At 42.4% G+C, this 247,665-nt stretch overlaps 9 protein-coding genes, 1 long non-coding RNA gene and 1 other non-coding gene across 23 annotated transcripts in view; 6 read left to right on the forward strand and 5 right to left on the reverse strand.

Moving 5' to 3' along the window:
• The window catches only part of LOC147326731 (solute carrier family 13 member 1-like), a 15,869-nt gene extending 15,496 nt beyond the window's left edge, over positions 1-373 (forward strand). The window contains exon 14 of the mRNA XM_086302663.1: positions 1-373. This exon is cut by the window's left edge and continues 343 nt beyond it. The gene's annotated coding sequence lies outside the window, so the exon portion shown is untranslated.
• Positions 374-8,823: 8,450 nt separating this feature from the next.
• Positions 8,824-25,803, forward strand: LOC147326732 (solute carrier family 13 member 1-like). The gene is made up of 16 exons (XM_086302664.1): positions 8,824-8,968; positions 11,849-12,017; positions 14,153-14,281; positions 15,872-16,008; positions 16,115-16,281; positions 16,414-16,453; positions 16,560-16,641; positions 16,770-16,927; positions 17,095-17,214; positions 18,188-18,286; positions 18,930-19,031; positions 19,206-19,297; positions 19,790-19,884; positions 21,982-22,143; positions 24,463-24,600; positions 24,742-25,803. The coding sequence occupies exons 2-16, from the start codon at positions 11,898-11,900 to the stop codon at positions 24,874-24,876; spliced, it is 1,776 nt and encodes a 591-aa protein (XP_086158790.1). The 5' UTR covers positions 8,824-8,968; positions 11,849-11,897; the 3' UTR covers positions 24,877-25,803.
• Positions 25,804-30,385: 4,582 nt separating this feature from the next.
• kiaa0513 (KIAA0513 ortholog) lies at positions 30,386-57,522 on the forward strand. Of its 4 annotated transcripts, none has more exons than XM_086302084.1 (13): positions 30,386-30,493; positions 39,035-39,605; positions 42,842-42,941; positions 46,421-46,494; positions 47,222-47,292; positions 48,012-48,219; positions 48,307-48,347; positions 48,473-48,545; positions 49,363-49,440; positions 49,726-49,755; positions 52,210-52,290; positions 53,561-53,655; positions 53,974-57,522. In XM_086302084.1, exons 2-13 carry the CDS (start codon positions 39,226-39,228, stop codon positions 54,021-54,023), a joined length of 1,281 nt encoding a protein of 426 aa, XP_086158210.1. In that variant the 5' UTR covers positions 30,386-30,493; positions 39,035-39,225; the 3' UTR covers positions 54,024-57,522. The 4 variants fall into 4 exon arrangements, with proteins under 4 accessions (XP_086158210.1, XP_086158214.1, XP_086158211.1 ...); XM_086302085.1 differs by lacking the exon at positions 30,386-30,493 and adding an exon at positions 36,382-36,737; XM_086302086.1 differs by lacking the exon at positions 30,386-30,493 and adding an exon at positions 37,120-37,397.
• Positions 57,523-66,749: 9,227 nt separating this feature from the next.
• Positions 66,750-73,628, forward strand: LOC147326734 (uncharacterized). The gene is made up of 3 exons (XR_015130503.1): positions 66,750-70,339; positions 70,778-70,826; positions 71,557-73,628. It is a non-coding gene; the product is annotated as an uncharacterized LOC147326734 (long non-coding RNA).
• A 139-nt stretch (positions 73,629-73,767) lies between these two features.
• On the reverse strand, positions 73,768-75,573 carry foxl1 (forkhead box L1). Its single transcript, XM_086302665.1, has one exon. It carries the CDS (start codon positions 75,450-75,452, stop codon positions 74,280-74,282), a length of 1,173 nt encoding a protein of 390 aa, XP_086158791.1. The 5' UTR covers positions 75,453-75,573; the 3' UTR covers positions 73,768-74,279.
• A 7,695-nt stretch (positions 75,574-83,268) lies between these two features.
• acd (ACD shelterin complex subunit and telomerase recruitment factor) lies at positions 83,269-86,615 on the reverse strand. Its single transcript, XM_086302089.1, has one exon. The coding sequence runs from the start codon at positions 85,983-85,985 to the stop codon at positions 84,312-84,314; it is 1,674 nt and encodes a 557-aa protein (XP_086158215.1). The 5' UTR covers positions 85,986-86,615; the 3' UTR covers positions 83,269-84,311.
• A 513-nt stretch (positions 86,616-87,128) lies between these two features.
• Positions 87,129-105,702, forward strand: gan (gigaxonin). 2 transcript variants are annotated; one of them, XM_086302098.1, is made up of 13 exons: positions 87,129-87,247; positions 87,868-88,134; positions 88,258-88,372; positions 88,465-88,815; positions 89,049-89,117; positions 91,258-91,409; positions 95,536-95,657; positions 95,761-95,873; positions 96,827-96,976; positions 98,493-98,629; positions 100,040-100,174; positions 101,179-101,288; positions 101,377-105,702. In XM_086302098.1, the coding sequence occupies exons 1-13, from the start codon at positions 87,180-87,182 to the stop codon at positions 101,547-101,549; spliced, it is 1,962 nt and encodes a 653-aa protein (XP_086158224.1). In that variant the 5' UTR covers positions 87,129-87,179; the 3' UTR covers positions 101,550-105,702. The 2 variants fall into 2 exon arrangements, with proteins under 2 accessions (XP_086158224.1, XP_086158223.1); XM_086302097.1 differs by having other exon boundaries at positions 87,136-87,247; positions 87,911-88,134.
• A 417-nt stretch (positions 105,703-106,119) lies between these two features.
• cmip (c-Maf inducing protein) lies at positions 106,120-155,875 on the forward strand. 6 transcript variants are annotated; one of them, XM_086302091.1, is made up of 22 exons: positions 110,308-113,123; positions 113,275-113,621; positions 135,254-135,379; positions 138,009-138,059; positions 139,229-139,390; positions 139,530-139,571; positions 139,941-140,003; positions 140,109-140,189; positions 140,329-140,432; positions 143,100-143,204; positions 144,212-144,667; positions 144,763-144,828; positions 148,201-148,227; positions 148,321-148,369; positions 148,445-148,552; positions 148,649-148,765; positions 149,782-149,922; positions 151,269-151,316; positions 151,408-151,554; positions 151,658-151,763; positions 151,855-151,925; positions 153,188-155,875. In XM_086302091.1, exons 2-22 carry the CDS (start codon positions 113,298-113,300, stop codon positions 153,239-153,241), a joined length of 2,448 nt encoding a protein of 815 aa, XP_086158217.1. In that variant the 5' UTR covers positions 110,308-113,123; positions 113,275-113,297; the 3' UTR covers positions 153,242-155,875. The 6 variants fall into 6 exon arrangements, with proteins under 6 accessions (XP_086158220.1, XP_086158217.1, XP_086158216.1 ...); XM_086302094.1 differs by lacking the exons at positions 110,308-113,123; positions 113,275-113,621 and adding an exon at positions 106,120-106,612; XM_086302090.1 differs by having other exon boundaries at positions 110,308-113,621.
• LOC147326739 (U6 spliceosomal RNA) lies at positions 122,025-122,135 on the reverse strand. Its single transcript, XR_015130645.1, has one exon. It is a non-coding gene; the product is annotated as a U6 spliceosomal RNA (small nuclear RNA).
• Positions 155,876-158,077: 2,202 nt separating the features above from the next.
• plcg2 (phospholipase C, gamma 2) lies at positions 158,078-204,015 on the reverse strand. Its single transcript, XM_086302099.1, has 33 exons — positions 203,655-204,015; positions 189,036-189,227; positions 187,712-187,861; positions 187,290-187,383; positions 186,371-186,418; positions 185,498-185,582; positions 185,298-185,378; positions 185,161-185,204; positions 184,988-185,060; positions 179,285-179,386; positions 178,894-179,012; positions 178,695-178,780; positions 177,597-177,714; positions 177,168-177,336; positions 176,984-177,079; positions 176,491-176,577; positions 175,884-176,053; positions 173,405-173,605; positions 172,546-172,668; positions 172,076-172,256; positions 171,373-171,441; positions 171,164-171,273; positions 168,723-168,819; positions 168,556-168,628; positions 168,134-168,306; positions 167,127-167,229; positions 164,464-164,667; positions 161,160-161,299; positions 160,912-161,020; positions 160,262-160,426; positions 159,414-159,502; positions 159,165-159,328; positions 158,078-158,757 (listed from the first exon to the last, which is right to left on the reverse strand). The coding sequence occupies exons 2-33, from the start codon at positions 189,217-189,219 to the stop codon at positions 158,715-158,717; spliced, it is 3,750 nt and encodes a 1,249-aa protein (XP_086158225.1). The 5' UTR covers positions 189,220-189,227; positions 203,655-204,015; the 3' UTR covers positions 158,078-158,714.
• A 6,257-nt stretch (positions 204,016-210,272) lies between these two features.
• On the reverse strand, positions 210,273-227,850 carry meak7 (MTOR associated protein, eak-7 homolog). 4 transcript variants are annotated; one of them, XM_086302101.1, is made up of 9 exons: positions 227,787-227,850; positions 225,269-225,421; positions 224,730-224,993; positions 224,508-224,652; positions 224,196-224,407; positions 218,611-218,797; positions 216,384-216,502; positions 215,360-215,539; positions 210,273-213,477 (listed from the first exon to the last, which is right to left on the reverse strand). In XM_086302101.1, the coding sequence occupies exons 2-9, from the start codon at positions 225,413-225,415 to the stop codon at positions 213,352-213,354; spliced, it is 1,380 nt and encodes a 459-aa protein (XP_086158227.1). In that variant the 5' UTR covers positions 225,416-225,421; positions 227,787-227,850; the 3' UTR covers positions 210,273-213,351. The 4 variants fall into 4 exon arrangements, with proteins under 4 accessions (XP_086158227.1, XP_086158228.1, XP_086158229.1 ...); XM_086302102.1 differs by lacking the exon at positions 227,787-227,850 and adding an exon at positions 226,179-227,775; XM_086302103.1 differs by lacking the exon at positions 227,787-227,850 and adding an exon at positions 225,835-227,775.
• Positions 227,851-247,665: the final 19,815 nt, after the last annotated feature.

Here is a 247,665-nt window from a genome sequence, read left to right on the forward strand (position 1 = left end):
AGTCGCGGTAAACCTGGTTGCCAACAAAAAACATTTAAAGAAGTCATGTTGTCAGCAAATCTAATGTGCAGACCCAGGCTAATAATCAGTTTATCTTACTACATCTTCTTTTTCTCTATCATAACACTCCACTGTTTTTCAAAAGTCAGGATGAGATATCCTCCTAAAAATCCCCCCAAATACTCCCAAACTGCAGTTTAGCAGAGAAGAGAATGACGTCTTTGCTGCCGTCCTGAGTCATTTTGCATTCAACAATAGACGCCCAGCCCTGAAAACCTTTGGATTTGCACTTCTTCATTGCACCTTTTGAAAGTTATTTACTATACTTTATAGGTAAATTAATATAAAAAAAATTTGCCAACTGAAGTTTGATGTCACGGAATGTTACTGGAATAAACAATCAGAGCAATTTGAGTTTTTCTATTTGTTACCATCATGCTGAGTGCTGCTGCAGGCAGGATGAGGACCTAAACGCAGGACTCGAAACAATAAGGTAAACTGAAGGAAGCAGCTTATTGCACTGTAGCAAAACCTTTACAAACACAGAAAAGAAAACCTGGACGGGGACCTAAAAGAAAACAGGGAGCTAGGAACAAGGGTAAACCAGAAACAAGTGGAAGAACACGGGGAACACAGCTGGGAGAGATCAAACATGACGAGACAGGGAATAAGCAAAACTGAATACCCTAAACGCAGGACAAGGAACTATCAAAATAAAACAGGAAACATGAGACGCGGGTTACACACTGGGGGCGCCCAAATTCATGGGCTGCATCCTCCCGAGGCCGCATTTGTAGGCCAATTACGTCACAGCGACGCAACGAAGGCTGTCCAAATTCGTAGACTCCTCCGAATGCGGCCGACAAATGCGTTCTCCTTTTCCCCAGATTCGAAGGACGGGTCAGGTGTATCCTTCGTGGCCCACCATATCCCAGGATTCATAGCACAGCCCAGCCAATTTCCGTTTCCATCAATGGCGGGAGCTACTTAGTTTTAATATTACTCTTATTATTCTTTCTGGGTCACAAAATAAACTTTAAGATATTTTTAGGCGAGAATGTAGCTGTGTAAACCTCAAATATCTGCTCGGTTTATCAAGACATCACATATTTGCAAAAGTGCTCCAACGTTTTCAGAGACGTCTGTTACCCACCAGCTCCATAGCGAGCCGGGGTTCAAGGCTCACTAGAGCCGTGAGAACAGCGAACGATGTACGGGGAGTACATCGTTTTCAAACCCCCGCCGTCTTTCGCTACTCAGGTTAAACATGATATATAAGTCACTTAGATAACTTAAACATTTTATTGTTTGGCTTTTTTCAGTATTTTATTTGTTCCTGAGTAAATCAGTTTGGCTGAGATTAGAACTGAAGAAACATCAAACGGAAAACTGATTAAACAGAAGTGTGAGATGATCGAGAATTTACGCCAGTGTCCTGTTATATTTTAGATAGTATTGAGATTGGAGAGATATTTTGCTGCTATTGTTAATAACCATCATCATTACCATTGCATTGATAATTAATATTGATATTGCATTCAGATGTTTAAACATATTGGTACCCAATTAGCCTTTATTACAGGTGCAGTTATAACCACTTTAAACTGTTGAGTTAAATCTATAATCTTAAATGCTTTTGAATGCTTTTCATAATCTTAAATGTTTATATGTAGATTACATTGCATTATAAAAGAAAGGCTTAACTCTGAGTACACTCTGTGCCAAAGTAGACAGGAAGCGCAGGCTTTTGCAGAGCATGTTTTGCATCCAGGAAGTATACTTCTAAAATGTCTTTGTTCCCTCTGTAAAGTGTGCATTTTGGTTGTCATTTTGAGGAGCTGTTTGAATGATGCTATTTGAATAACCAGGTTATTCATTATTATCTTTTATACTTTTATATTCTTTGATTAAGCTTTTAGTAGATGTTCTTGATTAAAACATTTATTCAACATATTACAGATATAGTTTCAGTTAGGTTATTATGCACATGAGAATTGGCCTTTCTTCTCATAAGACAAAGTTCGTGTGAGGTCGAGACTAGGGATGGGTACCGGTGGCACCGGTTCTGACATAAACGGTAGTAACCAGACCGAAAAGCAGCGCACACTTCGGTGCTTTATTTCGGTGCTTTTTTTTTCCTGAGCTGTGATACACTTCTAGCCAATCATTTTACGTTTCCGAGGATAGTAGGCGTGTCCAGGTACGTACGTTCTTTTAGAGCAGAGCTACAGATTAAAAATGCCCAAGGTGAAGCGGTCAAAAGTCTGGCTGTACTTCACAGCAAAAGATGCAAACTCAGCAGCAACAAGTGCTTTAAGCTGATACTGTGATACTGTCAAAGGAGGTAACACCTCAAATCCGATGAAACACCTGGCGACGCATAGCGTTTTTTTAAAAGCCGAGAAATGCGCCATATTTGATAGCTTGCTGCGAGACCTCACACCGAGCGCATCTACTGCGGGTGGGTTGCCTGTTATCGGACCCGGAGTTAGCAACATCCCCAAAAACCCGAAGAGGAGAGTCCTGGCCCCTAGCCCTGTCAGTGTAGCAGAAATGATGAGGATGATGATGCAGCAGCAGCCGTTCTTCTCTGCGTGAGTAGCTTAATGTTGTTCGTGTGTAATTTACGTTGAGTAGGCTAACCACGTTATTACATTAATGCATGTAAGGTGAACTAGCAAACATCGTCATAGCTACATGCGGCTGTCCTCTTGTTTGATGGCAGATACTCCCTTCACCCTGGCCAAAAAGGCTAAAATGACCAAAGAAAAAGAGGGAAACAGCTGAACATGAGAGGTTTAGGACAAAGTTTGTGTTTTTTCCATTGTTTAAGCACTGCTTCCAGCCAAGAGTGATGCCATATATGCCCCATAGCTGCAGAAAAGGCTGTTATCTTTTTACAAAAAACAGCTGAACATGAGAGGTTTTTGGACCAACTTTGTGTTCTCCATTCTTTAAGCACCGGTTTGAGCACCGTTTGAGCACCGGCACCGTTTCAAAAGTACCGGTTTGGCACCGGTATCGGATAAAACCTAAACGATACCCATCCCTAGTCGAGACACACACATACACACACACACCTGCACACACTGTAGGTAGGCTTATGTTCTAGGTGAGAGTTCAGATATATTTTCTTGCAACTGCATTTTTGTGCGTGCAGAATTGCTAGTTTGTTGCAGAACATGGCCCGAGGTTTTGGAGAAGCGAGAGTCAGAAGATGGACAGGAAGCACCTGCCGTGGAGACGGAGACAATGTTATTTTCAAACTGTGTTAAAAGTCACTGTGGTTTTGATTTGACGTATGCATGTATTGTATCTGATGATGCATGAGGGGGCGTTAACCCTGATGAATCAAAAGCAATCTGAAGTGTCTTTTTGGGCGGACATCTACAGCTGATGTTTTGCAGTGTGCATCTCCCCACGCTGCGCGTGGTCATTAAAATCAATTGTTTGACCAAGCTCTTCTAGACCATGGTTGTTTTTACTCTCCTCCTCAATACTGAAACCTTAACAATAGCAAGGAGCAGACAGCTGAGTTTATTAAAGTCCATCCAGACAGCTGGTGACGCAGGTATGAAGGCTAGACCGTCTAATTTCTCACTTCCAGCCTACCCGGCCTTCGGAGGACCCGGCCCACTTATGTATGTATATGTATATGTATATATATATATACATATATATATACATACATATATATATATATATATATATATATATATATATATATGTATGTATATATATGTGTATGTATATATATGTATATATGTATATATATATATGTATATATGTATATATGTATATATATATATATATATGTATATATATATATATATATGTATATATATATATATATATATATATATATATATATATATATATATATATATATACATACAGTCAATCGCCCACTTCATTGATGCTTTCCTTGACTCTCCCCTCTCTGATGCTAACTGTAATGGGGTTTTATCAGCGGATGAGCTTGCTAACCTCTTTTATACTACATGCGCTGACATCCTTAATTCTGTGGCACCTCTGAGAATTAAACGTGCCAAATCCTCACAACCCTGGCTAAATGATACTACTCGCGCCCTTAGGCGTGAATGTCGTCGTGCTGAAAGAAAATGGAGGAAAGACAAACTCCATATTGAGTTTGTTGGACCAATCAGCACAGGCGCTGATGTTAGGTTGGACCAGAGGTGTTGTCTTACTCGAGGGCTGCATCATTATAAACTGCTCCACCCTAAACCTAAAACCTGCTATTAAATAGTGCAGCTATTTTCTCTGCAGCACAATTACCCATTGCATGGTATGGTCTCAAACACGAAGAGTGAAATGTTACAATTAACCCCATAGTCTGGGTTAGTTGTAACATATCCTGGGGTAAAATGTAACACAATTAAATAAGGGTACTAACAAAACATTAACATGTAATCTTTGTTTATTCAACACATGAATGCACTTAGAGCCATTTATGTAGTTATGTGTGTGTGTGTGTGACAGAATGCAGAAATCTAGCTTTTGAACATATACCAACCCCCCAAAAAAGACAAATTATAAAATTTTCTGCAACTGAATATTTCATTAATTTTGGTTGGTCTTCCTTGAGTTTGGCCTCATTGGCTCAGTGGGCATTATAACCTACAACTCTTGCACCAATTTTGAACACAACAATGAAGCTGAAAAAATGTATTTGTTCACCAGCATCGCAATTCCATTACTTTTTATCCTGGCTTACCTTGGTGTGGTTTGCAAAGTGCTTCAGAAAGATGAGGAAATCTGTTTCTTGCACCCATCCTGATTTATTTCCACTACCAGTACTTCCTACTGGTCCATCTCTGACACAGTGGTCTGCATAATGTATGTGTGGGAACACAAACAGTGGAGGAATTGTGTTGCCAATGGCATTAACTGCATATACAAATGTGACCAGTGAACCTCTCTCTGCTGATGTTGTTGCCCCAACTTGTTTAATATAAGTTAAAGTAATAGTGTGGTAAGTTGTAACATCTGCATTATTGTTACAACTAACCCAGACTGTTGCTGTTACAACTGACCCAGACTCCTATAGCCATGAACTAGCTAACATTACAGCCAACGGCTAAAACACTAGCACTAAAGACCTACACAGAATATATCCCCATAGACATACAAATAACATAATTTAAGTTTGATGAGTTTAACTGCAAAGCAGATAATGCTATTAAACATTGAAATAAAGTAGAAAAACTTACTTTTTGGCATACAAATTACTTTTTTTCATGTTAAATTGTCTGTGTTTGACAAAATGTGCTGATTTTTCACATGTGATAGCAGAACTGAATTGGGCGTGCACAGGATGAGTCACATCATTTGAAACTTAGCCCTGATTGGAGAAATTGGAAGTGTTACAACTATCCCCGGTCTCCCCTACATATCTGCTTTGTTTCATGAATACTGTGTCAGTGAGGAGCCAAGAATTTTAGGACAGAGCCAAAGTTCATCCATGCAAAGTACCAGTTGTGCACTCTGATAACATCTCCTCCTCCTGAAAATAAACTCTCCAAGTTTTAACACCACTTTTTTTTCCTTATGCAATTTACAGTAAATTCTGTGTCACAGACTTTTTAATTCTCATTTCTGTGACTCATTTAAATATTCTCCACCTAAAAGTGAAATTTTTACAAATACATATGCTACAAGGCCAGCTGCCAAAATATTCCTGTTTATAGCTTTCAGTCACAACACGGAGCCTCTTTAATAAATCCAGCAGCTTTTTAAGGTCAGGAGAAGGAATTCAGCTGCTGCAGGTTTCTGGACCTGCATGTTTCTTCTTGTTTACAATTCTAACCTTTGCACTGAAGCGATATTTTTCCACAGGCTGTTCTCATTTATATGACCTCTATAAAACAACGGGGTAAGAAAGTGCTGTGGTGAAGTACGATAAGAGTTTTGTGGTCCATCTTCTGCACATTGTTGTTACATAATAACAGATGTCAGGCTGTAGAAGGAGAGGCTAGTGTAAGGCTGTTCCAGTTCTCAGCGCACTACTCTTCTTCTTCATTTGCAATGACCTCGATGACATTTTCATCGAGGTCATTGCGAGGAAAGAGGTTAGGGATAGGAGAAACATTTGGAACGCACCCTCTGTCTCTTTGTTATGTTACTTCCCATTTTAATTTGCTAGTATTTTCTGTCTTTCGTGTGTTGGATTTAGTTTTACTTCCTTTGTCTTGTGTTTTTTTATTTACCCACCTGTTCCCCATTCCCCTAATCAGCCTTTGTGTATTTATTCCTTCAGTCCACAGTGTGTTGGTTTCTTCATGTTGTTTTCTCTGTAAGTTAAAGATGTGCCGTTTCATTCTCATGGATTTCTGTGTTTGTGGAATTTGTCTTTGACCAAAAGTAGAGGTTTGCTCTTCTGTTTGCATCATTGTGCCCGTGGCGTCTGCTTTTAGCTACTTTCTCCCAGCATATCGTGACATGCAGATCTTCTCCATCTCATTTACTTTCCTTTCAGCTGATCTTTACTCTGCTTTCATTTCTTACATCTTTCCGTTTGAATTGAACAGTTCAAGTTGCTGTTCCAGTCAAAACCAAATCAAATTTTAATAATATTACACAGTAGAAGAGCTGTAGTTGTTCAGAAGTTGACTGTCAATTAAAAGTCCTTGCACAAAAGAGTTTTTTTGGATTTTCTCAACAACAAAAACGCCTTTTTATAATCAAAACTAAAGAAAGAAGAAAGAAAACTTGCACAGTGAAGCAGAATTTGGGGCTTAGCAAGTTCAGGGTTAATGTAAGTGGGTTTTCACTGTTAGAAGTGTTTGTACTTCTTACCAAAATGCATCGTCATGGAAACATTTGCTGCTGACGTGTCCTTTTCTGGAACAAGTTATGCTCCAGATAAGAGAACAGCAGGTGCAAAAGCAGCATTTGCTGACCAGCTCTTTGGAAAATATTTTCATGTTTCCTGGAATATCCCCTGGACCTCAGTGGATGGCTGGTAGGAGGGTCTAAAGTTTACAAAGCATGTAATGATTCTGTCTTTACCTGATGAGCATCAGTAAGAAATACAGATTCAAATTCAATCTGTTTCCCCCTGTTGTCTGCAGGTGATTTACAAACATTTTTATTGTCTTATGAGCCTAATATCAGATCCAAAAACAGGGCACTACCAGGGAATTAGTGCTGTGCTGAGTCATCGGTGTTATCAGCTGATATTGGCTATTTGATAATCAGTATCAGGAGTTATGATGGCTGAAACAAGCAAGAAGGCAGAGAGCATTGTTGCATTGATCTGAGCAAAGTAAATAAATGAATAATTATTAATAATAATAAATACATTAAATTAAATAAAAGGAATAAATAATGTATAACATATGTTGGGGAAAAGTGTTTATAGGTTGTGTCCCTGGAAGAAAAAAACTATCAGGATCAGAATACTGGGGTTTTCACCAGCTGATCTTCGTATCGCCATTAAAAATCTAAAATGAGTCGACTCCCATCCCTCTACCAGGGATGTTGTAGCAACACTGTAGCACAACTCCCTGATCGGTGTTCTCAAGAATCATACAATAATTTTAGGGTTTGAAATTTGTACGTTTCAATTTGTGTGTCCACATTGCTTGTACATGTATTTAATTTAAAATCTAAATTTGAATAGAATGTAAGTAAATACATTTTGTTAGGTTTTAGCATATTTTACGTGGCACTGGGGATTTTCTTGAACAAGTGTTTTCACTCATACACGCGATCTCATAAATCCTAAACAATCCTAAATATTTAGAAGTAGAGTTTGGAATGTCAGCTCCTACTGTTTAACCCCACTAATGACATGGAGACAAAGAGAAATGCCTCTGCCTGGTTCCAAACGTCTGCACTTTTGCCCACATTTAAAATTTCTTCAGCTCTTCAAAAATGAATAAATTAGGACTGTGGAATATTCAGTCTAATTTTTTCCAATGAATATCCGCAGCTTTCCAGGAAATAGGACAGTCAAGGTTCAAATACACATTTCACAACTTCTTTAAATACTTTGCCAGCAGAGACACAAGCAAGCAAGTTATCCAGTAACTCTGAGACAAACCTGAAGAAGATCTTGGAAGACTGTGTGTATAATTTCAGGAATACGCAACTTGTTCTTGGGAAAGTTTACCAAATAACTGAGTAAACCCACTTCCAGGAACATAGACCTCTATGAACTTCTATTTTAAAACGTGCAACTCCATCAGAAACTTTTCTGAATGCCAGGAATGGAGATCGTTACTCAAACCAAGAATTCTTGCCAAAAATCAAATCCTCTCTCAAGTGTTCAGCGTTATGTAAAAAACACGCAGAGCTCCTGGAGAGGTATCTTCCCAACAAAGTATTGTTTTTGGAAAACCTCACTAAACCATAGTGAGGTTACAACTAATTCAAGTATAATGTTGCATAACCTATTATGAAACATTTTTTAAAGCAAGGTCTTTGACTTATGACCTCCATTATATAATTTCCGGACTGCACTGTTGGACATTTCAGTCGTGAAATCTGGTCACAGTAATTTTAATACAATAGTTTTAATAAGCAGTTTCTTCCCCACAAATATTCAGATGTTGTGAGCTAAACAGCTGCAACATGTTTAGGGTGGTGAACTCGAGTATGCGCTCTGATTTGAGGCTTTTTGAGGGGGAACTCGTGTAGCATCTCTGTAGACAGACCCACACGGACTACAGTAGGCAGCCAATGTGAACCCCAGTACTGGTTCATAAAAAACAATGGGTGATGTCATGATGTCCATCTTTCATAAACAGTCTGTGGTTTCAGTGTTAATGTTCAACAGGTTCAGGTGACTGTGGAGTGATTTAAAGTGGTGCTCGGGATTTTATTTGAGTGAGACCATCAAGACCATCAAGATTACGGTCAGCCAGGAGCAGAGGCTTCACTTCCCCATTTCCTTCACTACATCAAAACAGCACCTTTCAATCCTGAGGTGGCCAAGCTGCTAGAGGTGAGAAAACAGCACTCTTAAACTCACACACTACCAGTTAAAAGTTGGGACACACCTTCTCATTTAATGGTTTTTCTTTATTCTCATGACTATTTACATTGTAGATTCTCAATGAAGGCATCAAAACTATGAATGAGCACATATGGAATTGTGTAGTAAACAAAATATGTGAAATAACTCAAAACATGTTTAATATTTTAGATTCTTCCAAATAGCCGCCCTTTGCTTTGATTACTGCTTTGTGCCCTCTTGGCATTTTTTCGATGAGCTTCATGAGGTGGTCGCCTGAAATAGTTTTCCAACAGTCTCGAAGAAGTTCCAAGAGATGCTGCGCACTTGTTGGACCTTTCACTCTACGGTCCATCTCATCCCAAGCCTCTCAATTGAGTTTAGGTCAGGTGACTGTGGAGGCCAGGCCATCTGGCGTAGCACTCCATCACTCTCCTTCTTGGTCAAATAGCCCTGACACAGCATGGAGGTGTGTTTGGGCTCATTGTCCTGTAGATGTAGAGATGTGTCTGCTACTGGAACTCTGTGTGGCGTTTATCTGGGCTCTAATCTGAGGTGTTGTTAACTTGCTATTTCTGAGACTGGGAACTTGGATGAATTTATTCTCAGCAGCAGAGGTGACTCTTGGTCTTCCTTTACTGGGGCGGTCCTCATGGGAGCCAGTCTCATCGTAACGCTTGATGGTTTATGCCATGAATTCTAACAGTTGTCAAATAGAGCTGTCAGCTGTGTACCAACCTGACTTCTGCACAACACAACTGATGGTCCCAACCACATTAAGAAGGCAAGAAATTCCACAGATGAACCCTGACTGGCCCACCTGTGAAGTGAAACCACTTCAGGTGACGACATCATGAAGCTCATTGAGAGAAGTCCAAGGGTTTGCAGCACTGTCAACAAAGCAAAGGGTGGAATCTAAAGTATAAAACATACTTACAGTTATTTATAATTTTTTTCTTTGCTATATGATTCCATATATCTTGCTTCATATATTTGAAGTATGCATCTACAGTGACGTCATTGTGGTTACACGAGCTCCGCGGACTTCATTCTGTGCTCCAACAGACTCGACAACATCTTGTCCTCTAAAGAGGTTAAAAATAAATACGCAAACTCATTAAGGAAACAAAGATAACCCTTCCTGCTACAGGTGAACTGCTGTATATGTTTAACAGCTCCACTGATTTGGAGAATTCTGTTTCCTGGACAGATCTATCACACAGGTTCATGTGCTTGGTACTCAAAGATGACTTCATTCAATTTCTAAATAAATTAATGAATAGTTAAAGCAAGCTGGCTGCATATGACCACAGTGCACGTCTTATAGTATGTTTTCATTATTCCAATTATTTGGACAAGATCTCCAACACCACTGGCTGAAATGCAACACAAACTATGATAAAGCCGTGTTTTATGGATGACAGCAGACACTCAGTGCTGTATCTCTTTCCTGACCTCCAACATTTATACTAACAGCAATTTCAACCAGAATTGTTATATTTGGAGTAGAGTCAAGTGCTTTTATAATATACCACACCTCAGATTTTTATTTTACCCGTATTCCTCCTGTTCTGATGAGGCTTCAGTGAACAGCAGGCCAAACAACTTAACTCAAGGTTCATTCTTTGAGTTAGGTGGCTTTTTTAATGGTTGAATGATTCATAGGTCAGTGTTTAGTCTGTCATAGGTCAGTGTGGCTTAATAAGCAAAGCAAACATTCCTCTGAAAATAGTGAGGTACAAGGACTGGACTGAGTGAAACAGCAGCCACTGTCCAAAGAAAAGCTTTGAAATGTAAAGGTGGGGAACTGTATCTCAGCTCTGGCTCATTGAAAGCAAAATAGAAAGAAATGAGGGTGACTCAAGAGTTTTGCACAAAAATCTCTTAATGACATTAAAGTCTAACTTATAAAGTGAAGTGGTTTGTGTGCTGTCAGCACATTCCATCTGGAAAGTTGGGTTTTTTTTATATTTTCCTGAATTTTGTTTAGTTATTAGTTGTGGGTCAAAAGAAACAGACATAAACTCAGCTAAACTTTAATGGATCTCTGAGGTTTTCAAGATAACAAGTTAAAAGATAGCAGAAGTTGTTGGAATTCTCACACTTATAGCCAGACACAAGACAAATATACTACCGTCAGCAGGTGCCATGTCATGCTGATGCATGTTCTTTGGAGTATAGATTAAGACTCAACTTTACACAATGAGCTAGTAAGTTTCGTGACTTAGGCATATACTCACATATCATGCATACTTTTGGTGCCTGCTTTTAAATTGTTGCTGAATATTCAACATTAATTATATAACAGTCTTTATTCTTTCTTAAAATATAATGAGGACTGGAAATGATGCAAGTCGACATTCTAGCAAATAAATATTGTGTCTAAATATTTCACACCAGGATCAAATAGATAAATCCTTAAAAATCAGGGTAAATGAAAGAGTTTTCCCTATGAACTGAAGGAGGAAAACCTTAGAGCTCACCAAACCATGTACACATACAATATCATATCGCACGCTGGAAGCAACTTTTTAGGTCTGTGTATGTATATTTGCTATGCGCATTTTAGTAAAAATTATTCTCAGTAAGTATCTTTACATGCTTTATATTTTGTTTTTTATGTCAGAGAAACTACTGACATTGACCCTTTCAAGCACCACACTTGAAATAAATGAAAAGCCTTGTCACATTAACATCTGACCTTTGTCTTAGTGGAGAGATAACCAACAGTTACTAATGAGCTTTTGTATCTTGCTCAAGAAAACTGATATGGAAATGTAAAATGAAGCTTCCAGTAGTTTGATGACTTCCCCAAACCGGTTTCCAGCTTGTCATTCTCAGTCAATCATTACCCTCTCTAACATATCACAGCCAAATAACTGCGGGGTCACAGCAGGATCCTGCAGGAGAGACGAAATCGATGGGAGACAGGAGGATGCTGACGAAGCTGAGCGAAGCACTGTGGAACTATCACAGTCTTCTCCTGATCATCCTCACGCCGCTGCTGCTGCTCCCTCTTCCTCTGGTCATCGGAACAAAGGTGCGTGCACAAATATGACGGGAACTGTATCCCCTCCATAACAGTTTCATTTAACTGACATTGCACTGATCAGTGTTTTTAAGCAGCTCCTATCATTAATTGCATATTGTGAAATATGTTGCCACTGCTAGTTTTAATTGTATAGCACATAAACTTTATGATATGATCTCAGTAGGTTGTAGCTATTGTAGAGTTTTTGTGATGATCTGAACAGTCTCTGTGCTTTATTAAGTTTACGTTGGCTCTTTATTTGCTTTCCTATCAGCCAGTCATGGATTTGTACTTATACACCTTTTTCAACTCTAAGCACTACGAGATCTTTTACACTTTTTCCCGTCACTATAAATACGGCTAACAGACCTTTGTGCATAGTGCCAGCTGACCCTTGATCCTTTTCTAAAAATGGCCATAAATAAAAGTTTATATACTTTCATAAAATGAAAACACATAAAATGATACTTCAAGGTCATTTTTTACAATTTAGGTTTAAAAAATAACAGGATTGCAAATTAGAAGAAAGTAGAAAGCAAGTAAAAGGTGTTTGTTTCTACCAGCTTTTCTTGTGAAAGGCAACCTTGAGCTAATTATATTAGTACATGGGAATCTAAACTTTATTTCAGTCTAAATTTGAATTTAGACTACAGTACTGATCAAATGTTTAAGACCCCTTTAAAAATGGCAAAATATCATATTCTGCATTGGCGGATCTTAACAAAGTTCCAAGTAGAGCTTCTGTCGTGTAGCGCTGTGTGGCAGGCAGGATGACGACCCAAACACAGGCCTCAAACAAAAGCTTAAACTCAGCGAACACCATGAGACCGGAAAGTGTGCGCGTCATGGATGATGTCAGCGTGCACACTGTGTCTGAGGACGAGTGAACGCAGGCAAAGCTACTGGTCTAGACGGGATTCCCGGCTGTGTCCTCAAATCAACCGCGGCTCAGCTGGCTGGAGTGTTTACACACATCTTCAACCTTTCCCTCTCTCTGTCTGTAGTCCCAGCCTGCTTCAAAACGGCCACCATCGTCTCTGTACCCAAACCCTCCACCATCTCTTCCTTCCTCTTCCTTAAACGGCTGGCGACCGGTATCTCTGACCCCCATCATGAGCAAACGCTTTGAAAGGCTGGTCGGGGACTTCATCTGCTCTGTACTGCCCGACTCACTGGAACCGCTACATACCGCCACAACAGGCCCACTGATGATGCCACAGCCCTGACACTACATACTGCCCTCTCGCACCCGGAGAAGAGAGACACGTCAGAGAGAATGCTGTTTGTAGATTACAGCTCAGCATTCAATAGTCAGTACACACAAACTAAACAGTGAAGAAGGCGCAGCAGCGCTTCTTCTTTTTCAGGAGACTGAAGATATTCGGCAAGAGCTCCTGCATCCTCGGGGCCTTCTACCGCTGTGCCTTTGAGAGCATCCTCACTGGACGCATCACCACGTGGTATGGCAACAGCACCGCTTACAACCACAAAGCTCACCAAAGAGTGGTGCGGTGTGCTGAAAGGATAATTGGAGATGAGCTTCCCTCCCCCAGGACGTGTAGAAGAAGCGGTGCCTGAGGAAAGATTGATACACCATTAGCATTGCCTTTCCTCAGTTACTGCTTAGGCTAAATCATTTTGATGTGTGAGGGCATGCAGTAATGGAAAATGAAAACTTCCCTCAAATGTGTTTTACAAAAAGTAACGATCCTGTTTTTGAAAATGCAACGAGTATAAAATACTGTGAAATTTATCCATAAAAATATTAAATTTTAAAAAACTGAATAAACAAAACTGGTTCTTTCTGGATAATTTCAGTATCCAGTTTTCTTGGGGGGGTTTTTTGGAATTTGTATTATTTGTTTAAAAAAAGGCGCAGCATTGAAATGATCTGCAAAAGCAAAGATACATACATGCAGAAGTATAACAATAAGAATTAAGCTACATTTAGACAATGCTTCAACAACCCAAATAATTACCTGAAGGTGTTTTGAAGTGGTTGCTGAGTGACTCTAGTTTACCGTCTCTAACTTCTGCACGTGTGTATGTGTGTGTGTGTGTGTGTGTGTGTGTGTGTGTGTGTGTGTGTGTGTGTGTGTGTGTGTGTGTGTGTGTGTAATCATCTTAATGTGTTTTCCCTGTAGGAGGCAGAATGTGGCTTTGTGATGATGCTGATGGCGATATACTGGGTGACGGAGGTGATTCCACTGTCCATGACGGCCATGCTCCCCGCCATTCTCTTCCCCCTCTTTGGCATCATGTCGTCCTCCAATGTGAGTCCTTCTGTTAGCAATCACAGTTACACGGGACACCGTGTTGATGCGTTGAGAGTTGTTATTCTTTATGAATGCACAGCAGCAGGTGTGTTGCTCTGGTTCTGGTTCTGCCTACAATAATAATAACATGAGTAATAACTTTAAAGGTCTAACCAGCAACATGCAGATGGCTTTTCATTTTGAAGCAAGATACAAATACACATAAGCTGTAGTAAATGTGGTGTGAGAGCTTTAGCTGCTCTCTTTGCCAAGAGTGTGTTTGTCAAACAGGTACTCCGCCATGCCATTCTGGGGAGCGCCCATGCCCACCTGAAGTTTTCAGCATATTCCTGCTTCTTTTCCAATTTGCTTGTCCCTCGTGTGATCTTAAAAATCCTAAAACGGCCCTCTTCTTCCATCCATCCATCCATATGCGATAGATGGATGGATGTTCCCAGGCAAGCTGAGCAACATCATCTCTCCAGCGTGGCCTGGGCCTACCCTAGGGCCTCCTTCCGGTGCTACACGCCCAGAACACCTCACCCAGTAGGGGCCCAGGATGCATTCTAATCAGAGGCCCGAGCCACCTCAAGTAGCTCCTTTTGAGATGGAGGACTAGGAGTTTTACTCTGAACCCCTCTCAAATGACTGAACTCCTCACCCTATCTCTAAGGGAGATGCCAACCACTCTTTGGAGAAAGTTAATTTTGCCGTTTGTATCCACAGTCTTCTTTGTTTGGTCACTATCCAGAACTTGTGACCATAGGTAGCTTGTGTACTCACCTCTCTCCTTAATACGAATGACCAGTACAGCATCTGCATCACTACAGTCAGTCCCTCAATCTCTCACTCCCCTCTCGCCCCACTCATTAACAAGACCCTGTGATAGTTAAACTCTTCCACCTGAGGCAGCAAGTCACCCCTAATCCAGAGTGAGCACGCCACCCTTTCTGGATTCTCATTTCTGCCACTTGGCTGCAAACTGGTCCAGTGCTCCAGTGTGAGCTGGAGGCCACCAACTGATGAAGCCAGCAGAGCCACGTCATCTTCGGTCTGCCAATCCCAGTTCTCCATCCAGTGTTCCAAGGTATGTCAACCAAGAGAGCTCTACAACATCTGAAGCTTTTAGGAACACAGAGTGAATCTCATCCACCCCAGAAGCCTCTAAAACAAGCCAGTGTGTCTCAGCCTCATGCACTATGTCAGGCTCCTTCATCACCAGAGAGGTCATGTTCCATGTCCCCATACCCAACCTCGAAAGCCAACGATCAGACTGCAAGGGTCTCCACCCCTTACTGATGCCTGACACACATTGCAAGTGACCAGCATGGCACCTCCTGCGTCTTATGGGCCTACAGCAGAGCAGGCCTTGTTCTTATTTGCAAATAAATGTTTTTATTCTTGGACACTTGGACTCTTCTTTATGCTCATCCAATTATTATCTTTTTAAAGTTGTATTTTTAATTGGTTTATCTGTTACTTGTTAACTCCCTGTATAACATATTCATTGGCCACAAACTCAAATTTGAAAATGGGCTTAAATTTTTACTCCTCTTCCTCAATTACTCTATAGCAGCTCTCTGTTCTAAAATCCCTTTTCTCCTCTAGGTGGCAAAGGAGTATTTTAATAACTTCCACTTCCTGCTTGTGGGTGTTGTCTGCCTTGCCACGTCCATCGAGAAGTGGGGCCTCCACCGCAGAGTCGCCCTGAGGCTCGTCACCTTGGTGGGGGTCAACCCTGCTTGGTGAGCATCTTCGTTCTCTGCTGTTGGATTCAAATTTTGTATTTCTTCGAGATTTAAGTGTGAAGGCTCCATTGTTGCTTTTTGAACACACCACTGTCTCCTTCAGGTTGTTGCTTGGCTTCATGTCCGGCTGTGCCTTCCTCTCAATGTGGGTCCAAAACACATCAGCTGTTACCATGGTGATGCCCATCGTAGATGCTGTTCTCCAACAGATTCTAAAGGCGAATGAAGAGGGATACTCTGGTGAAGACAACCCTACCCTGGAGCTGGACGGTACCTGCACAGACAGTATACTTTACTTTATAAAAGCACAAAATATAATTAAAAGTGTGAGATAGCTGTGTGTTTTTGAGCTTACAGTAGGATGGAACTTGTGGCCCTGACCATAATCTGTCATTTTTCCAGAAATCAACAACTGTACTGCAAAAAATAAAGAAGCTCTGAGGTATGTAAAGCATGGGGATTCACTGCTGCCCTCTGGGTTCAGGGTGTTCTAAGTTTTTGTTTCTGATGTGCTTGAAGAGCAGTTGAATCCCTTATTCCTCTCTCAGTGACAGCACAGAGCCAGATGTCCCCACAGAAACCTTCACTTCTGTTCAAATACCAGCAGAGTCGCAGCCTGCAGCAGACGAGGTGCAAAAAAGCACCAAACAAACACAGAATAAAATTATTCTTTGATATTTTTCCAGTGCTCATACATGTTCTGCTACTTCCGCTATTTCTGCTTCTCTGTCTTGATTTCTCCGCATTTTGTCTTACAGGCTGCAGAGAACGTACCCACGGCCTCCTGCAGGCGTCGGCAGGGCCGGATGCTATGCAAAGCCATGTGCATCGGCATCGCCTACTCCTCCAGCATTGGTGGCATCACCACGCTGCCGGGAACCTCTGCTAACCTCATATTCTCTGAGTACCTCAACCAGTGAGTGTCTCACATCAGGTGTATGTTAATGAGACATATTGGCAGTGGTGGGATTAATGTTGCCTTCAGTGTTCGGTTAATTCAGTCTGCTGCACAGCTAGAATGAAATAATGATTGAAAGACTCCTTTAAAAATAATGTTTTTGAATCCACTGTCTTTACATTCAGCGTTTACCCAGACTGCAACAGCATCAACTTTGCCAACTGGCTCCTGTTGTGCCTGCCCATCAGTGTTATCATGCTGCTGCTGACATGGTTCTGGCTGTACTGGCTCTTCATTGGCTCAGAGTGAGTGTCAGCATACCATCTGCAGAGCCAATCACCTGCTATCAGTGCTATTCTACTCTGACTACTCTTTATGCACACTCCATTTGTTATTCTGTTTTATCAGTTTCATCATCCTATTCTGATTTCTTTGCATTAATCAATTAGTGGAAGCATCATCACATGTGTTATATATGTGTTTTATTATTGTGAAGATTTATTATAGTTCAAAGCTCTGATGATGAATCAGTTGTTGGCATCTTTAACAGAAATGTCTGACTAACTTTAAACTTAAACTTAAGCAGAAGTTTCCGGCAGCTTTTCAGAGAAAACTAAAGAACATATACATGCTATTTGAGAGTTTGTATTATGTTTTGCTACCGCATTTACAATAGGTTAAAGGTACGATTTTTATTTTTAAAGTCCAATCCTCACCAAATAGAAGAATGCCAAAGCATCTTCCAAAAATCTGCAGTATTCCCAGAAAAAGTGTCTTATATGCATCTCCATTTATATTTGGTAGTATGACTTCAGGACATAACAGAGCAGGCATCACTAACAACAGGAAGAACTCAGGAAGGGGCAGCCATCAACTGTGACTGGTTAGGAAGTGAGGATAAAAGAGAGGAGAAGGCTAAACTGGAGAACATAGACAACTACAGTCCTCAGTGCATGATGGGAAGTATGGGCATAGTTGGCAGCATAACTAAAGATTGGTTCATGGTCACCTGATCTAGATCTAACTAGAGATTTAACAAAAATGACATTTTTAAGCCTCTCTTTAAGTAGACACAGTCTCTGTCTCCAGAATCCAAGAAGATCCAGGAAAACAAATCACTCCTGCATACAAAGTGTTTCTCTTACTCCAGATTATTTTAGTGCAAAGATGGAATTTTATCATCAGTTTGACTTAAATAGTAAAATTTGCAAGATTAAAATGAAATTTCTCTCTCTCGCTCACACACTCACACACACACACACACACTGTCTCATGCAGCTTCAAGTTCCTGTGGCAGTGTCGGGGAGAGCAGTCTGACAGAGAGAGGGCGGTGAAAAAGGTGCTGGAAGATGAGTACAAGAAGCTGGGAGCCATTAGGTGATCTCTCATTCGTTTATTTACGCACTCGTTTATTCATCAAAGTAATCAGTTTGATCATTTATTCATTCATGCGTGGTCATTTATGCGGTGTTGGTGATACAGGATGTTGGTTAGGGATTTACACTGGGTCTTAATGCATGCTCAATCATCCAGCTAAGAAATCCCAGAATCTGGACGTAGCGTTTTCAGTGTCATCCAAGGGACTTCTTCAGTTTCAGTTGACTGCAGGTTTCCCCAACCTTATAAATAGTTCTGCATAATGATCAAAACTGGCACCACGGCCTGACAGTGGACTGTGATGTCAGCTTCATGACCATTAATATGCAAATTGTTTGACCATTGATCAATGGCCACAAGGACTGAGGAGCTCATTCATATATATATATATATATATATATATATATATATATATATATATATATATATATATAAATGTGATATATATATATATATATCACATTTAAAGAGCCATATTTTTATTCATGTATTTATTTAACTATCCACAGCGTTTTACAGTACCTTAGATGGTTAGTTGTCATGCCAATGCTGTCATTCATTTTACTTGTTGATCAGTTATTGACAGAAAGACATTCCTATGATAATTTATGCATTCACACATTCATTCGTTCCCTCTCTCCAGTTCTCAGGAGATCTTCACCGGGGTGGTTTTTGTGGTGATGGTTTTGTTGTGGTTGACCAGATCTCCAGGTTTTGTACCCGGCTGGGGTTCCCTCTTCCCTCAGTGAGTCACAACCTTCTTTTATTGCCTTGGAAATTATTCAAAATTATTCCCACAAACAATACGATACAAATGATACAATGACAAAGACGAGATTCTTTGGGAAACATGCATTTTTATGATTTTTCACAGCAGCAATGAACCATGACCCAGCTGATCCCTTTTTCTGTTTTTCAGTAAATCCAACTACATCACAGATGCCACTGTGGCTCTGGTGCTGGGCGTCCTCCTCTTCTTTGTACCTGCTCACGGACCCTCCAGAAAATATGGTGTGAAATATGTATGAAATGTGGCTTGTTGTTTAGTCGGATGTTGAAGGCTAACACAAGTACTCTCAACATTTTTGTTTATGAAGGGCAACCAATCAGTTACAGTTGAAACCTTGTTTCAGGCAAACTTTAAACCAAGGGGCTACACCACAGACCACTGTGAGATAAATAAGAATTATTAACTGAGTCATGCAAAACTGCTCCAAGAATAAGGAGCAGGAATTAGCATAATGGGTCAGGATTAAATACTGTAGATTTACTCAGGTTGGTTTTTCTTAATTCTTCTTAATGCAGTTTTCCTACACCACATTAATCTCACTTATTTGGTTATTGCGCCCTATGCATATCAAGCTTTTACATAAAAGAGATATAAAAACTTGAGGCTGCAAAGAAATGTGTGAATACCAACAATCAGTAAAGTTTTAACAATCATTTAACACGTCTGTTTTTCAGCATCAGTCCCAGTAAATATGTTTTTTTCTCTCAATTCAGAGGCGATGATCTCTTGGAAAGAGTTTCAGGCCTCCATGCCGTGGCAAGTTGCCCTGCTGGTTGGTGGAGGCTTTGCCCTCGCTAAAGGTGCAGAGGTATGCTGAAATACAAATCACAATACATCCAGAACAGTTTCCTCGTACAGACCAAGAAGAAATTTGATGCAAACATTGTAAAGTTTTCACAGCTAACACAGAAAAATCTCAGGTCCAGACAAAAATCAGCACTCTGGTGTAGATCATTGGGAATGACAGGAATTTTCACTACTTCGTTACTAGGGATGGGTATCATTTAGGTTTTATCCAATACCAGTACCAAACCAGTACTTTTGAAACGGTGCCAGTGCTTAAACGGTGCTCGAATCGGTTCTTAAAGAATCAAGAACACAAACTTTGTCCTAAAATCTGTCATGTTTAGCTGTTTTTTGTAAAAAGATAACAATGTTAGCCTTTTCTGCAGCTATAGGGATATATGGTATCACTCTTGGCTGGAAGCAGTGCTTAAACAATGGAAAAAACACAAACTTTGTCCTAAACCTCTCATGTTCAGCTGTTTCCCTCTTTTTCTTTGGTCATTTTAGCCTTTTTGGCCAGGGTGAAGGGAGTATCTGCCATCAAACAAGAGGACAGCCGCATGTAGCTACGACGGTGTTTGCTAGTTCACCTTACATGCATTAATGTAATAACGTGGTTAGCCTACTCAACGTAAATTACACATGAACAACATTAAGCTACTCACGCAGAGAAGAACAGCTGCTGCTGCATCATCATCCTCATCATTTCTGCTACACTGGCAGGGCTAGGGGCCAGGACTCTCCTCTTCGGGTTCATGTTGCTAACTCCGGGTCAGATAACAGGCACCACACCCGCAGTAGATGTGCTCGTTGTGAGGTCTCGCAGCAAGCTATCAAATACGGTGCATTTCTCGGCTTTTAAAAAAAACGCTATGCGTCACCAGGTGTTTCATCGGATTCGAGGTGTTACCTCCTTTGACAGTATCACAGTATCAGCTTAAAGCACTTGTTGCTGCTGAGTTTGCATCTTTTGCTGTGAAGTACAGCCAGACTTTGACCGCTTCACTTTGGGCATTTTTAATCTGTAGCTCTGCTCTAAAAGAACGTACGTACCTGGGCCCGCCTACTATCCTCGGAAAGGTAAAATGATTGGCTAGAATCCAAAGTGTATGACATCTCAGTAAAAAAAAGAAAAGCACAGAAATGTGCGCTGCTCTTCGGTCTGGTTACTACCGTTTATGTCAGAACACCGGTACCCATCCCTATTCATTACTCATCCAAATGACTTCTTCAGTCTCAGCTGACTGCAGGTTTCCAACTTTATGAACAGTACATTTGTACGATAACTGAAACTAGCACCACTGAATGAACAATAAGCTGGGAGGTCAGTTCCTTGACCATTAATATGCAAATTGTCATGACCATCGATCAACAACCATTGATCAAAGATCACTGATCGTTGCCCATGAGTACCATTCACAGAGAGTTAGGGAACGGCTGCAATCACAAAGATGTGCCCTTAGGCCCCCTCCTCAATTCAGAGATGGTCTTTTCCCTTTCACCTAAATGGTCTCCTTGACTCCCCACTTAAACCAGCGTTCCTCCCTGAGTGACGAAATGTTTCTCCCACTGAAAACACCACGTCCAGGTGAACAGAATCAACCTTCTGAAATTTATTGGCTATGATTTGTCTAAAATTGAAATCATTAACTAATGAACAAATGGTTTCACTGTCAGACCAGCACGTCCTCATCGCATCTGGTCAAGTGTCCACAAACGTCATGTCAAATCTTCAAAATGGGCCTTCAGAAACCAGTGGTTGATGTAATGGTACCGGGGCACCCCCAGTGTTAAAACATGGAGAAGCAGAGGTGTAAATTGTTGTAAGTGTAGTGTGATGAATGAGCGTCTGACAGCCGAGAGCTGCAGCCGTTTATAATAAAGTTGACTCTAAAGAGCAACCTCTGGACCCGCCGTGTCTCAATCACACCACAGGTACCTATGTCCATCTTTTATAGTGTCTACACCAACATGATGTATAGAAAAGGTGAGCCAAAGAAACTAGTCTCTTCAGAAGTTGAAAGAACTGACCTGTCCCTTAGTTTAACAAAAAGAACTGTTAGATACATTAAAGCTGGTATAAAATCTGCTTAACGTGTGTGTTTGTTTGTGTGTGCAGGAGTCAGGTCTCTCTTTGTGGGTGGCCAGGCTGATGACACCTCTGGGCGACCTCCCGGTCTTAGCAACAGTCACAATTGCCTGTCTCATTGTCACCACGCTAACAGAAGTGACCAGCAACGCCGCCACCATCACCATCTTCCTCCCCATTCTCTCTCCTCTGGTTAGTTCAGTGTTTTATATTGTACAGATCTGCGGAAAATTTGATTCTCTCAGTCTACTAGAGTAGCTTTGCATGATTCACAGTTGAAAATAATCTTCGTTTATCTTACACTGAGGAGTCCCTCAGTTTACGGTCCCTCCCTTTAACCCTAATTTCTTTGACTGTAGCTAACCAACAAACCACTAAGGGATAAGCAGTTGCCATCCTACAGACCCGTTGACCGAAGCTTTGCTTGTCTTGAATATGAGCGTCCACTAAACCAGCTCATCGCTTGACACCAACTTCATTTTTTTCTAAATCAATTTCTTCAAGGACAAACTTTTCACACAATTTTTTGCGTAGTTTCTTGCAAATTTCTAAGTGTTAATTACCTGATATGTGCGACTGTGGACATACTCTGCTAACCACGTTTGACACAATGAGCTGCCCGCTCTCTCTCGTCTGTAAATGCCAGCCTCTGGTTCCAAAAAGCCAACATACAGTGGCTTGCAAAAGTATTCGGCCCCCTTGAACTTTCCCACATTTCGTCACATTACAGCCACAAACATGAATCAATTTTATTGGAATTCCACGTGAAAGACCAACACAAAGTGGTGCACACGTGAGAAGTGGAACGAAAATCATACATGATTCCAAACATTTTTTACAAATAAATAACTGCAAAGTGGGGTGTGCGTAATTATTCAGCCCCCTGAGTCGATACTTTGTAGAACTAGCTTTTGCTGCAATTACAGCTGCCAGTCTTTTAGGGTCTGTCTCTACCAGCTTTGCACATCTACAGACTGAAATCTTTGCCCATTCTTCTTTGCAAAACAGCTCCAGCTCAGTCAGATCAGATGGACAGCGTTTGTGAACAGCAGTTTTCAGATCTTGCCACAGATTCTCGATTGGATTTAGATCTGGACTTTGACTGGGCCAGTCTAACACATGGATATGTTTTGTTTTAAACCATCCCATTGTTTCCTGGCTTTATGTTTAGGGTCGTTGTCCTGCTGGAAGCTGAACCTCCGCCCCAGTCTCAAGTTTTTTGCAGACTCCAAGAGGTTTTCTTCCAAGATTGCCCTGTATTTGGCTCCATCCATCTTCCCATCAACTCTGACCAGCTTCCCTGTCCCTGCTGAAGAGAAGCCCCCCCAGAGCATGATGCTGCCACCACCATATTTGACAGTGGGGATGGTGTGTTCAGAGTCATGTGCAGTGTTAGTTTTCCACACATAGCGTTTTGCATTTTAGCCAAAAAGTTCCATGTTGGTCTCATCTGACCAGAGCACCTTCTTCCACATGTTTGCTGTGTCCCCCACATGGCTTGTGGAAAACTGCAAACGGGACTAGAGCAGGTTGATATGACCAAAAATATTTATCATGATATACATTTGAAAATTTGCGATAACGATATAATTCAAACTAAAAAAAATATTTCACAACTCCACAACTTTATTAGTGCAAAAAACAAACAAACAAACAAACAAACAAACAAACAAACAAACAAACATCAATGCATTTTCACTTAAACAAGCAGCTGTTTTTATGTGCATGCAAATTCCTCGCTGACAGTTTAACCAAAAGGCATTTCCAGTGGAAACTGGCCGACATATCCTCAGCATAACCATGTATAATATCCACTAAACTTAAAAAGAGGTTATACACACACAATATGGTAATATTATGTTGAAGCACAGTACGTATCGCTCCGCCTACGATAGCCGCAATGCTCCGACAATCCATCAAGCGGTGCGGCTTCGTAGCTTAGCAAAGTCGTACTAAAACATTTGACAGATTTTCGAGCGCCGCAGCTGGAACTGCAGCAAAAGCTGGTTCTACAAAGTATTGACTCAGGGGGCTGAATAATTACGCACACCCCACTTTGCAGTTATTTATTTGTAAAAAATGTTTGGAATCATGTATGATTTTCGTTCCACTTCTCACGTGTGCACCACTTTGTGTTGGTCTTTCACGTGGAATTCCAATAAAAGTGATTCATGTTTGTGGCTGTAATGTGACAAAATGTGGGAAAGTTCAAGGGGGCCGAATACTTTTGCAAGCCACTGTAGCCAACACTGAATTCCCAAATAAAAGGGTGATGTCAGGTTGGCTATTTCCATCTTTAACATACAGTCTTTTTTGTCTGACCTGCCACAAAACAAGTGGTTTATTTCCAGCTAGTCAGCATCAATGACACTACTGTGTATGGAACACTAGAGACTGTTATTTCACTAATTTATGAAATTAGTGAAATTATTATCAAATGGACTGGTTCTTATATAGTGCTTTTCTACTCTGAGCACTCAAAGCGCTTTATGAAGATTGTTCTCGCTTCAGGCCGAGGCCATACACGTCAACCCGTTGTACATCCTGATCCCTGCCACCCTGTGCACATCCTTCTCCTTCCTCCTGCCAGTGTCCAACCCGCCCAATGCTGTGGTGTATGCCTATGGACACATTACTATCATGGATATGGTGAGTTCTTTGATAAGAAAAGAGAAGCAGACACTAGAAATAACTCTTTCACTAAATGTATGCTGGCCATAATTCACAAGAAACATCTGTATAACATTCATCCTTGACTGCAAGCCTCGTGTCTGATCATGTCTGCTGCAGGTGAAGGCGGGGCTTGGTGTCAACACGATCGGAGTCCTCTCCCTCCTGCTGGCCATGGCAACTTGGGGAATTCCTCTGTTTTCGCTGGATACATACCCTGAGTGGGCACCGACCTTCAACTCCACGACACCTTGATGAGCGGACCCTGGAACTTAGTTTTCAGTGGTCAGAATCCTTATAGAGACTCCAAGGAGATTCTTGCTAGAGTGATGTTAGACAGGCTATAAACTAAAGTTAAAAGCTGTTAAAAATAAAATAAAATATTAATATTTATGTTTGTTTAGTTTAAAAGATCTATCTCTTTAGTTTGAGTTCATGGGCCAGGAGCTGCAAAGTGAAGTCGGGTTTTTCTGGAAGGTAAACGTCATCCTGGAGTGTAATTAATGCAGTTTTGTAAGATGCCACCAGATTCTCACAGTTATTCATCAGGTGTCATTTTGCATTAGTATGAAACGTGCAGGAAGTTGGAGGGTTGCTGTCAGAATCAGTCAGTTTGTTAAAAAGCACATCATCGTTCGTTTCCTTCAAGACCTTCATTTTCTGTGCTTTCTTGTGTTTTTTTTTTATTTCACTTACACTTATTGTTAGACTCTGATAAGGATTTTGTTAGGGTTTAAATACGCCACTCCACAACAGTAAACCTGCACACTGGAAAATTTGTGTAGCGACCCTGTTTCACTAATGCCATAACCCATAAGAAGGGAGAAAAGGTTGCTGCCACTCGGCATGCATCTATGCAATACGCTGATTAGTTCATATGTTTTCACTTTTAGCTGTTAACTGGGGCTCTGTTGTTCTTCCCTTTTCTATAGATTTCTAATCAGGGTTCAATTCTATGCGTCCTTCTTAAATCCTGTCTCTGGCAAAAGCTGGGATACCACACTGGAAGTAGCACATTTTTGACTGGCTCAGGGATTTGTGTAAACCCAACAGGAGAAGTTTGGATATGTGTGTGTTTTGTTTTTTAAAGTTTTCAATAAACTGTGTTTCTCTGACTTCTAGTTTGATTTTCCTGTGAGATTCTGAGTGAACTGGTTTTGGTTGACCTTCATATGGAAACGCACAGCTAGGGAAAAGTCTCGTGCCCTTCCTCTGCTTGTAAAAGTCAGCTACTCTGGGATAACACAATATCTCCTCCACCAACACATATGAAAGGTTAATCAAATGTGTGTTTCTCCAAGATAGAGCTTAATAACGTCAAGGTTTGGCGCTGTGGTGGGCAGGATGAGGACCCAAACTCATGGACACAGAAGGATGAACTCAAAGACGCAGCTTTTATTGTGCTGTAGCAAAAACAAGAGACAAACAAAACCTAAACAGGAAACTAGAACACTGGTAAACACAGCGCTGGGGGTCAGTGAGTTACAGGCCATCGCACACAGCACATGGAGTGGTACAACATAACTAAGGTCAAAGGAGAACGCGGGGCTTAAATACACAAGGGAGTAACGAGGGAAAGGGAAACAGGAGGGAAACACAGCTGGGGGCTAATCAGACATAATGAGACAAGGGGAAGCGAAATTAGATACACTGGAACACAGCACAAGGACTATCAAAATAAAACAGGAGACATGAGACATTCACAAAGACAGACTTTACACCTAGACATGGAGACATGACTGACTGGGGAGACAGAGGGAACATGGAGACAAGAGTGACTAGACGTGGAACACGGGGAAGGCAAAGTGACAGAAACCTAGGAACTAAGAATATAACACAAGCAGAAAACAAAGAGAACCAAATAACAATAATTAACCAATGAACACAAAACACTGAGTCACAGACTCAGTAGCGTGACACATAAAGGAATTATGAAATAATTCAAAGTTCATTAAAGCTTTGAAATAACAGTAATGTTCTTATTTTTACCATCAACACATCACTTCAGCTTAAAGAGACGTCTGTAATCTCAGATAACGAAGGTTGCACACACATAAAAAAATGACTACCAAAGAGAGCAGCTGTGTTGGTGGTTCCAGCTGATGCTTGAGCAGGACCCACTGAATTCAGTTCACTTCAGGTACTGTACCAAATCACAACAACAGTCTCAGGGTGCTTTACATTATAAGGTAAAGACCCTATAATGATAGCTTCATACTTTAATCCGCTGTTTATCCATTAGGGGGTAAACAGTTTCCCCATTAAGAGTTTCTCAGTGTCGGAGATGGACGTGGTGATGCTGTCTCCTAACACTGGTAATCCAGGTAATGTCAATGAAGCTTGCTACATATTTAACACATGTTAACAGGTGTTAACGATGGCCTGTAACTCACTGACCCCCAGCGCTGTGTTTACCAGTGTTCTAGTTTCCTGTTTAGGTTTTGTTTGCCTTTTAATGCATTTAACATTATGAAATGTGTATTTTAACATAAACTATGATCAAACTCAAACAACCTTCTGCTCACATCCAAACTTTTGATTAATCAGGCCCCATCTTATCTGAAAGACCTCACAGTGCAGTATCACCTCAGAGCACTTTGCTGACTGCTTCAGCTTTCAGTTTGCATTCAGGAGGCAGAGACCCTCTCCACTTTCAGGATTACGCTTAACTTAACTTAACTTTCCATTTTGATAAAGCTTCCCATCAAGACTTTTGTAGGGTTTTGTTCTTCCTCACACTGGAAATCCACACATAAGCAGTGCATTCAAAAATGACCCTAAGGAGACGGGCTGCTCAGTTACATTCTGAACACTTGAAAATGTTAAATCTAATCCACAGTCAGGGACCTTTTTCCTCAACAAGAAATGTCAGACAGCGTCCATCTGATCCAGTAGTGCTAACACTGTGGATCCACCACTATCATTAGTCTGGAAGCTGCAGACCTGCTGTAAATGTGGGTCAGCATTAACAACCAGGAACTCAAAGTGCAGCTTTCTCCCAGTGTGTCAATGCTTTTTACTTAATGGCTGCCAAATACACATTAGATTTAGAGGCTATGCCACTACATGGCATATGATTTACTCAGGCAATAACAAAAGATTGGAATAATTTTATAATCATTTCCAAAATAATTTAATTCAAGTAATTGAAAAATAATAGTTCTGTATATATTAAACCCTCTTAAGCCCAAGAACGCCTCTGGCCTCAGAGGCATGTGCTCACTTTTCAAGTGTGTCCACGCAGCAACTTCTACAACCTTCATATCTGTTGTTTTTTGTCTTGTTCTGCTCCCCCCAAGTGGCCAAACCCAGGTACTTACACTGAGAGCTCATTTCCAAATGACTGGTCACAGGTGGTGAAGAAGACAGCTGAGTGACGTGTTGGACATTCTGGCATCATTGTATCATTTGAACGCGACAGCATTACAAGATGATTCATTTCAGGTTGTTTTGTTTATTTTGCTTTTGTTATTTTTCGCCTTTTTTGAAAGATATTCTGCCGGTTTGGAAGCCGGTATTGTGCCAGAAACTGATAAGTGGTTTTGGGTATTTGCCAAAAAGTGAAAGATTTTATTTGAATTTTAAAGATGAAATAAGATTAAGATTAGATAAATGACTAGTTGGCCTTTAAAATGTGAAACATCTGTCAAACGTGTCTCTCATGAATGATATCAAGTCATCTTCTTCAGCCACAAACAACATTCCTGTCACAAGGTAGAAGCTGCAATCAGTTTTTTGGTAGTGACTTTCATATATCCCATTTTTATCCACTTAAAAAGATTATTGGCATTAAAATTGTTTTTAAGAGCGATTTAGCCAAGAGGGCAGGAGAAATGGAACAAAAATAACATAATAGTTCTATAAAATGTTTACGTGACCAAAAGGGTTTGGATTGGTTATAATTTAGGTAAAATATTAAAAATATTAGAGAGACATGTCTTTATTTAACCCCTTTGTAAATCCTGTTGACTACAGTCTATTTACCAATTCCACATAAAAGAAAACACATATAAACATCAGAAATCACTTTTTGGCACAGCGACAACTTATTACCCCAGGAGGTGGATTTGAAGTATCTTAGGGTCTTGTTCACAAGTGAGCTCAGAGTGGAGGGTGAGACTGGCAGACGATTCCTGACTGAAGATGGAAACAAAAAAAATCTGTTTGTTTTTTTATCTTCTGTGACATCTGAAGTTGTTAAAAACAGACAGCTGTCTTTGTTCAAGGAGCATGAGTCTGCAACCCAAAAACAAGAAGGATGCGCGTAATTACGCACATGGCAAAGTAAATTCATTAACATGTGATGCGACGTGTTCGTCTGTGGCACGCGCCAAAAATGATACGCAAAGATTTCGCGTTTATGGAAAGGACCTCATACAGTCCGCCCTCATCTTAAACTGTCATGGTCCCCGTGCCTGCTCGGCTGGCCCTGTGTGGCTACATGTTATGTTTTGTCTTTTCTCTCTCTCCTCTCTCTCTGCTCGCTGCCTGGGCGGAGCTCATTGTGAGCTCCCGGCCTCCACCACCTGTAGGCAATCACCTGTGGCTCCTCACCTTGTTTGCTCCCGCTACTTAAGGCAGTGACTGAGAGCACCTCGCCGCTGGACTATTGAATAACGCTCGTCAGTGCTACTTTAGCCTCAGCCAGTTTTGAGCTCTGTCCGTGAAAGTTCCGTGCTAACCCTTGTTCTCTGTATGCAGATTTCTCGTGTTTGGTTTGGAGACTCTGGACGCTTTTCCCGATCCTGCTCTGCACCCCTGGGAACCCTGGCCCCCTTCTCCTTCACCTGTATATAGCGCACCTGGAGTGTGTAAATAAACCTGTTTTTCTGAGATTTCAGTCTGCGCCGAGTCCTCCCTGCTCCTCCGTGACATAAACCTTGGCTTCTCCTTCATTTATCTAAGTTAACTCCATGTTCTCTGAAACAAACACGCGGGAAACCTGCACGAACAATGTGTTCTTAAACGACCACACTCCCTCACTGCTGCTGCTCAAATTTAAACTCGTTTGTGCTGCCAGTCAGTTCTGCCTGCGTGTTTTTATAAACAAAACAATAGATGAACAGGTTGTTTGCAGCCCACCTACACACATTTACACTTCCGTGCGCGCATTTTTGCGGCTTTTAACAGCAAAACGAAAACTGCGCCCCTACAACTAAAACACCGCTGCTCTTCTGCACGGTCATTGCGTCCGTGGAGATAGCGTGAACTTGTTTTGCAAGTATATGATTCTTCTTTATTGTACCTCCATTAGAATCAATCCAGTCTCTGCTGGACACTTATTATACCTTCACAAAGCAGTGATGTCATATTTCTTATAAATTCTGCTGCCTTGTTGGCCACATCTCTGTCAGGAAAGACATTTTGATGTCGCTAAGACTTTTTAGCTAAATAAATAAAGAATATGCAAAACTGCCCAAAACTGAATGCAGCTTCTTCTTTGTATCAGGTATGTTGTTTGTGGCTCAAAATGACTTTACATCATTCATGAGAGGCAGGTTTGACATTTGTCTGACAAATAATACGCCAACAAGCCGTTTACAACACTTTAAATACGGGCAATCATTTTTTGGCCGACGATCACGAGGTGATAAAAAATACCCCACACCAAATATGCGCACAGTTTTTTGTTGTTTTTTTAATCTGTTTGTGTTTTTTGGCGATGAGACTGTTAGAGAATACAGACCTGAGGAGAAATCCGTGGTTTAGCTGGTTTGAGCTACTCTCTGATCCAGAGGGTGGCGGTAATGCAACTAAAGGTCTTTTCGAAAACGCCACTACAGAAAAAGAAGAAGACGCAGGAGCAAGAGATGAGCGACGCGTACGAGCAGCAGTGAGTTGCTTCTTCTCCGTCCAGCACCGGATGTTTCATGTACGTACAGCTTTTATTTACCTTGTCAGCTCATCAGATGTCACTTTACATGTTCCGGACTGCGTAATTTACGGGTCTTAAACGTTATTGTGCAGCGGGGTTTGTGGTCGCTTGAATGGCTCTGGGGTCAAAGCGTATAGGGCTGCTGGACGCTGCAGCCGCTCTCGTTTGGATGTGTTCGGCTGCACTTGCAGACGAACCTCTCTGTGACTGACGTGGGGTTTCCCTGTTTGCCTTAAAATGGCTTGACGGTCAGCTTCTAGTCTTCCACGGAGCTCCCAGCCTTCCAGGAAACGTGTCTGTTTGTTCAGCGCCGCTTCCTCGGAGCTGTCAGTCTGCCCGGGTCACCGATGATGAGGAGCTGGCGGTGCGAGCTCCTGCTTCCTTCGTGCCTTTAACTTTTCATATGTTAATGAACTCGTGACAGATTGTGATTGGAGAGTATTCGTAAGCCAAACCTCGCTGAGAGCTGTTACGCTTTGAGTGAAGGCGGTGGATTTAAACCAAAACAGGGAGCATCGTTTTTAAGGATGTAGAGACACATTTATATTCGTCAGATGTGTCATCCAAATATAGGAATTTGTCATTTTTTACTGTAATAATGAATATGGGAGAGTAGCTCACCTTTACTTTACTGTCAGGTTTACCAGCTTTTAATATCATTTTACTGATTTTTGCTTTTTCAGTTCAGATACTTTGCTTTTCTTTGCCAAGAAGAAAATCTATATTACAAAGACCCTTCAAGATTAGATGAAGAGCCCCAAACAATATGGCAGTTCCCTTATGAGCATTCACTTGGCAAGAGCAGGGAGGAAGAACTCCTTTTATATAAGCAAAGGCAAAGAGATCAGACAGAAGTTATTGACATGTAATAGTGTCAAGTAAATGTGGGCTGAAAAGACGAGCGTGTGCAGTAAACTGTGAAAGATGTCCTTTGCGATTTTATAGAAAAAATGATGACCACACATGCAAAATATACTTACCTGTATTTTTTTAAAATTTATTATGAATGTGTTGTGGAAGAAAAATTTAATAAATAACAAACACAAAAGGAAAAAAAAAGCATATTATCAGCATACATACTAGTTGGATTGGAAACAAACTCCTCTGCAGTTCGTTTGGAGCCACACCGAGATCACCTTCTCCGAGGCTCTCTGTGCGGTTGTTTTGCTCCACACCGCGATGACTGTGTTCACACCTGCATTCTTTTTAATAACCACTAGGGGGTCTCTTCTGAAGTCCACGAGGGGGGGGAGCCCATGTTCAATACAACATGATGTTAGTTTTATCATGCAGTCAGCAAAAACGGTCTCCTTCACACTGAGACTTCTCACATGTGCCTATTTCCATCTTCTGTGTGGAACCACCACAGTGTGTGTGTGTGTGACAAAGATGGGGACTGTGCTTGGTGGTATCTGGAAGTCTGCACGGAGATGAACTTCCTGTCAGTTTTTACAGCATTTGCTGCTCAGTTCTCCTCATCCGTGGGGCAGAAGTGTTTAGCTGCCTTTGTAAATGAAGCTTGCATCGCCGTGCTGCCCTGCAGCCTCTGCCTTCTGTCGTGAAGCACGAGGAAAGGGTTTATGCTATTTCTCAGAGATTGCGACTGATGTTCTTTCTAATTTACAATTCATTACGAGGAAACGGGAATGTTACACAAGGGAGTCATGTTTGGATGACTGAAATGAAATGAAGGAAGAGATCTGACGTGCTGGTATTAGTGTTGTACACAGTCCTGTTCTCTGTGACCTCTGCATTGGATTTTTCTTACCACTATAAAAAATCCACGGTGGATGTTGTGGATGAGGTTTGAGAACATTATTTAGCGTTAATGTTTGGTGAGGAGATCCTATCTGGAGTGCAGGCCCCTCAGCTGAGATTCTACACCTTCACCAATCTGCCATCACACACTTCTGCTTGTCATACATCCACTGAACACGTGACAGAAGCCTGTGAGCTTCAGCCGTCGCTCTCTGCCGCTGTAGTTCTGCTGTTAGATCATGTTTATATTGCACCATAAAACTCAGTTTTATACTGATGTTAAACTCTGATATATTGGCTGGGTAGCAGGATTTTATAAAGATGCATTTATTAGTGTTGTCAGTTATTCCAAACTGTCCCACACAGCTTCACTTCCCCCTTGTTTTAACACCCTGTAATTAGACAAACAGCTCTTTCTGAGATCGTCTAATCTTATTTGCACCTCTGAAGATTCGAGTTTCTGATCCCACTGCTCCCACAGCACCCACTCCCTGCTGCCTCTTAAAGGTGCAATGCGTAAAATGCTATCACAGCATGGATCTGCACTAGGAAGTTCACCATCCACAATAGCATTATCTGATTTTATGAAGGTTCATTGCCCAGCCAACAGCTAAAACACCTCTGTTAGAAACAACTTTATTACTTCCTCATAAGATGGGCATCGGGGAGAGACTTTAGTCTTTCTGGTCTCTAAAACTGTGAGCTTTCCCGTGTACTCTCTTAGCTCTGGAGATGTTAATAACATAGTTTTAAATACTTGTAATAGCTGTCTGCTCTGTCATCATGCTGGCTGACCTGTTTGACAGGTTTGGATACATTCCATATACAGCATGGTAACTATTTAACTGTAATGAGTAGCATGTGATCTATACTGCAGCCAAATACCAGGGTGTTATACAGGCACTCATATGACCCAACATGAGTGACAGTCCACTCTGCAGCAAAGTGTTTACAGAGGTCAGGAAAGGCCTTGACCTCTGTAAACAGACATTAAGGCCCTTTTCCAATCACAACCATCGCCATCTGGTGGCATCTGATGAGCTATAGTTTTCCCTCCACAAAGCTACATCCATCTTTTTTATCATCTTGATCTCTGACCGGTTGCAGGTTTTTGCTGGCTGTTGCATGCTGAAATCAGTCACAAAGAGGTGTACAGTGCTGCACCACAATCCTTCTTGTGATTGCTTTGGTCACTAGCAGGCTGCTGCCAGTAGACCCGGTGCAGGTTGTGGATATTCCAGTTTCCACTGCAGACTGCTTGGAATACAGTTACAGTACAAAACACGGTTTTCACTGCTTTGGAACATTGTGAAAGTTGTAAAATTAAATTATTTCACAATACCTGAGATACAAGGAAGGGTGTTACTGTAACAGGGTGGATGTCATCATGTAAAGAAAAGGAGGAAGGAGAAGTAGCCTCCTTCCCAAGTCTTTTCAGACTTTGTGTGTGTTCTAAAGGAAGATCCAGAAAATGCATTCACTGCTTTTGTTTTGGTAACTGAGATATCCCAGTAGGCACATTAATGGGGACACTGAATATGTACCCTCTCAAATTGCAAAGGATTGCGGGTCAGGGAAGTCCCAAGTCGGGTATTGGTTCTCACCTGAATTAAAGACGAGCATTGTTCAGGAATGCTTCTGAGAACAGAAATGGATGAGTGGCCTGAGCCGGAGACCTTAAAGTCACCTTGCTTATGCGCTGAGCTGATGCTCTGTAATGCCGTGCTTGACATAGTGGAGAAAGCTGAGTTATTGGATTGCGTTTGGTGTTTTAGGCTCAGAAAGCCGGGGCGACAGAGATGGATGAACTGTGTCGGGGGTGCCTTGTTCGTTTTTGCTCAGCAGATTTTGTGTGTTGAATAATATTTCCTCGGGTGGAGTGGTTCGGGGGGAAGGTTGCGTAACGGCTCTGGCTTCCCTGTGTGAGTCGTGTAGCACACACTGAAAATGAGATGGGAGAAGGTCTTGTGATGCTGGTGTGGAGCCCCCGAGCTTCATAGTATCTTTCATCACGATTGAACCACCCTCCTCTGTGCATGCTACCTGGAGGGGCTGTGTGTGTGTTTGTGTGCACTTGGGTTCAGGGATTGCATGTCACTGTGTGTTTGTGTATTTTCAGGGAGAAGGAGGGGGGGCTGGGAGCGCCCTTTCTGGTTCAGGGAAGCAAAAATCCTGCATCCTTTGCAGTCAGAGAGGAGTGTGATTTATAGAGTCCCTGACTGTGTGTGTGTGTGTGTGTGTGTGCATTTGTTGTGGCAGGACGGGGCACATTAATCAGGCCAAATGGCGTCACTGGCCAGCAGGTGATTGTACCGCTGCCATCCATCCTCAACAGGGAATCACGACTGCTGACTGAGGGGCTTTGCTGTTTTTTCGGGCATCTAAAAGAAGTGCTGCAGGGGAGAGATGTGACAAGCAACATTTCACACTCTGAGCATCACAGGCACGACTGTTTAGCTGTAGGACATATGCTCACTAACCCATGCAAGATGTTTACCACTTAAACATGATCAGATGATTAAATTACAGCCAAAAACATAAAGGCCTGGATGACCTGTAAATCTATTTATTGTGGTTTAAGTTGCTTTCTCCGAGACAAGTCACGGTTCAACTGAAGGTTTCTGTTTCAGAAAAAGAAAGTTTTTTATGCCTGTAGTGACGAGGATAGTGTAGAAAGAAAGATAGAAACTGCATGGGCATAAAAATGCACCTAATGTTCTGACCTGTTGGGATGTAAGCCGGAGACTTGCTGCTCTGGGTGTTAATGCCCATATGGTGTGGGCTCTAATTACAAAGCTATCAGCCACCCCATGTTGACAGATTCTAAAGCGGTCGTGCACAACCTCCTGAAATATTTGAAATACTGAAATAATCAGGGCAGCGAAAAGTGAGCTCACTGTCAGAAGATTAATACATCGAGTTTGGTTCACTGGCAACATGTTTAAAGATGGAGAATTTGTTAAGTGAAGAACAAAAGACTCCACTTAGCAAAGGTTCTGATGAGCAGCCTTTCTAAACCACTGCTAAAGATCCAAAATGAAGCCAAACTCTTGAGGTTTAGCTAAGAAATGATTTCACTGTGGGTAATGGAAAAAGTCCAATAAGCGATCCAAGTTGGAGTTTGGTGCTATGTGGAGGAAGACCAGCACGAGAGAGAATTACACCACTCTCTCTATTCAAAGCTATAACAAGACATGGAGGCAGAAATAGCTGAAGTCTGTAGTTGAACACTGGCACCAGTTCAACCAGCAGGCCGTTCTTCATCTGCTCCATCTACTACTGCTTGAGAACCAAAGAAAACCCAAGGAGTGACCATTCTCCACAATCGCCTGACCCAACATCAGTGCAGACTGTTGAAGGCTCAAAAAGCCAAGCAGAGATCACCTTTGATCCAGTGACGTGTCTGTGGAAACCTCTACATCTACACTTCCACTGCAGAAATAAAGGATAGAGTGTCAAAGATCTTGTGACTTCACCTTAACAGGAAATGCGTAGTGATTCATAAGAGCGCCCTGTCCACAGGAAGTCTTTGCCAACCAAGGATGTGGCCCCATGCCAAGCCTTGCAAAATATATCTGAAGGGCTCATATGGAAATCAATGGGAAAGAAAACGCAACACCTTTTTTTTTAAACGACAAAACCAACCACTGATAAGCCTTTTGTTGGCACAAGGCTTTGAAATAGTATGAAACACAATGGCTTACTGTCAAGCCTATAATTGGCCTTTAGGTCTAAGAGATCTTTGTAAGCCGTAACTCGAATAAAGGTAACACAATGACAATGAAAGGTCAAGTCTTACACTGAGTTATAACCAGAAGTCCAGTGTGTCAGATTAATCACAGGAAGGAACAAAACAAGGTTTAAACTTCACATAAGATGCTCACTTTTTCCAGTATTTTCCACGTTTAACCTTCAGAGGGTTTGAGTAAATAAAAGTACGACTCGAATGGAGACTTAGATTTGATTTGTTTTGCTGTAACGCAAGTACATTTGTCATCAACATATCTTTGATTTATTTCTTTCCTGCTCTTACTCCTTAGGTGGGCGGGTCTTATTACAGACTCCATCACCTAGCAACCACTCTTAAACCTAATCAAGCCTGATGAAAATTAAATCAAATGAACAAAACTCAGTTTACAATCCCGAGTGAAAATATAACGGTTGGTCACAGATTCTTGGATAAAATTCTTCCCACCCAGAAACAATAATACTGAGATTTGTTTGCAAAGGTAAATGACGACCCATCCATCCATTTTCTTTACCACTTATCCAGTTAAGTTACTCGATGGGATTTTAACTCTGTCAAAAATGATGCTGAACCCTGACCTAAACTCAGACTTGCACACCAAACCATGGCTGTTAGAGTGACAGCCAGACTGCGGACACATCAAAGAGCGCCCCCCGGTGTTTAGTTTTATTAGGCGAGGAAGCCGTGTCACCGGGGACGGCAGGTCCAGCCAGTGTCCTGCTCGGAGGAAACAATGTAAGTAAATGGCACACGTTAAGCAGCGTCTGCAGGCCAAATGTTTGCTTTGTCTTTGGTGATGTGGGTGTTTAGGTACACATGAGTGTGTTTGTGCATCTCGAGTGTTTCACCCTCGGTCTTACTCACTAAACGCTGCATTATATAACCTCATCTTCAGAGCTGCATGACAAGCATTGGCCCAGGGGCTGTGTGTGTGTGTGTGTGTGTGTGTGTGTGTGTGTGTGTGTGTGTGTGTGTGTGTGTGTGTGTGTGTGTGTGTGTGTGTGTGTGTGTGTGTGTGTGTGTGTGTGTGAGAGAGAAGGATGCCAGCTGTTGCTGGGTGAAGAATCCTGGGCATTTATTTCAAACCAGATGAAAGGTGTGTGTGACAGGAGATGTATAGCAGTGCAGTTTAAGATTTGTTTGCCTTTTTCTTTGTGGTTTTTAATCAATCATTCCAACTTCCTATTATTTGCACTGTAACATGATGAAAGAATAGATTCTAAAAATACAACACTGAGGTTTACTTTAGAGATGAACGGGGTGTGAGATTTCAAAGCAAGGACAACTGAACAGGATCTAAATGACAGTGTGGAGCTACAACATGCTGCTCGTTTTCTTTCGTGCTCTTTTTTTCCCTCTGAGAAGTGATCAGTAGATCTGTTTTGATGCCTCCAGGTAAGGATCAGCTTTCTGAGATACAAAGATCTTCTTCTCCTTCTTTAAGCATCAGAGTCAGGGAGGACAAGCGTGTCCTATCAGGAGGTTTGTGGGTTTTTTTATGTCAGACCACAAAGCATACTTTGCTCTGCTCAGCTAACTCTGCCTGCAGAATGTGTGCGATCAGAAACAACAGGAAATTATATTCACTTTCACACCTTAAGCATTTAAATAAGAAGTGCCGTGTCACCGTAGGCACGTTTGGTAGGCCTGGTGTTGAGTCAGATGTCACACTGGTTTTGTTTTATCATCTCAAATTTAGAAAGAAGTAAACTTGTATAGATTTATTCACGTAACATTTTGTTATTGGCGGTTAAATTTACACTTACAGCTACACGGCCTGTAATACCCTCTTTTCTTTTCATTACGAATGTTTTCACTTTTTCATAGCAGAAAAGGATTCTTAGACTGACCGTCGCAAAGCACTGTCTCAGTTTGGAGCAAAGTAAGGGTTGCAGTCGTTCTTGTAATTTGAGGTGTTTGTTTACTCTCTGACTTTGGCCTTTAAGGCAGCACCTCCACCCAACCACTCTTGCAAAACTGCACCAAGTCCTGCAGAAATGCTGCTTTAAGGACAAACTCGGAGGGGAAATGTTAGTTCAAGGCTTTATAGCTAAACCAGGTTTAAATATATTTAAGGTGATCTAAATGAATTCAGGACTCTGATTTGCTTGTTCACTTTTTCTAAATGTTTCAAATCATCATGATGTTGCTTTTTAATAAATATTGAACTGAATCTTTTAGATTCATCAACAAGGAAAAGACTTTCTGGCCAGAGACAAATCTCCATTAGGAGACAATGTAGTGGACTCGATAATCACATTAAATGAACTGAACTTGAAGTGATCTGCAACAGGAGTGGCTGGAAATTCCTAAATCAGTAACTGAAAGGTTATTAGTAAAGCTTCAGAATGAGTAATGCTGATGTCTGTATATGGATCAATTTCACGTAAATGCTCTGAATTTGTATCTGGTCTGAAATTATATTACTGAGAACATTTGTAAAAAAAAAAAAAAAACTTCACCACATCAGCAACATGTGTTTTTTTTGTAACACATGGCATGATTTTTTATAAAGCATAAAACCCATGTATTAGGAGGACATTTGTGCATAGACTGTATGTAAAAGATGGACGTGGCTGTTGGTTTTGCAGTCTGCCTGCTGAGCCTTCAATGTTTTAGCTACTATGTGTCATTTCTTGGAGCTAGAAGTGACCATATTTGGGCATGAGTGTGGATTGCTAAGCTAACAGCTAATGCTACTTAGCTTGGCGAACATACTGCATCCGTATATTGAATGTAACACACAGATGCACATACTGGACACATTCACTGCAAGCAAAATTATTCATGTGAGCGCTTTAAAATGGGAATCTGTGGGGACTGGCTCACTTTCATAGATAGCCTCAAGTGGACGTAACAGGAACTGCAGCTTTTGGCCAAATATATTCCTTTGTTAATGGTATTTAACATTATCAAACCACATGATCTTTGTTTGAATTGCAGGTCAAGTGTGTTTTTAAAATTATTATGTTCACACTGTCTATTTTAACATGGTGTAATATTGCTGATTTCTCTCTTTCATTGGTCCACAGATGCTTTGTGAGTTCACTCTGTGAGGGTCAGCACCCTCAGGGGTGGAATGATCTGCAGAATCCTAACCTAGCAAGGCCGGCAGCTTCAGTGGAAACCTAAACTGGGACCAGCACTCTCATGTTCCTGCACAGCAGTAAATAGCTCTGTTTAACACCACTGTTGCACAGTCACAACGAAGAGGCTTTCCACCATGGAGGGTGTGGCAGTGGACAACCTAATAGACTTCGACCTACCGTCAGAGACCAAGACTCTCAACATAGATGGAGGGCAACACCAAGGACACACAGACATTTTCTCCCCAGAGCCAGCTTCTTCCACAGGAGTCCACCAGCTGCCAGAGCCCATGGCTCCAACCAAGCCCAACTCCCACCACCAGTCAGAGGAGGGAAACAACGACAGTGATGCTACAGAGTCGGCAGACAGTGAAAATGACATGGACCCGCCCTCTCATGAATGGGAACTAAGAAGGTCGTCGTCTTCGTCGGCTCACAGCGGGGAGGAAGCCGACGCCGAGACGGTGGAGAGGAGGCAGTTCATGAAGACGTATGTGGAGAAGGTGTTTCATGGAAAGTAAGGAGCAACATTTTGAACTGTTTTTGGTCTTTTGTGTTTGAGTGAGTCTTAAAAAAAGACAGCTCACATTTGTTTGATAAATGAGATTGTGAAGCATTAGAGCCACAGAAAAATGTTGTGTGTTCTCTGCAGGTGCTTCGGCTTCCTCACACATTCTAAAGGCTAATTAGTGATATGGATAATAGTGATAGCTGTGAATAACTGTCTGCTTCTCTGTGTTGGTAAATGATGGAGTAATCCCATAAGTTTTTGCAGAATGACAGAAAAATGATGCAAAGTTTTGAAATTGCACAAGTATACACCGTCTGTACAGCGTCGGCATTCGTAAGAAAACATGCAACTTGAAAATTGTGGGTTTTTTAGGATGAATCAGTGGCATACTTGTTGCATCGTGTTTTGCAAATAGAAGAGGTCTGACTTACTGAAATGTCATTGACTTGAAACAGATCAGAGTTGTGCCATACATGTGGGAAATTACAAACAGGGATCCCTGGAAAAAACGGACAAAGATGAGAGAAACGATCATCCTGATATCCGCTGTTTGTTTCAGTCGTTCTTTGAGACTATTGAAACTTTCTGGGGGTTTTTGTCTTTTGCTGAAAGTGAACTGTCAGATCTGAACCACATGAAATCAGGAAGGCAGGGTGAGACGATCTGGGCTGAAATGCTTTGATCTCCACACAAAAGTGTGGGCTTTGAAAGCAGCGTGAGTCATGTGAGGTTGCTGCGGACAGTGTTTACTGAAAAGGGCGTTGGATTAACTTGCATTGTTAAAATGTAAGTTGGTATGATGAAAAGGTGTTGCCTTTCGCCTTTAGATTTTTGAAACTTGTTTTGTGATGATGAAAGAAAGAATGTGGAGAAGTCTGTAAGCCCTCCATGTCGATCGCGGAGACGAGTCTACCGTAGGCGTGACGGGTTTTATCTGATGTCGTCTGTACGTGTTTGTGTTTTAACAACAGATTTAGTGGATGTTTCTAACAGCCTGTCTTTATGAAACTAGAAATGTTGTGAAAATACATGCAGGAAGTTAATTACAGTACAGAAACTTCAAAGTGTGTCATAGAGGAGCTGACGGTCCGACAGCGCCTCTCCAATGTTGGCGAGCATTGTGTGGGTCTGGATGGAAGCCACCAAATTATCAACGCAGGGAAAGAGCTGTAGGGTGAAGGTGGCGTCGACATTTACCAGAGTGCTAAATTCTGTCCAGGAAGCCAGATAAGGAAAAGATATCGTTGGTATTTGAACACAGAGGAGGTTACAAACTCCAACCAGGGTGTCTCAATGTAGCCATGGGCACGTTTATGTTAAAGCAGCAGTGTTTGCACTGTATGATCACACACATGGGTGGTTCTGCTGTTATCACTCGAGCATATTTTAAGAAGTGAAGAAATTGAACAGTGGCCTCTGTGCTTAGCACGTGGCCTTGGTGCTCGTGCTTCATGGTTTACACGTTGAGCCTCTCGTGACACTGCGGCAGGGTCACGGGGGTCACTGGTCTGCTGACGTAAGAAATCTAATGGAGTGAAATGTGAGGTTGGTCAAAGACACTTCTAAATATCAGGACAGCTTTGTATTTCATTGAACTTTGTTAGGTGTGTTTATTTTGACCCCTCAAGCATTGACCACTGAGCTCTTTGCACATTGACCCACAGAGAGGTCACATGGTGACAAGTAAAACATGGTGACCTCTCTGTGGTCAATGCCATAACGCATCTCATCCTAAAGTAAAATCTTCTTGCCATTAGAACTCTGATTCAGCAGTTTGCCCTCTTTACCTTTGTCTGGGACGGTCCAGTCATCTCTCATTATCTTCATCACCCTCTTAGTGGATTTCTGATTGTCCCTTAACCCTTTAAAGCCGGTCGGAGCAGCACGCTCCGTTTTGCGTAACTATTTTTAAATCCCTGTAGAACTGGAACCTCGTAAGCTAGCGCAATAATTTTTTGCATATGAAACCAGAGGAGTTGTACTTACATCTTATGCCATCAGCTTGTCCTAGGTCACGGTTTCCTTCCACATAAAGCTTTGCAACAATTGCATAAAAAGCACTTGCAGCAACAAAAACATAATATTCCAGAAACACGCTTTGCCGATTCGATCAGCTGTTCAAAACACTTCCCACATTGAAACAGACGTCAGCGCGAACTGTCGCATGTCCGCCATTACCTGCCCGAAACCGAAAGTGACGTCATTTTCACAGAAAATGTAGTTTTTTACTTGTAGGCCTTAAAAGCCTATACTGGTGTTTTTATAAGTCATGTTTGACTTTATGCTTTTCTGAATAGTTTCTGGGATGCTTAGAACTCAAATTGCACTGCTTTAAACAGTTTATTTTGATGCACATGCTGTTTCCTTTGCAAATTTGCATCATAGGATTGTTTTTCGTTTTTCCTGCAGTATATAAAAATTGGTGTGTCTCAAAAATAAAACTATGAAGACACTCAAAATAAATTTCCTGTTGTTGTAAACTATTTTTTGTATTTAAAGTTTTGAGGGATAAGCCTCTTAAATTTCTCCAAGTAGAAATTTATGTAAAAAAAACAAAACAAAAACGATGTTTAATTTTTTTGTAGTTTATTGCACTTTTTTGCAATTCATGTAATTACTATGGACTTAATGCAGACATATTATTAAAATATGGGCTATAACAGTTGTATTGATGTATAGCAAATTGAAATGCTCCCAAAAATGGCTCTACAGCATGTAAAAATATAATATAAGCTCTGGCGGACTTGGTTCTATGGTAGGTCTTAAAGGGTTAATGTAATAGTGAAAGGATTCGAGCTATGATGAGCCGCATCCTGTAGATGCTAATGCAGTAATGCATGACTAAGCGAGCTGTGCATCATGAAGGCAGACAGTAAATACACAAGATGAGTTTGAATGTTGTGCAGTATGCAGTTGGATATTTGCTGCCCTGCAATGCTGCTACTTTTTAGGTAATTTCACTACGTTGTTAAAGCCGTGCTGTTTCACTGGGACAGCAGTGACATCTTTCACATTAATAAACATGAGCAATCTTCTGAAATCACCTGTAAGAGCTGGCTGTTAGCTCAGTGATGTAAAATCAGTGATTGCCAGTCTTTTTTGTTTTTTACATCTTCGACCTTTCTCTGTCGGTCAGTCCAAACTTCAGAACCATCTTCTTTGTATTTTTCAGATTTCTCTGTTTCATTTTCATCAAAGCAGACTTTAAAGTGTGTTTTCACAGCAGCCCCATGTTTTCACAGAGAGGACTTTGACCAAGAGGAGAAGGCTCGTTTTGGAGAGTTGTGCAGTGGAGAGAATGGAAAAGGCAGGGAGTGGTTTGCCAAGTATGTCAGCGCTCAGGTAAGTCCGGAGAAACTCAAACGCTCCCTCGTTATACCCATTATACAATGGCAGGTCATTTCAAATTCAAATTCAAATTTTATTTGTCTCACACACAACCATACACAGTATGACATGAGGTGAAGTGCTGTGCAATGCAATGCCCGACCATTAAATGTCAGTGGTTTTACAGTATTTACAATTTACAGGTTATACAAAATTTACAGATTTAACTTAGAAATTTACAGTAAAAAAATGTGCAAATAGCAGAAAGAGATTATAAATTATAGGAAGTGTGCATGAAGAAAAACCAGAGTGCGTGTGGTGATGTGATATGTGTGGGAGAGTCCAGTCCTACACCTGGTTCAGGGCCCGAATAGCCTGGGGGAAGAAGCTCCTCCTCATTCTCTCTGTTTTGGCCTTAAGGGAGCGGAAGCGCTTCCCAGACCTCAACAGTGAGAAGAGCCGAGCGCACCACTCTTTGCAGATCTCGTCTGGCCTGCTTGGTGCTGTTCCCAAACCAGGTGCAGATGTTTGCCGTCAGGACGCTCTCGATGGTGCAGGAGTAGAAGTTCTTGAGCACCTTCAGTGGCAGATGGAAGTCTCTAAGTCTTCTGAGGAAGAAGAGACGCTGACGGCTTTCTTCACCGGGGTGTTGATGTGACAGGACCATGACAGGTCCTGAGTGATGTGGACACCCAGGTATCGGAAACTGTCCACTCTCTCCACTGGCGTGCCACTGATGATGAGGGGCTTGTAATTCCTCGCCTGCTTTGTAGAGAAGTCCACGATCAGCTCTTTCCTGCTTTGTTCTCCTCAAAGCATCGAAATTCAAAACATCTTATACGTAAACATACACTCGCCCATCAAGACTGTTAACCAGACAGCTGTGCAGCGCACTTAACTGCTGAGTAAACGTGTGTACTTGTGCAACATACCTTTTGGAAATGTAAGATTCTTCTGATGTGATTTATGCGAACATTTCAAGAACCAAGCACAGCAGCAAAAACAGTGCTGACCAACAACGAGCAAGCTAACGTCACATTGATGAAGAGCAGACAGCACTGCCTTTACAGATATTCGCTTTGGCAACGTCTTAATTTCTAACTCCAGTTTATGTGGAAGCATTTATGATAAGGTGATATTAAAAAGTAGTTTCAGACTTTCTTTAAAAGCCGACCTGTGTCAGTGAGTCAGTCTTCCTCTCTTCTCAGTCGAGCCCGCTGCTCATTCATATCTAAGGCAATTTTGGAAACTATTAGAGACGTCACAAACTACGCATCTTAGAGGCATGAAGATAATTACCCACCATGTTAGTGGTGGTATTAAGTGACATTAAGAGTAAACCATGGCAGAATATACTGAGAAAATTACTGCTATGGAGCTGCAGTGTAGTCGGCTCCAAAGTGTTGGAGCTCTTTGACTGCTGCTGTCATTCGGACTTTTTGGAAAACAACTTTCCTCAGAGGTGGAAACTGTGCTGCTGCAGAGGATTTAAAAACAGCATTCGGTTTGTGATATTATTCTAAAGTGGCGCTGACTTCAAACTTGTGTTTTTAGATGCTTTTTGTTACATTATTCTCCTTTTAATGACTGAAAGTACACACAGTCACATGTTGTTGCACATTGTTACGAGCTAGTTTAGTAGCCTCTGTGTCCTTTTTAAATTCTTTTGGTATTTTCCTTTTGCTGCTGTGTTGTACAAAAAGCGACCTTTCTGCTTTCTATTGTGCAAAAATGAGCTTTAAGGAACTCAAACAAAACACCCTGAAGGTTTCATTTCTGCACTGTGATGGAGTCATTTGGTGTAGAGACACAGGTATAATCAACATATGAGATTTGATTACTTATTTGTCAAATGAGAAGTTTGTAAAAGCCGTCTTCACTCTGGCAGCTGATTTTGTTTTTAGCCATGCGGTGCAGTTTCTCCGCAGCCTCGGCTTCATGCTTCTCTGCCTGGACTGTCAAACGTGTTTCTGAGCATCTGTGTGAGCTCCACGATGTCTCGAACTACTACTTCCTGCTTTTTTTCTGTCTCCCTCAGCTTGCCCTGCTGTCAGCTGGTAGCTTTTCTCCGACCCCTTGGGCCTCCTCGGTCCTGTCGCTTCAGCCCTCCCGGAGCGTCAGTCGCAGTGTGTCACATTGAAGGTCTTGAGGTTTGCGGCTTCTGTCCGGTTCCGAGTCTTTTTCTTACTTGAGCGTTTGCTGCAGCTCCAGGATCTCAAGATGAAACTTGTTGTTTCCAAACTGAGCTCAGCTGAACACGCTTCTGACTCTGAGACCTTCTGCATGTTTTTCTTTTATTTCCTTGAAGACACTCTGCGACTCCCACAGCCTTCAGTTGATCATTTTCACTTTCTTTTTTGTCTCTCGGGAGTTCTCTGTCGAGATTCTCACCTCCCGTTTTGTCACTTTGAGCTCTGCTTCTCATTCACCTCTTTGAGTTCTTGGCAAAGTTCCTGAGCTTTAGTTATGGTGGTTCTTCAAGTCCTTGAGCTTTCTGCATCTCATCCTTCACGTCCTCAATATTAAGACACGTGCCACTTGTTCTGTCTTCTCAGCTGAGAAGACTCCTGGATATCCAGCTGAACGGCCTCGGCGTCTCTGGAAAGGCCCCTGATCCCCTCCTGATAAATGTTCCAGAGGCCGGCGTATCTCTGGGTTTGCTTTCTTAAACAAACAAAATTATACAAACGAGAACAAAGCATTGGAAACGGTTCATGGACTAAATGGTTAATCCAAACAATAATCAGCAGATTAAATGAAATAATTGGTTCCAGCCCGACGTGGTAGTCATCAAACACTTTAGAGCTGAGACACAGTGAAGGCTTTGTTTGCCAGTTGTAGCAAATTTCCATCAGAGTTCACTGAAGGAGTCATTTGCACTTCTTCTTCTTCTTTCTTACCTGTCTTTACATGCAGACAGGTGCCTGACTCCTAAATTACAGATGCTGCTGATCCGTCGGGTTTGTTTCGAGTCAAAAACAAACGAGTGTTCAAACAAATGATAAACTCATGTGTAGATTTTACACTGTGCATCCTCAGCTCCTTCTGGCCTTCTCGATGTTCTCACATCAACAGGAAACGGCTGAGCTGTGGCCGCAGAGATAAGTCTGTTGTTTTGTATTTGTTTTCCTCTTTCCACAAATTCCACCAGCAAACCCTGACCAACACCACCATCGTCCTTCTGCCTCGTTTACTGTTTGCAACATTGAGCCCACTGGCTGTTACAGAGAGAACAGTCTTTAAAAGCATCTCACGGGCTCATAGCTCAAGGCTCAGTCATTTCCTGCAAAGCCACACGCTGTGGTTTAATCAAGGAAGGAGGGAATCTGGTGAATACGGCATTAGCTGAAAAAGATGTGTTTTCGATTGTTTTCTTGTTTGTCGTGTGACGGGAAAACCATCACTCTGATGCATGTGAAGAAAGAAGCGCAGGTGTTATATTCTCCTGAAATGTTGTTTCCTTGCAGTGACATGTACTTGTACTGTGTTCACAGCGCTGCCACTCCAAATGTGTGAGCGAGGCCACCTTCTACAGACTCGTGCAGTCTTTTGCAGTTGTGCTATTTGAGTAAGTAAATACGGTCCAACTGTAACTTTTTTTACTGTGAACTTGAGCCATCATTTTGAATAAGTGGTCATGTGACATAAGTTTTTAGCAGAGCTGGAATCAAAGCTGCGTCTTGCAAATGCTGCTGAACCGAACGTGGCGCTCGCGTTAGCTTGAGGTTTTTATTCTTCTATGTGCATTCAAGGTAATTTGAAGATTATTCAGTTGTTAATAATCAGTCACAGATTACATGAAAGATCAGATAAATCTGTCAAGAACATTACATTCTGACATTAAAAGGAACTTTAAGTAAATACGGTAATATTAGAAAATTGAACTGTGCCACAAAACAAAAAGAAGTAAAACCTTTGCAGTAATGTGCAGAAAGAGCTGCTCCTCTTTTCTTTACTGTTAACTTCCAACGAGTCCGACCTTATTGGGATCATTAAAGTGTTGTTGAGCAATAATTCTCCAGGATCTCTGAAGATTTTCTGCATGAACATGACCTCAAACACACACCCAAGGCAGTAAATGCATCTTCATTTGTTTACCTCTCCAACAAGTTTCAGAAAATTCAGCATTGAGTGGTTTTTGCTTAAATTCCACAGAAACAGACAAAGGGTGCTAAAAATATACTTCTGCATACTTTACATAATATTTAGTTCATATATTTTCCACCAAAGTCATCATTTCATAGGATCACATCTGAAGAAATGCTGTTTTTTCTTGTTTTGTTTTTCTGTCGCAGGTGTTACCAGATGGACGACTACAGCCCGGCAAAAAACCTCATGACCATGTGCTTCACTTATTATTACGTTGGTAAGATCAGCTGAAGTTCTTGAAAACAGTCTGTACGCCACCTCAGAGCGACTGTAAGGTGTTGCTTTTTAAGAGAAACGCTGCTGAGCCTCTGCAGCCCAAATTAAAGGCTTTTCTTTTCCAACTTTTAGCTGCAAAAGTGCAAAAGACAGACATCTGTGTTTGTGTCTGTTTTATAAAAACAAGACACCTCAGTGCTGATTCAGGGAATGTTACCAGCAGGGTTTGGCTCTGTGGTTTCTCTTGCAGCAGCATCACAAATAAAGGTAGTGTTTGTGCTTATGCAAGCAGGAAGCACTGAGTGATTAGTACACCACTGTGACACAGTGCATTGCATCAGCGAGTCTGCAGGCACGTCTGCTAAGTTAAATATTTTTTTCTGTCTATAACAACTTGCACTGTGGCGCAAAGCGACACACAAAGGTCTGCTGCAGACTGCAGAGAGCCCTGATTACACAGAGTAACAGCATGTTTCCACTTTTGTGTTGTGAACACAATCTTACAGACTAATGACTGTTTTCGTTTCCAGCTCACTGAGTTGCTGCTGGGCTAAAGTGACGCGTTCACTTCATTAAATCTCACACGGGCCTATTTTTTTTAAGTACTTCAGTGAACACCTGTGAAAATAACCCCCCACCTCAGACGGTGCAAAGCACGTAGCTGCTGGGAGATGCTGTTAGGCAACGTTAGCACTCAGCATTTTGAGCTTTTCTTCTCAGGAAAGTCTCAGCCATCTCCCTCGGAGCTGTTGGATCGCGGTGGTGCTCCAGCTGGTCTGGACTCTTATCTCAACAAGGCTAACACCTGGCTGTCAGGGAAGAAGGACGCTGCCGAGCGCCTCCTTAAACACACGTCCAAGACTGACGTCAAAGGCTTCTTTGGGGGCCTGGAGAGCAAGCTGAGAAGCTCAGTGGCTCCCAAGTCTGAGTGAGCATCTGCACCTCCTCCTTTGAGTCTGTTCATTAACACTTTCGCTTGTCACTGTATTCCTCACTCTTACAATCTGTTTTGCAGTGATGGGGAAAATCCGGGGGAGACGAAGCCTAAATCACCAGGTATCGTAGCTCAGAAATCATTTTTTATTTCACTTTGCTGCTCCAGTGCTCTTACTTTTTTAAAGAATGTTCTAGAAACAAACCTGAGTCCATCCCTGCCTGTTATATTTCATCCTCCTCTTCAGTGTCAGGCGCTCCAGAGGAAAAGAAAGGGGAAAAGGTGTACCTGTACACTCACCTGAAGCAGCAACCTATCTGGTAAGAATCACATCATGTGAGGAAGAAACTTTTCACGGGACTCAATTAAGAGAAAACTAGAATACACTGAGTTCTGTAGCAGCCAGGTGATGCTAATCAAATGCACCTGATGAACTGATCATCAGCACGTGTGAGCACCTCTATAAAAGCAGAGGTTTGGGTGGTTTGCTGGTCGGGAACGTCAGGAAATTCACCCCAAAGAATGACCGTGTGTCGCTCAGAGAAAATGCAAAAAGCCTAAAGCTCCATAGTTAGCATGTTTAATGTTTAAGTTCTTGACAGTACCGGCCGTCCTCTGGAGTCAGATGTGAGGCCGTCTGTGCTACAGCTAAAGCTCGACCCAAACTGGGTCATGAAACAGGACAATGATCCCACGCACAAAACCTAAGTGTATTATGGCATAAACTGTATGACATTAGGAGATGAAAAACAACCTTAATTCACAGTCATTGTTCAAAATGTCATAATGTGACCATATAACATAAATTGTTACAAATTAAAAAGTAACAATATTGAACTGAAAGTGATGAGAAACAAAAAGGTAACATTTCAAATCAGTGGCACGACGCAAAAAGGAGCTCTGTTCGGTTTACTGCTTAATTTCAAAAAGCAGCTTCTACACATTGTTGCCCCCCCACCCCAATTTCACTGAGTCATTACCGGCGCGTTGGGAACTGCACATGTTAGAAATGGTTGGCATTGCAGTATGAATCATACCAGAGCCTCTTTGTGCCTGGAGAAGTGACGGTTATTTCTGGCTGTTTGGTGAAGCGGTGGAGGCGTGAAGCCTGAAACGTGTCCATGTTCTGTCTGTCAGGCACACGCTGAGATTTTGGAACGCCGCCTTTTTTGATGCTGTCCATTGTGAGAGGAAGAAAAGATCTCCGACCACGAGGTGAGTCTGTTTAATACTAAATGATGGAAATATGAATCTCTAGAGTTTAAAGGAGCACCTATTGCTTTGTCACTTCCTGTCTAAATGAAATATTTGCTACTGTTGCCTCTAGCCCCCTCTTCACCTGTTTTCTCCTTTTCTCTCCTCTCTTCTTTCTCCTCCTTTCCTTCCTCTGTTTTCTCCACCTGTCTGCTCTCCTCTCCTTCTCTAAAAGCTGCTATTGTTCTCTCCTTTTCTGCATGCTGACTTTAACCCTTTGTCTCCTTGTGCCTTGCTGCCGGGCAGGGGAACGCAGGATGAAGAGAAACATGTGAGGTCTGTCCCTCTGTTTGTCCAAAAAAACCAAAACAAGCAAAGATCAAAGTTTAGGTGGAGGAGAAGGCAAAGGGCAGATCTTCATGAGGACTAAACCTGAAGGGGACAGAGAGCTTTGAGAATGTCAATGTGAATGACATAGGTCTTTACATAGGTCTCTGCTGCTGCCATACTGCACTTTGCATGGTACATACCACTTCCTGCTAATATACAAGACAGACGCCAAACTACACTCAGAGGGCCACTTTATTAGGGATACCTTGTTAGTAGCAGGTCAGGCCTCTGTTGAGCTGCCGTAATTCTTCATGGAAGAGATTTTGTGCATGTTGACACGTTAGCATCACAGAGTTGCTGCAGTGATGTGAATCTCCTGTCCCGAAGGCGCTCTGCTGGACTGAGGTCTGCCTGCTTTATAGCTTCCTTGCTAGCTAAAAGTCAAGTACTTTTCCCCTGTTGTTTGCTGTGCTTGGTATTAAAAGTTACCCCCCCCCCCCGTTTTTGTAGCTTAAAGTTTAGAGCAGAAAACACAGCAGTGCCCATTTTCTCTATATTAATGCTTCCTTCTGCTTGGGTGTTGTCTCTCTTTACGTTATTTGTGGTTGATTCACTGTCAGCGAAGCTAAGCTATCCCCTTAAGTTGAAATGGGGACCTTAAAATCCACGTTCTTCTGATTGGCCAAGGTCAGGAAGCCTGCTGAGGGGCAGCTTGCGAGAACCACCTCATCTGGTTAATAATGCAAAGGAACTGTGAACTCACTGAGTAGCTTCATTTCTCATAGGAAGCGGTGACTCCACAAATCCATGCATGACTTGGATGGATGAGTATGAACGCTGACAGCTCAAACATCCACAGCAACAAAAATGACTTCTGTGTCACGAGTGTTACAACCATTAACAGTCTTTACCCCCAGCCGTAAAAGGCTGCTGGAGTATTGTTGTCACACCACCGGGCGGTGGGCGGTGTGGACACCCGGCATTGTGAACGTTACAGCTTTTTAAAATGCGTCACTGATTTGTGCCAGACCGATTACTATGGTGACACTCTGACTCCATAGTCACCAAAACAGACGACCTCCAATTTCACTGCACGACAGCCGTGCTCGCCAGATGTTCTGATGGGTGAATAAAGATGGAAATCTGTAGGAATCTGTGCTAAAAAACCCAAAAATGTCCGATGGATGTCAGAACTTGAGTCTCGAGGTCTGGCAGTCGCCCCGGGTCTGATTTGTCACATGTGCTCCGGTGAACCGTGAGAGGAGATCCTCTGTTAGTGATGACCAGAGAGTAATGTGAGGCTGTGCTATGTGGACATCTGCATAATCAGAGCACGGTGAGATGTGAAGATCATTTTTTTCTTCTTTCTTTCTTCGACGGCTGTTGGCATGTCGGGGCTGTCGGGCGCAGCTCTGTCACGCTGCAGTTGAAGTGATTTTTGTGCCTACCTCTGACAAGCATCACACCCACAGTTAATATCCGGAATGTGCAAAGAGGGCTTGTATAATGTCTGGGATGGTATTTATAGATGGCAGCAGATCCACTGCAGTCTGGAGATGCTCTCTGCCTCTTCACAGCTCACTGCATGTTCAAACCATTAATCTGCTTGCATTTTTTTTCCTCTGACTCCATCTGCATGTTCCCCTCTCCTGCCTTTTTTAAAAATCAGTGTGTGTGCTTGCTTTTGTACTTACACTGCAGACTGGTTACATCTAAATATAGACGTGCAAAAATAAGAATTTAAAAATGTAAAAAATGTAACATGTTTGATCTTCTTTAATTTCTGCCTTGACAAATATATGATGTTAGCAATGGATATAATAATAAGTGCATAAAAAGTATTCACACATAGCCGTCTGTGTGTGACAGAAGTCATGAATTCATTTTCAACTTATAGTTTTGATTTTGTTTTTCCAGGACAGACTCAGATAAGATTTCATTATTCGGGGAGTTTGTGGCGTGTTGCTTCAAAGACAGATGACGGCATGTTTTCTTCTTTTTCAAGCGTTATAAAAGATTTAATTCAAATTCAGGACAAATGAGTCAAAACTGTCAAATGTAAATTAGACCTCAGACAATAATAATCTGGAAACATTTCCAGATTCATAAATATTTGTTTTGCAGCACTAAAGTCCAAATCAGTGCTTTTCATGTGTTGACAATGATGATTCTTTGTGAATGAATCATTTGTTGTTGTCTTTTTGCTGATGGCTGGTTAATGTGCTCTTTCGTGTCTTATATGTGTAATGAAATGAAAGTGACAGTCACAGGGTTGGATGTCATGCTTGTTTGGTTTTTCTTGGCTTTTCACAATGTAGTTTAAAAAAAATCACAATGTTCTGTGTAAAGAAACCTTGCTGGATGCGATATTTGTGTGACACCCACCCCTGACCTGTTCCTGTGGACGAGCTGAAGGTCGAGTGGAACTGAAGTCTGACTGCGACTGTGTTTTTGCTGCAGGGAGAAGTGGTGTCACATGACTGATGAGGAGAAGAAGGACAGCTACAAAATCGATGAGAACATCGCCTTTGGCCAGCTGGGGTAACCAAAACACCTCCGTGATTTCCACGTAGTAATAGAAAGAAATCCTAACAAGGAGCGCGAACGCCCGCCAGGGCAGCTCGCTCTCTGGGCAATATTTACTTTGAAGGGAATAGTATTTTATTTTCTGTATATTCATTTTTTTAAACATACTTTAAGAAGTTTGCAGTGCAGTAAAATCAGATGGTGCAGACCAAATGACAAACCAAAACATGAGCTCCTAGGTGGAGGTAATAAAATGGTAACAAAACACAGGTGATGAGATAATAAGTGGTAATTAATAAAATAATCTGAACATCTTTTTAGTGTCTCAAACAACAAATACTTTATTACAAAGATGGTTTCAGTCACCTTTCTGTTGCTCGTGTGGGCGCACAGTAGCACCTCACATGTAGATACATGACTAATGCTGAACCAGCACACAAGTGGTCATGACTTCTGAACCTCTACAATAAGCTTAAATCACACTTTTGTAGTGTATGTAAAAAAAATTACATTAAATGTAGCTATGCCGCCTTTTTTTTGCCTTTTTTTTGTAACGTTCTCCTGGCATTGGTCAAACTGTGACTCATCCGTCAGACTGAGAAGTGTTTTCCACGTTTACAACACTCATGTGAGGCTCACTGCTCAGCCATGAAGCCCCCGTCACACGTTTTAAGCGCTGATGTTAATGCAGATTATGTTCTTCGGCACTCAGATCCCCCCCTCAGTAACTTTACATGACGTGACGACTGGTGGCCGAGCGGCTGTGGTTCCTAAATGCTTCCGCTTTGCAGTAACATCATTTACAGCTGATCGTGAAACGTGTGCATGGCAGAAATGTCACAAACTGACTTGTTGCATCAGTGGTAACAGTGGTGTTACAGAGCCACGCACGTGTTGCAATGTCTGTTAATGCAGACAGTATTGCAGATTAAATGCAATACTGATTAAATACAGATTAAAAGGTGGGCCCATTACTTTAGTCCTGCATAAGTCCACAGTCATGAAAATGATTAATAAAAGGTGAGAGGTGGCTACAAAACCTCTGCAGCTGGGCGTATTGGTGTGTCCCAATAGCAGATTTTTGTTTCGCCATTATCATGTATACCATAATATTACATGTGTAATCTATAATATCTGTAATGCTGTTACTGAGTCGTATAGTTACTGTAAAACACGGTTATTGTGACAACCCTGAGGATGTGCCAACGACTGCACAATATTTGTTGTGTGTTTGTGATATTTTCCTCTTGTACTGAGACGATGTTGGTGTTGTGTGTATTTTCAGGACATTCACTCACAACATGCTGGCGTTTGGTCTGAGTAGGAAGCTCTGCAATGACTTCCTGAAGAAGCAGGCAGTTATTGGGAACCTGAATGAAGGTAAAGCACGAAGTAGCCTTGGATTGGTCCAGTTTTCTTGTATTCATGGATCAATGTTTTCATATATAGGGATAATAAAAGGCAGTTATTTAAAAGTTGAAATTATCATTTAAAAATTCAAGATAAGGATTTTTTTTCTGTTGTCTTCTGGTAGGAACTTGTGATTCAGTAATCAGAAAATACCCAAATGCCATCTCATATTTTTGTTTTCATTGTATGCACAGCTGGTCTGTCGGTGATCATAAACTGTGTGTAAATAATTAAAAGGTGGCTCCTTTACGTGTGGAAGAACAACGCATGTATTTTGTCCCTCTGCAGAACAGTACAAGCTGCTGACTGAGCACATAGAGCGAATGGCAGCAGAGTGAGTTTGAGAGTGACTGGCTGCATCTCAAAGCCTCCACGTGACAATCTGACAGCACACAGCAACACATCAGCCGTTTCCTTCCAGCTCCACGTCGCTCTATCCGACTCTCTGGCTCTTTTTTCTTTTTTTAAATTTCCTGCTGCTTTTGTGTGGTGCGCTGCTGAAAAACAACACGACCTGCTGTACTGAGCTGTGCCATACCTGTAGCAAAACCCTTCCATCTGCACCGTGTGCTGGATCAGCAATAATAAGGCCATCGTTACTTTAATATTTATAATAGTCGTGTGTCTGTGACCTGGTAGATCTGTCCGTGACGTTAACTAAAGGAATAAACCATCCAGTATAAGCCTCGAACAGCCTCAGATACACTGGATTTATGTATTACACCAGTGACGTGTATGTTACGTATCCTATATGCTGTTTATTCTGTGTTTCTCAGTGACCATATTTATTATAGGAAGAAGTCAAGCAACCTGTCTATCAGCATTAATGGCAATAAGAATTCATTGTGCTTTAATCTGCTGTTCAGGTGGCTTTAGGTCAGTTTTTATTCCTCGAAACTTTATTGTGCATTTTTTTTCTGTAAATACACAAAAACTGTTTCATAAAATTTACATTTAAGCAAAACTTTATTGCAATATTTTCCCATGCATTCTCTTTAGGGCAGTGCGCACAAAGATGCTACACGCAACAATTAACACTGCAAACCAATAACTCGGTTTTAGTAAACGGGGTCGCTTCACTTAGCATTTGGCCAAAAAGCTAACTTTTGGATCTGCTAGCACATCTTTTGTTCTTCTCATTGTAACACAAAAGAGCTAAAGAGCTAACCTGGCTTAGATTATAGGTGACATCATCAATCAACAACTATATTTTTCTTTAAAACGACAATGTTTTCAATTTTTGCAATGAAATAAGCATAAATGATATAACTTCCTAAAGAAGCTGCACAGGCATCCGCTTCCTTTATGTCACGCTAGCTCGAGCAGCAGTTACAGACGGTGGTAACAACCACAGTTACAACCTTACTCAATGAATCCATTCTCAAAGCTGTAAATTAAATATGAAGTCGCAACAACAGCAATGATTGGGTTATGATTGGGTTAACTTAGCTACAGAAACGAGAAACAGAAGCCTGCTGTTGACCAAACATGGCAAACCGCCTTCCAGCTCCTCTCCTCAGCTCACTGAAGATCATATCAAGTTATTTATCGATGCGAAAAGGTCGATATAACAATGATTTGTGGCTTTATGCTAAGCTAACCATCTTTTGCCTCTAATTTATGTGAAATGATTATTTAATCCTTTTGTTTTTCACTTCAAGATTCACACATTTGCAATTCAGAGATGCTGATTTTGTTTATCTATTTATTTTGTTTTACTGTTATTATTACTGTAACTGTGGGACTCCTTATCTTTCCAAAGTGCCTTCTGTCCATATCAGCATCCTTTTCCTTATCCTGTTATTCTACCCTCACTCAGCTGACCAAACATTCGTACCCGCTCCTCTGCTGTGGCTGTTTGTGTCTTCAGTGATGGACATGTGTTGTGGTCTGTTTCCATGTGGCTGTAATGTAACATTAATATCATTTAAGCATGTTGCCTGTTTCTGGTGCATGTGCGTCCATATGACATTTGTATTACTTTAGTCTGCCACTGTGGGGCAGCATTGTCTGCACTTCTCAGTGGAAGAATTTAAACAGGAATATATGAAGGTTTTAAAGTCAGGCTGACACATTCATGCGGGATGAATTCCATTTTTGTCCAATAGTGAAGTTATTATGTATATATTGCATATTTCTCTGTATACTGTTGTTGTTTAATTGTAAAGGTATAAATCATAGATGTAATTGTGAACCTTGACCTTAGTCTGATTGTAATGTGACCCTGAAGTGCCCCCCTGGACATCCCAGCTGTGTTCATGTGTGCAGATACTGATGTTGTTGTTAAATGTGAATCATTCGTTCATAGCAATCTTGATCAACGTGCATAACTGACGTCTTTGCAAATCCTCCAAACCCATTTTTCCCCACGTTCTTAGATTGTGTGCACACTGACTTAACCATTGTGCTTGTCCCCATGTTCCAGCTTTAAATGCTCTGATTTTTAATATTACCCTTTGGTTGTGCTTCTTAGCCAAGCATGAGCAATTTGCACTACACTTATTCTAACATATCCCTCTAGAGACAAATTCAGGTGTAAGTGAAGGTACAGAGCCCCAAACTGTTCAGTGGTAAGTGAATTTAAAACAACTTATAAAGTGAATAAACTGTGTAAGTGATATAAATGAACCAATAAATGTTTATGTAATTTAAAAAAATGAAGGTGACTTTATTTCATAATATTATTTTTTGGCTATGTTGTTAGATTTGTGTTTAAACACCATAAAAATATAATTAGAAATTAAAGAGTGGAATTGTAAACTGATATGAAATGTATTATATTGAAATTAGAACGGTTACTATGGAAACTTTCTGCCAACGGAAAAAATGTAAGTTGAAAAAAATTTGCCAGAAAATTTGTCAAAACTTTCAGTCGTTTTCTTAAAATTTCAGTTTATGTGAAAATTTTTGATTATTCTGAAATACTGAGAATTTCAAAATGCCCAACTTGAATTTTTGACATTATTTGAAATTCTATCACATGTAACTTGTGTGAAGTCACAATTTTGAGACAGTAGCCCAAATTCTTTTAATTGACAGCAAATTTCTCTAGTGAGTTTAAAGCTTCTATATATCACGCCAAATAAATAAAACACAAATGAAATTTTTAATTATAAAAATAATATCTCGCTTGAAATAAAACCAACCAGCGAAATAATAAAAAAAAAAAAAACTAAGTTACTGAGTCAGAACAGTTTAATTGGTTTAATGTACATAAAAAGTTACACAAGTAATTTTTAAAAATTTCTACATGTTCCAAATAGCGTCCATCATCAGGAAAAAGCAAAGCAATCTTCCCGCTTTTATTCCCGCAACTCAAACTTTTACTGTACCGATTCAGCTGTTACACAATCAGACGCTTCCGCTTTTAGTTTGTTTGTGTGATTGCAACGCAGTAAATCAGTGAGCCTGGGTCATTTTAGCTGGAATCAGTGTCTCAGTTGAAAGTTATTCCACGTAATGTTCATCAAAGCTACATTTGTTAATATGTTACAAGGTTTCTGAGGAGTGCTTTTCCACTGAACAACCTCCAAAGTCACAGACGACCTTCATCTGTCAGAGGCACAGCTGACCATCATTAACCCAAACATCTTTGCTTTCATCCTCACTGTAAATACCCTCCACCCCCACCCGCGCAGTAATGGATGCTTGTAGTTCAACACCCATTTTAGCTGCCAGACTCATCTGTACTCTCAGCTCCCTCTGAATAAACCTATATTTGCTCTGCATGGCTGGTGCCCTCGTCCTCTCTACATCCTGCGTGTCTGCTGTGAAATGTTGAAGATGAACTTTGTGTAGTGTAAACCGTGTGAAATCATTAAAGTATTCTTACATTGTTGTGGCGTGAATGTGGAAAACATCCATGTGTCGGTGGAGTTGGGGATCAGTTTTTGGTGCTCTTTGATTCACCTGCAGCCTTTAGCTGCCAAACTTTCACCTTTCACTTCTATTTAGAGCGTTTTAAAGGTGATTGACAAGACTTGGAAATGGGAATGAATAGCAGATGATGCATGAAATGAGAAGAAATCAAGAAGAGCTATGGAGCTGACAAAAAACATCTAAACAATATAGAAGCTCAAATTAGAAGAAGAAGGGTTCATACCCATTTCAGGCTGTAAAGTAGTATTTGGTTGCACTTAACAACAAATGTTGTTTTGCATTTTGCACTAGCCATCCCCCAAATCAGTGAAGCACTGTACACAAATACTTTGTCTTTCTTTTTCTTTTGAATGCAGAATATTACGCTAAAGGTTTAGAGAACTCATTTTAGACCATTCATATGTAAGGTTCAAACTTTACCTGCTGTTAAGAGAGAGAGAGACCCCTAGTGGCAGAAATTGTAAACTGTGTAATCAAAAACCAGAGTTTGTGCTGTTAGCTTCTTCCTGTATGTGTAACCACTGTATAGAGTTGAGGTCAGTGATGAGGCTAAAGTCAGTGCAGTGTTGGTATACTGGATCCATAAAGTGATATTTTTGTATACTAATTTTACAGAAAGTGTTGTTGTTTTCTTCCAAAAAAGAAAAAACCTTTTTCTTTTGGAAAAGTTGACATGACAGTAAAGGTACGCAGACCGGTGCCTGTTTCTTTGAGCTTTTATACGTCTGTGTCAATGAGAGCCGGGTGTTGATCGCGACCCTCTGCAACAGTACAATGTGCCTGAGTGTTCCAGTGTTTGAGCTTCGCTCCGAGCAGCCCGCACTCGGCCATTTTCAGCTCTTCGTATAAATAAACAACAGTCATGCTGACTGCGCTCTGATTGGATACCATGTAATGAGCTGTGAAAGGCCAGTCAGCAGCATCACACCCTGAGCACTCTGTGCTGTCTAATTAATACCAGGCCTAGTCACATGTGACACGGCCATGCCACATACTGAGTGAAAGGCTTTACATTTAGCTCAGGTCAGAATACCAGGCGAGCCATCGCCCCAGGTTCAGTCTGCAGCAGCAAAACGAGCCCAAACGTGCGCTGGTGAAGACATTTCTTCAGTTGCGAGAAGAACGAGGAGTCACGCAGCAAGTGGATTGAATCTCTGACTCAATCTGGAATTAAATGACGAGACAGAAAACAGAGACAGCCTTACGGAAGAATTGCGGTTCTACGAGCCAAAGGCCTCGGGGCCTCAATATGGCTATTCAGAGCTTGTGTAAGCACTTCTTGTTGGCAAGTCAGTCAACTGCAAAATTGCCTCAAAGATAAATAAAACAGCATGGTAGAAAAGTGGTTAGTGCCGTTGCCTCACAACAAAAAGGTCTTGGGTTAGAATCCACCATCTGGCCGAGGCCTTCCTGTGTTGTCCATGTGTCTGTGGGGGTTCTCTCCAGTTTCCTCCCACAGTCTGTGCAGTTAGTGGGGCGAGGTTAATTGACTATTCAAAACTGCCCACGAGTGTGAATGGCTGTCTGTCTGTCCCTCTGTGTTAGCCTTACCGCAGGGTGTACCCGTCGCCCCATGGCAGCTGGGACAGACTCTCCAAGAACTGCCTGTGACCCTGAATTGGAAAAGAAAAAGAAAATGCATCGTTATATAAAACAACTACAAGAGCGACGAAATCACTACAAAGAGACACTAAACACCTCCAGTTCAACAACAAATAAATCACCACAAATGGGAAAAAACGGTGTGCCGGCGTGATTCTTTTTCCCATGAAAAATCTGACGCATGAAATCCGACTCACGCACTTCTGCTGTGAGCAATAAATTACACAAAACATGTTGGATGTGTCAAGAAATGATACAAATTAAAACTTCTATAAACTGCAAACTGAGGTTAAATAAATATTCCAGTTTCAAAGAAATTACATCTTCTGGCAATTATTTCATGGCTCAGGTTTTACAGGGTAAAAGAACAACTACAAAGATATGCAACAAGTATGAAGAAACACAAAGTCTGTAAAGACAGTGAAACAAGCAATCGTTCACAAAGAAACGTAAACGTTTACAAAGAGACGCACTGTAACTGTGAAGGCACAACTGCAACGAGATGAAACACAAAAGACTTAGAGGTGCTACATGACTTCTGTGGAACTTTTCACGGTCACAGTCGCTCCATGCCCACTGAGTCTACTGTAAACTGCACCCAGGAGAGCTGGTTCTGTTTTAAAGGTCACACGAATACTGATTAGAGCCTTTTGTTTGTTTATGTGCCGCACATTGTTTATTTGCAGCAGTGATAAATAAAACTATTCCCGGTTTATTGAGTGCATCCTCCCTGCATAGCTTTGAATGTTGATCCGCGTATTGAATTCACACAGGCTGTAGATGTAAAATGGAAATATGTCGTCAGGTTTCCTGCATGTGCATCTCTGTCCATCTGCAAACTGTTACTGCTTAAAAGGGTCACGGTGTTCCTAATGAAGTGCTCAGTGAGTGTATTTAGCTTTGTTTTAAAGTCGCTTTGTGTAATCCTTTGTTTTCCTCTCCGTCTCTTGTTTATCTTGCTCGACTTAATGGAGACAAAAATGTGTTTCTATTATAAATCACCTCTAATCCAATAAATCAATAACCAATAATCATTCCTACGTTTCGCTCAGTGGTCCAACATCAGGATACTTTCCAGAACTTTTTTTTTTCTTATTTGTAACATCTGTTAATGAATTTTGACACTGAAAGCAGTGCACTTACAAACACAACCGTGATGCATTCACAGACACTCTGGAAATACCACGTTTTGCAAACATGCTGGATTTGTACAAGACCAGCTGTGCAGTATAAATCTTAACTGGTTTGTTTTGGTTGAACTGCTCAAATGAAGTGTGTGTATGTTTGAATATGGAAGGATACAAACTCCATTGCAACACAAGTCCTACTTTGCATGTGTGTGTGTGTGTGTGTGCAGAGGGGGTGGTGGCCCCATGAGCCATGTGATGCAGCTCCACTTCCTCCTGGATTAAGTGTTAAAGTCAGGGTGGTCCCAGTCTGGGGGTGGTAATCCTGCTGCTGTGTACAAGTCTTCCTGCCAGTGTTCGTATACACTCTCTTTTACACACACACACACACACACACACACACACACACACACACTACTCAGGGGACTGCGAGTATTTATTTACAGTTGGTGCAAGCAAAGCTGCAGAGAAGCTGAAAAGTTTTTATGTCTCGTTCATACAGCCGAGAGTGACGCCATGATGTGCAGTATGGGGAATGTTTTGTCTTCGGTATTTCAGCTTTTAGGGATCTGACAGCAACACACTGATGTTAAACATAAAATAAATATTTGTTTCTGTGTGTTACACGAATACTAAATAAATATGCAGAGATAATCTCATTGTTTGGGTTGAACATCCAGCAGGCAGAGGGGAAAAAGGCAGCTATAGTCTGAACAGCAAAGAAGGGCAAATAAAATGAACGCATTCAGGGTCCGAAAGCTCTGCTGACCTGAAAAACTTTATGATAAAATCAGAGCAGGACTCACAGCAGGACATCAAAGAGTCACAGCTTGTAGTTTATTGACTCTGGATGTAAATGTTCTTCATTTTTAAACTGTTACTTGATGTCATTTAAAACGTTGTCTCTTGGTTGTCATGTCTGACATGTTCTATATCTGGACCAATGACTGTTTCCTTTCACAGCTTCTACAATAATCGCTCTGGACAACATGTTCATGCTGTAGACACCATATGTAAATCCTATTATGGCTTACATTAGTTACTAATTTGTGCTGACATGAAAAAATGTGACAGCATGTGACCATGAAGGTGCTTTTTCCTGACTGATTCCTGTGTTGCTATGAGACTGGGCTGTAACGTGTTGTTGTTGTGAGTGCTGCTGACCGCAATGATAATATCTTTAAATTTGAATGTTTTGTTTGCAGGTTGAAAGTATGTGTGTGCTATTAATATTTTATGAAACTGAGCATTTTGAAATATTAATGAAAAGGATGAACGATGTTAGAAGTAAAAAAAAAAAACTACTGACTGACTCCAAAAATTCATATAAAAATTCATCCATGCATCCACTCTGTGCTGCAGATCCGGGAGCTGGAGTGTAGGCAGAGGTGCTCAGGCCTCCTTCTTCCCGCCCGGCTCCTCCAGCTCTTCTGTTGGAACACCGAGGCGCTGCAAGACCAGCCGAGTGACAAAATCTCTCCAGCATGCCTGGGTCTGCCCCAGGGTATCCTCGCAGTCACACGCCCAAACCACCTCAACTGACTCCTTTGGATCCAGAGTAGTGTCTATATTCTGAGCCACCAAACTAATGACCAAGGTTACCCTGTTTCTACAGAAGAGCCCAGACATCATTTGGTGGAAGCTTTCAGTGACTGCTCACAGCTCGTGACCACAGGTCGGGGTAGGACCGATCAATAGATCAAGAACTTTGTTTTCTCACAGATTGCTGCACCTCACCAATCCATCTGTTATTCTCCTGCTCCCTCATTCCCTTGTGAACAGGAGAAACTTAGTGCAACATCAACAACTGATTTACTGCTGGAAATGTGACCAAAGTTCTCACTCTGGTTGTACGGAGTAGGCCCTAACAAGAGGCCAGATACCCCAAACTCTGAAAGGACCTCCCAGAGGGAAACCTGAGGGACTCTCCGAGTCCACAGGCTACATGGAGGCTCTGGCAGATAAGCATACAATTAAAATTTTCTATTTGTTTTGGTTACAACTTCACCAAAAATGGTGCTGCTGTGTTTTTCCCTTTTCTGGAACAGTGTGATTTTAATATTTTAGTCATAAATTTACATCACAGCCATTTTCATTGCATTTATTACTAAGTGCTTTTGAATTGCTCGAGGTAATTAGACCCACTGAGACTAAGTCATTTAAGTTAATTACTCCACCATGCAGAGCCGCCCCAACCTCCTCAAATACATGTAGATGTATAACTTCCATGCAGACTGGTGACAGTTTAAGGAGAATGGCAACAGAAAGTGTTTTAGGGAGGCAGTGGTTCCAAAAGGTTCGGTAGGCAAGGGCAGAAAAAATAGAAAACACAAACTATAGAGTCTCTCTCTGTGTGTCAACACAAACTGAAGATTTATTGCAGAGCTGTTGTTGCACTGAACAATTTTCTCCATATGAGGGTACATGTGTGTTTGTGTCCGTGCTGTAAACAGCATCAGTCCTGTTCTGGAGGACGTAATGATGTATCGAGCCCTGTGCCAGGAAACCTAACTTGATTAGCAGCTAATGTGGCCAGAACCGAGCCCATCAATCTTCATCACGGCCCCGCCCTCCCCACGGTGCTGAGTGTGTATTTGGACAAGTGTAGCCGGTTTATGTAGAGAGTGAAAAAATATAATAAACACTTGGATTAAAAGGCCTTTTGAACTGGCGAGCCCCAAACCGTGTGATTTAGCACCGAGCTGGGACTTGATTGCACATGAAACAGAGATGATGACACTTCCCAGAGTTTCAGCCGTATTTCTCTTGGTGCGACTACAGAGGCTTGTCAGCTCGGTCTAAAAATGAAGCATCGTGACAATATTTAAAATTAGCTTAAAATGCTCCGAGTTAATCCACATTTATCCCCCAAAGTAGCACAGAGACTCCGGCACACTGACTGTTAAAATCACTGCAAGGTGACAGAAACATGGTAACAAGGATTTTAAATGATTACTAAAAATCATAACGTGGAATGTAAACAGCAGTGCTCGGCTTGGTTTAAGCTGCTTTCACACGTGCGCTCCAGCCGGGATGATGGCAGAAGCAAGACTTTCAGAAAATGTTTTAAACCCTTGTTTTTTAAGGAAATATATTTTAAACAGTTTTATGTTGCAGTGCCCAATCGAAGTTACTTCAGACAAGACTAAAAATATCCACACCAGCATATATCACATCCCCTTCACTGCATTAGGTGTTGTATCATGGACTGTGGTTCCCTCTTTGGGTTTTAAACTTCTTATTCTTGATGTTGTTCTCTATTATTATTGAAATGTACTTGACTGGTGTACATTCAGTTTATAAGAAGCACATTTTCCTTAATAATTAGTTATTTGTATAAATAAACCTCTAATTTAATTTATTTCAGCTGCATTTTACTCGAAATTATTGCTTCATGTTTACTGAAGGTGAAAAATTGCTTCTTTCAGTGCAGACCTGATTACTGCCAGACCCACTGAATCAATAAATCACTTAAATAGAACCTGTTTTGACAAAGTGAAGCACGCTAAAAGATCTCAAAAGGCAACACATCACGCCACGATCAAAAGAACCAGCTGAGAAACAAAGTCGGTGACATCTATCAATCTGGAAAGAGCTACAAAGCCATTTCTAAATCTTTGGGACTCCAGAGAACCACAGCGAGAGCAGTTATCCACACAATGGTGGAAACTTGGAACACTGCTGAACCTTCCCAGGAGCGACCGGCCTTCCAAAATTACTTCAATAGCGCATTGATGACTCATGCAAGGGGTCAGAAAGGAACCCAGAACAACATTTAAAGACCTGCAGGCCTCACTTGGTTCAGTTAAGGTCAGAGGTCATGATTCAACAACAAGAAAGAGGCTGGGAAAAATGGCCTGCACGGGAGAGTTCAAGGAGGAAACCACTCTGCAGTGGTTAGCCTGAGACTTCTGGGAATATATTCTGTGGACTGACGAGACAAACAGTGAGCTTTCTGCAAGGTTTGAGTCCTGTTACACCAAACTAACAGCATTTCCTAAAAAGATCATCACAGCAGCAGTCAGGCAGGACGACTCGCTGTAACTGATGGAAACATGATGTGAAGTTGGACCCTTTACACACGTACCAGACACGGACGTGGTGACAGCACTTATTCATTTTGACATTCGGTTTTACTGGTTTTACTGTGGTTTTACAGTGGGACACAGACACTCCCGCTTCGCTGTCACGTCCGCTCTCCTTCCCTCCGACTGTCACTGTGAACATATAAAGAGTCACAATCACATCCCAGCACACCTGTTCACCCCGCCCCTGCGCCTCCCCAGGAGCTCGCTGCGTCACCCCTCCTCTGCCAGAGACCACACCCACGCCACAAATGAATTCTGGAGGATGTCCGCCCATCAAGTGCACTTGGCTTATGCACGAGGACAATGATCTGAAACTCAAAGTGTGGACTTAAATCAAGTTGAGATGCTTTGGCGTGACCTTAAACAGTCGTTCATGCTGGGAAAAACCCAAAACACTTCTGCAAAGACTCATTACCAGCTATCAGAAACACTTGACTGCAGTTCTCAGTGCCAACGGTGGTGCAACCTGTTATAAGGAGCAGTTACTTTTTCACACAGTGCAGGGGGATTCAGTTGTGTTTTTTCTTAATAAGGGAAAATAAATGGAATTTATTCAGGTTATCATTGTCTAACATTAGATTATAATTTGTTTGATGACCTGAGAGTATGACAAATACTAAACAATCAGGAAGGAGGCATACACAAATCATACATTAAAGCTTATGAGAAATCGTTATTCTATATATACACACTGTGATGGACCGAGCAGTGAAGGAAACTTAGGCACAGGCTAAAGTCCAAAACAATGATTTTTTATTTAACCCAAAAAACATAATTGGTTAACTCATGCAAAAAGAATCAAAATCTTGGGCCCATAAAAGAGGTCAAAACAACAAAACTCTACTCAAAGTTGACAACACAACTGATAACTCACACAAACTGACCTAACTTAATGAAGGGGAAACTTAAATAGTGGCTGATCAGCCCACAAAAACAGGAAAAGGGGTAAAACACACAAAACCTAACTAAACCAAACATAATGAACTCCAATTCCCCCCCATGGTCCTGAGTTATGGCGTGAACCAATTTGTAGTCTTCCTTTAAAGCTCGCTCTGCCCCTTTACCACCTCTTGGCGCCTTAATCAAGGGACTGGAACAGCTGCAACTACGGTAACTCAGAAAACAAAAGATTAATCATACATAACAGTGTAAACTAAAATGTGCGCACTTATTTTAGAAGGCAGCGTTATGTGGATATGTGAATTAACTAAACCAAAACCAGTTATTTATTGTCCTGTAAATAAATTCCTATATTTAAAGAAAGAAATGTGAATGCAATGTTACTTATAAGCCTCTACACTAACATGGTGGGTATTACCACTGTGTGTCTGTAAGTGCAGCCATCACACACACATACAAACATTGTAGCATAGTTCACTTCAGTTGAGTTTGTCCTGTGATCAGTGTTGGTCAAGTTACTTGAAAAAAGTAATTAGTTACTAAAAACTGATTACTTCTCCCAAAAAAGTAATTTATTGATTACTTATTTTCAAAAGTAATTAGTTACTTAGTTACTTTTTAAAAACATGATACACAACCTGAATACGTAATAAAGCAACAGACCTTTCAGACCAATTCTACTTTTTCTGCATAATCCATCATTTAAAATGTAATCAAATGGAAAAGTCTCTTTTTAAAACTTGTTCTATTAGTTTTAATCTTTTAACTTTATGCATCAAGCAAAAATTAAATTATATGCACCAGTCTTTGACTGGAAGAAATTGTTTAACATTTCAACCTATTTCCTGCAGATTCCAGCACATAAAATAAAACAATGGTTTGTGTTTACACTCAGTCTTTCAAATAGATATGAGTAAAATGAATAAAATCAAAGACTCAGCAGCACTGAGTCCTGTCGCTCTTAAATCTATTGTCACCTGTTTAGCAGGAGTGGGACGGGTGGAGGTTTGCCCGGTGCAGCAGCCGTCATGTCAGTGTCCTCAAATGTGGGGGTAATTTTGTTTTGGTTAGTCCGTCCAGCCGTAGAGGCGGTTATTGATTGAGAGTAAGTTTTGTAAGGGCGGACTAACCTCTCTTTTGTTTTTTTTATTTTAATTGTTTGTGCCACTTCCCTTTATCTCTCAGATCACAGGCCATACATAGCACTGATTCCCAGCTGCGCTGAGACCCGAATTGTTTGCAGTGTGTGCCACGATTGCAGTGTCACTAAGCGGGGTGTGACGGGTTGTAGTGTTATTTTGCACAGTTTGTGTGGTAAGTCTCATGTGCAGCTGGGATATCAGCAGGATGTGTTGTAAGTCCTGTTTGGAAACGACTGGGAATTTGTATGTTTAACTCATGTAATAAATAAATGATCAATTATTTCTTTGCCCCGTTTACTCATCCCTTGTCCTCGGTTACAATTTGTTCCTGAGTAAATCGGTTTGGCTGAGATTAAAGTTATAGTTTTTACACAGCTGAATAAACGTCAAGCAGACAGCTGATCATCAGAAGTGTGAGATGCTCGAGAATTTACTCCGGTGTCCTGTTATATTTTAGATAGCAAGGAGTTTATTAAACTTCACCGAAACAATCTGCAAATTTCATTAAAATTTAATAAACTATCATCTTGTCTTTATTTTTAGTTAGCACAGACCTTAAACAGTTAAAGCTGTAAGCTAATGATAGTTATATAAGAGCAGATGCTGCTGGTGCAATAAGCTGTAGTTTTATGTCTAATGGATGATGATCTGATTAGTCGACTAATCGCAAAAATAATCAGTGACTAGTCGACTATCAAAATAATCGTTTGTGGCAGCCCTACTTGTAACGCGTTACTGCCCATCTCTGCCTGTGATTAAGTTGAACTTTTGCTGGCACTGAAACCTCAGTGTTCACACACATTTGCCTCCATCCTGGATAACTCCTGCGCATATGTCAGTGTAAAGGTAAGATCTGAAAATGAAACTTTGCCATGATGTTGGTAACAAACGTAATAAAAACTGTTCTTTTCAAGCAGCTGGTGCACACAAAGGTTACAGAGTTTCTCCATCACTGTGCATGTGCATTTCGAGATTCATTTACGCGCTAATTAAAGATGAATTTCTTTATATTTTACTATATGGTAGTAATATTAGTAAAACGCATGACACCGACAGATCTAAATATTGTTAGGCTGTGGAGGTTTGTGTGAACAGAGTGGTCTGTATTATTATTTGGGTCCAACCCTGCTTTGGTGCTTTGATCAGCTCTAATCCCCGTCATATTAAACACATTCACATATGGAGAGCATGCTTGTAGGGTTACCATGATATGCAACACAGAACTGTGGAACAACACAGAAATGTTCCGTGTAAGTTAGCAGATACACACTTCAGAAAAAGCACTGCAGCCTGAAACTCCAGAGAAATATGTATTATTTTATTTGATTGAGACACCTTTGCACCACATTGATTTAATTAAAGATTTATTGAACTAGATTATTTGCCGCAATAACAACTGAGTTATGCAGTTTGGCTAAAGTCCTGTGTAGTTAGTGCCGTGTGAATCACAGTGATTACAACTCAGCCGGAGGAGGGAGGAAGAACATGTGAACCAAAAGTCAGGTCAACGGTTTTATAGTTGAGGAAAATTAGACATGAGGCCAGGGCGAGCCAATAGAAAACAAAGAAGCATTTCATAATTTAATGAGAACCCTATTACAAAAATATGTTTAACACTGGAGAGCAAAGTTGCTGTTGACACATTTTACTGTGAGGCTAAAGCAAATGTTAACTTGTTGGTGGAGGAAAGGTTAGATTGCTTCTTCCAAGTAACAAGTTTGAGATGAAACAAGCACAGTAAACTCTGCATGCCCATTTGAAAGAGAACTCGCTCAGGCAATAAAATCATTTCTGTTCAGTTTTCAGCATTTGTAAATTTTGCACTCACTTTCCTTGGACGTCTTCGTGGGCCGACCTGAAACCCTTTCATATAAATATGAGTCCATTTTGCTGCTCTGTCCTGTACGATGGATTATTAAACAGAACAGTGATTCAACCTGATGAAAGCTTCTACATTTAATGTTCTAAACACACCAACGGTCTGGTGGGTGTTTCTGCTCTGTCAGACAGGAAGTGATGCCTTCTCTTCTGCTTTGTTTGGATTCAATAAAAGGAAAAAATCAGTCCTGACCAAGGAAACATGCATTACCTTTATGGCTGGTAGAAAGAAAAAGAGTGAAGGAAGAGGACAGATTAAAGAGATTTTGACAATAAGAATAGAAATGTGAAGAACAATGTGTGACATGACAACAATCGAAAATGATTTAAGGGTTAGACTGTTTTTATTTCTTAGAATACACAGAGACAAAAAAAAACAGAAAAGGAAAAACAACCTCAGAAACAAAAAGGACTTAAAATGACACAAAACAACAAAGATGTGAAAACAACCACAGACACAGTGATCACAAAATGTCCACAAAGAGACAAAAAAAATGCAAAACCACTTGAAACTGATGTAAAACAAACGCAAAGACAAAGACAGGGACCTGAAAAAGACACAAAAAAGTCAGACATCAAACAACCACACACTGACCAAAGTTAGCTGCCAAATAAAGACATGCAGATGGATGAAATAATGTGATAAGAAGTTAAAATGAGTGAAACAATTACAAAAAAAGACGAGTACAAACATAAGCTCAAAAAGCAAATGCAAAACAGATGAGCAAAAGAAAACTACCAGATTTAGTCTCAGAATGACCCACACACCAAAATGAGACAAAAATTGACCAAAAAAAGACAAAAAAGGACGTCATAGACAAACAAAAAGACCACAATGATGTACAAAACACATAAAAAGCCATAAAGAAACACAAAACTAGACACAGAAGATACACAAAAACAAACACAACGGTATGCAAAATGAGGCAAGATGCATTTATGGAAACACAGAGCCGCAAACCACATGGTGGGATGATTAGTGCGGTTTTGTGGGGTTTTTCCGTCTGCGCTGCTCTTCTGGACGGAGTCACGAATCCAGTCACGATTTTATTCAATCTAAAGACGATGTCACTTTGACTGAAGGATGACATAAAGGACAATGACGAGCTCCATTCAAAAGAAATGTGTCACATAGTTGCTCTGATGAGCAAATCCTGCATAGTCCACAATCCTAAAGCCTCTCACAGGAAGGGACTGGAAGCCACCTCCAGGTCCCTGCTGCAGAGTTCAGCCCGGTGCCAATGCTGGCTCCGTGCATGTTAAAGATCTGTGACCACGGCCCATCAGCAAAGTTTGTTTTCTCGCATAATAAATAGAAGCGACAGGATTTCCCTTTTGTCTGAGTTGCTTTCTCAGGAGGATCTCTTACTGTTCAAACACTCACAGACACCATCAGATAACCAACATTTATTAATCTGCTTTGTTTTCAGAAGACTTTGGAAATCGCTGGAGGACGAGGAACCAGCGGAGCCAATTACGCTGGTTTATGTGTGGGTATGAAACGCACCCAGACCTCGGAGAGCCCGAGCGTGGAGTCCAGTCACTCCTCTTCTTTCCACTCCTCTCTCGCCATCTTTCCCTTCTGAGGTTTTCATCATGTTTTATTTACACGTCCGACCAAAAGAATCCTATACACAGGAAATGCTTGTGATTGTGAGTTCCTCTCCTCAAATGTGGGCAAGTTTATTTATTTCAAGCAAACATTCCTGATTTGCACAGCGCTAGCCTCAAACAGTGCAGCTTTTTCAGCGGAGTGTGAGTCTGAGCGGCGGGCCTATATTTAGACATGGCTGCTCTGTGTTTGTAATGATGCTGTCAGCACAGCGCTCTGATTTCCTGCAGGTGTCATTCTACAACAAGTCGCTCACAGACCCTCGTTTGGGACTTTCAGCACCATCAGACCTTAAAAGGCTTCTCATTAGCTATTTATGACTCCCGGTCCAGAGCAAACGCAGGGTTGTTATTCAGCTGTTAGCATTAGCGGTGAAACCAGGAAACACAAGCTGTGTCTGTACGTTAAACTCGTCACTTCTTCCAGGTAAGCTGAGCCCTGCTGAGAAGTAAATCCAGAAAATACGGCCTCTGTCACCGCCGTGACGTTCCTTGCACCCACGCCACGCGCAGCTGTTGTAGGTAGAAGTTATCAGCTAATGCTAGCAAGCTTGGTTATCAAGCTACGATCATAAACTGTTTGGGGGCAACACGCGGACACAAATACCTGCACCTCACAGCAAGTCATTTTATTTGTCAGATAATTCAGTAAAATGGTCCAAAAGGCTCCGGCAGCACAAACACCTTCAGGACATTCAGTTCAGTGACTCGATGTAGTTTTTAATCCAGGCTGTAAATGTCTTTATTTCTGCTGTAAACATGAACATGTTACACGGGAGTTGCCTCATTTTTGAGGAGACGGCCTCAAGTGGACATTCGAGGAACTGCAGTCTTTGGCACTTACATGACCTTGTTGCTCCTGCAGGTATGAAGCCAGTGACTACGGTCAGTGCACAGTGAAGAAGACTTATGAGGTGATATTTCACAATAATTCTAACCTTATTTTAAATCTTAGACGTTTGCACGTGAGGTGTTTTATTTTTTAAAGGCGGGAATGCTAAATACACTTTGTTTCAGTCTAACATGGATAAAATCAGGCTGCAAGGATGAGAGATACTTGTGAGAAGTTTGAAATACAAGAAGTCTCTTTGTCTCCATAATTTAAAACGCTTCAGCAATAAATGACACTTTTGTTTCAAAAGCTGTAAATTTTCAAGTGAATAGCAACCTTATAAAAACGAGTGCGTCAGCCACACGTCACCCAGCAGACAGGAAGCAGGACAAATGCTGCGTCCAGCTTAGTCACTGTCGTACCACCTCTGAGTGCGCTACGGACTGAAGCGTTTAGAAAATCAAGCAGGTTGCATTTTAATAACCGATTGCAATCATGGCAGAAATGTGTTCGTTTCCAAACACTTTCCAGGATGTGTTATATTAGAAACCCCCCCCCCTCCCCCCAACCACACACACACCAGAAAACGCCCTTCATTTTCTGTCATTAAAAAAAAAATACAGATCAAAGTTATTATGTTACAAATTGCAGGATTGCAAAGGACTGATGTCCTTATTATCTCCACAGAGGGGTGGAGATAACAGGGCTGATTCTTCTTCTATAAGTTTACTCAAAAAGTTCTTGATGCATTTGAACATCTGAAGCTGCTTTTGGAGAAATGTAGAAGTGATTAACTTTTGTTGTTGATCCAGATCCAGATTTAATTATTTTTGGAAGAATTCCTCCATTGAGAGAGCGCTCAAAATTTCTTGAATTGAAAGAAGAGAAAGTGGAAGAAATCATTTTGATATTCCTGAGGAAACAGTCACACTCCAGCCCGGATCTGTCTGGATGCAAGGAGGGAATTTACAGCCTGATGCAGACTGCTCCAGCTTGTGTATTAATGGAGCAAACAGACATAAGATAGATTGCAACAAATGATGATAATTGTTTTGTATAAATATAGAATTAAATAAACATGAGGCTGTGTGTTACATAATTCTATATGAACACATGAGCATGAATAAAATAGCTGGAGTGTGTTGAGCTGTTAGTTATGTGAATGCTTCAGCGTGTCGTTGCGTTTACCTGCATGGAATCACAGCTGCTGGTTTGGAGAGGAGTCATAAGTATTTTACACTTTTATGATTTAGTATTAATATTTCAGCTTTATGGTGAGAATTTGTTTTGTTCATTTGCCTTTCGTGCTGTTTGAAGTTTTAGCTTTAACTCTTAATGTAATAATATAAATGAGAAAAAGGTACCAGAATTAAAAAATACAAAAAGTTTAAACATGAGAAAATTATTATATAGGATTATTACTGTTTTTGTTGTTTGGTTCCTTTGAGATTTAGATTTTTTTATTATTATTTACTGTGATTTTTACAAACTCATTCTTGATGTGGAAACAGTTGAACCAAAAAACGTGTTTCTAAATGTTGTTTGCAGGTGACCTCAGACATGGTTAAAGGCCCAAGGAAAGCTGATAAATGGACGTTGAGTTTAGGTCATGGTCAGCGCTGCAAACAATAAAAACATGCCGTTTCTTTTTGTAGTCCTAGATTTGGTGAATTTGACAGCTGCAGCTGAAACTCTGGATTATGTGAACTTCAGTAAAACAAAGATTTTCCCCATTTTCACTGACGGATGGTTCCTGGTTTTCTGGGTGTTGATTAAAACACACTTTGAAACACAAACTTAAACAAATAAGCTCAGCAGAAAATAAAGCACTTAAGGTCTATGTATTTAACCTAAACTGTGCTAATATATCATCATCATTAGGCTGAAATGATAAGTAAACTGTGGACTTTTGGGGGCGCCTGGGGGACCTGGTGTTGCCACCTTGCACAGGGTGTACCATATGACTGATTGCACTGATTTAAGCAGGTATTTAGGAGAACACCTTCACACACAGATCTGTGTGGCTGTGCCAAATATATCCACACGTACAGTATGTATAAATACTGGTAAATTACTTTAAGCTTCACCTTCACAAGGTCACCATCCAGCCTGGACTGCTCTATAATCAAACCCTTTGTGGGCAAAAGCTGAAACCGCTGGTTCCAAACATAAAATGATCTAAATGCTTCAGACTCTGGATGAATGCTGGATGTGGAAGAAACTATATGGATGTGTCTCTTACTGATCATAATCATGATCTACAATTGTTTTCTGTGCTCGGCACTGTTCATATGAATGCTTCCTCCTCCACCTGGAAGCCTTTTGATTCCTTTTATCACATCGCACTGCATTTCATTGCGGTCGATAATCTTTTCTCACCGTATGAAATGCAAAGGTGGGCCGGTCCTCCTCAACAAATACCAGGGAGCAGCACAGCATGATGTTTATTTATAAAGCTGCCCTCCAAAAACTGCCCGGCTGCCTCTGCTCTCTCATTCCACTGAAATAAAGCACCATCACCGCACATTCTTACTGCCGCTCAACTTGGAAAAACATGATTTAAATACTTTGCTGTGTTCACAAATATGAAGTTACATTCTCTGATTTCCCCAGAACATTTTCATGTTTTTTTATTAATTGAATTTTTATGAATTCTGTAAATGCACAATGTATCTCTCTGTTCTCAAACGGTACATGTTTTTGATTTCAATGAAACTTTGTTATAATTTTTTAGATAAGCATCAACTTTTAATAATGGAATGTCTGTCTGTCCTTAAACTACAAGGCAGTGTCCAGTTTTTCAGTTCTGTTGCTGCTGATGTTTCCGTTGGTGAAAGCCCTGATATGGGTTTTATTTCATTTTTTAAACTCATAAACTTTAATGAAAATGAACAAAACCAAACACGTCGTCTCATTTTTCTTAAAACAACGGGGGGGAAACAAAGGTGCAGTTTTCCAGCAGTGTTTCTATTTATTCTTTCGTACCACAATTTAAAATAAATCACGTCAACATTTTTGGCTAAATTTTATTTTGCAGTAAAATAAATGTTCAAATCCAGAGCAGAGTGGAAAATAATAATAGGTTTTGGTTACATCATTACTGAGTACTAAACTTCATATTGTACGGCATCTTCAGGCCCAGTCACGACAATTAAAATTCTTTTTTAAATTACGCACTGTTCTTGCTTTATGGGGTTTCACCATCATGAGTAAAGTGTAGCATATGAGAATATCCGTAAATATTTACATGGCAGGGACGACATCCTTTTATTGTACTGAGCATTATGTTTTGTGCAGCCATAATTTCTGAGGAGCAACAGATTTGGGAGGAAAAAACTGAATATAATCACAAACCTGAAAATGACGCATGCGTAAAGATGAAGATAAAAGTCTTCTTGACGCTCTTTGTTCATTTTTGTCCGAACTTTAAAGTAGATGATGGCAGAGATCTTGTTTCGTGTCTCTGCGTGTAAAGCTAAACACAGACTTTACACTTTTACGCGTTTGGTGCGTAAAACGCACGAAAGTCTGCCGGTCATTTAAAATGCAGCACTTTGTCAGGGTAGGACAGCGACAAGTAAGAGCAGAAAGGGAATCCCATCTGATACAACTGATGCTGACGCGCGCCGAGGACCACGGACGCGCTGAAAGACGGATTTTGGCCCTGTGCGCATGTCTCGGCCGGCAGGCCGAGGATGCTGCCTCGTATTTCGTCCTCGCTCTTCGCTAAAATACTGTCTATGCTGAAACCTTTGGATTTGTCCCTGCTCAGTGTGTTCCCCTTCGGCCTGTCTGGCGCAGGTACGGCCAAGTTTGTGTTTCCTGCGCAGCTGACGGTGCAGAGAGGACCTCTTTCTCTTTGGCTGAACGCAGACTTCCTCTCCTCTGATTTCGGGTCAAGGGTCTCGTCTGGGAGATGAGCGTCGTCCGTCCACAGCGCAGCGCGTTTCGGCGCGGAGCACGGCTCGGGCTGTGGGGCGTGAAGCTCCCTGCCGGCGGCCTGACTGCTGTGTTGGTTGGGGGGCACTTTAAGTCTCTGCGTGGAGGGGCTCTGCGGCTGTTCCGCGTGATTCAACTCGCCAAGAATATGTTTCCTGTCTGCGGGCGTCCTCGCCTCCTCCTCCTCATCCCTCGCGGGTGCTTCTGTTACCCTCGAGCCAGCTTGATGTTTCGGGGAGGTCTGAGGGTCCCTAGGTTGCCCGGGGGCCTTGGTGCGCTTGTGCCCGGTGGCCTTGGAGTCCAGAGCCTCCTGCTGACACTTCGCCTTCCTCTTCCTCCGGCGGTAGTTGCCGTTTTCAAACATATCCAGACACTTGGTGTCCAACGTCCAGTAGCTGCCTTTGCCCGGCCGGCCCTTCTCCCGGGGCACCTTGATGAAGCAGTCGTTCAGGGACAAGTTGTGACGGATCGAGTTCTGCCAGCCCTGTTTGTTGTCGTGATAGAAGGGGAATCGGTCCATGATGAACTGGTAGATGCCGCTGAGCGTGGCGCGCTGCTCCGGTGCGCTCTTGATGGCCATGGCGATGAGCGCGATGTAGCTGTAGGGCGGCTTCTGCGGGGGCTCCTGGCGGGCCGGCACGAAGCTCAGGGCGGTGGGCACGACCCCGCCGCTGTCGCCTCCGTACAGGTAGATCAGCGGGGGGGCGGACAGGCTCAAAGCCGAAGATGTCACACCGAGCGACGGCAGACGGCCGTGGTAGAGAGTCATGACGGCGGGAAAGCCGCAGTGTGTCCCGGGGAAAGTTGAGCCTGCTCCCGCAGCTCCACTCCTCCACTGACTGACTCTCCAGCCTCATGAGGGCCCCAGAAAAATGTTAATAATTGTTGTACGTTTGCTGTGTTATGTTGACTTTGCACTGGGAAATAAATTGTCCATCATAAACAGTCGGTGCTGCTCTTAGCCCACCCACATTAATTAAAATTTCATTGCGCTGAAACTCCCTCATGTCCCCCTCCTCTGCCCAACAACCAATGAGGTGCCGGGTTATTCCCTCATCTGTTTATAGAATTAGTCGCTTGATAAGTCTGCCCACCCAGGTTGAATCAAGCTGTGTTTATTTGGAAAAATTTCCGGGCACCCAATACATAAACGCACTGATGTGCTGTTTGAAATATCACGTCCACCCCTGACGCTCAGAGTTGCTCACACAGAGAGAACAAGCAAACATTGCCGAGTCCTTTCTGGGAGTTGCTGTGAGTTCACTCGAATGAAAACAAAGTGTATAAAAGGGAAAATAACTTAAACAATTTCTCTTCACTCGTGTCAGACTCTCGTTTTGCTTCCAGTCCAACACAAATGACGCAGAGGGAACATTTCTGCAGCAAACTTCATTTCAAAGAATATCTGAGCGCATAAATCAGGCATGGCTGACAGTATAATAATAATGATCAGCTTAACAGGAATATAAGTACTTCAGGCTGACAGCTGCTCTAAAACGATTGACTGGGTTTTGTAGGTGGTGGCGTTAAAAAAAACAATTATATGATTAGCTCAAAATTTGCAACTTATTGCGATCAGCTAATGTTGAGATTATTTTTATTAAAACATTTCTTGATACCAAGCAGTAAGGTACAAAGACAATATTATTTTTATTTTTTTATTGATTGAAAGATGACACAAGAACATGCGGGCATGCTTACACAAACAATGCATAAACCTAGGGACCTTAATATATTACAAGATTAACTTATTACACAAATATACAAATCGCATTTCCCAAAAAGAAAAGGAACAAATTATTTTAATTTGCCTTTGTAATGTGTTCAGTTTTCAGTCCACTGTCGATTCTTCCAGTTCATGTCTGTCTTGTATAAAACCAGGGGCGATTCTAGAACCAAACTTTTAGGGGGCTCAGCCCCGGTCATATTGTCATGCACGCAGTGCCTCGCAGTTAATATAAACAGCACATGATGATTGCAAATGTAGTCAGCTTTTTTCACATTTGCAAGCTTCATTTCAACGAATCGTGACAATGTTAACAAGCGTAATTACTTAGATCTGGGTCTAAAACTAATTCAGTATGAATAATCGCACATTTCAAAATTATACACCAGTTTTATCTCGTACCCTTTATTTACCAAACCTGAGGCAAAGGCTCAATCATGCTGACCAGAGCTTTCTAAAGTAAGTTAAAGCTGCTGTTGAACATTGACAGATCACATCCTCTGACTTACTCTCACCTGCACTTGGAGCTGTAAACGAACACTGAAGCTCAATTCGACCAAAATAGGAATAAAAATCGTTAACAAACTAAAATTATGAAGTACACCAGCTCCTTGGGTGGTAACTAGTGATGTGTCAGCAAACTAATGGCCCTAAAGAAACATTATAAGAGTTTGTGAAATGACCTCTTCATTTTCTTTCTGCCACAGCAACAAAAACCTCCCCCCAAAAAGTCGTATTTATTCCTGACAAACCTGCTGTTGAAGCAGCAGCACCTGTGTGTGAGTGCACTGTAACATCATTACAGCAGCAACACCAGACATTTAAACCTGTTTTTATTGGATCCTGTCTCCAGTAGACCAGCTGCCAAAATATAATATCAGAAGACATATAAGATACATTGTTATTATTGCTACTCCTTCTATTCTATTTTAATGGGTGGTATGATCAAATGTAGGGGTGCCTGAGTGTCCCAAAAAACATCTAAACTCACCTAAGGTAAAACTAAATTTAAAGCTCCGTGTTTGGTGAAGCCGCAAAACTCCAACGCTCGATAAAGTGTTAATAGCTACAGAAGTTAGCAAAACACGATAAACATCTGGCAGGCTAAAAGATGGGCGTGGCTTCGGGATCTGACGTTATAGAATGACCAGCAGGGGGCGACCCCCACCACCACCTCCAGTGCCAACCTCCCCACGTCAAGACTTTGTTATGTTAAATAATAATTTTAAATAAATGTGATGTTGAAAGATGATTTTGTACCAATAAATAGAATAGAATAGAATAGAATTCAACTTTATTGTCATTGCACATGCACAGGTACAGGGCAACGAAATGCAGTTGGTTTTGAAACATGTTAACATATTATGAATATTTTTACAGGTATTTGATCCATGTCAGGTCGCAGAAAAGTCGGTGCCGACCCCTGGAAAGATCAATGGTGCATCTCAGGGGCAACACAGAGACAGGCATCACACTCTGACATGATCCGACACTTGTTTGTCTTTCCTGAACAACTTTGCTTTTAAACTGAACTCCTTCCTGGGAGAATGGATCTTAATTTGCTTCTGCTAACAATCGTCAACTTTAATAGCAGGAAATGAACTCGGCATATCATTCTTTTCCGTCTCTGTGTTTTTGCCACATTTTCCAAGTAACTCATGTATTTAAGAACAGCATAATAAAACTGGAAATTCTGCTTTTCGTGTGCCACTCCAATATTTTTAGTGGCCCTCATATGGCCACCCCAATGAAAAAATTCCGGAGGCGCCCCCGATTCTGTTTCACATTTCTGATTATTTAAGTTCATCACTGTATTTTCAGCCTTATCATTAATATTCTTTTTTACATTCAGGTACATGTATTTCCTTTAAAATTCTAAATTTTGTAGCTAAGTGATAATTTTAACAAGTGAGTCTCTTTTTGACGTGAAGTAAAATGTAAATTTTGTAGTTCATCTTCTGGAAATGATCATTTCAACGTGTCAGACATCCGTCATCAGTTTAAGGAGGCCGGTGTAGGAGAACCACGGCTCGCTGTTCTCAGTCATTATGAGGTCTCCTTCACACCTTCCTCTGACCTCATAGGGTTTTCCATCAAGGAAACACTGATTAGGAAAAGGATGTGGGAAGATTTTTGTATCTTCTTTTCTTATTTCATTTATTTCTTTGTTTTGTTTTGTTTTGTTTTTGAGTATCTGACTATGACCCAAGACCCACGTGAAAGTCAGCCTTCAAAGTAAAACAGGAAGTAACCAAACGCTCACACTAAACATGAAGATAAGGGGAGGTGAACACAACGCTCAATGAAAATTTCTAATTATATAATAATGGATAAAGAGTGTATTAATTTAAAAAAATCTGAAGGGCTCAGAGAATTAAAATAGCAACGTATAATCATATAAAACAATTGTGTAAGTACTGAAATGTCTCCTACAGATGTGACCAAATCAACTCTCTGCTCTGTGGAAAAGTTCTGAATGAATATTTGTTTTCACATCGACTGCAGCTTCTTCAGGTTCTTTTCTGACCGTGTCCGTATGAAAGTGGAACAAAATGAAACCCGACTTTAATTGTCCTTGGAGAAGCTTCGTGGAGCCACTCGGGACTGTATTGCCTTACAAGGACAACATGGACAGTGTATTATTTGTAGATGTGAGCATGATGCTTTATATTATGTATTTTCCTGTTTATAGGTCAGAGGAGGATTATAACAACTTTACAAGTGCGCACAGCTGGCTCCTGCTTACATTAAGGCCTTGGAGCTTTCAGTGGATAAACTCAGAAGTTGGTCTTTTCTCTGTTTCTCTCTGAGCAGACGGTGATTCATTAGCAAATTAAACTAAACTAACATGAAAGTATGAGACGAGTGCGGGCCACGGCGAGCGGGATTCAGGATCTGACATTTTAGTGGAAATTCTGCAGGACGCATTTTGATATCTACAACTTTATGTTCGAGCAGCAGATGCACGAGCATGATGTTTTATTGACAGTGATGTCACCCAGTCGCCCAGCTGTTACAACCTTTATTTGAGAGTTCACAAAAACAGCACTGTGTGTCCAAAGATCAGGAGCATTGACTCCCCAAACTCAGTGTTGTAGGGTTGCTTTATTAGAAACAGATTATTAGACGTGAGGTGCCAGAGCGCTGACTTGTTTTTCCTTTCTGATTGCTTTCTGCTTTCTTTACGATCTTTTCCATGTCAGGATTGTCCATGACACAGTTTCAGCCAGTCTCCCAGACCTGGATTAAGCCTAGTCCCAGACCAAAAAGAGATTCCAGTGATGATCTCAGACTGAGATTAGCTTTAATCTGTATTTATTTGGGTTTTTGTAAAGATTTATTCTAGTGCATTTTATCCTTCATTGCTGGAGAGAACAAGGGGAACAACATGCAGGAAATGGCTTGTGTTGCTATGTAGTTGCATGTTCATCTTTGCTATAATATTGGGTGTCTTTGCAGACACTTTGTATCTGTTCGCAGCGGTTTTTCACCTGTAGGCTGATGAAACTGAAGGACGAGAACAGAAAAAAACTAGAATGAATCTGCAGGAAGTCAAAAAGCACCTTAACGACCACAAGATTTCAGAAAACACATCTTCAGTGGACAATTCCAAACCACAGGGAGAGCAAAGACGGTAGAAATGACAAAGACTGAGGAGAATGACGCAGATGAAATACTCTTCTCAGCAGAGGAGTGAAATAAGGAGTGGGTGAAGTCAGTCAGTCACTAATGAGGGAAGGGAAAAAAGAATGGAAGCAAAAGCACTGAAAGCCACATGAAGATCTAACCTTCAAATTAAAACAGGAAGCAAGATGCCAAGACCTCACAGACGAGGAGGCTCACGAGAGAAGAAACCATTCAGCAAAACAAAAGCTGTTGTTTTTACACATAAAAAAAAATCGAAAGCTTTTAAAACTTCAAAATGAGAAAATGAAGCAAAGCTAATACAGGAAGCACCCAGAGAGGAGGCGCTGTCTCTTGCAGTATTTGCTTTGAAGGCTAGCACGGTGGCACGGTGGTCAGCACTGCTGCACAGCAAGAAGGTCCTGAGTTCAATTCCACCATCAGGCCGGGGCTTTCTGTGTGGAGTTTGCATGTTCTCCCCGTGTTTGCGTGGGTTCCTCCCACTGTCCACAGACATGCAGTTTGTGGGGGTAGGTTAATTGATTAATCCAGATTGCCCATAGGTGGGAATGTGAATGGTTGTCTGTCTCTATATGTTAGCCCTGCAACAGACTGTCCAGGATGTAACCTGCCTCTCGCCCTATGACAGCTGGGATAGGCTCCAGCGACCCTGAAAAGGACAAGTGGATGGAAAAGTAAGTTTACATTTTTCTTTTTAAACGTACTTTAAGAAGTTGTACTTTGTAGAGAGGGGGAGGAGAGGTCAGAGTTCAGATGTTACATAATATTTGGGCTTTTTGCCCATTGTTGACCAATAAATCATTAAGTTGACCTTGAAGACCTCAGTGGAGTTAAGCCACATTTTAAAGCACAGGTAGTGAACTCCAGTCCCCAAGAGCCGAAACTTTTAAATGTCTCCCTGCAACAACACACCTGGATAAAATTAGTAGGTCATTAGTAAGACCTGACTGCATGCTGAGGTGGCAGTTCAGCCATTTGATTCATGTTACAGCAGCTCATGAATGAATGAATATGATGCAATAAAAGTACTTTTAGAAGTGCATTTTTCCAAAAACTTACATTTATGTAAATTTACTTGAGCAAGGTTAGGGGTTGCCACCTCAGCATGCAGCCCAGTCTTGCTAATGACCTCCTAATTTTATTCAGGTGTGTTGCTGCAGGGAGACATTTAAAAGTGTCAGGACATCGGCCCTCGACGACTGGAGTTTGACATCTGTGTTTTAAAGGATTGTTAACACGCCCCCATTCTAAAAGGTCATTCGTTCAAAACACAATGACGCAAACACAAATGCTACCAAATACATAACCTCCTCGGTGGAGCTAATAAATACCAGGATGTGTTGTGTGTCTTTTCTAGTTACTTTGCATCTATTTGCAGTGTTGCATTTGTGTCATTTTCCTCACTTTAGACATTTTTGTGTTTTTGAAAAGAAAACGTGACCATTCTTTACACAGTGGTTATACAGAAACTGCTGTTAATCTTCCTTTTGTTCTTTCTTTCTTTCACAAATTGCTGTAAACCAAAATAAATTGTTTCTTTTCTCACCTCTTATTTGCTTATACGAGCAAAATGAGCTTTTTATGTCGTCTTCAGATAATTAAAAACAATCTAGAACACTCAGTAAAGTTTAAAAAAAGGTGTTGATAAAATGCAGTTTACTGAATGGTTGTGTGCATAGCCCTCTCACAGTTACAGCCTCTGGTTGTTTGTAGACACCAGGGGGAGACAGTTATCTCTTTTTCATCATTTCAGTCTCTTGGGGGTCACATTGCACCTTTTTCTGATCATTTTTACTCTGTTTACACTCATTGGTGCATCAGCTTCTGTTAATATTTCTCCTCACTTTGGTCATTTTGAGGCTTTTTGTGCACATCTCTTTTCAGTTTTCTCTGTACCAGGGCTCCTTGACTTCTTGTGCCTCTGGGTCTGTATCCTGTTCAGTCATCCTTTCCTCTGTTGAAACATCCCATCATCTGATTTATTTGGCACCTGTTAAAATGAACAAAAACTAACCTCTACTGTTTCCTGCCGAGTTGGTCCTGCACATGCACAGTGCGATGTTTGGAGAAAGTCAAACACAGCTTATCAGCACAAACATATACCGACTGTCAGCACGGTGGTGGCGAGCTGATGATTTGGGCACCTTGATGTCACTGAGTCGACCACAAACTCCTCTGTATGCCAAAGTATTCTAGAGGCTGATGTGAGCCCGTCTGTCCCACAGCTAAAGCTTAGACCAGAAGAATCGACCTGCTGTAAGGGCCCAGAGTCCAGACCTCAGCCTGACTGAGATGCTGTGGTGGGCCTTCAGATGGCTGAAGCCACGATGTAAAGAACAGTGGACCAAAATTCCTCCACGATGATGTGAGCTGTGGTCGTGCAAAAAATGATTGCTTCAGATTATTACTGTCAAAGGTGGTTCTACAAGCTGCTGAATTGTGGTGCTTACTTACTGAGTTGTGTATGTTATTTATTTATTGGTTGTTCTCATTTCCTTATTATCATAAACTGTTCAGTTCCTAAAACTTCCATACAATGGCAACATTGTTTTCTTCTTTGCCTTTTCTTTTAGTGACAGTAAATACTCACGTATAGGAGGCACAGCTCTGCAAAAACTCAGGTTTAGTCTCGACTGAGAGAAATGTGAACTCCCTCCTCTGCCTACCAGCATCACTTTGTGAGGTTTTGATTAGTTCACTTCACATTTTTTGCTTTGACGTGCGCATTACTGAACCGCTGCATCAGCTCGACTTTAACAAGCACGGTCTTCAGCGACACCTCCTGGACAAATAAAGAACAACTCTTTTACCTTTAACCAGGAAATCAGAATATTTGATCAGAAATAAACACGGAGTCTGATTTTCAGGATTATGAGCCTTCATACTGATGAAGAACATGAAATATGGCTGCATGAGAGCCTGGATCGATACTGAAAAGCTGCCAAGTTTAAAAGAAAGAAAAATATCTACTAATGCAGCTTTACTAGTTTTTTGTTTTCTACAAATATGATGACTTTGACTGAGGTTTGGGTCCAAGAATTCTACTGCAGGTGAGATAATAAAGCTGCTAACTGAGCTTCTACTGTTAATACTGCTCTAATCATCTCCACACTGAACAATGAAAAAACACAAAAGCACAGCTCCAACGATGCTCTGAGACATGAGGCGGTTCTATGGAGAAAACTACAAACATCCTTTTCATTCATCTGCCAAGTTTTATTTTTCTTTTATCAATTTTGTCTGAAAAACAGAAAACTGGGGGGGGGGGGGGGAGAGAGAGAGTTTAAAACGCAGATTTTTACTCAACTGTCACAAATATTCATTTATCAAAATGTGGAACAATCAAATATTTTACATTTTTGCTTTCATGGATAATCAAACAGCTGCTGATGACTTCTGACATCAAACTAATGTCAGCTGAATATTGCAGCGTGTGACATTTCCATTAATCACAGACAGGAAAGGTCTGAAATCACAAAAGAGAGCAAAGCCACAACCTCTGCACTTACAGAACATTTAACAGCAAATGATTGAAACGAGACTCCAAACGTGTTTTATTTGGACATTTTAGCATCTAGAGGCTGAGAAAATATTCATTTTTAACCCGTGACAGCGTCACACAGCATGAAACACAAGCATGGTTTCACAGTGTGTGACGAGTTTGTGCATCGGTGTAAGCACGGCGTTCCTGCTCAGGTGTAAAGAAAACTGCCGTTTGGCTTTATTTCGGTCAGTAATTGTATTTATTGATGATTTAACATTGTTATTTGTGTAGAGCTCACCAAAAATTGTTAAACAAACATCGACCGTGTGTGCAAAACATTTTCGGTGCGGTGTCTTTGGCATTGCTGTCATGTGCTTTTGTGAAATGCAAACCTCTTCTGTTTGCAAATTTTTATACAAAATATCAGGAAAAAAATAAATCAAATTAAGTTTTAACTTCCTACAAGCCAAGGTGATGTCTTATATGCTCAATAAACCAAAATCAGATCAGTTTCTCATTAAATTAGGAAGCTCTGACTGAAACGCCAGCACTTTGTTTTTATTTTGTTCTTGGAAAATGAGGAAATCTTCATAAAAGCTAAATAAATAACAGCTGTAAATTCCCTCATCAGCTGATGTGGACCTTCGTTTGATAAACCAAACCATCCCAAACAGAAATGGCCATCAGAGCGGCCTGAGGACACCATCATAACCGACAAACTGAAGCAATACCAGAACAGAACTAAAGACAGACGAGAGGTAAACTAGGCCCGCTCACGCTACGTTTGCAGGATTGTCTGTCTGCTTTGGAGTCACGAGATACTTCACAGCCCAGTGCAGCAGAGATTCAGTCATTCTGAAGCGACTGAAGTCCTGCAGATTCTGTCCACACACGCGGTACGAGTAAGAGAACGGCCTGCCGTCGCGATGAACCTTTGGAATTTTTCTCGGGACACTCCCTGAAGCCCGTTTAGGACTGCTGCCGTCTTCGGCACTGGAGCCTCCTACCGAAGTGTCAAAGAGCCACGATGGAGGACTGCTGCTCAGCTCCGCCTCCTTGTCCTCCGCCAAGGTGGAGGTGTCGAGGGCTTCTGGTGTGGACTCGCTTTGCTTTCTCTTAACTTTTCCGTGTCTTGTCAAAGTTGTCTCCTCCCTTTCTCGGTCCACAGGTGGGAGGCTCTGCTGTGCTGTCCAGGTGCGATGATTTTCCATTTCTGGAGCAATCATGGAGCCTGAAGCTGAACAAGAGGAAGTGGCAGTGGTGGGGAGGGCAGTCAGCTGTTTCTGGTAGGGTGGGAAGTAGCTGGACTCCACCAGGTGGGCAGGAAGCTGCGTGCTGGTGGCGGGATCAGGCTTGGATTCTGCAGCAGAGGCGGGGTGCGGCGAGATGCTTGGTGTAGCTTCTGGAGATGCATCCGAAGAAGATGAGGAGATACAAGGAGGAGAAAATATGTTCCACGGGTTGGACAAAGGCTCGTCAGTCCCACCTGTGATCACATCCTCGTGGAGCAGGCTGTCCTCCATTGGAAGAGATGAGCTGTCACTGGATGCACAAACTCCTTGTACAGCTGCTGGTTGAACTATCTGCCAGTGTGTATCATCAACAGAGGGCTGCGTGGTCTCTGGAGGGTTGCAGACTTGCAGTATATTCTCCTCCTCCATCCTCTCTGTGCTGCTTTCAGCATTTTTTAGAGTCTGGACCTGCTGAGAGTCTTCTTCTGGGATAAGGAGATATTTCACAGGGACACTGAAACACTTCTCTCCCTTATATCTGATCCTGTCCACATCCCAGCGTGTGCTAGAGCAGGTCTGCGTGGAGTGACAGGTGGAGGTGGAGGGCTGCAGGCTCGCGGCGCGTCCCCTTGTCAGCTTCTCCCTGACGTCCTCCAGCACAGCCTGCAGACAGTCGTGCTGCCACTCTCCCAGCAGCTGGGATAGGTCAAATTCACACTGGCTCTTCTGAGAGTCCTCCTGACCCAGCAGAGCTCTCCACGTTTTACAGATCTTCATCCTGACAGAGGACAGGGTGGTGCAGCAGGGAGTGTTGTCTTTAACTGGACCTGCTGCGGTTGTAGCTAGTTCTCCGACTGATAGGAAGAACCTGCATTTAGTCTGTTCTGAGGCCATGTGGAACTGCAGCCGGTAGTCCTGGATGCAAACCGTGCTGTTGAGTAGGCTGCTGAAGCACTCACGGTCCTCCTGCTCCTGCAGATGCTCCCAGGCTGACGCCGTGAGGACGGCTGGGATCTGGAGTACCCCATCAGACAGGAAGAGCAACCCGGTGGGGCCCTCGGTGTTCCCCGCCTGGGACTGGGACATCTGACCCACACCGATGACATGAGCCTTCAACCTGCTGCCCACCTCCTCCTGCTGCTCTTCCTGGCTGCCGTAGCTCAAGATGAGCCGCTCTATCCATGGAGACAGTCTGTTCCGCGGAAGCCGAGGCATGTCCGGAGTTTTAAACCGTACCGCAGAACAGTTACGAGACTCAGTCAGAAGAACACTCCCACCACATCCTCACTGTAGTGACAACTTTAGCAGGGACTCGGTGAAGTCCACACACTCGTCTCTCGCAATGTCGCCATTTATATTTTAGCCACGTTAGCTGGACACTCGCTTAGCTTAAATATTTGATCAGCGTTGTAACCTCTGTGCACTTCCGCTCTGCGCGTGTCTGCAGTCATGGCGGCGACAGTCAAGTTACCGACAGAGAACAGCAGCTCCTTCAACATAAAAGCGCAAAAGTTAATCGTTTTATTTTTATTTCGAACGATAACAAGAAGATGAATTATATATATTAATCATTAGTCATATTAGTTATATTAAATTATATTAAACCGTCGAAGCCAAATACTCGGGTAAAATAGCGAGTTTATGCCTTTAATAATATGTATAGAAACTTTGACTGACATCATTCTGTCGGGGATAGTTTTTTTTTTTTTTCGACCATGAGCCACGTTTTACGACATCCGCCATTATGCTTTCAGGCATGAATCCAATAGCTGCAAAGAATTTCCAGCATTACCCTCCTGGTTTCGGGTCGCCTTCGAGCATTAAAACTAGCCGGCCGTTTTACACAAACTGAAGTTTTTTGTGCTTCAAACTCGTAGTTATTGTGTGGAAACACGTGACAATAAGGGAATGGGTGTGGTCGTAAATTCTAAACCGACCAATCAGCGTCCATTACGAAAGTCAGAAAAAATAAAAGACATTGCGAAAACTAAAATAAAATACATAATGAAATGTAACATGTTTTTTGTCTTTAGAAACCAAATGTACATATTTATATCGGTTGTTTGATTCACAGCTGTTCTGTTGCTGCACACATTTTAAACTGCACGCGTTCCGCCCTGATGCTCCGTTCAGGTGGTGTCGCCAAAATACATTGCAAGCGGCTGTGTTAACTTTTTTTTTATCTGTTTAATGCAACCGAGGTGGTTTCTTCTTTATTATGAAAGCTTTCAAAACATAGTGGCTTGAAATATAAATAGATATGTTCTCCGTTGTACGTTCTCCATTATCGTCACATATATTCGAGATGGATGTCATATTTACCACATTTTCCCAAGATTTGAATGTAGCACAACACATGCCTTGACGTCTACTTCCAAAATTTTCGTTCTGAGTGATCAGAGAGGGTGGATGAGTAATTCATGTAGTGTAGGTACGCCCTGTGCCCAGAAGAGAAAGGTGCATTTTTCAGTCTTAAGGTGAGATACTTAAATTTGTAATCAGTAAAAGGAAAGGATGACACCTCAGGTTTTGCATGCACTGTAAACAGTCCATGTCGGAACCCCATGTAAACATAGCTCCACAGTTTTCATTTACAAAAACATTTTGCTAAAATCATGTAACGATGTTACTTAAAAAAAACGTTAATGGCGGCGTTGTCCTTCCTTTATCACGGGAAATCTTTATCGACATGTCGGTTGTTTTGGTGCTATGCTAGCATTTACTGGCCAAACCTCATTTAGGAATATCAGTTCAAGTTTAGACTCGATACAGTCAAGATCGCTAACATATATAAATGTAAATCATTGGGTCCCATGGGTCCTCGGGTGTTTCCGTAATATTCGGCATTAAATTGATTCACTGAAAGCATGATATGTTTGCTACGTTTGGGTTTTGCTAACGCGGCCCGTTTACACTCGCTGTACTGGCAGAGGACTAGCCACTCCAGAGAAGTCCTTTATTTAAAAAAAAAAAAAAAGTTTCGCAATGAAGAGTTTATGTTGAGACTTTTGAAACTCGATTTTAAGAATGGACCACTTTTCTTTTACTTAGTGCCGTAAACTGTGCATTACTGTCATCGTATGTTCGACAACATTAGGTGGTACTGTTTGAAGAAGCTCAGTTTGACACTATGTTGGCAGGAGTGTGCTGTGCGTCCTCGGGCTGTCGCAAGCCTAGACATGCCCGACACTGCCTCCAATGAGCCCGGTTCGAAGGTTTCGGATCCACAACATTCCCAGAGACTCCTGAGAGTCCTTCGCACCTTTTGGCAGGAGCAAAGTTTCCACGATGCGCTGCTGGTGGTGGACGGAGAGGAGCTTCCTGTCCAGAAAAATATCCTGGCTGCTGCCAGCCCCTACATCAGGTCAGTCAGTCACAGCACATATCGAACTGTTTGTAAACACCAGCTAGGGACAACAAGGGCGTGTCCAGTTTTATTTAGTGGCAGTGCTATAACTCAGATGATTCTTGCTTTACTTCCTGTTAGGACCAAGCTGAACTACAACCCTCCAAAGGAAGATGGGTCTACTTACAGAATCGAGCTGCAGGGGGTCTCTATGGCCATCATGAAACAAATCCTGGACTATATCTTCAGCGGTGAAGTGAGTGGGGATGCTTTAAAAAGCAGAGTGACCTGCTGATATCCTAATAGCGTGTGGCTTTCATTGACTGTTCATATGTACCTCACACACAGATCACCTTGAGAGAAGAGACCATCCAGGACATGGTGCAGGCATCCGACCTTCTCCTCATGACCGACCTCAAGTCAATGTGCTGCAAGTTCTTGGAGAGCTGCATCACTGCAGAGAACTGCATCGGTATCCGCCTCTTCTCTCTGCACTATTGCCTCTACCACGTGCACTACGTCGCCACAGAGTTCCTGCAAACGCACTTCCGTGACGTGGCGCTGACTGAGGAGTTCAGGGAGCTGCCACCGGACCGGCTCTGCGAGGTGCTGTCCATGGAGAAGCTGAATGTGGGCAACGAGAAGCATGTGCTGGAGGCCGTGGTGCGGTGGTTCGCACACGACCCGGATGATCGCAGGGTGGGTAGCACTGGAAAATGTTCTCTTTTTTTGCAGAGATACCTGCAGCATTCAGAGGCGAGTCTCATTGTCCAGCTTTAGTTTCATATCAACAAAATACTGATGAGTGGTTTTTCTTATTAAATTCTAAACTACCTAACTATAAACACTTTTCTTTTTTATGCATATAAAACTGTGAAGGGCTGGCTCAAACTGAATAAAAAAAAAAACTGTTATCCCATATGAATTTGCAGGTACGCATGAAGGAAGTGATGTCTGCCGTGTGGCTGCAGGGTTTGGATCTCAGCTACCTGAGAGAGCAGGTAAACAGTCTAAATACTTCTTACCAGCTGCTACTGGCAGGCACAGGGAGACCGTGTTTGGATGTGAATGTTACACTGAAAACTGTTGTGTCAACTAGAGCAGGGCGATATGGCCAAAAATATTTATCACGATATATATTTGAAAATTTGCGATAACGATATAACTGACGATATAATTGATGCGAGACAAAATACAACTCCACAACATTACTAGCGCAAAAACACAACCTTCCATTTATTTTCACTTAAACAAGAAGCTGGTTTTTATGTACATTAAAGCTTTATAAAAATGTAACAGTGCAAATGCAAATTCCTTGCTGAAAGTTTAACCAAAAGGCATTTCCAGTAGAAATGTGCTGACATATCCTGAGCATAACCATGTATAATATCCACTGAAGTTAAAAAGAGGTGCTTTGCAACATTAAACTGCAGTGTGCAGTACGTATTTTTCGGACCATAAGGTGCACGGGATTATAAGGCACATTAAGCGAAACAAAGCAGTCAGATAAATCAAACTTTATTAAACTCATTCTTCTTGCTTCCTCCACTTTTGTAACATTGATTCATTAATATTGAATTCTCTGGCAGCTGCTCTATTCCCATGTTGTTGCAGTATATTAATGACTAACCTCGTATTGTGGATGGATTATCTCAGTTGTTCTCCTGACTGAAGTTTGGTCCGTTTACAGTATCCTGCCATGCGATTGCATTTGTCTCTAACCATGAAGAACCTTCACGTTAACTTTTATAAGTGGAAAAGTGTTAGTGTTCGTCCTCCAGCTTCACTGTTTATGTTATGCTAACATAGCTGTGTTGCTAGCGATCACGTAGCACATCATTAAATACCAGCTAGCCCAACTTCAGTAACCCTACAAACGTCACTGCTGTTTAGTTTCCTGTCTTCATTTATGTTGGAAGTGATAGCAGAGCTGTACGTTTGATTTTTTTCAGAAATCTCTCAGTCTCTCAGTCAGAACATGCTAGCGAAACTAGCGAGCTAACTTCCGCTAGCTTCCTGCTAACTTCTAACTCCGTTAAATGTAATAACTTTTGTTTTCATGGATGCCTGGAAGTTAAACTTCATAGTTACACCTGGTAAAGCAGCAATGCTGATCGTTTTATTAAAGATGAAAGAATTGAGACAGTTTTTAACTCTCAGTGATGCTGCAGTGTTCGTTTGACCTGAAGCATACGGAGTTTAGGACCCAGATTACTCCCAGATTTAAGAGCATCTTAGTCCGACAATAACGACGGCCGCTTGCATGTTCTGCAAAAAAATGTGCTTTGTCGTGTATCTGACGGACAAACACCAAACCAGTTCCACATCACTGAAGTTGCACCATTTTTACAAACCAATTCTGGTTCATCTGTTTCACTCAACAATCGGCCATGTGCGTATGAAAACAAAGGCACTGCGCATGCGCGTTTTACTCCCATTCTATCGCGATATTTCATTTTCCTATCGTTGCCTAACATTATACCGGTATTACCGTGAACGGTATAATATGGCCCAGCCCTAGTGTCAATGTAAATGTATGTCATGAAAACTTTAACAAGAATCAGGAAGTATATTCGATTTTATGAGCTAGGATTCTGATCCCAGCTTATCGTTTGGCTATAATGACATGGTCACAGCTCAGGTTAAAGGCTGTAACAGCTGAAATGCAGGCTGAGGCTGCCTTTCTTCAACATTTCTCCCCGTGTTAGCAAGGCTAACTGACAAATGAACCATGGTTTTAAATCTGAGAAAACATCAAATGGCAGCAGAGAATTTCAGAACAAAGTGGCTCCTGTTTTCAACATCTAACAACACTGAGCATTGATAACTGAGTATACTGATGAGTGCTGTGTGTGTAGTGGCTAAAACACACACACTTTGTCTCCTTCAGCCTCACCTGGTACATCTCCTCCACCTGCAGACATGGACAGTTTAGCTGTGTGTGAGCCAGTGATCCTCACACGCAGTCATTCACCATGAAAACTCTCCTGAAAAGCTTTTAGTGACATCCCAGTGCGGGAGGAACTGCTGATTACCACCTTTATGTGGGAAAGCTGTGGCTTACTCAGTCTGCTGTAAACATACAAATGCAATATAAGTTTTGAGCTAACCTCGCTGTGTGCTACCGTTGTATCCCATCAGGCCATGGGGGAGCCTCTGATGAGGGAGGTGATCAGAGAGTACTGTCAGCCGGTGCTGACGCAGGGTCAGCTGCAGGGGGAGGCTATGCTCGCTGCCTTCAAACCCAGAGGGTATTCTGAGTGTATCGTCATCGCTGGAGGTGAGGATCGCAAGTAAGTCGCACTCGCCAACTTTGTTTTGTTCTGTTTGGGCTTCATGCAAAGAAACAGAAGTTTATTTCATACATTTATTTTGGCTGCAAATACATTACCATTTATATGCTTTATTTATTGTACTGTATTCTTCAGTGTCGGCTGATGACATCAAAACTGAAGTAACCTTAACTAACCGGCCTTAACTCGAGTGTAAATTGTGTAATTTTGTGCCATTCTGGAAGAATGACTCACGTGAAATAACCATGACGGTATTTTTGCCTGTGACTATGAAATGTTGGTTCCATGTGTCACAGTGTTCAACAAAGATAGCCTGGGACAAAATTCCGACACAGTCAGAATGAATGGATGACCATTTCACAGCTACAACCTGCGTCTACTGAGCGAAGAAAGGAAAGGTGGGGGTGGGAGGTATATCAGCACTTGTTGGAAGGAAATAAAAAACAGCTGACGGAGGGAAAAAAAGATTGAAGCAGTAAAACTGAGCTGAGCGCTGCAGCAGAAGCTTGTTTGTGTGCTGTGTCCTTCAGATGCTATCATGACTGACGCAGCATGGAAACAAAGCAGATAGCGTAGACTTTGAGATTCAGTTATCACCTTTGAACTTTGAATGCCTCTGAAATCTCACAGTGTGCTTCACTCTGTCCTGTAACCAAACCATCTCAGCTGAGATTAGTTCAGGTCATGGTGGAGGTGCGGTGGGTTGATGCAGTGTTTTTGTTTAATTACGTAAAAGCTCAGATACTTAAGGAAGCTAATAAATCTGATAAGACAATTTTATTGTGACTTTTTTTCTTTTTTCCTAAAAAACCCTGATCTGTACGACATCAGTGCTACTGCAGTGATTGATATGATGGCTGTATGAGTACAGACTCTGCGTGAGCGTTGATCAGAGTGAATGTGGGAATAAAAACTGTACAGATGTCTGCTTGATTTTGCATGCAGCGCTCTGCAGCGCCTACTAGAGGGAAGGAGTTGGAACAGGTTGTGTCTGGGGTGTGATGAGTGCGATGGCGTTGAAGGTGAAATAAACACTCCAGCTTCAAAAAGACTTTTCTGGCAGTTATTTCATGGTTCAGGCTTTGCAGGGTTAACCCCTCCTTAATATTTTGTGTGTGGCTCTATAGTGTACTGCAGGGGTGCCCAATCCCGGTCCTCGAGAGCTACCGTCCTGCAGCTTTTAGATGCATCTAGGGCTGCTCGATTATGGCAAAAATGATAATCACGATTATTTTCACTGAAATTGAGATCACGATTATTTGACGATATTTATTTCGTCCGCCAGAGCTTATATTATTTTTTTTTACATGCTGTAGTGCCATTTGTGGGAGCATTTCAAGTTGCTATACATCAATACAACTGTTATAGCCCATATTTTAAAAATGTGTATGCATTAAGTCCATAGTAACTACATTAATTGCAAAAAAGTGCAATAAACTACAAAAAAATTGAAAATCGCTTTTGTTTTGTTTACATATATTTCTACTTGGAGAAATTTAAGAGGTTTATCCCTCAAAACTTTAAATACAAAAAAGTTGCAAAAAATAGTTTACAACAACAGGAAATTTATTTTTAGTGTCTTCATAGTTTTATTTTTGGAGATACAGCAATTTGTATATACTGCAGGAAAAACAAAAAAACAATCCTATGATGCAAATTTGCAAAGAATGTGCATGTGCATCAAAATAAACTATTTCCAGCAGTGCAATTCGAGTTCTAAGGCCTACAAGTAAAAAACTACATTTTCCGCAAAAATGACGTCACTTGCGATAGTTCACGTTGACGTCTTTTTCAATGTGGGAAGTGTTAAGAACAGCTGATCGGATCGGCAAAGCGTGTTTCTGGAATATTATGTTTTTGTTCCTGCAAGCTCTTTTTATGCAATTTTTGCAAAGCTATATGTGGAAGGAAACCGTGACCGAGGACAAGCTGATGGCATAAGATGTAAGTACAACTCCTCTGGTTTCATATGGAGAAAAATTTATTGTGCTAGCTTAGCGTTCAGGTTCTACAGGGATTTAAAAATAGTTACACAGAACGAGCATGCTGCTCTGACCGGCTTTAAAGGTTTAACAATAACAATGTATTGAATAATGACTTTAAAAAATAATATAAAATAGTGTGCAAATACTGATAACAGTGCAAATGTTTGCAATATAAGAAATAAATGAAAAATGTGAACTTTGCAGTGTTGCTCTGTGGTGCAGCTACGACACCATAGCAAAGTTTACACACTGTGTCTACTTGATCCACGTCTGACTCCGCGAACCCATAATGTTTCCACACCACTTAAGTTTTTTTTTTTTTTTTACCTCTCTTTTCAACCAACGGCAGTCCACTCCTCTCCAAATAACTTCTGCTTAGCTTTCCGAGCTTCCCTCGGGTCCTCTTAATTGTTGTGACGCGTGTTCGAAATGCAGAGCAGTGCGCTTGATTTGCCACATGGAGCAGCGCGAGAGTAAAGCATGAGGGAGGGGCTAATAATCGGCTCAGTCATTTTTAATGATCGTTGAAAGCCCAGATCGTAATCGTGATTAAAATTCGATTAATTGAGCAGCCCTAGATGCATCCCTACTCCAACACAGCTGAATCAAATGGTTTGATCTCTTCAGCATGCCATCATGTTTGGCAAGGGCCTGATAACAAGCCATTCATTTGATTCAGGTGTGTGGGAACAAGGATGCATCTAAAAGCTGCAGGACGGTAGCTCTCGAGGACCAGGATTGGGCACCCCTGGTGTACTGGTTAGCACATTCAAATGGTTGATGGTTCGATTCCATCTGCATCTGACACACGGCCCTTTGGGGTTGTGTCCGGAAGGGGATCTGATGTAAAACCTTCCCAAATCCAGCGTGAGGTTTAGGGAGATTTATATCTACTTGTATTTATATAAGTAGATATAAATACTTACTTTTTGTCTGGTTTCCTGAAAACTGTCAGAGATTTAATGAAAGTAAATACAGATTACTGTAACTTGTACAGGGAGAAGGAAATGATTTTCAGGCAATTCTTTTTTTCTAGTACTGGAGCTACAATTACTCTGCAACAGATCTTTCTGGCTTCAAACAAGAAGATCTAGTGTGTTCTCGTTAGTTGATTTCTAAAGGCTTTGTCCTAAGCACCCATTTAAAAGCTATATTGTTTTGTAGTTTTCACTTTGTTGGCCTACTTTCAAGATTAGGCTTCAAACTTTCCTTTTTGCTAAAGCATATAGTTAGGGCTGGACCAGGTGACCCTGAATCCTCCCTTAGTTATGCTGCAATAGACGTAGGCTGCCGGGGGATTCCCATGATGCATTGAGTTTTTCCTTTCCAGTCACCTTTCTCACTCACTATGTATTAATAGACCTCTCTGCATTGAATCATATCTGTTACTAATCTCTGTCTCTCTTCCACAGCATGTCTTTATCCTGTCTTCCTTCTCTCACCCCAACCAATCACAGCAGATGGCCCCGCCCCTCCCTGAGCCTGGTTCTGCCGGAGGTTTCTTCCTGTTAAAAGGGAGTTTTTCCTTCCCACTGTCGCCAAAGTGCTTGCTCATAGGGGGTCATATGATTGTTGGGTTTTTCTCTGTATCTATGAAGCGCCTTGAGGCGACTTTTGTTGTGATTTGGCGCTATATAAATAAAATTGAATTGAATTGAACTTATGCAACACAATCAATTGTTTGCAGAGAAATCATACTTTGACTGTAGCTCAGGAGGTAGAGCAGGTCATCTACTGATCGGAAGGTTGGTGGTTCGATCCCTGGCTCCTCCAGTCTGCAAGATACTAAAGTTGCCAAGTTGCTCTCCAATGCATCCATCGGGGTATGAATGTGTGTGAATGTACTTAGAAAGCACTAAGTATAGAGAGAGTGCTTGTGAGAATGGGTGTGATTGGGTGAATGTGGCATGTTGTATAGAGCGCTTTGAGTACTCCAGTAGAGTAGAAAAGCGCTCTACAAGTATCAGTTCATTTACCATTTAAAAATATGCAGTCTGAACAGGTCTGAACAGGCAGCCTGTTCTCGGTCTCCTGTGTGCACTTGGTCTTCAGTAAAAGTACCGGGAAGGCCGACTCACATCCTGTCTGAACAGAGTGAGGGGAAAACCTTTTGTCTGATCTGATGCGTTCACTCTGTGCAGAACCAGGAAGCCGACAGCTGCGTCGCGCTGCATGTGTCCTCTGTATGACGCCAACAGGCAGGCTTGGATAGAGTTGGAGCCAATGAGCGTCGCCCGCCTCGGCCATGGGTTGGTTGCTGCCGGTCAGTGCAGTCCACCGCACCTACATGTCTGTAATAAAACGCTTTGTGTTCAGTAAAAGACATTAGCAGGTGTGTCATTAGCAAGGCTGTCTCTGTTGGTCAGGGGGGTTTCTGTTCGTGGTGGGTGGAACAGATGAACACAACGCAGTCCTGGCCAGTGGAGAGAAATATGACCCCGACTCCAACACCTGGAGCCCGATTCCCCCAATGCTACAGGTAGGATCACGTTTCTGAAACAGTTACTCATGGAAACCCATAAACAGATAAACGGCAGAAGTAAACTCCTGTGTGAGTGTGCAGAAAAAGTGCAAAATAGGGATGCTGTATTAAAAACAGCAGAATGCAGTGTTTTGCAAATGTCATATGATACACTCTCTCCTTCTGCTCAGTGCTTTTCTGTCAGATAGACACTAAACAGGTATGAAAACCATCATTCGTGCTGCTTGGCTACATAAATATTCAGTATATACCAGACGTAGAGCAGATATGTTGCTGCCATATTGTTTTATATTTGACTTCATGGCCATCAGGTGTCAGCAGTGCTGCAAAAATTCCCTGACAGCTGAAGGGTTAAAGGCAGATGATACACAAAGCGCACGATCGTTCTCCAGAAAAGTGATGTCATTCACTAATAAAAGTTTGCTGTCATTAGTAAGTTCCTGATATGAAGTAGCTGGCGGAAACATGCTGGAAGGTGAAGTTAGGGGAAGGGCCCCGACAGCTCCACCAGCAGATCATCAGCTTATTAAAGCTGCTGCACCGAGATGAATTTGGCACAGGAGCACTGCACACAGTCTGAAAACAATATAATAAATAATACACTTCAAGCCAGTCATGGGGTCTGATCCCACTGCTGCGTTTGTGTTGACACAGACAAACAGCTGTGTGAAAAACTGACGTCACCAGCGGTACTCTTCGTGGCTTTGGTATGCTCTAATAGCGTATCTGATTTAAGCTCAAGTCCCCCTTTGCAAACAAACCGGGCCACAGATCGCCCAGCTGTGCCCAGTTGTGCTTTGCACTTATGAAACATCTGAACTTGGAACTCAGACGTGGGAACACCCAGAGACCCCAGGAGGGTGTTTGTTTGTGGCTGAGCGCACAGCTGAGCTTGGGGGATGTTGTTGGCGGTGGTGGTTGATTATATTAACATCCGCTGACGTTCTCAGGCTCGTCAGAACTTCGGTGTGGTGGAGCTGGATGGTCTGATCTATGTTCTTGGTGGAGAGAGTGAAGAGCTGGGGCTGATCACCGTCGAGGTGTTCGACCCCTACTTCAATACCTGGAAAATGCAGACCAGTATGACCATGATCCGCAAGGTAACCCCCTCACCTATACGCACACACACACACACACACACACACACACACACACACACACACACACACACACACACACACACACACACACACACACACACACACACCTCTACCTCGGGTATTCATATCATCTAATTGACATAATGCTTTCCCTAGCCCCTTACCCTAACCATATAAAACAAATGCCTAAACCTAACCACAACCTAACTATAACCCTGAAAAATGCCTTTAGATATATAAAATATCTAAATGGTATCAAATAAAATAAAAACAGACATTAAAATAAATAAATGTTGACGTAAGTGTTGAACAATTAATTAAACATAAAATTAACATGACAGAAATGCCCAAAAAGAAAATGTTAAAAGTGCAGAAATTGCATAAATAGAAGCAGGACAAATACTAAATGTTGTGCAAGCAAAGGAATAAAGTAAATACAGAAACAAATAAGGGTCTAAGGTGCTGCCCATGTAACTGCCAGGCTCAGGTTCTACTGTGGATTTTTGCTGCGTGTCATCCCGCCATTAAAACGATCAAAATAACACCATGAAATAATTGTAGACCACTTGGTGGAAAAAATGTCTAAATGTGGGTTTGCTGAAGTGGTGCGACAGATCGAATCGATGCTTTTAGTGAGTTGGGTGTGGGTCTGGGTTATCAGTAGTTAGTTTTTTAGCATTTCTACAGCTTTTCCGTCTGAGCTCATCTGTTCTGCAGAACCGGAAGCTAACTGGCTGCTGAGTGTTAATGATGGGTGACAACGTCAGCAATTTGTCATCTTACACGAGAGTCTGAAACCACCAATCAGAGAGCTGCATGAGGTCAGCTTCTTGTTAAATTTGAAGGAAGGACCAGAAAAAGAGAACAGATGATGACAGTCTCACATTTAGCTTGGATGGGTTGTGAATGTTTCCAGTAACGTCAGCACTAGAATTCCCAGTACAATGCCCCTATCTATGTGTATTGGACTCGGTGTTTAGCTATTTTTGGAATAGGCTGGAATTTGACCCGTATTCCAGTTGGGAATGCTGTACCACCCGGAGCGCTTGGAACTACGGTTGTCGTCACTTGTGTACGCCAACGATTTATTGCTCAAGCTGGAATTCAACTCAAACTGATGGATGTCACTTTGATGACTGAATGTAAAACTCTGAGTAACAGGATTTGTCTATAAACTGTATATAAAAGATGACCTGCAGTTATGTCACGCAGCGATTCTGGACAAATTTATTTATATTTTTAAAGTGTGTGTTTGGGATTTGGTTTGGCAGCTGTATCCATACATGGGTTCAACACAAAGATCTCCTTCGATTCTCCTTAGATTAATGACTGGATGTTGGTGGTCTGTTATGACCCCGTCTTCAGCAGTAACTTCAGCAGAACAGCTCTCATTGTTCTGAAATGTTAAAAACAACAACAACATAAAATCAGTGACAGAAATATTTGGTTAGCTCGACGGCTGGACGACGCTTTGACCTCGTCTGATTTGAACGATCGTCTCCGTCTTCTCCTTCAGGTCGGCTGCTACGCCTCCATGAATAAGAAGGTCTACGCCATCGGTGGGGGCTCCTACGGGAAGCTGTTTGACTCTGTTGAATGCTTTGACCCCAAAACCCAGCAGTGGACGGGGCTGTGTCCTCTGAAAGAGAGAAGGTAAGCACAGCCTCTGCTGTCTGTGATCTTAAAACGTTAAAGTCGGTGTTTTCTCACAGTCCTGACGTTTTTGTTTTCTTTGCAGTCAGCTTGTTTTTTTTGGGGGGGGGGGGGTTCTCTCACTGCATGCACACTTGTTGTGCAACACTTAACATTTAACTTCAGTGTTGTTGCTTTAATTTGGACTAGTTTATGTTGCACAACAGGAAATGAAACATAGCTCTATAAGTCACTGTCATTCTTCCCAATCTGGAAGTTTTATTTTCAGTTTGACTAACTTTATCTAACATCACAGCTTCACTGACTTGCTCAGCAAGTGTAGCTGTTGAGTCAGAACATTCAACACTGTGGTTTTTATTGTGCGTTAGTTGTGTCACACCTTCTCTTTCGTATTGCTGAATCCACACCAAGCATGCTAGACCCGTCTGTGCTACTCATGTGGATTTCATCCATCCACAGGTTTTGGTTTCATTATGCGCTGTTATGAGGGTTTTTTTCTTCTCTGTGGGCGTCTGCAGAATTTCCTTATTGGTTTTTCTGTACTTTTTAAGCACCGCTGCTGCAACTGCGCTTTTGCCCACAGTATGTTCAGAATCTGCTGAGGATCCAACCCTCTCACAGCCGTGGCATTGTACTGAAATTCAACTAAAAAATGCTAAAAGGCAAAGCAATAAATTAAATAAATGTATTTCAAGAGCTGGACCAGGCCTCTGCAATGTGACCCATGAGTTTACGGATTTTGGATCCTCAAACTTTTACCTGCCACCCTTTGGTTCCAGAAATGATTCTATGTAAGACAAAATGACATAAATATTTATTCATCCCAAAGTTGAGTGAGGGTCGAGTAATAAGCTGTCACTTAATGATAGCAAGCTGCTCGAGGCAAGCCAGGTTATTTGTCTCATTAAAAATGCTCCAAAAGGCAGCGATGGCACGAACCCAGTGTCACTGCGCTGAAACCACATTGGTCTCCCACCTTCCTCAGAACGTCAGTAAAGTTAACCACTGAATAAGTTCTGTAGTTAAAAACAGACGACCATAAATCCTCGAGTTGTGGAGAGAAGCAGTGTTTCTGTATTCTTGAACAGAGGTCCTCGAGGCTTCACGGGGTGTACGTGGTCACATGCATCCTTTTTATAGCGTTAATTATTCAATTCAGATCAATTCAGTTTTATTTATATAGTGAAATATCAGCGCTTTACGTTTGTAAAGTAAAGACCAGCAATAAGATGACGCTCTGAGCCGGCACTTGGCGAGAGTGGGAAGGAAAAACTCCCATTTAAGGGAAGAGATCTCTCCCGTATGACCCTAATTTACTCGTTACTTATTATCTTTAAATGAATTGTTAAACTCATTACATAGCTAGGAGCCCGCTTTACTGTCAACCCTCAAAATGTCTGTGCTGCTCAGGTTTGGCTCGGTGGCGTGCGGCATCGGTCAGGAGCTTTACGTGTTCGGTGGAGTCAGAAGCCAAGAGAACGACAACCCCGAGCAAAGACAAATGACGACCTGCAAGTCTGAGTTCTACCATGACGAGATGAGGAGGTGAGTCGTTAAACGTTAAAACCACAGACGCAGCCACAGTGACGTAAACTGTGCTGGCGCAATAAAGTGCTGTCATATTTCAGCGCTTTCCCAAGTGCTGTTAAACAGGGCAAGGAATTGTTAACAGTTTTATTTTGAATGCTTCCATTATTTAATTTGCACACAGAACTGAAAAGATTTCACAGAATTCTGGTTCATGGTTTCATTCAACGATCCGCTTTCGCCCTTCTCATTCTCCGCCATGTGCGTATGAAAACAAAGGCACTTGCGCGTTTCACCCATATTCTGTCGCCATATTTCATTTTCTAATCGTTGCCCAACATTATAGCGGTGTTACCGTGAACGGTATGATATGGCCCAGCCCTAGTTCTGTTGACCCCACAGATTTCTGATCGGGTCTTTGTGTGAGTCAATAACGTTCCCTTGTTGAGTCAGAATGACCCAGACCCAGTTTTCTTTCAAAATCTTCACGTCTTCCACCTTGAGGAAATCCCCACTTCCACTGAAGCATCCCCATAGCATAATACTCCCATGACTACTACCGTGTTTCACTATGGGGACAGTGTTCTTTTTTTTCTTTGGCCTCTCCCTTTGGCTCTAGGTTCATCTCATAATCGTGCTTAATCGTTCTCCAGGTTGTCTTCAGCGCACTTCGTTCTGGTTTGAAGGCGTCTCTTCTGTTTTTCTTGCAGTCTATTCCTGTCCAGGAAACGCTGTGATAACTTTATATATCCATTTCCTGCTTTGTGAGCATCAACAATTATTTTCCTCAAGTCTAAATTGATTTCTTTTATTTTTGGCATCATGCTTTCTCCAGTGACAGCTGAAAGTCTTGTTGAAGCTTTTATTTTGTGTGTATTTGGACGATAGCGCTCCATTTGAACCTCACTTTTTAAACTTGCAGCACATCGTTGCACAGATGAGCAGAGCTGACCTTACAGTTTGCACGTGTGGCTAATCTTACGATTGCATTATTAAAAGAAAAGAAACATGTTCTGCTGCAGGTGGATGTTCCTGGATGACCAGAACCTGTGCATCCAGACCAGCTCCTCCTTCGTCTACGGCGCCGTGCCCATTGGAGCCAGTATCTACGTGGTGGGGGACCTGGACACAGGTCGGTGAAAACATTAAATACAGCTCTGCTGGGCTTTCAGGATGTTCAGTGTTTGATCCTGTTACCCTCTCGCTTCCTTTGGTTGCAGGCACAAACTTTGACTACATCCGGGAGTTCCGGCGCACCACCGGGACGTGGCATCGCACCAAGCAGATGTTACCCAGCGACCTTTCCAAAACGGCCTGTGCCAACTTGCGCATCGCCAATTGTCGACTGTTCCGCCTTCAGCTGAGTCAGGGCATGTTCCGGATCAGAATCTGAGCCGAGACGGCAGCCGGCAGCTCTGTCCCGGCTCCATGTGTCTCCACTTTTGCACACTGGTACGCTCTATCTGCTGTAGGTCTGAGTTTATATACAAACACTAAAGCGCTGTAGTCGCTACGCTTTGAAGATCTCGACTCCAGTCATTGGTTTATACTCACGACCCTTTTGATGTATATTTATTGTTGACCAAATGGGATGGACTTTAATCTGAACACATTTTTAGCTTTATGGGTTTTATGACATTTTTCTTATCTAAATCTATTTTCTTTGAAGTGTGGGATCCTTTTTTTACAACTTTCTTTTAAAGGACATTGCTCACTTTGAATGCTTTCTGGTTCTCGGTTACTTGGCGAGGGATTCATTATACACCAGTCACTACCCCTTTATTACACTAGAAATCACGCGGCACAGTTTTTGCAGAGGCAGCGAGGCCCGCTGTGGTGCCGCTTTATTAAAGGATCACTCTAGATCATTTCAAGGCTGCAAATATCCCATTATTATCACCGTTATGACGTTCCAGTTCATGATAACTTTGCACACGTCACCTTGTGGTAGAGATACGAGGGAAGGATGAGTCACACATGAAAGCAAAGTGAAAAGTTGCAGCAGGAATCAGCTGCCTTTTTGGAAAACGCATTAGACACTTGCCAGCTGACTCAGTCACATGCATATTAAGCCTCACACGCTGGTTTGTTTTACGTGTGTGTGGATGGATAATGTTCTGTTTGGCATGTGCTGGTCACAGCAAAAACTGTGACCAGCACAGTTTGACAGTTTAGAAGAAGGAAGTAAAATGATTTTGTACAGGAAGCTGTAGGAGCACAGTTCTGAATCCACAACCAAAGATTTCACAAATGTCTCTTAAACTCCAGGAAACTGTCGACGTTACTGGAGGCCCTTGCAGTGCAGTTGTGTCCTTTAAAAACTATGGCGTGCAGCTCAGACGGTGTAGAAAAGCCACGTGGAATTCTCCAAACTATGCACGAACACGGGTGACTTGCTTTTGGCGACAGCACCTGATTTCCGTATATTCACAGAAACGTTCCCACGTGCTGATTTCAGCGTTTGCCTCTTGGAGCACAAACTCTTTAATGGATTATCACTTTTTATCTGAGCTGGTCCGGGCCGGTCCATTCTAAAACAGAGCACGTTACACTGGTGATTTACTGGATGTGCTGCAGCTTTGCTGACCTCTGACCTGGCTTTACAGTCAGGACAGTTTTGGCATCTCTTGACCCCGTTTGTTCTGTGCGAGTTACAGCTGCTGGTGTCTGTCCTGCACTCAGCGGCTGCGCTTACAAAATGCCCCGTTCATGCAGCGCAGTGTGCGTTAGGGCCGATCGCCCCGGGCCAAAACACAACTCTTTCAATTTGAAGCGACGCGAGAATGTCAGGTTTTAAAGACTTGTGCAAAAACTTGCATTAGACTGCAGTTGGAATCACGTCTGTTTTATTTTGTAAGCTTATTATTTATCATAACATAAATATTTAATACTTCAACACCATAAATATAGCAACAGCATCAGTTCAAGCGGTAATTTGGTATAAACTGATATGTTGCAGCTGGTCGCCTTTATTTGCTGCACTGTTACTGGTTGGTTTGCTACACAAGCATTTGTAGCTCACCTAACAAAAACACTCCTGTTTTTTTTTATTGTTATTTATTCCAAAATATATGCAAAATGTCATCTCATTTTTATTTTTGTTTGTTTTTTTGCTCTCTATTATTACCAAGCAGCAACCTCCAGGGCTGGAAAATGAAGCCAGTCCATCAGTATTACGAGCTGTGGTCTGAGGAGCTTGGAAGACTGAAGAAGCTTCTTGGAGGTGAAACATCTTCAGGAAACTTAAAGAAGTCCAAGCTCCTCAGACTACCGTGACCTGGATGACTGAGAACCTACACAGACATTAAGATCTGTGGTTCCTCGGATCAGTTCCTGTCAGTATCCAGACTCGCAGGTTAAACTGTCCCCATGCACAGCAGAAATAAATACGTTTACAGCCTCCTACACAAAGACAGTGTCTGTTTTCTATACAGGCGCGACTTCTCTGGCCCCCACACAGACCGACCTACCTGCTAGCTGTCTGCAAGGCTCCCCTCACCTGGAGCGGTCATGTTCCATGAATTGAAGCCGGACCTCTCGATGGAGGTTGCGGTGTCCATATCTAGACGTTCAGTTACCATTTATTTGCTCTCCATGTTACAAAAGTCTTCAGAGTCTGGGGGGGAACGCTCTAGTCGCCTTCGTTAACACCTCTACACGTTTTTCTAATAATAAATTGTCAAACACAAGAGTTGATTGTTTCAATATGACAGTGATTCCAAGGGCCTAAATATTACATTTCGATAATGATCAACTATATGTAACAGTTGGCTAAAAATAGTTATTGGCTCAACAATAACGGATTAAATATCGAAATAATTTGCTACAAAATAATAAATAATGCACCTTCTGTCAATTCAAAGAGTTTACGTGTGAGGACGTCATAAAAATCACATTAAAAGGATTTAAACAGCCACAGATGAACAACCACACAGGGCACATTACATCGTGACATTATTTAACTAAATCTAAGCCAAAAAGCAGAAGCAGTGTGTGAAATCCTAAAGACGCCGTGATTCAGCAGCTTCTAGAACCACCTTTATGTCCCACCGCAACACCTCCGTCCGGTTGAGGTCTGGACTTTGATTGAATCTGCTTTCTGTGGCTGTAAAACAAGACCAAATCTTTATATGTAGAATTTTTGGACTTCAAATTGTGAAAAGTGAGAATGAAAATTTCCAAGAGAGACCTGCACAAAGGTTACAACAACTACGACACATAAGAAGTAAAAAACAAATACAATATTCCACACAGACAAGTGAGCAACAGCAGATCATTAAGAGCTACATTTCTGACAATGTCAGCTCTTTCTGTAGATTATTCCAGATTAAACGGGAATAATGCCTTTTTTCTCCGCTCTGTCCTGATTCTCAGGACGATCCTTTGTATGACGCTGTGAGAGCGAACGCTCTATTGGTTGTGGCTTTTGCACATATAAACACACAAATAAGAGGAAACCAGCACAGGCAGAGTCTGACCTCACAACCCAGGTCACTGCTGATGTCTTTCCTCCTTGGTATTGTGTTAACAGACCAGCAAACTGCCAAAGTTTGCACACTTGCAGATGATCAGTTAATCGAGTGCATCTGACTCTCAGTACCAGGCTGCTCAACCGCTTATTTCCCATGGAAGCAGTGAGGGTGCATCTAGTGTTTCACACGCTGCTTCTGCCTCAGGGTTTATTTTCGGTGAAAGAAACAACGACTCATTGTCACAACGTCGTGTATTGTAGTTTATCAGAGTTGGATTCATCAAATTTTAGGACCCGATAAGGAGCAAATGACTTTTATCTCCTGATATTTAAAACTTAAGAAGTGATAGAGGGTGTGCTTTCTCGTTACCATGACTAATTGCAAAATCGCTAAAAGAAATGGCAGGAAATGTGCAAACCTAAACACAGCTGGTGCAACAGGCTGTGAGGCACACAGACGAATATGAAGCAACAACTACAATGAAACGGTTTGTGTTTTGTGCTGTAAACGGATTGTTGACATCAGTGGTGTTAAAGAAAGAACGCGGGTTTATTTCGACCCGGACGTAAATGGGTCTGTTGTGGCCGCGTTTCTGCCTGTATAGACGTGAGGAAAGACGGAGCTGACAGAGGTTTTTAAACCGTCTGATTTTCATCATCTGACACATTTGTTTTGTTTTTTCACACTATCTGAAATTCATAAAAAGGCCATAATTGGACAGAAAGCTCTGATATGACAGCCCAGCTGTAACATTCCAGGGTGTCTTAACATTTAAAGTAAGTCATATGGTTTCCAAGCTGCTCCGTGTACGAAACAGCACTTGCTCTCGTGTGTTCGCACCTCATGACTGTCTTTGTTGTGATGTGCTGGAAAACATAAGGGAAAATAATGGCCGTCTAACCTGAAGATAACCAAAGCTGTGTTGTGAAAGAAAGAGGGAGTCTTGTTTCACTTTGTACTTTTGTAACTGGTGCATGAGGAAGTTTTGTAAGATGTTTCCCATGAGTGTCGTTCATTTACGTCAGAGGAATTAAAACTGTTGGTGGTCAAGCTGTATGTTTTTGTCTCATTTGCTTCTCTATTTCATTTCAGCCTCCAGAGAGAGCGACATGCTTAGTCACTTTCCTGCTGCTCATTTTGTATCGTGCAAAGAGATGCTGAAAGCTCCTTAATAACACCTTTTATTGCTTAGGTTGACTGCATTGCTCAATAGCACATTCGGAGTATTTGCATTGGTATTATAAGGCTGGTGTTTTTTCCTGTTCTGCATCCGATCTGTGCCTGACCAAGTTTTCTTACTCGAGATGTACGCGATGCACTAAAGTTCATTTCTAAAACACAGACGTGTGCGACGTGCTCGAATTTGCACAAAGTTGTCCGCATTCCGTTCGTGAGAGTTCTCAGTACAAACAAGCACCAAGGAGGACGGGAGGGTGAATCATGCCTGTAAATGTGCTGATTCAGCTGAGAAATGCTGGGAAATATTATTTGAAAGCAGCACAGAGAATCTGCAGAGCCTCGCTGCTTTGCGTACCAGCATTCTGTTCAGTTGCTACTCGGGGAAGCTCTCTGTCGGCAGCTTCGCTCAGAATCGCAGCCAAAGAGCGGAAGGTCTCATAATGTGGATGCTGCACCAAGAGCTGAGCATGAAAGCGAAGCTGTTGATTTACTGCTTGACCGATGGCCACGAGCTGTGATTAATGACCGAAGAAGATCGTGGGTAAAAGTGTTGGAAATGAGCTCAAAGTAGGCCCGCTACATCTGACCGCGATGCCTTCACGGGCACCTACAAGGTGAGCTGTTTCAGGCATGTCCACCTGGGAGGAGACCCCTGGGTAGACCAGGACACACTGGGGGGCTCGTGCCTCTTGGGGATGGCCTGGTGTCCCCCAAGAAGAGCTGGAGGAAGTGGCTGAGGAGAGGCAGGTTTGGTATCTCTGCTTAGACTGCTGCCTCCACAACTTACACCTGGATGCTAATGAAGGTAGAAGTTGATGCACAAAAATATGCAGGAAATGACATGTATGAGCTCAGAGCCTCTGTTTAATGTGCTTCAGCAAAACCTACACGCAACTGCATTTTATAGTAAACTCCCCAACTTTACATTGTTATTTATCTTCAGGCCACTGAATCTCAACTATTGGTACCTGCAGGGCTAGTTTAATTTAGGAGGGTAAAAATTACGTTTTCATTGTTTGGTTTTGTTTTTACTTTTTCACAATCTGTAATGACTGTGAATTTCCAGAGAAATGGGATAGTCTTACACGGCCAAGCGAGTAACCTGATCTCAGCCCAGTAAGAACATCTTTGTCAGGCATTGGGGAAAAAACGATCCTGAATGCAGTGAGAGCACAGAATGGCTGTAATTCCTGAAACAGTTCGTGCGATTTCAGTGGAAACGGTCGTCAGATATTATTTCAAGATTATTTTCATTATTGCCGAGACAAACTCCATCCTTGATGGAACTTGCATCATTTCCTTTGTATTTTGTTTGAATTGATTTGATATACCTTTATTAGTCCCACAAGGGGAAATTATTTCCAATAAGACTACAGTAGACTCTGCCTGTTATAACTCGTCTCCTGAACAACACTCACCGGAGGGCCCGAGGTGTTGCAACAGGATGAGCTTTCCTTTTGAGGCACTGTTGGCAGTATGGTAGGGGTGGGGTCTCTACAAGAAAGGTGAGATGACCCAGGGGAAGGATGTGTAAACCTCAGAGGTGATACTGAGGTAGGCGTTGTGGTTTGGGACCTTTGGGAAGAGATTTTAAGCTCCTGCTCTCTCTTTTAACAGCCTTTCTCCTTCATAAGGACTCACTCGCTGCTTTGTTAGGTACACCATGCAATTATCTAATCAGCCAATCACATGGCAACAACTCGTATTTCAAGATTAAACCTCCTATCAGAATAGAGAAGTAATCTCAGTGACTCTTAACCTGACATGATTGTTGGTGCTAGATGGGCTGAGTGGTTCAGAAACTGCTGATCTAATTAATCATGTGTAGAGTTACCTGAGAATAATCTGAGAAATATACAGTAAGCGATAATTCTGGGTGAAAACCCTGCAAAATGCCCACTCGGGGTATGAACAGACCCCACTATGGCCCAGTACAGGTGTGAAATCTGTTTAGTGTGGACAGCCCACACTAAACAGAGAGAGGCTCACAGTGAGGGCCCGTGGCGTACCCACAGTATGCCCACATTATAGATGTGAGCTGCCCTACATTTTACACAGGTACGGAGGCCCAGACAAGATAACCCACACACAGCACAACTGTGGTTCAGATTAGTGGGGATATTTTTTTGGCATGCTTTGGGCCCCTCAGAAATAAATGAGCATAATTTAAATGCAGCAGCATGCCTGAGTATTATTGCTCACCGTGTCAGTCCCTTTATGACCACACTGTACCCATCTTCTGATGGGTGCGTCCAGCACACAGCGTCTCAAAGCATCTCAAAACTGGTTTCTTGAACCAGTTCTCTGCACTCCAATGGCCTCCACAGTCACCAGATCTCAAACTAGCGCAGCGCCTTTGGGACGTGGTGGAACGTGAGATTCCTGTCGTGGATGTGCAGCCGACAAATCTACAGCAACTGTGTGATGTCAACACGGACCAGAATCTCTGAGGATTCACCACCTTGAATCTGTGCTGTGAAGAAGGGCGTCCAGCCCGGCACTAGCAATGTGTTCATAATAAAGTATCTGTGGAGTGCATGTTCCAATCCTAATAAGGTTTTCTCATGCCCAAACCTTTTTTTTGTTCCCTGTGTATATATGAAGATGTGATCCCCCTTTGAAGTGTTTGAGGGATGAAAAAATGGTTATTTCCCACATTTTTAGGACATCTAACATCTTTTTTTTCCAGGTACAGGCTTGCACAGCCTATAGCTTGTTCAGTAAAATCAAACTTATGTCGGCAGAGTTTAAACGCTCTCTGAACCTTTGCTCTCACTGACACTTACATGTTTGTAAAAACACAGAAGCGACTGGTGTCGCTTTGTCTGTAATAACTTTCTGTCTCTTTGTGGTTTTTTGTAGCTCCTTTTAGTATCTTTGTGTCTCTTTGTGGTCACATTGCATCTCTGTGGGGTCGTTTTCTCTTTTGTCTTTGTTGTTATTTTAACTTTATGTTTTTTACGTGTCTGTTTGCATCATATTGCATCTCGATAGGCTGATGTTTTCTCTTTAAATTCCATCTATTTGTATTTCTCAATGCTGAAACTGAGTTCTGTCACTGTCCAGTAACAAATGCGTAGTTACTCTTACTTTGGAGCCTCATGATGTCATTAAGTACACAGAACACAATCGGGCTTGGCACTCTCTATTTTTTATGCCTTTTTTCTCATCATTTTCATCAGTGATATGTTCAGGATGTTGAATGTAATACTTAAGAAAAACCACAGAGATCACACTTAATCAAAGGGAGATTACCCATGATGGATAAATATCGCCACCCCCTCATCACCTGTGCATTTGTCATTCAAATACATGTTTGTATTTCTGCTGATTTGTATGATGCACAGATAAACGGCCTCTGTGGGTAGAAGTTCTGCCATGAATGTGACTAAACAGGTAACAGAGCTGAAATGCACAGAGGGTTAGGAAAATCAGCCATTGCCTTAATGTAAAGCATCTACCTGGAAAGCATTTTTTATGACCCACCTGTGTATGTGAGTAAGTGGAAACATGAGTCACGGTGACTGTCAGCAGTGGCTGGGGAGGCATGACTCCGGGGCTCGTATTGTTCAACATCCGCTTGGATGAGACATCTATGACGGACATTAGCAAGTTGTGGCAAGTTGATCTTTGCGATCCAAAATAAACCTGTCGGGGTCCAAAGCTGCTCTGGTGGCTTTTTTGATGGACGAGAGTAAAACCAAAGATATACAATATCCTCTGACGGCTGCAGCATTCATTACATTCCTTCGGATGTGGACATAATCCTGTTGGTTAGTCATTCTGCTGGGGCAAAAATATATTTAGTATTTTCATGACTAAATACATTTTTGAATGATAAAAATCATTATTTACTAATTTTCAAATATTAATATATTAATGTAAACACAGTAAAATAGCAATAAAATGTTTGGGTTTTGTTCTTAAAAAATTATGTGGAAATTCCGAACACAAAGCTTCCGGGAAAGAAAATGCAGCTTTGGGAAGCTGAAATAGGCACAATGCTACTTAAACCCTATTGGCTGGCATTTACAAAGTGTTTTTAGGATGATACCTTAAGGTATATCTTCTGTTTGACCTGTTAAAACAGGCAGTTTCTAGCATTTTTAGACAGGTCTCACGTGTTCACGGTTTTAGTCCCTAACCCCTGCGAATACCAGGGGTCAACTTTAATTTGAGAAAGTCTATTTATTCTAGGCTTCTCAAAAAAACTAAGGGAAAACTTGATAAACAACAATAACTGGAAGCTGTCTTTTTGCAAACAATCAAGATGGATGATTGGATGACTGAGAACCGACACAGACACATATGTGCACTGAAGAAGCAACAATAAAACAACATCCAACGAGTGATAGTTTTGCAAGTGCTCTCCACGTACCATTGCTCTCATCTTGTCCCACCTCACTCATGTTTCTCTAGTTTTACCTTTTTGTCTGTGTCTTTGTCATATCGTAGCCAGTAGACTTTTATAAGATCATGCAAAGTTTGCTATGTCTTGCAGAACAGCCTCATATGGAAATTTCAAGTTATTTTCCGCCATGTGATTCAGCTAATAACAGAAGGATTTCATCATTTGTGAAGCCATGCTGAAAATACTCAGCAATTTGTGCATTCATGACCTGGTAGGTTAGTTGTAACATTTGTAGCTGAGGGCTTTAGCTTCCAGGTAACAAGGAAATGACATAATTCACGTAGATTACTGATTGGCAGCGCTAAGTCAAAATTTCGAGTTATGGATACTTTTTTTTTAGTGGAGGCAACAGGCTTCCAAAGCCTCAAGAGTCTGGGAGAGATAATGGGAGATGGGCCGTAGAAGGCCATCAACCCAGCAGCAGGACTGGTATCTGCTCCTTTGGGAGAGGAGGAGCAGCGAGACCGCTGCCACAGCCCTATAAAATGACCTTGAGTGGGCTACTTGGATGCAGGTTTCTGACCAAATTGTCAGAATAAGACTCCACGAGCACAGGATGACGTCCAAACATCCAAATGCCAGTCACACAGCACATGTGACAGATGTTATGGCACCTATGTAAATGTACATGCTTTTTGTAGCAGTTGGGTTTTTCAGTTCTCCTTTGTGGTGGCTTGTCACATTCTTGCTGATGAGACTCTTTGTCTGTCTTCGTCTGTCTTGCATGCTTTTGAGGCTATGCACAGATTTTAGATGAGGTTTCGGTTCAGGGACTCTTAGGGCCACAGGAAAGCCTTCAGCTTGCACCTGCTGACATATATAAATTCCCCTCTTGCCCCTGCAGGCAGTCTTTTATCCGTCAAGCTCGGGTCCTACCGGAGGCCTGGGAGCTTGAGGGTCCTGCGCAGTATCTTAGCTGTTCCTAGAACAGAGATCTCGGATGTTGTTCCCGCGCTCCGATTACCACTGGGACCACTGTTACTTTCACCCTCCACATCTTCTCCAGCTTCTCGTTTCCCTTCTTTCTGATGTTGCTGTCATCTGGTATCGCTACATCTATCACTACGGCCATCTTTCTCTGCTTGTCTACCACCACTATGTCCGGTTGGTTAGCCATCACCAGTTTCTCCGCTCGATCACTCGAGAATGACTTCCATGTCATGGCGTTCCATGTATGCCCTGCCTGCTAGCATCTTGCACCCTGCTGTTATGTATACTTCTTTTATGTTATGGAGCTTGTGCTCAGAGCTTGTTCCTGTGCTGCCATGATTAGTCCCTCTGTGCTGTCTTTCAGTTCAACTTTGTTCAGCCACTGGTAGGATTTCTCAATTATTAGCCACTTTAGTCACTTCTTCTATCAGATATGCTGTGCTCCCCTTTCTCAGGTTGCTGCTGCCTGAGGTATTCACTAAGCACACTATCAGTTGTGGCCATCTTCCAGATGTAGGCTACTCATGGATCTGTTGTTTCCTCCTGGACAGCGGCTCTGACACTCACTAGTCCTCAGCCACCTTTCTTCCACGTAGCACACAGTTTCAGGGTGCTGGATCTGGGGAGAAAGCCCCCATGTCAGTCAGAGTCAGTGGCTCCTATCTCCTCCTTTGGTCAGCTTATTATCCCAGCAGGGTACCTGATCACCGGCAGGGCTTAGGTGTTCATTGCCCAGATCTTGTTCTTCCCATGCAGCTGACTCTTCAGGACTTATCTGACCCTCTGCAGGTGTTTGGTGGTTGCAGCTTTCATAGCAGCCTCTTCATGATACTGATTCATTTTTGCAAAAGATTCAGGTTCAACACATACTGGAATATAATGCAGTGAAGCTCTCAGGCTTTATGTTCTGCTTTCAAATAATCATTCCCAGCTGCTGTCATATTATCATAACTGCTGAGTCTATACACTTAAAGGGATCATTTACTTTTCTGTCCGATCTGGTTTCAGAATTTATAACAAATGATATCCAACATATAGGCCTGTAAATACAAATTTCTTCATTTTATGTACATAATGTATATTACTTTAAAAAAAATCAATCCCTTTCCTTTCTGTTCCCCATTTCTGTTCACAAAGTTGTCTCTGAGAGCCACAGAAAACGAACCTCTGCCTTTGCAAATGGCAGATGCATCTAATCTGGCTGTGGGGGCAGATTTCGATCAGCAGCTCGGAGCTGTGTAAACTGCCCGTCGCCTGCACGCATCAGCCCGCCAGCGATCGTCTTTTCCTTCCCTGGAAAGTGACGACGCTGCATCATTTCCTCAGAACTGGGAAAAGAAAATGAGGATTCGCCTGAAGTCGCTGCGCCCTCCTCCATTTTTCTGCGCGCACGGGGGAGGAGGGTGAGCGAAGCTCGAGCGTGCGCCCTCGGCAGACACTCAAGCGCAAAAGACACACGGCTCATCCGCTCACCTCCCCATTGACGTCAGTCCGGTGTCACATGAACGAGCGAGGACCAATCGGCTCGGCGCTGCCGGAGAGTGCTGGCTGCTTTACACCAAGATAGGGGGAAAAGACTGAATAAAAGGAAACCGTGCCAGTTAGCTTGTAATGACCACAAAATCCCACGGAGGAGCCCACGGTCGCCGCCATTGGATACTCGTCCCGTTTCCTCGTGAATCCCGCACGTTTCTCGCTGTGGATTATTGCGTTTGGAGCCAGGGCGGACGGAATGGATAAGGCCATGGCCCTAACATATTGAGTAGCTCGTTGGTGGCGGTGGTGGAGGGGGAGGCGAGACGCGCACCGTGGAGACAATTTATGGGGCATTGTGCGGGGAGGAAAATGGTGGATTATTTGCAGTGTGTCACGAAAATCTCCCCACATCTGGATCTCCTGCCTTGAGACACTGATCGGTGGCGTTTCTGCGCCTGTCTACAGTAACCGAGGTCGTGTTGTAGCAGTTGGTTGGTAGGTAGGTACCCCCCTCACCCCCCACCCCCAAGCTCGATCTGAACGACCTCATTTTAAAAAAAAAATTATTATTATTAATATTGGTTTTTTACATATTCATGTCGGATTGTCGTGTCGTGGCGACGCGCTCACTCTCCCCTCCTTGAGAGCAGAAACTGTTGGATTACAGACAACTATGGATTTCACCAGCGGCGGCGGCGTTGAAGGCAGCGAGCCGCACAACAATCAGTTCTACCAGTGCGAGGAGAACAAGCCTCTGCTGGCGGACATGTCGGAGAGCAATAACAACACGAAGCTGGGCGCGGGGCCGTGCAAGAGGTCCCTGCATCACTGCAGCAGCAGCGGGATGCGATACAAGCTGCTCCATGAGGGGGACATCCAGGTGTGCGTGGTCAAACACCCCCGCACCTTCCTCAGCAAGATCCTCACCTCCAAGTTCCTGCGGAGATGGGAGCCGCATCACCTCACGCTCGCGGACAGCAGCCTGACTTCGGCCACGGTAAGGAACCTTCCGGCTCTCTCACACACACACACACACACACACACACACACACACACACACACACACACACACACACACACACTTTCCTCATAATATGCTGCGTTTCACATTCCAGTTTTGCTGTTTGCCTTTTCGTGTCTGAACGCGCACCCAGATTACGCACAGTCTGCTGTTGACGCAGTTGGAAGAAGGCAGCCTGTCACTGCTTTCCCTCCTGCTCCTAATCTGGAACCCCTCCCCGCCACGCCTCCATCACTTCTCCTCACCTTCCCGGGACCCTGCCGGCTTCCCAGGTGCCTCTCTCTCGCTTTGAGCTCGTCCTTTGACTCCGGGAGGGGTTGTTGCGTTTGGGTTTTAAATATTAACAGCTAAGATCTTCTTCCTTTAATGTGTTGGAATAAAAGCCATCTGTGGGGGAGGGGGGTTTAGGCTTTAGGTGTGTAACATGAAACCAGCTGAAGGTCTACTCCAGCAACCTGACCAAACAAAGCGCTGCTGCTTCCTGCCTGTCAGAGGGAGGCCAAGAGAAAGAGGATGCTCTGACGGGGTGACGTCTCTTTGGTCATGTGATCACATGGAGGCTCTTTCCTCTGCGGATGTGCAGGCCTATAGGTCCTGGTAATCAGCTGATTGAGCCAATGAAAACAGACCTGGATGGGATCTAATGGGATTGTTTAACCAGTAGACATAAAGGAGGAAATCCAGCAGCTTCCCCCTTTCAAAAGAAACAACATGGCCATTATTTTAGGAGCTGAAGAGCCTGGAGGAATCACACACTCTGTAATTACAGCATTAACTGCAACAGGACCCGCGTCAGTAGGGATCAGTTGTAATTGTTAGCAGAACAATTAAACCCTGTGATTTCCCCCTTCTGTTGTTATCATCTCGTGACATTTTCCTCAAAGCGTGTTTTATCAGCACACCTTGTTAAAGGCCCTTTGGACGTCTGCCTATCACACCCACGCTGGAGGAGTTTGCAGAACTGCTTGCTGCAGTGTGCAACACCTTGGCAGCTGTTATTATTTCAGAAAAGACTTTCCGATATAGTTGATGACTTTCTGAATTCATGCAAAATATCACATTCGAGAAATCGTAGAGCTTTCAGGGAAAATGGATATATATATATACGTCACGGCTCAACTTTTGCCTTACACTGATTGTTGGTCGCCTTTTTGCATTATCTCATAGGCGTAACACAGCAAGTCCGTGACACCCTGAGATATGTGCGAGGAATCAGGGGTTATATGCAAGTGTTTTCATTTACAGGATGAGGTATCATGAAACTAGCTGATTAATAGAAAAATAACGTGCAGCTCTTTTGATAACGACTCCGTAGTTATTTGTGTAACCAGCCTCTGCAAAAGCAATTATTGCGGTTAATTCAAAGTTACCACGTTACTGTTAACATCAGAGTTGCCCCTTTCCAGGGCACCAATATGAATATGTCCTTAACGGTGTGCCAGGTTAAATACCCAGTGCCATCTTGTGGTTCAAAGTGGGATTACACAAAAATACATCCCATATTTTTTTTGTAAATCTCATTATTTATTCATTGTAGCCTCAAATACAAGATTTGTAAGAACGGTACTGATGTATGATGATGAAATGATACGTTGTCCTTTTCTTTTCTTTGCAAGACACAAATCGCGAACACATTTTCCCAACGTTTGTTATGTGCAGATATTTACCAGTAATTAAGATATTTTGATCAATGCAGTTAAAAAAATAATTTTACTGTCACATAAACTTCCCTCTGTTCCTGACAGGGAAGTTGCAGAGTGCCCCCTGGTGGGCAAAAGATGTAACATCAACACTTACAACATGGCTGAAGGGTGTTTCTTTCATCTCTTCTTTACTTTTTACATTTTCATTTATCAGCTGTTATAAATGCAGATACTGATAGAGCGCTGCTATATTGGCCCCACTTGAATTATTTTAATTTAAATTGATATTTTGTTGGTATTTTGGATGTAAAGCCATAGCAGATGTTTCTTTAAAATCTGCTGATAACTTCAGAAAATGTTTGCAGTTTGAAGTAATTGTATAAACTATAATTTAGTAGCTGGGAGGTGTGTGGGGGGGATTTCTTCGGTTTTTGACTTTGCAAATTGTAAAGTTCCAACAACCCTGGGGTGCCTCTGTCAGTGCGCCCCAGGCTGGCTGTGGCTACAACGTAGCTGCCATCACCAGTGTGTGAATGTGTGTGTGAATGGGTGGATGACTGGATGTGTAAAGCGCTTTGGGGTGCTTAGGGACCAGTAAAGCGCTATATAAATACAGGCCATTTACCATATTATCCAATATCTTGTATATATTAATTTAAAGATAACAAAGACATTTAAACAACACTTGAAATCAAAAAATATTTGAAAATGAAAAACTAACGGTTTTTATAAATGTGTAGTACACTCTGTACTGGGCTCAGTCTTAGAGATGGGGTGAGGAGCTCGGCCTTTCAGGTGCTCCATAATGGGCTGGCTGTGGCTCAGCAGGTAGAGCAGGCCATCTACTAATCGCAGGATTGGTGAGCCAATTCCTTGGTTGCTCTAGTGTACGTGGCAAAGTATCCCTGGGCAAGAAACTGAACCCCGAGTTGCCCTTGATGCATTGATTGGAGTCTGAATGTTAGACAGTAAGCAGCTAGATGGAGAAAAGAAGTGCCTATATGAATGTGCGTAAATGGGTTCAGTCCATGTATCGTTATCATATCGAAGGGATCAAGCAGAGGCATCAGACTAAGATGCCTCCTGGAGGCCTCGTAGGTGAGGTGTTGTGGGCACCTGTAGCTGGGAGGAGACCCGGGGCACGCTGGACAGGTGTCCCTCAGCTGGCTTGGGAACACCTCAGTGTCCACCCCAGAGGAGCTGGAGGAGGTCTGGGCATCTCTGCTTGGGTGGGTCTGGATATGCGTCAGAATACTGATTAAAAATAACCACACTGAGGGGTCATTGTCATTGTCTGTGACCCTCGTGCTTTGTGAACACTAGTCGTGAAACTATTGCAGCTGAGAATGCAAAAACAACCTGCAGGTATCAGTTAAGCCTCCACCTTTTCATGCAATCTTTTTAGTTTTATTTTCAAAAGCATTAAAAAACAATAATTTTCTGATTGAATCTTTTAAAACTGCAAACTAGAAGTCAGTTCATTTTGGACATTTCTGTCCTGCTCTGACAAACCTCCTGACTGCATGCTGTGTCGTCTGTTTTAATATGACATATTAGAAGCTTATTGGCTGATGTCTCATATGTTATCCTGTAAATCGCTCAGCAACAAACAGCCCTTCACTCATATTTTCTTACCATACTGCAAATACCAAGTGGTGTCATTTATCACAAAATGTCTGTTAGCCTGCTTCGTTTCAGGAAATCTACCGTGTGACGTTAATGCTGCTTTGAATTATGTCACATGTGGCGTTTATTCAGAAATCCTCATGCAGCAGCGGTGCGCCTGCGAGCCGTCTCCTATTCTTTGCCCCCGTAGAGGCTGAAATCTGAGCAAACAGGGTTTTATTCAGGCCGGGAGCGTGAATGTGCACGTCCTCAGTGGAGTTTTTGTGCCCAGCGTCAAGCGGAGCCGGTATGTGGGCCGACGAACAATGCTGACCCATTTGCTCTGCGCTCTTCCAGCAGGGCTGCTTCCACAGAGCGTCGACTCTGCGTCTCCAACAACATCCCCACGCTCTGCAAATAACCGAGATGATTGTGAGGACAAAAAGCTCTGTGAAACTGAGCGCCGCTGCCAAGAGGGTTTCACCTGAATTAAATTAAAGTGGTTGCCATTTTTCTAAAATCCTTCTCATGCGTACACAAGTGTAGACAGTTGCAGTCACTTAGGCTTTCACTCATCTGTTAAATGCTTTTTCTGTCTCTCGCTGAGTAGCAGGAGGGAGGGTTGTGACTCACTTTTCATTCCTTGCTTCGACAGACCTTCCTGCCACGGCTGTGCTCAGAAGCATAACCTACATCACATTTATGTAAGAAGGCTGCAAAGTGCAGGAAAGCACTTCCTATATCACGTCTCGCTCACAAAAGGCGAGAGATGAAAGGAACCTGATTATTTTGGGTTCATTTTAGATGGTGAGGTTGAACTTGGCATTTAAGAATCGCTATCTCGCATGTCCTTATAGGTGAAATATTTAGCAAGAAGCAACATCGCTGATCTATCTTGGTGTGCGTTGGTGTGACCCATGATGTCACTTTTAGAACAGATAAACTGGTTACATGGAACTTTATTTTTTCACAGCATTGTGCTGGACTGATTGAGTCGGAGCGTTGGAGACCATGTTTCCTTGATGGAACGAGAAAAAACAACAACAAAAGATGGAAAATGAACACAAATGCGCTCAAAATGACTGCACGAACACGCGACAAAAGAGCAAAAAGGACCGTAAAAGATGAAAAATGACCACAGCCTCAAAAAGACTGCAAAAGATGACCAAAAATGTTGTAAATGACATTTTTAGTCATTTTTAAGTGTCTGAAGAACAAACAAAAGGACAGAGGCAGACCTGAGGGACGTCCTGTTTCTCTAAGAGAAAACTAGTCTTGTAGGTGGTTTCAGGTGATTTGCTGTGTGGCGAATCCTAAAGTGTGAGCGGCTGAAGTCGCACAAACAGGTTTCACATTAATGAAAACACGTGCCTGTTATTCTCAGTCACTGTGTGGATGAGCCCGTGTGTTATTGTCACCTTGCTGAACGTGTTACACTTCGGATTAACTTTGAGTTGTAACACCTAACTCCTTCACGCCGAGGTGTCCAGCAGTGTCACGTGTGGGACGAGTGGGAGGCGTGGAAGTTTCACACTTGAGGGAGCACAGAAGAAACGGCGCAGAGCTGCATCTTTAAAGAAGACGTAGATCAAACTGATCCTCGACGACACAACTGCACTGCACGGAGCTGTGGGTGTGCAGCTCAGCAGCTGTTAGTGAGATGCTAACAGAGCTCTTAACACAGAGTCAGGCTCACAGTAAAGAAGTATTAGGACCTGCTGTAGCTTTACACTGACAATATAAATGATTCACCTCCATGAGTGAAGCAAGCCCAATTCCAAAACTCCTAAAGAGGACCTATTCTGCTGCACTCAGATCCATTTTACAGTGTAAAAGTTTAAAGGTAAACATGATTACATTTCACTAATTAGAAAACAGCAATTAGCTGCTGATTATACATTGAGAAAATATGCGTTCATAGTATTCTAGTTTTCATTTTCAGGACAGAAATTGTTTTTAAAAGTGTCACATCACTGATGCTTTTAGTTTCAGCCCAGCTGTTAGAACTCCCCTAGTTTCTTTAAAAAAAGGAAAGAAAAGTCAGCTAGACTTCCTGATGTGGTTGCTTAATGCGTCATTCAACTTCATAGAGCAGGCCTCAACGCCAAGCCACCTATCTCCACCATCTCTAAAGTAGGTCTAAGCAGCAGCTGATTGGTTATGATTTGTACAAAGACAGGAAACTCTGCTCTAGCCTCAAAAGTGATATCTTGAACCATTTTAAATGTGCCCCTGTTTTCAGAGATGCTTCTGCAGCGATAGATTTGATTACATCCAGACGCAGTCTTGAACTGCAGGACTGAAAATCCTGAACTTTTAATTGGATTTTTCCTTAAAAGTTTAAAAGTTTTGCACTCCTTTTCACGCAGCAACATATCGTACCGTCTTTAAGCTCTACACCTGGCTTGCATCCACAGCTGTGTCCAATTTAGAATCGGCGATTAACCTAAGAAGTCCGTGTTTGGTCTGTGGCAGGAAGCTGGAGTACTTTTAGAGAAGCCACCGAGGCACTGGGACATGCTAACTCCACACAGCAAGGCCTCCAGCTGGCCGGCAGTTTTGGGCCCAGATCCTTTTTGCTGTGCGGTGACGCTGCTAACCACGTGACCGCTGCCAATCCTGAAGCTTTTACTCTGAAGGTGGTGAAGAAAGCTTGTGCAGGAGAGTAGAGGATAAAAGTATACATCCAGATCAGCTGGTCACATGTTTTGCTCCCAAAAGCAGAAGGATCTTGTTTTTGCAGTTCTGATAATACAAAATGGCAAGAGAGTCCCAAACAGGTCTGAGCAGACCTCCCTGACAGGCCACCATACGTGTTCATACTTTAAAAAACGGATCCTCCCAGTCTGTGTTTGAACAATGCAGCCATTAGGCAAAGATCTGACTTGGAGTCAGGAATGATGGTGCTCCCTGCCATATTGATTTATAATATTTAGAATGGATTGGAATTGGACTCGTTCCCCTTATTCTGCCTTGTTATGTGTGTCAGCGAGTGATGGATAAAGTGAAGGAAAACAGAGAAAACCAAACGACAGAGTTTGTCAGGAGGGAGAAAAAAGAATGTAGACTGCAGCCAAGCAGCAGTTATTCTCTATTGTTTTTAGTCGTGTCTTTCAGGAAAACTGTGGGCTGTTTTTAAGGCAGCTGGGAAGAAAAAAAAGAAGAAGCTGTAGTCAGTTCGGGCAGTGGGAAGTTGCACACAGTGCTTTTCTGTAGCCAAACGCTGTGAAACTTGTTTTCCACCTCAACTGAAATTTACATCCCCCCCCGCCCGTTTGCATTTTAAGCTTTCTCTGATGTCACACAGCAGCGCATTGTCTAATCGTTTGCATGATTTAGTGGCTGATGCACAAATGTGTCACAAGATAACAAGCAAGAGCTAATGGATTGTTCATGTTATACTTTCCGTACTAGCATAGCTTTGTGTAGCAGCTGTCTTTAAGTTAACTCACTGAGCTGTCAACATTTTAGTCAAGTTTTCCTCAGCCTAAGTTTTTCATTAACACGTTTCCATCACACTTTTCACCGTAGCGCTGTTTGAGTAGTTTACTCAAGTTTACAACCAGACCATGAGTGCTGCTGGTGGCCAAAACCATTGTGAGGAGGTTCTCAGTGCAGCATCAGTTGCTAGCAATAAGGAAAATCACTATTGGCTGTCCTAAAAGTCGCTAGAAGTTGCTAAATGACCTCATCGCCTAATTTGCATAATTGGTGACCCGAAATAGGCACTGGCGGAGTTTCTTTTTTGAGTGCCACCTCACTGGCGCTCCTTACCATTGCCACTGGATGTGCGGAAGCGACGCAGGAGACGAGGTAACCGTGGAGGTCGCCTTTGTAATGTTCTTATTCCTCTGTGAATAAAACATCAAGAATTGCTCCTGGTGCTAGCTTCAGCTAGCTGTTTATTATTCCCTCTACCACGATCACTTCTTCTTCTATTCTGTATATCTTATTGATTCCAGAGCGCCCCCTGTGGGTAGCTTCAACAATAGCAACTATCATTACAGCCTTGTCAAACTGAGACTCAGGATCTCTTGTTTTCCTCATGAGCTTCGCTCAATTTGTCGATCCTGCCCGCTACTCTTGGTGCCGTTGCGTGCTTTGGACCCGGTGGACTCCTGCTTGGTTCCTGTTGTGGGATCTCTCGAGAAGGGTTCTGCAAAACCCTCTCCTCTCCGACATCTGCGTTGGCGTGGAGTGGACCAAACAAACCTCCGACCTGTGGATCTGGTTGTTGCTGCCTCGGAAGCTCCCGAGCCAATTCCTCTCAGGTTGGGATTAATTAACGCCCGATCGGTGGCAAATAAGACACTCATTTTGAAGGAATTTTTCGCTTCCCATGCACTGGATTTTCTTTGCTTGACTGAAACTTGGATTCCACCCGGTGAGTTAAGTGCCTTTTCTGAATTACTGCCGGCTGGTTGTGCCTTTTTTAGTGTTCCGAGAGTTCCTGGTCGCGGAGGAGGGCTAGCTGTTGTTTTTAAGGCACATCTTGACTTTAAGCAGCTATCCCCATCAACACGCAACACCAGTTTTGAACTCTGTTTGTGTGAACTGGGCCACTCGTCTTCGCTGTTGTGTGCGATTGTTTATCGGCCCCCAAAATATAACAAGAAGTTTTTATCCGAGTTCTCAGAGTTTCTTGCTGACTGTGCATCACGGTATGACCAGATCCTTTTACTTGGTGATTTTAATATACACGTCTGCTGCCCGGGGAAGCCCCTGGCTAAGGACTTTCTGGACTTAGTGAACTCTTTTAACTTTATTCAGTCTGTTAAAGGTGCCACTCAAGAACGTGGTCACACACTGGACTTGGTTTTATCACATGGTTTATCTGTCCAAAACGTACTTGTCGAGGATGCGGTGTTCTCTGACCATATGCCTATTTTATGTGATATTGTTCTTTTTAATCCTGTTCTTAAGCGTGCTGTACCTGCTCGATGTTATCGTGCTTTTGGCTCAGATACTGCCGAGCGGTTTTCCATATTGTTTGACCAATTTATTTCTTATCCTCCTGAGTTGTCCATCTCAGATGGATTAGTTTCTTGTTTGGATTCTGCTTGTAAATCTGTCCTCGACGCTGTCGCTCCTTTTATATTCAGACAATGCAAGCCAAAGGCTAGTCCTTGGCTAACTGATTTTACGCTTCACGAATTTGCGTGTCATCCTTGCGCAGGGGCCATGCTAATCTTCTCTGTATCGTATCCAATTTAGCGTACGCGCTTGCTGATTTTACCAGAGCCGCTAGAAAAGAATGTAGAAGATGTGAAAGACGGTGGAAAAAAGATAGGCTGTGCGTCTCTATGGAAGCTCTTAAGACTAGCTGGAAAGTCTATCAGAGAGCAGTAAAGGCTGCCAAGCACTCCTATTTTTCTCAACTTATTGCTGCCAGCTCGCATAACCCTCGTGTTCTATATAACACTATAAATTCTGTACTTAATCCGGAAGGCTATATTCTTTTGCACTCTTCTGCGGTTATGTGCAATAAGTTTCTTAATTATTTTGTGGACAAGGTTGCTAGTTTGAGACCTCCGACTCTACCTATTGCTGACCCAGCCATGCATGGTTCTTGCTCAAGTCTGTTCTCTGCTTTTCTACCAATTGTTTTATCTGATTTAGAGAAACTTGTGTTGAATGCTAAACCGTGTGGCTCTCCAAATGACGTTGTTCCTCCCCGTTTTCTTAAAAAGGTATTTCCTATCATCGGACCACATATTCTGAACATTATTAATACTAGTCTTTTGTCTGGTCAAGTACCTAGGGAATTTAAGCATGCAGTCATACATCCTTTACTTAAGAAACCAGGCTTAGATAGTTCAGTCATATCAAATTTTAGACCGATCTCTAAGCTTCCCTTTCTTAGTAAGATTCTGGAAAGGATTGTTTATACTCAGTTGATGGACTACTTGAATGACTCTAAATTGTCAGAAATCTTTCAGTCCGGCTTTAAGCCATTCCACAGCACGGAGACAGCCCTCGTAAAAGTTATGAATGACATCCTGATAGCGACAGACCGTGGTAAATATGCAGTGCTGGTCTTGTTGGACATGACAGCTGCATTTGACACTGTGGATCACGATTTGCTGATCTCCCACTTACAGCACGGTGTGGGAATTACTGGTTCGGCACTTTTGTGGTTAAAGTCCTATCTTTTAAATAGGACATTTTGTGTTAAGTTGGGGTCTGCTTCATCCTCTGTGGCCCCTCTGCTTTGGGGTGTTCCACAGGGATCTATTCTTGGGCCGTTATTGTTTTCATTGTACCTCTTGCCTCTTGGCGCGATTTTCCGAAAGCATAAAGTGCCATTCCATCTATACGCAGATGACTGCCAGCTCTACTTACCTTTTAGTCATTCTGATAGTCTCCCAACTGGACCTCTGCTTGACTGCCTTACTGATGTCAAAGCATGGATGGCAAACAACTTTTTAAATTTTAATGATCGGAAGACAGAAGCAATTTTATTTGGCCCAAATCGTTCTTCTCATACTCTGGATGTTGATCTTGCAGCTTTGACTTCCCAACTAAAGAGTTCGATCACAAATCTCGGAGTTAAAATTGATTCTGCACTCACCTTTGATGACCATGTAAACGGGGTGGTAAAATCAGCATTTTATCACCTCAGACGTTTATCAAAGGTTAAGCCCTTTCTTTCCAAGCGTGACTTGGAAAGTGTTATTCATGCCTTTATTACCTCACGTTTAGATTATTGTAATTCTCTTTTAACAGGGGTTGGGCAGGGCACTTTGTCACGCTTGCAATTAGTGCAAAATGCTGCGGCACGATTTTTAACTGGTAGAAGAAAATTTGATCACATCACTCCGATTTTGGCCTCTTTACACTGGCTTCCAATTGAATTCAGGATCCGTTTTAAAGTCCTTTTATTGGCTTTTAAATCTCTAAATGGTCTGGCACCTGTTTATTTGTCTGATTTGTTGAAGCCCCACGTCCCCACTCGTTCCCTTCGGTCAGCTGAGCAGTTGCTGCTTTCGGTCCCAAAGTCACGGCTGAAACTTAGAGGAGACCGAGCGTTCTCTGTTGCCGCGCCGATGCTTTGGAATAACCTTCCTCTCCATATTAGACAGGCTGCATCAGTGCCAGTTAAGTCTTTATTAAAAACCTATTTTTATTCCCTGGCTTTTAACTCTGTGGGTAACTGACATTTTTATTTAATTTTATTTATTTTTTTATTTTTTTATTTTTATTTTTATTTTTTTATTGTTTTTTAACTTTATTGCTATGTCTATTACTATGTGCATATTAGTATTGTACAGCACTTTGGTCTACCAGGTGTGTTTTTAAAGTGCTATATAAATAAATAAATGATGATGATGATGATGAAGTAGTTTTAAAACTTTTGATCCACAAAAAGTAACAGTGAAAGAAGACTATTTTTAACCATAGCGTTGTTAACAAACTACATTAACAATCAAAATGGTCATAGCAAACCTCACCAGAACAGCGTTAGTCGAAATCGGATGTACAAGATGGAGTTGATTTATTTTAGACAAAGAAAACTGTACATTTACTGCTGCTCCCACCCTGCATTACAATCAGCGCGGGAGCAGCGGCTTCGCTAATGCACCGTTCATTAGCGGTTTGAACGTGTAGGGGCGAACTCTGATGGCAGCTGGGGGGGGACTGCTGCCTGAGGACTATCTGCTGCCTTTGGTAAGGGCGAGGTGCCCACGGCAGCACCCGTGCTTGTTGAGTGTGAGAGCGATACTTGCTTTCACGTCAGAAAGTCGTTATAAGTCTCCAGTAACACCAGCAAAAGTCGCCAGATTTGTCGCTAGTCGCTTTTTAGAAAATTTTTGCTAAGGGGGTCTGAAAACTCACTAAATGTAGTCGCTAAGTTGGCAACACTGGTTGCTAGCGACCTCTAGCAACCACTCCCCAACCGGATAGGGAATGTGCATTTTTCCAACAGGGGGCAGATCCCTGCGTGACTGAGGTCTAATGTAACACTGAAGAGGCTAACACCAAAGAGTCAGCAGGTTGGAGCTGTTTCTGCTACCCCGGCAGTGTTTTTTCTTTTCATTTGCGGCAGTTTTTGACTGAACTGCCCAAAATTTGAAAAAGAAAAGTTCAGATGACATTTTCATCGACTTCATCCTCTCTTAAACGGTCGTGTGATTTAATGCACGTGTTGTTTTTTAACTTTATTCGTCCGTCTCCAGCTTCACGTGTGTGTGGAACATAGTAACAGCAGGCAAAAGTGGATTCAAATGTGACGGTAAATGACAGGAGCATGCAGTAAAGACTCCCACACTGAGATGAAAGGAAACGAGTGCAAATAAATCAGCCAACGTATCCGTGCATCGTGTGAAGGTGCTGATGCAGAGTTTGTGCTTTGTAGCCTGGATTCCTTGTGCTGTATCTAATAAAACAAGACAGTAAAACGGCTAAATGTATTGATACGGACCAATAGGCAGATTGATAGACTAACCAGAGACAAGCCAGTCATTTCTTTGATTAATAAACTGCCTCTGAGTTTACTCTCTGCATCTCTTTACCTCGCTCGTACAGTGTTCTCTGGCTAAATAAAAAAAAAAAAAAAGAATAATGTAAAAATAAGCATGTGTTTTTAATGAGGGGGAAAAAAAACTCTGGAGTGCATTAAGATTGCAGTATTTTACCGTCAGCAGTGACCCTAGCTATTTGGAGCCAACATCAGATGAAATGACTGGTGAGAAGTCTGGTTAAAAGCCCAGGAAAAGGAAAAAAATCAGTTTTTCCATTCTAAACAGCTGTTGCTTCTTTGTGTTGTTTTTGGCTGCAGAAACCAGAACAGTAAGAAAAGCACGCATGCATACAGAATGACGACCCAACAAGTTTTGGTCGTCATTTGTTCGTCGAGTTGTAGGTCACGTGACCTCATGAACAAGTTTGTGTCAAACTCATAGAAGCGATGAGTGTCGTCTGCAGATGTGGAGGACGAGCTGGCAAAGAGGAGGCTGACGAAAACAATACTGGGGCTACGGTGCCGTGTGGGAAGCAGGAGTCACACGTGACGCCTTTAAAATGAACACACTGCCCTCCTCTCATTGGTGCCTTTTGACCTCATCTGCCATTACTTTACATTATGCTCCGCTGTGGACGTGAACAGCTGGAGTGACAAAAAGCTGCCCATCCAGAGCCTCACGCTCGCCGTCTAATGACAAAATTTGCAGACCTCTGTTCAAAGTTTCAACCGAGACGTGGAAACGTGACGCACATTTAGAAAACATTTAAAGTAGCGTTCAAGATTTATTTAACCTCCTTTTTATTTGTGAATGGCAGGAGGCAAGAAATCCCATTATTGTGCTGTCAACGCCAAATGCTTAGAATACGCAGGATCAAGTAGTTCACGTGGTGGTCTTGGAGCATCTTCAGCAGAAATAAATGAGTGACTAAGCAAAAGAAAACCTCGGTAGTGTTTGTTGCATTGATGGTGCTGTGTACTGTACGTATTTCTGAATTAATAATACATTAATTACAAAGCTTCAACCAAGCATGTTCCTGTTGTTGAATCATCTGCACTGATATGAAAGATTTTTATTCATATAAGAAAAAAATCAGCCCTGAAACCTGATGAGTCAGAAAAACAAATCACAGGCTACACTTTCACAATATATGGCAACTTGATTTGAAAAAGCATATATTTAAACAAAAAAGTGGAGGGACGAATGCGTTTCAACACTGCTTTTATTCAGGAAGTGACTGCAGCAGTTTGGTTTAGTGTTTGGGGGGGTCAGAACCGGTGCCCGATGCCCCTGATGTACTGTCTGGCCTTCTTGCTGGTGACGTCTTGAGCTCATTCATCACCAGACCACAATGAGCAGTGAAGCCATGGCCTCAACGTCAGGGGCAGTATCGCAATCTAATCTTAAAACACAAAAACACCACCAAGGGAACAAAACCTTGAAGGCTAAAGTGAATTTGAGTGTTGGTTCAGAACAGACTGTCAGGCAGTTAAATCGCTGCGTATTTATATACGAAATGACGTTACTCCTCAGTTTGTCTGCACGTCTTCAGATGCCATTAAAAGGTCATAAAAGAAGCTTCGAATCCTGTGTGTTAGGATATTTCCAGATAAGTGTTAGGCTGGAATTCTAATGTGTTTGATCAGTGTTTAAGTTGTTGTCGTCATTAATGATATTACATTACTTGCCATGTTAGATTAGAGCCATAAAAAGGGATTCGGTTACACTGCTGCTTTACCTGCAGAGACGGAGAAGTCATCAGAGCACTTCTGCGCTGCCAAAGATAAACAGCCCTCTGAGTTCGGCATCCACATGCTGGTTTTGTTCATAGGGTGTGTAGCCTGCTGCACATTTACCTCAGTGTATTGACTTTACAGAGATCACTGTAGCATCTCCTCCACAACGTAACCAGCAACAAACTCATTAGTCTCTCTGGGTGACGGTTGAAGCTGCTGCAGTTTCGGAGCTTTAGCACTGACATTCAGCCAGAAATCAAAGTCGCTACAGGACAGTTTCAGTGCCACGTGAAGCCCTGTGCATTCATACAGATGGCATTATGTGAAAAGCGGCCCTGTACAAGAGTGCACCCTGCCTCCTGCGCCACAGCGGCTGGGATAGGCTCCAGCTGACCATGACTTGAGTAGGCGGAAGAAAGTGGATGAAAAGTATTTAGACTCTTTAGTGTGAGGAATAGCTGCTACATCCAGCAGGTAACGAGGTGCAATGATAGAAAGTTTGCAGTTTGTCGCAGGGATGCTGTGTGTGCAGTTAAGCAGGTCTTACATGTTACCTGCTAAACAACTTGTCAGTGAACCGTGCTGCGATCATATCTGCATTCTGACGTATCGCTCGCTCTGCTGCTCCAGTATTTCCATTAAATACCTGAACAGGAGAAGGATATTCAGCCACGCTTTTCACACTGTCTGATGTAACTGCGTGTCTGCGCTCAGGTCTGTTGTGTGTCACAACACCGAGCGTCGACCTGCTGCGGCGGGGAATAACGACAGCTCACGGCAGGCCTGTTTTCCACAGCAACCTTCCTCCACAGTCACAGCAACGTGTGCATGTGAGCTTCTCGAGTGTGATTTACAGTTTTGTTTGGGTTAACGTTCCGTTTGGAGCCGGAGTTGAGCCGCTCACGGAACCGCTGCCAGGAACCGCTACACCCATTATTACTGTGCTGTTTGTTTAGTTGTTGCTGCTTTTTGGTCAGTATATCCTGATGTCTCGCTGGTGTTAAACACACTCCCTAATACCGCTTTAGTTTTCAAATTAAAGGCTAATCATATCATTTGTGTGCTGAGCACATTCCACATACTGTTAGCGCAGGAATGAGGGTGAGGAATAAATCAGAAACAGCTTTCCAGGATCTATTTTTATCTGCTTGTATTTGAAAATGTGGCAACAGATGATGTTCTGGTCGCTGTCCCGTCCTAAAATGAACGGCTTGTAAAACTTCTAAACATATGCTCCAAACTTAAAGTGACACTAACCCGTTCCTGTTCTTGTAAACTTAAATATTACTGAAGAAAAAGAAGAGAATGTGCTCGTTTTTCTCTCTTTTTCTAAGAAAACTTGTGGTTTGTGGAGAATGTTTACACCCATTTTGTGCTTTTAGCCGAGCCTCAGGGGCACAAATGTGGCAGTAAAAACCGGTGTAGTTGTTTTGGAAAACTGACATTCCTCCTTTGACTTTTTGGTCTTCGAAATTATTTAAACTAGCAATTTATTATTTTTGTATATTGTATACTGAGAGGATATCAAAGACCTGTAAGACTGCAAATATATATCTAATGTAATACCAGGATTTGTTGCTATATAAATAAAACAATTAACATAAATGATGAAGATTTATGACGACTTGAATCAGTCATGTTTGTTAAATGCGATTCGTCTTGATGCTGGAAGCAGGAAGTGGACGTCCCTCTGTCTCCGTCCTCAGTCCTGCACATGCAAAGCTCTGCTCTTCTTTCTGCTGCAACACTGCGAGTTGCATTAATCAAGTGCAGCGTTAAGCTACACGTGTAAATATTAACACCTTCCGTGAGTTTGGTGCTGCTGTGTGCACACACTGTTCCCCCACATGCACCGTCCCGCGTTAAGTCTTTGCTGGAGGGGTTCCTCATTTCCTGCTGTAGCGAGGCCGAAGCGCTCCTTGACTTTAAACGTTTCTTGGAACCGTGTCAAGCCGCAGCGCACCAAACGCTGGGGCGGCCCGGCCGGCCGGCTTGTTGACAGTGCGCCGCGGGTGTGTTTACGAGCTGCGGTTTGCTCGTTCCTTCGCAAATGGAGAAGTGCAGCGGCTTATCGTTGAGGGAAGTGACTCTAATGCTTTGAGTCGAGCAGCTTTGCACGAGTTCTGCTGTGTGACTAAGCCCTTAAACAGAACACGTGACATGTTTATGTTAGCGTGTGATCAACCTGCTGGTCACGCTGAGCGGGGGTCTCTCCGTTACCGTAGCCGCCCCTCAAATCTGGGTCGCCGCTGAACGTCCATCTGCTCGGGAAAGGCTGTTATTGGTAAATAAGAGCACGCAGGAACACAGGATGTGAAAGGGTAATGTTTGCACGATGACAGGAACAGGAAGAAATGTGCAGCCCTCCAAAGCCTGCTTTTCCTCTTGCTATCTGTCTCCAGCAGGAGGGCTGCGGTTGTCAGTGTGTGTAGTGCACCAAATGGTGTTGACTGCAAGACGCCAATAAAGTTTCTCCAACCAGACTTCTCTCAGTTTCCTCAGTGTTTCTAGATACGGTGACATATCTGACATCCTGCGTCATTATATCCTCTGTTTGTCCTCATCTGTTGTCAGTACGCTCAGTGATATGACTTACGTGGAACAGCAGAAACATGAAGTGAAAAGAGGAAGGTGTGAGGGAGAGGGAGGAGAAGGTAAAGGAGTCAAAAGGAGGTGGTGAAAGTAGGTGAAATGGTTCCAATCCAGTGAAGAGAAAAAGTAAGAGGAAGCAGAGGAAGGAAAAGGAAGAAGGATTAGAAAGTAAATGAATAACCGATGAGAATGAAATCTGGAAAAAATGTATTGTGTCGTAAATGAAGGCAGAGAGAAAGGAGCAGTGGAGGATGTTGAAGGAGAGTTGTAAAAGAAAAAGGTGGTCGAGGTAAAAGGAAGTGGACAAAAGTATTCAGTCAGGGAGGAGAAATTAAAGATGGATGAAGTTGGAAAGAAAAGAAAGCAAAGAGAAAGTAAAGAATGAGATGTTAAGTGAAGGAAGTGTAGGAAGAGGGCTTTGTGAAGGAACTAAGAGACGGGGAAGGCTTTAGGAAATGAAAACAAGGAAAGGGGAAACAAGTTGGGAAACAAGACACAAGAGAAGGAAGTAAATTGGGGAAATGGTGAGAGGATGGGGGCATGAATAGGAAATATGTCAAATGAAAAACATGAGGATTTGTGGACTAAAAGGGGAGGAAAATACCAAAAGGTGAGGAGAACTGAAAAAAGAGTTGAAGGACGGAAGCGAGAAATAAGCTTAAGGAAGTAGGAGAAGCATGAGAAGGAAGGGGGGAAAGGAAGGAAGGAAGTATCGCTGGATGAGGAAGTAAAAGGAGTAAAACAGGAAGTAGATGTGTGGAAAAATAATGTTAGTCGACGTTAAATTTGCATCTGAGGTTTTTATCTAGAATTTTTCCTTTGAGAAGAGCAAATAATTTCCATTTTTAAAATAAATGGTTACATATAAAGTTACGTATTAATATCCTGTTGAGTTGTGGATTTAATTTGCTCAGGCTGACGACTCACATTAGCTTTCATAGTTCTTCCAGGGGTGAATGTGCTACAGTGCTCTGGCCTTTGTCATTGGCCTGTGAAACACCTGTCAGGTGACTCCTCACACCCGTTCAGTCAGCTGTTTGAGTCGCCCGCAACTTCCTCTGTCACCCTCCTCCGGTTTCTCTTTCTTTGTCTTTCTCTCTGGCTGCTGATGCGCTTCCTGCTTTGACTCATCATTCACGCCGTTTAAAAAAAACAGAAAACTCCTCCTTCATGCGGCGCTTTGCAAACTCTACTCAGTGTATCGACGAGCTGTCAGGGCTGTAGAGGACTGAGTCAGGGTTTACAAATGCTGACACAAGGTCACACCACACCTGAAAGGTAAAGGAGGAGGCACGCCCCACACCCTGTGCTTATGTATACTGTTGCATGCACAGAAAAGCCAACGCTTCCATGCTAACTCGAGCCTTTACTTGAGCTGGCACGGATACTTGCAGAGGAGAAACTGAGATCATGTGTTATTTAATGACGTCGTCATATAAGAGAGCAAAGCACCTCCTTACCTGGTACTCGCATGCATGTACCCACGCCTCGCTACCGAAATGTGGGAAAGAGATGTGGTTCTTCACATGAGCGAGCATCATTTCATATCCACAGTGTTACATTTTTAGGGATGTAAAAATGTGGCCGATAGCCAGCTGTTACAGCAGAGCTTGTACCTGACGTTGCCGCACTCCTGAACAGTGCCACATGGCAAAAGTGACGCCACATCCGCCGTCACAAGCCACACTTTGGTCTCCTTTGAGCCACGCAGTCGTGCACCGCCTTGGTTTTGTAACCTCGAGCGGGTGCCGTGGATTGAAATGCAAAAGTATGATCGTTCTGGTTTTCGATGATACATCGGCACAGAAGACTTTCTGGAAAAATCTTTGGAGAGAAAAACGATCTTTGTTCCCGGTTTTAACTTCTCCTCCACCTCCTTTCCCAGTGCTGATGGGGAGGTTTCGACTGTTGTCTTTTTGTCTTGTTTGGAGCGACACTTCAAACATTCCTTTCTGCTCGTTCTCGGCCCCAAACACCCGTTTGCTCCAGTTCCCGTTCAAATTGTTTTTCGTGATCAGGAGTCTTTTTAAATGAGGACAGATTCAACATCGCCAACTCAAGGAACTGGATGCCAAAACCGATGGGAGACAACAGATCAACATCGACCGCTGCCACGGTGATGTCATCTTGTTTACTTATTTGTTGATGGCTGTAAACAAGACAAAAGCAGATACCAATGGTCAGCCAATAAACGGGCGCATCGCTACAAATGGTGTTTAAAGTCTACTGATTTACATTTTGGTGGTTTTGAATGGAAATCTGTCCATAATCCTGCCAGTGATGCAGAGGTGATCAGCACAGATGAGCCGAACGTTTTACTGTAAAATATAGTTCATGCGTCACGGTCTCTTTCTTTGTGTCTTATTTCCTCCGTTCTCCTTCCATCACTGCTCGCTGTCTGCTTCTCCCTGGAAACAAAAAAACATAACATACATCTCCATCCTCTTGTTGCTATAGCAACGCAGCAGAGCGGAGAGGAGATGAGGAGCCGTAGCCTCCTCCAGCCCTTCTCCGTGATGAGAAGCACAACAGAAAGAGACAGAATAAGCCAAAAAAAAGAAAAGGAGAGGTTTGGGAATAAGATGTAAAAAAGAAAGAGGAGGAGAGGGAGAGGAAAGGGTAGAGAGAGGCAATCAGTGCTCGCTCTTGTGCAGGAAGGAGTATCTATGGTAACCTCGGCCGGTTATCAGAAAATTGAAGTCTCCTCTGTTTGTCTCCGTTCTGCTCTCCCTCTGCCTATTCAGAAATGCATTTATCGTCTCCTTTAGCTCCCGGCTTCATATTCTCCTCTTAATGTTGCAGTTCATCTTGTTAGTGTGTCATGTGCATGCAAAAAACCACCGCAAACACTATTTGGCAGCTTTGAGACATGCAGACGGAGAGGCGGAGGGATGGACAGAGGCAGGGGCTGAGGTTTACTCTTCCGAGGAAATGAGACATCTTGCCCAGAATCAATATTTGCCGTGGACGTCGTCTGTAATGAAAATCCCGCACGGGTGCAGGCGCACAACAGGTATCCTGTGTGCGGGGAGGCGGGGTTACACCGAGAAGCCAGCTCACCCATCGGTCGTGGAGGGAGGTGTAAATAAAGGAATAGCATGTACGTTCTTCACCGAGGGTGGGGTTGGCGGAGCTGTTTGTTTGCTCTATAGAGAGAGATGGACGAGAACCACCTGTCTGCCCGAGCGGGCTGCAGAGGGACGCCAGGCGTCTGCTGCTGCTGCTCTCGTGTAGCTGCTCAGATGTGTTTGTGTTTACTGGAGCTGCAGACGTGCTGTTTATCTGTGTGGAAGCACACGCAGGGAAGAAGATGCAGTGGAGTCATGGAAGGATGGGCCTTGTATACTTTTAAAGTCACTGTTAACAAATGTCTCTGGAACACTAAAAAAAGAGAGCGAGAGGCCCCACGTACAGAAAGAGTGAAAACACAGCTGCAAAGGCAAACGCCACAAAGCTACACATGTTCAGCTCATTCAGTCCGTTTTATTTAGACTGTGCCTGTTCACTGCAGCGCTCGTCCTTAGGTGCTTTAAAGACTTCAACTGGAGACAGAACCCAAATGAACAGGCGGGAAGATCCTGTACTGGAACCAAAGCAGGAAAGAGAACAGAGGAGCCAGACGACGGCACGCAGTAGTGCTTTGTAAAAGAACGAGGGGCGGATTGAAAGCGCTCAGAGCATCATGGGAGGTCTCACAGTGGCCTGGGCGTATGGTTCAAATTCACCTGAAAATCAAAGGATGACAAAAAAAAGCCTAAAGATGACTACAGGGAGGTTGATGACATCCGGAAAAGGCTTCTTTGTCACAAGTTGTTACGAGCACACTGATACCAAAGCATGTGTTATTGTAATCAGATAAGAGCAGATTTTCCTGGGATTTCATCAGAAACATTATCTGAGGGGCAGATGTGGCGCTCGCAGAGGCCTGAACTGAAACGTGTAGATTTACTCTTCCAGTGAGCGCTGAAATGAAATGAATAATGCTTCTGCTGCCCACCAACGATGTCTGTTTATGTGGCGTTTCTCAGTTATGGTTGAATAGTTTAACTGCTGCATTATTTGTGCTTTAAAAGAAGAAAAGGTGGCTCGAGTTAAGCTTCCTGTATCTGCCCGCCTGCACTTTTATGTTATTAATACAATAAACAGGAAAAAAAGGAGGGGGTGTCCTTAACTTTAGCCCGTCTCAGTCAGGTGGGCAGCTACATGTGTGCTACTATATTTACATTGTTACTACTGATACATAGACCTGGTTACTGCATTATTAAACCTACGTCTGACGGAGCAGATCAGCTGTGGTTCTCTCCCAGTTTCATTCTCAGTCAGCAACACGCCAAATAAAGCAGGTCAGCTACGACACTTTAGTCACTTCTCTCTTTAGATGCCAAACTTCATGACGTTTTTGCAAACCCGGTGTTTTGCAATCAAGTCACCGCGAGAAAGCCAAAATGGAAGTTGTAATGTGTTATCTGTGTTTAACCACTGGCATAAAAACTCAATCTGTACAGTTTCACAGATTACAGAAATGGCTTTCAGAGCGGGACGTCCTGTGTGTGTGACGAAGTTGCTCCCAGTGAAACTTTTCACACTCGCTCTGCCGCCCTGAGAGAAAATGTTGCCTCTCCACTCTGTGTTTTCCAAAGTTTCTGAAGGGAAATGGCCTCAGAAAAATGAAAAGCAAAATAAGGACGATAATTCCAGCAGAGCTATGCAGAGAAAGCCACTACAGATGACGTCCACTCGGGCCATTTGTGTGGATATACAGTTAATCTTGCCATCGACAATAATTGGTCGAAAATCACGCAGTGACGCCGGCGTCTGGGAAATCAGCTGATGATTCATTTGCTGCTGTTTCTGCAGCGCTGGCCGACACTCGTCTTATTTTAGAGTGGCATTAAACATTTCTCTTCAAGCTCCTCCTGCGGGTTAGAAGATATACAGGCTCGGTTTCCTTGTGGCTTTCTCTCAGCCTCGTTATTTTTATCTGCTTGGCTCCCCCCGCCTCCCTTTCTCTGAAGACTCTTCTGTTCCTGAGTCCGGAAACTTGTGGTCATTTGTCAGCGTTTCTGTAATCATTTTGAGACTAGCAAACGGGTTGTGGCGTGTTACTCGTGTGCACTGCGATGAGACTGCGATCAGAGCTCTGCCATCGCACCAAAGGGCCTTTTCCTGCATGCGCGTTGAGTTAAAGCTCCGCCGTCGTGTCTTTCTGGCTGATGTTTGTGTATTTGCGTGATTAATGGCTTTTGCTAAATTGATTTTCCACTTTGCTCTTGCATTCGGTGAATGTTTACTTGGAACTAAATCAAATGTCACCACAGCTGATAAAGATTACTCTGTGTACTGTTTTCACAGCATTTACCACTCGGCTGTATTTGGAGGTTTTGTTTGGCCTCGTGTTTACCCAGGGCAGGTTAGCCTGGGATATGTTTCTTTTTGTCTTTCCAGCTGACTGCCAGTAAAAAATAAATGCCTTTTTCTCCTCCTGCTTTGTTTAAATATACAATATGTACTGTAAATGTTAGACAGTGGCAGACTAATATCCTCTTGCTCTTTCCCTCTCTCCTCCCCAGCCCACCGGTTACATGGAGACATCATTGCCCTACAGCTCCATAGAGGACCTGCAGCTCCTCTCTTGGGACAATGCCCCAAAGTACTGCGTGCAGCTCAGCTTCCCTGGTGGCACCGTCCTGCTGCAGGTAATTCATTATCATTATTACGACTATTTTCGCCTTCGCCAGGGAGGTTATGTTTTTGGTAGCATGTGTGAGCTGTGAGCAGGGTCGTGTTAACGATCCGTCACACCGAGGGCTTCGAGGTCGGCCGAACGATTTGTTGGTCAAAAAGTGAGAAAAAGACTTAACATTTGGAAACAAGGTTGATGTTGTCAGCATGTAGATATACACTTCATATTTCTAACTAAACATTTAACCAGACTTAACAACAAGTTACCGACCTGACATGTCTTAAAAACGTACAGAGTGTATATTTAAATAGGTTTCAAACAGCAAAAGCGCTGCAAACTTTATAAATACTTTAAAAACAAAGACAACAGAATGAAAATGTAGAAAACTGTTCTCACAAATGTTAATGCTGTCCAGAGAGGTTAGTGGATGTTTTCAGTGTTGCACTGATTGTTGCTCTAATAATTTTAACCTCTTGTGTTCAGCACAATTAGTAAATTACTAAGAGCAAAGTCCTCCGTGCAGCTGAAGTCTCATGAAAACGTAACTCTTTGTCTCCTTCGGAGCGTATCTGTAACTAGACAGTTTCTGAAACTAGATCAAAACATTGTGGTTGATTTGCACATTCCAGGAACTCACGGTCAAAACACACTTTCCACATCTGGTTGCGTCAGCTTGTCAAATCTGATCTGCCCTATCCTAATACAGATCCTTATTTAAAGGTTAAGTTTAAACTTGATCACAGTTGTACATCAATACAACGCTTACTTCACTAAATGACTACAAAGCGACACCGGTGACTCCAGACCAGCTACAGTGGAACAAACCTGGGAGCCGACACCTCTGTGGGCAGCAGCCACATTTAGAGGTGGCTTATGTGGCGTCCAGTGGATAATTGGATCAAGACTCTCTGCTCTGTGCTCTGGTCACTGTTGTTGTTACACAACAGAACGGTAAAAATTATCATCAGGTCATTGATCCTTCTTCTTATTAGGCGGCCATGTTTAAAGCTGGAATAGCATCACTCTGTTTGCGCCCGTCACATTGATTTTCATTTATTTAGTTTCATTATTAGCAAGTATTTCTATGAACAGCTGGAATGTGACAAAAGGTTAAATAATTGCAGATAATTGTGTAAATGCTGTTTTGTTTGTAGCATTGTTAAATGAGTATTTTTACGGTTTTACGCAGTCTGAATTTACCTCGATCTTTAACTTATTAAAGCTTGTCTGTCTGCTTTGGCTTGGGACAACACAAGGTCCTGTCTTTGGCCTGTTGCTCCATGTACCTGCTGAACTCTGAGAAAATTTCATTTCAGCATTAACCAGAGCCGCTCAGGGGGCACATTTAGTACCGTTACCCATTAGCCCAATTACCTTGGATACACAGCTCGGCCTATGATTGGTGCTGGGGGTCAACAGTGAATGTCAGCCTCTTCAGCTGTGTTTGCTTGTGCCTGCTGGCCTTCTTTGGACCACCGCCCGATGCTCCCACTTTGAAGCTTTGCTGGTCGTGGAACGCTGGCAAACCTGGAATAAATCTTCAGCTATGTAAAGAACACTGACGTGCATTTAGTGTTTAGTGGATGGATGGTAGATTTGAAGGTCAAGTTGATGACTAGAAACCCCAACCTGACGCTATATTGTAGGTTAAGCTGAAGCAGGCAGGTACTCATGAGCACCAAAGGCTGTAATTGTACTGTACTTTACTATATTTAAGTACTCTAGTACTTGACTTGCCCCAACATCTGCTTTTAATACAAAATCAACAAACTGAAAGCCTAGCTGTTTCACTGCACAGAAACTGTTCCTTTAACTGTTGTTTAGCATCTCTTTGTGGTCATGTTGCACTGCATGCAGTGTTTCTGTGCGTGATCTTTTTGATTTCTGGTCGTGTGTGCGGTTGTATGTTTGTCTAAACATACAACCGCACACACGGTTGTATGTGGTTGTGGTTGTTCCTGGTACGTACTGTAGGTTTGTCAGTTGAGCTGGTTTAATGTGAGTTTGTGCGATGTGTCACGATGGGGGTGCAGGAGATGAGAGTATTTTAATTTATTTAATAAAACATCCATATTTGGTGTCCTTCCACTGAGACGATATCACCAAGCAAAATATTTGCGATTTGAAGCCACGGCTCTGTTTCTAAAGACACGAGTGGAACGGTCTCACTGTGGACGCCATCAACTTTATCAGGAAGTCCGACATGTCCAGTTATTACATTTTTATTCTAGTTAAAAGACTTTAAATTAGACTAGATTACTAAGATTACAATTACTTTGATTACTTAGAGATTTCTTGGCAGATGCACAGAGTGGTTGTTATTATTAACTGTGCATCTGACAGTTGCAGCACTGCAAGTTTTTGATATTGTTTAGCAGCTCTCTGACCATCAGGTTTGCTTTCATGGGTGCATTAAATCTGTTTCTCTTCTTCACAGCGCAGGAGTCTTTAATAAAACTGTAGATCTGGTCATTTAATGCTGGCTAAAAGGTGAACTTGTGACTTTTTGTACAGCAGCAAAAGTTTGTCTCAGGATATACTCGAAATCATTTGACATTTTGCGTGTGTGTGTGTGTGTGTGTGTGTGTGTGTGTGTGTGTGTGTGTGTGTGTGTGTGTGTGTGTGTGTGTGTGTTGCTGCAGGCTGCAAACAGCTACTTGAGGGACCAGTGGTTTCACTCCCTGCAGTGGAAGGTAAGGTCACTGTTTTTTCTTTCTTTAACTATGAATTCAATCATTTCTTCAGCCTCATTAAAGCTGCAGCCTTCACCCTGTCCTCCACTTTGTAAAGATTACCACACACGGTGACATTTACTGCAGAATTATCATCTCAAAACATCAGAAATGGATGTTTATTATTGCACACCTTTCCCCAACCCCACACAGCATTTTATAGCACTTCATGGACCTTTATGAGGACCAGACCTCTAAACCTGTCAGGTCTGAATCCATGCTGTGCTCACAGAGCTAAATAAAGCTGTACAAGGAAGTATGCCTTAGTACTTGCAATGACTTCTGCACTGTACAAATGTTTCAGGTTAGTGTGTGACACACACGTTTCCTGGGACACCTTTAAAATAAAAGTCCAACACAAACACGGAGGAAACTGTGACAAAGGAGGACCAACGAGACAAAAACCACTTTTATATTATTTCCTAATGATTTGTGTCTGCTTTGCTTATCATTGTCATATGTTTATTTGCCTTTTTTTTAGGTGTTTTGTACATTTTTTCCTTTTTTTCTTGGCTCCATCCAACTATGAGGAACTTTTTGTCTCTTTGCAGCTGTTCTGTCTCTCTTTGCGGTCTGTGTCTTTCCACAGTTGTTTTCTTTCTGTGTATTTTTTGTGTGTGAGCTTAGTTTTTTTCTTTCTTTGCATATCTTTGCGGTTCCTTTTGTCTAAAGGTGGATTTACGGTCTTGGATTTGTATCCATTTGCATAAGTATTTGCCTGCGGACAGCCTCGCGCACCTTCGCCAACATGTAGTAGCTGTTTGTTGTCACCAACAGTGGCACAAACAACCATCTGTGGGTTGGTGTCGCTTGTGCTTTAGTGGGTCAATAAGTTGCAGAAGAGCGAAGTTCAAATGTAGAAAAAGCTGAAGTTAAACTGAACATTAAAAACGATAAAAAGCATTCGCTGCTCTGTTGTCTGTGCTAAACTCAGCTGTCACTCAGCTACATCATCGAGCTATGTGGCTGTTTTTTCTTTGTTGGAGCATTGTACACAAGCAGTTTTCCTGGGCCCTCCAAAGGCAAATACCTGTGCAAACAGACACAAACGCAGCACCCTGATGTGTCATGTGCAGTCCTGCGGCCTTTGGGCCGGTGCTCAGCTGTTCATCGCATCGTTTCTCCTGCAGAAAAAGATCTACAAGTATCGCAAGGTCCTAAACAACCCGAGTCGCTGGGACGTGGCGCTAAAGGAGATCAGAGCGCTGGTGGACATGGCTCTGACCTCACCGCTGCAGGATGAATCCATCCACCAAGCTCCACTGCACATCATCTCCACCCTGCTGGCTGAGGTAGCACACTCACTCGTGTTGCGTGACATTGCTGTGATGATGTCGTTTCCTTTAAGGTGGAGAGCTTCCATCGTTAGACGTATTGTTAACTCCGTACTCATAATTAGTTCTTCCTTATTTTTGATTTTTTCCTTTGCAGAACTCAAACCTCAGTCCTCAGGATCATGAAAACATCATCGTGGTAAGTTTGCTGTCACTGTGCACTAAACTGATATTTAACAAGTTTATTAATCGTTAACAAGCTTCAGTTGCTTTGCTCGTTAGACTGAAGAATATAGATTGTCCCCGTGTCTCTCTTTATGCTAGATTTTTTTTATTTGTGTGTTTTCGACCGTGGCGGTCGATACCCACGCGGTGGTAACTGGGCAGAGCAGGGGGAGCTTGATGCTTAGGGAAATTGCAATGTTTGTGTAGCTCACCTGTGGCCTGTTTTCACACAGCTCCTTCACCTGACAGCATGCTGGCTCTGGGCCTGTGTAAATAAGAGATATGATATGGAAATAGTCACCTGTATGTGTGCGTTTGTGTGTGTACATGTGTGTTTGTGCAGGCCATCGCTCCTCTTCTGGAAAACAACCACCCTCCACCTGATCTGTGCGAGTTCTTCTGTAAGGTGAGCTCTTGTGCATCGGATGCTGAACACGTTTCTTCTGTCGTAAATATTGCAAATAATTAAAAGCGCTTCCTTGTTGACGCCCGTCGATCTCGTGTGTTGCAGCACTGTCGGGAGCGACCGCGGTCGAGCGTTGTGATCGAAGTGTTCACTCCTGTGGTTCAGAGAATCCTCAAACACAACATGGTGAGATCGGCTGAGTCCAGTACCGCTTTTCTGCACAGCGCCGTTTTTATCTTCTTTATTTATCTTTATCTTTATTCATCATTCAATTTTGTATTTTGGATGATATATTCCTAACTCTGCTTTTGGCTGTTGCTGACAGGATTTCGGGAAGTGCCCTCGTCTGCGTCTCTTCACTCAGGAGTACATCCTGGCTCTTAATGAGCTCAACGGTGGAATGGAGGTGGTCAAGAAGTTTATTCACAGGTGAGCATGTGCTGCTATAAATCTGTAATCCGTGACTCAATAACTTCAGACTACAGCCTCTATTTAAAGATGCAGTGAGGTGGGATTTAATTGCTCTGGAGGCCACAGCTGTAGCTCGCGGTTAGGATGGCAGGATGTTTAAAAAGGGGGAAAAACGTTTTTGGGGCATTGCCTTCAATACTGGGTAAACATGCTGCGCAGACCAAAGCCAGACCAGTCTACTGGAAACCAGAAATAAGGCTACGGCGAGCCTGAGAGAGGCCGTGTGTTCAGCTGAGCTTTATTGAGATGAAAGTTTTAAGAAAAAGAGAAAAATGTTGCCAAACCATCAGATTGTAATTTGCCTGAACACTTGGACAGTTATTTATTTATTATTATTTATTTTATCAATAATATAACATCGAGTTTGATGACACTGAGTGTGTGTGAGGTGTGTGTTTCTTGTCCTCTTGTCCTCGTGGTAGGAACTGGGCACCAACTCTACAAGCTCTTTGAAATCTCATAATAGACAATATAATAACACATAAGTAGCACATTAGTTTTTTATTTGAATGATTCACAATCCAAGAGGAAGTGAATATAATTTGAAGCCAAAGGCTGTTGGATAAAATGCAGCACACTGCAGATATTTCCCATACGCAAGGAGGAACTGAATCTGTGTGAAAACCAAAGAGCGGTAGGCCAGCAGTTCAAAGTAACAGGCCAGCATGACCTTTCTCCTCACTGCGTGAGACAAGCCACTCACTTTTACCAACCTCTACACTTCCTGGAACTGCCGACTAGTATTTTGAGCCAAATCGGTAGCATTTCTGAGCTAACACCGTCATTGTCTTGTCCTTATCATCTCCAGCGTGACAGGTGTAGCCCGCTACACTCATAGTAGAATCACTAGCATTCCTAGCTATCCTTTACAGGTCACTAGTGACTGGCATTCCTAAAGAATTCAAGTATACAGTGTTTTGTTTAAGTGCAGGTGAGGCTGTACCCCCAGAAAGCTCGTACACAGTTACCATGTACAGGGAGTGCAGAATTATTAGGCAAATGAGTATTTTGCCCACATCATCCTCTTCATGCATGTTGTCTTACTCCAAGCTGTATAGGCTCGAAAGCCTACGACCAATTAAGCATATTAGGTGATGTGCATCTCTGTAATGAGAAGGGGTGTGGTCTAATGACATCAACACCCTGTATCAGGTGTGCATAATTATTAGGCAACGTCCTTTCCTTTGGCAAAATGGGTCGAAAGAAGGACTTGACAGGCTCAGAAAAGTCAAAAATAGTGAGATATCTTGCAGAGGGATGCAGCAGTCTCAAAATTGCAAAGCTTCTGAAGCGTGATTATCGAACAATCAAGCGTTTCATTCAAAATAGTCAACAGGGTCGCAAGAAGCGTGTGGAAAAACCAAGGCGCAAAATAACTGCCCATGAACTGAGAAAAGTCAAGCGTGCAGCTGCCAAGATGCCACTTGCCACCAGTTTGGCCATATTTCAGAGCTGCAACATCACTGGAGTGCCCAAAAGCAAAAGGTGTGCAATACTCAGAGACATGGCCAAGGTAAGAAAGGCTGAAAGACGACCACCACTGAACAAGACACACAAGCTGAAACGTCAAGACTGGGCCAAGAAATATCTCAAGACTGGTTTTTCTAAGGTTTTATGGACTGATGAAATGAGAGTGAGTCTTGATGGGCCAGATGGATGGGCCCGTGGCTGGATTGGTAAAGGGCAGAGAGCTCCAGTCCGACTCAGACGCCAGCAAGGTGGAGGTGGAGTACTGGTTTGGGCTGGTATCATCAAAGATGAGCTTGTGGGGCCTTTTCGGGTTGAGGATGGAGTCAAGCTCAACTCCCAGTCCTACTGCCAGTTTCTGGAAGACACCTTCTTCAAGCAGTGGTACAGGAAGAAGTCTGCATCCTTCAAGAAAAACATGATTTTCATGCAGGACAATGCTCCATCACACGCGTCCAAGTACTCCACAGCGTGGCTGGCAAGAAAGGGTATAAAAGAAGAAAAACTAATGACATGGCCTCCTTGTTCACCTGATCTGAACCCCATTGAGAACCTGTGGTCCATCATCAAATGTGAGATTTACAAGGAGGGAAAACAGTACACCTCTCTGAACAGTGTCTGGGAGGCTGTGGTTGCTGCTGCACGCAATGTTGATGGTGAACAGATCAAAACACTGACAGAATCCATGGATGGCAGGCTTTTGAGTGTCCTTGCAAAGAAAGGTGGCTATATTGGTCGCTGATTTGTTTTTGTTTTGTTTTTGAATGTCAGAAATGTATATTTGTGAATGTGGAGATGTTATATTGGTTTCACTGGTAAAAAGAAATCATTGAAATGGGTATATATTTGTTTTTTGTTAAGTTGCCTAATAATTATGCACAGTAATAGTCACCTGCACACACAGATATCCCCCTAAAATAGCTCAAACTAAAAACTACTTCCAAAAACATTCAGCTTTGATATTAATGAGTTTTTTGGGTTCATTGACAACATGGTTGTTGTTCAATAATAAAATTATTCCTCAAAAATACAACTTGCCTAATAATTCTGCACTCCCTGTAGTCCTCTAGCATCAGCTTAGAGGACGAGTATCGTTAGACTCACACTGGATTTAGATAAGTTGCAAGTCGTCCTCTGACCTGCACGTTTGCTTTGCAGCATGCACGGGCCCACAGGCCAGTGCCCTCACCCACGTGTCCTGCCAAACCTGGTGGCAGTGTGTCTGGCTGCCATTTATTCCTGTTATGAGGAGTTCATCAACAGGTCAGTCACGCCCATATCCACACGCAAACAGTATCTGCTTCTTCTTCTGCTTCTTGTCTTTTCCCTGAACTCATTTAATAAACGCTTACTCGTCTTACCACCTTCACATTCGTCCTTCTCTTCTTTCCAACTCTCACTCAGCCTGTACGCTTGTTGTTGCATCATCTCAGAGTTTTCATTTTGCACTTTTTATACTAGAGAAAGCTCACTGCACAGCATTCATCGAGAGTATTTACACCATTGCTTCTAAGGCTCCTTTTTGCTGCTGTTCCGGCAGAAGGGTTATTCTGTTGTTTGCCTTCACGTTGTCATTGATTAGACAAACACATGACTGGTAATTTCCCACATCTTGTAGGACTAATATGAAGGAAACGATACAAACACCAATTTGCAGATGTTACCAGGAAAGCAGACGGTAACTGTTTCGATCATCAGACCACATTATGCCATTTATAGCCCTAAACTAATCTGCAATGTTCCAGAGTGCCACAGAAATACATGAGCAATTATATACAAAAGAATAAATGGAAAGTAATTAAATACATAAGCTGATTATGTTTATTAAGAAGAATAACCTGAGGTTTGTTGGGTTCTTGCAGGACTATTCACAGTTTCCAGTTTTGCTTCTTATTAAATGCAGCTCAGTGCTTGTGGATGCTGTGGCATCAGCCATTGGTGTGTGGATTTAACATTCAACATCAGCATTTTGGACTTGGTTTTTATTTATTTTAGAACTATTTTTTTGAAATGTGTCTTTCTGGTGTTTCCCATCTGGACTCTTTGGTGGTTTGACGGGCCCTCTCAGCTCATTATCACCATCCCTTTAGCGCTGTTCACCCCAGAGAGGAGCCACTTTTTCCAAAGCACTAACCCACGAAGGAGCTGTCACTCCAGGAAACATCGCTTCTGCCTCCAGCTGCACCTCACCTGCGTCTCTCATCTGCGCTTACGCTTTTTCATGCACGCTCTCCAGCATGACCGATGTTTTCCTCTCTTGCTCGTTGCAGTCGGGACAACTCCCCCAGCCTGAAGGAAATCCGAAACGGCTGTCAACAGCAGAACGACCGCAAACCCCCGATGCCGCTACGCCTGCTGCGGCCCGAACCCCCAACGCCACCTCCTGCCACCATCCTACCGCTCTCTACCACCCCCAGTCCTCCTCAGCCACCTCCCCCAGCCCCCACTAACCCCGTGGCTCCAACCATCCCCATCTCCTCTCCGACGTCCTCCCTGCCGCTCTCTCCTCCTCCCTCCGTCGTCAACTCCAGCGAGATCCTGGTGGAGCTAGAGCGGAACAACAATTCGGCAAACACCAAGCGGAAGGGCGGGCCGACGAGGGGCGACAGCGAACCCAACCTTATCGACTGTCTGCTGGTCAGCCCGGCCGTCAACACGCTCTCCATCCAGCTGCCGGCGCAGGCTGACCGAGTGCTGGGCTGCTTCGCTCTCATCCTCAAGATGCTGTGAGTTAATGCGTCAGTGCTGTAGCACGCCAAAACCATTTTTCTCCGGGTTGACAGGGTGACACTGACTCTGTGTTCTTGCTTTGTGACTGTAGGTCAGACTATGACGACTGGAGACCTGCTCTGGCCAGCCTGCTGCAGCCCATCCCCTTCCCTAAAGAGTGAGTGTTCATCATAGATAATGTAGCATATGTTGCACGCTGCAAATATAATAGGATATGCAAATTTTAAAAAACCAGATAAATCCACCATGATGTCACCCAATGGCTTGAGCAGGCTCCATTCATAAACACACAGACACATATTAGCTGAGTGGGGCTAAATGACAGACTAATAAAAAGGAATTTAACTTCTTTTATGTGTGGAATTAAGACAGCGTAGACAGTGAAGACTACACTTCCACATTTCAGCAGATTAAAGCAACTTTAGTATCCAGTTTGATGAAAACACCCACCATCACTTTGCCTTCAGACACCAAACCTTTTCGTACCAGAGCATTCATTTTTCCTCTGTTTTCACATATTCACATTTACTCACTCATCCAGTCATTCATCTTAATCTGAATGACCAAGAAAAAAAGGACAGAACTCGGATTTGGAGAAAAATCTCCAAAAAACGTCTTTTTCTTATTAAAAATGTGTCGAACTATCAAAAAGTATTGTATGAGTTAGAATGCTGGATAATATCATTTATGTTATTAATGATGAAAGACCAAAAAGCACCTTGTGTTCATTGAGGCCACTGAACCTGCGGTCCCCAACCTTATTTGTGCCACGGATAAATACAACAAAATAAAACGATACGACCGAGACAAACTGTGGGATTTTGTAAATATAATAATAAAAGTGAATTCACTGTGTAATTGTGTAACTTTATTAGCAGCGTCCTCCTGAAAATGCGCCAACGACATTCAGAGTAACATCCTCCTCTCTGGTCGCTATGGTAACGCGTAAATATTTCTTTCAAAATAAGACGCGCAGCTACAACAGGGGAAAGAGCCAGGCAAAGCGAGTTAACGATAAAAACGCTGAAAACCATCAATTTCACACCGGAGCCTCAACTCTCGCGGCCCGGTACCAAACGACTCATAGACCGGCCCGGGCAGTGGCCCGGGGGTTGGGGACCGCTGCACTACACAGAGCACTGGGGACTGCTCCAAACAGCAGAGAATTTGGGGTTCCTGCTCTGGGAACGTCAATTAAAACCAAACGTGTGCCTCTGGGGCTGAACAGTGAAGCTGTGCGGAAGCCCAACAAAAACTGCAGTTCCTGTTGTGGCCACTTGAGCCTGGTTCCAAAAACAAGCCAGTCCCCACAGACGCGCTGTCGCTGTCTCTCAGGGTGTGCACATATTTCTGATGAGGACCCGTGGGGGTGTCACTGCTGACGTGGTGAGGTACATTACCGTGCTTCCCAAAGGATCGCAGACTAGGGTGGGGGGCGGATTCCTACCCCCAGCGAGCCCGCTGTTGTTAGGCATAAGTAGCCCAGAGCTGTCTTTGTAATTGGCTGCCTGATCCCGAGCTTCATTAATGGCAACTAGACAACAACTTGTTGTTTCGTTAACTGGGGAACCCACCTGCGCCACTGTTACCTGGCTGATGTCTTCAGGCGTCATTAGGAAAAGCAACAATATTCCCCAGAACCCTTTAGCTTTGGACAGAGTGAGTCATCTCGTACAAAGTGAGAAGCATATGCATGCAGAGGACTAATTAACACATGACAAGTTGTTATTCACACGTTAATGATTCCATAATTATCATCCCATACTACATGAATAATGCCACGAACAAAGAGGGTTTTTTAATAGCTATATGAAGTCTTTTTAAATAATACTTTTAAATGATATTTGAACTGCTTCACTGTGGGATCTTCTTGCTGTGTTTTCAGTCGTGCTCCCACCGTTTCAAAACGTCTGGAAACGCCGCGGTCTGCCAGCCAAAGCTTCTGTGATAGACAAACGAAGCAACGGAAGCTGTTTGGTTAACCGGTGACGCTTCTTTCCACTCGACACTTTTCAGTGACCAGCATCGAAATTCTTTACTGCTAGCCAAAACATGTTTTGTGAGGTCACAGCAACCTTTATCTTTGACCGCCAAGATCTAATCGTTCATCCTTGAGCCAAGTGAATGTTTGTGGCAGTCTGGCAGTCACAGACATGACTTAGATGAGAACGAAACATTCTCTGTGAAATCTGTTGAATAAGGTGGAAACGGGATGTTTTATGCTGTAAAAACTAACAAATATGTAAACACGAGCTTTCGGTGCATTCCATGTTATTGTGCACCAGCTAATTATAGTCATGGCTATAAGAAAAGACTGTCAGTTGTAAGGATTTATGTATCAGGACATCAGATGCACTTGATTAAGGCTCCATTAAAGCAGAGGCATCGGCAGTTTGCAGTTCTGGAGCAGTCAGGTGTGTGTTAACGTAACGCCAAGGAAGAAAGACATCATCTTAGAGGAGCAACAGTTGCTGTGCATCAATCTCAGAAAGGTTATAAGGCCGTTTCCAAACAATCTGTAATCCATTGTTGTACAGTGAGAAAGATTCATGACAAAAAATCCAAGGCAATCTTCAAAGGCTTAGATAAAAGGTTAAAATACAGTTAATTGAATAAGTCGGGCTTCTTTGGAAGGCCTGCAGGAGAACGCCTCTTCTCTCTGAAGAACATGGCAGCATAGCTCAGGCTTGCAAAGCTACATTGCAGAAAATGATTACATTACTACATTACTAAAGCATTTGAATTAGATTTTGTTTAATACATGCTGGCACAGTGTAACATGTCAGGTTTTCTTGGATGTACTTTCCTAATTTTAAGACCCGTTAAGGATTAGATCATTTATTAAGTGTCGATATGTAAAAATCTTCCAATAGAAAGTTTGTGCTTTCTTTTTACTGTGCTTGTATATTTACAGTGACGCACTGATGAGCACCAACATGGTTTTTCCTAGAAAAATGGCCCTCCGTGTTATGACAACAGTGGGGGGGACGTTCAGTAGCATTGCTCCATCTTTTACAGATGGTCTCTGGTTGTCATTGGCTCCTCACAAGAATCTGATCCACTCTGCAGATCAGAACCTGTGGCATATTTTTATAGAGGAAACGAGTGCGAAGTACACACAGAGTCAAGTAATTCATTCATGACTTTCTGTGCAGTTGTGCATTGTAACAAAAATGCACAGTTGTCCCAGAATCCCTGGATTCATCTCCCAGCTCACCAGGGTGTCTCGGCACGCCATTTGGGAATCACTGATAACAAACAGTTCATAGAAGTCATGCGTACAAGTGCAGGGAAAGTCCTAATGAGCTCTGCACTCCCTCTGCATGTGGACCGTATCCACCAACACAAAGTAACACCATGCCTCTGTGTCAGCAGCTTTACATCACCGTTAGAGAAAGCGCAGACGTGACGTCAGCTTCCAGAAAGGCACGGATGTGCCATAAAGATCAGCTCTGAGTCACGCTGCATGTAAAAATGCGTTCCTGTATTTAAGGCTGTAACACCTCACATATCTCTGTCTTCTCTGCAGGGCTCTTGCACATGCCAAATTCACAAAGTAAGTAACCGAGACGTGCTCCTGATAAATGAGGTGAACTCGAGCTTTCAAACAAACTGACCTTTGTGTCTTGATATTTCTGTCTCTAAACAGGGAGCTGAAATATGTCATTCAGAGGTTTGCAGAGGACCCTCGGCAGGAGGTGTGTGTGTGTGTTCAGGTTGATCTCTGCTTTAAGCCTAAGAAAGGAGAGTCACCCTGTATGTGTGCTTTCCAGGTCCACTCCTGCCTGCTCAGCGTGCGTTCAGGGAAAGATGGCTGGTTCCAGCTCTACAGTCCAGGAGGCGTGGCCTGTGATGACGACGGAGAGCTCTTTGCCAGTATGGTGAGTGTATGAACACACATGCACACACGTAAGCATCGACACAGTCATGCTGAACTGTAACGTGACCCACCTCCTGCTCTTCCTTCTATCCTCCAGGTTCATATCCTGATGGGCTCCTGCTATAAGACCAAGAAGTTCCTCCTCTCTCTGGCTGAAAATAAGCTGGGCCCCTGCATGCTGCTGGCCCTCCGTGGAAACCAAACCATGGTGGAGGTGGATGATCTTTCTACCTTATAACCATGAATTATGTCCTGCTCTCCTAAATATATACACATTTTGCAGTTGTGTGTCTTTTTGTGGATTCTTTGGGTCACTGTGGGGTGTTTCTACACTGCTCCGTGGTTGTTTTTATTCTAACCTTTTTGGTCTTATTGCATCACATCTCTGTAATTTATCACTTTCTGGTTGTACGTTTTCACATTTTGGTCATCCTGCTCATGTGGTGGACACTTTTGACCACATTTCTGAGGCCATTTTTTATCTCTTTGTTTTTGTTTGTGGTCATTTAGTGTCACCGCAGTAGTTTGTGTACAGATTTTATTTTAGTCTTTATCACTTTATAGATTTTCTGCATCACATTTGGTTTGTTGCTCCTCAGCCTCACTTTCCGGTCGTTTCCTCACTCTAGTAACTTTTTTTTGGCCACACTGTGGCCATATCTGTCTCACTTTTAAGTCACTTTACCTCTTTATGTGGATGTTTTAATCATTTCTTCTTTTAAAATTAGTATTTATTGCTATATTGTCTTGTTTTTGTTCATTTCTCCACATCTCGCTTTCTGATCATTTCATTATTTTGGACATTTTGACTCTTTGCGGTTGTTTTGCATGGCATTTTGGTCATTTTATTCTTACCTTAGTCTCTGTTTAGTCCACCCATGTGCAGTTTGGGAGTTTATTATTACTATCTGGCATGGCTGTAGCTCAGGAGGTAGTTTAGGTCATTGACTAATTGGTGGTTCGATCACTGGCTGCTCCAGTCCGCATGCCAAAGTATCCTTGGACAACATGCTGGATGCCAAGCTGCTCTAAAAGGATTAATTGGAGGGTGAATGTGAGTCTTAGACATAGAAAAAAGTACTTGTGTGAATTTGTGAATGAGTCAGGTTGAGGTGATTAAGAGTAGAAAATCCATTTACCAACACTGGGCTGCACTACGTGTTGGTTTCATCGCATGTTCTGTTGTTTCAGTATATCAGCAGCTTTAACTTGTGCATGACATGTTTCCAGATCCTGTGTCTGATGCTGGAGTACAACATCATTGAAAATAAAGACACCCAGCTGCAGATCATCTCCACCCTGGAGAGCACCCAGGTGGGGCTCCGCATGTACGAGCAGCTCTGCGACCGACAGAGAGAGCTCAAAGAGCTGGTGAGTTCCAACTCCACCTCTCACTCCCATTATTTAGTAGGAGCGCCGAGGCCTGCAGCCGCTGCTGCCGGCGCACTGCTGCGGCGCACGGAAAAATAAAGTCACCAGCTTCTCATTACTGCAAATTCATGTGTCGTCAGTAACGCATGTGACCTGGCTGTAGATAATTGTCAGTCTGCAATTCTAACACACTGGTGATGGTTGTTGACAGTCTGAGAGGTCATGCACACATTAGGGACAAAAGGAAGACATAAGGTGCATTTACACATGTTAAATATTATGTGTATGAACACGTTTGGATATAAAATCCTGCCGTTTACTCTAAAAATCTTTGGAGGTTGTAGTTTTTTCCTTCCTTCAGAGCAGCAGCAGAGACGGGTGATGGAGAACCTGATGATAATAATAATGATAGCTAGAATCTGCAGAAAATACATGCATGTGAAACTGCCAGTGTGCTTACAATGTATGGTTGTCACACACTTTTCAAATTCACAGTAAAGTTTAGACTCTTGTACTCTTCTCCAATTATAAAAGTTTGTGTTTTTTAGTATATATTTGATATGAATGTCACTACATTTCCTGAGACGATTTACACAACGCACATTTTATATTTAAAAATCTGAAAAAGACGGCATGTTATGGAAGCAAAGCAGTCTAAATCTGTAAAATTAACAACTTTATATTAAAAAAAGCGTCTGCTTGTTACTGCTGCCATAGTTGTTAAAATAAGCGATAAAACAACACATTTATCTAATATTTGCTTAACATACGTCATTTACGCCGATATGTAGACTCCATTTATTTGCAATTCAAATAAACATGTCTATATTCCATAACTTATCTCGCCTCCTATTTAAAAGGCCTTCCCAGTAACCAGCTGTTTTCTTTATCACACCAATACAGCGGTACACTGTTATCTCTCAATAAACTCGAAATGCAGTGTTACATAATTGAATAAAATGGATGTAAGGAGAGTTTGTGAGTGAAGGAGAGAGAATAGAGCTAAAACAAAATGCCGTTTAAGATTAAAACGTAATAATCTGTCTCCCAATTGATGACGCAGAACTGAATTTCATCAGCAGGTCATTACTGTGCAGGCCAAAATCTTGCCCCAGAAACACCACGTTTATGTTTTGTAGGAGAATAAGTTTTTATCAGTGGTTCTAACTGAAGCAGGATGGGAAGCATTTTTAAAGCATCTTATTACTGAAATTAAACACGAGGTGATCATAGACGTGCCTCAGTGGGAAACGCCTGCAGCTGCTCACACGTGCCATCTACTGTTAGCAACGATTCCTGCAAGGCCTCAAGCTCAGACGCCATCTTTCTTTCTATTTTCTCCTCAGCAAAGAAAAGGAGGCCCTACCCGGCTGACTCTGCCCTCCAAGTCCACGGTGAGATCACACCGCTGACACAGACACCGTCTTAGAAAAGAAGCAAAACTCTTGATTTGACTCTTACAATAACCTGTCATCACCTCTCTAGGATGCGGACCTGGCCCGCCTGCTCAGTTCAGGTTCTTTTGGGAACTTGGAGAACCTGAGCCTGGCTTTCACCAATGTCACCAGTGCCTGTGCTGAGCAGCTCATCAAGCTGCCTTCACTCAAACAGCTCAACCTCTGGTCCACACAGGTAAACGGACCCAACACAAACAGCTGCACAAGGAAATCATGACTGTCTATGAGTCTACAGATGCCTAACAGCTGCCCTTTCCTTGCTTTGTTCCATGCTTCAGTTTGGGGATGCAGGACTGAGGTTGTTATCCGAGCATCTGGCCTGCCTTCAGGTTCTGAACCTGTGTGAGACTCCCGTCACTGATGCTGGTCTCCTGGCGCTCAGTTGTAAGACATCTTGCATAGGAAGCATTTTTATGACACGGTGAATGTCCTTGATAGTGTGTGTGTCAACTCTAAGTGCAAATGTCTGTTTCAGCCATGAAGAGTCTGTGCAGTCTGAACATGAACAGCACCAAGCTCACAGCAGACACATACGAGGACCTCAAGGTAATTCAGTCAGTGTTAAAGGTTCTTTAAAGGTTCCTGCTGTTCTGTTTCTGTGTGGCACCTAATGCTAAATGAATGGAAAAAAGCACGCCTCGGGACCTTTATCGCTTTGAAGAGAGGTCTTATATCTGATGTCTACACAGATAAATTTTGAATGGACTGATAGATGCATATATATATTTTTTGTATTAATACAGTGAAAATAAATGGTTTTGACAAAGCCACCAACACCTAACCCCATGATGGCTAAACTGTGCTTAACTGACAGCTAAAGTCAATTTGATCATTTAACATTAAGCTGCACAATCCCTCGAGGCGGTCGAGGCAGTATCGTCACATAATAAAACTGAATCTGAGGAAGATTTTGATTTTGATTCTTGGCTGAGCTTTTTAACCAGCTGCTTAAAGCTCTGCTTTTCCACTATGTAACTGCACCAGAAATTTCCATCCACTGTTTATTCTTCCTCTCACATGGAGTGCAGCTAGCGAGCAATAACAATGCTCGGAGGGGTCATTTGTTTACTTTTGGGCAGCACATCAGCAGCTGCTAGCATCTCCTCCTTGTGTGCCTTCATATCCTGGCTGTACTCAGCAGTGTGTTTTTGTCACCAGTGGTGAAACGAGTTGTTTTCACCTTTTAGTAGGAACAGTTTTCTTGCCAGTGATTGTGATGCCGTGAAGGGTGTTTAGGTAGCTTAGTGTTTACGTGGCTCTCGCTCTTAGACATGTCTGGGCTTGCGTTGTTGTTGTGCATGCTAAGGAGCTTAAACACAGCTTTGTCGATGTTGCTGGCTCACCTTTATCACTGGGACTAATGCTAAAATATTGACAAACAGTAGTTGTTAAAATAGTTGGTGTACTACTTCCTGTTTCCGTGTTTCACAGCTCTCTGAGCTCAGCTGCACTTATCGCCATTAAAGACTGCTCTCTGCTGGTGTTTTTCATGCAACACATCAGTGCATCTGCATCAGTTGTTTGGTGCTTTAGTTAGTTATTGTATACCCTCCACTGAATCTTTAAGCACAGTTATGAATGAAATCCCTCCCTGAGCCTGGTTCTGCTGGAGGTTTCTTCCTGTTAAAAGGGAGTTTTTCCTTCCCACTGTTGTCAAGTGCTTGCTCATAGGAGGGTTGTTTGATTGTTGGGATTTTTTCTTTATTATTGGGCCTTTATCTTATAATTTAAAGCGCCTGTTTGAATTTGTTGCTGTTTAAATAAAACTGATCTCAACTGAAGTGTATATTGTTTGTGTTCCTCTCCAGGCCAAACTGCCTAACCTGAAGGATGTTGATGTTCGGTACACTGAAGCATGGTGATCGGCCAAGCTTTCAGCAGCCCCTTTACATGCCGAGACACACACAAGCACGATCACACACAAACTCACACATTACATCGACGCCATCATTACACCAGGAACCCTAACATCACCCGGCCTGAGGATCACCCCGTCTGATTAGACGCTTGCTATGAGGAGGAGCCGTCACCAGTTTCATCACCGATCCCACAAAGTGACACCGTCACCGGGAAGGAACTTTGTGAAACTCATCGCTCCTCTTACCTCGAAGGCCCTTGTTGTTTTTTTGTTTTTTTACAAACGACATCAGAGAACGAGAGGACCCGATGTACTGAAATACTGGAACCCTGCTCTCTCTGTCCTTACCCTTTGCCTCGTCCTTTCATACGTAGTCTCTCAGTTTTCATAATCACTCTTGTTTTTTTCCCTCTCTGCGTGTGCACCTCATAATGAAATCCAGAATCGAGGAAGGCTCCACCTCCCCGGAGCCTCTCGCTGGCGTTTGCCCCTCATGGAACGAAGGCCGGACGCAGCAGCTCGCCTTCCAGTTCGTCTTTGATCCGATCCACGATGTAGCTCTCCCGACGGACGCGGTCAACTGTTATCGAGTCCTCGCTCTCTCTTTGCTGTCAGTTTTCGGGATCAAATTCCGGCCTTTTCCAATCTTTCACTGGGAAAATGAGGTGCTACCTCAGAGAAAAGAAGACTGTGCCTACTCCTCATGTACAACTCGCGAAAAGGAGAAAAAGAAAACAAAAACGGTTTTTATCAACTTGAATTAACATATTTTTCCAGACATCTGTGCTTTCATATATTGTGTCTTTCTATAGAAAACATAAGGAGATGCCCACCTCCCTCCCCATCACCTCCCCAACGATGACATTTTGGGAGCTTTGCAGGAATGTCAAGGGTGATGGCAATATTTGGTCCTTTTTAAATTGCCTTCAGTGTGCGTGCTGAAGCTCTCCTGTTTCTATTTAATAGGACAGTTGTGTAGCAGTAGCTGGGTGGTCTGGGACTGACTAATATTTATAAGTTGTCTTTAAAACCTCTGACACATTGTCTTTCCTGGATTTCGTTGGGAGGTATCAAAGTACACAGCTTTTTGGGGTTTTTTGCATCGCATTATCCAAGAAGCCCTCGCAGGTCGCCGCCGCACATGGACGTCCATGTACCAAAGCCGCGGTGGCAAACTTCAGAGTGGACTTCTGAAATCGGACCTGTTTGAACCAGACCCATCACCAGCTGAGAGTTGTATATTTTCATATCCCCCTCTCGTTTTTGGTCCCCGCCGTGCAGGTGCTTTGGGATGCTTTTGAAGCAAAGAACTCGCCAAACGTCTTTCCTCTGCTTTGTTTTTTTTGAGGCAAACCTGAGCGTGGTGTCGCCCCCCTGATGCCGTTTGCCTCTCCGACCCCCTGTCCTGAGCGGAGGAGTCGCAGTGCCTCTAGCGGATGAGTCACTTGTCTTTTTACCTGTCCCACGACCTGTTTTGAATCACTCTGCTGTATTTATATTACGCCATATCACGTGGATGACATTTTTAGGCTAATTCTTATCAGAGGATGGGACAAAATTCTTGTACATATTCGATCACAATAAGGGACGAGTAATCGGGGAGGGTGGGGCACCTTCTATTTGCCTGTGTACATTCCCTCAAAGTGTTGCCTGTTTGTTGTGGCAGCGTTTCATACGATGTGGTAACTGCCCTGACACACTGCAAGTCTGTCAGGATCTATTCTCCCCGTGTGCGCGTGGTTTGGGCGGATTTGTCTTGGAAACTCAAGGCAAGCGCAACTGCATCCATCCATTTTATTTATTCGTGTCGACCTGGGCAACGCTCCAGATGCTTGTTGAATCAGAGGACAGGACGCCGTCCGCTACGAAGCGCTTTGTTTCCTATTTATTGGGTGCCACGACAGGTTTCTGTTTGGCCTGTAGGTGCGGTTTGTGTACGGCCATCTTCGGGTCTAGCTTTAGGACATCGTGCTCTTTTTCATATCCTGTATGATGTACATATGAGTGTATATAGTCGTCTCCTTCCTTTCTCTCTTTGAACCATTTTTGAATCCTCGCCCTTCTTCATCTCCTCTCTGTTTTTCTCTCAGCCTCCTTTTCTTCGGCAGGCTGTTGTTGCCTTCATCTTAATGTGTGTGGTTGTTTTTGTTTTGTTTTTCTTCTTTTCACACAAAGTGCTCTGTAATCTAAAAAAACTGTTTTCAATGTGTGTTATATTTTATGTTTCTCTCATTCGATCACTTTAATCAAACATTTGTTTCCGGTGTTTTTGTTGTTTAAGGTTTTTTGCACGTAAATGTTGCCGCGTCATCGAATATGTTTTTTCGTTATTTTGTAATTTTTGTTTTGTAAAAATACCATAAAGGGTTTGATCACTATCTCACCAGGCTGAGGACTGAAATGGAGAGATCCCATCCGGCTGTTTTGTGATTGGTCGTAGCCAGGATCTACCCACGAGCCTGCTGTTTGAGGCAGTTAAAGTTGATTTTCTAAAACAGCCAATGACACTTGGCGCCTTTGGACTGAAGCCGAGATTTAATCATTTAAACGATGGCCATTTTTTATATCACGAGTCGTATCGTATGAGGATCACGCTGACTGTGGTCATATTAAATAAAGTTGGAGATTCCACACATCAGCGACCCGATGATTCAGTCTGATTTTACTGCAGTTGTTTTTATCCCCGATGGTTTTGAAGGATGAACGGTTTGACTCTATTTTAAGAGTGACATGAAGAATCCTGATACCAATATCACGTTTATCTGGTTGACGTGAAGCCACAGCCATCGGCTGCTTAGCTCAGCGTATCAGGAGAAATGGTTACCTTGACTTTATCGAAAGGTAAAATAGTCCTTCCAGTACAGAGTTTCAGATAATGAGGTATGTGCGAGTAATCCACGAGTTTCTTTTTTCTGGTCTAGGGTCTTTATGATGTCATGCTGGAGGAGGGAGGAGCTAAAACAGACTAGAAGGGTTTTCTCGCACTGCTTCCAAGGCACACAAAGGGCGGGGGAAGAAGTCTAAATGGATCAGAACTCCAGCTACGCTATTATTTTAAACATCCTTGTTGCTAGACCAGTGTGCTTGTGGCCTTTATGGGGGTTTTTACAGGGTGTATGACTAATGCCATTAAAATAAGAAAGCAGAAAAACAAACATCACCTGGTGGTCTCCAGGTTGTGATGCAGCTTTTAGGCTACAAGCAACCTGCAACACAACACTGAGCTTCAGTGCAGCGTAGCATCGTTTTCCTCCAGAGACTGTACTAGTAGGGAAACTGGCTGAGGTAACGAGCTTGGCTGTAGCTTCACCCTTAATCCCAGAGGTAATTCATCAAACTTGGCATGAAAGCAGATGAGCCCATTTCCCACAGTGGGCTGTTTTGGGCCACGCTGACTTGTCCAAACTGTGAGCCTGGGGTCCAGCATGTTGAGATGATTATGTTTCTCTCTCTTTTTTTTTTTTTAAGTGTTACTATAGAACGTGCTGGTTGAAAAGTACCGTCTCTCCTGTTCGGCCATGTCTCCTGTTTCCTGTGGAGCTCACTGAGCTTTCCTCCCCGTTCATCTGTCACCTTTTTTAAATAAGAAAAACATTTTTTTTGTAAAGTTTCTACCACACCTGCGTCATGTACAGCTGTGCTCGAGTCTTAACCATTGTTATGGAAGGAACAGGGTCAGACAAACCTGACAGACTGAAAAAATGCAACTACTTCAACTTTATTTCCCATTCCTTGTAGTAAAATCATTTTGTTGGCAGCTGGAAAAGGGGCGCCCATCATGTTTCTCTCTCTTTTTCAGTCTTTCGGTCGCATTGATCTGCTTCTCCTGCCGAGTTATTATTATTATTATTGCTGCTGCTGCTGCTCTGTGGCTGTTGTAATAAAAATACAAAAGATCTTCAACAGGAAAATAACAACTATGATGTGAAATAATTTCAATCAAAAATAAATTGTCTGTGAATATGTTATCAACCGGGTGTGTTTTTTCTTTTCTTCATGTTATTATATCAGTGTAATGGGGGGAAAACATGAAGCTTTAGCTGTTAGTGAGAAAACAGAAGAAACACAAATGGTTTTGCAGGTGGACACGTTTCCCTCATCTTTTTGGACAGTTTCTTCTCATTTAGCTGGAGTCAGAGTCACTGCTGCTTGCATGAGATGATACCTGGACGCCACAGGTTTGCCAGAAGGCCATTTATTCTTCTCTGGTATATCTCTTCAGCCTTTTTCTCAGCGCTTGCAGCCTTTGTTTGGTAGCATCTAGAGCCTGTGTTATGGACAGCTTGCTGTACCTCATTTTGACACCCTTCTGCAACTCGCATCAACATCTTTCCAGCCTTTGTCTTCCTCTGCTTGCATCCTTGATCTTATACCCAAGTGGTTGTAGAGCAGTAGTGGTTTCAGTGATGCTGGTAGTGGAGATGGAGCACAGGGCAGTGTTGCAAACATCTCCTGTGTTGAGACGAGCTGGGGACTCGTTCTCTGTCTCGAGTCCAGCCACACGCTTCATGCTCAGTAGATGCATCTGTCATTGGTTTAGCTGCACTGCTCTTGTCTACCAGGGTTACAGGCTCATTACTTCCATATTTCTCCATGCTGTACTTCAGCCTATGAGTCTTCAGAGAAGCTGGAGATCCACAGGCTGAAGTATATTCCTTTATGGAATATGTTTTGTTAAAAATTGTAAGTGAACAAACTTACAGGTAATTATTTCCCCAGTGTTTGATGGAGGACTTGCTCTTTTGTTCGAGGCCTCTCTACGCTCCTCACTTCAAGCGTTTGGCCTACTGCTGTCCCTGCAGCCTACTTTAAAATGCGGTGGAGCAGAAAACAATGCAATAAATACAGATAATGTCGTTCACCAAGCATACTTTATTGACTCGATTCATGAGGAAGTCAGAGGAATTCTGGGACAGCTATAACCACAATCTGCCTTCATATTAAATAGAGGAAACACTCACTGCATGAGATTACAGATCGGATTTCCATATCAAACAAACATTGAAGAAAAACGTCACACTGGTGAAACTGCACAGCAAAAAAACACAAAAAAACCACATTCAAAATGACTAAAATGAATTAAACACAAGCTCCCTGGCAGCAGAACAGCCACTGCAGTGAAATCGTCATTATTTCAGACTCCGCTCTTTAATGAAAAATAAATACCATCAGTGTAACACGATGCAGTTTGATAACAGACTGAATGCAAACATATCAAGCACAACGCTGGCTACTTGGACCGTTGTAACGGCCTCTTACATTTCCTCCAGCAATTCCATATTTCAAAAACTCCAAAACGTTAGGAACAATTTTTTTCCAATCTTAAATAAATAGAAAACCATTCGGGATACTGGAATGTTGCCATCTTCGGTGGAAAGATGGCAAAAAAAAAAAGCTCTTCCAGATCACAGCTCCCATAGCAAACATTGATACTAGATTTGAAGCCTGCTGCTCACACAGGTTAGACAAATGAGTCCTCAGGAGTAAAATTTACTGTTGTTTATCTTCTTTTCTTTTGACCTGGAGAGAAAGACGGACAGATTGAGAGCAGAGAGTAACAAGTATCACAAATTAGTTGTCATATATTACAGTATATGTACATATTGCAGTATGCACCATGAAATGCAAATTAGATAATCCACCAAAAAGCTGTTTTATGGATGGAATTTCCTAATCAGTTTATTCTGAGCTCGCCACTGAAATTTGGAAGCTGTGGCAGCCTAAGGACCTCAACTGAAGTGAAGCAGGCCATCCGCTGACGGCAATGAAATTAGTCTGATAGATAGGCGGGATGTTAGCGGCAGCAAAATCAACCAAAATATCACTAAGCTTGGCAAAAGACCCGAAGACGACAGCAGCGGACGAACGGGGTCCTTTCCGTGAATAGACTGTCGCTGCTAGAGTATTCCTGCACTTTTCAGACTTACCTTGGATTTTCACCAGTGCTGCCCTTCCTCATGAGGTTGTTGGTGGGCTGAGCCAGGGAGGATCGCTGAAGGTTGCTGTGTGTGTCGTACAGGAAGGGTTCGCCCAGCTCTGCCTGCTTCTTCTTCAGCTGGCTGGAAGACGAGTACAGCTCCTCCTCCGCTTTCTGAACGATACGTGCCGAGTCAGCAGATCACAGAAATCCCGCCACAGTGACATAAACGTCGATGCGCTCCTGGTGCGTTACTCACCCCGGCCTGCTGCACACTGATGTAGACCAGAAGAGAAGCTAGCTCCAAGTCTTCACTGTAGCCGTTCTTCAGAGGGACAGAGCGGTAACCTGTGGAAGCAAACCCAAAACAGTTCATTTCCTTCATTTATTCACATCACCTTGATTTGTGTTATAACCTGATTCATTCGTGTTCATTTCGACTTTTAAAATCACTTTTAAAAATTACATTTTTTTTAATCTTAAGCAGTAACGATGGACCTAGTTTAGTTTTTACAGAAATACAAAAAAACCGTTGTTTTCAACGTGACTGTGTGAGTTGTGTTCCCTCTAAACTTAAAAAGTCTTAAAATGAGTCACAACCTAATTTCACTTCCAAATGAGGTCACTTCAGTGTGTGGTGTCAGTCTTTTGTGGAATTTCAAAATACTAAAGCCTGCTAAAATTAGATATTAAAGCTGCGTCACACTCAGAGTGGAAACTCCCCGATTACGAAGAATCTAAAAGTTTACATTAAAGTTTGGCCAGGATACAAGAGACATGAGCTAGCCACTGTCTAACATTACTTAAATATCAAATGATTCAGGATTGTTTCACCTCTTTCATTATTTATAATTTGAGACGTGGAGTGTCTCTTCTTATTAAAATATGAGCCCCATACAAAAAGTTAATACAGCAAAAGCGAGCACACCTGTGAGAAAACTGGTGAACGAGGAAATTAACTTGAGCTCCACATGATATAGTTCTCAGGTGAAAGTATTCTCAGTGTGCATTAAATCTTGCTTCTAAGTAACATTCAGTTCATGCAATAATGATAACGAGCACTACCTGAGAGTGACGGTAACAGAAGCTGCGTGTATGAATTCCCACCTGAGCGAAGGCCTTTCACAGGAAACGTGGCCTGAGCTAGAAAGTTGGGGTCTGAGAACATGTCCTCCTCGTTGACGATGAAGCGCAGGAAGGTGAGTTCAGGCTCATACACACTCAAGATTATGCGCTCTGAGCCTTTCCACACTGGGTTCAGACCATTGTCACCTGCAGGGGGCAGAAACGTGCAAAGATTTAACCTGTGAAGCCTCAAGTCCCCATTAAATTAAAAGTCCCCAGAACCTCAAGCTGAAAAGAATAAAAGTTCCCGCAGAATTGCAGCTAAGGCCGAAGCTGCTCGAGCTCTGACTATTTTAAGGTTTTTCATTATTATTATTATATTTTGTGATGGACGACTTCTCCCGGGTCGTCCCGCCTTTTGCCCTGTGAGAGGTGGGACAGGCTCCAGCCCCCCACGTCCCACAATTTTTCCACTGTGAGATCGAAAGCCCCACAAAGACGAGGCAAATCTCAGTGTTGATATAGATACACAACAAACACAACCTTATTACAATTTTACCATCGATCTTCTTTCAAATCTCTAATTCCTGCAGAAAGCGTTGAAACAACGAACACAAGCTACATTTTTAATAGTTAGAGAAAAACTAGATGAAACAGAGGAAAATAGAAAGGTTGCTGGAGAATCTCCTTACGATAGACGATGGTCTTGTACTTCTCCTCTGTGTGCCCGCACAGCTCGATCTCCACAAATGGACTGGCGATGCTGCGGCCTGGCTTCGGAAGGTGCCTGGCACCAATCACCTGCAAGGGACGAACACAACTGCTCTTATTCTCTGCACACAATCAGGCCCAAAGTGCATTTTTGTACATAAGTGGACCCTGAACGTGACTCATAATCATGACAGAGGCACAGAGAGTGTGTGTGCGTGTGGCGGCACACCTTGACCACAATTTTGTATTTGACTTCCTTCTTGTCCTGATGAGGGTCGTAGCTATCCATACGCATGAACTCCGGCTGCAGCACGTAGCCCGTTTGTCCGTTCAGACTGAAGAGGGCGTTGTTCAGCTGCATGTATTTATCTGGGTGGACACAAGAACCTGAATAACTTCACAGTGTCACTTCTCCTTCAGGCAAATCCTGATAATTTTCTAACAGGTAGACTCGATAGTGTAACCTGTGTTATTTTTTCAGCTGGAGTAGACAGATATCCCCCAAAGACATGACAGACAACATAAAGAGGGCAGTTTGAGTTTAGCTTTAGTGCAGAGTGATGCACTGGCAACCCATCAGCATATCTTTAAATATCAGGACATAATAAAATGACCTGGTCCTCAGTAGGCCTTAAAATGAGGTAAATGTAACTTTAAATGAATCCCAACACGTGACACATTGCACTGTGCCATTATTTATTGAACAAAAACTAAGACAAGGTGCTGACGTAACGTGTGAAAAACGTTGAACTCCTTGAACGCCTTTCATGTATTCTGGAGTCAGATGTGAGCCCATCAGTCCCACAGCCCGACTGAGATGCTGTGGACAAACGAACTGAAGCAACACTGTAATGAAGAGCAGGCCAACATGTTTGTTAACCTCACACAGAGAACAGGTATTTGAAAGACTGCACAGGCTACAGAACCATGGGGTGGACGCACTGCTTCTGCATGTTGGTTTAGCCCTAGTTAACTAAATAATGACACAGCGTCAGGTGTTGTTGTTCATCTCAGCTCATACGAACCCAAATGTACGACCTGCTAAAGACTAGATTTTTTTTTACTTTGTCCTGACACTTAAATTCTTAGTAATGTACAGATAGTGTATTTTCTCTTTACCGTGACTGTAACTAAGCTCAAAAGACAAAGACATAGTGTCTCTAAACACATAATATATGGGTTTATAAAGCTATTCATAGCCAAAATACTACATATAAGTGGAGTAATATACTGAAATAAGCTTTCAGATACTACAAATAGAAGATTTCTTGTATTAATGGGATGTTAAAACCCGGGAGAGCAGCCAAATGGCTTTTAGCTAGGCTTTAGCTTCAGCCAAGTGGAAGCTAAATTGGCTAGTCATTCATATGTAAATTGGGTTGTTACCTGGGAATTCTGGAGGGAGGGGAGTGGGGGTGTGTGATTGAGGGCGTGGGGGAGCTGCTAAAAGCTGTGCACTTCCTTTTGTGTTTCATCTTGATGCATTCTCAATCATCCAGGGAAACAAATCTCCAAAAGTCACCAACTTGGAGTGTTTCAGTTTGCCGTCTTAGGGAGAAATCAACACACATGGGTGTATGTCCTTTGTTGCTGAGATTTATTGATAAAAACAGTACAAAAAACCAACCATTTGTACACATATTTACAAATAATAATAAAAAGTGAGTGAGTACATTTCAACATTATACCAGTGGTCTGATTGATGCCACAATGGAGCAAATCGAGCAAAGACTGATAAGTTCGCTGCAATTTCCAGTGTGTGGGGATCATTTGTCACCAACTGCATCACGTGCTACAACCCTGGTCTACATATCACCGTTGATGAACAGCTTTTCCCATCAAAGACTCGGTGCTGTTTCCTGCAGAATATTGCAAGTAAACCTGACAAGTTTGGGATCAAGTTTTGGGTGGCTTGCGACCTAAAATCCAAGTACATTTGCAATGTCTTCCCATATCTTGGCAAGGACCCCAATCGTCCCACTGGGGAGAGACTTTCTGAAAATGTAGTAATGAGGCTGATGGAACCATTCCTAGACAAGGGCAGAAATGTTACCACGGACAATTTCTTCACATCGCTTTCACTTGCGCAAAAACTTCTTGGACGGAAAACCACCATCCTCGGCACAGTCAACAGGATTCGCAGGGAAATTCCTCAATCCACTAGACAGACAGATCGCAATGAATTCACCACTCAGGTATGTTGCAGGTCTTTTGTGGTTCTATGTTTATGTGTTTCATTGTGTGTAAAAGGGCTATGAAAATAACAATTTATCTTATTTCTTAGGTGTTTTCAACCTCTGCTGCCACGCTGACGGCGTATGTGGCCAAACGGAAGAAGACAGTCTATATTCTTAGCAGCATGCACAGCGTGGTTCAGACTGATAACACCACCAAAAGGAAGCCAAACACTGTCACCCTTTACAACAAAACAAAGTGTGGCGTGGATGTGATGGACCAGATGGTTCGGGAGTACACTGTCCGCAAAGGAACACAGCGCTGGCCAGTCGCCGTGTTTTACAACATGATTGACATGGCAGCACTGAATGCACATGTGCTGTATCAAGCATGCACCGGGACGAAGGAAAGACGGGTGGACTTCCTGGTGGAGCTTGCAAGAGAGTTGGCTCACTCTCATGTAGCTGCGAAGAAGGCAAGAAAAGAACAGTTGCCTTTGACACAACCCTCCACACCTAACCCTGGAAAAAGAGCCACGTGTCAGGTCAAACACAACTGCAAGAACAATCAGGCCACTGTGCGATGTGTTCACTGCTACAGATACACATGTGGTAAATGCAGACTACAGATACCATGGCAGTGCCAGGATTGTGAGTGATTGCTGAAAATGTTGAATTATTTGTAAATATGTGTACAAATGGTTGGTTTTTTGTACTGTTTTTATCAATAAATCTCAGCAACAAAGGACATACACCCATGTGTGTTGATTTCTCCCTAAGATGGCAAACTGAAACACTCCAAGTTGGTGACTTTTGGAGATTTATTTCCCTGGATGATTGAGAATGCATCAAGATGAAACACAAAAGGAAGTGCACAGCTTTTAGCAGCTCCCCCACGCCCTCAATCACACACCCCCACTCCCCTCCCTCCAGAATTCCCAGATAACGACCTAATTTACATATGAATGACTAGCCAATTTAGCTTCCACTTGGCTGAAGCTAAAGCCTAGCTAAAAGCCTACCAGCCATTTGGCTGCTCTCGGGTTTTATAGGTAGAAAGGTAGAAGCCTGGGGGATGCTAGTGTTAAATCCTCTATTATTTCCCATTTTCACACTTTTATTTCCTCAGACTTATTTATTTCTGCATTTTCACGTCCTTTCAATGTGCCGATCCTCGTGTTGCTCAACCTACAGGCGGAGGTTTATTCTAAATTTATAATTATATTCTGTCACAAATATTTTAGCGTGTTTTTGTACTTTGCTTCACTTGAATGTTTTCTTGTCATAAGAAGATAAATATAAAGCCCTCAAAACTGTCTCCTTTGTCCTCCGCTGTGTGATAAATGAGCACTGCTGTACCTGCTGTTTGGAAGTTGAGAGCCACCATGTGACAGCCGAGGGCCCACATCGGGTAAGGGTCGTAGTTTGAGGACTCGACGCGCTGGCCTTTCGGGTAGATACGACTCAGAGCTTTGCGGTTGTACTGCAGGAAGTCTTTGGTGCGGCTCTTCCCTGGAAGCTTGTTCTCCACGAAGGAGCGGACCTCCTTGTAGCTGTAACTGTCTGCAGAGCAGGAGAGAGGGGAGGAGTTCAGTGGTTCAGCCACCTCACCTTCGCTGCTTGCTAAGAGAGGGAGCTGACATTTAGTTAAAGTGAGCTAAACAAATTAACTGGATTTATTTCAGAGGGATGGTTGTTTGGGGACTAGACTGTGAAAGGATGCATGTCTAAACTGCATCTAAACCCCACCCTCTCACACATTTTCACTCAGACAGTCAGAAATATTATAATTCTGATCATTTATCAGCACAAATCCATATTTTTAGATCTTTGTATAAAAACAAAGCTGACAGTTGTGAGACTTTATCAGAGGTGGAAGCATCACAGCAGACGCTTTTCTGTGGAAGTAACTGAGAATAAAACAAAAACATGAAGCAGATTTTCCTGTTCTGGCTTTTTATAGCAGATAACCTTAAATATTCTGCAGTAGATCAAAAACAGAAGAAAACCATGAATCAACATATGAACATTACCTGATGCTGCTGAAGTGAAGCAGAGCAAAGTTACAGAGGTTGTATTAGAGACACGGCTGAGAGCAGTTTGGCATCATTTGTAAAAGTTTACATTTCTGGTCTTGAAGTACACAGAGACAGAAAGAGCTGCACAGGAAGTGTGATTTTATCGTGGTGGAAGCAAAAGTGCCAAAGTAAGAAGGACTAAATGATGTTGTTTATCAAACGAGAAGCATAGTTTTGATCTTCTTTTGCTGCTGGTTCAGTCAATTTTGATCAGAGAGTGACAAAAACCGCAACTGCACACTTTGTGTTTGCACAGTCTCAAGAACATCGGGCGAGTTAGTCCGCTGCCATATAAAAACTGTAATGGCCCTCGATTACTTGTCGATGTGCAATGCTGCTGAATAAGAGGAGCCAGAGAGCTGTCTCAGGCTGCTGTGTTATAATTCACTGTTCGGTGACTTTATTGATCCATTAAAGGTTTTAACTTAACCCAAAACACAGCAGCAAACATTTTCTCTCACTATTGATGTTGATCGGCTCCATAGGAATAAAATTTAACTGAATTTATCTGAACTGGATGTCATGCTCAACAAAAATGAGCAACAAGCACAGAACATTGAAGCTGGTCCATCAGATACAAATCCTGCTCACAGCAGCACATCTTACTGTTTTCCTTTCAGTAACCACACTCCACATGATAAGTGGTGGTCATCAAACGATGATTGTGGGTTTTGGGGCTCTAACCATGAGTGGCCGTGGCGTTGTTTCATGTGACTGTGCCCACTTCAAATCGGTCTTTTCCTGTTTTTGAAAGTAACACATTTAAAAATGAACCTAAATAGTATCAAATAAATGCTACACACAAGCTTCTTGCAAAACGAGTTTCAGGTACAACGCGATTAAATAAAGGTTTATAGACGCTTTCAGATTTAACTGCGTTTTTTCCCTTCAGATGCTTATTTGGTTTAGAAGCTGATATTGCAGATCTGTTATTTGGAAATGTCACCGAGTCATTCTGAACCTACAGAAATCAATTGTGGTGCGAATGTAGTTTTAGCATCTATTTCCAGATTGAGACAGTGCATCACAGGAAACCGTCTGTCTTTAGATCTTTCCTCTTGGTCACATCCTGTTTGTACAACAACCTGTGGCTGAACACGACGAGTTTCCTCAGCTCAAATAATTCCTCGGCTAGAAGGACTCATTTAAATCAATGTTAGAAACTGTGTAGTTACAGGAGTCACGGACGTGCATTTCAGGATGGGACCAGCTCTTGAGTAAAAGCATCTAAACGCTTTTGTGACTGCAATTATATTTTTAAAATTGTGTCATTGAAAGGAAGTTTAGACGCCAACTAACATAAAAAATAACATCTAAAAGTCAGAAATGAAGAAGAAGGTATCTGCTTATTCATTGAGACACCACAGAGACTGCACCTATAAAAGGTAAAAATGATACCTGATTGAAATTTGGCAGCTGGCCCCGTAAAGGTCACCTCCCTCTGTTTGCCGTGTGTGGCCTACATAACAGGCCCAGCACACCAAACACAGTAACCCCGATTAGCAGCGGTCAGGCACTTTTACAGCTATGAGCACCCTGTGGCACACCAAAGTCAATCAGTGACATTTACTAAACAGATGAGTTATCAATAAATCCACCGATCAGGACAATGTTGTTGCAAGCTAGACAGTTTGTCATTGCCGGCTTTAAACATGCTTTTTTAATCCTGCAAGGCTGGGTGTGAGTATTTGTGGTTTTATTTTACACTTTGTACAATAACTACGTTGCTTTTATAACTGGAGGTCTGGAGAAAAGCGATTCAAACACAAAGCTTGAATTCATCTTACTGTGACATGGAGTTACAAAGGTAACACCGCATTCACCAATGATTTCGATTCTTAACCTCAGATTAAATAAGTGAGGCAAGGTTTCATTTTAAAGCAGCGTGCAAAAGCTTCAAGCGCAGCCTGTCTGCATTAGACATGTGAGTTGACACGTATTTACCAAAGCGGTCCTTCTCTTTGCTGCGTGGCTGACAGTAGACCACCACCTCCGACATCTCCGTGGCGACCACTGCCTTCTTCTCCACTTCCACCTGTTGTTTCATCTGATATCGAACAGAAAAACAAGTCACTTCCTGTTTGCACTGTAATGTGGACAGACCACCTATGAATATAGACGCCGATGTGGTTTTGCATCTTGCACTTTGCTTCGGTCAATACACAACCTTCCCGTAAGCTCACACAGATGATGCTCTTTTACATCATTTCTTTGCAGTTATAGTTTCTTCAGTTATTAGTTTTTACATTAATTTTGTATATTTTTAAATGATTTCAAATTACAACAACATTTGTCTTAAATTGCCCTACATCGTATCTGTGGTATCAGATAAGATACCACATGATCCTCTGTGAGCAAGCACTTTGTGACGGTGGGAAAGAAGAACTCTCTTTTAACAGGAAGAGAGCACCAGTAGAACCAGCCCCACTGACTGAACGGAGCATTTTGTGTCTCACTGTAGCAGTTTTTGTCGTTGTAGTTGTTAGTAAGTAACTTTGTATTCACTTGTAGTCACTTTGTATCTCGTTTAAAGTCACATTCACACAAGCCTAGAGAACATTGGTTGACACCCCAGTTGCTAGGGACGGGTTGGTTGCAAAGATGCATACACTGCTGCACCAAAGACCTGCTTGTGATTGCTTTGGTCGCGGGCAGATTCCTCCCATCACCAGTGAGATTTGCATTGGTTGGTTTCAGCATTAAAGGCAGAACTTTGGATGCAAACGTTCTGTTTTGTGCTGCAGTTTTTCCAGTTTCACTAACGCTTGGTGGTTAGTTTCCAACTGTTTGCATACAAGTTGATGTCTTCCATGCAATCTACAGGCAACCATGGCAATCAGCAGGTGACCAAAGTCTGTGGTTGCTGCTGGTTTTGCTGCAACCTCCAGCAATCGCATCCCAACAGGTTTTATGATGAGGGCTCTGCTTCCACAGAAGCATATCGCACTCACCTGTTGATCCTTGCTGTACTGCTGGTTCGCCGTTCTCTGAATAATGTCCCATGCCACCTTGTACCATTCAAACAGCTCTTCCAGAGAACCTGCAGTCAAGTCAAACTGCAGACTGTCTTCATCCTGGTCCTGCAAGGTCACTGCGTGGGGCTTCCCGTATTTACCATTCTTCACTACAAAAAGGAAGACAGAGAGGCCCAGTGATGTTTGACTCCCAAACTTTGTGCAAACTTTGAGGAATCAGGATTTAGTCGACGTGTATACAAACCCTAACGCAGTAATGACACATTTAGTCCAAACTGAGTTAAAGCCACAGAAAAATGCTCAGGACTGAACTAAACTGGACGACGCTGCTGTGTAATGTATATTAACTGTGCTTTTCCATTGTGACTGTGTGACACACCAAGATAACGAGTACTCACAGTTTTGAATGTTGCATTTGGAGATGTCCACGACGCCCTGACATAGTTCACCTAGTGGGTTATCTTCCATTTCCTGTTTTAGCAGACATCACAAATAGAGTTCGTTTTCAGTCACTTTCCACACAGATACAGTACAGTTGAACTCTGACCTGACTTCTAATCTTTACCTGCACTCTGATGACAGGTTCGGTGTTGCTGGACACTGGCTCCACGTAGTTAGCAGGAAAGAATAACTGTAACTTGCCACCGTGGTCTCCTCTGCACCTGTAATGAGCAGAATGAGTCACTTCAGTTCAATTTAGTTTGATTTATATTGCACCAACTCACAACAACAGTCGCCTCAAGGTGCTTTATACTGTGAGGCAAAGAGCTTACAAAACCAGACGACCCCCCTATGAGCAAGCACTTTGGTGACCGTGGGAAGGGGAAAAAATCCCTTTTAACAGGAAGAAACCTCCAGCAGACTGAACAAGAAACACTCAGTGCATCACTCAGTGCTGTGCAGCGCAGCAAAGGGAGGATTGAGGGTCACCAGAGCCACAAGTAAGCCCGCAGTGTGAGAGGGAAGTGCTCTAATGGAGTGATACGGTACGACGAAGTCTTTAAGATAAGACGGGGCCTGAATATTCAAGACCTTGTATGTGATGAGAAGGATCTTACGTCACTCTGAGACAGGATGGTTCTAATTTTAGAGATACTGTGCAAGTGGAAGAAAGCAGTCCTACATATTTGTTTAATATGTGCAGTCTTAGAACATTGTGCTCTGTTAAGACAATAAGGTGCTAAGATCTTTAAAATATGATGGGCCCTGATCTTTCAAGCCTTTGTTTGTCAGGAGAAGAATTTTAAGTTCTGCATTCAACAGGGAACCAGTGAAGAAAAGCCAATATAGAAAATATATGGGCTCTATTTTTAGTCCCTGTCAGTATTTTGGAGCAACTAAAGGCTTTTCTGACAACCTTCAAAACAACATGAGAATAAAGGAATTACAGCAGTCCATGTAGCTCATGTCTGACACATAACTTCTGCGAGTGAGGAAGACTCATGAACGCATTGGAATCTGTCAGCTAAACACTATTCAAGCCAGCACAATACATTTTGATGATGTCTTCTACACTGTGTAATAATCAGTCAGCAGCATCAAATGCTGCACCGAGGACTCAGATCTAACAATAGAAGCACACAGACAAGTCCACTGTCAGAGGCCAGCAGAAGGAGATCGTTACTTAAAGATTGGTCTCTAATTACGAGACAGCTGCACCAAGAAATGGCTTTCTAATTATTTTATTACATCCACCCTGAAAGTCCGTTTGTATGTAGTCTGTTAATAAAGTCAAACTAATCAAATTTAAAAGCACTAACGGTAAGACGTGGAGTCTAACAGACTCAGAGTTCATTATTAAAGTTAGTTTAGAGCTCAGTAGGAGAGAAAGAGTCTAAATAATAAAGTTGCTGTCCTTAATGATACTTCTGTGTAAGTTGATGTGAAAAGTCCCGTGTTTGCAATTAGCCATGTTTATGTAAGGGTTACTGAGGGTTTGAAGTAACTGTTAGAATCATTTCATTGGTAAATTCAATCAAAAAAAACAACCCCCCACCCCCCCACACACACACACACACTATGAGATAAAGGAGAACAACAGCCTGATACCTGCAGGCCTGACAACAGGAGATGTGTCACTGCTGTAACACCTGTAACATTCAGCAGTTTCCTCATTGCTCTGACACACACAACAAAACTATTGACCACACTACACACTAACTACACACTAACTACACAAGATTTGCGCTAAACGTCGCAAATCTCTCACGTCTCAAACACGCCGTCACTCCTAAAACTTCCCCCTCCCTAAACATCTAAATGCCATGTTGCCATATCATTTTTTGATTGGTCGACATGGTACATTTTTCCACCAATAGGAAAGGGCAGGGGGAGGGGTTTGGTGTTGTTTTTGCTCTCACGCTTTCGAGCGTTTTCCTTATAAAACGCCGTTTTTACCGTTTCTTCCCGCAGTAAATATAACCAACGACAGTATTCAGGAAGAAAACCAAACATATACGAATGTGAATCGCATCATTGGCTGTGGGATAAGGCGGCATCGTTCTAATCCCATACGGGAGCAGCCAGTCACTCACTGACTAACACTGCAAAACAGAATTGTTAAAGTTTTAATTTTAATTTCAATTCAGGTCAGATTATTTTTGTGCGCAACACAGATTTTGTGCGCAGAGACCGTGCCAGCAGTGCACAATTGTGCACGCGCGCAGCTTAGGGGGAACATTGGTAAATACCACAAATAGACCAAATGCGCTACAATGAGACACAAAACATCTAAAACAGACACAACAAGAAAAAAAAGCACAAAAAGACAGAAATAAGAAGACACCAAGATGCCCAAAGAAATACACAAACTAGCTAAAAATCAACACAAAGTTGTTACATTAAGATACATCAGCAAAGACAAAAAGCCACTTCATGTCACTTCTAATTGGAGTCCGATCTCTACTGTTGAGGGCGGAGGGCCTTCTCCACATCTGTGTCACTAAATCAGTCCGTGGCCATGCCAACCACGTACATGCAAAGACACAAACTTGCGTGTGGACTCACCATCCATCAGCCTCTTTGGACACGTTGTGTATCAAAGCTCCTTGTTGAAAGCTCAGCTCATCTGGCCTCCTCGCCTGGTAGCTGTATAATGCCTTGACAGTATTTTTAGGCTAAAGGAGACAAACACATAGAATTGAGAACGTTAAAGGAACGATAATCAAAGAATACTCGACAACACACCACATGACCAAATCTGACTGCATACACACCAGCGAGGGCTCGATCTCATTGGGCTCCACATACGTCTTCACATCATATAAAGAGGCACAGTTCTTCTCCTGTGAAACACAGCGCACTGTTAGGAGGATATCATGACCTGACGCTGACCTGAAATGTTCTGTAGTAAACTGTACAGTAAATGTTCTGAGTTTAAAATGATAAACCTTCCTCAGACTGATCACCATGTATTTTGACACTGAGGAATTTACTGGCTTTGCCACAAACTTTCCTAATTTACAGTCAGAGACGAGCAGGAACTCTACAACTAACATGGCAGTAAATACAATAAGTGATCAAATACTGATTTTTGTTTCTCCTTTTATTTGTGTGTGTTTTGTTTTTTTTAGAAAATTCTATGGTAGCTCAGAGAGGACAAGCACAGTCTCCAGAGTCGCACGCAGTGAGGATGTAACACTGCAGACAAAGATGCAAGGTAATGAGTGTTTTATTCACACGATTCATAAAATACTGCAGAGACATGTTTGCTAACAGCCATTTACTCTTAGCTTGTCACGTCCGCAGCTGTTCCGTTGCATTATTGCAAAACCCAAAAACAGTGAGTTTCCTTGAGTTTTCTAGCTGTTAGTGTGTTTGAACTCTTGGGGCTACCATAATTACCTGTTTCTCAAGCGCAAATGATTCACTAGTTTCCACAAACTTATTGCAACAGTGGCAGAATCTCTTGAAACTCACTGTGCTGAAGCGGTCGACCAGCTCGGGCGTGACCGGGTAACGTAGCTTAATCTTGCGATACAGCGGTTTCTTCCTAAAGTAGTTGACCAGCTCCACGAGGCTCTCGAACTCCGTAGTGGTGCCCAGCAGATACATGTTGCCCTCCTTCTGGATGCGGCAGTGTTTCACCTTACCGTCACCTCTGAATGACAGAAGTTGATAACAAATAGTTATGTTTGCAGTACTAAACCCGTTATGCAGATGCTCACGGTGGCAGTGTGTTCTGGCTCTGTCACCCCGATCATCAGATTTAGGTTGGAAAACACACATTTTAGCCCAACTTTGTCACTAATGGATCAGTGTCTGAATTAATGGAAAGTTTTTATGGAGATTACAGTTACATAATGAGGGGTCATCAACTTTATTTCACCCTTTATGAAATGACACATTTCAGTGGAGACACATTTGTTGAATTTCCTTTGGCACGGTACCTGAATGTGATGGCAAAGGAGTCTGGTTCTCCTTCTCTCTGCCGGATGAGAAAGGCTCCATCTCTGGGAATCCTCATTAGGTAATCCTCTGCCTGACCTCTGCTCAGGTTACTGTAGAACCACCTGCTCCACACAAACACAAGGAGGGTTACACCCTTACACATTCACAACCACTAGCACTTTATATAGCCTCTGTAGAAATTATCCACATATCTCACTTATCTTAACTGCACTACTGTAAATGCTGTATAAATAATCATTCTGTACAATACGATCATTTTAATTCTACAACTGTTTATAACTTGCATAGTTCATATTTCTGTATAGTTTCATATTTAGAGCCTGTACATACTTATAGTGATAGGAAATTGTTAATGTATCTATCTCATGGCTAAAGCACTTCTGGATGGATGCAAACTGCATTTCGTTGCCTGGACTTGTGACATGTGCAATGACAATAAAGTTGAATTCTATTCTATTTATGCGGCATGTCTGTTTATCAGATGATGGCTTGGCTTTGACAGAAACAGGAGTTTTCTTTCTTCCATGCTCTTAAAAAAAAGGCTGAAAGAAGTGAGAGGGCAGTGACTACCCGTCCGTGGGTGTGCATGTGTGAAAGTGTGAAAGTGAGAAACAGAAGCTATGCATATGTGTGTGGGACTGAATGTGAGATGTAAGCTTAGCTACAGTAACACAACTAAAACTGGACATCGATGTGGAGCCCTGCATCAAACAAGGGTTTGGTTTTTTATTATAAGCTGAGAAGTTGAGAAATAACGAGTTAATCATTCACACCACACTGCAAAATGATTCAGCACCCTGTGATGTCTGTGATGCATTTTAGCACTGTGGAACAAACCCTTCTTGCAGATGTGAGTCGGGTTTTGGTACGGCATCGGTGAGGCGCAGCTCAAAGTCCTGGCAGCGCAGTGGGTTGTCTCTGTAGTGCTGGATCAGGGCGTACACGCTGGGAAAGTGCAGGTTTGCCGTCATGTAGAAGGAGGTGTGTCCGCCCTCTGTGACGGAGCGAATGCGACAGTGCTGCACCCTCCCGCTTCGCCTGAAACACGTGCAAACAAATGACCGAAATGATGACATCGACATCAAGCTTTCTTCTCCAGTGTAGCAGAAACATGAAGCTACCAAAGTGTTTACAGCTGACCTATTCAGCTTCTAACCCTAACTGAATTCAAATTGAACATATTCTAGTCCGAGTTTCCATTTGAGTTTAAACGTGTTTTCGGCCTTATTTTGATAGATGCAGTGAAGCCTGACAGGAGAGACATCCAACAAAGGGCTGAGGGTCGTATTGGAGCCCAGACCGGCTGCTTATCCCACCGAGCTGAACCGGCGCCCTCAGTTTGTATTTTCTGTTCAAAAGTGTAACGTTTGGATTACAGTTTTTATTTCGTTATTGTTCTACTGACCTTATTTCCTTATTAAATTACTGAGTCTGGTTTGTGTCTGGTTTCTGTTTACGTCGTGATTTTCTAGGAATGACTTCAGTCCGTTGTGTTTTTTGGTTCTTGTATTTGTAGTTATTTGTAGTTATCTCCTACGCGCTCCCTTTTCCATGTTCCTCCTCTAGAAGTTCATTCATGTTTCAGGGTTTCCTTGTTTCAGTTATGGCTATTGTTGGTTTCCTGTTGTCTCGTTGTCCTTAACAGTTTCATTTGTGTCTCCAAACTCCTGTGTTCAATCCCCACTACAGAGTGTGTGTGGGACGATCGTGGCTCAAGAGTTGGCAGTTCGTCTTGTAACCGGAAGGTTGCCGGTTCGAGCCCTGGCTCGGACAGTCTCAGTCGTTGTGTCCTTGGGCAAGACACTTCACCTAACGCCTACTGGTGATGGCCAGAGGGGCCGATGGCGCGATATGGCAGCCTCGCTTCTGTCAGGGCAGCTGTGGCTACAACTGTAGCTGCCTCCACCAGTGTGTGAATGAATAGTGGAATTGTACAGCGCTTTGAGGGTCTCGAAAAGCGCTATATAAATGCAATCCATTATTATTGTGTGTTTCCAGTCTTCCCCGTGGTCTCTGTTGGATGGTCTGTTTTCACTGCTGTGAGTTTTCCCTCATTATCCTCAAGCTGAGGAATTTTGTTGGAATTTCATTCCCTGGATTTTTCACCCTTTTGTTGGGTTTTTATAGACATTACCACCAGCTTTTCAACTACGCTCTCATTTTGTTCTTTCCTTTCCTCTCTGGTTTAAATTTAGGTGCAGCTTTAATGCAAACTGTGACACACCAGGAAGTAGACACTTTATTTTTACTCTTGGTTATGTATGATAGAGAGGATCTCTCCAGCATCATCTATCTAAGGCACACAGCTCTGGCTGTGAGCACAGAAGCCCCGCCCATTTGCTGTTCAAACCTTCCATTTGTGAAGCGCAGCCAATCAGCTAAAACTGCTTCTTTCACACAGAGGATGATTTCAGTGCCTTACATTAATGTCACATTACATTAAACTTTAAATTGAGGAAAGGTAGATTAAGTACAAGAATAAAAATAATAATAGATCCTTGTTGAACCACACAAATTGAACACAGCGTGAAGCTAAGCTCAGTTAGCTATCCTGGCAGCTGATATAGAGTGTGCCAGTTAAACTGCTTTAGCCTGCTAACAACTGCTGTTGCCTCTGCAAGCCGCTTTGAAACCCACCTCTGTGAAAGCGCATGGAAGGACAGGGATGTGTGATCTCACTGCTGGCAAACAAATTACTGCAGATAATCAACAATCCTATTTTAACTAAAGTGGGAAAATTTGAATTTTCTGTTTTTCATATTCCTTCATGTAAATGATGATTTTATTAGTGGAAATCATTTAGTGGGTAAGGTCATTAGTTATGTTGTATAAAGTCAATATTCCTATTCATCATTAATGAGCACAGAAACCTCGAGGAAGGTTGTTTAAGTGCAAAAACTACTGAACACAGATGCCTCCTATGAGCCCTAAACAGGAAGAAATTCTTCAGGCTTATCTTTATTGTGTATTTCAGTGTTTAGTTATTGTTGATTTACTGACTGTTTTATATAGTGCACATTTTTATATAATTTCTTAATATTTCTTAAAAATCCCACACAGCATCTGTGCTTTCCACCATGGAGTAGGAGATGTGATGGTCAGATAGTAGTATAGCACACACTACAAGACACATTCTCACAGCAGAGCAAACTTTACATTTTTCTGAGCCCCATTCTCAAATCTCTCGCCCTTCTCGTTTCCTATACTACATGACGCCAAGGTCCCACCCTTAGAAAGCGAACACAGAGGGGGAAGGACAAACAGAAATTAGTGCTGGTGTGTAAATCTGATGAAAAAAAAACATGGGACACTGTACCAGAAGGAGAGCGTATAGTCTGTAACGAAGGTATCGCTCTGTCGGACCAAGAAGGTGCCGTCTCGTCCGCTGGTCTCTTTGCAGTAATCTTGGATCAGCCGCTCGGCCATCTGCCTGCCTTCCTTCATGCGACCGTGGAACCACGGCTCCGAGCAGTGAAGGTCCTGATACTGAAACGTCACAAAAACAAAAGTTCTATCAACACTTTTCTAAATTATTGTAAAAGTTCTGTTAATAACTTGGAGCTGAAGGAGTCAGGGTTAGGGCTCCAGCATTTCTCGCTAATGACGAGTGAAATTATCACAAGATGAATATTACAATAAACTCGAGCTTAGTCATCTATAATCATAAAATGCTATTTTTTATTACAAGAGTAACAAGAATCAAATGAATCAGGAGGAGCTATTTTTCTGTTTTAAAACCATATACTTAGTACTTTCACTTTAGTATCGTTGTACTTTGGAAATAATAACTAATCTATTGAAATTTTAATATAAGACATCATTCAACATCCCCTTTTCGCTTCTTTACAGCTCATTGCACCACATGTCCAAAAAAGATGCATAAACCTGATATTTGAAGTTTGCTACTAAACTTTGGTTTTTACCTTCCTGGGATCCTCTTCCTCATCCTCGTACTCTTCTGCATAGTACAGCTTGTCGTCAGAGATCACACAGTAGTGCTTGTTCCAGCGCTGACAAAGAGAAATGAACATTTACATTTCCACCTTCCCATGCAAAACATGCCACTTGTTCAGGAAGCTTTTCAAAGAGCAACAGGGACACAAAGCGTCGGGCGCTGCTTTCGCTCAGTGAGGTCAATGAATTACAGAGAGATGACAAAAAATTGCAGACGCACATGAGCACCCAGCATAGCGCAGACACGAGTCCGTTTGTTACGCTACAGTACTAACGCAGCTGTTTAACACTATATTATCATAATAGAGGCAAAAAGTGGCAAGAACCGTCAGCCCTGAATCCAGAGAAATTCATTGGATTTGACTGGATTTAGCTACATTTAAATGACATAACTGAACACATTTAATCTCAGAACCTCAAACCTCTCTCATCAATGGCACACACTGATATGTGGGGTAATACCTGATCCACAGGGTCCCAGATCTCCAGGTCTCCTTCTTTCTGTCCCTTTCTAACATCCTTGACGGTGAATCCTCCCTCCATGTTGATCTTCTTGTGCTGCTCAAAGAAAACAAGGAGAGCACCGTTTTCAGGAATTATGACAAATCGTTTCCACTGACGCGCGGATGCGCTCAGACCACATTACCTTGAGTATGATCTTGCCCTTCAGCTGCGTGGGTGAAGGCAGCTGCTCGGCCAGGTGCTCCACGGGTTCGATCAGCAGTTTGTCTCCAAATACTTCTCTGAAAGTACGAGCCATCTGACGCTGCTGATCTACAGGGCAGTGCTCCTCTATGGACAGAATCACCGGGAACCTGAGACAACGAGACGTGGTTACCGAGATGTTCTGAATGGTCCAATGAAAAAACAGAATCCTTCCCAATGAATTAAGAGGCTGACAAAAAGTTCTTAAATCATCACATTGAATCGCTGCTTCTGCAGTTTAGCTCAGATCTTTGAATTCACAGAACTGCAATGTTGATTTATCTGGATCCATCATCAGCTTATATTCAGATCTAACAGCAGTCAAAGGCAGCATTTTTTGAGTAACACGTCTGGTTGTTTTGATTCTTACTCTGAGGTGACAAAAGCGTGCTCGTTTATCGCTCTGACCACATCCTCAAACTTGATCTTCGTCGTCCTGCTCCAGCCATGGTAAATGATTGGCTCCCCGGGGCCCTCCCAGCAGTCCACTGTTTGCATTCAGTAACACACAAAGAGACACTGTGAACACACTGAGTGAGCAAAAAAAACTCTTATTAAAAACTCTTGTTTTACATGTAATGGTATGAGTCATGTCCAAAGTTAAAGCAATCAACTGTGGTTCTGTGACATTTACGTCAAACGTTACTAAGCATTAAATAAGAGTTTGGCCAAATTAAGCTGAAAAGCCCCAAAACATCGAGTGGACGGGGTGGTTAATTTATATGTTAGAAACCATATAAGACAGACAAGAGTTAAAATAAATCTTATTTCAGTCACTGATTTTTGTTCTGCCTACATTAACATGTGTCTTGAGGGAGCCAATCAAAAGTGGACAGCTCAAAATCAAAGTTCTGCTCTCACATCTCGACGAGGGCCTGCGATCACTTCTTGCTCACTTTGATACAAACTAGCATGCACAGAGTTTCCATTTTCAAAGATCAAATGTGTAATCAGCAGCCGTGCACTTAGAGAGAACCGACAACTTAGAGACTGTGACGTTAACCGCGAGTTTTTGGGCAAACACGTGGAGACCCCAGCAGTCGCTCTGACCTGCACCAGCCAACTTTCTTTCGTTTTTTTTTTTGGAAGCATATTTGATGAATGAGATATTGGGGCAGGAGCATTACTGAGTGTTAGAGCTGGCTCGCTGGTCTGTAAGGCGTACAAAAGACTTTATCGACTATTCAATACTTGTTAGTGTCTTTTACACTTGGACATTGTATTAAAATCGGCAGCCTTGCTCAGGACACATCTACACACGCTGGTAAAAGCATGCGGCCGTAGCCCAGTCAGCCCAGATTACGCTGAGACGTTGGTTTGAATGATCAGACGTCACTGCTTGCTTCCTTCCTTCGTCACCGTCTTTGAGCTGTCCACTTGCAACAGAATCACTCAGGATGCATGCTAATGCCGGGCCCGAACAGTGGCGTCATTCGGGTGCAGCACACGCCGGGAGTTTGATACTAACATTCGACGCAGCGGCATCCCAGACGCAGACAGCGGACATAAGCCTCTGTGGACGACTCGCTGCGAATCTGATCACCTGTCAGGTAGCTGTTGAAGAGCAACAGGAGACATTTTATCTTTCACACATAGAGACATTTAAACCAACAGTATGTGGAAATATTACTGAGCATCATTAGTATGTGTGACGGAGTCAAACTGACGTGTTGTGTGAGGAGTTGACCCAGTAATGCGACAAAGGGTTGTTCATGTCCACGTTGCTGATGTCTGAGAACTTCTCATCCCAAATACAATTCTCCTTGGAAAACAGGAAGCCGAGGAACTGGAAGAGGAGAAACGCTTCAGATTTCAGAGTAATCTAACCCGTTCCCCCAGCCCCGCCCCTGCAGACTCCACAACGCTGTAGAACTGCTACGGGATGATTGTGTATTCACTTAAACACTCCAAAAACTTAAAGACTGCTTTCTGTTGATCAGAATTTCGAGCAAGTTTTTTAACACAACTGCATTCCTGCCAAAACTCAGTTTTAGCATCGATTGTCAAACTTGGTGCAGAAGAAGGAAGATGGTGTCCACTCATGTTGGTGCTGAATACCTCGCTCACGGTGAACTCCGGGTCATTGGTTTTTCTCATGGTGTCATCAATAAAGGTTGTCATCAGCTCTCTGACTTGGTTCAGATCATTGGCCCAAGTTTCCTGATGGATGAAAGGGCCAAAATAAATAAATAAATAACTAAAAATCACACATCAGACTGCGACGGTTCATTTCAAACACTTTTTTTCTAGTCCCAGAGCTGTGTGATGTCAGCGAAAGAGGAAATCCATAAACATGCTGCTCTCTGTATATGAGGAAATCAGATGAAAGCCTTAGCAGACTTTAGAGAGAGGAGGGGAACTACATGGCTTGCTTTAGATAGAGTGTAAATTAAGTAACCGCACCACAGTCAGTGGCGACTAACGGAATAAATGTACCGCCCTTACGTATTTAAAATGCAAAATATGAGTAACTGTATTCTGTTAGAGTTACTGTTTGAAAAGGTGGTATTCAGTTACTTTGTTGAAATAAATAATTTCCCCCAGGGATCAATAAAGTATTCTGATTCTGATAAATGGATTGCACGGCGGTCTTTTCCTGTTTCATATGTTCAGCTTTGCTCTCTCTAGTTTTGGTAATTCCATGCACAAAACACGCATTAAGAGGCTCTAATGTCTGTGTCTCAGTCTCGCGGCCCATGTCGCCCCTAGTTGCACGCCGCATAATGACTTGAAGAAATATTTTAAAAAATTATTCACAAAATGATTTAATATGAAGGCAATAGGCAGAGTGTTACAGGCATCGGCCCAAAGAATGTAGCCTGATGGGCAGTGTAGTCCGTGCTGCAGGGAGAATGGACCCGTGATGTTTCTGTGAGCGAGGAGGGAGAAAAAGGAAAAGTACGAGCTGTCACCGAGCAGAACCAGGAGCTGGAAGCATGTAAATATAATAATAACCACTGCAGCCAAGAAGAGTGCCTGACGAGCCCAGCTGTAAGTAAGCTGTTAAGACTCGACTGTACACCGTGTTCGTGTTTGTAAGCAGCCTTTCAACGCCTCTCTCTGTCTCTCGCTAGCAAACTTGACCCAGACAACAAAGTAAAGCTAGTTTTCAGCTACGAGCCCGACACGAACCGGACGTATTAGCCAGAGGTCCCTTTACTACAGTTCGGAGCCGCGGACCTGTTTTATATACGAGATCGCTGCAAAAAGTGCAGCCTTACCTAATGTCCACCTACTGTTACTCATTTATATTAAGATTTAAACATCTAGTTGGTGTTGGTATGGAGAGTAACCGTCAGCAATAGTAATAAATCACACAGCAATAGTTCATTCATGTAGTTGCAAAAAGCATGATAATATATTAAGTAATCCAAAGTATTCAGAATACATTGCTCTCATTGAGTAACGTAACAGAATATGTTACAAAATACATTTTGGGGCATGTAATCTGTAATCTGTAGTGGAATACATTTTAAAAGTAACCTTCACAACACTGGCCACAGTACAGTTAATTTAGGTCCTTTTAAGTGTGAAGGGGAGTGTTTTTAATCTGCATATCGGTCCAGCGAGCACACTGAACTCTTCTGCTGTAAGAGCACGATAAATGAAAAGGAAGAAAAACAGTAAATTCTATAACTGGTCCCAGCTGTTGATGACTGCACTGTGGTGAATCTGGGAACCACCTAGTCAGCAATCTACAAACTGTCTTTGGGCCAAAGCTGACCAGGGGGGCCAAGCAGGCTCCATCTGAGACATTCAGCCCTGTGCTGACATTCAAAGAGACCAGCGGCAGACAGCGAGACACTTCGGTCATCACTCTGTGGCCTTCAGGTGGCTGCTGTTACAGCCAGATTACAAAACAAATTGATGCACAGTTATAAAATCTACCAAATCAAACACACACCGATTCTGAACCATTTTAGTACAGCCCAAAATAGCTTCATCAGCCACATATATTTCTGTAATATACAACTGTCGACACAAGAGTTACATTTCAGTGTGCGTTCTGTTAGCAATAAGCTAATATTGCTAACATATAGATTTAAGTACTGCAGCTCATTTAAAAATCAAACCAGAGGCGAGTTCAGTGCACAGCTGCAGGGCTAAAACAGGGCAACAAAACCAAGATAAACTTCTCTGCACAGCGAGGAAGTCAATAATGAATGATATCATATCACTGTTCCCCTTCCTTATAAATAAGAACTGAACATAAGCTAACCTTCCATCATCCGCCAGCTCACTGGTGACTTGTTGGGGGTAAACTTTGCTAGTCTGCAAATCTTTTAATGAGAAAATCTGTAATGCCGAGATGAAAGTAAAAATGAAAGTAACATTTTCTAGTTTCTGAAAATGTGCCCGTTTAGAAACCCCAACCTTACCCCTACACCTGGACGAGTCGCTGGTGACCTGATATCATAGTCAGGGCTGCACATAAGTGGCCCGTAGGTGCGCATTCGCTGTCAAAATAAAAGATGCGCACCAGATAAGAAGTTGCGATGTGCGTTTGCGTCCATATAAAAGGCACTGTTTTCGTCCGCTAGAGTGGGATTTTCACAGCATATTCCGCACCACATCTTTGTGCGTTCATCATTTGTTTGAAGCCAGCTCACCTCCTGCAACCACTTTTCCGAGAATACGTGCTTCTTTTGCGGTTCGGACTCCTGACATTTCTTTGGAGGTGGAGGAACACCACAGTAATTGCTTAAAGGAGCTTCTTCGACATCTTGAGGAGTTCTAAACAAATGTCTGTCCTCCTCCAGAAAATCTTATGTACGCAAACGTGCGTTGCAACTTCTTATCTGGCGCGCATCTTTTATTTTGACAGCGAATGTGCACCTGCAGACCACTTATGTGCACCCCTGATCATAGTACCACCCTATTAGAGCACTTCGCTCTCGCTCTGCAGGCCTACTTGTTGTTCCTAGAGTATTTAAAAGTAGAATGGGAGGCAGAGCCTTCAGTTTTCAGGCCCCTCTTCTGTGGAACCACCTTCCAGTTTGGATTCAGGAGAAAGACACTATCTCTACTTTCAAGATTCAAACTTTCCTTTTTGCTAAAGCATATAGTTAGGGCTGGACCAGGTGACCCTGAGTCCTCCCTTAGTTATGCTGCAATAGGTCAAGGCTGAAATCAGGAAACAAAATCCAGGAGCAACAAGAGGTGATGAGACAAGTGGAAACAGGTGGGGAACACAGCAGGAAGTAATGAGAGGACAAGACAAGGGAAGCAAAACTGAAAGCAAAGCACAAGGAATGGCTAACTATCAAAATAAAACAGGAAGTGAGAGAACACAGACAAGAATGAACTTAATACAGGAGGACTGACACAAGAGGACAGAACAGCGGGGAGAACTCAAGTCTGAATGAACTCGGAAACTAGTATCCGGCATAAATAAAGGAGGAAATACATGAAACAATATTGAAAAAGAAAAATATTTCAATAATCCAAACTCTGGGTAAGATGACCCAGGACCATGACAAATGATGACATATATGTCCTTTAAGTGGGTGTAACTGTAAGCAAAGACCTCAGCAGGCATGTTAGGATGAATCCAGGCAATTATTTTACAGCCTCACGTGGAGTCATGAGTCTGATTCATAATATGACTTAAAGCTGCATGCATAGAATCACCAGAAAATTCTAAAAGCTTCAGAAGTTTTGTTGACTTTGCCTCCAAATAACGTTTAAACGTTTTTATCCCTGCAAACTGTCGTTCTCACACACATGTGCACTGCGTAAACACATTACAGCTTCACTTAAGTACCCATCAAGACATGTACAGTATCCCTGTTCATCACACCAGATGAACCAACGCCACACTAGTTACAATTATAATAAATAGAAGTACATTTACCCATATCTTTGCTATGACAGTGAAAAGAAAGATGAATTCCACCACTCAGCTGGTCCTGGACGTGTGCTGGCTGCAGTATGATTGGCAGTGTTGGGACTAACGCGTTACTTAATAACGCGTTACAGTAACTACGTTATTATTGTGGTAACGAGCACGGTAACTAGTTATTATGCCAAAATCAGGAACGCGTTACTCGTTACTGGGATTTAGATGGGGTCGTTACTCGTTACTTCGTGTGGTGGCATCGCAGAGCTTCCACAGATTCAGTAACATTAGCAAGTGGTGGAGGCAGCAGGTGGATGAAGGAAAAGGGACGCAGAAGGAAAAGAGACCCGAGGCGGCCGCCGGTCCGAGTGTGAACTGAACTTCAGGTAAGAAGTTATGACCTGCAGTCTCTCTGGGTCAGATATGAACCAGGTTTAGGTGGAGTTTATTTTCGTTATTCTGACTTTTTCCGTACTGCGTGCTAGCTAGCATGACGGAGTTTCTACACAGCTGGGTGGGTGCTATGATGTTACTGATGTTGAACTTTATTTTGTTCATAAGTTATTAGAGTTGCCAACCGTCCCGTCTGGTATTCAGAGAAAATATTACGCGTTTCTTATTGAGGTGAAAAGGAACAGTTTGTCCCGTAATTCAGCTGCAATGGAAAAGGCACAAAGCTGGAGTTATTCTGTGTTTACGCTGCACAGCTGCCTCTTCTTCTCTCATCCTCTCACCCTCTCTCTCTCCTGTTTCTACTTCAATCATGAAACTGATCAATGATCAGCTGATCGGCTCTCTTGTTTGTTTATTGCCCACTTTGCGCCGAAAGAGGAAACCAGTCGCGCTAAACAACAGCAGCACGTTTAAGCTTGATCAGCTATTGAGAAACAGGTTTACCTTTTAGGTGACATGAATGAGTTGAAGGAAAGTTATGAACTGTTTCTGAGAGACAAATAACACCAGGATCCTTTTCTAAGCAGCTGACAGCTGGTAACTGTGCAGGTGCGGATCTAGCAAAGTGTTGCCAGGGGTCCATGTAGGGCATTAACAGGGAGAGGGGGGCACAAAGAAATACTTTTCTTTCTTATTCTCATTTAAAATGTCTCGCTTTTAAAAAATAATTATCTGAATCTTACAACAAACGATTGATAGATTGATGCATATATACCATCAAAACAGTGTACATCACTGTCACAACAGTCAGTGTTTATTATCATTCAAAGGCTTTATGATTTTTCCTATAATGGTGGGCCGGTCTCTAGTCAAAATGTCCGGGCCAATTTTCTGTCCCAGTCCAGCCCTGTATGCAGCTCATCTGCAGTCTGGTGTTACCTACATCTTCCTATTCAGAAGGCAGAATTTCAGAGTTCTGAGTACAATCGAAAGCACCACGACTGCAGTTTTTGTGTTGATGTAAAAGGCGCACATGACGCTGTGACGTAGGCTAGAATCATGGCAGCAGTCAATGACGGTCCAGGCGTGGGATTTCTCTCGTGGAAATGTGCACATTATCTTTTCCTTTCTATTGGTAGGTGGCACAGTGCACTTGTGGCAAGTAAGCAAGCTAGAAGACTGCAAAGTTATGGAAGCAACACATTAACAAGAGAATTCTGAGTAAAACCAAAGTTACTTTGCCTAGTAACTAGTTACTTTGAAAGTAACGAGTAACTTGAAGTAACTGAGTTACTTTTGAGAGAAGTAACTAGTAATGTAACTAAGTTACTATTTTAAAGTAACTTACCCAACACTGATGATTGGTTATATTTAATCTGTTTGGCTCTTTTCCACCTTCAAAGTTTCCAAATTCTACTCAGGATTCCTCGAGTGCCAGGTTTGCTCCGTGTCTGCTTCCTGCATAATCCTCACCCTAAATATAGTCACGGCTTGTCCGACATGCTCGTTATTCCTTGTAGCTTGTTTACCTGTTGCTGATAGATGAGAAATCGTTGGAAATCGTGCAGGAGAACGGCCGAAGCATCCGGTTTGTCTGTGTTACTGCAGGACGGAGGAGAGAGGGAACACACATTCACACGATGCCGTCAGAGCATCCTTCATCAGATCGCTATTATTTACACGAGAGGAAACGGGATCTCACCCCAGAATGAAGGCGCAGGATTCTTTCTTGAACTCGTCAAGAATCTGAGAAAAAACAAACCCAGCATGAACGAAAGGGCTACAAAAACAAGAACCTGTGTCTGGTGATATTATGTGATGTCATTCATTCATACAAACCTCATTCTGCTCAAACATGAGAAGGTTGTAAAATTTATGAAACTGCTCAAAGTCCAGGCGATCCTTCTTCGAGCCCACTTCCTGCGAAAGCAGAGCATGAAAACTGTGATCAAGCTGACGGGAGCAGCTGCAGACGACTGTTTTGTGTTCTGAGGGGGTTTAACTATGTTTTTAAAAATGCATCCGCAAAGTGGAAATACCTGGAACTTTTCTTTCAAAGTGCGAGAGCTCGGCGCCTTGTAGTTCATCAAAGGAAGCAGTGCCTTCAGTTCCTTCAAGGAGATGCTGGATATGAGACAAAAAACCCAGTGTGATCAGACTGGAAACCATTTATTATTACTGGTTATAGCATGTTCAGACACTGTCCTGTGTGCAGAAAAAAGCCCACTTAACATCAGGTATAGAACAGATTTTTTTACAAGTGTACGCAATGTGAAATTATTCTGAGATCCAGATTACATCCACAAGAAATTTTAAAGTTTCCAGGGTTGAAAGGCGCAGCATCAGTAACACAGGGTAGTACTATCTGTGACGCATTGCAGAGTAACAGAAGCTTGCATCGCTAAGTGCATTATGGGTAAACTTTAAAGGGTCGGATCAGCATGAACAGGTTTACCAGACTTATGTCCTGCCGTGATTTCAACTTTGTTCCAATTAATTTCTCATCCTGTTACATGATGAACACAGTCAAGTGCTGTTTATGTGTTCCATACAACAGTTTGGACATTCAGTCATTTCACGCTCTGAGCATGCAGGAGGGCGTGGACCACAGAGTCGCAGCAACTGAGCATGCTCTCTCCACAGTTTGTTGCTTCACTAACTCTTCAGCTCGAGACATCTAGCTACATGTTAAATATAGCCAGCTGGAATATTTAGCTTCTGTTCATTTTTAAAGAATCCATATTAAACACAGCAGGTGGCTGAAGGCAAACAGGCGCTAGTGCTGGTGGGACCAGAGATCGGGGCTGCAGCACACTGGTAAAACCACTGGATTTATTTTGTAAAAAAAAAAAGAAATATTAGTAAGTATCATAAACTAAACAGTTAGTAGGTAATCTTTATATTCAGCATACCTGTTTGTCTTGGTCTGATTAACAGAATACATCTGCTTCCTCAGCCAGCTGGAGGGGCAATAACACAGAGAGAGCAATGATCAGAGCAGCACAGCCACAAATAACTATGGAAGTGTGTGTGTGTGTGTGTGTGTGTGTGTGTGTGTGTCCTGTTAAGTCATGGAAACACAGCTGGGTGTCTGTGTGTGTCTGTAGGTGTTTGCATGACTCATATTGTTAGGTGCATCCTAACAGTATGTATAATGTAACATTTGAAAGCAAAGACTTGATAAAAGTGTAGTTTATGTTTAGATCATGGAAAAACAAAGACCTCAAACAGTTCACATTTTTACTTTTAAAGCCCGCTTTGTTAAGTTAAGTGGGCCGAACATGTGAAACTTCACATTCTGTCGCTCTAAAGATGCTTGACTGCACATTTAAACCCTGAAATATCTTAATATAAGATAAAGAAGTGGAGCACCTCTCAGTTTTTCTACGTGATAAGGTTTCTGGTAACTCACTGCCACAATGTGCTGTATTTGCAAAAAATTTTTTCTTTTTTTTTTAAAACCACAATTTATATAGTAGACAGTGAAAAACAGGAACTTTCCTGTCATTTAAATGTTTATCTGTCACTTAAATACTTCGGTGTCAGATGAAGTGGCTCGGGGGAGGTGTTTATCAGCAGGAAAAGCTGCAAAACATATAAAAATACAGTTAAAAGTCCAAAACTTTCTGCCATCTTTTACATTTTCCAAAGCTGTCTGGCAGGCTGGTCTTTTCCAGGCCAGTTCTGGCCCCCAGGCCACATGTTTGACACCGCTACCTTAGGGTAATGTTTTGCTTTAAATTCGAGGCAGCTATGGTTGGAGGACATCTTCACAGAATGAATAAATGTCAGTGTCTGAGGTGATGTAAACACTGCAGCGTGCACGGCTACCTCTCTATGAGCACCGGGGTTGGTGATGCCCGAGTCTCCTCCCTCAGCATTTCAAGTCCCACCAGCCATTTCTGCGCCTCATCCACAGAATCAGCTGCACAGTGAGAAAAAAAGACTCATTACTCAAAGATGTGTTCGTGAAAACACCAGTGGATTTGGTTATATTACATAGGTAACACCAAAACTACCGTTTACCCCTAAAACAAATTAGCCTGCACTGGGCACTTCCTGGAGCAACAGGTGCACTTATGCACTGAAAAGCTTCAAAAGAACTTAACAGCAAGTGTGGGAAATGAAAAGAAGATGCAAATACATCACGCAAATCCACTTGGCAACTACGAGTTTGTTGTGCAGCAGATACATATTTCTGATGCTACTAAATTCTGTTATAAACACTGCATGGAACATCCATAAAGCTTCACCTCCCAGACTGAGGGTGCTGAGAACAAACTGGGAGCCGTAAAAGATGGTGAAGCAGGTGCTCTCATCGCGCTTGTCCTTCCCATCTTTGAAGCGTTCAAAGTCCTTGGAGTTCCTTCCCGGACGGATCTCCCGGATCTCAGACAGGTCCACTGAAACGCAGCACACGTGTTTCTTTAAAGCAGCTACAGTTTTTAAAGGATGTGATTTAACTATACAACCATCATCATTCCCGAAGGAGACCTTTAATGCATATTTCCAAACTTAGACTTTATTCATAGACTTTACTAAAGTAGAAATGTTTGATTTGGACTAACACTGGGCCCCTCAGTTCATCCTCCCCTTTATCAAACCTACTACAAACAGGGGGTGGAGCTTATGTGCACATAGTATCTTGCTCAAGGATATTTGGCATGCAGACTGGGTTCGAACCACTAACTTTGCACTTAGTAGCTGACCACCTCAGTTACAGCCACCCCATTTACCAATTATATCGCACAAACAGGATAATTAACTCATCTTTTCCCCAGAGCCATGTGATGAGATATCAGGCCTCTGTGCACAGATATGATAAACTCGTTTTTTATTTCCTTTTTAAAGTGGAGTCACCCTGTGTTCAGCAGGTGACCCATATGCCATAAGGATTCGAGGCTATGTTCTGTGTCTTTCTCCACTGTCCCATCAAATAAAGGTTAAAATACCCCAAATGCATATACAAGAATAAAGTGAAATCACACAATCAAGGAGAAATTTAGACAAAACATGCACATTGTTTTATAAACTGGAGTATATGATGTATGGTTAACTTCCTTTTTTAGCCACAGTCATCTCTGAAGCTTCATGAAGCTGATATTCAAAACTACACAATGAGCAGTGAAGTGCAGGAGATAACAGGTACTGTTCTATGTGCTGTGGTACCTCTTATACACTAATGTGCCTCCTGGCTTTTTGAGGTGTGGTTTGATATTTGTTTTTATAGGGATGTTGTGATTAGTCATAGGGTCACAGAAAAGAAACAGAAATGAGGCAGTGACCAAAATGGTAACACTGTGGCTTTAAAATGCCCAAAACACTGGCGGACGTTACCGTGGTTACATACATCCGCTATATAGATACTAGGAAACGGTAAATAAGGTCACAGAGAAAGGAGTGTGGATGGTGTGGTTTAAAACATGTCACATCCTGCTTCAGATGAACCCATTTTTGAAAGTTGTGAACCAAACCTGACAGATTCTGAGCTGGAGCATCACGGTGTATGACAACAAGCCTTACAGAGGAAACAACAGTGGGACCCTCAGGTCGTACAACTGAGACTCAAATACTTACAGACGCCATCGGTCTTGTCCGCGGTACGTGTCCACGCCACCTGACGGGTCTCCATGATGACCTGCACAGTGAGGCGCTCTGCCTTCTGCCGAAACACCGTCATGACCACGCCCATCTCCAGGTCCCGCTTGATCACGATCTTCCTGTACTCAGTCATCTCGCCCTGCTGCCCCAAACGAGCCATCTCTGCAGCTGACACAGGGTGGGAGAAAGCCGAAGCGTGACTTTTGAATAATTAGGAAAACGTGGAAACATGAGTTTTTGCTGGCTGAGACTATTTTAAACAACAACTAACCCATCAGTCATCACAGGCACCTTGCAGCTGGTGCATACTAGAGTAAAATCCTCCCTGTTGTGACACATTTATGAATCCTGCAATAGCCTTTAAAGCAGAGCGTATGTTTTTCCCACAAACTCACCGAGAAACAAACCTCTCCTCCTGCTCCATAAATCATCCTTTACTCCAGAAGGCATCACTCAGTCAATCCTGCCTTTATTTAAGTTACGAAATACGATGATGAGTGGGTTCCCTCCGGGTACTCCGGCTTCCTCCCACCGTCCAATACCTCCACTTTTTAAAGTTAATTGCATAATACAGTAAGCATAAGCTAAACAGAGATATTCACTGAATTTCAGCATTTTTCTTTCTTTATAACTCTTTTTAAACTGCTTTATGTTTGGACGTTGCCTCAACTCCACACTCGGACTGGTCCACAGCTTCACTGCACGCACAGAAACACAAAGACTGTTCCCGGTATCACACAGTCACAGCTTGAAGTTACAAAAACACCTTAAGTTATAACTTCCTTCTCTCAAAAAGAACAGTGAGAAAGTAGTGAGTGTGTATATAACCTGTAACCTGCAGTGTGGATGATTTGAACTGTAAAAAGAGTAAACAGTGAATGCAATGTTGTTTTTTAGTTATTGCCCCAGACCTCTGCACAATAGCTTACGTAAGGTGAAACCAGTGAACAGTGGAAAATATGAAGTCCAGTCTAATACTAGCAGCATTGGACTGGATTAGTATTGCAATGCTAGTAATGCAACTAGCATTGCAATAGTATTACTAGTACTGCAATGCTTCTTGATACTTTGGAATGATTATATGTTATATATCATATCTTATTCTCTCCAGTTAAGTTTTTCATCTATTATTACCTCAAGAAATGTATTTTCACTCAGTATCAACTTCATTCATTTGAATGTTAACATTTGTACTTAAACTGCTATTACCAAATAACACAGTTTAGTTTTATTCAAATTTAATGACAATGTGTTTTTGTAAAGAACTTCATTTATTTGGTTAGTTGTCCCAGATCATCACCAGAGCAGGAAATGTTTGTATCATCAGCAAAGAGTGACATTTGTAATACTTTGAACACTTTAAAGGTGTCATTGATGTATAAGTTAAAGAATTATGGGCCCAAAACTGAGCCCTGGGGTACACCACAAGCAATGCCCATACATAAAGAGCAATAACCCTTTCATTTCACAAACTGCTTCCTGTCTCTTATATAATTCAGAACACAGTTTAAAACGACGCCTCTGGCACCATAAAGTTCCAGTTTTCTTATTAATATATCCTAATCTATAGGGTCAAATGTTTTTCTCAAGATTATGAACAACCCGGCCACATATTGATTTTTGTCTGTGGAATTTGTGATGTATTCTGTTGGATCTAATAGTGCCGATGATGTTGATCTTCTTCATCTGAAGCCGTACCCACTCTCGGTGAGTAGTTTATCTATACATTTTCCAGTCGGTTGTTAAACAGTTTTTCAAGTATTTTTGAGAACTGAGGTAAAGAGGCAGGCCTGTAGTTTGTGAATCGGTGTTTGTTGCCCGAGCTATAACTTTTTATTTTCATTCGTTCTGAAAATCGACTAGTTTGAAATGTAAGTAAATGGTTTTAAAATACCCTCAAAGAATATCAGTATCATTACAATCCAAGGATTTCTGATTTTCACATTTTTTGACAATTTAAAAAACTTTATTTTCATCGGCAGCTGTGAGAAATATTGAATAAGGATTTCTGTCTATCCTCTGCTGTCCCAGGATCAGTGATCGTTCTTGCTAAATTTGCTTCAGCAGTTACAAAGAAATGATTAAAGCTGTTTGCTACAACATCCATATTATATTCTTCATATTCATTGAAACACTGAAATACGTGGGATGGTTGTTTAGTCCAGCCCCATGTTTTATAACACTGTTCAGTATTTCCCATGATCTTTTAATATTATTTCTATTATTACCCAATTCCTTCTTACTATATTTAAGTATATTCATTAACTTATTTTTATATCTTTCATATCTAATTTCAGTATCTTTGGTTCTCTTTCTTAAGAAATCTCTGTATAGTGCATTTTTCCTTCTTTTGCAGACCTTTTGTTATCCGTGGACAGTCCGTATATTCATGTTTTCTACTATATTGCTTTATTGGACAGTTTGTATTATACAATAATGTAAATATTCTAAGCAATTCATCATAAGCACCATTCGCATCCTGTTTCTGAACACTTCATCCCAGTTCTGTTTCATTAAATCGTTTTTAAAGACATTTATAGTTTCCTTTGTTTTTACTCTTCTGTATTCCTTTAACAGGTTCATACAGTACAATTTTCTGTGAGCCATTTCTGTAAATGAACTTATTGTAAGTAAGTGTTTTTCAAAGTGATAATAAATGCAATTAAAAGATTAGTCTTTAGCAGGTATCATTTAATGTAAAGACAATAATAATGGACCCAGGATTGAACTCTGTGGAACCCCTCGGTTTAGGAGTGGCATGAAGGGGGTGCAAGGAAAACACAGCAGATCTGCAGGTAATGAGAATACTTGATAGGAAATAAAGACCCTCAATGACACAACACAAGAGCCTAAAAATAGTTTTGAACTACACAACGGTTTCACAAGGAGGCGAAACAGATATTTAGAGTCTATTCAGAATCCCTACTGATGTGTCCCTTCTTCAGACAAGAAATGTATGATGCTTTTTACTAACACATACGATTAAGAAAAAATAATAAATGCACATACTTGATCTGAAAACAGTGAATAAATGCACGTGTGGATTACTGCCCAGGACAACGAGCCATATAGTGTGAACTTTTACTTCTTATTCAGGTTGGGAGATGCAAAATGACCACAAAGATAGGAAGAGATGCAAATTGGCCATAAACAGATATAACACAACCAGTGAGAGTCACAAAACAACTACTAGGAGATGCAAAATATCTGCATGATACATAGCCGGTGAAGCAAAACGACTATAGCAACATGACCGTGTGGTTTGTGGTAGTTCTGCGTGTCTTACAGTCATCTGGCTGCTTTGGGAGACTTGCGATAGCCACATGTCGCTTCAGACCCTTCTGGCTGACACGGTGCTGACGACAAACAACAGAAATCACTCATTTACATCTCATCCCAGTTTTCAGACTTTATGGTTTCACTTGAATCCAGGTCACTGCACAGGAATGTCCATGTTCTGAGCCGTGTGACGACACGTTAATTCTTTCACTATATCTGGATTCTACTTTAGCCTGAAATGGGAAGCTGACCTCACCCACGTCTTTTCTGACGAGTGGGTCCACATCCAAACTCCACATCTGGCACCATTTCTATTTTTGCTTTTTCATATCTTCATCTCATTTGCGGGGTGTGCTAACAGAAAGGCAGCAGAATACAAAAGGAAGTGGAAGTTGAGATCACACATGCTGCAACTCCGGTCAGTGTGTTGACATTTCAACCCATGTACATTATTACATAAGCACTCATGTCGCAAAGTGCAAAAAGCTGCAGTTTCTCTAGCTGCCTCTTGAGGCTGACTCCAAAGTGAGTCGGCCACAGATCCCCATAGTTAAATGCTTGGACTTGCAGCACAAATATGCATGTTTGCAGACTAGTATAAAAAACTGACCTCTGCCGAACATTTCCCCCTTCCTAACAACTGTATTAAGTTAGGGAGAAGCTGCTTTGAGTGGCATGTGTGCTGGTCCAGGCAGCTGTAGCAGCTAGCGCGCCGCTAATTCCACTCCTGAAACTCGACTAGCAGGCATATGTGTACCTGTGTGTTGCACCTGTACGCCATTACACTCATCTAGTGTCTACTTCTAACTCAAAAAAAAGAAGGTCAAAGTGTAAACCCCAAGCCTCCAGAAATCACTGTGTGAAGATGCTGTGCCATCTTAAAAATACAGTCTATAAACTGTCCAAAATCTGTTCGCTTTCAATTTGATTCGATTTTTAATCACAATTATCTCAGTCCTGCATACCAAGGTTACGTCTTTCAGTTTTAACTCAAGACGCCTGCAGACGGACAGACAACATCTACATACCATTACCCTCAAAAGCTTTAAAATGACATTTCCATTTAAGAAGCAAACTACAATTAGAGTTTGCATGCCTGGGCTGCAGGCAGCATCACTGACACATCAGAGAAATCACCAAACTGGGAGGGTGTGGTCAGTATGAGAAGCATGAGGTTTGTTGGTGTGCATGACACAGTGCAAACTTAGACAAGCTTGAAAGCTTTTGTTTGTTATTCTTTTTTGTTGTTGTTATTGTCAGGCCAAACAATGTCTCCAAGCAACCTAATTTCACGGGAAAGCACGTAACAGACACGCCGGTCCAAGCAGCCCACCTGCAGGGGGAGATGATACATTTAAAGCCAAGAAATCGCTAGTGAACAAGGAAGGTATGAAATACATGCCAGGAACGATTAAGCTAGGTGGCTAATATGCATTTACATGTGTTAGTAAAGTCTGTTTAAACTCATTATTTTCATATTGGCTTAAAATAAAATATCTCCCTCTGCTGGTACTGCAGCTAACTGCAACCTATAGGTAACACTGGCTGTTACACAGATGTTACAAAGATCCAGCAAACACCTACCAGGATGGTGCAGTAACATCTCCACTGTTGCCACAACTTTCACTGATGATGCTGACAAATGCCAAGTGAATGATGTTAGTTAATGATGTTAATCACCTAAAAGAAATAATTCCTCTAAAAATATCACAAAGTTTTTCTCTTATTTTTGTTTTCACGAAGGAAATAAAGCAAATTTATGACACGGGGGGATTTTCTGTCTTACTCTCACTGCAGAGGATGGGACATGCAGCTGTACGCTACTGAAACGGTTGGAGACACACAGGTGGAGACAGTTATGGTGGTGAGGCCTTTCGAGGATATTGTTGCTGGTGTAACAAAACTCAAAGTTGCAACAGCTAACTCTGAGCTAAAGAAGTCACTCTGAGGGAACGTAACAAGCTTGTTATTATGTAGCGGAGAAGCTATCAACTCACTATGCAATGAGGTGAAGTCAGTACACTGTGAGGTAAATGTGCACTAGGACCAAGTACCCAAATGAAGGTGATGCAACAGTGCTCTAACAAGTTTCTCTCGGGAGCTAAAACTGCACCGTAAAAGAAAGGTTTTTAAGGCAGCAACCTTGTAATATGCAGCCCTGTGAAAAACTAATTACACCTCATGATTCAGCAAGAAGTAATTGTTTTCTGTATGACTTCATCAGTCTCACAGCTCTCTGAAGCTTTCAGTCAGGCTGAGGTCAGGACTCCACCACTGCAGCATTGCTGCATCCTGCTTTATTTGTCCAAAGGACATATTTCCAGAAGTCTTCTGGTTTGTTCAGATGCAGCTTTGCAAACCTGACTGTCGTTTTTTCTTTAGAGTGTAGAGGCTTCCTCCTCCTGGCAACCCTTCTGAGAAAGCCGTACTTCAGTCCTTTTCTAATGGTCCTTTCATGAACTTTAACACTTAGCCTGCCAGCTGAGGCCTGTAGAGTCTCAGATGATTCAGTTTTTCACAGCACTGCACAGAGACTGTGAAAACCTTTCCACAAAAACGTAACACTTTGAAAGTTCCTTACACTGTGACTATCATGCACTTCAGCATAACATTGTTAATGTGTCTAATATTTTTGAGCTCTTTGAGTAGAAGTAGTTGTAACAATTGTTTGTCAGGGGTTGGGTGAAGAGAAGGAGAAAAAAAACAGAACAAATAAACCGCTTGGAGACTGAACATGCCTCCAACATGAAAGATTTCACTTTGAGCTGCGTAAACTTTGAGTTACCTCTTGTGAAGTGTGTCACAACACTGAATACAGTACATTAAGAAATGTTAGTGAAGAGTTACAGTCAAAACAGAGCATAGATTAAGAAGAAATGCCATTTTTATCTTTACATATGATTAAAAGTACGTCTGTATGTGTAAAAATCCAGGATGTGCTTTCCTGTGAATACGGCTGAAACATTAAACACTGAGCATTCTTCAGTGTTCTGAGGAAAGGTGAATAATTAACTGACATAATTACAGCACTATGCCCCTGCTTTTCCTACTGAAGTCCAGTGAGGGACAGTCCCTATTAAGGATCTTATTTACATTAACAAATTTCCTCATACTTATTAAGCACAAACTGAGGCCTTAGTCAGGTGAACATCCTGCACGACTGTATGGAAAACATTTCAGGAAGATTTGTGTTTATGTGAAATGAGGATGTGATGTTTCTTTCAGCCAAACCACCTTTGGTGCCAAAGGAATGCATTCATAGAAACACAAAGCTGCTATTTACAGGGATACTTTGCATGTTTTTATATTTGGCTTGTATGACATGCTTCCATAGCCAGTGTATTGGCTAAAGAGGATGGTAGGCAGCTAAGCATTGTACTGCTGTGAATGGGGTCAGCAGGTCATGGGTGGGGTTTGGGATTGGTTAACCCAGCGGTCCCCAACCTTTTTTGTGCCACAGACCAGTTTATGTCCGACAATATTTTCAAAGAGAAATAAAACCAGTACTGGTACCAAAAAAAACCAAGATTTATTAATAACACACGGGAAAAGACTCAGGGAAACCAGGTTAATGATAAAAATGGTAAAATAAAGAAATAAATGAATAAATAAATGAATAAATAAATGAATAAATAACGCTAAAAAAACCCTGAAAACCATTCATTTCACACCCGAGCCTCAACTCTCGCGGCCCGGTACCGGTCCATGGCCTGGGGGTTGGGAACCGCTGGGTTAAGGTCCCCACCTTTTTATAGAATTTATACCTGTTTCAGAAATCTCTATAGAAAAGATTTAAATTTAAAAAAGCTATAATGCAACAATAGAGTCAGACTTTCTCTTCTTTATCGCATTTAACTGTAATTTTGAGCTGAAAACAATATAAGTACATGTGAGGGAGGCCATCAGGCTGAAATACCAAAAATAAACCGGTTAGAAAGATATCAGAAACTGACCATATAAACAATCGGATTCATTCATAAACAGAAGGAATGCACCGACAGACTGAAAGACCAAAGACTAAACTAAAGTGGGTGACAGGATTATTTCCATGGTTAAGGAAAAACTATTTCACAACATCTAACCAAGTCAGGAACACTCATGAGGAGGAAGGAGTATCGCTGTCATCAAGAGATGCCCAGGCTTTAAAAGAAGCAGATTAAACATCCAAACAAGCCTCTTTGAACTAACTAAACCGAGGTTAACCTGTTTTTACCGACATAACGACATGACAAAAGTATGAAGTAGGTAACGAACAGGTCATGGAGGCCGTGTTACTGGTGTTTACTGATGATGTGACTGCTCATGATGAACTGTGGACAGGACTGCACTCTGCTCAGATTCACACAAATGCTGCAAAACCGTGTGGACAGACTTCAAAGTTCAGATGGACAATGAGCCGAAAGCAACCTGTGCAACAGATGAAGCAAGAGAAGTCAGCCACAGCAAAAGCCTGGCAGAGCATCTCGGGGGGGAAACAGCATGTAGGGATGTCCACGGGCTCAGTTATGAACTGCTAATGATTTTCATCCATTTTTAAATTGAAAATGATGTTAGTAATTTACTTTTAAGCCTCTGAAAATGAGTGGCCAGTTAATGAGCCCTTGTATTTAAGACTTAAAGCTGAGCGTCTACACTTTCATCACATATCGATTGTTTGATTTAAAATCCACTGCGGTGGCGCGAAGAGGCAAAACTACAAAAACAACAAATCATGTATGTGTCCTTCGTGCAGTTTACGAGTGCAGCTTCTGGCTCCAAAAAGTAACAGAGCAGCAGCCAGAACAGCAACCGCCATGTCCCAAAACCTATATGTGGCTTTGTGTCGCTGTGCCCATCTTTTATATACAGTCTGTGGTTGTCTGTAAACTAGGCCACTGTGGCCTCAGCAACTCAGCAAGTTGCTGAGTTCAGCACGTGCACTGAAGAGGCTGAAGGATCCAGCTCATCCTCAGCAAAGACGTGTTGGTTAATATCAATATTTGCAGTGAGGTACCAGCTAAAGTCTAAAGCAACTTGTTTAAGATGCTGTGGAACAAAAGAATCATTTACGGGTGATTAACAGCAGATATACAGAGATGCATGTTACAGAAAGAGCATGAAGATTTGCACCTTGAAGATGACACATCAGCCTGAGGTGCTGGGTGAGGTGCAACACGCGCTACAGCTCTTTAAATCATACAGACGTCAAACTTCCTTTATGCTTTTTTCTTGTACTCCACAAAAGGATTGTTGTCTCTGTAACAGTTTCATTTTTGCCTGTGCAACGTTTCGCTTCAGAAGTGTCATTTAGAATCTAAAAAAGCTTCAGTCTATTTTCTTATTTGGTGTTTTTCTGCTCGTAGTTAGAGTGCAGTTTTGTTCTGACCGAGCAAACGCTGAGCCGTATGTATGTATGTATGTATATAGAACAGCTGGTTGCTTAATGTGCCACACTCTCAAATCTAGCAGTTTTTTTTTAACTTGGCTGCAGGCTGAGAAATGCCTCCTCTCACTTTCTAGCAGCAACACCTGCAGGCAGTGAATGCGCCGCAGCAGCAGAGGAAGGAGGACAGATGTCCGTGTCCGTCGGTCTTTCTAAGCTCTACACTCGGCGTTTTTACTGGATTGAATTATCCCCAACATGAACTGTATGGCTATTGTCTTAATATTTGGGTATTTACCACAAGTCAAATCATTTCTGCAGTATAGGACAACGTTATCTCACATCTTCCTCAAAACCCCACAGGCCTACGCAGAGGTCATGCATTCATAATTTGGCTGCATTACTGAGTCTGTGGCTCACTTTAATCCACTCACTTGTGCCATAAAAGAAAGTTAGAATAATGAGTCTGTTTACATGCAACCCAAATATGAATGAAAAGCACCAGAGAAACAAAAACCCCATTTAAACAGTAATGAAAACAACTTTAGCTACGCATCTTTTTAAGAAAAGAGTAGAACAAACTGACATCTTCAGCTTGTTTAGTCTGAGGACTAACAGTGCAGATCTAATGGCATTCGCTTCACTGCAGCAATATATATGAAACCTGATTTTAAAGAGCTGAAGCGGCAAAAACAAAAAAAACTTAATTTCGACTCATTTATTCAAATAAGTTTAACTGTTGAAGCTTTACGATAAACACATGAAAGAGATTTGATATTATTATTATTTATCTCCTCACACAGTTGCTAAATTGTTTAGGGCTGTCGAACTCCAGGCCTCGAGGGCCGGTGTCCTGCAGGCTTTAGATCTCACCCTGTTTCAACACACCTGAATCAAATGATCAGTTCATTAGCAGACTTCTGGAGAACTTCAGGACATGTTGAGGAGGCAATTTAACCATTTAAATCAGCTGTGATGGATCAAGGACACATCTAAAACCCTCGAGGCCTGGAGTTGGACACCTGTGGTTTAGCCTCTTTTAGCTCATTGCTTCTTTAACAATTACACATATATGAACTTTGGATCAAACAGTTTTAAAATGCATTTAAAAAAGAAAAGAAAAAAAAACCCACCAAATATGCAGAATGTTACTTTGCTCTTTTCTTTTTGCAAACATCTGCATAAATGATAATAAATATGTGACATCACGCTACCAGCTGATACGAGATTTAACAAATTATTTACAGTTTGTTCATTTTGGGGGCTTTTTTCTACATTAACGCCCTTAACGAGTTTGTAGTGCAGTTTGAACAGTTATTTACCTTATTGAATTACATTTTAATATTAAAAATTAAAAAGTGTATTTTTCTTTTCTAAAACTAAAAAAAAGGAACTTTTTCAGTAATATTTCACATGTATTTAAATTGTTATATATTTGAACAGTAATAACCTGTTACTGTAAGGTGGATAACAAAGTCACAATAATAAATTAATCAGCTGTACTCAGTAAGTATCCCATGCTAACACGATCTGAAAACGTATCTCCATATTAAAGAGCTCCAAACAGCATTATTATCACTTTTAGATCATTCTTTTAACCTTGAAGAAGAGGTCAAAGGTCAAATATGACATGCTATGTTAAATCTTTTTATGGTGCTTCCTACATGTTGCTCTGTCCACGCAGTTTTGATCTTGTAAGGATCATAGTTTCTAATTTAAAAGGCTTTTTGTAAATTTTCCACCAATAAATTGTTGAGCGGGCCGTGAAGATCTCCATGGATGGAAGCCAAATTTTATCAGAAGTCATTCAAAACATTTCATGGACTTGCACGCACACGTGCGAACACTTTCAAGGACAGGACGTCGTCGGCGTGGGTAATCGGGGCAGACCGGGGGACTGAAGCCTGGCCTCTCTGTTCACGCAGAGAACAAATGGTAAGCGTTAAAAATTCTATTTTTCTTGCAGAAATCTTTTGCAGAGCCATTTCCTACGGCTGCCACACAGATTTGAACTTTTCAAACAGCAAAAAGTTTACTTTTTGACAAATTTAGCTACAACACTGAGATTAGTCAGTCTGCTTAAACTTTCCAGTTAACCTGATGAAACACTTTACATTATGTTGTAAGTACTGACTCAAGGCGGCTGTTTTACTGCTCATCACATATTTGGGAAATTATTTGGAATATCAAAAAAACTAAATATTCCAGTTAATTACTTGCTGCAGTATTTACAAACCGATTGCACACATTTACACGCACACAGTTCACAGGACGGTGTCAGTGAATAATAAGGATCAATATTAACCATTTAAGCAAACACTGCCGTAGTGAAGTAAAATGATTATTAGCAGCTGGAGCAGCGTGTTTCTGTGAACATCAACAGTGAGTTTAGATCCACGAGGTGGACGCGAACATTACTGTTGGTGTTTGTTTGCATTTCGCCATCTCCCTCCTGCCAGCCAACAATGTATTCATTCAACTTCAACAGACATCTACGGCCAAAGGCTGTGAGAAAAAAGGAACAAGAGAACAGGCTAGACCCGTTAGCCCCATCAATACGATCAAGAGGACGTGCATGAAAATGTTCTCCGCATATCTGCCCTTAAAAGAAGCAGCGATACAGATACGGTGACTCTGGGGTCTGTCGTTTAGTTTTAACGTCTCTGCAGGTGCTTTACTTTCACAGACGGCTGTGTTAGCGCTCCACAGAGCTACAGCTACGTCGTTGCATTGGTTTTTCAGTGAAATGAAAAGGACAAGGAAGGTTATGAGACTAGAGCTGTAGGACACACGTCTGCTGAATGAAGGCAACGTGCAGCTATTTATGGTCCATTTGAGTCTTTTTCTGGTAATTTGGTGTCTCATTGTTTCTCATGGCAACCCAAACAGAAATCTTATTTTCAGTCCTTGAATTTCTTTAGAATTTGTTCATGTCTTGTTGAAGTCATTTGCCTCTCATAGAAGATGATTTGTGTCTCCATCTGGATATTTATACTATATTTATACAAAAATAGGCGCGCTATGAGCAAGAAGAATGAAAGACAAAAGACTCAAAAATGACCACAACGCATGCACAATGAACAAATAGCATAAAATACATAGCAACTCTGCACATAAGGACCCAAAAGAGAGACACGAAATGAGGAAAAATAGACTAATATGACAAAAAAGACAAAAGAAGCAAAACTGCAGAGACACAGGACAGACAAAATCATTAGGAGGCAAAAAGACCCAAACGAAATACAAAAAGGGCAAAAGGTGACACAGTGTGGCAAAAAGGACTTCAAACCACAAAAGCAAGAGACACAAAATGACAAATGATACACAAAAAGAAACAGATGCAAAATGACCCTCAAAGAGCCAAAGAATGACCGTAGATGGACACAATAATTAAAGCAATACACAACAACCAAAAACAAAACAGACACAGTGTGAACTCAAACTGATCAAAAGCAATGCAAAGAGGAAGAAAAGGAACCAGGAAATTGAGAAACAATTTGAGACACAAAATGATGATCAAGATGCAAACTGAAGAGAAAATTATGTTTAGAGATTCCTGAATAAATGTGACAAATTTGTCTGTGATATACTTCACCTCTGCAGTCAACAGAATGGAAGAAAACTTCAGTTGCTCAGAAAATCCTTAAATTACAACTCCTCATACAAACGTTGGTGATCATAAAGGGGAATCTAGATGTCGCTGCTCATCTGGCTCACGATCCGTGTGTGAAGCACAAACAGAGAGTGATGCGTTCTTTAGGTTTGGTGAGAGAGAATGACAGAGACAAACCGGTGACCTCGTGTTAGACCCATTACATGAACACTGAATGCAAACTTGATTCAATTCTGACCCATATTGTAGGACAAATAACGATTCTTGTGAGTTTTGGACAGGTGGACGGCATCTGTGATGAGCTGAAAATGTGCAGTAGAACTCACATTCTGGGGTTTATTGTGTTTGTTTTTTATCTTTTCCCATGCAGGAAAGCCTTTATTCACATAACTCTGGACAAGATGGACATTTGAGTGCAACACCATCAGGGGTAAAATGGTCCCAGCACAACTGGGATTTACAGAAATACGTCTACATCTTGTCGCTGTGGACAAAGGGGCAGAGATACAGATCTGAGGGACAGCTACTAACGTGAGAAACTCGTGTTCGTGCTGTGCACTTGTTGGTCCTTCAGCTTCATCCCTGCCACAGAGAAGATAAATGTCACGACATACAGAGACCTTGGTGGTGTTGTGAAACTGAAAACAGTGGAAACTGTCCACCGTCTCTGCTTCTAACCATGCCTCTTTGATCTTTGTTGTTTTTTGTGCTTTTTTATCATTGTGGTAAAGTCTTCTATGGTCGTTCCCTTTCCTGTTTAACCTTTACAGCCAATCAGCGTTTAACGAAGGCAATGCTGCGCTGGCTTTTTGGAAGAGTGTGTGCAAGTATTTCCCGCAGCTTGCGTGCTGGTTGAATTCCTGTAATCCTTCACTCCACGTAGCCAAAGATCTCCAAAACAGTCTTTGTAAGGAGCTCCCTCTGCATCTACAGACCCCACAGGTTTGCCAGTAAAAGTCTGAGCACTGATTCTGAACAGTTCTCTGGTTTGAATTTGCACCGCCTCAGTGATGCTCTTAGCAAGTTCAGTCGTCCATGCCTGTGATCAGCCAACCACACCAAGCAGGGGCCATGTTGTCTGACACGAGTGCCTTGCACAGCTGGAAATTCAACATTTTTTTTTTCCATTTAAAATCAGAAATCGGCCCTAAATAGAATAAAACTTGTTTAGCAGCAGTGAACGTGCTGCTGAGGAAACATCTAATGCAGAAAACACAATCCTGTGCCAAAGACCTTTTCAGAAAAGAAAAAGCACACTGCTCCTGGTGTGGTGATGCCAGTATTGCCACACAGGCATGAAAAGACCTGAATTGTGAATTAGTTGTTTGAATGGTGAAGATGTAAAGCTTTGTGCCTTTCCACTGAGATCCAAAGACAGCAGAGTCACTGAATGTGGGAAACATAGACGCTATTACTCCTGTTTTAAAGATGGATTGCTAACTTGAGGAGGAAAAAAAACCAAAACAATATTTTAGTTATTTGACAGTTTTTTAAGGACGTATTGTTCTCATAATGTGCTTTACTTAAAGATACTGACATTACGGGTTATGGTGCTGTGATTTTAATGGTCTGGCACACTTGAGAAAGAGGCATGAACTAAAATAACGTGCACACCCTGATTTAAATCAGGTCTTCTGCACAGATCACTTAAAATTGCCTAAAAATACAACCACATTATGAGATCATCTCATTACAGTTATTCATGCAAGACATTTTTAGCAGAGCAACTAATCTGCGACCTCTTAATATTCAATAACTAACCTTCCAGCAGTGAAACTGACGTAAAACGACCAACAAAGACAAAAAGCACACAAATAACCCCAAACAAGGCAGGAGAAGAAGCAACAACAAGGAAATGCAATATCACACAAAAACGACTTTTATGGAATAGAACAAGTCTCACAAAAGTGGCGCAAAACTACAATAAAATGGCACAACAGCTACACAAAGCCCCACACTAAAGCCGCAGAGGGCCCCGTGTCTATTATCCTGACCAACACAGTGAAGTTTGAAGTATTGGAATTAAATATGGGTGAAACTCTTCCACGTGGACCCAACGGTTCACCTCAAAACTAGTTCCCCATAGAAGAAATGTAAAGTGCGCCGTGCGTGAAGGCTTTCGGAGGTACCGGTCCCGCTCTGACACGGAGTTGCCTCCACGCTGAGCCGCCTGGTCAGACACATCCTCTGCAGCCCCGCACACACTGCTGCAGCTGCCGCCAGCAAAAAGCGGATTTCCCCTCAGCCAGCTGAACTGTGTCACACCGCGGTCGCTAGAAAACTGACACCAAAAACAGAAAAGAAGGAAAAAAAATAAAGAAAAGTAAAGTGTCCGGCTTACCTTGTGAGTGAAATCGATTCCTTACAGCTCCCAAAGTCGCCGCTCGTTTGTTTTCTATCTAATCATGATTTGAGAGTTTTGAAGTGAAACAGGAGAGGATGTAGAGCGCTGACAAAAAGGCCACCCGCAAAACGGCCAGTTCCTCTATCCGCGTGTGTGTACAAGGAAGTAAAAGTTAACTTGCATTATAGCCCGCAAGTTATAAAAAAGTCCGGAAGCAAGGACGGTATCTATGCAAAGTACGAGAGGGCAGTGAGCTGCAGGATGAGCGCTTCTGATGCTCAGGCTTGTGTTTTCACATAAAAGTCGTAAAAGGTCGTTTATAACACGTTTCTCTGTGTGTTGGAGTCTTCTCACAGTCTCACGCGCTCATGTAAACACGCACACAGCTGTTTGACCTACGAGTGTCAACTAACAGGGGCGTTTCCAGGTTTTTTATTAACGGGTGGCACAACAGGGGGATGCGCGGGGGGGGGGGGGGGGGGGATTAATTATATCAGAATAAATACAAAAACAAACAAAGTGGAAACTGTTTAAAAATTCACAGATTTATGGGAATAATAATGGGAAGAAAATTACTGCGCTGGGATTACCAGGGCGTAACGGCAGGAAGGCACCTAGCAAGCCTTTGTTTTAAAAAATTAGCATCAGATTTCAATTGTCTGGATACACTTATTGGGGATTGAACTTTAATTCCAGACAAAATGATTTTGTCTACTCTGTACTACGGGCAGTAGTGGTTTTTAGGCGACACGGGCGGTTGCCCAGGGTGGCATCGTGGTGGGGGGCGGCATCACGGGCATCAGCAAAAAAAAAAAAAAAATGCTCGTACTTGTGCTGCCCCGACGTCAGCCAGTGCATATTGGGAATGGCATTGGCACCGATCAGTTTTTGTCAGGTTAGGGCTGTGTGCAGACAGGAGTGGTGGTAAGGAGGACCCAAAGCACAGACGCTCAGAGGCAAGAGTGTACTTCAAAACAGCTTTAATGCTAAACTCAAACAGTAACAAAACCGAGACACCAAAATAAACTTACACAGCAAGATGACGGTAGATCACCAACCAGACACAAAGAAACACAGGGCTTAAATACACAGAGGGAGCAATCAGGGAATGGGTAACAGGAGGGAAACACAGCTGGGGCAAATCAGGCCTAACGAGACAAGGGGAGCAAAACCAGACGCATTTACATGAGACACAGACTTTCAAAGTAAAACAGGAAACATAACACAGACTGAGCTAAAGACACAGACTCGCATGCAGGCACTGCAACAGAGGGAACAGAGGCATGGGACCAGGGCAGACAGACACTGACTGGACACGGGGATATAACAACTAAGGATACACAGAGACGCCAACTAGACAAGGGGATACAGCTGACAGGGGAGACAGAGCAACTAGAGAAGACAGAGACATAAACCATAAGACAGAACTCAAAGAAACCAAAGACTAGAAATGATAAATAATATAATAAACTCAAAAACCCTGGGTCAACGACCCAGGCATCCTAACAGTTTTCTATCGCCCTTTTGCTGGGAGTAAGGGCGCCCTCCCGTTTGCGAGGTGCGCCTGCTGCTTGCAGCGCAGAGAGGAGAGGGCGGGGCGGCGGGGGATTCTCTGACCGGCTGGAGCAGCATCTAATAACCAACTCGCAAAATAAAACAAAATAAAAACAAACCAACAAACACGAAAACACCAGACATTATAATACAGACTTATAATTTGCACCGATGTTTTTTTGAAACTCTATACACAAAAAGTGAGCGCGAGAGCCCTCGGTGCGCCTGCTCGCTGCTGAAGTCAAAGTAAACTTTATTGTCATCTCCGCTACAGTTCAGTATATAGAGAGACGAGATGACGAGGCTCCAGTTACAGCAGTGCAAGTAAACAAACAATAAATATAAAATGAGTAAGAAAATAAATATACACTTTAGGACTCGGGGTAAAGGATCAATAACAATTTAAAATTCATAATTTACAGTTTGATAATTTAAAGTCTCACACACAACCTGTCGAAAGGGGAGGGGGGCCGGCTGCTTCCAAATAGAGCACATTTCATTCATAATGATGTAAATCCAAGCCCATCATGTATTCATGATTTGAATCCTGGGTTGTGTGAAATCTCAGAAATGCACCCTAGACAAAGTGAATCTGTGAACTAAGGTGTAGGTGTGTTAGATCATGTTGTGGTGATGCTTGGGTTGGGGGATCTGTGTTCATACTGGAGTGCAAAATTAAAACCAATGGAAGATGGACAAGAAAAGTTCAAAGCCATCAGGTGCTCAGTTTAGAAAAAAGGCTGTGGACCATTAACCAATGTTCGCCCTTGATGGCAGAGTGCGGCACCTGGAGCCAGGAACAAGCTTGCAAAGAGCATGCACATTTTTTGCCGCCTGGGCACACACAAATTAATTGGGAGACGCAGACTGATGCAACAAAAACCAGTAAGCAGGGTGTACACTATAGTCTATATAACACAGGAGTGTTAGGCTATTATGTACACGTTGGCAAGTTGTCTGAAACAAATGAGCGTGCTGTGTGTGCAACAGTGCGGCAAACATTACTCGTCCTTTTATTTAATGCACAAGTAGTGCTGGTCATTATCTGGTAGCCAACTGGGTAAGGGTGCCATGGCTCTGTAGCTCTGTCTACTGTTATTGGGAACATATTTAGTTTCAAAGGAAGTTACGGGGCTTTCCCTCCTTTGTAGAGGGCTTATATTTCACCAAAACTATCTAATATGCATATTCACACACATTATTATAATTATCATATTCTTTTTTTTCTTTAAAAGAGTGTTTTAAAGAAAATACATTAAGAAACTGATTATTTTTGATATATATATATATATATATCTATATATATATATATCTATATATATATATATAAAAAACACCCAGCACGCCCCTGCGGGCGGTTTATCCTTGAAGCTCGGGTCCTCTACCAGAGGCCTGGGAGCTTGAGGGTCCTGCGCAGTATCTTAGCTGTTCCCAGGACTGCGCTCTTCTGGACAGAGATCTCCGATGTTGTTCCCGGGATCTGCTGGAGCCACTCGCCTAGCTTGGGAGTCACCGCACCTAGTGCTCCGATTACCACGGGGACCACCGTTACCTTCACCCTCCACATCCTCTCGAGCTCTTCTCTGAGCCCTTGGTATTTCTCCAGCTTCTCGTGTTCCTTCTTCCTGATATTGCTGTCATTCGGAACCGCTACATCGATCACTACGGCCGTCTGCTTCTGTTTGTCTACCACCACTATGTCCGGTTGGTTAGCCACCACCATTTTGTCCGTCTGTATCTGGAAGTCCCACAGGATCTTAGCTCGGTCATTCTCCACCACCCTTGGGGGCATCTCCCATTTTGACCTCGGGACTTCCAGGTTATACTCGGCACAGATGTTCCTGTACACTATGCCGGCCACTTGGTTATGGCGTTCCATGTATGCCTTGCCTGCTAGCATCTTGCACCCTGCTGTTATGTGCTGGATTGTCTCTGGGGCATCTTTACACAGCCTGCACCTGGGGTCTTGCCTGGTGTGATAGACCCCAGCCTCTATGGATCTTGTGCTCAGAGCTTGTTCTTGTGCTGCCATGATTAGTGCCTCTGTGCTGTCTTTCAGTCCAGCTTTGTCCAGCCACTGGTAGGATTTCTGGATATCAGCCACCTCCTCTATCTGCCGGTGGTACATACCGTGCAGGGGCCTGTCCTTCCATGATGGTTCCTCGTCTCCCTCCTCATATATATAAGGACGTATTGTTCTCATAATGTGCTTTACTTAAAGATACTGACATTAGATTAGATTAGATAGAACTTTATTACAGGTTATGGTGCTGTGATTTTAATGGTCTGGCACACTTGAGAAAGAGGCATGAACTAAAATAACGTGCACACCCTGATTTAAATCAGGTCTCCTGCACAGATCACTTAAAATTGCCTAAAAATACAACCACATTATCAGGTTATGGCGTTTTGTCATCAGCATTTTGTCATATATATATATATATATATATATATATATATATATATATATATATATATATATATATATATATATATATATATATATATATATATATAATTTTTATTTTATTTTTTTTTAAATATGACAAAATGCTGATTTTACAGCAGCAAAATTATTTAATCTCTGCAGTTTAAACATTAAATAAGCTTTCTGCCTGCATTGAGTGGCTAGTCATACAAGTGGAATCATTAAAAATGCTTCCACTTGTATGGTGAGTCTGAACTTTGTTTTTCAACTCGGTCCATCACAAAAGGTAATGCAGCAAATTTATTTTGAATTGAATGATTTATATAATTCAGAATTAACATTATATCAATATATCAAATAATACTGCTGAAATATAATAGTGCAAAAGTAACACGACAAAACTCTGCTCAGACTGTGAATCTTATATAGTGATTTCCTACTCTCCCAGAGCACTCTATAGAACATGCCCTAGTCACTTTCTCTAAACTGAGTGCTTCCTAACTCCATTCACACTCCAATGGATGCACTAGAGAGCAACTGGGGTTAGTATCTTGCAGGCATGCAGACTGGAGCAGCCAGGGATCGAACCACTAACCTTCCAATCAGTAGGTGACCTGCTCTACCTCCTGAGCTACAGCCACCAAGTGGTAAACATGAGTAAACCGTCACTAGGTTTTGGATAAAGTGTACACTCACAAACCTGTCAAAACTGCATTTGAAACGTTGGCTACCACAGCAGTATAGTATTGCAACATGGCATTTGGGTCTTCTAACTAAAATAGGAACATAAATAGTGGAGCATTGCCAGACCTGGCCCACATCTGGTTGACATACATCCTGCCATGACACCAGTCAGTCAGAAGTGCCAGCTTGATGCCGGACCCGAACCAGACCTGTTTTCTATGAGCCTGGGCTACATAAACCAAACCACAATCAGGCCAGATGTGGCATACGATCACATAAACAGTGCCATCTACACCAGGCCTGGCCCATATCTGGATGACATATCACTTACCATGCCACCAGTCAGCCAGCAGTGCTGGCTTGACACCAGATCCGGGCCAGGCCTGTCTGCTATGTGGGATATAGTGCTGCAGAACTGTGCACCTCCTCATTCTTTTCCCACATGTTTGCACTGAGTAGGAGATGCTCTGTATCCCATTGTACACGTGTACAGTGACAATATTATTCTAGCATACATTTTTAAAATAAAAGTGGAATCTAGCCACAACAGTCTGATTGTGAAATGCAAAGCAGGCATTTTTTTTTATCATCATGAAAAATCGTTTTTGACTGTTTCTGCAGCTACAGACCACAAATCTTACTCTTTATCTAAACCCCTGTAACTCAGATCCTACTAAAGTGAAAGTACATTCGTTTTTTCATTTCTTGCTTTAAACATCTTATATACACGCTGGCCACACGTTGGGCTGGTGTTGGAAACACAGATTTGGGTCCATGTTGCCATGTTAGCATCACACAGTTGCTGCAGATTTGTCAGCTGGACACCCATAATGCAAATCTCCTATTTCAAAACATCCCAGGTTTTCTGCTGGACTGATCTGAGTTCAGTGAACCCAATGTTGTGTTTGAGGTAGCTGAGCGCTGTGACACGGTATGTCATCCTGCTGGAAGCAGTCATCAGAGGACACGGTCGTAGTAAAGAGATGGACATGATCGACAATTCTCAGGCAGGCAGTGGTGTTTGAACGATGCTCAGTTGGTACTAATATTTTACTGAAAATGTGCAAACTGTAGTCTCGGTTTCTCAGTTTGGTCTTCTGCTGCTGTGTCTTGTGCATTCAGAGATGCTCTTCTGCACATCTTGGTTGTAAAGAATCTTTATTGGTGTTATTTTTGCCTTCCAGTCAGCTCAAAGCATTCTCCTCATACATCTGACATCAAGGTGTTTACACCCGCTCACTGGATGCTTTTACCTTCTTCAGGTGATACTCTGTGAACCTCCTCTATAAAAGAAGGATGTGAGGAAAAATCTGGCACCAACACTCATGTCACATTTTGGTCACCTTGACCATGTCAGCACACCTGAGTTGCTGCGATGTGATTGGTTGATTGGTCGTCTTAAAAAGCAGTTGAACAGGTGTATCTGACGAAGTGGCTGCTCACCGGATGTGAGTGAAAAATTATTAAAAACCCGGGATGTCGTAGGCATTTGTTTCACCTGCGTTAGTCATAGTTCCAAACTCCAAAGAAGGATCATGAGTATTTTCACTCGCTGAAACGTCCTGGAAGCATTTGTTCATCAAATGTTTTATAAATATCTTTTTAAAAAGGGCAGCACAGCCTCATTTCCTTTACTCTGCATTTATAGTCGGCCTATTTTCAGAGAGGAAATTTCCCGCTGCTTCTTCTGAGCAAAGAATGATTATTTACAGCTGAATTTCCTTTTAAGTGAATAAAACAGTAAATGTAATATGTCCTTTGATAGCAAGTTAAGTTTGAGGTTTACTAGGTGACATCAGAACTATAGAAAAGTCAGCATGTGTGCGGATCAGGATGAAGAGAATAAAAACCCTGCTCTGCCAGACAAAGAAGAAAAAGCTACAAAGATGAATATTTTAGAAAATATGACGACACAGTCAAATATTTTACAAAGCCTACAGGGACATTTTAATCGCCCAAGTTGGAGGAAATATTCCAAAGAGTGTAAAATATGAAATGATCCCAGATTACGTTCATTTCTGGGAATATAATATTTAAATCTTTTCCTTACACAAATACAATAAACATAAATGTTTATGGGCCCAGAGCCGTCATGCTGCTGTTTGAAGTGCTGTCAGATTATCTGATAGATTTGCATGTGTAACTTGTCTCAGTAATTTGCATGATAGCGAGAGAGGAGCGGGCGAGATGGGAGGAGGTGAACACAGAGCCACTGATCAGCTGTTTGTATTAGCAGTTATTCGTCTGTGCGTCGTGCCGGCGGACATAAAGTCACATTCGAGCAAAAGTGAGAAGTGGGTCAAAGTAGCTACAATAAAGTGTACATACAGAAAATAACCAATAAATAATGAATACACCAGATTTCAGAGCTCATGTTGCTAACACTTGCTATGCTAACTCACACAGTCTAATTTGTTCCAGCTGAGTGAACAAAATCTGCACCGTGCACTTTTTTAACAGCTGACTGAACTCTGTGGTCACTAATAAAGAAATAACATTAAGCTGCTTTTCTGTGTCTTCACATCCATCAACCGTATTAATGCAACATTACCAATTTCCTGTTTGTGCAGCTGAACACATGAACACATTATATTAACACATATACACAGCATATCGACTGGTGTGTAACAGAAGTGGATTTCCTAAAGCTGCTCGTGGATCAAGTGGCTCTACAGCGACGAAAAGACAGGTTGTGTTTGTCCTGAGCTGAAAATAAAAGGTTGAGGGCTGTTTCCCATAAACTGTTCAGTGAAGTGAGATTTACAGAGTGCTGGGACAGAGGAAGGCTATCAGCTGCACCTCTGTACAACACGTCTGTTAGTTCTTCAGTTACTGATCCCTAAAGGTTATATTGGGGGATGTTTTTAGGGGAAGCATTTGCCTACATTTACATGTAAGGCTGAGCTGTGACACACTAGACTGTGGTTACAATTGTGGGGTGTGGCAAAAATAAGAGAGGCCTAAAAGAGGCCTGTGTCTACAACTGAGCCAGATGTCTGGCTGCTGATGGTAAGACCCAGCCATTTTTTGGGAATGTCAATTCAGTTAAGCGGGTGTGAATTAACTGGCTCGCTTAACAAACAGCTGAGCTCAGTCAGTGGCTCATTTGTCTTGTGGGCCTGATGTAGAGATCCCAATAGTCTCTCAGTTTACACCACCTCAGCTCAATGAGCTGGCGGCGACGTGAAGAAAAGGTTTCCTGGACTCTGCAATCCTGATCTTTATCAGCGTAACCACAGAACGAGTCAGTGCCAGAGCTGCTCAATCAAAGGTCTGCAGCACTGCCTAAATATGGATGATGGAAGATGGATGATATGTCACCACTTCCTTGCACTGTGCCAAAGAGAAGCTAGCGCGTCTTGTAAACGGGCGACTTCAGGTGATATCGGCTCAAACCTGCAATCATTTTGGTTGCAGCTGACATCACAAGCATGACATTGCAGGACACGTGTCACTTCTAGTTTTGCTCCATCTTTAGACAACCTGAACATTTACAACGCTCGCCTTATTCTGCAGCACATGAATGAAGTCTGTGAGCAGAACTAACAAGCTCCGCCCACAGGACTGATAAAAGAAGCCAGAATGGAAACGCCGAAAACTCTCTGCTGATCCTCTCGTGGCCCCTCGAAGATGGCTCCAATGGTGAGTCTGAACTTTGAAGCCTCAAAGCCTTTGTCTGCTGCCAACTGTGGGTGGAAAGATAAGCTATCAGCTAATTCTTGGATAGCAAGCTGCACCCATAAACCTACTTGTGGTGTGGTCGCAATAACTGACTATCCCGACAGTCCAGGGACTAAAATTTATAGATGTCTGCCAAGTGGCAACCTCTGAAGAAGCATCTTAGTCACATGGTAGAGTGCACCGTACTTTATTATTCCTTGCGAGCTTATTGGGAACCATGACTGTGCTTTATTTATTAGGGGCTCAAACTAGTGACTGAGACAATAAATACACATCGGAAGTGTTTAGTAAGGACACAGATCCAGGGAGCTGGAGGATGTTTTCCCTCTACAGTCTGCAGACGTCATTCTGAGACTTTACCCTGCCCGGCCATCAGACAGAATGCAAGGTTAACACACTTCAGCTACATCTATCTTTTAAATACAGTCGAAGAATCAACCATGGAAGCATTTAAAGTAGCGAGCAGCACCCATCTTCACACACTGCTTCACCTTTCACACCGGAGCAGAGCAGCTGCTGCTGTAAACTGCTGCAAAAACAGCCTTTTAAATGAATAACAGCCAGTTAGTGCAACAAGTAAAGTGCTGCAGCTTCTCTGGATCAGCTCACTCTGCTGTTCATATGAGGAAGAAGGAAAATAACACCAAAAAAATCAAAAGTAAAGCATAAAAAAAGGCTTGAAATATTTCACTTTATAAGTAATATAATACAGATTAAATAGAGATTTATTGATCCTCTTGCTGATCAACCACAGACCTGCTCATCTGTCTAAAACACTGAAGCATAAAATCACACGCGACTTAAAAGATGAAATTCACAGTATCACATCTGCACAGACGCTACAGGCCTGCTGTGATGCAGCATTCCACAGTCTTTGTTTAAGCTGTTAATTACTCAGCTTATCTGCCCAGAATCCAAGTCAGGATTTGGACTTTGTGCTAACTGGTAAGGAATAGTAAATCCAGGAATGTGTCCAGTTTGTAAGACAGGTAATCAAAGTTTCTGTTTCTTGTCTTCATGAACTTTACTGGAAGGAAAAAGGAAGGAAAAAGAAGCTGTGATCGCCAGTGTTGTAAATTCCCTGAATTATTCCTCCAAGCTACGTCTCTTCAGTCTGATTCTTCACTCTGTGTTTTTTAATAGTGATGAAATGAATTCACTCCAGTGCAGCTCAAATGTGAACACGTCCATCGTGCTCTCACTGATGTAAAGCAGGCCTGAAACCTGCACACTGGTGACAAACCACACTGTGCAGACCACCTTTAAGCTTAATCCACATGAATTAGTAACTGGGTAGACTGGGGGGGGGCATGAATGGAAGCGATATATAGCTGGGTGTGTTTACAGTCACTCCTGGTCATCCTCTGGTTCTCTGAGGCCCTGACTGTGCATGGTCTTCCCTGTGATCTCCATCAGGGCCTGGGCCTCTGGATCCACATCCAGGATGCTCTTCTTAGCTCCGCCCTCCTCACCCTGTAAAGCAAAATAATAGGTACAGAAAATAAAAACACAGTTTTTAAAGGAAACAGCAGGTTCATGCAGAAGAACTGCAGCTCTCGTGGTGCAGTGCATGCTCTGTGCATGCACTGATCAGCATTAGAGTGCAACAAAATCTCCTCAGTGTGAGTTTGCCATTAGACAAATTCTGCTGTGTGAAATGTTGTACTTTCATATATTATTAATGCAATATACAACTGCACAAAAAGTTAGTGCTCTGTGCATATTAATTACCTTGAAAAATAATTTAGGAAAGTAACATAAAGTGAGATTTGTGGAGTACTAGCACACTGGGCGATAAACTGGTCTGTCTGCTAAACCTGCAGAGTTACTGATCCCTAAAGGTTATTTAGGGGGATGTTTTGATGGGAGGTCTTTGCATACATTTACATGTAAGGCTGAGCTGTGTTGTGACACAGAGACTGTTGGTTACAGTGGTGGGCGTGGCAGAAATAAGAATAAGAGAGACCTAAAAGAGGCCCGTGTTTATGACAAAGCCACCTGACTAACAGCTGTTTGGGTATCACCTTGTTGCTGCACAATATTATTTTATTTCTGTCAAACTGTGCTATCTTTGGTATTACTTGTAGATTCAACAGAAGTAATGGGAACAAATGATGTGTTTTATGACAGGCTGCTAGTGGCAAAGTGCCTAAAAATGTAATTTAAGCATTTAATTTGAAAGAAATCTAAAGAATAACTGTGAAAATGATCAGGTACAGGGAGTGGACAGAAAAAGCCGCCAATGTTCAAAGAAAACATTTGAAAGAGCTTCAAAAAGCCTGGAGAACGATTGCTCGGGAGTCCTTTGAATTTAAAAGGAATTGCTCCTTGGAAATAAAATATGAAGAAATGAGGGGTGGCTCAAGACTTTTGCACAATATTGTATGCAGGGATACTAAAGAGGAGATTCTGTCTGTTAGTCAGGAACTTTGAAGGAATAATGCATGTTTCCTCTTTGTCCTCTCTGGAGCATCCGAGTGTGTGTGTCTCTGTCGACTTTCTGAAAGTCGACAGAGCCCCTTATAATCCCGTGTGCCTTATGTATGAACTCTGGTTGTGTTACTGACCTGGAAACGATTTTATGTGCACGGCGCTCGAAAATCTGTCAAATGTTTCAGTACGACTTTGCTAAGCTACGAAGCCGCACCGCTTGATGGATTGTCGGAGCATTACGGCTATCGTAGGCGGAGCCTCGCGGAGTGATACGTACTGTGCTTCAACATAATATTACCGTACTGTGTGTGTATAAGCTCTTTTTAAGTTTTGTGGATATTATACATGGTTATGCTGAGGATGTGTCGGCCAGTTTCCACTGGAAATGCCTTTTGGTTAAACTGTCAGCGAGGAATTTGCATTTGCACTGTGAAATTTTATATAACTTTAATGGACATAAAAAACTGCTGCTTGTTTAAGTGAAAATACATTGATTTTTTTTTTTTGCACTAATAAAGTTGAGGAGTTGTAAAGTATTTTGTCTCGTGTCAATTATATCGTCAGTTATGTCGTTATCGCAAATTTTCAAATGTATATCGTGATAAATATTTTTGTTCATGTCGCCCTGCTCGACTATCCCAGCAATTTTCTTTTGATTAGACATAAAAGCTGCAAACACTAAAAATGGGCTCTAAAGAGAAACTTTAGTTAAGGCCCAAATCACACAAAATGCAAACATGTATTTCTTTGGTTTTAAACTCAACGTTTGACGGAGATGTTGTTTGGCTGTTTGTGTTCAGACAGCCACACATTGTTGGCTCCAGGTACACCGACTAACACCCAGTGTAAACCTTCTGACTCTGGGTCAGCACGGGTCTTTATTTTGCCGAGTTTATAGAAGAATTTGAACAAGTACTCTGACCTCCTCGGGCTCTGGGGGTTTTCCCACAGCCCACACTTCCATGGAGTCCAGGGTGAAGTCTTCGTCTCCAGAGAGCTGAGGGCTGCCATACGTGGTGCACTTGGGTCGTGCCCGGCTATGACCGCGGCCAAAGTCACTATCCAGCCACAGGCCGAAATAGCCGTGCTGACCGCCCATCCCCTGATGAACACCAGACAACACATCTTTATGTCAGTTAACACAAGCAGGTCACACAAAACAAATCATTTTCGGGGGCCACTCAGGGGCAAATAAATAAATATCGTCTCTTTAGCCGCTGTGTTCAGGAAACCAACCGAGTACTTTTCTATGCTGAAATCTAACCAGCAGGTGAAAGTATGAAATGTTCAAATGATTTCTAAATGATCAGAAGATGTGCTTAGTTTGTCAGGTCAGGCTGAACATAGCTGCTGTATGAGGTACAGAGCCACATGCTCCTGAGTATTACAGCCTGCTTACTGCACCGCTGAGATGATGATGAGATATTCCTGCACTTCTGTGGGACTTTCTGTTGAAACTCTTCTGATTCTGGACAAAATCGAAACTTTTACTCTTTTTAATTCTGCTGTCCAATTATTCGAGTCATAATTGGCAGATTTCTGTTTACTATCATCTGTAGACCCTCAAATGTCAAAGACAGCGCAGCTCTACATTACACCTGAAGCACAGATACTACACCATCATTGCACTGTGACAACAACAGGTGACACTGATATCACTGAGTGTAGCTGTTGGATCAGTGAGCCAACACTGCTACCATCAGGTCAGAGATAACCAACATGCTCAGCACACACCTCAGGAGAATTCTTAGATAAAAGGGTAAAAAACAAAGCTTTTTAAGATTCACTTTCACACAGTCTGCTATGTTCCCTAAATCACATACAGCTTCTCTAAAGATATTAAGGCTCTGGTAAAAGTAAGAGGTCATGTGTGAGGATATCTGTGATGAGCACAGGCCCTGAGGAACATTAATAAGTTCTCTCCAGCTGAACGAGTGTGGTCTCACCAGTCCGTTGGGCATGGTCTGCTGGTTCTGATTGAGGTACATGAAGTGTTGGTTGTATCCTGTTGCTGTATAAACTCTCAGTTTGGGGCTCACAGTGAACAGGAAGCATCTGGAGTCACCTGCGCGCGCGCACGCACACACACACACACACACACACACACACACACAAATATACAAATTATGAAGATGTGAGAGGAAAGTCAAGGGACAGCCCACAGTATTCAAAGCAGTGGTGTTACTTCCTCAGTGTTTCATTTCATCCGTGTTTTCAGATGAGTCTCTACCTGCTGCCTGACATATTTGTATCTATTAGAGCCGACACACTTTCTTTCTTGTGGTTAATCTTTTACTGAGCTGTAAATCTCATCCGATTACGTACTGCTGTGGAGCGCCTTAGAGAAAAACCAAATGATGCTTCAGTGATTTGACATTTACAGATGTCTCAAGATATGCACAGAAAAAAAGTTCTGCAAAGGATGAATAGCAAAGAGGTTTGCGTTTAAAACGCAGCCACGGCTCAGAAGCATAAACAGTAACGCAGCTCTTTGCTCCAAACGAGCAGCAGCTTCTGGGTCAGAAAAATGAAGCCAATGCAGAAGAACTGCAGCTCCTCTCGTTAATGCAGACTTCAAAATGAGTCGAGGCCCACAGACTGCCCAAATCCACAACATTTAAAATGCAGACTAAAGAAATAATTTCTGTAATGTTGGTGCCTTCTGGAGCTGTTTTACTGATGACAAGTAATACGGCTCGTTGTTTGATACAGCACCAATGGTTTTACCAGAGAGAAAGTTATGCATCCATTTAATCCACATTGTCATTTTGATGCTAAAATCCACACGCCAGCAGAGATGTGTTTGATATATTTACATATAAAATATTAAAGGAATATAACAAAATATGTATAAATATTTGTAAAAATTATCTTAGGTGCTTTTTTTTAACGTTTTATAATTTTTAGATTTGCTGTGTTTTTTTCAAATATTGTATCAGTCCAGTTAAGATGAGATGAGATAAGCTTCACCACACATGAGAAATTTGTTTTGTTACAGCAGTAAGTGAACAGTGCAAAGTTACATAGCAAAAATAGAAAAACCCACTGGAATAGGATGAGATGATATGAATAAGAATAAGATACTGTACACAATAGAATAGAATAAAATAAAATACTATATACAACTGAGTAAAATACAACGTTGTTAAAAAAGAATTGCACCTAGTGTTATTGCACATACGGCAATAACACTGTTGTGTGTGTTTGGTCAGCTGTGAAGTCTTTGTTGTGGAGTGTGACAGCAGTGGGGAGCAAAGATCTGCAAAATCAGGTGAGTCAGTGCACTGAAACGTAATTCTAATGAATGAAATATACTTGACAGAGAAATCGACATCATGCCTTCTGGCTGGATGGTGTGGAAAGTTGTGGTGTGGGCTAAGAGGGGTTACATCTTATTAAGTCACGATGTAGATCTTCCACAGATATCTAAATCACGCTTAATATGCACTAACTGGTGTATGCTCTGAATGACAATAAAGTATCGATTCTAATATATTCTATTCTATTCTAGACTAGAGAACAGGGGCTTCAGAAAGATGAAGAAATTCAGCTAGAAACAAAGTTTTTATGTGTGGCTTGTTTCATGTGAATCGTGTCTAAACCACAGCATCAAAGAACTTTTAGTTTAAAAAAAAGTAACTTCCTGTTCGGCCACTCAAGCCTGTGCAACAGACTCGAACCCGCGAAGTTAAACACTCACTGATTTTTCTTTTAAATCTGGATGTATTACTTGGTTTTACGACAGTGCCAGCAGCTCTCAAAAACAGGTCACTGTGATTTGTGCGGTCCCTTCTTGTAGGACCACAATCAGAATGATTTATTTCACTTGGCTAAATGTTAGAATAAAATATTAAAATATTCACTTTGTGGCCTTTTTTTACATTTTAGAGGAAACAGGAAAGCTTGGAGAAAAAAATGACATTAATGAAGTAACATCGTGGCAAACCATATATGCATCTGTCCTTTTATATGATTCTGATTACAGAAACTCCCAAATCACCACACTGTTAAATTCTCCCTGAGCGGCTGCATCAGACAATACCACTTAAAGAAGGATCATTTCGAGCTGTGAATCATGCAAAGCTACCCAAATACAGTGCAAGAATAAAAATGAGCACAACAGGTGGACTTCAGCTCTTTTGCAGTGGGAGCACTAGTCTGTGGCATACTTACCCTGAAACTGAGGTTTGACCTCCCAGGTGTGGGAGGCGAAGCCCCCAAAGACCTGCCCCTTGGTGTCTCTGATAAGCAGCAGGGTGGGCCCCTGCTTCATCAGGCCGGCCACCATCCTGGTAAAGCTCTCCCCGTGCAGCCGAGTGGAAAACACAAGCCTCCAGGGGGCGCTGTAGCCATCTGGCAGCTGGTGAGATTAAAGTGACGTGTGGAAGAATATGTGTGACATCTGATGAATGATTTGCTGTTATAATAAAAATCACACTACAACAGAGGAGGTGGATCGGGAGTCTGAAAGGTGACGGAGAACCTGTTCCCCTCTTGTTACTCAGATCACTGAATGTCTTGTTTCGCCACTTTGCATGACTCAGTGCTTTTAGTTCTTGTTATCCCACTAACACTCCCCCTATTCTTCGCAGCTCTCACCGCACTCTGCATGTGCGCTGCTGGAAAGACGAGTAAATGCTGTGCCAAACCCACTGACCAACCCCACTCAAAGACAGCAACTACTGCCCGCTCCACTCTGTTTGTAGTAGAGTATATAAATACAAAAGCATGGTTGCTTGGCACATTCATTTAAATTAATGCACTCCCAGCCTCTCCCTAACCTAAAATTAACTCTACCTAGAAGTTAAAACCAAGTCTTAGCCCTCAAACAGGCCCTTCAGAAGGCGTGCGAACATGAGAGTTGATCGAATTTCTTTTACAACATTTCATATCTTTGATTGTCTGAAGCTCAAACAAGTTCTCAGAGACACAGGTTCACACACTTGCTTTTGTCTTTGGTTTCCTGTGACAAACTACTTCAATCGCTCACTCGTGAGCAGGCGAGCAGTTCTTGAGAAAGCTGCAAGCCACAATCTCTCCATTCTGCACGGCCAGAACAACACACATTCAGCGAGTACATCTTTTATTGTAAACATTTGGACAGTGATGCACCTTTTGTGATTTTGCCTCTGCACACAGGCCTCTTTCACCTGCATCGATCTCTGTTTGAACCCCCCATATGGAAAAGACTCAGATGTGGCCTACTTCATATAGTGAATCATATAAGGCTTCTATGATTTACTCATGAAAGCGTTCATATATTGTTTTAGTAAGTATCCAAAACATACAAGTTTCATTTATATAATTTTTCAAGGGATCTTATATCTGTTTTCACTCTTGTATGCTTTTCATACAGGTTTCATACAAGACAGATACAAACTTCATAAGATTGATATATATCTTTTCCATATGGGTCGTAAGTGTTAAAGCTACATGTTTACCTCTGATCAATATCAGTAAAAGCAGTAAAACAATACAAGACATCTGAGCAAATTCTGATAGACTGGTGGTGATAAATGTGTTGCAATAGTTAGTCGATTCATTGATTCTGATTACAGATTCTGGTTAATTACAAGGAACACTATGTAGGCAGCTACTTTCTGTTTTAATGGTTTAAAGAAGGCTTTTCCTTGTTTGAACATGAAAGCACCCTGAGCTTTCATAAATATACCAGAGACTCATATTAGAGTTGCAATATTTAATCAAGTAATTCCTTCTCCGATCAACAGAAAAACAGCTTGTAGAATAGATAGAATAGAATAGAATTCAACTTTATTGTCATTGCACATGCACAGGTACAGGGCAACGAAATGCAGTTTGCATCCATCCAGAAGTGCTTAGTGATATAGATATATTACAATATATATTAGCAATAATATAGATATGTGAGTATATTACAGAAATGGGTCTATTATGGTATGTTATAATGTACACGGTATGAAGTATGTTGTGAATATTCTATAACTATAAGTATGTACAGGCTGTAGTGAGTACAAGCTATGTACAGGATATGAACAGGATATAAATATGAAAAACTATACAGAATATGAAATAAATAACTTTACAGGAATCTGAGATATACAGCTATACAGAAATGGGAACTATGCAAGTTGTAAACAGTTGTAGGGTTAAAAATTATCGTATGTACAGAATGATTATTTACACAGGGCTATACAGTAGTGCAGTTAAGGTAAGTGAGGGTGTGGATAATTTCTACAGAGGCTATATAAAGTGCTAGTGGTTGTGAGTGGTGGTTCAGTCCATGTTATTATTGTGTTTGAGGGTACAGTTGTCCATTGTGGGTGTGTGTATGTTCAGTCCATGAGTTTAACGTGGGTCAGAGGTCAGGAGGCAGAGTTCAGGAGTCTGACAGCTGTGGGGAAGAAGCTGTTCCGGTACCTGGTGGTCTTAGTCCGGAGGCTCCTGTAGCGCCTCCCAGAGGGCAGGAGGGTGAAGAGTCCATGTGATGGGTGACTGGGGTCTCTGATGATTTTCCCAGCCCTTTTCAGACACCGCTTCCTGTAGATGTCTTTTATGGCAGGAAGTGGTGCTCCGGCGATGCGCTGGGCAGTTTTCACGACCCTCTGCAACGCCTTCCGGTCCGAGGCAGAGCAGTTCCCGTACCAGACTGTTATACAGTTGGTCAGGATGCTCTCGATGGTGCAGCGATAGAAGTTCACCAGGATGTCTGAGGACAGGTGGTTCTTCCTCAGAGTCCTCAAGAAGAAGAGGCGCTGGTGAGCCTTCTTGACCAGCTTGGAGCAGCTGGTCGTCCAGGTGAGATCCTCGGAGATGTGGACTCCCAGGAACTTGAAGCTGCTCACACGCTCCACAGCCGTCCCCTTAATGTGGATGGGTGGATGTGGGTCAGCATTCCTCCTGTAGTCCACGATGAGCTCCTTGGTCTTCTCGGTGTTAAGCAGCAGGTTGTTTCTGTCGCACCACTCAGCCAGACGATCCACCTCCTCCCTGTAGGCGGCCTCACCGCGGCCTCACCGTGTAGCCAATCACCGTGGTGTCATCTGCAAACTTAATGATGGTGTTGGAACCATCAGCAGGTCTGCATTCGTGGGTGAAGAGGGAGTAGAGGAAAGGGCTCATCACACAGCCTTGTGGTACACCGGTGTTCATCGTGATTGTAGATGAGCAGTGGTTATCCAGCCGGACATGTTGGGGGCGGTTGGTCAGGAAGTCCAGTAACATTTGCAGATGAGGGAACTGATACCCAGGTCTGTCAGTTTCCTGATGAGTTGTGAGGGGTGGATTGTATTGAATGCTGAACTGAAGTCTATAAACAGCATTCTGGCGTAGGTGTTGTTGTTGTCCAGGTGTGAGAGGACAGAGTGCAGTGCGATGGAGACTGCATCCTCTGTGCTCCTGTTCTGGCAGTATGCGAATTGTAAAAGACTTAAGAGAATAAAAAGGAAGAAGCCAAATGTCAGAGCTATTTGCTTGTCTTGGTCTCTAAACTTACTACTTGAATGTTTTTCCCGTTTTACTAACATGAAGAACAACATTACAGCAAAATATGGAAGATGCCAGCATGTCTGCAAACACTCGCTCCTGGTCGGTGGCTCGGTCTCAAGCCCTGCGTGACTTGACCTTACAGCGTCTTAGATGCAAACAGGCAAGTTAACGTTACATGATTAGCGGTCATGTGACTGCAAAACCTTAATGGAAGTCTATGGCAAAAACAGCGATCCGATTCGATCTCTAAAAGCTGTCATGACACACTAACAATAACATTTTGTAACTTTTTTTATCAGTCTCGTCTAAGAGGAGACTGATAAAGAAATCGACCCAAATGGCAGATGGCCCCGCCCCTCCCTGAGCCTGTTTCTGCTGGAGGTTTCTTCCTGTTAAAAGGGAGTTTTTCCTTCCCACTGTCGCCAAAGTGCTTGCTCATAGGGGCTCATATGATTGTTGGGTTTTCTCTGTATTATTGTAGCGTCTACTTTACAATATAAAGCACCTTGAGGTGACTGTTGTTGTGATTTGGTGCTGTGTAAATAAAATTGAATTGAACTGAATTAAGACGAGAGGATTAACCAGGTAAAGATTGGCCATTAAAGAGTGTTTAGTTTCACAGTTCGCTCGAGCCTTTGCTCTGTTTTTTTGGTTGCAGACCTGTGTTATTCAAGTCAGCAAAGTTTCAAGAGTTAATTATCCAACTGACAAAAGCAACTTGAGAAAAATGAAAGTTTGGAGAAACATCTTTGGATAGTTGGAGCCTTGTGAACGTTAATTTGACTTGGCTACATTTGATATGAGTTTGCTGATTTAGGATGACAAAAATCCTAAAATGAGAGAATAATGTCTTGGTGTTGCTCTTACTTGGCACCAGAGATGGGCAGTAACGCGTTACTATAATCTGATTACTTTTTTCAAGTAATGAGTAAAGTAAGGGATTACGCTGCGTTACTGCGTTACTAAAACCGTGATTTCGTTTGCGAGAGTGTCTCCTCACAATGATGTAAGCGAGCGCGACGTTCGTGACAACAGCTGTGTGCAGATCAACAATGGATCATATATGGAGTGCGGCAGAGCGTGCAGCGTTTAAGGCGTGGAAGTACTGACCTTACTTTGGGTTTGATTCCGTAAAAAGTGACAAAAACATTAGTGTCCGCTGTTCACTGCGTGGGAAGAAAACTTCTTTTTACAGCGAAAAAAAACCCTAAACGTCCGAGCAAGCACCGAGTAGCTACGACGTAATGGGAAACTCACAGAGAAACTCGCGGATCCTCCCACTGACATGACGGCTGCGGCACACCTGCACCAGGGCAAACCTCCGCCTGCCCCACTCCTGCTAAACAGGTGAAAATAGAGCAACAGGACCGCTGAGTCTTTGATTTTATTTATTTTCTGCTGTGAGTGTAAACACACAAAATATTTTATTTTATGTGCTGGAATGTGCAGAAAATAGGTTTAAATGTTAAACAAATTTCTTCCAGTCAGAGAATGTTGCATATGATTAAATGTTTGCTTGATGCATAAAGTTAAGAGATTAAAACTAATAAAACAAGTTTTATAAAGTGACTTTTCCATCTGATTACATTTTGTATGATGGATTATGTAGAAAAAGTAGAATTGGGCTGAAAGATCTATCGCTTTATCACCTCTTCAGGTTGTAAATCGTGTTTTTAAAAAGTAACTAAGTAACTAATTTCTTTCTAAAACAAGTAATCAGTAAAGTAACAGGATTACTTTTGGGGGAAGTAATCAGTAATTAGTTACTGATTACTTTTTTCAAGTAACTTGGCCAACACTGCTTGGCACCCACCTGTACAGACCACATCAGGTGCAGCCAGTAAAAAGACCTACTTACTGAACATACATACATAGACTGCAAGTGTAGCTACAGCATTACACTTCGTTGTACATGTACTGTGTACATACATGTGCAATAAAAGCCTATTCTATTCTATTCTATTCAAATAAAGGAAAGATTTGTCGTCTTCACACCGAGAAACAGCTTATTAATGTCACACAGGTATGAGACATCTGAAGCAGCAGCAGATAACTGATGTCAAGGTGTAGGTCTCATGTTGGAACTAGAATCGGCTGGATCGCTGCGTTTCTAAAAACTAGAGCACCTGAATACAGTTTATATGATTGCTGTTCGCACTGCAGTAACACAACTAAGTTCTCATTAAGCAGGCAAAAACAGAAGTGTAACACCAAAATGTTTCAGGGTGTCTGAAAGTTTTTTGGTTTTTTTGACTCCATAAAAAAGCAAAAATATGCTGGTATATACTGACCTGTGGAGCCAGAAACATGAGGGTGGGGATGTCCAGTAGACACTTCAGTTCATTCCAAGGCGTCTCCCTGCAGGGGGGCAGCAGCGTCGGGGCTGGCCGGTTGCTCAAAGACACACTCAGTCCCTCAGCTACCAGCAGCTCCAGGTACTGTGATACCTGCTGTACCCTGAAGATCCAGTCTTCCAGACAGGAAACATCACAATCCCCCTCATCTGATTAGAAAAGGGGAAGTAGTAGATTTAAAGTAGATTAAGTCAGAGAAGTAGAAGTCAGAGTTTCTAAAATATTCAAGAACTTCCAAATCAGCTCTACCTGATGGTTTGAGCTCAGAGCACATCTGCTCTGCCAGGAGTTTTACACCCAGGGAGATGTCACCCATCCTCTCTGGCTTCCAGCCCTGCAGGCGTCCTCTGTGGACCAAAATCTGAACTACAGCAGAGACCAGGTCCTGGAGGAACTTTAGTGAAAGAGCAGGAGTGCTGTAAGAAGCACAGACAACAAATGCTGCAGAAACCAACACTACACTCTACTCACCTCCAGCACCTGCTCACATGTGACAACCGCTGCCGCCCCTGCCGCATGCTGGGACATGGCCATGACGAGGGGGGCACGTTCTTCTGCAGTTCCCCGCAGAGTGTCTGCAAGGAAGACGATCAACTGCTCTCGGCTGACTCCAGAGGGGCCGGCGTATCCGGCCTTCCCCGTGGCTGCTGGAGCTGCCAGTCCAGGGTCGATGCTGGACATGCACCGGTAGACCCTCCTCACCATCGAGCCTGGTGCCACGCTGCCCACTGATGACTGGGAGAAACAAAATGTTTAAAGAAACCCGGTGACAGAAAGCACCTCTACACCAAGTAGTCAAAGCATCATAGTCACAAAAACAAATCCTGCCTGATAGGAAAAGTTTAAAGATGTACAAATGGAAAACTGGACTTCTTAAAACATGTGAAACCTGATGTAATGAAGTCGTGATGTTACATAGAAACTATTATTCAGGCTTTTACCTGTTCCATCTGCTGACACACTTTTAAGTCTTATTTTGAAAACATTTAGTACTGCTTCCACAGTCACACCTGCAGCATCTCCAGCGTTATGGTCTTCCCTGCGGCGCCCCCAGCACCACCCTGGAGCTTGTCAAAAACCCCCTCAACCACGGGTCGCTCCTCGGGACGGAAACGGGCCAGCCGCTTCTGCACCACCACACTCTCAGCGTTACCCATGATGTTCTGCAGTCACACACAAAGTACAGCAGAATGGAAATCATCATTGTGTGTACGTACTGCCAGGCAATCGAATCCAATTCAAAGAAAAGCAAAGCAATATTACATTTGAACCAACCTAAAGATAAATCGATATCAATGAAAAGAGGAGCAACGGCTATTTTTTTAACCACTGGGCGAGAGGTGGGGTACACCCTGACAGGTCGCCAGGCAGTCACAGGGCTAAAAGTCGAAGAAGCGAAACCAGGTGATGAGTTTATGGGCTCGCTTAAAGAAGCTAAAATGAAAAGAATTCGATGATAAATTTTTTAAACCTCCTGTGAGCTGAGCAAATTAATCAAGTTTAGAAATTAAGAAGAATACATACTGTACCAAAGACAAAAATGTAGCTAAGCCTAAATAGTGAAGCAAATGTGCACCTGCAAAGGCGGCAGGGGCGACTCCCATGGTTGCAAAAAGACTTCTGGTTGCATAGAAGTCTAAGGGAAAATCATACTCTGCTCCCTTATGAAGCCACCTGATTAAACACTTTCTGAAGAATTTATGGGCTCAGTCTTCAGAGGCATCATAAAAGGGGGCAGACTACCAAGTTAGGTGGGAGGGGACTGGGCAAGTTCCTAGTTCTTTCTAAGGTATGGACATCCAAGGTATGGACATTGAGGCTGTGGACAGCTACAGGTACCTTGGTGTTCATCTGAACAACAGACTGGACTGGACTCATAACTCAGACGCCCTCTACAGGAAAGGGCAGAGCAGGCTGTACCTGCTGCGGAGACTCAGGTCGTTTGGAGTGGAGGGCCCACTCCTGAAGACCTTCTATGACTCTGTGGTGGCTTCTGCTATCTTTTATGGCGTGGTCTGCTGGGGCGGCAGCATCTCTGCTGGGGACAGGAAGAGACTGAACAGGGTGATCCGAAGGGCCAGCTCTGTTCTAGGATGCCCTCTGGACCCAGTGGAGGTGGTGAGTGACAGGAGAAGCTGTCATCCCTGATGGACAACATCTCCCACCCCATGCAGCAGACTGTGACAGCACTGAGCAGCTCCTTCAGTGGGAGACTGCGGCACCCACGGTGTGGGACGGAGAGATTTCGCAGGTCTTTCCTCCCCACTGCTGTCAGACTCCATAATAAAGACTTTAACTGATCAAACACACACATCCATACATATGCAATAATACTAAGTGCAATAATCCTTTCTGTCATCGTTGTATTTTTACTCAGTTGTATATAGTATTTGTATTTGTATTCTATTTTTATCTTATTGTATATTTATTTTATTTTATTCTACTGTATATAGTATTTTATTTTATTCTATTCTGTACAGTTGTGTACTGTATTTATTCTTATTGTATTCTAATTTTTGCCTCATAACTTTTGCACTGTCCACTTCCTGCTGTGACAAAACAAATTTCCCACGTGTGGGACTAATAAAGGTTATCTTATCTTATCTTATCTTAACCAGGATGACCTCTGAACGGTGAACATCGACACATGTGACAGGCATGTCTGGACCCGGTTTGCAGGGCTTTGGGACACAATGAGCAGCAGCATTTAGATGCTTTATGATGAACTTAATTGTCTGATTAATAAAACATTAGGTTCAGCTGCTTCACTACAGCAGCGTCTCCTGAGATCTCTCCTGGTTAGGCAGATGTGAAAGCGCCACTGTGGGCTCACTAACTGGCTCAGTGAATACGTTGCACTCCCAGTGCTGATTAAGCTTTATCATTTAGTGGTGACTCCATAGTGGCCTGTATATTATGCCCCTCCGATTAATATGAATGGAAAGGACACAACAGCAGAAACGCTAGTTTTTATAATGTAGTCCAGCACACATGGACGGATGGCCCTACATGTGTTTTCTTTCTGTCTTAATCAGCTGCTGATGCCTGAAAACACGTTTAAAATCTTTGTCTTTCTGAAGGCGTTTCTAGATTCCCGAAAAACTCATCCAACCATCCGAGAATAAAAAACAGCAGCTTCACCGAGTAACCTGCGACAGTTTTAACTTCTTTCTGTGGACGCGGCCATCTTTGTTTGGACTCAGGAATCGCAGGTGCACCCGGGAAGGAGGACAAAATTACTCTTTATCATTGCATTGACAGGAAAGTTTTTCCACCCGATGATTAGAGGCGTCCTTGGCTATTCTAAAGATACACACAGAGGTGATTTAGCGTTTAAAACGAAGCTAGCCAGGCTACTTTTCATCAGCGGTTAGCTGACACCTGGATGAATGCTGGGGTTAAAGTAACAGAGCCCAGCACTGCTTCATGATTATCCTTCGCCGAAAACGTCGTGTTTGATTAGCGAAGACAGATTTTATGCACCGCGATCTCTGACAATAACAGTAAATGTGTCCGTGAGGCGCAAACCTTTGAATGAAAAAGCTGCTAAAAGCTTTCCATCCTGTGACAGCAACACTTCCGGGTCTTGCAGGAGCAACAGCCAATAAAAGAACGAAATGTCCACGCGCTCCAGGGAGGGGGCGGAAACAATGCGCGTGAGCAGCCTGGGCGCGTTCAAAGCGTCTCAGGTACAATACTGAAATACCGGAATACCAGTTGTATTCATACAATATTTCTGAACATGATTATCAGATAGATAATACTATATACTCAAAAATGAATGGTATACTATAAATACTATTCGAGCAATTTGTACGACGTACATCATTTTTTAATATTTACATAAAGTGACATGGTATAATAATATTGAAACATTTATTTTTAGCAGGCATTTGTCATATGTGCATATGAAGTGATAAAGTGTAAAATTTGTATGAAAAACCATGTGTGGAGTTTTAAAAAAATATCCAATGAAGGCCATATTTATCCTTGAAAAAACGTCATAATTTCATAGGCAGGAGATTACTGTGAATGTGACTTTATCAAATGAAAGGAAAGACTTTGTAATACCACATAAATCGGCTTGCATCATATCTCATTTCTTTCAGCACACTCAGATCCTGGGGCCCGTCACATCAGAGGGCTCCTGGTTTTTAGAATATACATGAAGTAACACAGCTCGATGACAAGACACAAAACAACTATTAAAATTGATAATCAATCCCATAAAGACAAAAAAGAACCACAGGAAGAAGAAAAACAACTACAAAGAGACTCTAAACTCTCAAAATACCCACAAAGAAAATGATACAAAGGTCTCAAGGATATATTTTTAAAAAAAAGAAAACTCATTCTGCAGTTTCTGTAGTTTCCCTCTTCCTGAAAAACTGAAACAAATAGTAATTTATTGTCCAGTTTTCGTACTTTTGTCTCAAACCTGAATGTGTGACTCATACACAGTACAGCCCTCATAAAGAGCTTGTATTGTTTTCATGCTCCCGTCCCCTCTTTCGCCAGTAGAGGGGCCACGAGAGTAACTAAAGACAGACGGGAAGGTCCTCTGCAGAAACAGCAGGCAGTTGGAAAAATGCCTTTTAAGGGCATAAGATTTGCTGTGTGAGTGCTCGGAGTTGGATGTGTCGCATTGTAATGAGGGCTTTTGAATATGAAGGTGACGCATTGCCATCTGCTTGCGTCACATAAACAGGATATGGTGGCAAAGCAGAGAGTGCAGTATAAGAAGAACCTGAGAGTTAGAAGACCAACCCCGGAGTGCATCCACTGCAATAAAGCCACAGATAACTGGGTCATAAACCTGAATGACTCAGTGAAGTTTTGGTAGCACGAATACTAAATGGAGTTATCATCACTCTTCTGAAGCTCAGCAAAATGAATTAAAGTGCTTCTTAGGCACATTTTCTGGTGGACCTCCACCTGCCTCCATCTGAATTTGAACCTCACTGCCTCTAGGCTTTTGCTTAGTCCTAGAACCACACCTTCCAGATTTTTAGTCTTTCTGCAAGTTTGCTCTCATGTCTGCTTGATTCTGCATTGCTCTACTTCATAGTAAAGACCTACCCACACACATTCACAGTGTGAACTTCTGTTGACTGTAGTGGAACTTAACGGCACCTGCCATAAAGTGTTTAAAGTTGCAAAAACACATTTGGGAAAACTCAGCAGCGAGTCTTTCTCCAGAAACTGTGTCTGGGTTTCTCAAGAACAGGAAAAAAAATCCAAAACCCTTGGTGTGAGCAGTTTCAAGTAGGAAGTATTTGCTTTCTAGTCTCTACATCGACCAATCAAAGGAAGCATGTAACAAGCTCACATTACAGCTCAGCCGAGGGAGACGCCTACTTGTGCAATGTCTATGAGGGCGAGCTTCTTTCTAGGCGGGCGCAGTTCAGCAGAAAGAAAACAGTTTGTACTTCAAAGTTAACGGGGTCTGTGGATCTTTTTACAGTCATGATGTTTGGAAAGAGAAGTTTGATTTTGAGGTGAACTTCAGTCAGGAAGACTCTTACAAATAAACATATAAGTATTAATTATAAATTCAAATAATCTTTGGACGACATGATCCATGTTTCTACAGGGGAAACCAAAAACTGTATTATACCCCCTGTAGCTGCAGCTGATTGATCAAGTAGGGCTTACAACATGTGTATTGCGTCATTCTTTATTGTGTTTCAACACAACAGTGCAGACAGAGTTCTCTAAATAATCCTCTAATAAAGGGAACAGTGGCAAAGTCCAAGTCTTGTTTAGAATTTATACAGCAGCTATTTAAGGCAGCAATCTGCAAAGAGAAATACTACCTTAAACTGTGCAAAGGCCGTAAAGATTGTGTACTCTTATATGCATGCTCATGTACGCATATATGTACTCTTATATGCATAACAGAGGCACAAACACAGACAGAAAAGCTGCAGGAATAACTGTCTTTTGGAAAGTTTTCAGAAATATCTTCTTGGACCTAAAAGTGTTTTTGTGATTGATTCTTATAGAAATATATGAAATATAATATACAGACATTTAATGTGATGCAGGATCAGGAGACATTGTAGGCCTGGGTCATGAAAGGATAATACAAACAATGACGCATTTAATAAAAAAAAAGAAAAAGAAAAAGTGATTTGCTTAAGCAAAATCACTTCATGTACTCATTTGTTTCAGTACGACCTGTTTAAGTCAGGAAGTCTCAGTCTGCGTCAGACTTTACAGAGCATTCTTATTCCCAACGCTCAACCATTTATCACATGCGAGGGGATGTTACGCCGTGGGATGAGAATGTGTTGTAGTTTAAGGAAACAAGCTGAACATAAAGTCGCAGTTTATGGCTCGCACTTCTCATTTCTCCTGAACTGAGTATCAAACAAGTCTGTACACTTTCTCTGTAAACTCGTGGCTGTTAGTGGTTCGTACCAAATCAATCCTGCCAAAGAGGGACACTAGACAGAGCAGGCCTCACTGGGCTGAAGGGGATGGGTGTGATAGCAGTGGCCTTTTATTTTTTAACAGTTTCATTTTCATATGTTGACAGAAGTTTTCATTTTCCCCAAAATGACTGTTGTTGTCCCCCACAAGCTGCTGTTGGGTCTAAAAGTAGACTAGGAGGCCGGCCCTCTACTTTGGAACCAGCTCCCAGTTTCTGTACTTTGAAGATTGGATCTAAGGAGCTGGACTTCTTTAAGTTTCTTGAAGAAATGTTTCACTTTTCACCCGAGAAGCTTCTTCGGTTCTTAGACCAAATGGTGGAGAGTCCCTGTATTTAAACCCTAGTGGGAGTTGTCCCTTAAGAGGGTCGTTGATCCACTGACTCGTTACAATTTGAAGATTAAAACTTTCCTTTTTAATAAAGCCAATAGTTACAGCTGGATCAGGTCACTCTGAGCTCGGAGTTAAAACATGAAGAGCGATTTCAGTGAACTCTGAGCTGTAGGGCCTGCAGGTACAACCACACCAATTACAATTTATAATCTTGGCTCTTTTTATTTTCTGTTTTGTTTCCTCATTTGTCATTCTTCATCCGCCTCATACCTCAAGCAGGTACGAACAGAACCAGCGAAACACACAGTTCATATATTTGCACACATTCCGATAAAAAAAAGAAAAACATGGCTTGATCGCTATCTCTGGCAGCCTGCGTGTTCACTCATCTGTACTGATTCAGCTGTCAGCAAGCTCAGACTTGAGAAGTGAGCCTCATTAGTTCTTCTTTTCTTTTCCCTTTACCCTCTACCCCGTCCTCTGAGCTCAGTCCCTATATGGTAAAAGCGTCACTGTCGAGTGACTGCACGGAAAATCTATCATTTGACTACCAAGTTAGAAAAAAAGAAACCACACACTGTACACTCGCAAAGACTGAAATTCTCAACTTTATCTGCTGTTCTGCGCTTGTTGGATTCGCTTGTACTTTGTGCAGAAGTTACAGCGCTCCCATGAAGTTTTCATTCATACAAGCAGGAAACAGTCGTCACCTGAAGAGGTTTTCTGTTGAGGTTTAAACACAAAAGGGAACTGTGTGTTTGCCGTGCAAACAGTCTTCTTGATTGCTTTGCATCCAAAGCATTTGAATGAGATTTTGGTTTGTTTCTGACAGCTTCCTGTGCGTGTGTGCACGGACCACAATGTGCCAGCTCAGAGCTGTGAGAGAAATGACACCTTGGCAAAAATGTCACTTATGTGAGTATTTGCGTTAACACCAGGCTAATATACCTACACATTTATGAAGAATCGTATCTCATTGCAATTACAATCAGCTTCCTCATTTCGGTACATTCTGGTCTCTGCTGCAGCTCTCGATTCATTCTGAGAGAATCAGGATGCTGCTGAGTCTTTTATGTGGCGACTTCTGCGTGCCGGTTTCACTGTAAAATTTAACCTTGTGAAAAAGCAGAAGAAGAAGAAGAACACCGGTTCCACGAGGCAGCAGACCTTTCAAGGGGACAAAAAAAAATCGCATGCTTGACTTTTGCATGTTGAACTTGTTTCCCTTTACTCTCTGCCCCGTCCTCTGAGCTCAGTCCCTATATGGTAAAAGTGTCACTGTCGAGTGACTGCACGGGAAATCTATCATTTGACTACCAAGTTAGAAAAAAAAGAAGCCACACACCATACACTCGCAAAGACTGAATTTCTCAAATTTATCCGCTCTTCTGCGCTTGCTCGTGTAGATGAACTGACCTTGTCAAACACAGGTGTAACTAGGTCCAGTACTCTACTATGTTACATAAGCAGTGTGCAAATTGGCTGTAATTTTTCATCCTACAAGACTAGCTATGAGCCCAGAGTCACCAAACGGCCTTCAACTTCTTTACTCTGGAAAGCGAGGGGGATTCACACGATTCCAGTAGTTTCTAAAACTAAAGACGAAAAAAGCTAAAAGAGAAGAAGAATTATTTTCATGAAGTAGCAAAACAACTACAGAGAAATGTGGATACACGAGTGTAATTAACCACATACAGACAGGACGACGGTATCAGCGATGTGATGGACAAAAACCGCAGATTATCAACAAGATCCGGCAACTCAAACAGCAACAGGCGAATGCAAAGCAGGTTAAACTAGTCTCAGCTTTCAGGTGAGTAACTGAAGCAACTACCTACCCATGCTGACTAACACATGACCAGGGTGATCAGATGTCCCTCTTTATGTGGGACTGCACAAGATTTTTATGCCTTTGTCCCCCTGCCCCCATATATCAAGACAGTGTCCCACATTTCACCAGCTCTGCAGGATGTGCACTTTTCTGGCTTTTACCCGGTGCATGTAAAGGAAGCAATACAGTCGGTCTAATGGGAAAGTCACCAAAAGTCACAGGTTTGCAGTTTTTAATAAATAAGATGGAAACAATCACAAAGAAATGAATCAGCAGTTTACACTGGCAAATGCAGTTTTTGTCTCTACGGTTTCACACAAGGCAAAAAATGGCATGGAGTAGCAGAGCACATCATAGCTGGCTGAAAAAATGCTGAAATTGTCAGATATGGCTTATAAAATATACAACAATGTATGGATTCATCCATATTGAAATCCAGCGATGATTACCAGACAGAAACGCAGCTGGAAGAACTGAAATAAAAGAGAATACAGGAGCGTATAAAGACCATACTTTAGTTTATCTTTATGTTAGCATAGCATGCTAGCATTGCTGACATGTCCGATGTTGTCCCACATAAACATCGTGTTTGCACCCATTTCTTTTTTCTTTTTCTTTTCTTTTTTGGGGGAATCTGATCAGCCTACGCACAACAGATTGGGAAATATACAAGAAAGTTACCTGCACAACGTATTTAAACAGTGCATTGAAACGCCAACATTTTCCACACAGGTAAGCATTTTAATGCACCTGAAAATGGTGAGCATTCATGTACACTACACTCATGTGTCAAGCGACAACTCTGTCCCTGTCTGCACGATCCGACCAGGCCGACATTAGGCAGCATGGACATTGTTTTCCCAGCTGCGTGATGCATCCTAAAAGATGTAGCATTATCTATTCAGTATTGAAAAATTATCCATCCATCCACATTGCATATACTCATTCCAACTGCCTGCTTCTCATCAATACATCTTACTTACTCAAAAACTGACACAGACCTTTTTAATCCCGGCAGCGTCCAAACCGGTATGCTTCATCCTAAAGACTCTTATTAGATGTGTGCCCTGGTCAGGATTTGAACCCCAAACTCTTGTGCCAAAGATACTTTCCAGATACACTACTCATGCACCCAAGCAGAGATGGGCAGTAATGCGTAACTGTAATCTGATTACTTCTTTCAAGTAACGAGTAATGTAAGGGATTACTATTGCAAAAAAGTAATTAGATTACTGTTACACTCCAGTACATTTCCGTAAGCATGCTGCGTTACTGCGTTACTAAACCGTCGTGATTTTGTTTGTGAGAGTGTCTCATGACAGTGACGTACGAGCGTGCAACGTCCATGGTAACAGACGTGTGCAGATCACCAATGGATAATATGGAGTGCAGGAGAGAATACGACCATGCAGCGTTTACAGCGTGGAAGTACTGACATTACTTTGAGTTTGATTCCGTAAAAAGTGACAAAAACATTAGCGTCTGCTGTTCACTGTGTGGGAAGAAAACTTCTTTCTACAGCGAAAAATTAAACTTCAAATCTGAGCAAACACGGGAATGTGACATTCACAGAGAAACCCCCGGATCCCCCCACTGACATGACGGCTGCTGCACCGGGCAAACCTCCACCCGTCCCACTCCTGCTAAACAGGTGACAATAGATTTAAGAGCGACAGGACTCAGTGCTGCTGAGTCTTTGATTTTATTTATTTTACTCATATCTATTTGAAAGACTGAGTGTAAACACAAACCATTGTTTTATTTTATGTGCTGGAATCTGCAGGAAATAGGTTTAAATGTTAAACAAATTCTTCAAGTCAAAGAATGTTGCATATAATTTAATTTTTGCTTGATGCATAAAGTTAAAAGATTAAAACTAATAAAACAAGTTTTAAAAAGACAATTTTTCATTTGATTCAATTTTAAATGATGGATTATGGAGAAAAAATAGAATTGGGCTGAAAGGTCTGTTGCTTTATTACGTATTCACCCCGTGCCTTCTGAGGGGTAGATCTTAGCTATGCAGGGGTTACCACCACCCACACAGTGCACAAGGGCTATATATTACTGCGCCGTGCTGTATAGAGTCACATTTACTGTCCATTTACTGTCCAGGAACATTGCAGTGGTCAAAATGATAACTGGGGGCATCAGAATACAGTCAGTGAGCACAATAACAAGGGCTGTAGCCATCTTTTGTATACAGTTTGTGTTCAAGCCCGAGAGACTTTACAGCAGAAACTATGTTTACAGCCTGATTTCAGCAGCAGGTGTAAGATCTGCAGAGTGAGAGAGCAGCAGAGCTGCAGGATATAAAGAACATATTCGACTCGGCTGGTTATGCAAGAAATGATCAAATGCTCCTTTTTAGAGGCTGAGATAAAAGAGGTCTCTACAACAGATCACTGTGTGAAGCTATGAATGATTTTAACATTAAAAAAAAACGAAAGACAAAAAAATTTATCTTGTAATCGATGTGGTTTAAAGAGCAGAGCCACTCCCATCCGTCTCATAAAGAGCACAGAGGCAGTTGACCTTTCGCTGTGACCTCTGTGGCCTTCACAAATGAATAACTGCTTTAGCAGATGTCACTGATCCACGAAGAGGCGAGAGTTATGGTTTAATTAAAAGGAAATAGACGTGGATGCCACATGAGCGACTGGAGCGATAGGAAGAGGCAGAACCGAGGGAGACGGCAGAACGCGGGTCAGCAGCAGCATTATGTAAGATGATGCTGTGGTTCGACACACTGGAGGGGGAGAGATACGTGTTGCCTAAATACAACTTGACTCGTTCACCCATTCACACAGATTCACACATGCACAAGCGTTTTTCTATCTGACGTTGCCCAAATGCTTAGCCGTGCACACTGGAGCAGCCAGGGATCGAAGCACCAACCTCCTCTACCTCCTGAGCTACAGCCACACCTACACATACTCTAATTGTTATTGGCACAGAGACCCAAGTAAGTGGATCTTGTTCTTCATGTGAATGACAACAAAGAGTCCCCGATATCCTCGATGTCCTCGGAGCCTCTTTTTGTCCCGACACATTTGAACCCAACGACAGATGAGCTTCGTAACAATTATTTTGAAATCATTTGAATCATTTTATCCCACAACTTAGACATTCACATTATTCACACTCTCATTACACATACATATAGGATCTTGGGGGTGGGCACAATCACGGAGTCCAAATCACCATCAGGGTGTATACCTCACCCCTGACGTCGTTGCCCACCTCTCAATTTTAAATACACTTAGTCATTGAGGGCTATCAGGAGGGACTATGCGCTTACCTGCTGCTCCTTGGCAGGTAGCTCCATGCCCTCCTGGGTTTTAATTGCACCTTAGAACACACATGCATCAACATTACAATGAGCGGGTGGAGGGAGGTTTGGAGTCTTCTCTCACCCCCATTCTCTGCGGCCTGCTGGAGCGGGAGGGCTAGTAGGAGGAGTTGGCCGTCCGACTGCGGTCTGGAGTGTGGGGCCTCCCTGCTGCTACGGAGTCGGGGTGGTCTGCCTCTCCCCACCGCAGGGAAAAGGGTAACACCACCTGGGTCTGGGTGCAGTTCCCCCCTCCAGGGGCAAGGGTACCTAGACCCGGTTTGTAGAGTACGCTTGGGGAGTGTGATCGTGTGTACAACGTCTCTTTATGTCTGTATCCACGTTGGTTGAGTGTGGAGTAAGTGCATATGAGAGCATGAGGGGGGGAATGGATGTTTGTGTCTGTGTGTGCCTGTATGTCTGTGTCTATATGTCAGGTTGGGTATCAGACGCCACCTCTCTGGGGACACCTCAGGCCCTCCAAGGTTTGGAGGCCTATCTCCACCCACCACCACTTCCCCTGCCAGTGGCGGACTCCCTCAGACATCGGTGCGTTGGTGGTTCTTTGTGTCTGGGGATGGGCGTCCAGGTACACACCGGCTCACTCCTTGGCGGCCGCTTATCGGGGCCTGGGGCCTGGGGCTCGCTCGGGCCCCTTTGGAGGTGGGGTGCCCCCGGCCTCTCGGCCTGGGGCTCGGTCACTCAGGCACAGCTGGGGGCCGGCGGAGCTCACGGGCGCGTCACTGCAACTCCCCCTGACTTCTGCTCCGCGGCTGCTGGGCGAGCCCTCATCTGGGACTCTCCTCAGCTCTTACTGGAACAGTGGCGCGGCTGCCCCTCTGTTGGTCTTCCATGGTCTCTTGTGTTCTGGGGGCCTCTGGATGTCTGGAGTTTTGATCTCCTCCATACCCGCTTCACACCCTGGAGGACGGGGCTGTGGCCCCCCCCCCACACTCCCTAGCAGATCATTACATGGAGAAACCTTTGGAATGCAAGCATGCTGATCCACACAGGTATGCACACATGGGTATTCACAGACGCGGACTAAAGCTTTCTTGGCTGCTGCCTCAAAGCACACTGTGCGCTGTCTATCTTGCGTGCTGCACAATATCGTTTATTATTTAGTAAATATTGATATCTATGACTAGCTAGTTTATTGTGATGGTGCTTTGTTTTCTCTATTATTATGTTGCTCTTTGTTGTTTGCTGTCTCCTCTGTTTGTTTTTTTTGTTTGTTTGTTTTTTTTTCTCCATACAGGTGACCCAGGAGTTCTTTTTTTTTTTTTTTCTCTCTCTTCCCCCCCCTTCTCACCGTCTCTTCTCCCCTTTGGTTTTCTTTCCTTCTCTCCCCCTCTTTCTCTCATTCATTCCCCCTGTCCTATTTATTAAAAAAAAAAAAAAAAAAATGACAAAGGATGAACTGAAGCTCTGCCATCACGTAATGTCGCATACTGCTGTTTCTGATGTCATTTAAAAAAATAAAAATAAAAAAAAAAAAAAAAAAAGAAATCATTTGAATAGCTTTTAATCTCCCGCCAGAGGCACAGGCATCCACAACCTTTTCTGATGAAGGCCCCGATGAAGACTTTCACATCTTTGCATGCTGACTCCACAGTCAGCAGCAAATACAACAGAAGAGCCAATTTGTTAAAGGCTTAAATAAGACACGCTGTACCTGCCACTCCCTCAGGAGGTTCAAATCACTGCCACAATTCTTAATGTATGAGTTCACAAAGCTACTTTTCTAATGTGTTTTATTTAATCAAATTATAAAACATAAATACTTCATTTCTTTAGGAACTGTTTGTTGAAATCTGAAGAAAAGTTAACACTTTTTCACATAAATGTTTCAGAGATGGGTTTGTTTAATTGTCTTTTATGAGCGCTGTGAGCTTTCATTTTCATAACGGTACAGTTTGTTTTCAGTCTCTTTGAATCTGTGTTGGGCCTTTAGACTGGAGATCTGACTGAATGGTAGCACTTGTATACAGTAAACAGTGACTTCAGCATTTGAAGTTCTGGAGAAGAATTCCCCTTATTTGTTTTGGATGCAAATTGTTTATATAGGGTGGCTTAGAAAGCTCGACACTCTGAAATGAACACATGCAAATAGACAAAACACAAGCAAGTCAGGAAAACAGCTTTACTAGTTTGGGAATCCAGCTGAATACAGGGAAGAGCAACATGCCGATGCTTCCTGTTTGTTTTAATCTACATTCCACAGCATCCTCTAGGATTCCCGGGAGATTAATATTTCGTGACTTTTCTTAAACTATTTGAAGACTTTGTAAAGTTTAACCATTTTAACCTCATCAGATTTGGGCTTTTGCATCTTTGCATCTCTTCCTCTGCTCGGTGTAGATCGGTCAGCCTTCTTTGAAATAGCGTCTCCAGCAGGAAGCCAGCTACATATTTCAACTTCCTCACACACAGGCACAGATAAGGACTTCTGCTCAGTTTCAATTCATGTTCAGCTGTTAACAGGGGCTTCCTAGAAATGCAGCAGTGGAAAGAAAAACTGAAATGACTCTCTTTATCATAATCTTTGCCATATCTCTTGTTTATTGCTGGCTGTAAGTCTTAATAGTTGTTTTGTATTGTCCCCGTGTTTCTGAGCCTCTTCAGCTTCTACATATCTGCTCTTCAGTTTGCTTCCTGTTTTGTTTTGGAGATTAGTTCCTCATGAGGCTTTCTGTGTTTATACTTCCTACTTTGTTCATTTCCTGCCCTTATTAGAGTCTGGTTAGGTTTACCTGTCCATTATTAGTTATATCCTCTGTCTTTCTTGGGCTCTTATCTCTATTCTTGTTGTTGGACTCGCCTGCTTCATCATGCAGGGCTGTTTAGGTAATATTTAACTGAGTATTAAGAAAAACATTCTGTATAGCCACCCCGCATTTCTTTATGTTTTACTAGGAAAATGGGGAATAGGTGCAATAAATGAGAAAAGATACACTGAAAAACAGTTTGTAAGGCAAACACAGAGTTCAGTATTTGGTATGACTGCCTGGGGAGGCTGGAGCCTGTCCCAGCTGTCTTGGAGTGAGAGGCAGGGGACACCCTGGACAGGTCGCCAGTCTGTCGCAGGGCTAACACACAGAGACAGACAACCATTCGCACTCACATTCACATCTATGGGCAATTTAGAGTTTCCAATTAACCTGTCCCCACTAACTGCATGTCTTTGGACTGTGGGAGGAAGCCGGAGTATCCAGAGAGAACCCACAAACATGCAGACTCCACACAGAAAGATCCCAGCCTGATGGTGGAATTGAACTCAGGACCTTCTTGCTGTGAGGCAACCATGCCGCCGTGCTGCCCTGATTTTAACCAAACATGTCAAATTTAAATTCATCGCTCTGTCAGACCTGCTGACACTGATTTTAAGTCCAGTTCTTGTGTAGTGAGGCATACCTCAGCATTTTCTCCCTGTTTCCTTCTTTACGAAGGGTCAGTGTGTCTTTGTCCCGTTTCCCTCCCCTCAACTCCAGCTGGTCGTGCAGGCGGCCGTCCCCCCTGAGCTTGGTTCTTTGGGAGGTTTCTTCCAGTTAAAAACAGTTTTTCCTTCCAACTATTGCCAAGTGTTTGCTCAGAGGGGATTGGTTGCTTGTTGGGGTTTTCTCTGTATTATTGTCTTTACCTCACAGTATAAAGCACCTTAGGACAATTGTTATAAATAAATAAATAAAATAAAATTGAACTGAACTGAACTGAATCAGCTGAGAGTCCAGATGTATCGACTGTAGATCGTTTTTACACCAGCTGCTTCTTCTTTTGTCCTTCCCTTGTTCAGTTTTCTGCTAACAGCTCTTTGGGAATCACCTCGTTGGTGCAAAAATACTATTTTATTTCTGTGACAGTGTGCTGTGTTAGGTGTTTTCTGTAGAATCATCTCAAAATGGGAACAAATGATGTGTTTTTCAATTTAAAATTGATTTCTTGTAGGTTTTCACATTTTCATCCTTTGTTAGGTGCTTTTCTTTCTGTTTTTACTTGAATGATTCGTAGGTCAGTAGATGGCTTAACAAACAAAAGAAGACATTCCTCTGCAAACGAGGAACGAGGTCTGGGCTGAAAATCAGTAAAAAAGCAGCTGATGTCCAAAGAACATTTTTGAAAGACCTTCAGAAAACTGGAGAACTGTTGCTCGAGGCCGCTTTTTAAAAACATTACAAGAAAGTCTGGCTCCTTGGAAGTGAAATACAAAGAAATGAGGGGGTACCTAAGGAGATTTGGACAGTGCTGTTCGTTTCTGTTTTTCACCCACCAGCCTTTCCTCGGACCTGTTCCAGAAAGCAGAAGCAGTTTACTGAAAGAAGTAGCGCTAACTTAAATCCCAGGTCAGTTGCCAGGGTGACAGACTTTGTGAAGCTAACCTGTTTGCTGGCAAACTCAACAAGATCTCAGCTTCTTTCACACTCCTGCCTTCCTGCGGAGCCTGGTGGAGTCGTCTGACACATACACTTGCTATTAAAGCACATACAGGAATGCATGAAGCTGAAGAAGCTTCATTACTCGTGCACTCGTAAATTTTTAACTCAGATTCAAAACGTTTTCCTTCAGTATATTTTTTAGCCTGATTAAATGTTCATACAAAAGGTCTTTTGGAGGCTGATCAGTGATCCAAAATTTGCATCCAGACTTTGTTTATAGCGAGGAGCAGCGCTAATCCACACATCTCCTTACGTGGAACGCCTGACTCCAAGCAGCTTTGGTGACAATGACAACAGACATTTGCTTACTTTGCCCAGCTGTCTACTGTGGCTGTCTTTAACTGTGACTGAGATGAAAAGCAAACAAAATTTTATAAGAAACAAGTGTAACAAATCTGCACCTTTTTCTTTAGTTTTCTGTAAATCAGACTGGATTTTGCTCACATTTTGCTAGTGAGGGAGGATTCAGGGTCACCTGGTCCAGCCCTAACTATATGCTTTAGCAAAAAGGAAAGTTTGAAGCCTAATCTTAAAAGTAGAGATGGTGTCTGTCTCCTGAATCCAAACTGGAAGCTGGTTCCACAGAAGAGGGGCCTGAAAACTGAAGGCTCTGCCTCCCATTCTGCTTTAAGTTCATAAAGATGAAATGAATATTGACTATCTCCATCGATAACAACAATCTGTTTAAATTTTTCCTTTCATATATTTTGGTTTCACCACCTTGTCTTTGTGTCATGACTTGTGCTTTAAGCTCTATTTGTGTAAAGCAGAGTTGTTATATCATAATAATTACTGGAACTGTATTTTTGCCTGTCATGTGACAGGTGATGAACTGATGATCGGTGGTGATAGAGAAGCAACAACAGACTGACATCACAGCAAACAGACGCCTGACTGTCGGCCTGTGTTCAGTGTAAAGGCCCTCTGTAAACAGATGCTCATTTGAGGTGGGAGAATGAAGCGGCCCTCAGCTCGTTAGTCTCTGACAAAGATGTCTCTGTGCCAACGCCGCGCAGCGCTGGCACACAGTAGGTCTGAGGACAGACTCATTCACGCTCGCATTCCCCCCTCTGTCTCCCTGTCTTCGCTTTTCACATGGCCTGGAAGAATCTGAAAAGAGAACCGCCCCACCTCCCACCCCCGTTTGCTTTGCTCACTCGTGTAAATTTCGATCTCCATGCTCCCCTCGCCCCCCTTCTTCGGCCTCCCACCAACCATTATCTCTCTTCCCTCTTTTCGTCTCAGTATGATGAGGTTTCCAACATCTTCCTGGTCTATATTTCATTTACGCTTCCAGAAAGGCCGTTCTTGGGTGACAAGAAACCAAAAAGAAAAAGAAAAGCTCAGAGGTTGGAATGTCTCATGTTTGTAATCTGAAATTCAAATAATAGTCTCGGACATGCAAAAGTGATCACTGGGTATAAGTAAAGGGCTGCACCACCTGATCCAAGACCAAAGATTGTCTGTAGACCGCAAGCAGGCATTCGTCAGCTGTTAGATGTGGTCGGCTGGAATTACTTACATTGGCCCAAATGTAGCCCAGCCACATCTAACACCACAGTTACTTTGACTGAGGATCACTCATCAGAGTTCTGCAGAGACGCAGACTTATGACCCTCAGGGGGCTGAGAAAGTCTCCGAATCCTGAGCCACATATCCAGTTTCTGACTCATCCCTGCAGTGGAACATCTCATATTTATCATTTTTGGCACTGTCCTTAAAAAAGCTTTTCAAATGATGATTACATTTTTAAAATCTGTTAATTAACTGGTATTCCAGCTATGGAATGCTGGTTGGTTTCCGGTGTTCCTGGGAAATACTTGCTGGCTTCTACAATGGGAACATGAAAGTGACAGAGCTGTGAGGATCCTGCTGCTAATAAGAGTTATCACTATACTTATTACTGATTGAGGCTACATTTGGAAACACTGACACCACTTTAAAACGATGGAAAGCATAAAACATGTGGTGTGGCAGAAGATGAGTTGAGATGAGGATTTGTGTAGAGCAGATGAGTTCATCGGGAGTAACACGAGCTCCCTCTCTCTCCCAGGGTCCCTGCCTGCCTCTTTCTCTCAGATGTTATCACACAGGCATCTGAGTCTGTTTGGATTTAGGCCTCCGAGCTGTGACGAACCAAATGTTCAATCAGTCCAGCAGCACTTACAACAAACTGGGACAAAAGGAGCCAAACGTTAAAAGCTTTAATGGAAAACTTCAAACTAAATGTCTCGCAGAGTTTCTCTGAGTCTGAGATCCGCACTGATGCAAACCGTCTGAGCCTTTCAGTGTTCAGAGACGCTTGTGGTGTGTTTAAATTTAAAGCTGGGTTGTTTTTAAGAGCAGCCCTTTAAAATAACCAGCAACCACAGCTACCTGGGAATAAGCAGGAAACAAATGAGAAACTTCTAGTTAATTATTAGTTAATCAGTAACTGCTGATAAAAATGTATCCAGATGTAAAGTAGCTAATCATTAGTTAAGGGGGACCTGTTTAGCTCTGTACCTTTGTTCTTAGTGGTTTCACATGATACACTGTAACTTTCATATGCAGGGTCTTGGTGCCTCAGTCCATGTCTGAACACGCTGCTTTAGCTTCCTTCACCCTCACGTTAAAACAACTTTATTCTGAAGGGCTCCCACTCCACACTGCAGTTCCCCACATAACCACATCATGGATATCTCCCGTCCCGTCCAAAAGGAGAAAAACCTGTCTGAACAGAAAAAGAGGCCGAGGGATTACCCGCACAAATGGTGACCTGATTCCTTATTAAAATATGAGCGTGACAGAAAACAAGGAAACACGCAGTAAGTTCCCTTTTATGATTACGTAGTTGTTAAACAACTTCAGAACAAACTGGGAGCTAGTTTGATTCCTAATGGATAACTACACAGCAGATAATGATGATTTACTACATGAGACGAATTGACAGGCACTATTAACTTATGACTCATTCAAAAGAAACTTTATACGCACATTATGTGTTAGAGACAGATCTCAGTTGTTCTCACTTTCCTGTTTAATGTGCAGTCATGTTAAAAATAAAAGTTTCGATTCTAAAGTTTTACATATAAGGACAGAAATAACAATCGTGTGCTGCAGGTTTGTCACATGGTTGTGGAGGATTTTTGGCCCACTCTTCTTTACATTGTTGGCTCAGTTCACTGAAGGTTGCAGCACACAGCATCTCAGTCAGGTTGAGGTCTGGACTCTGGCTCCACCATCTTTTCTTTTTCAGCCGTCCTGTTGGAGATCTGCTGCTGAGCTTGGATCACTGTCCCGTTGATGACCCGGTTTGGTCTGAGCTTTAGCTGCGGGACACGCGGCCTCACATCTGACACTTTGGTATACTGTGACTGCAAGGAGGCCAACTCATCATCCCTCCACCGCCGTGCTGACAGCTGGTATGAGGTGTTTACTTTTCTCCAAAGGGACAAAGGACATTCCGAAGGACATCTTCCTGGTAACCCTTCCAAACAAGCCATGTTTGTACAGCCTTTGTCTAATTGTACTCTCATGAACTTTAACCTTTAACATGCTAACTGAGGCCTGAGATGGAGCTCCTTGCACAGGCCGACCTTGGGGTGAATTTGCTGGGACGTCCACTTCTGGAAAGTTTGCCAAGTGTCTTGAATGCTTGGACATGGCCTGCTTCTGCAATTTGATTTAGTTTTTGTGAAATACATAAATAAATATGTAATGCGTTGTAACTCGTCTGAGGTTGTTTTTATTTATTATGTTCCAAAACATAAAAGTATGAAGTGTTATGACACTGGAATAGTCCGAATCATTACTTGAGCTGTTAAAAGGCAGGAACTGATGTTTAAGAGGTGAATAATTAAAGAATAATTAATTTTCAAAGAGACAACAGCATCATGACATAAACATTTAGATATGTGGGGTGAGTGGAGGACAATTCCTGCCTCTCTCTCTCTCAGAGCACATGACTTGTGTGGGCTGCTGTGTTGAGGAGGTCTGAAGAATGCAGGAAGGACTGGAGTGCCAGCTCTGCAGGGACTGATCTGACGGTCCTTGTTCAGACTCCTACAGTCCTGCATGCTGGTACAGTGGCTCAGTGCTTAGCAGTTTGCTCACAGTAAGAGAGAGCTGCGTTCAAGCTCGACCTGTCTGTGTGGAGTTTGCAGCTTCTCCTGTGTTTGTGCAGCTTTTCTCGCAGAGCCCCGGCTTTTCCTGTTATCAAAAATATCCTCAGTTAACGCTGCTTGTCTTGGCCAGGCACACTCCAGAAAAGGAGTTGTACTTCCTGGTTACAGGAACATTTACACACACGCACAAAAAAAAATCCCTCTCTGAAAGAAAGCGATAGATGCTTGTGCATGCTTTTACCTTTGGCCCCCTCCGCTTGGAGCTGTCAGAACATGCGAGACACAAAAGTGAAAGGAAGAAGAGGCCAACAATCGCAACACCACCGTGGAAGTCACTGTGCACAAAACTGAACCAGTGCAATTCTAACAAACTGTTTTTCTTTTTTCATTTGAGCGTTGTTAATTAGTCGGACTGAAGATTTTAATTAAAAGGGAATGGGTCATGGTTCTCGTGCACTGTGGGGGAAAAGTAGGAGCTCTCCGGAGGAGTAAAGTCCATAAACGCTCCGGTCCATGATCCGGTATTTGTGCATAAAGCTGTGCTGTGGGTCTCTAACAAAAGCTCCGAATGAGAAATGTTTGACTCATTTCAGGCTTGTTTTATTTATTGCTGTGTTGGTGTGAATGTTCCTGTGGAGGGGTCATCTGCAGCCGAGACTCTTTTACCTACATGTCTGGAAATCTCTTGGGGGTGTGGGGATAAACATAATCCAGCAGCCGAGGATCAGAGGGGGAAATCCCCCAGCAAATCAGCAAATACCAAAATCACCTTCTTTAAACCGCCAAACCAAACCAAAACCTTTAAACCAACCAAACACACAGATCCAAACTGGTTTTTTTACTCTTGGATCTGTATAGTGTCACTAAGAGGTGATTTCCTGCCTGTGGCACAGAAGCCCCACCCACCCTCTTCTATTTAAGGGCCCTTTAAAGAGGGAGGAGCTCGAATCGCTTATGTCAGACACATGAAGAACTGTGGGGCTGCACCCAGCACCAGCATAAGATTAAACTAAACTATGAGTTTACAAAACTAGAAGAATCCCTGTATGGAGTTAGCGCTGAGCAGAGCGGGTCCTCTTTAAAGCAGCATTCACACAGAGACGTGGGGAAAACGCTGACAACCGTTTAAAACCTTGTGGGCAAGAGAACTGAAAATAAAGGAAGAGACTTTATTGCACTACACAACAGACACATGTGGTTCCTCCTTGTATGACTTCATTGACCTGCTGTAACAAGTCTGCTGTGATAAAGGCCCATCCACTCATTTTTAAGGCAAATTAATCTACATCTTAAGAGCATCAGCTTCAACACTGTGGTCCCAGCATGCCTGTCTCAACTCGCCCAAACTCCCACACACACTGATGGTGAAACATCTCAAATTGCATCCACTACTCACTTCCTTACAGCTCTGTCATTACGAAACCTGCCATTAGTCTTTACACACTGCTGCAACCACCCAGCAGGCAGGCACCAGCCTACTGTATGCACAATCACTCAGTGTTTGATCAGCAGCAAACAAACAGTCATCCACTCAACAGGGAGCTGTAACAGGACAAACAACACACACACACACACACACACACGCAGACAGTGTTTGGGCTGGAACAGCCGGGAGCCATCGACTGACCTATTACACACCAGCAGCTGTCACTCTGGCTGCAAACCTGCTTTTGAAAGTGATAATGTGCGAATGTGCATCGATATTCTCCATTAACATGCTGACTTACTAGATGTGACCAAGTCATGACTGCAGACTGCGAGGATTGAATCAATACGAAGCAATGTTCGATAAAGAGCAACCAATACAAGCGGAGGGGGGAGGTGTGTAAAACTTATATAAACATGATGATTTTTAAATCATTTAAACATCAAAAGTTCAAACTGGGAAAGCTCATTTTGATTGAGGCAGGAGCATCTTTGGACCGTGTTGCGTTACCTCAAAGAGTCTTTGGGAACTGGGCAGACTCATTACAGCATTTTTGAAAGAATAATATTTTCCCATTCTTGCATCATATTATATTTTTGCTGTTCAGTTGCCTTTGCTCTGTTTTGTCTTTTTAATTTCATAATGTGCCGGATGCAGACTGGTATGGACTGCAGGCACGCCGGGTTAGCCTACGTAGGCTAACGGTTCACGTGCACGGAGCGCTTTAGCATCATCTTGCTGAAATAAGCAAGACAAAAGGAGGCCACCTGAACGGGGCAGATGTGTATCATTGAGGAAACAACCAGGCCTTCACAGATGTTGGTGCTGGTGACACATGGAGGAGGATGCAAAGTTGACGAGTGTGGTCTTGCCCTCCACGCACAATCCTGTTGCTGACCCACACCTACCGACTCTGGGCCAACATAGATGTGTTTGCTGGGTTACTGTCGTAATACAAATGGAGGTTAAGAGACACAAAAGACACTTTGGAGACACTAGGTTTTGGAAAAAACATCAAATTTTATTTTGAAATGACCGGTCTTGTGCCCATTCTGTTTTATTTCAATTTAGCATGATTTTTTTTTCCTGTTCCAATGTTAAAAAAACAAAACAAAAAAAACAAAAACAAAACAAATGATCAAGTAAAACTTTCCAGAGAAAATAAAATTCATCTCAAAAGCAAGAAAAGTACAAAGAAATACAATCCTATTTTATCCTTTTTAGCAGGGGGGGGGAAGGGAGGGTTGAACCTAAATAAAAACAGATGCTACAACCGAGACGTGGCTGCTCCTGGGTCGGGACGACGGGCTCAGACCCACATCCCGCCCACATGTAAAAGAAGACAGCCAATCACAGTGTAGTGTCCACAAGCTCCCATGATGACCCTCTCTCCATGGGAGACTAAGGCAGTCAAACACAGTAGGTTACAGTATGCATGGATACCTTTCAGTGGTAGATGATGAGATGAGACACCAGAAGAAAAGACCTCCATTTTTCACTATCCTCTGAGGT

This window comes from Aulonocara sp. 'chitande type north' Nkhata Bay, linkage group LG7, assembly GCF_057382095.1.
Source record: "Aulonocara sp. 'chitande type north' Nkhata Bay isolate Kocher_YH1m ecotype deep benthic linkage group LG7, A_spYH_male_GT1.1, whole genome shotgun sequence".
NCBI lineage: Eukaryota > Metazoa > Chordata > Actinopteri > Cichliformes > Cichlidae > Aulonocara > Aulonocara sp. 'chitande type north' Nkhata Bay.

Coding starts and splice junctions, on each gene's coding strand:
- LOC147326732 (XM_086302664.1), top strand. CDS start 11,898: ATGGGAGACAGGAGGATGCTGACGAAGCTGAGCGAAGCACTGTGGAAC. Junction 14,282..15,871: donor GCATCATGTCGTCCTCCAAT/GTGAGTCCTTCT, acceptor TTTCTCCTCTAG/GTGGCAAAGGAGTATTTTAA. Junction 19,298..19,789: donor CGGACCCTCCAGAAAATATG/GTGTGAAATATG, acceptor CTCTCAATTCAG/AGGCGATGATCTCTTGGAAA.
- kiaa0513 (XM_086302084.1), top strand. CDS start 39,226: ATGGAGGGTGTGGCAGTGGACAACCTAATAGACTTCGACCTACCGTCA. Junction 42,942..46,420: donor CCAAGTATGTCAGCGCTCAG/GTAAGTCCGGAG, acceptor CTGTGTTCACAG/CGCTGCCACTCCAAATGTGT. Junction 46,495..47,221: donor TTTGCAGTTGTGCTATTTGA/GTAAGTAAATAC, acceptor TTTCTGTCGCAG/GTGTTACCAGATGGACGACT.
- foxl1 (XM_086302665.1), bottom strand. CDS start 75,452: ATGACTCTCTACCACGGCCGTCTGCCGTCGCTCGGTGTGACATCTTCG.
- acd (XM_086302089.1), bottom strand. CDS start 85,985: ATGCCTCGGCTTCCGCGGAACAGACTGTCTCCATGGATAGAGCGGCTC.
- gan (XM_086302098.1), top strand. CDS start 87,180: ATGAGTAATTCATGTAGTGTAGGTACGCCCTGTGCCCAGAAGAGAAAG. Junction 87,248..87,867: donor GTGCATTTTTCAGTCTTAAG/GTGAGATACTTA, acceptor CGACAACATTAG/GTGGTACTGTTTGAAGAAGC. Junction 88,373..88,464: donor ACTATATCTTCAGCGGTGAA/GTGAGTGGGGAT, acceptor CCTCACACACAG/ATCACCTTGAGAGAAGAGAC.
- cmip (XM_086302090.1), top strand. CDS start 113,298: ATGGATTTCACCAGCGGCGGCGGCGTTGAAGGCAGCGAGCCGCACAAC. Junction 113,622..135,253: donor GCAGCCTGACTTCGGCCACG/GTAAGGAACCTT, acceptor TCTCCTCCCCAG/CCCACCGGTTACATGGAGAC. Junction 148,228..148,320: donor GCACATGCCAAATTCACAAA/GTAAGTAACCGA, acceptor GTCTCTAAACAG/GGAGCTGAAATATGTCATTC.
- plcg2 (XM_086302099.1), bottom strand. CDS start 189,219: ATGGCTCGTTTGGGGCAGCAGGGCGAGATGACTGAGTACAGGAAGATC. Junction 173,606..175,883: donor GACTATACGCTCTCCTTCTG/GTACAGTGTCCC, acceptor CACGTGTTTCAG/GCGAAGCGGGAGGGTGCAGC. Junction 171,274..171,372: donor ATGAGATCGAGCCCTCGCTG/GTGTGTATGCAG, acceptor TGTCTCCTTTAG/CCTAAAAATACTGTCAAGGC.
- meak7 (XM_086302103.1), bottom strand. CDS start 225,888: ATGCAACCAGAAGTCTTTTTGCAACCATGGGAGTCGCCCCTGCCGCCT. Junction 216,503..218,610: donor GGTCAAACCTCAGTTTCAGG/GTAAGTATGCCA, acceptor GCGCGCGCGCAG/GTGACTCCAGATGCTTCCTG. Junction 213,478..215,359: donor AACCCCCAGAGCCCGAGGAG/GTCAGAGTACTT, acceptor TTTGCTTTACAG/GGTGAGGAGGGCGGAGCTAA.